The sequence below is a fragment of the Eptesicus fuscus genome, chromosome 3, assembly GCF_027574615.1.
Source record: "Eptesicus fuscus isolate TK198812 chromosome 3, DD_ASM_mEF_20220401, whole genome shotgun sequence".
In the NCBI taxonomy this organism is placed as follows: Eukaryota; Metazoa; Chordata; class Mammalia; order Chiroptera; family Vespertilionidae; genus Eptesicus; species Eptesicus fuscus.
Genome location: NC_072475.1, coordinates 74,046,238 through 74,334,595, shown reverse-complemented (window position 1 = coordinate 74,334,595; position 288,358 = coordinate 74,046,238). Strand labels below are relative to the sequence as shown.

The following is a 288,358-nucleotide window of genomic DNA, read 5'->3' as shown; positions in this document are numbered from 1 at the left end:
GACACCCCACAGAATACTGACAAAAAAGTTTCTCCTAACTAAAAATACTAATTGCCAGCTCCTCCAAATTTTATCTCTAAAATATGTTTATATTTAGTTATTTCAGTTCATCTTTCTCACAATTTTAACACTTTGATCGCCTCTTCTCTGAGACATTTAAACAGCCTCCACTGGTGTCATCAATTCCAGTCTCTTGTTTCTCCCTCTTATATACTGCTGCCATGATTAATCACTCTGAAACTTAGCCTTGATTATGTTAATTCTTTGTTCCAAAGTCACCATGACCTATGATATTAATTCTAAAATATAGCCTAATATCTAAAGTTCTCCATCATCGAAGTCCAGCAAACTTTGCCAACTTAAGTTCTTAAGATTGCCCTATAGCTTGTCTTGCTAACAAAGTACTTGCCTCTTCTTGAACATCTCTCATACATCCTGCCTTGCCCATTTTCACATGTACATTTTCTTCCCAGCTTTTCAAGTGCAGCTCAAATGCCACTAGCTCCACAAAACTTTTTTGCATCTCTCCAAAGATCTTTCCTTCCTCTGAGTCTATATAATAACTCCTTATGGGTATTATGGCTATAAATACTTTTCCTTTTATGAACTTTTAAAATGCATAAGTTTTGTAGCCACTCCTGAAAAAACAGGCTTCTTGTAAACAAAATCTGAGTCTGAGTTATTATGTGTACCTATTATACTAGCTAGCACAGGAACGCATAGGGTTAAAAGTAATTTTTTAAAAAATAACAATAAAATCATATATCAATTACCTATATTAATAAATGGAATAGCTCAGCTAGAAATTATTAAAACCTGGGTAATCCAAACTTTATTAATCATTGGACTCCAAATTACTCACTATCCACTTTTAATAAGATATGCATATTGGAAGCAAAAAAAAAAAAACACCTAGAAGGAAAGTTAAGGAGGCTAATTTATGAACTGATCTTTTGAATAAAAAAATAAAAAGTACTTCTGGTTGCACATAATAGACTCCTAGATGAAACAATCTTTTATTATTCACAGATCAATATATCTCTGGTTGTTAATACAAAATAAAATTGTAGTTAGTCATTGAAATTACCAAAGAAATGTGAAAACATCCAGCATAATTTCTAAAAAATACTGCTCAATAATTGCTGACCATCAATGGGAATTTTTGGGTAAGTGGCCTTTACTTTGAAAAAAAGCAACATATTATTATTGAACCAATTATAAAGATTAAAGTTATTAGATCCCACAAGCAATGAGCTCTTGTGGCTAGTAGTCTTGGTTCAAGATGGTGACATAGGAGCCTCCTGAGCTCACTTCTTTTCTTGGATACACTGAGTCTACAGTTAATTACACATGGAGCAATTAACTTTGAAAGAAATACAGAAACTAGATGAGTGACTCCTGCACATTGGGTAAATACCCACATCAACATGGCTAGGAAAGGCAAGCACACACTCTCACCGTAAATGCCATCCCTGGCACAGCACCATACAATCAGAAGGGAACTACCAACTCCCAGCTTCTCCCTATGAGCATAGAGTTTGGACCCTGCATCTATTGTAAGACTCCCACCTGAGGAACCAGCTCCCAAAACAACTAGCTCTAAAAACCAATGGTCTTGTACCCCTGGAATCCACGAGACCATATATATATATATATATATATATATATATATATATATATATATATCAAAGACACAGTTCTTAAGGGGCTCATGAATACTCGCAGTGGCTATCCCCCCTTCCCAGGACTCAGTGCAAAGGAAATAGACAGAAACAACCATTTTCCAGTCTTTCCCTAAAATACATTTATTTGCATACTTAAATAATTGCTGTCTGAACATCAGGATTCTAATTTAGCATGTATCTTGGGACAGAATGTGATCCAACCCTGAGTTCAGGGAAGCTTCTTGACACCTCCCCAGCCTGCTCCCTCTAGCCAACTCCAAGTCACCAATATCTCCCTGGAAGAAGCATATATATATATATATATATATATATATATATATATATATATCTGGCACCCTAGCTTTTGTGCTTTTGTGGTTGCTGCAAAGGACCAGCCCCAAGACCACAGGCCTCAGATTATCAAAGGGGCTTGCATTCACAAGCCCCACAGTACTGCAAGAGCACCCATCACCACCACCATGGCTATATGCTGGGTCCAACATAGACAATCAGGCAAAACAAACCCTCCTTTCTCAGTTTCTCCATTTATTTTAAATGTAAATAGAATAAAGTCTCTAATCTAAAGACATAAAGTACCTACATGGATAAGAAAATAAAACCCACCTATGTGTTGCCTATAAGATGCTCACTTCAGCTTTAAGTATACATACAGACTGAAAATGAAGAGATTAAAAAATGTATTCTATACAAATGGAAAACAAAAGAAAGCAATACTTAAATGAGGCAAATTAGACTTTAAGCCAAAGGATGTAATAACAGACAAAGAAGGATGTTATATAATTATAAAGTGATCAATTAAAAAATAGGATATAATTTGCTTCTCTTTGATGATTAGCGATGTTGAACATATTCCATATGACTCCTGGCCTTCTGTATGTCCTCTTTGCAGAAGTGTCTATTCAGGTCCTCTGCCCATTTTTATTGGATTTTTATCTTCATTTTTGAGTTGTATGAGTACTTTACATATTTTGGAAATTAATCCCTTGTCAGATGTATCATTGGCAAATATGTTCTCCCATACAGCAGGTTCGCATTTCATTTTGATGATGTTTTCTTTTGCTTGTGCAGAAGCTTTCTAGTTTGATAAAGTACCATTTGTTTATTTTTCCTTTGTTTCTCTTACCAAAGGTGTTATATCAGTGAAAATGCTGCTATGTAAGACTGGTCAGCCACTATGGAAAACAGTATGGAGTTTCCTCAAAAATTTTTAAATAGAACTGCCATATGACCTAGTGATCCCACTTCTAGGAATATATCCTAAGAAGCCTGAAATACCAATCAGAAAGAATATATGCACCCCTATGTTCATAGCAGCGCTATTTACAATAGCTTAGATCTGGAAACAGCCCAAGTGCCCATCAGTAGATGAGTGGATTAAAAAAAAAAAAAAAAAAGATGTTGTAAATTTATACAATGGAATACTATGCAGCAGTAAAAAAAGAAGGATCTCTTACCCTGTGAGGCAATATCAAAAGAAGGATCTCTTACCCTGTGAGGCAATATAGAGGGACCTGGAAAGTATTATGCTAAATGAAATAAGCCAGTCATAGAAAGACAAATGTCAAACTTCTCTCTGGAATCTAATGAACTGACAAACAAAATAGAGCCAGTGACGTGGAAGTATGCAATGGACTGAGGATTCTTAGAGGCAAGGGGGTAGAGCAGGAAGAGATTAACCAAATAACTAGTATGCATATATGCATAACCCATGGACACAGACAATAGTATGGTGAAGGCTTAGGGGGGCAAAAATATGGGAGAGGGGGCCAATGGGGGCAATAGGAGGGGCATCTGTAAAATAACAATAAAAGTTGTGTGTGTTTTTTTTAAAAAAAGAGGATATAACGTTAATAAACATTTATATACCTATATAGGAGCACATAAGTATATAAAAAAATATTAACAGGCCTGAAAGGAGAAATAGACAGAGATGCAATAATAGCAGAGGACTTCATACCCATTTTACATAGTTTATAGATCATCCAGACAGAAAGTAAATAAGGAAACATTGGATTTAAACTACAGATAAGACCAGATGGACTTAGATATTAATAGGTCATGCTATCCAAAAGAAGCAAAATACATATTCTTCTCCAGTGCACATAGAAAGTTATCCAGAATAGATCATAAGTTAGGCCATAAAACAAGTCTTAATAAATTTAAGAATATTGACATCATATCAAGCATCTTTTGATAGTGATACAAGACTAGAAATCAATTGTAAGAAGAAAATAAAAATTCACAAAAAGTAGAGAGTAAACAACATGCTACTGAACAACAAATTGGTAAAAAAAATAAAAATAAAAATTATCTTGCAACAAGTAAAAATTGAAATACAACACACCAGAAATTATGAGATGCAGCAAAAAAGCACTCATAGGAAAGTTTATAGCAATAAATGTCTACATTAAGAAAAATTTCAAATAAATAACCTAACTTTACACCTCAAGGAAACAGAAAAAAAAAAACTATTGAAGTACAAATTTAGTAGAAAATAGTAAATAACAAATAACAGATTAAAAATAAATTAAAAAGAGACTAAAAAGACAACAGTGAATATCAAAGAAACAAAGGACTGTTTTCTGAAAAGATAAACAAAATAGATAAGCTCTTGGTTGAGTCAACAAGAAAAAAAAAGAGGAGTAAAAAATAAAATCAGAAATGAAAGAAAAGATGTTACAACGGATATCAAATAAATACAAAGGACCATAAGAGACTACTATGAACAATTGTACACCAGCAAAAATTGGACAACCAAAGAAAGGGATACCTCACTAGATCAATTGGATCTTGCGTATACTGCTGACAGAGTGTAAAATGGTACAGTCATTTTGGAAGAGTTTAACAGTTTCTTATGAAACTATAACTACACATACACAGGACCCAGCAATCCCACTCCTAGATTTACCAAGAGAAATAAAAGCAAATGTCCACTAAGACCTGGTATGAGAAAGTTTGTAGCTCTATTTCTAAGAACCAAAAGAAGAAACAGCCCAAATTCTGAATGGATAAGCAACTTGTGGTGCATCTGAACAATGGAATACTACCCAACAACAAAAAATCGCAAACTACTGATACACACAGTAACAGGTGTGAATATACGGAGCTTTAATCTAAGTGAAATGAGCCAAATTCTGAGGGCTACCTACTGTGCGATTGCATTTACGTGGCATTCTGGTCTCGAGAGGCAAAGCTGTAAAGAGTTATCAGATCAGTGGTTATAGGGACTGAGAACGGAGTGAATGCAAAGGGGCAGAGAGACTGGTGAGGGAGTAAAGGAAATGACCTGTATCATGACTGTAGTTTGCTAGAGTTGCCTTAACAAAATATCATACATTGGGTGGCTTAAAGAGATCTGGAGGCTAAAATTCCAAATCGAGATGCTGGCAGAACTGCTGTCCTCTGAGGCCTCTCTTTAGCTTGCAGGTGACCACTTCTCCCCTGCTGCCTGGCCACATGCTCGTTTCTCTATGCAGAGACATCTTTTATGTCTTTTGTGTGCCCAAATTTTGTCTTCTCATAAAGACAGTAGTCACATTGAATTAGAGTCCACCCATATGAGCTCATTTAACCTTAATCATCTCTTCAAAGGCCTTTTCTTCACCTGTAGTCACATTATCAGGTACTGGGGCTTAGGGCTTTTACGTATGAATTGGGGGTGGGGAAGTACACATGATTCAGCCCATAATAAGTGTGGTGATAGTTAAACAATGATAAATATTTCACAGTTCATCAAATGTATATAGTCATATAGCTGCTATAACTGTATACTATAATTGTGTGAAACTATATGACAATATATATCCCAAGGTCAGCCCATTCACCCAGAATGAACTATTGTTAAACATGAAAATATGACAGGGAAGATTAACTGATACCATGCTATAATTCATCAAATGCTTACTGATTGCATCATTTTAGAAATTACTGTGTTGAAATATAAAAGTAACCTTCTACTAAAGTTTCTAGGAACAATCTAAAATGATTCTCTTTATTCTTCCATTTTTATTTGGGCAAGTTTTGGCAAATCTCTGCTGGGAACATCTGGTAGACACTCTTTGATACAGGTTTCCAAGAACAAGCTAGACCAGCTGGCTGGTGAAATGTCAGCCTATGGGGCGGGAGGACTGTTATTTTGATTTATAGAGGTCATGCTATATGAGATCAGCTGTGAATACCTCTATTACAATGTCTAAATCTAAATCCATCCACACAGTTGTACAAACAATTTTAAACTGCAAATAAATGATATAACTTCCCCATGTGGACCTTCCTGCTCAAACTAGTGCTGTCACTAAAATATTAAGCAACATATGGCAGGCCTAAATATCAGTTACATCATTTATGCCAGGACACATTGTTTTAAGATCTACAAATAAAATGATACTGCTGGCAACTTCTTCAGAACGGATGCTCAATCACAACACTTTAGGAAGATAAAAAAGAAAAACACTTTTTTTGTTGTTTCAATTTGACAGGTTGTTGTTGGTTTTAACATCAGACAGGAGCTTTCACTAAGTAAATACATGTCCAGATTGAACACTACTGCTAACAAGAGAGGTTTTCGGCAGACTCTCACAGTCCCACAGTGTACTTCTTAGGTAAACACATTCAATTCTGATCTACAAAAGGTATGGGAGAAGTCTCTACGATATCCAGCTGTTTACCACTTTGTAATAAACAGCTGGATTCCCACTTAGAATCAACAAATAATTTGTGAAGTAGTTCTGATAAGCATACAACTTAGCAATTATCTAACAGTAAATATGTACTCAGAACACTTTGTATATATAGTGGATTGGAGAATATTTCCCCTGAATACTTAAAACATTTTTTAAAAATTAACACATGAAAAACTTTTCATGTGTTGAAAATGCACACTAAGAGGGTTTCAATTTTGTTGGGCAACTGTGGTAATAACTATATTTTCCCCATGAAGTATTGACACCGAAAGAGAAATGTCATTGCTTTCTGCAGGATCACCTCATGTCCTGGATTTTCTTAGGAGAAAAGAAGTCACATGTCAAGCAAAATATGCTGTCACCCTGGTGACTGAAATACTGTAAAAATTATTTAAAAAAACAAGTGTAATGTATGAGGCCTACAAAACTACCACACATTGCACAATCTTTCAGGAAATTATAAGCCTTGCCTTCTATAGCATACTTGAGTCCAATAAAAGAAAATGATATATTTCTAGACAGATTCCTTTAGTGCATTGTCTCAAACCTCACTGTGCATAAAAGTCACAAGGGAATATTTATAATGTCGAAGCTAATTCAGTACTTTTAGGGTGGGGCCCAAGATTGCTAAAGAATTCTCAGATGATATTGATGCTGCTGGTCTACAAATGCTCTTTGAATAACGAAGTTTGAGAACATTTACTGGCAGCTGATCACTGTCAAATGTATACTCTTCTTGGTCAGTAACATTCTATTAGTCTTGGTGAGGTTTTGTTTTTTGAAAAATATATTGGACAATGCAGCCTACTCACTGGAAAAAATGTGGGCTTGAGAACTGAAAGTTGAAATAAGGAGCATGAAGACTAAGGTTGAATCTTAGAACGCTAGAAGGACCCACAGTGAAAGCTGTGGGTATGAATACTAAATAGCCACAGTTAGTACTCCATCCTTTAAAAAAAAAAAGATTGGATAAAACTCCTTCTATCCTTCTGTACTGATGCTTGATATTCTTTTAGTAACCCATGTGTTAGTGTTCTGGGGCTGCATTACTAAGAACAACAGACTGGGTGGCATAAACAAAAATGTGTTTTTCATAGTTTTGGAAGTCCAAAAGTATGATGTCAGCAAGGTTGGCTTCTTCTGAGGCCTTTCTCCTTGACACAGAGATGGCTGCCTTCTCTGTATACTGCACATGGTCTTCCCTCTTCTTATAAGGACTTGGATTAGGGCCTTATCTAATGACCTCACTTTAATGCAATTATCTCTCAAACACCCTATTTTCAAGTACCGTGACATTCTGGATACTGGGGGTTAAAATTTCAACATATACATTGTGAAGACACTCAGTTTATCCCAGAGCAGTGTGTATAATTATAGATAACTATAAAGATATATAATTGGTATATAAGTATACACACTCTTTTTTATATGGTTTCAGTGAGTTATGCTGACCAAAACTAATTAAACTAACACTACAATATGATTAAAAAGTGACATCAGCCGAAACCGGTTTGGCTCATTGGATAGAGCGTCTGTCTGCGGACTGAAAGGTCCCAGGTTTGATTCCGGTCAAGGGCATGTACATTGGTTGCGGGCACGTCCCCAGTGAGGGATGTGCAAGAGGCAGCTGGTTGATGTTTCTCTCTCATCAACGTTTCTAACTCTCTATCCCTCTCCTTTCCTCTCTGTAAAAAATCAATAAAATATATTAAAAAAAAAAAGTGACATCAGAGTCTTCATAGTTCTCCTGGTCTTGGTGCCTAAAATAAGGAACTAAAAGGGTTGCTTTATCTGATATACAAAAAGAAAAAAGAAAAGAAAGAAAGAAACAAAGAGAGAAAATTGGAGGCTTTAGGTAACATAGGCAATCTTCCACCCATGTTCTTATGCATCCCCATCCCAAACCTCTGAGTCCCAAATTCACATAATATTTTATCATCACACTTAGGTTTCCAGAAATAATATATAGCAGTTCATGATAATACAAAGATATTATTTGCCTATTTTGCTGTCTTAATATTTGCTCAGATGCTACAAAAGCAAGAGTGATGAAAATGCTGATGGTAAGCACAAAACAAAGCAGTAGCACCCAATAGAATTAGCAGTCATTAGTTACATTCTGTACTGCTACACACTTGCAGTAAAAACATCAGTTTCACTCAAGAATGTTCTTAATGAAGCAGTAAAGAGTATTAGTTTTATTTCATCCCAACACTTGACTGCATGACTTTTTAAATATAAATCACTTTTGTTGTACACTGCCACAAGCTGGATGTCTAAAAGAAAAATTGTGCAATTGTTGGAGTTGCAAGCTGAATTATCTGCTTTTTTCATGGAACCCTAGGTTTACCGGGTTATTCAGATTTGGGCATTTGGTGGGTAGTTTTTCAAAAATGAACACAGTGATCCAGACACTTCAAGGAAACAACTGACAGTATTTGTTGGCAAGGGTAAAATTTGAGCTTTTAAGCCAACACCAGAATTTTGAAAAATTTATATCTGTCTCTATGAGCTTAACAGTTTCTCAACACAGAAAGACCTATTTAGTGAGATTAACAAATGTTACTATTTAACAATGTATAATAAACTGTTATAACATTTGGAAATCTAAACAATTCAGTGGACCCAACATTTTCCAAATGATGAATGAATGATGCTACAAAATCAAACATGGTAGAATATGCAAAGATAGCCTAATAATTTTACTGTAAAGGAATTGAAAAGTTCATTGATAAGGTCTAGTTTCCATATTACAACTAACTATTAAGAAATGACCACATGTAGTGTGAGGTAGAGTAAAAAAAATATCTAAACTTTTCTAACTTTATATCTCTGTAACGCTAGATTTACTTTGTTTTACTGGAACCAAAACAACACATTATAACCAACTTAGTGCAGAAGTATATAAGTTAATTCAGCTGTCTTCTATTAAATGGAATATTAAATAATTTCAAAAAATATATAAATTAATGACACTCTACTCATTTGCTTTTGATTTGAAAAAATACAGTTATTTTTATAAGAATGGTTTTTATATTAATATGTAATACATTAATTATTGCTATTATTAAATGACAATAAATATTTCAATATTTCTATATTAATTTCTAATACAGTAAACATCAATGACTATAACCCACACAAACAAAACTCTTTGCTATCTTTTATAATTTTTAAGTATAAGGTTCCTAAGACCAAAAATTTTGAAAACCAGTTCTCTAGACATACACTTTTATCCTGGCTGGGGATTCTGCACAAATCCCTATGCAGTCATCCACCATCTTCTGCTGTGAGCTAGACTCAGCATGAACTTCAAAGAGTCCATTTTACCTTTTTCCCCCAAAACAAGATAGAGCTTGTTCTTTTCTTTCCCTGAGATTAATCCGAACACGCTTGTCTTTGCAGATCTGGCAGGAAGCTCAAAGTAAAAAAGCTCATTCAGTCGAAATCTTTCTCCAACAGAAGGAGGAAAAGATAGTTCAGAATCACTCCTGAGGAAACCATTCTTCCTCCCTGGGCCTACGCAGCCTCTGAGGCAGGTGTGTCCTCGGCAGAAAGCTCTCAGTGAAGCACCGTAGGAGTCCTCTGGTGAAGGGAGAGTTGTCCTCTCCTGGCTCTGCCTTCACTGCTGTCATCATCACCGTCATAACCACTGTCATCATCACCTTCTACCACATCCACTTGTGCAATACCCATAGCTGCCACTGTGTCTTATACCGTATGTGACAGGCACTGTGACTGTGCTAAATACTATAAGCATTACCTCATTTAATCACCAAAATCTCAGGAGCCACATAGTATATTATTTCCACTTTACAGATGGGAAGTTGAAGATGAGAGGTTAAGTAAATAACTCAAGGACTAAGATAATAAGTGGGGTGATTTAGAATTTCATTAAACCAGAGCAAACCATTCAACAGAAAAGCTCCTCTGCTTCCTATCCAGTTTATTTTTAGGGAGAATCGTGAATATCATTCTGAGGTGCCTCACTGCCATTTTGTTTTTGTCAAAGTCCCATTTTCCTGAGGGATGGAGTAGGAAAAAGGACTGCATTCAAAATCAATGTTTACAACTTTGAGAATTTATTCTGGGAGACTTCTTGTTAAAATAGAAGGTGCTTTATTTTAAATAATTTTATAAAGCTTTGTTTTGCTTGTTTACATACCATTTCTATAAATAAAACCCATTGTCTTATTTGCCTTTAACTTGCTAATCAAAAGCAGCAGAAAAATTTATCTGATAAGACATTTTTCCCCAACACAAAACTTAGGGAGGTCTTCATCATGTGGAGTCCTGTATGAGTGATTCTAGGTTACATAATGGAAAATGCCTTCAACTACCATTTCTCAAGCAGTAAAGAAATGTTACAAATGGCCATTTCTTATGTCAACCCTCTATAAAAGCTTAGAGCATAACATTAAATCATATATCCATGAAAGTATTTCTATAAGGTACCCAGCTATTATCGCTCAGGTATGGTATTTTGGCTGACCTAACTTGATAGATCAAGACTCAGTTTAGAAATCTTAGAGAAATAAATAGTTAATATGTTCTTAGACTCCATTATTCTAGCTCAACAGAGCTGATGGCAAGTATTGGCTCACCGTCAATTCTTCATTAGACTTCTTGACATTGCCTGCAGAAGTGATATTATGTTTTGTTTACTAAAAGAAATACTATGCTTTAGATTCTGAACATTCTGGCAGTCAGAAAATCTGTTTTAAAAATTTAGAAGCCTGGCATATTCTAAGCATGAGGAACATCCTAAACTATACCTAGGTAAGTCTCAGACATGCATTTGGGTTTAGTCTCCTTTATTTTTCCTCTCAGAGGGATAGACACCGAATCTATGTAAATCCCCCTTACAGACAAGCAAGAGCTCTGGACCCCGAGCCTGAGTGTGGGTGAGTCTGGCCTTGACACGGCAGGCTATGGAACTTAAGATGGCATGATAGTCAGTGGCCAGAGTAAAACAATCAAAGAGCCACTAGGTTTCCATCAGAGGGAACTCAGCAGAGAAGCAAAACCCTGTGAAAAGTCAGCAAAAGAGAAGGCAAAGTTACCAGCATTGAAAATGAACTTCTGAACTTTAGGTAGGAGATGCTGGGGTCAAGGTTCATTTCCTAGTGTCTCCAGGGCCCAGTGTAGCTGGAAAAAAAAACCCTGTAGTTATGACAAGATTGCTTAAACAAAATTTGATCAATATCTGGAAGAAGTGTTCAATTGAGACCATAACCGCCACCATAGCTATCAAGTTGTTGTTGTTGTTTCTAGGAAATATTGAGATGAAAGTCCATTCCTGAATAAAGTATTATTAGACAGGTCAAGTTAAAAATTATAAATTTCAGATATCTTTTATTTGAACTACTAATAGATTGGAACTGGTGGCTAAGGATTCCCATTGATTGAATTAAATTTTTAAAAGAATAATTTACTTACAAAAGGATTTTAACCTTGTGTATATACAAGGTATATGTGACTTCATTTTAATTCCATTTGAGATGTTGTTTAACTTTGCAATTATTTTCATTATATTTTATCTTTTTTCATTTTCCGGAAAGTCTGAATCAAGAAATGGGGTGGGGATGTGCAATTTAAGCACATAGCAGGCAAAATTAATTTAACAACAGTTATTTCTAAAGACCTACTGAGAGGATTTGTCATAATCCTTCAAACTGAGAATGTTATTTGCTAAACTAAAGTCACCATTTCTCTATCCTAACCTTCTTCGGTCCTTTGGTCAAACACAGTGACAACAATATGGAGAACAAGTTTAAGATTTGGAGATTGTGGTCATTTTCAACCTTGACTAAAATATCCATTTCTAGAAGTGAAGCCCCCCCCCAAAAAAAAAAAAAAAGATAATTACAGACTAAAGAATCTCAGAGGGGAGACAGGGGTGGGAGAAGTGGGAAGAGATTAACTGGGACCTTATATACATATATGGACACAGACAAGAGTGTGGTGAAGGCCTGGGACTGGTGGGTCTGGGGAGGAGGGGGTCAATGGGAAAAAAACTGGAGAGACACCTGTAATACTTTCAACAATAAAGATAAATTTTAAAAAAGAAAAATAAAGTAAACCTGTAAAAAAAAAAAAAGAAAAAGAATAAGGCATTAGGCTTTTAGTTGGATTGAATCTTTTAGATTTATCCCACAGACCATGTGTATTGGAGAGATACAATTTTCAGTACAAACTAGTAATTCATCATCTGACTCCCAACTATACTAGCCAATATCACCTTCCTCACTTCAGTGTTTCAATTTCACTGGGTTTCTGCCTTCTCTATGCAACCATGGGCTCAAGCAGGGTGACTTTACCCAGAACCGTAATCCCTGCTGGCAATTCCTCATGAGCAAGCCAAGAACTATATAACACAGTCTCCATTAAAAATCCTTCTGTAAAAAAATAAATAAATAAAAATTCCTTCTGTAGTTAACAAAACCCTCAAAATGAATATGAACTTTGGAAGATCTAGAAAAGAATGCACAAATCGAGTCAGTGTAATCAATAGTGTTCCTTTACTCCTTCACTGTCCCTAATCCTGTAAACTACCTTCCTCCTTTTAGATAGCTGTGTGTATCACTGAGTCATAAACTCTTTTATTAACCTTGTAGTAGGACTAGGGGAAAAAAAGAGGCTGAGCCACTATACATTATAGTCAATGTATTTATTGACTAATCCTTTTGTATTTCTCAAAAATATTTTTAAGTTGCTAAACTTTTAGCTCTCTCATTTCTAACCACTCCTTTTTCATAGAAACTACCCAAACACCTACTGAAGCCTTTTGGGAACTCTTATTCTTACCGGAGCAAGGCCCTGAAGTTGCTTCAGTTTGAAGAAAAGGAGAAGTGAGCGACTCAGTTGACATACCCCTCTCATAACATAGTAGACAGTTGGGAAGATCTTACTTAAGTGAAAACATGATGGTAGATGCTTTTGCTGAGGAATTCCTTGATGAGCCGTGGTGGGTCTTTCAAGATGAGAAACACGAGGGTGCCTAGGAAGCTAGCGCTGTAGTTCCCCTACATAATAAAATGAGAGGAACTATAAGATGAGGAGAGGAGAGAAAAAAAGACAAAGGGGAAAGGGAACCCAATCAGCAGTCTTCTTGCTACCTATCAAAACCTTTCAACACAGCCATGGCTCAGTCTAGAAGAAAACTTTCAGGGATATAGATTCTGAATTGCCGCTCTTTATTTGTCGTAATTTAAATAAAAACACAAGAAAGAGAGCAATAACAATAGCACTACAGTCTCTATTACCAAGACTAAAAGTCTGATGTTTTAGGGACTGAATTCTAAGTATTTTTAAGTAGAGAAAATAAGGTCATTACAGTGAACTTATCATCTTGGATCAAACTGAAATAGATAACATGGGATCCAGCAGGAAGAACATAGATTGAGAAAGTTAGGGGACTAAAAAATACAATAAGAGATAACAGAGCTGGACAGAAACACGACTAGATTCACTAAGTAATCAAGAAGTGATTTTGTTTAGAAAGGCAGTGCAACATAATAAACTGAACACAGTGTTTGTCTTAGACCAAAAACATGCCTGGGATCAAGATCTGACTGGAGCAAACCAGTGGTGTGAACTTTGGCAAAGTTCTTACACCCCTTGAGCTTCAGTTTATTGATAAAAAGTAATATTTAAAAAAGGCTTGGAGCATATCAGGAAATTATTTCACCATTAAATATTTGAACTAATAGCCGGACATCTCTAGATACACTTTATTTTGTACAAATCTGTATTTATAATCTGCTTCATATATGTCCATTTATATTAACACTCCAGTTTTATATAACTGATTACAATGTATTTATTGACTAATCCTTTTGTTGCCATTATATAATCCTGGAATAAAGAACAACTTCAGCACCTCCTAAGGAAAATTAGGAGTTAATTGTGCTGGACTCAACTAATATCTCTTTACCCTGATGTCCTAAGTGGGTAGATGTATCCCTTATTTTTATTTCACCATAGTGATTTGAACTTGTAGAAATGAAAATTGAAGCATTTTATATGTTCCTGACATATAGTAAGTCTTAATAAATTATATCATTTTTAATGCCTCATAAGACCCATGAACAATGTTTCTGTTGAAATTGAACATAACATTTACCAACATATTTCATACATTTACAAATCTGTCCTATAGATCTTTCATTGTATGCATCTTTAGTACAGGTTTTACTGGCATCAGTTATCTGATAACAAGTTCTGGCACACACACACTCTTTACAATGGAGTCTTGTGCAATAATAGAACATTAAATGCAGAGTTAGTGTTGAAATAAACCGATACTAAACCATTTCATTTCAAATAAAATTATTCCAGTTGCATGTATATTTCTCAATCTATCTTGCCCTCCAGTATCTGTCACAACTTCCCAACCCTGACTGCCAATATAGTTTATTATATTTGATTAAAATCCTTTATTTGCATTAAACAGTTTTTGTTTGTTTGTTTTTATTTTGTTTTGTTTTGTTGTTGTTGTTGTTGTTTTGGCTTGAGATTCTGTGATCATTGAAAAATGCTAATGTTATGTAGACCAGCCAAAACACTTTTGCTCATAAATATTGGATGTGCTAGTATTTTGCATGTTTTATACTTTTGAATTTTAACATCTAACTGAGCACAGTACTATTTACTCTTAGTACTCAATGAACTATAAATAGAAATGTAAATGTAATATAATGCTTATGATATATATTTTTTTTTTATGTTTTAGTTTATAGGGTGACATTGATTAACAAAACCACACAGGTTTCAAGTGTACAGCTCAACAAAACATCATCTACATACTTCATGGTGCACCCATAGCCCAAAGTAAAGTCTCTTTCTGTCCCCATTTAGCCCCCTGTGCCCACCCTCACCTCCCCCTCACCCTCTTTTCCCTCTGACTATCGCCATATGGCTGTCTATATATTTTATATATTTTTCAATTATTAAATTTCAGCAATTAAAAAAGTATATATACATCTCGTTCTTAAGATAAGGGAACATGTCTTGAAAATAAAACCTACTGACATTCAGTTTGCCAAAATTTTAGTAAATTATTTTGCAAAGGATAACATTATTTATCATCCACTCAGTCATTATTTTCTGAAGTGATTATTTTCATGTTGATAAAACTGCTATATTTGGTCTACAACTTGCTCTCATTCATTATCTACAATGTCCCTGGACCAGTAGTATGGTAGCAAGAGAAAAATCAGAGGCTTTGTGATATTCCTAAGTACTTGTATGAAGTTCTGTATATGCCAAGTGACTTATAATAATTTATATGTCGTCTAAACATCCTAATATAAAGCCCACATTTTCAAAGAAAAACTAATGGAAGACCATGTTCTTTTCAACAGAATAATACATGGTAATTACAACAAAGTAAATATTTCACAAATGCAGATTATGTTTTCAATTTAACTGTAACAAATATGATATAGATACATAAATACAAAGTAGATACTCATTGCATTCATTTATCCTATTTTACCAAGCTATTCTCAATCTCAATGCACATATATTTTCCTGTGATTTGCAACTCATCCTGGCCTCATAGCAGTACAGAACAGTAATGTCTCCAGATTCTTCCCATAAGAAAACCTCAGAAGGTCCAAATGGCTACTCAAATAAGACTTGGGGAATGAGACCTTGAGACCTTGGAGCACTACCTGGAGTCCACCAGCAGACGCAGAATGGCACTGTCATAGCTCTGGAGTCAGTAGCTTCAGTTTACATAGAAAGGGTTTTCTCAAGCTTGTTTTTATTCTCAGTTCTTTCCAACCCCCAGGAGAAATAAGGAGAGTATTCCATTACTGAGCATTGATTGGCAGGGTGCATAATGAAGTAGACAAGAATAAGAAGTGAATGTGGCTGCATATAGTTCTTCGTTCTGGCACTTACTATGTGCCTATTGACAGCTGATTTAACTTCTCTGAACCTCTGTTTCTTCCAGTGTGTAAGCTGGAAAAACTACCTAATTAGGTTTGTCTGATGAATAAATAAGAAAATATTACACAGTACAGCTGATACTAAAGTTTCAGTAAGTACTAGCAATTATAGTGTGTATAATTATAATGCTATTAGGGACATTCACATTAGTATAAATCATGAACCTGGGCTTTAAGCTGTGCTTCATCAATTTGGGAGCCTTAGACTTAAACCTTAAAACTTTCATCCACTTATTCATTGTATTCAGGTTTTTGGGTCACCCACCTGATTAAGAATTTTATTGAGTACTGGTGTGATGATAAGAGGCAAAATACTTCAGTATAGTGTAGTGGAAAAGCACACTCTAAAGTCAAAGATTATTGAAACTTAGATCTGTCTCTTACCATAGTTAAACAGCCTTAATTTTCCATTCTTTAGAATTGGAATAATAATAGGGATATTTTGAGGAATAAATGAGATAATATACTTATTTAGTGTACAGTAAACATAAAATGAATATTATGGAACAAATGGATATATGAAAATATGGACTCCTGGCTTGTGGGACTCACACGTTCTGTATTCCCCCACTTGGCCCACAGCCATGTGAACTCCACAGTACGAATTAAAGGTCTGTAGTGTGGTGCTACATCAGACCCAGCACTACCAAGGAATAGAAGCTCTGGACATTGGCCCTGTTTTAGCGCTACTGAACCTCCAGCTGCATATTTTTCAGGACTGACTTTGCAAACGGAGAAATGTAACTTCACAAAAATAAGAACCACTCATTCTCCCATGGGGGCCTCTGGAAATGCTTACTCTAGTGGAACCCCAAGAACCCTACTCCCACTAACAATGGAGGAATTCCACCCATCCAATCAATCCTCTGGCAACAATGCCAGGCTCCATTATCTATTGCTTCATTGAGCTGTATGAACTAGGTTTTCTCACTTCCAAGTCCTAACCAAGCAAATGCCGCGAGCTCCTATTTCATTCACTAGTTTTCCTATTATGCTTGATTTGTCCAGTTTTTGAGTTTAGAAATTACAGTAATATTCCAAGGGTCCAAGACAGTGTTTGTCACACTATTACTCCTGAATGACCACAAAGCTGCCTCTAAGATTACTTTTCTGAGATGACTATTAATTTACTTTTTTATAAATCACTTACTGGTTTACTGTTAATAGTTTTCAAAATTCATCTTTAAAAAAAAAAAATGGGGTCCTTTGAAGCCATGGTAAGATACCTGGGATATAAACGGAAATAATTATGTAATGTTTTCTCTCTCTAAAAGTTTTTTCAGACTCCTTAGCATTACTATACAGATGCTGAGAAGCGTGGATGGCATTTCATTTACAAGCTATCACTAATCCTGTAGGTGAGATGTACTATAGTGTGTTCACCAGAGAAGTAACTCATCAGCAGTATTATATGCTATTTTGAAGTGTTTTCCTGTAATGATGGTATGGGGAACTTTGAAATAAATCCAAAGAATTAAAGAAAAAAATGATCTACCTACATTTTTTAATAAAAGAGATTATAGAAATAATCATAATGTTACTTCCTAAACAATTTAAATGACTGAAATTATGACAACCATGAAATTTTCAGACACATTGATACATATGCTGAATACTTCCCTTAGAACTGTTTGCAATTAATACAAATACCCTCTAATTAGGTAATATATACTTCTATTCTTTGCTACTTACTACATTATGATTATCATATATGCCCTTTTTTATAATATCTAGACATAAATGTATTGAAACATGATAAATCCTCAAGAAATATGGAGATTTTACTAAATTGTACTGTCTTTAATAAATATCTAAAATAGTCTAGGAAAACTGGGTATATTTCTGTAGAAAAATTAACGAAGCTTAACCTATCCACTGATTTTACTAGAGTCCTGTTTTTAAAAGAGCAACTGACTGAATGGTTCTTTAAATGGTTCTTATTTTGTGCCCTGATTCCTGTGAATATGAATACAAGAACAGGGGTTCATATAAGTGAGCAGATATAACTTCACTAATTTATTCTGATTAATCAAGGTTGATTATCATCAATGTACAAAGAACCTTAATGAGAAAATATATGGGTAATCGTCATACATTGTCTTGTTTAGAATAAATAGTAGTTTATAACACAAAGTGACTCATCAAAAGAAAATTAGAAAGCAGGCAGCATACCCAGGAGATACAGGTTATTGACAACATCACTCCCACATTTTTATTCTAGATTTCCTAAGTCGTGGTGTCTCTAACACCAAATGCTATCCCTGCTACCTTTTTTTTTTTTTAACCATGGTCATAACCTATTTTCCAGTTTTGTCATGTTCTAGGGATTTATACACCATCTCTTATTTTTATGCCTTCATATATTTCTCCTCTATGAGACCAAGATGGTAGGCCAGTTTGAGATGGATTATTTCACTGCTTTTCCTTCTAATGCCTCAACTCTTACTTTCTTGCCTTGAAAATAAAACATGTAGAAGAAAGTTGCCTTTTGTGTCCTGTTACATCATCAACTACCACAATCTTGCAAGTTTATGTCCTGCTTTTGTAAAAACACATGAACGAGAGGCGTCAATTAGCACAAGGGGAGGCAGCTTGTTATTGCAGGTATCTCTATTCATCTCATCACAATACCCTCTTGATACCTTTTTAGTTATAAAAATTCAGGGATTTTTTTTTCAGGCTCTTTTTCCCAAAAAACTCATTTAAAATTTCCAATGATATCTAGCTTATCTTTCTTAGCTTCTTCTTACCACATGTACTTAGTCACTCATTCAAGTCTGCATGTGCTCATTATCCAGTCTAGCACGTCTTAGATATCAAATAAAAAATAATTGGAGTTTAGTTTTAAGTAATTATGTGTTGCAGTAATGAGTCAACTTCTGCTTCAAATTAATTTTTTCCTTAAAGAGGAATTATAGCAGTGTATTTAGTATACCAGTGAGTTATATTAATATATTAGTGCATACTTAGCATTTTTAAAATATATTTTATTGATTTTTTTACAGAGACGAAGGGAGAGGGATAGAAAGCCAGAAACATTGATGAGAGAGAAACACCGATCAGCTGCCTCCTGCACACTCCCTACTGGGCATGTGCCTGCAACCAAGGTACATGCCCCAGACTGTAATCAAACCTGGGACCCTTGAGTCCGCAGGCTGACGACGCTCTAGCCACTGAGCTAACCCGGTTAGGGCCATACTTAGTATTTTGATTCACTTTGACATGGTATTGCAACCTGAAAAGTTTAGTTACAGATAAATTCATTACCACTGCCTTTCTCTCAACTATTTTGTAGTATCTCTCCTTGAAATATAATAGAGAATATTTTCCTGTTCTTTATCATGTAACATGTTCAGTCTAAAAGTGAAGAATAAAACAATAGCAAACTAAAAGAAATATAAATTTCAATAGAAGTCATACATCAAGTATTTAAAAGAGCAGTACATAAGACCCTACAATAGTATATGTACTTGGATAGGAGGTTTCTGTCAACCAATATTTTAAAGTGGAAGATGTCTGAGTATGTACTTTAGAAGTAGGACATGCTTATAGACTTTGCTCTGAATATCCTACCTAATAAAAGAGTAATATGCAAATTAAGCCTAACCCCACTACACCCACCAGCCACGCCCACCAGCCAATCAGAGCAAGTATGCAAATAAACCCAGCCAAAATGGCTTCAGCCACAGAGAGCAGGAGGGAGGCTTGGGTTTCCCAGGCAAAGGAGGAAGCCAAGCTTTCCACCTGCCCTTGCTGGCCTAAGCCTCCACTCAAGGCTACAAAGTTTCAATTATAGAAGGTAAACAAATCCAAACAGAAATGGCGGCAGCCAAGGAGCTGGAAAGAGCAGGAGGCTAGGGTTGCCCCCGGCAATAGAAGAAGCAAAGCTTTCCGCACACCCTGGCTGGCCCAGGCCTCTGCTTAAGGCTACAAAGTTTCAATTATAGAAGATACACAAACCCCAACAGAAATGGTTGTGGCCACGGAGCAAGCAGGAGGCTTGGCTCCGCTCCAGGCTACAAAGTTTCAATTGTAGAAAGTAAATAAATTCCAGATACCAGGGCCTCTGCTTGGGTGGCCAGTGGGTATGGCTGGCCTGCAAACCACCACAGGCCCTTCACTCAGGCTGCCCCATGCCCCAAGGGAACCCCCACCCTGATCCAGGACACCCTTCAAGGCAAACCAGCTGGCCCCCACCCATGTACCAGGCCTCTAGCCTATCCAATAAAAGAGTAATATGCAGATTGACCATCATTCCAACACACAATATGGCTTCCCCCATGTGGTCAAAGATCCTGCCCCCATGTGGACACAAGATGGCCACCACAAGATGGCCAGCAGGGGAGGACAGTTGGGAGGCACCAGGCCTGCAAGGGAGGGCAGTTGAGAGGGACCAGGTCTGTAAGGGAGGGCAGTTGGAGGCAATCAACCCTGCAGGGGAGGGCAGTTAGGGGTGACCAGCCTGGCAGAGGAGGGAAGTTGGGGGCAAACAGGCTGACAGGGGAGCAGTTAGACATTAATCAGACTGGCATGGGAGTGGTTAAGGGGGTGATCAGGCTGGCAGGCAGAAGCAGTTAGGGGCAATCAGGAAGGCAGGCAGGCAAGCAGTTGGGAGCCAGCAGTCCTGGATTGTGAGAGGGATCCCAGATTGGAGAGGGTGCAGGCTGGGCTGAGGGACACTCCCCCGCCCCGTGCACGAATTTCGTGCACCGGGCCTCTAGTTTCTCTATAAAATGGTAATCTATCTATATGTATAAAAGCCTATGCGACTGTTATGACCGAACGACCAGAATAACTGGAACGACTGGTCGACCAGTCACTATGACATGCACTGACCACCAGGGGACAGATGCTCAATGCAGGAGCTGCCCCCTAGTGGTCAGTGCACTCCCACTGCCAACCTCCCCTGGCTTCTCCCCTCCACTGGCCAACCTCTCACCTCCCGCAGCCCCTCCTGCCACCCCCCAGTTAGCTGGCCCTCCTGATTGGCCCCGATGGGAGGGCAGCTGGCCAACCTCCTACAGCCCCTCCCTGCCCTGGCTGGCCAACCTCCTGCAGTCCCGCCCCCTGGTTGACTGGCCCGGCCAAGGGACTCCACATGTGCGTGAATTTGTGCACCGGGCCTCTAGTTTTGATATAAAAGCAAACACTTGAGCATAGGCATTGGTTTCCCTTTAAGGCATTTCATACATTTTAATTACATAAGGTAAAGAGACTAGTTATGTACCAATACAAATTTTAATAATAATAATTAATGGGTATCACAATAGAAATTAAATTTTTAGATATAATAGTTCAGTATGTCATTTTTACAGCTGCCTGCTAACACCTTTACTGACCCACAGAACATTAATACATATTTTTAATCCATTCATTAATTGATTAATTAATTAAAGTGCCTTAACATGATCCTGGCATTGATTGGAGCCTGATAATCTTTGAGGTCCTGCATCTGGCTATATGAAAATTGTCAATTTCAATCTAGTGCTATGTTGAGCAACTCAGATGTGTGGAAATATGGTCTTGTATGAAGGTTTGGAGCTAGAGCAAGGCAAGCAAGGATTGTACTTAGGGTACAAAATTTCAGTGGTTGTAATAAACTAAGTAATCAAGAAAAAGTACATTTTAATGCAATAATTAAAAACTCAAATTAATGAAAAAGATATATATAATGAACAAAAAAATCAAAATGTTAAATGATGACTGCTCTCACTATGTGGGTCAGATGAAATGCTGCCTTAGGGGGCCAGGGAACGATCAAGGAGTACAGAGAGGTAACAGCTAATGAGTCAAATTTTAACCAGGGAAAGACAAGAGACAGGAAGGAGGGTGCAGACAAACTGCCAATCCTTCCTTCCTCTGGACTGTTCCAAGGTGGAGTGTTTCCATAGGGCTGCTCTGGAAGACACCTCATGTTTCTGAGCAACCAGCCGCTTTGTCTTGTGCGGCTGTGACCAGCTCACAACAAGAGCCTTATGTTTTCTCTTTCTCCTTCCCTGTCCCACTTCCCTTTCACACACTCTTTCTGCCCTGAAATTTCATCTTTCTATAAAGTATAGCATATAAGAGATTCTGTTTCTTAGGGAACCCCAGCTAAAGCTAAAGGTGCAGATGCTCTCCCTGCCCTCAGCAGTTGGGGTAGCATTAAAGGCATGTTGTCCTCATGCTTTATTGCCTTGAAAATAAAACACGTAGATGAAAATAAAACACGTAGAAGAAAGTTGCCTCTGTGTCTTGTTATATCATCAGCTACAACAATGAAAGCATGGCAGATGAATTCAACAGAAAAAAATCAGTGTGGTGCAATAAGTGCTCTGTGCGCTCTTATGAAGAACTAAGCAGTAGGTGGGATCAGTGAGTTTTGAAGAATAAAAAAGAGTTTATAGACAAAGAACCATCATATATATATGTTGCTAGTAGTGAAGAGAGAGAGTAAACAAAAACATATAGAGGTGTTGGCAGGAAAAAGCATATAGAAGAGCTTATATCCTCACATACTACAAGGTGCTTGATTTAAATACCTTTCTAGAAACTTCATTCTCATTAGATTTGAAATGAGAATTAAAATACTGTCTACCCCATAGTATTATCTAGTGGATTAAATGAGGTATACATGAAAATGCACTGAGAAAAGTGTCTGGCAAAGAGCAAAACTGCCCTCCCCCCCGACTCCCTTGAGTGCTTTATACACTTTTAAAATTCTATTTTCAAAGAAATACACTGGAATTGCACCTTCATTGAATCTTTTCCATCTTTGGACAAATGGTATTGCATCTTAATAATTTGAACTATTTTAATATGCATTTCCATTTAAAACTGACTAGTAAACATCTGTTGAACTGCCTAGAAAATGGATTTTCAAAAATGAACTAGTGACTTAATTTAATAATGTGTGGAAAGTCATCTAGCTACCAAATCTCAAACTTGACATAAATAATTTTTTTTGACATTTGTGTTTTTCTACTTTTACTTTTTTATTAAAAAAATCCATATTTGTGCTTTATAGAACACTGAACAAAAATTACTAATGCTACAACTCTGTGCTGTCTTCTTTCAATAATCATTTTTCTAAAATTATTTTTACCACAGGCTTTTTCTGTTTGCTTTGTAAGAGGCAGAAGTGCCAAAGAAATGGGTATTCTTTTAACCTATAATTTTTCTGGTTAAAAATATCTTTAATAAGTTAATATATGTACCTATTCTTTTTTACTGCACTAAAGTGCATCACAACAACACAAGTTCTAAAGTGGCTTTATGTTGGCTGAATAACTTTTGTGTTTGTATTACTTTATTTAATGAATATTAATTGCTGGGCTCAAGGAGAGCTTTTATTTTTAAGTGTACATTCCTCTACATCAATTAACTTCTAATAATTTGAAATATGGAAACCTATTTAGGAAATTTAAATAAAAAGCAGTGTGTGACACAAATGTTATAAATAAGTTATGCTTCAAGGGTTTAGAGTAAGAAAGAACTATGGACTGAAGTGAAAGGAGGTGATACAGAAATATGAGTAGCATAACCACAGTTGAAAACACATTCTAGCTGCAAATTAAGAATCCACATAATGTCACCTGATTATTGTCTAAAGTGGGGAAAGGTCCTTGAATATTAATAATAGGTTGATACTATCCTATATAATAAAACTCTAATATGCAAATTGACCAAACTGCAGAAAGGAATGGTGGAACTACTGGTTGCTATGATGTGCACTGACCACCAGGGGGCAGATGCTCAATGCAGGAGCTGCCCCTCACCTGCATTGAGCATCTGCCTCCCTTACCCCAAGAGGGAGGTGACCGGTGCCAGCAAGCGGGCAGCACCAGGCCACCAGCAAAGGCGGGTGCCAGCGGGGGCCCCCTGACCGCCCCATCCACCTGTTGCCCCACTGATGGCTCTGATCACCATCCAGGCCTAGGGACCCTACCCTATATATTGGGAACAGTCTCTTAGATTTAAAAATTAAAACCTGGCAAGGCTACTCTAACACTGAGAAAACAGTGTGATGCAGCAATGACATGCATGGACTCTGGCTTGCACATTTTGTGGTCAGCCCTGATTCTGACACTTATACCTGGGTGACAAAGCCAATTACTTAACTTACAAAACTGCTTCAGTTTTTCCATCCATAAGATGGAGAAAATGCTACTACTACCTCAGAGGGATCATGTTATGTACTACTTTTTATAATCAGGGCAAAAAAATGTAGCTGCCCATACAACAGCAAGATGCCTTTCACCTGTATGAAAAGTATGGTCACTGGTGCATGCAGTGCCCTGGATTGTGAGAGGGATATCCAAATGCTGGTTTAGGCCCTACATCCCCCAAGGGGTCCTGGATTGTGAGAGGAAGGACACAGGCCAGGCAGAGAGACCTCCTCCCCCACCCCCGTAAGAATTTTGTGCACCAGGGCACTAGTTTTTATATATGCTTACAGTTTAATCTCAAATACACTGGAAATGTGTCAATGCATCAATAATGGTATTAAGTACATTCCTATAAAATAAATATTTGAGTAACCTATGGTCTGTATATATTATACCAGTAGGTATCTGAAATTATGAGAAACCATGTAGCAGGCACTTAAATAAGAGTGGAGTTAGTGGAAGATAAGTTAATTTTAAAATTATATAACTTGGGGTTTTAAGTATATCTTTATCCTTTTCTTTCACTACTCCCTTTGAATACTTTTTCATCACATTAATATAAGAAACACAAGAAAGTAAACAATCTACAATAACACTAATTCATAGATCTTTTGAGCAAACTCTTAGTAATCTGTGCTTCGTTTCTCCATGCTTGAAGAAACAGCAATAAATCTTGCAGATGCTTTTCTCTAATATCCCCCTCTCCATCAGTAATTACAAGCAACGTCTCAAAACCAGTTTCCATGTTTACTCTCATGTTATAATATCAAGCTTCTGTAATTATAGCTTAGTAAGTTAGAAAAGAATTCAAATAGGATTTTAATTCCAATGAAAATGAAGTTCTGAATATTCCATGGTTTGCTTGCAAATTGGCCCCTGAACACAGGGGCCAAGGAGAGACTGGAGAAAGAATCTGGCCACTCCAGACTGGTGGTGGCAGGGTTAATAAGCAAGGGAACTTGCCTACGGGATTGTCTTGAGTGGGTGGCAGAAACAAGAGTAGGTCTCAGTACCCACCTGCTAGACACTTAAAATTTTATAGAGAGGCCTTACCTGGGTTCAGTCACTTCACATATGGTCTCAACACCACATTGCTCTCTCTCTCCTGCCAGTGTCCTTGAAAATGGTTCAGTCTATGGGAACAGTAGGCAGAACATACATTTAAAGGACAGGGGTATGGGGTGATGAAGGACCTCTGATTGCACGGATGGAGCTCACGGGTGAACCAGGGGTCACTTCCCCTCAATAACCTCCTCCAACACTTCACACCTCATGACTGGCTCTCACCATCTCACACACCCTGTGCCACAATATGCTGAACCATCAGCAAGGGGTTCATTAGCACGGAGGAGGCTCATTTGGCAGCTCTCTGGCTGCACTGGAGGCAAATACCACAGCGATAATATAGGCAAATGCAAGAAAAAAAAACAAATCAAAATGATTACCAAAGTAAGTAATCCATCCCCCATCCTTCCCCCTCTCCCTCCCCTCAAAGCGCCTCATGATACAAACCACTCATTTATCAAGTCCCCTAGGCTAGAGGTAGGATCACTCAGGGCATTCACTTGTGTCCTCGTGTGATTTTATAAAGATGATACAATTGGCAGATTCGTTAGGTAGGAACACAAAACATTTGTTTGGATAATGGTGCAGTTGCCACCTTATGAGGCAATAATAATGTCCAGGGCCAGCCTAATTTGGAGGACAGCTTTCTCATTAGAGCTAGTTCAGTGTTCAGTAAAGACCGTCTTTGACGAGTATCATTTAAGGCTTCTTGGGTGAATATAATAAGAGCTTTTTATGTGCTACACTGTTCCCCAGGGCAGTGGAGGAAACAAAGATCTTACCAGTGAAAACAGAATGTGCCCATCTGGCCTTGAGGAGAGGGAGATGGGCATCTTTAGAAACTTGACTACTTGTGTATATCTTACATGTTGGCCTGGGCAGGCAACATGGTCAGGCATGAAGAGATGGATTGGGAGAGAATATGCCAGACCAGGATCCACCTCTTCTCCCCTCTTCAGTGGTGCCTGTTCCATCCTATATAATAAAGAGCTAATATGCAAATAGTCATCATGCTTCACACTGTAATGGTTCAGACACTCAACACTGGGGAAAGAGGAATGTGGGGACCAGCAAGGCACAAATGAGCTCTTGAGAGAGGAATAGGGACCAGCTAAGCTGTAGCCCAGTAGAGGGACAAGCTGCCTGTCCCAAGGTCCCAGGAACCAGCGCCTGTGGCCTGGCGAAGCAAGCCTGGGTCCTGAGTGCCTGTGGCTGGCCAGAGGGAGGGGAGCCCAAGTCCTGGGTACCTGCAACTGGCCAGAGGAGAGAATCCTGGGTTCCGGGTGTGGGGCAAGTCAGATGTGGTTAGGGGAGATCAGGCCAGCAGAGGAGCAGATAGGGGCAATCAGGCAGGCAGGCAGAGGGGTTAGGGGAAATCAGGCAGGAAGGCAGGCAAGCGGTTAGGAGCCAGCGGTCCCAGATTGTGAGAAGCAGTCAGATATCCCCTGAGTGGTCCTGGATTGGAAAGGGTGCAGGCTGGGCTGAGCACCCCCTGTGCATGATTTTTGTGCACCAGACCTCTAGTTCCAGTAGAATATCTTTCAAAAGTTCTGGCTTATAGCAGGTCAATAAGATCCCAGTGGAGATTGAGTAGTTACCTCTCACCTAAGGGTGTGAAGTAATTCTTCCATCCCAGTGAGATGTTCCAGTACACATTCCAGTAGATGAGGCCTTTCCTAGGCATAATGGAGCTTGATGTTCTCAGCAGTATAACACATTGATCCATGGTGACAGTCAGGGCAATGGCTGTCTCCCTTGACTTCCAAATCTGGAATATGGGGCAACAGGCCCTATTGGTTAATCAGTTTAAGGTGTTAAAACATGAGACAGTACTTTATCTTAGTCCACCCAGCTAAGGTAGACCAAGGTGGTGTTTCCTATTAGTAATTTAATCTGCTGCTTTAATATTCTATTCTTCCTTTCAGTTAACTCTGTTGCTTTGGGGTTATAGAGGAGATGGAACCTCCATTCAGTGTCACATTCTTTTGCCCAGTCTCACACATCACCTTTACAATGTGACCCCTGAACATTGTCTATCTGATGAGGGTATAGGTACATGGTACTCAGTTTTGCTAATCCCCTGACAGTGGCAGCTGGGTTAGGCCAGACAAACCAGAGCATATTTAGAACCCTCACTCAGGCAGAGGGGGCCAATGTGATCAATGTGCCAATCCCTCATTTGTTGGGAACTCCAGTGATGGCCCCAGACTTATTTGGGTCTTGTTTATAACACACAGTATGTGTTATTACGGCATTAACCAATTCACTGTATTTCAAGGGCAATCCGGCATCTTTGGCAATATGCCTCCCACCTTGGGTGCTACAGTGGCTGTTCTTTCCATGTACCAATCTGCTCTATCTACTAAAAGATCAGTAGTCAAGCTTGCGCATCACTTTCCTGATGGCCAGGGATTGTCAGCCCCTTAAGAAACAGGACATGAAAGACAGTGAGGTGCCGAGACCGGTTTGGCTCAGTGGATAGAGCATCAGTCTGCGGACTAAAAGGTCCCAGGTTCGATTCCGGTCAAGGGCATGTACAAGGGTTGCGGGCACATCCCCAGTAGGGGGTGTGCAGGAGGCAGCTGATCGACGTTTCTTTCTCATCGATGTTTCTAACTCTCTATCCCTCTCCCTTCCTCTCTGTAAAAAAATCAATAAAATATATTAAAAAAAAAAAAGAAAGACAGTGAGGGCTCCTTCAGACTCTTGTAAGAGAACCCAATTCCTTCCCACCTGTCCTGACCCCACAAGGGCTTATTCATGACTAGAGGCCCAGTGCATGGGAGTCATGCACTGGTAGGGGTGTGGCCTGTGGGGATCAGCCTGCTGTGGGAGCACTGCTCATCCTGGTCTGCCGAGAGGCTGTGGACCCGCCCTCTGAGCAGCTGCTCCCTGGTCCGGCATCTTCCATGGAGGTGGAGCACTTGCCTCTCCAGAGGACCCGGTTGGGGCCAGACCCAGGGACAACAGCACTGGGAGGCAGCAGAGTAGGCCTCAGTCCCCGGCAGCCACAAACCTGCCTCCCAGCCTCCTGGGTCAGCTCTGCATGGCCTGTGAGCATCCAAGAGGAGGCGGCAGGGAGGAGGAGGAGCCTGGGGCAAGGAGGCAACGATCGCAGCCCGGGTTCCTGCCCGCCGGCCTGGGGTTTGCAGTGTGAGCAGCCACTCATCCTGGTCATCGACGCCGCGCTCCCATTGTGGTAGCACACTGACCACCAGGAGGCAGCACCTGCATTGAGCATCTTCCCCCTGGTGGTCAGTGCGCATCATAGCGACTGGTCGACCAGTCGTTCTGGTCTTTCCACCATTTGGTCGCTGGGCTTTTATTATATAGGGTTATCCACCTCTTTGTGGATAATTGTTCAAGTCATAGGATTAACCCTTTTAGAGCAGCCCAACTGTCAGTGCAAAGAGTTAATGGCTAGGGCTCATGAGTCATCACCAGGCAAACCACTGCGTTTAGCCCACTAGCTGTTTTGATCTGTTCTTGCTTCCATCCAAATGGCGTCAGTGTTGGGCTGAATAGTTATTTCAGTCCAAGTGGGTGGGGTGCCCTTACTAGACCCAACTGTATAGCAGGTATTAGCAGGTCATTTCCCCTATTTCCACAGGGGCTGCCACAGGAATGAGGGCTGGGGCATTTGGAGGGTTTGGGTATATATCCCATAATTTTTATGGTGATGCCTGGGCCTTGAATTTTCTGTGGGTTTACCACCCCACCTCTCCCTCACAGATGTTCCAGCAAAGTCCGCAGAGTGTCCTGCAGCAGAGGCAAGTCTTCTCATGTTAACATTATTTCTTCAATGTAATAGGACCATTTTACAGATGTGGGAAAGGAAAACAGGGAGAGATCTTGGGCTACCATCCAATGACATATTATAGGGCTGTGTATGCAGCCTTTGGGAACCACTTGTATGGCCCATTGTTGTCCCTCCCATATAAAGGCAAACTGATTATTGTGACTCAGCAGTCAGGGCTTTACTAAACTAAAGCATCTGCTAAATCCAATACAGCATGGCTACCTAGGGCAATGGCCACGGTATCTAAAATGATGGTAATGCTTGGTACAGCCACATGGATGGGCACTCCCTTGTTCAATTCTCAGTAGTCCATGGTCATATGAAGCCTCCAGTAGCTCCCAATAGCCCCCACCTGGAGGCAAGCTTGGCCTGCATACTATATCTGGGATGTGGGAGGCATGCACCCCAGATAGGACTGTATCCCCAAAGACTGCTGAAGCAGGTGTGAGGGAGAAACAGGGATGATGGAAAACAGGTGTGGCAGGTATAACCAGTTGTTCAGATTTTAAGGCTTTCCACATGTCAATCAACATAGGGTTGGGTTGCCAGTCTATCTTTTCTGGTGGTATCCTGGCAGCAATGGGATCAAACCACATTTATTTCCGGGTTACTTCTATCGGACCCTTTATAGCCGATTGGGATAGGCTTTTGGCTTTTCAACTTCTCTCTCTGTCTCAGTCTTTCTCACAGCCTGTATGTGTTTCTGGAATTTGTCAGTTTCCCCCAAGTCAACAACGGAGTGCACAACATCATAAATATAGTTTCCCACAACTGAGCTCAGCATGGACATCAATGTCCCATATCAGGTGCACTATGTGCAGTTTCTCAAACTAATGGATTAACTCAGCCAGCATTTTTGAGATGTCTCTGTACACACAAACACCGAACATACTGGCCATCCCTCCCACACAGAGGTCAATGGCCAATCCTGTTTTTCCCCATAGATGATGCTTTCCCAAGAACCATTTCTTTGGTTCTCAGCCTGAGCTGTGTACACAGTGGTCAAAGAGAAACCAAAGACAAAGGCAGACCACTATAAATTGGTAGGTGGCAGTTTTAATAAGTTAGAGAAATTATGTGCAAGACTTCTGTTGGGCATTTACAAGACAAGTAGATATCCCCACCAGCCCGCTAGAATCTTAAAAGTTTATACAGAGGCCTTAACTGAATTCAGTAATGTACACCATCCAGATAGTCTCAATAACACAATGCTATGTCCTTGAAACAGCTCTGGTCATGGGAACAGTGGTTGGAACATACATTCCAAGGACAGGGGAGAAGGTGAGGAACTTCTAATTGCCTAAGTCCAGTTCTTGGGTCAACCAGTGGTTGTGTCCTCTCTATGAGGATCATTAATCCACCATGAACTCTATTTTATGGACCTTTATTTATATATGTAGTTGTTTATTCTCCTTCTCCTTTTTCTTTTTTTAAACATAAAATCAACTCCCATTTGTAGATTGTCTAGAGATGAACCATTTCCTCATTATACAAGGCTTTTAATTACCCCTTTCTTACTGACAACCCATTTATTGGGGATTTGAAGAGTTGAAAGGATAATATAATTGATGAAACCACATACTGCACTTCTGACTTAGGCCGGCCTACTATATCATTAATTAGCTGTGATCATGCATTTCTTAACCTCTCAGAGTCTCAGCTTCTTCAATAAAATGGGAAAAAATTATATGTACCTCACAGATTCACTAGAAGCAGGTGAAATGAGATTGTACATATAAGTAGCTCTGTGCCTAGCACAAAGCATACTCAATACTATTTAATCATTGCCATTATTTGTTTTCAAGTATTTTTTATTCCTAAGCTCCTTTTTATTGTAGTAGACATTTAAAGTTAAGTAGAACTCAACTCAAACAATAAGTTTTTCAAAAATGCTGTAAATTATCAGAGCTAAGTAGCATTAATTTAAATAATTATTTCTTAGTACATTAATAGGAACTCAATACATTTTAGAACTTCTGTTGTCATTGTTTTAAAAATGATCCAAGACACAGCCCCCTTTTTATTAAAATAGATGGTTGAGAGCTGAATACAAGAAATCACATTAGAGAAAACAAATGGTCTATTATAATTGCTTTGGTAGATGAACAAAACATATACTTAAACACAAATCTAATTTTTGGCATATTTACAGATTAACTGCAAATTAATGTGATTACTTGTCTTTAGAATAATGTATTGGGATTATCAATGTATAACTATAAAATATAGCCAATACATTCATTTTCAAAACAGTAATTGTGCATTTTATCTTTGTAGTCTAAAAAAAAAAGAAACCCTTTCAATGAACATCTTCCACTTTTTTGTTTGTTTGTTTTAAACCTGATTGTGATGATTATTTCAGATTCTCACAGCAGCAATGATTACTCAGAGCTATCATACTCCCTAATCTGGAACATGGGCAACATTCTAAAAAAAAAACCTAGAAGATATTTTAGGCATTACATTTCTAAGAACTTAAAAGAAAGGTATTTTTTTAACAAACTAGAAAATCAATACATAAGAACAGAGATTTTATGCAAAATCACCTGAAAGAAACCTAAATAACTTGTTAAAATATAGTATCATATCTATAAATTTATATTAATAGATATTTAGAGTATATACGTAGTACATGTCTATAAAATACAATATTTGTCTATAGTACCTATCTATATATCTATGGTACATACAAATATACTATAGAAAATAAATGTTATATACTATATATAGTACCTATACTATATACAGTATATATACACATACACATCTGTATATACTATACTTACAGATGCTCCTCGACTTATGATAGGGTTATGTCTGGATAAACCAATCATCAGTTGAAAATATCATAACTTGAACATGCATTTAATACACCTAACCTACTAACATCATAGGTTAGCTTAGCCTACCTTAAACATGCTCAGAACACTTATACTAGCCTGCAGTTGAACAACTATCATGTGTTTCATCTCAAGTGTAATTGCCTTCCTCTTCTCCTCGCCAGAAGCAGAAAATAAATATGTGTTTTCGTAGACACATTGGGATGCAAAAACACAATATCCAAAGAACACTTGCAATATAGTACACTGCAGGATATCGATTGTTTATTCTCAGGGCCATGTGGCTGATGGGAAGCTCTCTGCCACTGCCCAGCATCATGAGAGAGTATCATACTGCATATAACTAACTCAGGAAAAGATCAAAATTAAAAATTACAAGTACAGTTTCTACTGAATGAATACACTTTCACACTGCTATAAAGAAAAAAATCGTAAGTCGAACAATTATAAGTTAGGGACTATCAGTGTATCTATATATACTATATACATTATACTACATTTACATATATATTCTAGATATATAGTTTATTATAGATATATAACTATGTCTATGCATATAGGTCTATACATGTCTACACATAAATATGTATACCTATATACTTAATATACACGCATTTATACACATATATAGATCTATATTATACTATAGATACATAGTATGCCATGTATAATATTTTATCTATATAATATAGATATACAACTTGACAGAAGATAGTATCATATTTAAGAAAGAATGTATCACTCTAAAAAGGAGGTGATTGCTTTATTTTAAAAATGAAAAAGAAAGTAGAAATTTATGAAACACACCTTGCCTATACCTATCTTTGTGCTATTCTTGGGAGGAAGACCCAAGAAAGCTAACTTGTGATTCCAGTCTTAGAGGTAGGTACAGAAATTTTGCACAAATCGATGTAGCAAGTTTAAAAGGTGATAAGACTATGCATTCAAATCATGTACCTCTCCTGTCTCTGCTCCTTGATTACTGCAGTAATTATCACTGCTGTTTACCAAATGTCCCCTGCTCTTCTCCTTGGGGACACATGGTAGAATTATGCTTCCCAAATCACTTTGAACCTGGTCTGTGTCACTTCCAGATTCAGACTTAAATAGTCCATGGGTGATTCACCACATTCCTTTTCCCAGACCTAGAAATCATTGAAGTATGACTTGTTTATTGTGAAGCTAATAAAAAAATAATAATAAAATAAAATGGACAAAAAATCCTTGATTTTAGGGCCCCTCATTTACATAGGTCTATTTCAAGGCTCTCTATCTAGTTCACTACTTGTAATTTTGTATTATATTTCTTTAAAAAAAATTATATAAGGCTCAGACCCCACAAATCTTGGATCTGTCCTGGAAGTAGATGACTTGAGAGCCTGCTTCCCTGATGCACACAAGGAGATCACCCTGCTCACAAGGGTGGGAGAAGTATGAGCAAGAAATAAATCTTTGTTGCTTCAGGACAATGAAATCATGAGGTTGTTACAGCAGCATAACCTACATCATCACAACTGATACAATTAGTAAATAATTCCTACACAGGAAGAATGTGCTAGTGAGATAGAAGTAAACACCTAATTGCCCTGGCAATTAAATTTTATATTATAAATAAATTACTAGAATTTTTATTTATAAATTAATTGTTCCAAAACTTAAATAACTCAATGAGTACCTTGATAACAAGAGCCTATGAATCTGGCAAAATTGTGTTTTCAGCTTGCAAAGCTACTGCTTGCATCTTGGACACTGGTCTAGCTTAGTAATTTAAAGTTTATCTAGCTCTGATAAAAATTCAGGCATGATCTTTTCTGAGTAGTATCTCATACATGATCATAAACCCCTGACTCTACCTCATCTGCTATCTATATTTACTAGTTAAATGACAGCAATATCCCATCTATTTATTTTTAATTGCATTATATTAAATGGAACCAATGAGTGGCAGTGAATTGAAATCACTTACTAGTTGTGTAACCTTAATCACTCTAGGCCTGTTTTCTCACCTGAAAAATGAAACCAAAAATATATCTCACTTGCAGTTTTCTGGTGAGAATTAAATGAGGTAATCTTAGGAGATACAAATTTAATAAAAAGCTTTTAGAAAGATGGAGGACTAAAGACAGGATACGACCATTTTCCAGTTCTCTAGTACATAGTACTCACATTTAAGTATTTTTCACTGGTGGCATCCACCTGTTAGGGGAAGAAATAGAATATTTGGAACTATATATAATTATAAGATATATTAATCATGCTCTCTTAACCATGATTTTTCTGTTCTGAATAGAGAAAGTACATTCTAAACTGGCTGAGAGTTCTATGCCCCGGGACATGGGAGATTACATCTGAATGTAGTCCATCCTTCTTTCCCAAGAACTGCCTACCATTATGGAAAGATTTATAACCTCCTGGCTGAAAAAAATCTAGTCCTGAAGGTGCCCATCCTTTGCAACTCTCAGTCTCTATTGCCTGTAATCTGGTCCTGGAAGTGCCTGGAGACACCTGCCCTCTGAGACCCTCCCCAGCCTTCATTGCCTGTAACCATTATACCTTGCCTGCTTTCCCATGCCTGTAATTCTTACTTTCCCATGTAATCTTTGTCCTTCTACCCAAGATAAGCAGCTGGCTTATGGGGAGGGGCAGAGCAGATTTTTGTGGATGACCTGCTGCTCTCCCATACTGCCAGCATTTTTGGAATAAATGCTCATATATGACTAGTAGCCTGTTTGCACGAAGATTCGTGCAATAGACCTTCATTCACCTGGCTGCCTGCACCAGTTTTCTGCTGGCACCGGGGACCCAGGCCTTGGCTGTGGCCACCGCCTTCTGCCTTCTTTCAGGGTCGGGGCTTGGCCCCAGGCAGTGGCCTTGGGCTCGGCCGAACCCAGCGTCCCTGCTAAGGATCACAGGAGCCGACCCCCAGTGGTTTCCTGCGATCCGTGCAGGCTCCCAGCTGATGCCCAAGGCTGGGAAAGCCTCCGCCCGAGGCTTTCCTGGCCTTGGGCTCGGCGGCACCCAGCATCCCTGCTAAGTATCGCAGGAGCCGACCCCCTGGTCATTGCCTGCGATCCGTGCAGGCTCCCCGCTGGTGCCCAAGACCAGGAAAGCTTTCCCGGCCTTGGGCTCCGCCACACCCCAACGTCCCTGCAATGGTTTCCCGGTGGGCGTGGTTGGTGGGCATGGCTTGGGCGTGGCGAAGGTGCGGTCAATTTGCATATTTGTCTATTATAAGGTAAGATTATAAGGTAAGATTCAACCCTGCCCCTGCTTAATTGGCTCATTGCTTGTCCAGTTATACACCAAGGCAATCCCCAAATTATGATCTATTTTCTGTGTTCACACCCTTAAGTAGTTCCCTCCCACATGATTTAGGCTAATCTGTTTAGCAATAGTATATTGAAGGTGTAACAGTATGTACCTTCTAAGTTGTAAACACATTGCTGCTACCATCTTGTGGTGTGAGGAGGGCCAGCAGCCATGCTATGAGAACACTCAAGTAGCACTGAGAAGAGGCTAACAGGGAGAAAAGGAAGCCTCTAGCCAACAGCAAGTACCAACTTGCTAGCCATGTGAGTGAGGTGTATTGAAAGTGGATCCTCCAAACTCAGTCAAGCCTTCACCTGACTGTGTCCAGCCAACACTTTCACTTAGCCTCATGAGAGACCCTGAGCCAGATTTTCTGAGCTGAACCACTCACAAATTATTTTTTTAAAATAATGTTTATGCTTTCAGAGAGAAAGGAAGAAGGTGAGAGAGATAGAAACATCAAAGATGAGAGAGAATCGATGATCAGCTGCCTCCAGCACGCCCACCTACTGGGGATCAAGCCCATAACCCAGGCATGTGCCCTTGATAGAAATCAAACCTGGGTCCCTTCAGACTGCAGGTCGACATTCTATCCATTGATCCACACCAGCTAGGGCTCAAATTATGGACCTATGAAAACAGATAACAAACATTTACTTTTACTAAGTGTTATGGTAATTTAGTATGTAGCAATAGATAACTAATACATCATTCTAGTTTTCTATTTTCCAAGTAATGAAACCATACCCAACTATTAATATAAACACTACATTGTATCCTCCTAGAAGAGATTATAAAATTATATTTTACTTCATAGTACTTCAACATGATGCTGTATTGAGAACGGGTTACTGCCCAGGTTCTTTCACTTTGTAACAAAGAACCCAAGGTATTAGCTTTTTGGACAATAAACAGAAAGTCATCTGTCTGTTTCCATTTCCATCTCCTTGTTTCCTTAGCCTCCTCTAGCTATTTCAAACACAGTGTTGTAGGAAAATGTATTAGTCAGGACTCAGCATCTCGATCATACTGATTCACTCCATAGCTTGTAAAGTGACTCTCTCTCAAATAAGAAAGCATTGATAACAGAGTCCAGAAACCTCCTACATGTCATCTACCATACAGTTCTTTCAAGTTGAAAATTAAATGGGAAAGAAGCAGGGGGCCTGACAGCTGCAAACTCCACTCTTGGTACCACAGGGCCTGCAGTCAAGAGCTCCAACATTGTAACTGATGAAAGTATTTAAGGTACATGATTTCTAAGCCTAGATAGTTGTCCGTTCAGACCACTGATTGAATGTTTTATGTGCCAGGCACTGTGTTCAGTGCTGGAGACCCTGGCAATCTTAAGGTTCTTTGGTTCTATTTCCCTTTGCTTTTTTATTTATTCATTTCTTGCAAAATGCAAAGAACAGGAAAAGGAAAGCAAAGTTACTTTCAAATGTACATAAAGAAATGTATTTAAAAAGTCATAAAATTTTATAACGTTGTATTTATGTGTTTGTTTTTTTTTCATAATACAGCTTCTTTGGGATTAGTGTAGGTAAACCTTTGATACAGCCTGAATGTGTGACCACATGATATTAATAACTGGCAATCACAATTAATGTCAAATAAGATCCTAATAGAAAATTGCCAATAAGATGGAGTTATTTATGACAAAAATGGAACAATAACCACTTTGGGACCAATAAATATATCAACAAGATGCTTATAATCGGGACCAACTAAAAACTGTGAAAGTAAACAGATAATAAATACCTCACTGGATTTTCAAAGATATTTTTCCTACCAGGTGCTTCGATTAAGACTGATCTGTACTATTTGCTTTATAAGCACCTAGAAATTTATTCTGCTTATTTTTATCATGCCTAGGATTCACCTGGAGTTATCATTGTCAGAATTAATTATGCTTTAACATCTATAGGGGTGTTGGAATTAACTCTAGAAATACTTAGGATTTTTTCAAGTCTGTATTGCAAACATCAAGAAAACATTTATTTATTCATGGAATATATACACTGAGTGGCCAGATTATTATGATCTCTGAATGCATAATAATCTGGCTGTACATCTGAAGTCTTAATCAGATGCATGTACCTTATTAAGGAAATAATTTTGAGGGTGATCAGTTATTCCAAAAAAAACCCTACTAATTTTCTGTTCTAGTCATCTCAGAAATACATTGTTGATGTTATTCAACCTTTTCAAGCTTACCATCCAAACAAACATTGCCAGAACTTTGAAATTGCAGGTCAGATGGTATGACAGACAGTAGTGATATCCAAAATAATTATCAAACTGAATGGCACTGGCATCACCCAATCAGAATTGACATGGGCTGAAGTGCTAAAGCAGGGTTCCAGACCCCTGGCTGCAGCATGAGTTAATCTAGGGTATGGGCAGGCCAGCTGGGAAGCAGGGGAACTATATTTAGCAGAATTGAGGTCAGGGGCTATTTGAAATAGGTACAAAATTATTTTACTATTTTAAACACTGATATGACTTTATTGTGTATGGTTGGAGTCAACATGGCTAGACAAGATGAAAAAGAATATTTAAAATTATTCCAAACTAGAGGCCCATTGCATGAAGATTCATGCAAGAATAGGCCTTTCTTCCCCTGGCTTCGCTCCCTGTCACCCAGGAGCCTGCAAGTCATCGTTCCCGGTCACCCAGGAGCCTGCAAGTCATCGTTCCCGGTCACCCAGGAGCCTGCAAGTTCTTGCTCCCGGCCGGAGCACTGCTCCTGTAGCTCCCTCCACCCCTCATAGCAGGCGTCCTGCCCCGCCTGGCTGATCTGTGCCTGCATATGCAAATTTACCCGCCATCTTTGTTGGGTTAATTTGCATACCCACTCCTGATTGGCTGGTGGGCATCACAGAGGTACGGTCAATTTGCATGTTTCTCTTTTATTCGTGTAGATACTGTATATTGTCACTAGAGGCCCAGAGCACAAAATTCATGCAAGAGTAGGCCTTTCTGCCCTAACTGGTTTGGCTCAGTGGATAGAGCGTTGGCCTGCAGACTGAAGGGTCCCAGGTTCGATTCTTGTCAGGGGCATGTATCTTGGTTGCAGGTACATCCCCAATAGGGCGTGTGCAGGAGGCATCTGATCAATGATTCTCTCTCATTGATGTTTCTAACTCTCTATCGTTCTCCCTTCCTCTCTGTAAACATCAATAAAATAAATGAATAAATAAATAAAAGAATAGGCCTTCCTTCCCTCAGCTGCTGGCACTGGCTTCCCTCTGGCACCCGGGACCCAGGCTTACCTCACAGCCCTGGCTTCATCCGGAAGGTTGTACGGAAAGATGTCCGGTCTAATTAGCATATTATGCTTTTATTATTATAGATTACCTAAAAGTGTGTGGAACACTTTTGTGGAAGTGCCTTCAGAGTCAGTTTACAAGCCTATACCAGTATATGTCTCACTAATGTCATCACAACTTGTTTTTCACCAAAAATGGTATTGTACAACTTTTTCACTTTTATTATTCACCACACTTGGCTCTGAGTGACATTTTAGCTACTTCCAAAATTCAGACTTAAATTTCAAATCCATAGATATATTAAGGATTTATTTTAGTGTTTAATACAGCATCTAAAGCAACTCCAAGTGAGGAAAAGAAAATTCAAGTGCACTAAGTTCCTATTATGTACAATTACAGTACTATAAGCTTGCACATAGTTATCCCATTTAATTTTACATTATTTTATTTTATATCACTGACCCCTTGGGATTCTGACCACCAGCCATAAGCAAAAATTTCAGAACAAAACTTTACAACACTCTAGACAGTGTGATTTTCTTTTGTCTGATGTTTCACATACTAATTACAACTTATGCCTCTAATTAGTAGATTCATGGATAATAACATATTAAAAGAAACAGGACAAAGCTTCCAAATATCTTAAAATAAAAAGAAGCTAAGATTTATTGAGTGCCCATTGCAAGCCGGGGCTATCACATGTTAGAACTAGTTTGTGCACATATGTAGCAAATTTTAAAAGACTCTATATTTGGACAGGCAGAATGTTACATCTCTTGATGTTAACCAATTGCTAACTGAGGGGGAAAAAGTTTCTATCTTGGAATTTTTTTAACATAAAGTTTTTAAGCACCTACTTTGTAACAGGCATGTGTGAAATTATTACACATTATATTATTTAACCCCTACATAACCCTATAAAGAAGATGTTATTAAAATTCCAATTTAATAAATGAAGAAATGGACTCTTAATGATGTCAAGAAGATTGTCTATGGTTGCAGGGCAGAACCAGGATTTGAACACAGGCATCCTGATTCTAGAACTATGCCTTCCTTTGTGCTGCATTGGAGGAACTGGTGAGAACACTAACATAGACTTGCTACTTCATTAAAATCAGAATTGTGGTTACATGCTCAGTACAGAGTATATGCTCTGCTCTATAATTTGCATACAGGTGGGCACAGAATGCACTGACCCACCCAGAAGACCAAACTAGGAAAGATGGTGCCCACATTATGTGATAGAAGGAACACTCATCCCCATCCCCAAAGTACCCTCCATGAAGTGTGGTCCCAGAATGGCCAAAATTCCCCCCACAAGGCCAGCCTCTGGGGAGAAAAAACAAAGATTACGTTGTTTTAACATATATGTTGCAAACTACTTGTTGCGAACCCTATGTCACAAATAATTAGTTACTATATACTTAAAATACAGAATTTTTAAATTTGTTTTTTCAGGAAAGATTTTGCTGTTTAACATATACACACCAAAAAGAAACACATGTATTCAGCACCCAGTTAAGAAATAGAGCAATGCCAGTATGACTGAGTGCTTTCCCCAATCTCATTTACTTCCTTCTGCACAAAAGACAGCTACACATTATCCTACCTTTGAAATTCCATTCTTCTTTTTCTTCTGTTTACAGCCCATTAGGTATCCCAAAATATCACCTTTTCCTTTTTTTATAAACATTATGCAAATGAAATCATACTGTGTATATTCTGGGACTTGTTTATTTTGTAGCATGCTGTGACATTCATCTATATTGAGGTACTAGAGGCCCGGTGCACAAAATTTGTGCACTGGAGGGGGTGTCCCTCAGCCCAGCCTGAACCCTCTCCAATCTGGAACCCCTCAAGGGATGGCCTACTGCCGGTTTAACTGCCGGTTAAACTGGAAGTTGGACATCTCTCTCACAATCCAGGACTGCTGGCTCCTAACCACTCACCTGCATGCCTGCCTGATTGCCCTTAACCGCTTCTGCCTGCCAGCCTGATCACCCCCTAACTGCTCCCCTGCCAGCGTTATTGACACCTAACTGCCCTCCCCTGCCAGCCTGATCACCCCTAACTGCCCTCCCCTGCCACCCATCTTCTGACAACGTGGAGGTGGCCATCTTGTGGTGGCCATCTTGTGACAACATGGGGGCGGCCATCTTGTGATGACATGGGGTGGCCATCTTGTGGCAGCCATCTTGTGGCATGAGGGTTGAAGGTCAATTTGCATATTACCTCTTTATTATATAAGATAGTTTGAGTTTGTTTATTTTCATGGATACATAGTATCTTATATAATAAAAGCCTAATATGCTAAGGCCACTCAACTGCTCGCTATGATGTACACTGACCACCAGGGAGCAGACAGTCAACTGGTTGACCAGTCACTATGATGTGCACTGACCACCAGGGGGCAGACAGTCGACTGGTTGACCAGTCACTATGATGTGCACTGACCACCAGGAGGCAGATGCTCCAACCTGTAGGTTAGCTTGCTGCTGGGGTCTGGCCAATTGGGACTGAGCGAGATGGGCTAGACATGCCCTGGAGCCCTCCCACAGTCCCTCCCCAGTTGGCCAACCTCCCGCATTCCTCCTCAGCCCTCATTGTGCACCAGCGGGGTCCCTCAAGCCTGGCCTGCACCCTTTCACAATCTGGGTCCCCCTGGGGGATGTCAGAGAGCTGGTTTCAACCTGATCCTGCAGACCAGGCCGAGTGAACCCACTGGTGCACGGATTTGTGCACAGGGCCTCTAGTTCCATTTTAAAGCTCAATTCATTTATTATATCTATTGTTAATGTATAATTGAATTATTTCAAGGTTGTTGTTTTTTTGTTACTAAAACAATGCTGCTATAAATACTCTTGTACATTTCTCTTGGTGGATAGTTAGAAACAAGTTTCTAGGGTACAGCATTAGAATTGCTGTGCTATAGGATATGATAGAGGTGGCTCATTACTACCCATTCTCTTCTTACTTCATAATACATAGAGGACTAGATAAGACATTCCAAGCCTTCTTAGAGCCTTTTGTGGCCATGTGACTAAGTTCTTGCCAATGGAGTCAAAGTGAAAAGGAAGTAAGACACTTCCTGGTCTAGGCCTTAAAAAGTTTGCATTATACTCCTCTATGCTTTCATTTTTCTTCCCACACTTTGGGAAATTAATGTGCCTGCAATCCATCTTATAGATCCTGCAAACATAGCCACTGATATAAAAAAGAGCCAACTAATGATATAAAAGATTCCTCAAATGACTGAGGAAGAGGGCATCTCCCAAACTGGACCATTCACTTGAGTCAATTATATGAGAGGGATTTTATTTTACAGCATCTTGGCCTCTAATATAGAGCATATACACATGTTTAACTAGGTGGTGCCAAAATGTTTTCCAAATGAGATGTATTCAACTGACACTCCCACCAATAGAGTATGAGAGCTCCCATTACTATAACTCCTCCCTCATGTTTGGTATTGTCAGTCATTTTAACTTCCACAACTCTATTTGGATATCAAATGCTAGTTCATTGAATTTTAAGTTACATTTCCCTGATTGCTGTTGCTAATTTTTACATGATTTTTTCAATCAGGTTTCTCCTTCTATTAAATACATATTTAAGTCTTTTGCCAGTTTTTCTATTGATTGTCTTTTTGTTAATAATTTGTAAGAATTCTTTATAACTTGGGAACATACTAGTCCTTTGTCAAATGTATATGTTACAAATATCTTTTCTTTTTTTGTGTGGGGACTGGTGATGTGTTTCGTTTTAATGAAGTCAAATGTCTCAGCTTCTTCCTTTATTATTTATGCTCTCTTTCTTGCTTTTTGAATTTTGTAAGAAATTCCTTTCTCCCCTAATGTCATGAAGATATTAACCTGTATGATCCCCCAAAAGTTTTAGGCTATTGTTTTTCACATTTAGTTCTTTATTTTATTCACTCAAATTCTGATATGATTTTTTTTGTACAGGAGAATAAAGTGTAGAGTTAAAACTGGCAGATGGAAATTTCAGATATAATCACGGGTATGCTCATGGATATGTGTATTTCATTTGAATGCCATCATTAATGTGTATTGAGAAGGAAAAAAAAAAAGGTTGGGAACAATAGGTTGAAAACATTGTCACCAGAAGTTCCTTAAAGTGTGACATAATAAGAATAAATGTTAAATTCTGCTGTTAGACACACTCTTAGTTACTCATGCATGAAATAGACTGGACCTGGTTTATCAGTTTTCCATGTGAAAAAGACCTGGATTTTTTATTCTCTTTCTAACAAGCTAGATATGCCTCCAACTGTGTGACATGGCTGCCAAGAAATCTAATGAGATCTCAGCTTCCATTAAAAGTAGAATGCCCAGATCATAGGAAATAATATATCCACTGCAATTTAATCCAGTTAGACAATAGTTAGGCTATTGAATCTTTTTCTAGTGCAGCTCTTAAAGAGGCACATAGGTACACTAGGCATCATCATGAGGAGAGCAGTTGGTTGGTGATGGGGTAAGAAACCACTACAGATAAACAATAGTTGAAGAAATTGGAAAATCTTAACTTAAATGGGAAAGTATAGATAGGCTATAATAATCCTATATAATAAAAGGCTAATATGCAAATAGACCAAATGGCAGAACAACCAAACAACCTGTCGTTATGATGTGCGCTGACCACCAAGGGGCATGCGTGGAACATATGGGCATTGGCTATGGCAGGATGGTGGAGCAGGTGAGTGGGGGCGCCAGAACAAGGCGGGGTGCCAGTTGCTATCATTGGGGCAAGCCTCTGGTGATTACTGAAGATCCTTTGCTCCCACATGCCACGGTCCTGCCCAGTGCTTGCACCTACTGCTGGCACTGGCCCTGCTCACATCCGCTGCCAGCTTCGGAGCTGCCGCTTGCACCCACTGCCAGCGCCCAGTGCCGGCTCGGATTGCTCAGCGTCATCAGCAGGTGCAAGTGGTGGCTCCAGCCCCAATCACCCCTAAGGGCTTCTCCACCTCCCCCTGCTCCTGAGGGGAGATCAGGGCCGGCAGCTGCCGCTCACACCCACTGCCAGTGCCAGCCCTGCTTGCACCCACAGCTAGTGCTGGAGCCACCACTCGCACTCGTTGCCAGTGAGCGGCGCCGGTCCTGATCACTAGGCACCTTCACTGGGTGCGAGCAGTGGCTGCTGGCCCTCATCACCCCTGAGGGCTTCTCCACCTCCCCCTGCTCCTGAGGGGCGATTGTGGCAGCAGCTGCCACTTGCACCCGCTGATGGCACTGGCCCCACTCATGCCCACTGCTGGCGCCAGCCCCAATTACCCCTTGCTTTCAGTGGGTGCAAGCGGGGCTGACGCCGTCAGCACGTGGGAGCTGCAGCAGCAGGAGCAAGGCTGCCAGCAGACAGGGAACTTGGGGGCCATGGCAAGAGGGGCCAGATGGAGGTGCAGAGGATGGGCCGAGACCCACCCCTGTGCCAAACACTGCCTCACGGCCCACAGTTCCTTTCAAGGTGCACGAATTCGTGCACTGGGCCCCTAGTTGTGTTTAATAATTTTAAATGTTTCCTTCTAAAAGCTTGAGCTACTATAACAAATAACATAGACTGGGTGGCTTCAACAGACAGCACTCTTGTCCCTTGCTCCTCTTTTGGAGCCACTGATTCCATCCTGAGAGCACCACTCATAACCTCATCTAAGTTTAATTACCTTCCCAAAGTCCCATCTCATTGAAGGGTACAGCTTCAACATATAAATTTGAGGGGGACACAACTGCTCAGTTCATAAGAGCATATATGTAGTCTATGTTTCTTCAAAACCAATGGATGGAAGCGATAAGGAAGCAGGTTTAGGCTAATTCTTAAGGATCTCTACAGAGGGTGGACAATGTGTTTTCAGAAAGATCTTATTGACTCAAGAAAGTAATGATCTCCTTCCCCAACACTGATGGCATTGAAATGGAGTCTGGAAGACCATTTAGCAAGGATGTGACTAGTCATAGCACACATTTATAAGTAGTCACAACTGGCAAGGAATTATTCCATGTGCTCTCCCTGAAGATGACATATATTTTGACATCATTTTAAAATGAAGATCTTGAAGCTTAGAGAGGTTAAGCCATTTTTCCAAAGTGATATAATGGGTAAAAGGCAGAAGGCACGTCTGTCTCATGTCCGCAGACTGAGTTCTCAGCCATGCTGCCTCGCATTTGTCAATGCATTAGAAAGATTTGCTTCACTGGGAGAGAAGCTACACTACGTGGCCTTCCAATGCTGATATAACTTGACTCCAAAATAAAAATATACTATCTAGGAAGCATAAAAACACCATGGAAAGCAGAAACCAGTAGGAATGGAAAAAGTGATAGGTAAAATTTAATGAGGGAGGAAAAAGTCTGGAAAGATCCTAAGTAAAAGGCTCTGATCCAGGAAAAATACATTTCCTGGCTGGGTGTCTGCAAGGGGCATTTCCTAAGGGTTGTGTAGAGAGAAAGGTGAAGGGTGAGTGGGAGGCAACAAAGAGAAGACATACAAAAATGTTCCATGCCTTTAGCAGAGACATCATTTGCTGATCTAAAATGAAGATGACAATATCACATTTTGTTGCTAGCCAGAAAAAACTAAGATAGGAATTCCATCTCCACACCAAGTGTCCAGGGACTTACTGTGAGCTTATTTTCATTATTTTTCTTGTAAGTAATTTATTAGCATCTCTCCCTTACAAAAAGCAGGGGCAGATAGTTACTAATTAGATCCAAGAGGACAAATGGATTCATTTCAAGCATTCATTCATTCACATCCATTTAATAACTATTTATTGAGTGCCTGCGATTAACTATGTACATTTGTTGGCACTAGGGATGTACAGAAGAAACTGTACCCTTACCAACCCCTCCCCACCTCGCGCATGCCTGCACACACACACACACACACACACATTCCTTAAAAATAGTTCCCAGTCTTCACTGAGTGTATTCTCTGGAGCAGAAAAGTAAATGCAAAAAAAAAAAAAAAATCAAACAAACATAATAAATGATGAATATGTGTTAAGGAGAAAACAAAGCAAGGAAGAAGAATAGAAGAATAGACAGTGAACAAATATGGAAAATAGTTGAAAATTTTAGAGGATTTCAACTAAATATTCAAACTAAAAAGGAGGGAAAAGGTTAAAAAAAAAAAGAGGATGTGTTGAGGCCCCATGTGGGTTTAAAGTTCATGCTTATGAATCACAAATACTGTGAAAGGCTTTGTGGTAAAGGGAAAATGACAATGGGAAAATCACTTCCCTCATTTTATCCTCATTTCCTTATCTTTAAATGGAAATCCTAATATTAGCCCTCTAGGCAACACAAGTGTGTGTTTGTATCAAGTAAATGTGGCCTTCAAAAATGCACAACAAATATACATGTAACTTCACTTTACTACAAAAATGATTTATATTGAAATCCCTATGGAATACACACACGCACACATAGTAACCATTCCATCTCATATCTCCTATAATCCACCTAAGACAAATATTCTGACAAAGAATAAGCAAATCTTTGGTGGCATAAGGTCCTTGAGTTCCCAGGAACCTCTCAGCAGACGGAGAGTAACACATCCCTTGCCCATTCTGGTCTCCAACAATTTGTCATACTTGCTCACTGTCCATTCTTGGATTACTGAACACTTTGCAGAGCTTTCTTAATCACCTCCTGATATGCTGGCTTCCTTCCTCCATCAAAATACTCAACAAAACGGAACTTGTCAACTGTGCTTATGGTAATAAATCTCCTTTCCAGCATTTCTTCTGACATTCTAATGCCTTCCTGCACATAATAAAAAAGGTCATTTTCCACCTGAATTCATCTTCTCCAAGCTACCTTATATTTCTGCAAATCCAAGTTTCAACAAGTTTGATCTCATTTCTTCTACAGTATTTTATTTGCTTTAACCAAGCTAAAAATCCCAACTGAAACTCCACGCTCTCTAATTGCTTGAGTAGGAATTATATTTTATTGGCTGGCTGTACAATGGAGATACATTTTGAAAGCTAATCTGTTCCCTTTATGCTGGTCACAGAATTAAATGCTCCCTTTCAGATATTGCCCAAGGATCCCTTAAGATTTTTGTATCCCACATCAATTCAATAACTTTCTATGTATCAATTATGCCAAGATCAGCATTCTCACCTAAATATAAAACAATTCCCCAGAACCCCTAAGACATGCACAAGCCTTTCACTTTGTGACAACAATTCAGCTGTATTGTCACATATTTCTCAATCCTATTTCTGGTTTCCAGGCCAGCAATTTAAGTGGTATCCTTCCAGCAGTTACACATTCTTGCTTCCTGAGAAATTTTTTTCAAGTAATAATAGTTGTATTGATTCTTGGTAGGTTCAAGTGTTGATTTAGGTGCAGTCATCATTATCTAGACATTATATGGAATATAGTGCTTTTTTATAATGAAAAATTAATGGGGGAGCACACCCAGGCCAAAACAAAACAACAACAAAAACAGAAACAACAACAAAAAGAAAAACACAGAAAAAAATAAAGAAAAATGAAAAGGAAAAACCTTGGACTTCTTGCTAGTGACAGTGACAAGACATGGCACTTACTTGCTTATTTTGTTTAACATATTTGTGACATTTCTCTATATATGTCAGTCATTCCACTTTCCCAGAATGGTGAATCAATAACTTCTGACCAATGGAGCAGGCTACAGCCCTCACCTGGACAATTTTTAGGGACCTGCCTTGACTATGACCTTTCTGCTTGAGGCAGGAGCCAGACAATTTGATCCTAGTGGCAGGCGGTCCCCAACCCCACTGGGTGGCCAGGGAGCTTGGCTGCTGCTAGGCACCACCGGCCTTGCTCTCCCAGGTCCCAGCCCCAGCAGTCCTGCTCCAGCAGCCAAGGACCACCGTGATGTCTGTCCCTCCAGGTGTAGACAGAAAGGTCCTCGGCCAGGGAAACCTCTCTCCTCTCTTAAAGAGGAAGGTTGGGAGTGTCCTTTGGGACTCTACCAACTCTACAAGAGTATCAAAGGACTCTCCTTCCAGCCACCAGGTTGGAGAGACATGGGTAAGGAGCAAGTGACAGAGGAGGGAAGGGACCAGGAGAGGAGAGAAAACTAGAGGGAAGGAGATCTGGCTCAGCTTCCTGGCCTGTGCGGTCTCCAGACCAAACTCAACTGGAGTCTGGACAATGGATATGATGGCAAGCTGCTGAGGTCAAAGGAACAAGCACTGACAGCAAAGGAGAAAAAACAAACAAACAAAAAGCAACCCATCATGTTCAGGCTCTGTGGCTGAAGGACGCACTAGGTTGGACAAAGGAAGAGAGAAGATATAAGCACTTCTTTTTTTTTGTTTGTTTGTTTCATTCTGTTTTTATGGTGCGTTTGCTTGTTTTGTTTTGTTTTGTTTTGTTTGTTCTTCTTCTTCTTTACCAAGTGCAAAAGCAAATCAGCCTGGACTCTTTGTCTGGGGAGCACCCATTATTTAATGAAAACAGGAAAGCATTTTTTTTTTTTTTTCTTTTTTCTTTCTTTTTTTTTTTTTTTTGAAATAAATTCAGTAGCGCTGATTTTCTTTCCATCTCTTCGGTTTTCCTTTTCCAATTTATTTTCTCTTATGCCAGTCCCATCACACCCCTAGTCTAGTTCCAAGCTGATCTTTTGGACTAATTGAAAGAACTTGTCTCAGTTTTTATGTCTTGTGTGTCATGTTGGTATCTGCTCAAATGCCTTCAGAGTATATTATTCTGCTAAGTTGGTCTCCCACTCTCAATGTTCCAGTCCTTTCTAGTCCAGGGGTTCCATTATTAAGTGAGCCCTCCTTCTCCCCCCTCCACCAGCAGGAACTCACATTTTCATTTCAAGACCCTTGCATTCCAGCCCCTGGCTGGGTTGCTGTTTACCCTTAGGCTTTCAAAGCACATCAAAGAAGTTTGCTTTGACTGCCCTTAGACCAAAGTGATGCCCACTGGCAGGGGCTGTTCTCTAAATTGGGAATCTGCCCCTCTTCACTTCTTTTTTTCTTTTCTATTTTTAAAGACTGTTTCAGTTTCTGATAATCAAAACAACTGAGATGCTTAGACAGAATTGTGAAGTAATTTGACCTGTGCTCTTCATCCCCATTACAATAGTTCTCTTCTTGCTCCCCTCCCTCTTTTTCCTCCTTTCATCAGCACCTCAGTTTCTAGCATCCCGAAAGTTAATTCAAACTCATGGGTTCACATATGAGAAAAGAGCTGGTATCTGTTCTCTTGGCTGTGTTGTAAAGTAGTGCAACTATTCATTCAACAAACATGCATTGAGCACTTAATAGGTGCCAGAAGCTGGGAAGTGGCCCAGGGACTGAAAAGATAAATGAGTTTTCTTTTTCATTACTTTCTCTCCTCCTTCTGCTCTCTGACCTCATCTACATCATTTACTATAATATTCACTGAGCTTTATATATGTCTGGCATAGAGGTAAGAGCTTTAAATGCATTTTCTCTTTTAGTTGTTATAAGGACACTTATAATGGAGTATTCCATTTTATTTATAAGTGAGAAAACTGGGGATTAAAGAAGTTGAGTAGCTTCCTCAAGCGCATACATCTAGTATGTGTTGGTGGGCGGGGGCTTGTAAACCAGACAGTCTGACTCCAGACTTGTGGCACATCACTACTAAGGAGTCACTGTTTCAGTGAAGGAGCCAGACTTGTAAACAAATAAATGTAATTCAAAGAGGTAAGTGCTAGTGCTGTGGGAATACAGAGGCAGCATGACTACACTGCCTCAGGGATCAGGAAAGGCTTAAAAGGCAACTTTGACTGGTGAGGTGGATCTTGTAATATGAGTAGGAGTATCCCAGGAAAACAAAGGGATGGGGGTGGTAGGTGCATTTCAGGCTGAGGGAACCATATATGTAATGCCACACATTGAGAAAGGCTGCCTTGGTGTGTTTAGGAAACAGTGAGTTCAATCTGACTGAAGCATAGAGTTCACAAGAGAGTGTTGTGATATGAAACTAAGATGGGCACATATGAAACTAGGAGCAAGGATGTCAATGACTTTAGAGAGCTTGATAATAAGTTGAGCTTTCATCTTGTAGGTTAAATGATTCCAGCAGAGATTTCAAAGAAAGGGAGTGACATAATAAAATTGGTGTTTCTGTCTGCCTGTCTTAAGAACACAGGAGGAGTCTAAAGGATGGAGAGAAGAACCAGATAGTAGGAATACTGGTTGGAAACTTTTTGTACAGATTATGACATCCAGGAGTCATGGGACACCAAAAATATTGGCATTGAGTCTTCTGTCTGTTTCTACAATAAAGGGCTTAAGGCACAAAGAATTTCATTCAAGATAAAAGATATCCTAAGAGGGCACTAGTCAGTTCTCTAAATTTTACAGTTATAGTTTAAAGTCTATGAAGCTTAAGAATATTAAACCACACAATCAACTAGTGGAAGAATGATAATAAACAGCCTATTATTATTAGCATTTGTCAAAACATTTGACCCTCCTAACTTTTGAGTACAAAGCTACTTTTAAGTCCATTTAACAGATGAGGAAGCTGAGGTCAGTAACTTGGTGAAGGCTATACCGATAATTAGAGACAGAACTGGGACTCAACCTAGAGTTATCAGATCATGTCGTTCTTGCAGTTTTTATATACTATGTTCTGAGACTGAAACTTAGATATCCTTACCCCTAACTTAGTGCTCTCTCCCCTAGTTATTGCTACCTTTATTTTTTTTGTAAAGTTCATCTTAGGCTTCATTGGGCATACATTCCTGACTATCTCAATTGTCTATTCTACAAATACTTTCTAAAGTAGCACACATTGTGGATTCCCTGTATGTCAAATACACTAAGCAAGATACTATGATGATCCTTTTTAAGACTGGGGGTTTTATGGTAGAAGAAAGAGACATACAAATGACATCAATATACAGTCAGATCCATAGCTAATCAAAAAACTTGAATAGCTCTGGCTAGTTTGGCTCAGTGGATAGAGCATCTGCCTGCGGACTGAAGGGTCTTAGGTTCTATTCCAGTCAAGGGCATATGCCTGGGTTGTGGGCTCAATCCCCAGTAGGGAGCATGCAGGAGGCAGCCAGTCAATAATTCTCTCTTATTATTGATGTTTCTGTCTGTCTCTCCCTCTTCCTTCCTTTCTGAAATACACACACACACACACACACACACACACACACACACACACACACACATATATATATATATATATATATATATATATATATATACTGAGTAGCCAGATTATTATGCATTCAGAGATCATAATAATCTGGCCACTCAGTGTGTGTGTGTGTGTGTGTGTGTGTGTGTGTGTGTGTGTAGTATATAGACAGTATGACTAGTATAGACAGGAAGCATCAAAGGCTATTGGAGAAATAGCTAATGTTACTTAGTACTTTCATGTAGTGGGGATTTCACACGTGTTATATTACTTAATAAAACTGACTTACAGAGGTGAAATGACTTCTTCAGTGTCACATAAATACTAAAATTTTAAACAGATGAGTTAGAACTTGAGCTTCAGTTTATCTAACACCAAGCTTAGGCTATTAAGAACTATTTTAGTGGTTAGTGAAGACTGAAGTGTGTCCCATGGACAGGGTGTGCTACTACATGCCTAACTACCAGCTCTCAAAAACAAAAACAAAAAAAAAACCCTGATCTGTAGTGTTTGCCAATTTCCAATTCCCATTGGGTGTGAATAATTCCACAATAGTGGATTTCAGGCTGCCAGTGTGACATCCCTGAATGTGGCATCTGGAAGTGATGTAAACAAGCAGCTCTGGAGAGAGAGCCTCCAGCACACAACTGTACCGTGGAGGAAGAGACATTTGGGCAACGAGTTAGAGGAAAAATGGAAGAGATTGGGAATAATACTTGGAGAAAAAAAGAGGTAATGAATGAAGGCTGAAATGGGGATTAGGTTGGTTATATTCAAAGAAGTTAGATGAATTGACCTAATTGTGGTTACATCAAGTAGAAAACGTGACTTAGAATTAGTTGAGGGCAGCAACTTGCTGAAAATCACCATTCCTGAGGGATGACAATTTGCTTGAAAAAATAAGACCTAAACATTGACTTATTTTATCTGAAACTGTCAACTAGCACTTGTCTTAATGACTGCTAAAGCTAAAAACATACTTAATAGAAAAATCAGGGTTAGATGAATAAAAAAGATTGGCCAACATGAATTTCTGGCTATTTATCTACTTTTTCTTTATGGTGAGGACAACAGCAGACAGATGAAGGTTATAAATGGATGGAAAATGAGGCATAGCAAATATATAGACAATAACGTTGAAAAGAGTTACTTAGTGCTCACCTTCAAAAGAGACTACTTGTTCCCTCAGACTGTCTGAATGTACCTTTTATTGAATTTATATCCAAAGGAAATAAATACATTTGCAAATACTTCAACATACTTATTCTGCACTTTATTTCACATGTTTCTAAGAAAGAAAAAAAAAAAAACACAAACAAACCAATGCTTCCTTTATTCCCCACATAATCAGGCATAGGATAGTGAAGAGAAAGAAAAAAAAAAAATAGGATAGTGAGGAGAAAAAAAAAAGCATAAGCTAGTACCTGCAAATAATGCCCATTTTTCTTCTCTGCCAATTATCTAGACCTTTAAAAGAAGGAAGAGTGAAAATAAAATTATGTTTTCCGTGTTGCAGGATACTTCTATTTTTTCTTTTACACACTCAAAAGTTTCTGTATACAATCTGGATAGAAAGCATATTGGACCTTAGAACCAATAAAAAATAATATAAAGGAAATGAAGTGGATGTCTACTGCTTTTATCTGCTCATTGGGGAATGGCCCCAATCCCTGTGACTTTGAGGTCAAGCATGATGCCTACCTGCTCTCTGGCTGCATGGGTAGACGTGTGACTTAGGCCTGGTCAATCACCAGTCATGGTCCTAGATCTTCTTGTTCACAGTAAATTACTCTAGCATTGGGCAAAGCCAACCAAACCTTTTCCATAAGTGAGAGGGTATTTCTTACTTTAGGATTTTAATCTTTGTGGATATAGGCTCTGAAGGTAATTATCTTTTCAGTATGGATGAAGTTGAGCTGCTGCAGAGCAAACTGATAAAGCACTCAAAGAGAAGCAAAGGCATGTAAAGCCAAGATAGAGAAAGACAAAGAGCCTTGACAATTTTGCTGAAATGATTGTCTGGCTATGCCTAAGCATACACATACGATACATACTTTTGGGGTTCCCACTCATTTAAGCCAGTAAGATGCCCTGTGTTTTGTTTGATTTGGGGTTTTTTGATTGTTGTTTTGGGGGGATTATTTTTGGTTGGTTGATTGGTTGGTTAAGCTCCTTGGAATGGGTTTTTGTCACTTTCAGTTGGAAATATTTTGACCATTACAAAAACCTTAGTACAAATTTCCTGACCTAATGACAAACTTTAGCTAACTGAGATTTTGAAAATAATATCTTCTTAACTTAAAAAGAGGCAAAGGAAAGAGGATGGAGAAATACCAAGAACTAAATTTCTTTCTTGGCCTATATTCTAAGATATACTAATTTATTTTATTTTGTTTCTCTAGCCTATGATTCATCTCTATTTGGAAATGTCTTTCTTTCATTGTCATAGATCACAATACATTTATTCTTTCATTCATAAATTATCATAGCTTTATTATTTCACTCAAAATGCTGAGCCTTAACAGAGCAGGCAAAAGACAAGGGATTAGTTGGGAGGAAAGGAAGGGAGGAGATGCCGATCATTTTAGAACTGGAAGGGCAAATCAGCACTAAACAAATTATTTTTTTCTTAAATTTTATGGCTGGAATTTTAGCGGATGGTAATGAATCACCTCAAGATAGAGTAACTTGGGAGTTTTTCTTAGTCTTTTTTGGAAAATCTCAAAAGTTGAAGACTAAAGGAGGCGAAAGTGAGAATAGAAGATATGTTACTGGTATGGGGAAAAAACATGAATAACTATGGCCCATATACTCAGTCAGGCTAAATGAGTATGATTCCCCTTCAATCTGCCTTTGAAGTGTTTTGCATTTAAAGGTCAACTCAGTGTTCATTTAATCCTAAACTCAATATTTGTCTGGAAAAAAAAAAAAAGGAATAACCCTGGACCTGGCACTCTTTTGCAATGTTTTTAAGTCTAGGAAAAATAATTGAGAATTATGCTCTTTAGGGTTTCTCTTCTAATTTGATATGTTAACTACTCTTGGACAGAATACTTCACTCTATAACTTGGAAGTCATTCTCTATAAAAAGGCAACTCATTTTCCTTAAGATATATTTCAATTAACTCATTTTAACAGAATTTTAAAACTTAAAGCAATGACCAAAAATAATTTAATTTGCTGCCCTGCCAGCTAGAACACAAAATAGATTCTTTTTTAAAATATATATTTTATTGATTTTTTATAGAGAGGAGGGGAGAGGGACAGAGTTAGAAACACGGATGAGAGAGAAACATTGACCAGCTGCCTCCTGCACACCCACCACCGGGGATGTGCCTGCAACCAGGGTACATGCCCCTGACCAGAATCAAACCCGGGACCCTTCAGTCTGCAGGCTGACACTCTATCCACTGAGACAAACCAGTCAGGGCCATAATAGATTCTTATAATTTCAATGAAAGCATATACATGTTTATAAATATTTTGTGCATTAACTTATATAGTTGTTTTAATATGGTATACATATTATTTTTATACATATTAAAGCTTTTTACCTTCAGGTACAATTATTAAGTGAATTTCTTGCCCTTAGAAAGAAAAGTAAACACATTAAACACCTCCATGTAATGTTAAAATGCTTCATATTAAATTAAACAGTTGTCCTATAGCACAGTTAGCTGAATAGGTTATGAATCATCCATGTTTGTGGAATACATTGCTTTGAATTATAACTTTGCCAAGTCCACCCTATAAAGAATGAAGTATAAGGAACACTGAGGCTTAAAATCTTAAATACTGAACCACTTCTGTAGACTATGCAATATTGGTACTGCATCCATAATCATGCCTTAGTGAAGAACTTACAGAACATTACTCAAAAATGTTTGTTCTGAAAAGAATTTAGATAAATGCACTGTAGCTGAAATTGATTAATACTGTCTGATATGCATCCAAACTTTTTATTATGCTGAGAATCTGACTTAAAAGTTATAGGGCATCTTGTGTATTTACACTACCTGAAAGTGGTCCATTTGCATGCAAGCAAAGTGGTACTCACAGCTATGTGAATTTTGGTTCAGTCTCTGGCTCCTGGGACCTCTATTACCTCATCTTTCATATGATGTACTCAGACAGGCTCCATGGGTTTTCTATGTTGAAAAGCCTTAAGGTGTCTACAGGCTGCTTATCAAACTGCAGCCAAAGCAGCCCACCTGTATCAGTTTATTAGTTACCTTGCACAGTAATTTATTATTTATCCATATATTTATGAATGATGAAATCATAAATCAAATAGGATTGTGTATCCACTATGTGTCCATCTATTCTAGGCATATGGCTGAGAATAAAACAGCCACAAATTCCTGCCCTCATTGAGCTTTCATGCTAGTAAAGAGCAGCAGACAACATGTGAGACATATACTAGTAAGTTAAAAACATATCTATACTAATAATAGAGGAATATGCAAATTGTACAGGACTCCATCACAGTAATGACCAAACAGCAGGCTGCGTGGAGGGACCAGACCGGCGGTGGTGGTGGTGGGGGGGCAGTTGGGGCCGATCAAGCTGGCAGGCAGAGGTGGTTAGGAGTGATCAGGCTGGTGGGGGGGTGGGGGCAATTAGGGGCAATCAGGCAAGGCAGGCAGGTGAGCAGTTAGGAGCCAGTGGTTCCAGATTGTGAGAGGGATGTCCGACTGCCTAAATCGACAGTTAGACATCCCCTGAGGGGTCCCGGATTGGAGAAGGTGCAGGCTGGGCTGAGGGGAACTCCCCCTCCGTGCATAAAATTCATGCACTGGGCCTCTAGTTATGTTATATGGTGATAGAGTCATGAAGATAAATGAAGCAGGAAAAGGAGATAAGGCATGTTGGGGATAGAAATTGAAATTTTAAATAGTTTCTCATGGAAAGCTTCATTAAGAGGTAACATTGAGAAAATACCTGGAAGGATGTGATGGAGTAAATTATACTACTACTTAGGGAGAAAAAGTTCCAAATATTAGAAACAGTAAGTGCTAAGGCCCTGATGTGGCAATATGTAGGTGTATTTAGGAATAATGAGGAAATCACTATGCTCTGAATGGATAGAATAAAGAAGAAATAGAAAATTGGATTTCAGTGTAAGCCTTGTTAGAAGAAAAAGGTTTGTATTTAAATAAAGATAGAAAATTCTTCATCTAAATTACTTGTAAGGCCCTGAAAAGCATTAATATTCTAAGGTTCTATTTTATAACACATAATAAATTATCCTTCATTCAGTGGTATTAATCTTTTTTATTTGCTAATTAGTATCACTCATTAGAAATTATATTTATTCAAGAATTGATTCTTAATACTTAAACTCAATGATCTTACTTATTTTAAGAGGAAATAGTGTGGATAACCTAGGCCTAGTATTTAATTACTTTGAGTTTCCAGAAGCCCATTGAACCCATGCTGATCTGTTTGGTTTAGAAAAATCAAATACATATTGTTTTTATCTGTTGACAGTCATTGTATGTCCACTTCAACTTTCTGAATAAAATTTCATGGGTTATAATAGTACATGGTAAAGCAAGTAGAGATAACTCTGGAGACTTCCTTTAGCATTAATGAAGTTGCAATTTTTTAAAGTATCACACATTTTAGAAAGTATATCCTGAGACACTTTCTATTTACTCAAATTTGAAATAACTGTGTATTTCAGTTGAAAGTTGAAAACTATTCATGATGAAACCTCTGAAGAGAAACTCTCAAGTGGTAGGTTAAACCTAAACTGTTGTACACTCTTAGTCAATTTTATGCACTGACTGAAATCACTAATGAGTTTTGAGTGTTTAATACACTAAGAGTTTTTGACATCCATTTTATCGGTGTAGTGTAAGTTTTATAGTTATTTAGCTTAGCCCGAGTTTTTCTTCATTCCTCATATCTAAGATAAGAAGAAAATGACTAAAGGTACTTCAACTTGATCTGAAATAGTATGCATTTCTTTTTGTACCCAGACAGTGAGCAAGCTACAGTCTGAAGTAAGAACATAATGTTTACTATAGGCTTTGAAAGTTTTTATCCTCCTGAGCTCCAGTGATATATCTTTATTGCTTAGTATTACTGAGGATGTGAGTTACAAAATTTTATTAAAATAATGACTGATATTACTATTAAAATTAAACAATAAAATTGAAAGGAATATTTCTTAAGAGAACAGATACCCATATCCACAGTGATTTTAGAAATTATTGACTTAAAAAAAAATCCTTGGGGTCCAGAAATGAAATAGAGTTTTATTTTATACCTATGCAATCTCTGTGCCTCTTTAAAATATTCTACCTTCATAGACTTAAAATAAATCCTACTTAGCCCTCTATTTCAATCTTTGTCATCAGTGCATTAGCCTAGGCCCGTGGTCGGCAAACTGTGGCTCGTGAGCCACATGCTGCTCTTTGGCCCCTTGAGTGTGGCTCTTCCACAAAATATCACAGCCTGGGTGAGTCTATTTTGAAGAAGTGGCGTTAGAAGAAGTTTCAGTTTAAAAAATTTGGCTCTCAAAAGAAATTTCAATTGTTGTACTGTTGATATTTGGCTCTGTTGACTAATGAGTTTGCCAACCACTGGCCTAGGCTCATCTGCTTGGTCACTTAGAACATCTACCAAGTATTCTCAGCATGGCTCTTTTTGTTTTATTCTCATTGATGGCAAATAGTTTTTATCACTCTCTTCCTCCTATAGATTAAGTGTCCTTACTTTGTATTTAAAATTTTTCACTATGGTCACTAGGACTTGACTCATTCTCTTTGTGTTTTTTTAAACTTTAGTTTGACTAGTTGTGATATCTATATATATAAAAGCCTAAGCAACCGGCCAACCAGCTGACCAGCCGACCGGCCGGTAGCTATGACATGCAATGACCACCAGGGGGCAAATGCAGGAGCTGCCGAGCGACAGCAACTTCGCAGAGTGCCCTCTCGCACTCCAGGACCCCTCAGGGGATGTCAGACTGCAGGTTTTGGCCCGATCCCTGCAGGCCAGGCATAGGGACCCCACCTGCCAAAGGGACCCCGCTTACTCTTCATATGCCCTTTGAGCCCCAGCACCATCCCAGGTGCAGCTGGCCATGGAGGGACCACAGGAAGTTGGCTCCAGGGCATGTCTGGCCCATCTTGCCCAGTCCTGCCCCACCGGCCACCTTCTAATTAATTTCCTTTCAATGTGCATGAATCCATGCACTGGGGCACTAGTTGATTTATAATAAGAAATATATATTTTGTATTTGACCAATTCCCTGCACAGAGTTCCTAAAACCCTTGGAATTTCTTAAGCTATGAGAATGATAAAGGTGTCTTTTAATGGTAAGGTAACTTTTGGAAAGTTCCTATGTAACCTAGGATTGGGGGGCTGGTTGCCATGAGACCCAACCATGTGATTAGAAGGATGGAACTTTTAGTCCCACCCTTAACTTCCAATTAAGGGAGAAAGGCTGAAGATCAAATACAAGCACTAATGACCAATGACTTAATCAATCATTCCTACTTAGTGAAACCTCCACAACAAATCAAAGGACAGGGTGTGGAGCACTTCAGAGTTGGTGAACAAATGGAGATTGGCAGCTCAGAGGACATGGTAGCCTGGGACCCTTTCCACATACTTTACCCTACAGAGCTTTTTCATCTGGCTAACTGCTCTCTCTAGTTAGTATCAGAATTGAGTTGAATTGTAGGACACCCAGCTGGTGCCCAAGAATTGCTTGGTGGTGTGGGGGTAAAAACCCATGTTAGAATTAGTATTGGAATCATCCTTACTAGTCCCATCACTGAAGACCCTTTCATCTCCGTCTATCACCTTTCCTAATAAGTTTGTTTCAAAGTCTATGTCCTGTAAAGAGGAGCTCTTTCTCACCACTTAGCATTTATCTATACTAATAAAAGGGTAAGATGCTAATTAGACCTGAAAGATCGGACGTCTTTCAGACGTCCTTCCGGACATCCTTCTGGACAAAGCCATGGTGACAGGGCCGAGGCAGAGGTGGTTAGGGGCAATCAGGCAGGTAAGCAGAGCGGTTAGGGGCAATCAGGCCAGCAGGGGAGAGCAGTTAGGGGTGATCAGGCCAGCAGGGGAGAGTGGTTAGGGGCATTAGGCAGGTAGGAAGAGGCGGTTAGGGGAGATCAGGCAGGCAAGCAGAGGTGTTTAGGGGTAATCAGACAGGCAGGCAGGTGAGTGGTTAGGAGCCAGTGGTCCCGGATTGTGAGAGGGATGTCCAACTGCCTGTTTAGGCCCATTCCCACTGGGATCGGGCCTAAACTGGCAGTTAGACATCCCCCAAGGGGTCCTGGATTGGAGAGGGTGCAGGCCAGGCTGAGGGACCCCCTCCCACATGGACAAATTTTGTGCACCAGGCCTCTAGTATATAAATATTTAGAGAGTGTCCAATGTATTTGTAAAGTATTGGCTAGAGATGTGTAATTACTGATGGGGAAGTTGGGGAAAGAAAGTGGATTAGATTTGTTGCATGCTCTTGAATTGCACATAAGTTTTGTTCAAAAACTAGGAAGACACACGGAATAGTATAAGGTGGTAAGGAACAAATGTCACTAGTCTCCAAAACCATCTTTGGTGAAATTTTATCTCCACTAGAAAGTTGTTTAATTAGAAGGAAAATTAAAAAAAAAACATCTCAACTCTTCAAATGCTCATGTACCTTCCCTAGCTATGTTGTCAGATATTGGTGGCTTAATACTTTAGTGCAGGGCAAAGAGGCCTGGCCTGAGCCACTGGGGTCCTGAGTTCTGAGCTCCACAGATTATTAGCAGGAATGTTGCCTAATCTGCTGTAGCGTTGCTTTGTCACTGACTGATGATTATTAGACTAGAGGCCTGGTGCATGAAATTTGTGCACTGGGGGTGTGTGTCCCTCAGCCCAGCCTGCACCCTCTCCAATCCATGACTGCTGGCTCCCAATCGCTGGCCTGTCTGCCTGCCTGATTTCCCTGAATCACTTCTACCTGCCAGGCTGATCATCCCCTAACTACTCCCCTGCCAGCCTGATCAATGCCTAACTGCTCCCCTGCCAGCCTGATTGCCCTCAACTGCCCCACCTGCCAGCCTGGTCGCCCCCAACTGCCCTCCCCTGCCAGCCCAGTTGGCCCCAACTGCCCTCCCCTGCTGGCCTGGTTGCCCCTAACTGCTCCCCTGGCGGCCTTCTTCTGGTGGCCATCTTGTGACCACATGGAGGCGGCCATCTTGTGTGAGGGTGTGACAGTCAATTTGCATATTACCTCTTTATTATACAGGATACTGAAGATGCAAAAGTCTTCTCCTCTTCTAAGTTACAGGAGATATGTTTTCCTCTGGCGGAATGTTACCTCTTGGAGTAAGAAATACCTATTATAATGTTCTGAACCCTGACTGAATGGTATTGTATATGTCATTGGAACAATATCTATCATTAGTTGTAACAAAAGCAATTGTGATCCAGATGCAGCTGGAAAAGCTCTTTCTCTTAAGAACTAGGTAAGATGGATCCATTCCCTAGATTTTTTTAAGGACAAATAGTCTCTCCATTACAGTATTTTGAGGCGCTTAAGTTCTTAACTTTATTTCTGACTCCAAACTTTTGCTTATGCTAAATTATTTCAGTCTAAAAAGTGGTCTTGCCATTTTATATGCACTATACCTGGCTCATGCAGATCTGCCTTGTTAATTTTCTTAAGGAAAATGTGTTTGAGAGTAGGAGACTTTATTAAAATTTTGGGAAGATACAGGAATTTATGTTTAAATGCCCTCCCAACCAAAAATAAAGTCAAAAGTTTATTTTTAGACATTTCTGATAAGCAAAGGGGATAGGAACGAAACTCTAGCATTGAAGTGCCTGGGTAGAACTGTGGCTTTCCCATTACTGTGAATTACTGTATGACCTTGGGAAAGTTATTTCATGTCTCTGGGCTTTAGTTTCCACATGAGCAACATGAATGTGATAATCAGGCTCACTTCATAGGGTTTTTATGAGGGGAATTTTTCCACTACTTCATATAAATGGCTTAAAATAATTTAGCAGATAGAAAGTTTTCAATAACTATTACTAATTAATTAATTAAAGATATTTAAAGGCCTTTGACCATTTTCAAACTCATAATTACATGACTTGGTCTTTGTGCCTTCCACTCTTCTCAGCATCTCCCTCTTCACTCTTCTTCCAAGTTCCTATTTGTATTATTTTGTCATTCCTATTTTTATTATGTTGTTTAATACAGAGTAGTTTCACCATCACTTTTGTGGCTTTAGCTATATATGACTAATAGCCTTGGGAGTTACTGCTCCAAGTGGCTTATCAAGGCATTTTCCTATACTCGGACAGATTTCCTCTTTAAAAAGAATTATGAAAGCTACTGACTTTACATACAAACATGTTTGTTGCTTTCTAAAATCCAAACATACTGTGTGTATATGATGTCTTAATTTATGCAATGTATTTTGATCCAATTTAACTGTGCATCTTTAAAGATGGTACTCCAATGTGTCATCACACTTTGATTTTGAGAGACTGACTTTTGCTCAAGGTCACTTACTGAGTAAGTGCAGGCAGGATTTTAACTAGACTCTGACTATTCCCTAAATCTCAGGCTCCTTCTACTATACTTAGCCAGTTATTTGTGTGATCTCAATTATCACAGCAATCTCAAGAGACTGACACTATTGTTATCACTTTTTACATGTAAGGAAACTGAGGCCTAAAAAGGTTGAGTAAATTGCCCAAGATCATGTAAAGGTTAGAGCCCAAATCAGACAGTCTGCCTTTTGCAGATCTACTTTTTAACAATTATGCTATATTAACTCCCACCTACAAATAAAGGTGGTCAGATACACAAAATGGGGGGTCCAGATTAAATAGTTAGGATGATATGTTATAATGCAAGCTATATAGAGCCTCTGTTAAAAGAAAAAAAAAAAAAAACCCATAGCAATTTTACAGAATCCATCCAATGCTAGCAATGTAGTCAAACTTAGCTTATGAAATACTGAATGGAATACATATGAAGCATTTGCCTCAGAGCATTAGCCTTCCTGTTGGTTCATAAGATGCAAATGATTAACATTAAAAACCAAGCGGGAGAAACTACTTATTTACAGAGGAAAAATATAAGAGCTCTACTCTAGAATGTTGTTATTGTAATGCAAGGAGACCCCGAGGGACAAGATAGGTAAGCTTTTGACAAAAAGTGCAGCTGAAAATGGACCTCCACGAAAATATTTTTAAAAAGTTAAATATCACTGTTGTGTGTGCATGTGTGTGCTTGTTTTATTAAGCGTCTCCTGCAGCAAACTCCCCTCACCCGCATCTAGCTGGTGATTCCAAGCCTTTTGATGAAAGCACAGTATGTGACCATCACCAGTTGGCATTCTCTGGTGGAGAGGAGCCTCACACAGGGGTGACCCTGCGATGCACGAAAGGCTATTCAATGCCCCGGCAAAGTGGTTCAGGGACCAATATTTTATTAAGCTTCGGGGATGAAAGCTGTGATCCTGCATCCCTGATTTAGAGCCACTTAAGGGCTCCGACAGCTCCACCCTGGTGTTCTAGAGGGAAATATTCCTTCATGCTCTCTGCCTGATTGAAAGCGACGCAGCTTCCAATGTTCCGCCTGGGAGGTGGTTCAATCTTCAGAAATTGCCCAAGAAGCCTGTCCATCTGCTGGGGTGCCTGGCTTTCTGGAACCGACAAGGAGAAGCGTGGCTTTCCATCTGCATGACTTGAGGATTTTCTGTGTGTAACTTAAAATCGCCGCTTAATTCAAAATTAAAGAGGCACGCGCTGGCTTTGTAGACACTGGGAAGATCCTTGTGACGAAGCATGCTCCCTAGACGTTCCTGATTTACTCTCCCCCGGGAAAGAGTAAATATTTCTATTTGGTATTGGGCAGTCCACTCAAGCCTTTAAAAAAAAAAAAAAAAAAGGTGTGTGCGAAACGGGGTGCGTGTGGGAATGGGGGGGGGGGAGGAAGGAGTAGAAATCAGCTCAATAAGTGAATTGCCCCGGGCGGACCCCAGCCTTTGGTTAACTCCCTAGAGGTAAGTTTCCACCATGCCCCATGCCGTCACCTCCAGCCCCTTCCTTCCTCCTTCGCTCCCGCCCTCGGACCCAAAGCCGTAGAGTTTCCCACCCCCTCTGCCCGGCCCCACAGCTCTCCGCACGGGAGAAGCAGACTGCAACGCCACCGCCGAAAAGTCCCCGAGGAGTGAGTCAAGGCGATGCGAGTCCTGGGGAAAGAGAAGGGCAACGTGGTCTTCGGAACCGCGACCAGGCTGGGCGAGCGGCGAGCACCGAGAGGCTCTATCACGCGGGTAACGCTACCGGGAAGCGGCCGCGTCGGGGCCCACCCGGAGCGCGTCTGCGTCCGCTCCCGATTGGCCGGCGGGCACCGGGGGGCGGGTCCGGGGGGAACCCCGCCCACTCCCGGGCGCAGTTCCTGAGCCGGGCCGAGTCTTCGCCTCGGTCCTGCAGCGCCTCTAGGCTGCGGATCGGCGCTGCAACCACCTGCTCGGCGCAGCGTCCCGGCGAGGCGGGCGGGGAGGGCGGGGGGAGGAGAGGCGGAGGGAGGAGGAGACCGGCGGCTTACCCACGCCTTCCCGTCCTCCACTCAGAGCAGCCCCGAGTGCTGCCGCCGCCGCTGCTATCCCTGCTGCTGCTATTGCCGCCCCAACGGCTGCCACCTGAGGAGACCGCCCGGACCCGCTGCCCCCCTGTTGCCATCCCCGGCTGTTTTCTTCCTCGCACCGGCTTTTTGCGCACACTGCCACGATCCTCAGCATTATTATTCCAAGAAAAGGGAAATAACGGACCGGGCAAAAAAGAACCACGCACACCTTTCCGAATTGCTCAAGTGTCTCCCGAGAAGAGAGGGTCGCCGTCCCGGGAGAAGCAGCCCAGGGGGCCAAGGGCGAGTGTTGAAAGGAGGGAGGAGGAGGAGTTGGCCCACTGCGTGGCGGAAAGTTAACGTGCAGCGCAGACCCGAAGGTGCAGCGCCCACAGACCCGGGGGTCGGAGTGTCTGGGAGAAGCGGCGGCCCCCTGCGTCCCGACCCGCGAGTGCGCGGGCAGCGCGGGGTAGGGAACGACGCCCCCTCCTGCTCCTGCGGCGCGGACTCCGTCGGTGGCTCCCGAGGAGGAGGAGGAATATGGCATCGAAGGTGGCCCCCTCCTGCCCTCTGGTCTTCTGCCTCCTGATCTCCGCTGCTGTCCTCAGACCAGGTGAGCAGAGGCCTCGAGGAGCCCCCAGGCCGACGGGGGCCGGTGGTGGTGGTGGGGGGGGGCAGTTTCCTTAGGTCCCCCGCCCCGGCCTTGCCCCGCGGGGCAGGGCGCCCAGGTGCGTCCGGGAGGTAAAGGGACGGCGGGGCGGGCGCGGGACTGGCCCGGGGTCCGGTCACCTGTGCCGCGGTTTGGGCTCGGCCGGTTGGCTTAAGTTTGCGCAGCCCCTGGGGCACTGGGTCAATCTCCAGGAACTTTGGGTGCGGCCGGGGTCGGGGCTCCAGGGACCGGCGAGCTGCATGCATTCGCCTGGCTCGCCCCCCCCCCCCCCCACTTCCCCCAGTGGCTCCCGCCTAGGCGGCGAGCTCTTGCCCACTGACAGTCCGGCCCCTGGGTCTCAGAGTCCACGTCACTTCGCTCCAGGCAGTTTTCCTTTCGCTTAGCTCTCGGAGGCAATAACTGCCCCGACTTTTTTTTTTTTTTTTTTTTTTTCGTGATAAATCCCCTGGTAACTTCCCCGTGGTAGGAGTGGAAGAGGCGATGGGAGAGGTGGAAGAGGAGGAGGGCTTGAACGGCTCCCTTCAAGTCCCCCTAAAGCTCGCAGCGCCCTTCGGACGCCCCCTCCCGCGTTGTCTGGGTGGGCAGTGAGTTTAGGAATGACGGCAGGCGAAGAACCCAGCCGGGTCTGTGAGACCTTCCCGTGGGGTTTGCGAATTTTCCAGGACTTGTGATTCAACCTCAGGTCTCAGTTCTGTTCTGAGCCTCAGAAAAAAAAAAAGGCAAAACCCCCCAAAACTAAAATATCTCGACGGGAATCCCTTCTCTCGCTCTAGGGCTGTCCCCTGGCTCTGTCCTGCCCAGACCACTGGGCGGCTGCCAGGAGTTGGTCCCTCGCAGCGCACTTGACAGAGCAGCAGGTTTATTTCCTCGCTCGACTTCGGGATTTTTTTAAGAATTTTTTTTTTCCCCCCACCCATAGGAAGTTTAGGTCGCTAGCCCTTTCTAGACAGTTGCAAGCACAACTCTTACTTCCTGTTACTTCAGGTTCTGTTTCTTTCTTTCTTTAGTGTTTTTCAAATTAAAACTCACTGCCTTTTTTTGCATCTTTAATTTGTGCCCATCCCTTCAGTTGTTGGCAAGGTGGGGCCGAAGAGGAGGTTTGAAAGCCTCTGGGTCTCTCCCAGGAAAAGGGGGGGGGGGGCGGTGGAGAGGGTAGGGGGGCCAGACTCGGAGGATGCTAAGTGCTTGTGACCTGCAGCTGTGTGTGCTTGTGGTTGGCAGTGGTGCGGGGAATGGAGGGGGGCCCTCTCTTTCTCAAAGTTCCATTTCTGGGGGAGGTAATGAGCTCACCTGCTGTTCTGAGGTTGGAGAACGAGGCGTGTGTGAACAGTCTCCGGGTGTGGAGCGGGGACTGTGAAACGCGAGTTCAGTCGGTTTCAAAGCAGGTGGGGGGTGGGGTGGGCAGGAACCCCGGGGGAGCGGGAGGAGAGACCCCCCCCCCCCCCCCCCTGAGGTTTGGCACAGTGTGGATTTTTTTCTCTTTTTCCTGATCCCAGTGTTGCTGTGAGAAGGAAGGGTACTCAATCTGGAGCCAAGAGGAGAGAGACGGGAGGATGAGGGTGCTGCAGTTCGTAAAATGCAAAGAAAATCACGCCCACCGTTGGGTTTCAGGGTAACCCTTTCGCCCCTTTGAGAGTGTCCTCTCACCTACAGCCCCACCCCGGGGACACACCCACACGCCCCGTTCCCTTCCCCGGCAGTCGCACTGGTTGGTATTCATTTCCAGCGGGGTCAGCTCGTGGGACAGGTTTCTCCGCACATTTAACTGCTAAAAGGGGAGCGGTTCCTCTTTCAGACCCCCTTCGTGGCGATCCCTGCGGCGCGCCGGCTCGCGTCTCGTCTCCGCACCCATTTCTTCTCCTTTTCCGCGAGCGTCAGGCGGGGTTCCCCTACGGGGTCAGAGCCTCAGCCCCTCAAATCAGCAGTTTCCTTGAATTTAGGCGGCTGGCAGATGCGCGAAACTCTCGGTCGGTCAGTGTGTTTTCACAGAAAGGACTATGGCACTCAAAGCGCCAGGTCCGGGCTGGAGAGCAAGTCCTGGATTGCCGGTGCGCCTGCTTCCAGCCCTCCGCGGAGCCCAGCCCGGTGCGGGTGCCCGCTTAGTCCCCGGGGCCAAGTGACTTCCCCGCTGGCCGCCCTTCCTTTCCGGAGCAGTTCTAACAGGGTGGGTCCGGATCCAGAGGACACACATTCGAGTTCATGAACCTGCTCCTGCATACCAGTCATTGATATATTTTTAGGCATGGCATGTTACCAGTTTTGAAGGGAAGGGAAAGTATATATGAACCACGAAAACTGAAAAGCGGAATTATAAAGGCAATGAAGTATGTGCACATCATCTGAGGGAGCAAGGAATCTCATTATTCTTATCGAAAGAGCGTCAGCCTGTGGTGACATTTTGTATTGCTTTTAAAAAGGCTTTCCTTGATTATTTACAACAAGGAGGTGTGGGGCCCTGCAGTTAACTGTTTCTTCACTTGGTTCATCTCTGCGCCCTCCTCTTGGGGTTTTTTTCTTAACTGCTCACTGATATGAGGTTAATTCAAAGACATACATATCCTTAAAGTGTTACATATCCCCATACACACTTTTTTTTTGGTCTTAGCGGTATATTATGTTCAGAAAGTATCAGTTTATCTCAGGAAGGCCTAGGGAAAAGCATCAACTGAAATCAAATGTCCTTTCATAATGTGAGACTATTAAATTTATGAATTTTAAAACTGAAAACTGCTTAGTATCCAGTAAATGTTGTTTTTTCTTTGGTGATTTATTTAATCCCATAAAATTACAATTTAATAGGGTATTATTTTCAGTAACTGCTTTTCTAGGTTTGGCTCAGGACCTATCTTCAGGCACATTGAGAAGTCATTTCACCTTTTTGGGCTTCAGCTTTCTCATGTGTAAGTGGAAGGGTGAACTAAGGACCTACTCTCTCAGATACCGTCAGCTCAAAACTGTTTCTGATTACCTAAGGTAAAAGGCCTATCAGGACAAGGTGCATTTTCTTGTCCTTTTCTAATTCTTTCAGACAGGCTGGATGCACATAATTTATAGAAGTTTTATAAATTACGTACCTCAATTGCTAATTTTCCATCTATTTCCTATCTTTTAAAACTCATTTTACTATCTTGTGCTTACTCCTCCAGGCTAGAATAGGGCTATTAAAAAAAAAAAAAATGTCATGGAGAGGAATTAGTCTCCAACTCTCTTGGGTTAAGGGAACCAGGAGAATGTTTTTAGATCTTGAAAATACCTATAAGTGTAACCCATCCCTCCTGAAAGCCTGCCTCTATTTAAACTTCATATATAGCTCCGAGGACAAGATAAAAGTGATAGTTGATGCTATCTATATTCATGTAACAAAGCCTTACATGAACACCTGTCAAGTGCTCCTAAACAAAGAAGTTGATTTGCACCATGGTCAGGAGTGCAATAGAGAAGACACAGAAAATACTAATGCTTTCCTCATGTTTTCAATTTTATACAAATCCAAAAGATTTTATGACTAATGTAACAAAAGTTGTATTCCAAACATTTTTTGACTTTTTAGAAAATTCAAACTATCATAACTGCTTCTTAAAATAGAAATTTGGAAGAGATTGCTTGTCTACTGTTGACTTATTTAAAAAAAAAATCAACAATACTTTAACAATGCAAATGTTACCAGAAAATTCTATCTATACTAGTATGTGTTCAGTTTTTAGCTATTCCATATATGAATGATGTGACCTTGGGAAAGTTATTTTCCTGCTTCTTTTATATCCAATCTGTAAAATATTCTCCTTATGTAATGCATGGTTCTGATTAGTAATTCCCTTGTTCAGCATTTGAACTTTTCAAATAAAATGTGCTATATTAAGACTTTCATTATATTCTTACTAGAATGACACTTTTTATTTCACTTAATTATCACTTCACCATTTTATTAAAAGCAGGCAAAATATTTCTTTTCTTTTATTCCCCAAGTTTTCATGCCACTAAACATAGGCCTTTGTAAAACTGAGCACTACAGTATCAGCATTACTTGGTGTAAGATGGCAGCATTTTGTCATATAGTATTTTTAATGCTCTACAATCACCTTGGTCTTATATTCTCAAACACATACCTCTTATTGCTCTGGCCATTTATTTTGTGTAAAACATCATTAAAGATTTCTAGCTCTCCAAAGCCATTAACTCAAGTAGACATATGCAATATAGATCTCAAATATGTAATAGAGCAACATGGATGCAGCTATGATAAAAGAGTATCTCCGTGCCTCTGTGAATGCATGTAAACTTAAATTTAACTCTTCTCAAAGTGCTATTTATTCTTTATTGTTAGGTTTTCGCAAAGGACCATTTCATTCTTTAAAATTTTAAATTAAATTTGTTGGGGTGACATTGGTTAATAAAATTATATAGGTTTCAATGGTAAAATATGTACACATATAATACCTTAATAAAAAAATTGGAAAAAAAAATTATATAGGTTTCAGGTGTACAATTCTATAACATATTATCAGTACACTGCATTGTGTTTACCACCAAAGTCAAATATCCTTTTGTCACCTCATATATGACCCCTTCATTTCATTTTTTATACATTAATATATGTGACATATTAAGAAATGAGCTAACTCACTGGAATACTAAAGAAAGTTTTCTTTGAAGTAGTGGTTGATGAAGTAATATTTATTTGATTATTACTTTTGGATATCAGTTTTTCTTTTAATAAGAAATGAAAAAGACCAGAAAAATACCCATTTATATTTCTCATTATTTTTTATTTGGTCAGAATTGTTTCTTCCCTGTGGAGATCAAAGTCAAGACTGTAATAGGTTCTCCATATCTAAGAAGAGGATTATAGGCTATATGATAAGTTTAAATCATACAGTTATTATAAGTATTCCTATAGTGTACAAAGTATTATATTTGGAAATACTGATATTTTCATCCAGCTAATTTCTCCACTTAAATAACAAAATGTATATTCTCTCCCTTTCACCTTATTATTAAGTGGAATACCATACATATTTCAGCTTAGACTAGTTTCAAATGTGCTGTGATAGTTAGTAATTGTTTCATGGTAACCTATTATCATAAACCATCATTGCAGTGTAGGTTCCAAGAATGAAATTAGCTTTTAGTGCTTCTTCTCTTATTTATCAAGTCAGTTATCAATTATCCATTACATTTAAGAGGAACTCAATGTTGTGCATAATCCAAAACAATTTCTAATCAAAAGATTACTTAATTTGACTTTGAAGTTCAGGTACTTCAATGAACATGCCTATGTGTGATTTCTAAGAATTCATAGTATTACAGCATAATGCAACTAAACTGTGGGAGAATGGATTAGAAATTAGATAGCTGTCTAGTTTCTCTGGCTTGATTCCCCCTTTTTCCTTTTCCTACAGCTTTCTCTTTATCACTCAGTGAACCATACAGCCTGGTATATCTAATGCAGTCTTGGTTTATGCCTGATGTCCTGATTCAGTTATTAACTGTACCCTATTTTACTCTCAGAAGTGCAGTTTAGATGACATGATTATTAATGACTTTCCTGTTTATATGTCTGTCTTAGAGTACTTAACTATAAGATGTGCATTCTTCATCCTGACCATTGCATGTTTTTAACCTTTTTTTTTAAATTAAAATATCAGCTACAGTGAACTAATAATAGGATTATATGTCCCTTTAATATCAAGTATAAGAGAGAGACAAGGATATAGCTTGGAACTCCAGAATATTGAGATGGGTGTGGAACATTAAGGATCTCATGGTTTGGAATGGAAACCGAATTCACCTGCGGTGCCAAGAGAATAATGGTGATTGAAATTCACCGGGAAGCTATACTTAGTTATAGAGTATCTAGGAAGGGCTTTTGCAGTGAGATCCTGAAATCCTTTCTCAGCCAATTGCACAATTCCCGTTCTGTTCTTCTGTAAGGTTTCTCAGCAGCTTTTTATAAATTTGGATTAAAAGAACTACAGGGGTGTCTATAAAGTTAAAGGAAGTCCTACATCTGTCTGTCCATGTAAGCTACAATTGTATCAGTTAGAAATGATGCCCTGATTTGGGGGTTCTAAACAGTTGGTGCCAAGACTGACTCTTCCTAATTAGGCACCCATGTGTTATTTGGTTCAGTTATCTCTGAGTGTCTCAGTTACTCAGAAAACCCAAACAATGGGTGGAGATAAGGAATGGTGAGTGGGTGTTATCTAAGCACACAGCTAAAGAAAGGTGCCATAGTATTGTCCTAGTTAACAGGGAAGAAAAATGGAGAAGGTATTGTCCTTTGTGGCTAAAACTCATGTCAGTATATTCCCAAGGATTTTCCCTGATAGTTGGGAGGTTTCTGGGTTTGGAATTTACCTAGCTTCAAATCAAGCAAAAAACATAAAAAGAGGTCTCACTACTATTATTAAGTTCTTGAACCATAGTGTATCAGTTAAATATGTGACATAATAAAGCACTGTAAAACATAGTGGTTTAAATCAGCAAACATTCTATGTAGTACATTATTGTGAAGCTTGGCAATTTAGTCTGGGCAGTTGGTTGATTTTCTGATTTTAGCCTGATGTCTTCATTCTACTAGTCTGCTGTGGTTCAGCCTAGGAAGCTTTACTTCTGGGAGTTGGCTGGTTGTTGTTCAGGGAAAATTGATTCTTCTTCATGGTCTTTTATTTTCTAACTAGTGGCCCGGTACACGGATTCCTGCACACTGAAAGGAAATTAATTAGAGAAAGATTCATGTGGTAATTATGTTACTGCAAAAATTACATGTCAAAATAGTATATATAATATAGTATAACATTAAAATACAAAATATTTTAAATCGCTATTCGCTCTTTATTGTAGAAGTTTCAGAGATGAAAGAAAATTAGTAAAATTTATATGAAAATATATATAAGTATATATAAATATATAAAAATATATAAGTTGATTAATAAATAAACAATAACAACATGATATAAAAACAACAAAGACATGATATAAAAATAACAAAAACATGATATAAAACAACATTGATAAAAACAATGATAAATTGATTAATAAACAACAACAAAAAAGACATGATATAAAAACAACAAAAACATGGACGATGCTTTCTTTCAGCTTCAGAGGTACGTTGTGCCAATATTTGTCTTCAGATACATTCTGGAGTCATGTGCGTCTGGTGCCAGCGAGAACTTTATATGTATCGTGCATGCGTGAGTCAACATTTATTTTTAAATTGCCAGTGTGTGACATATCAGATGGTCTGTCACTTAGTCTTTTATATTTCTACTAGAGGCCCAGTGCACGAAATTTGTGCACGGGGGTCCCTCAGCCCAACCTGCACCCTCTACAATCCAGGAGCTCTCAGGGGATGTCCTACTGATGGCTTAGGCCCACTCCCTGTGGTTCTCTGCTCTCTGCGGGCCTGGAGGTTTCGCTGCAGCCATGGAGATGAAGCCCCCATGCCCTGCTGTGGCTCTCTGCCTGCCTCCGCCATGCGCCATGCAAAGGAAGCCCCAATGCCCTGCAGTGTGCTCTGTCTGCCAGGCCTGGCGGCTTTGCCAACACCCGGCACACTAAGGAAGCCCCCATGCCCTGTTGTCCAGGCTCTGTCTGCGGGGCCTGGGGGTGTTCCCGCCACCACCTTGCTAAGGAAGCCCCCAAGCCCTGCTGTCTGGGCTCTGTCTGCCATGTCTGGGGACTTCCCCACCACTGCAGCACTAAGGAAGCTCCCAAGCCCTGCTGTCTGGGCTCTGTCTGCTGGGCCTGGGGGTGCTCCCTTCACCGCAGCTCTAAGGAAGCTCCCAAACCCTGCTGTCTGGGCTCTGTTTGCCAGGCCTGGGGCTTCCCTGCTGCTACCGCACTAAGGAAGCCTCCAAGCCCTGCTGTCTGGGCTCTGCCTGCTGGGCCTGGGGGTGTTCCCGTCGCCGCAGCACTAAGGAAGCCTCCAAGCCCTGCTGTCTGGGCTCTGCCTGCTGGGCCTGGGGGTGTTCCCGTCGCCGCAGCACTAAGGAAGCTCCCAAAGCCTACTGTTTGGGCTCTGTCTGCCGGGCCTGGGGCTTCCCCAGCCATCACCCTGTGAATGAAGGGTGATGGCTGGGGCCCTGCTGTCGGGGCTCTGTCTGCAGTGTCTGGGGGCAGATCAAGCCTCGCTGCTTGGTCCCCCGCAACCCCAGCGGGGCTGACAGACCCAGACGCTGCAGCAGCGGTAGAGCCGGGAGGCGGATCCAGCCTCGCTGCTCCTGCGGACAGGCCAGACACTCCAGCAGCAGGGCTGAGGGGACTGGGCATCGCCATCTTGTGGCTATGGGGGCCGCCATTTTTGTCGTGGAGTGATGGTTAATTTGCATATTACTCTATTATTAGATAGGACTAGAGGCCCAGTGCATGAAATTTGTGCACTGGGGGTGGGGGGGTGTCTTTCAGCCTGGCTTGCACCCTCTCGCAATCCAGGAGTCTGGCGGGGGTGGGCCTAAGCCGGCAGTTGGACATCCATCTCGCAGTCCGGGACCCCTTGCTCCTTATCACCCGCCTGCTTGTTGCTCCTTACTGCTTGGCTCGCTGCTCCTTAGTGCTGCCATGAAGGTAGGAGGGGCTCCTGCCACCATCACTGTGCTTGCCAGCCATGAGCCCAGTGTCTATATATATATATATGTGTGTGTGGATATATATATATATATGTGTATATATGCATGTGTGTGTATATATATATCAGTGTGTATATATATATATCTGTGTGTATATATATATATATATATATATATATTTATTATTATATATATATATATATAGATATATAGAGAGAGAGAGATAGAGAGAGAGAGAGAGAGAGAGAGAGAGAGAGAGAGAGAGAGAGAGAGATGCTTCCCTAGGCTTATTTTTCTTGGAAACCACATTCTGTTGATGAAGACAAGTCCCAAACTCAACTCAAATTCAAGGGTGGGGAAATCATACCCACCTATTGGAAGGATCAAGGATGGGGAAATCATATCCACTTATTGAATGGGAGAAGCTAAAAATACTTTTCAAAAGGTGTGGATAAAGACTAAGAGAGAGAGAGAGAGTTAGGACCATTTTTGGAACCAATCTACCTCTCACAACAATAATGGGGGATGTGGCAGCAGCAAAGACCCTTACTGCTGATCCTTAGCCCCATATTCATCCTTGGGCAGGAAATAGGACAGATTATAGAGGCTAAAGCAATGTCCAATAAGAACACTGTTTCCTACCTCGCAAACTTTATCTTCCCCTGGAATCAGAATATGGAAACTTCAATGTGTGTGTGTATGTGTGTGTGTGTGTGTGTGTGTGTATGTGTGTGTGTGTGTGTGTGTGTGTGTGTGTGTGTGTGAGAGAGAAGAGAGAGAGAGAGAGAGAGAGAGAGAGAGAGAGGGAGAGAGAGAGGAAATTCTTAAGGGTTAAAGGAATATAATATTGCAATATGCAATTCATGGTCAGAAGCCAAAATGTGATATAAGAGGGGTTGTTGGAAAAATGAGAAGGTGCCTTACACATTCATCTTGTTCAGTTTCAGTCTAGCCCCCCTTCCAATCTCTTTTCTCCTTTGCCATCAAATTGATATGATATCATATGAGTAGAATCTTGTAACTAATATGCTTAAAGTACTTCAAAGAGTCCCTGCTAGAGTAAGGATAAAACGCAAACTTCCTATCATAGCATTTAAGGTCCTTCTTCTATTTTTTAACACAGTCTTTCTTGAAATTCCATGCTCCAGCCCTACTTCTAAGTGAACCATAGCCTTGTTGTTCCTGGGTTGTTATTCATGTCACTGACTTATTCTAGAACGCCCTCCTTCACACAATCCGCTATCACCCTTCCTTTATCTGAAAAAATAACTAGCATTCCCATCTTTCAGAACACAATTTTTATGCCACCTCCTCCAGAAACTCCCCTTAGCTCCCTAAACTGTCCATCCTCTGTAGTTCCAGAGCTAATTTCATTTATTGTCTATTACCTATTTATCTTGTCATTCTCTCTAAGAGGATTTTTGTGTTCCTGGAGGCAAGAGCTCTTTTCTTAATCTTTTTTTTCCTACTCATTGTCTATATAGTATGTTCCAAGTACATATATGATGATTAAATAAATGCATTAGTTAAAATTAGAAGTGTTGGTTATTAATGAAGCCTATTTAAAGCTGCAACATTTATTCACATGTGACTAAGAAATATGTAGATTGAGACAATCTCTCAATTTCTTTTAGAACTTTAATTAGAGGATGATTAACCTCTTGAATTATGGTTCTTAAAATAAACAAAAACAATAAAGTATTTGACATAGTCTGCTCAAGCTATGCAATGCAGTGGAAGAAGAAATGGAATAAAGTCAGTCTACTTTTCCTCCAGGTGCCAATCCTAGTTTATATAAAATAAAAACTTGAATAATTGTGTTCTCCAGAGCTTCCATAGACATTAAACATTAAGTGTAAGATATTCTAGAGACATATAAAATTTATTTAAATTAGTTTATTTTTAAAACTGTAAGTTTTGCCCTGATTGGTTTGGCTCAGTGGATAGAGCTTTGGCCTGCGGACTGAAGGGTCCCAGGTTCGATTCCGGTCAAGGGCATGTACCTTGGTTGTGGGCACATCCCCAGTGGGGGGTGTGCAGGAGGCAGCTGATCGATGTTTCTCTCTCATCGATGTTTCTAACTCTCTATTCCTCTCCCTTCCTCTCTGTAAAAAATCAATAAAAATATATTTTTAAAAAAACTGTATGTTTTTATAGGATAAAGGAACACATTGTAAATAGGCAGTAAATTGTTGGTAGTATTTTATTTATCCTGTTTTTAATTCTTAGATTAAACCTGTGGATAAGGGCTTTTTCTAAATATGGCAAAAAAAATAGTGTAGAAAATATTTCTTGAACAAGTTAATCAGTCATGCAGGCAATATTAATATATTTGTGACACAGAAAATACATTTGTATTGTAGGTCATGCCTTGAAAGCTGTTAACAATAAAATTTAGAGATAATATGGAGAAAATCTGGTGTGATGTTTGCAAATGTATTTTCTATCAGAGCATTTTAAAGTTTCAGGCACAAACCTGAGAAAAACTTATGAGAAAAATGAGATGATTTTATTTTTACTAAAAAGTAAACCTTAGCCCGGCTGACATGCTCAGTGGTTGAGCGTGGACCTATGAACCAGGAGGTCATGGTTTGATTCCAGGTCCAGCCACAGGCTGGGATTGCAGGCTCAATACCCAATGGGGGGCATGCAGGAGGCAGCCAACCAATGATTCTCTCTCATCATTGATGTTTGTATCTCTCCCTCCCTCCTCCCTTCTTCTCTGAAATCAATAAAAAATATATATATATATATGTAAACTTTATACTTTTAAAGGTAACATATCATTTTAAGAAACAGGCCTGTAGTGATAAACAAAAAACAGTACAGAAATGGATTTATCATAGCATCTTATTATTTGATGGTTTTTGATAGGTAAAACCTTCATGGTTTAAGTCTTTTGGCTGTCCTTTTTTGTTTGTTTGTTTTTTTAAGGTTCAGCAGTGTATTTTTTTAAAAAATTATTGGGGTGACATTGGTCAACAGGATCACATAGGGCTCTTCTCTGGGCAAAATAGTCTTAATTCTTAAAACTTTTTGTTTTAACTCTTGATTATATTTCTTTATTTTGGATCCTTCCAAGTTATTCTGAATTTTAACTTCTATATCATGGTTTTATTCTGTTATTTTCCATAGACTACCTTGTTAGTAAATTTTACTATGATCTGCGACTCAAGTTGTCTCCTGAATTCCTGCAGAGAAATTCTAATATTTTTCTAATATGTTATAAAAATACTTGTTCAGATGAACCAATATAAGTCTAACATGTTGTCACTGTTAGCTCCCACTTATTGAATACCTGCTGTGTTCCATGCACAGTAGCACTTCACAAAATAATGGCCAATATGCTTTTATAACCAATTTTAAGTTTAAAAATTGTACATTTTTATTTTTTGAATTATAAAATCTACTCTCACTTTTAGTCTTTTAAATATAGAACTTTGAATGCACTATAGCATATGGATCAAAAGTAATCAGGGCAAAGATATCAAATAAAGTCAAGTAAGTGGGACTTCCTCATTCTTTTAATTTTACTGTATAAAACTGGTTGGGCCCTATCAATGATCTGTCTACATCTGTTTGGAATCAAGTACACAATGATTCATGCATGAGACCTCTGAATAGAATTATTCAAGGCCAGCAGAAACTTCATATTCGTTCCTAGTTACAGGTTCCCTCTCTTGGTTTATTAACAAATAGAACCCAATTAATTCCCATTCTCATTGGCTAGCGGCATTGTTCCTTATGCTTATACTTTATGAGACTTTCCCCCACATCCTACCTTCCTGTCCCTTTTTCCCCAGGGCATCTGCCTCTAAACATTAGACCCCACTTACTAACAGCCTAGGTTTGGTTTGTCATTTTATTAAAATAAATATATGAATTTAGTTGTGTTCTTCATGATTTGTGGATTTTTTTTCTTAAAAAATAAAATTACATTGGAAATGTACGTTATACCTTTCCTATCAAGTTAAGCACATTTATGAGAAGCATGCCTGTTTGGACACAAAGCCCAAATTCAGCAACTGCCAAATAATGAGTATTATTATATTCATTTTTTGGGCACAGTCTCCAGTGTTTGGAATGCTGTCCTTCTGAACTTAATCCTTTAATGGGAAAACAAACATCAAAAGTAGTATGAGCAAATTACCCAATATACGTAACTTTTTTCAATAGTTTCAATCTCAGTCTGGTTAATAACAGATGAAGTATTGATATTTCAATTTGACAACTTTTAAATTTTGTCATCTATTTTTCCCCCAGGTCATTTTCTAAATATAAATTTAGAGATTTCTCCATAAGAGAAATAGTTAGGATAACTGTGGAATAATTAAATTTTCCACAGCAGTATGTAATAGTCAAAAGGCTGAAGTTCTAAATCAGTATTTATAGGAAGGGCAGGCGGAAATAAAAATTAAAAAAAAAAAAAGCAATTCTTCCTACCTACAAAAAAAAAACAACAACACAAGAAACCACCGAACAAAGCCCAGGAACACTTTAAACATAAGATCATATTTTACTTTACTCTTTTGTTGGTTATTTACTTTGCCTTCTGGGAGTATTACACAATCTATTAGCTTTTTCTCTTTAGATGTTTGCAGGATACGGAATGTACCACTAACTTTTTAAAAAATAACATTGATTCTCACAATAGAACCAGTGTGTACTTGTTAACCACATAATTGCATTGTTAAATATAGTTGCTTCACAAATTATAAAATAAAATGACAAAGCAGTTAAGAAAACAGGCTCCATGCAAACAGTCCATACACCCCACTAACTTTATTATTTAGTGATTAAACAGAAAGCATTTAATAGTGTGTGTTGGGTTATTGTTGAGTCAGTAACAGTAATCAGGATCATTGTGGAGTTAATAACAGTGACCAGGAACTTTCCTACTCAGTGAGGTATGACTGCCAGTGATCAATGTCAGAATGATATAGAAGACAAGAGAGGGAAGATACGCCCTGTTTTCCAGTTCCACCTTTGTCAGCAACTGAGGGATTTTGGTTAGTCACTTCATGTTTCTGTTCTGTTTTTTGCTTGTTCAATGATGATATTAGGCTCGTGAGCTTCCATGTGATTATGAGTATTGCGTGATTTTATTCCATTGCCAAATAAAAATGACCTTTACATTGTCTCTTTTTTGGATTATTTGTTCTTTTTTATTTTGTTGATTAATTCTCACCCAAAGATATTTTCCCACTGATTTTTAGAGAGAGTGGGAGGGGGAGAGAAAGAGAGAGAGAAACATCAATGTGTCAATTGGTTGCATTGAGGCTGGGGATCTTGACTGAGCTTGCAAGGAAGGTATGTGCCCTTGACCAGAATCGAATCTGGGACCCTTCAGTCCATAGGCTGAGGCTCTATGCACTGAGTCAAATGGGCTAGGGCTATTTGTTTTTCTTTTGTCCTCATCAGTATGCTAGATTTAGAGATAGCCATGTAACATTTTGCAGATTGAGATTCCCACTCACTGTAGACCATAAATGAAATAATTGAGCCATAGAAATAAAATAAAAAAAAAAAAAGGACTGGGAGAAACCAAGATGGCGGCATAGGTTAAACACCTAACCTGCAGCCGGGCACAACAATTTCAAAAATACAACTAGAGGTCAGAACGGACATCGTCCAGAACCACAGGAGAGCTGGCGGACTGAAATGCCCACAGCTGGAGGGAAGGAGAAGGCCACGGGGACAGTCGGGGAAGCCGTAAAAGCCTGAGGTATGGAGAAACGGGCGGAGACACGAGCACACGCGCCTTCGGGGAGGATGGAACCGGAGAGGAGGGGGCGGCTGATGACCTGGCCGGAGTTCACTGGCAGGAAGGAGATAAAGGCTCCGGAGTGCGCTGAGCACCGGCGCCGATTGCACTGAACCCCATTCCGGGCGAAACCCTGGGAAACTCACTCACTTTCGCAACTCTGCCGCCCCCGCAGGCCACCTGGCCCGGGACGCTGGGGACGCCGCCGCAGCGGCGGCGCCCGGAGCCCGGCGGCCTCCCAGCACCCGTCCCCGCCGCAAAGCCCCCGCGCGCCTGGTGCCGCGGGCCGCGCGCCCCGCACACCGGACGGAGGCCCGGGCGCCCTCTCCGTGCACCTCCCGGCGGCGCTAGACTTCAGTAGAGTTGACTGAATTCAAGGGATTAAGAAGTATGAATTGGGGGGACGCCGTGGCGGCGACGTCCGGAACACGGCGATGGCGGTGCCTGGAGCTCGGCGGCCGCCCAGCGCCCGTCCCAGCCGCGCGGCCCTCGCGCGCCTGGTTCCGCGGGACGCGCGCACCGCGCACCGGACGGAGGCCCGGGCGCCCTTTCCGTGCACCTCCCGGCGGCGCTAGACTTCAGTAAAGTTGTCTGAAATGAAGGGATTAAGAAGTGCAAATTGAGAGGTTTGAAAAAGATGGCGACGGAGGTTAAAGGCTGTTCTGTTGCCTCGCACCCAGCGAAGTCGGAGGGGATGAGGTGTGGAGGTGCGTGGGTCTGGCTGGTGGCGGGGGAAAGGGGCTTTTGTTCCAAACCTAAGGGAGATTGGCTCTCCATCACCCTGAAACCCATCTTCTGGCGAACTCCGGGAGACCCAGATGCCTGCGGGGAGAGGCGGGACTCATGCAGAGGTGCGCCCAGCAATCAGTGTTTGCTGCGCTGGAGTGCGGAACGAGGGGACTTAGATACATGGAAGGCAGAAGGACCAGACTCACAGCCATCGAGGCTCCCCGCACCATGGCCTGTTGGCGCCCTGAGACCCCGCCCCCCCCAGGGACCCGCCCCGCACGTCTTGAAGACCTGCCCCGCAGGTCTTGCAGGCACACCTGCGCCCCAAGCAACGGCTTATGCATGTGGGTGGACTGCCCTCTGGCAGCGGACCAGATGATCTGCTGTTCTAGTCGGACTGCTCCAGGGCCACTCAGACAGGAGGAAGAAACTACAGTTTTTGCTGTAATCCTTGCTGAGTGCCTAAGGCAGTAGCTGATCTACACCCCATTGGAGACCCAGAAACGAGGGCATCTAGTGGTCTGTGGGAGATGACACCAGATTTCAACCACGTGCATGAGGGACACATTCAACGGGAATATTCAGTGAGCGCCAAAGCTTTGCTGCACCAAGACCCGGCCCATAAACGTGTCTCCTGCACAGCAACTCTTCCTTTATAGACAAGGAGAGCCCCCCCAGTGACACCAACAACAATCAAGACTTAACTATACAAAGGAGGACCAAGATGGAGGCATAGGGCGGAAGCCTGATTGTTGCCTACCACAACAACTTTGAGACTACGACAAGAGAGCAGAGCAGACACCATCCAAGACCACCATAGGGCTGGCTGAGTAGATGCTCTACAACTAGAATAAAAGAGGGGGATGTGGGATGATGCTGTTGCCGGTGACCCAAAGACCACACTTTAAGAACTACAGCTCAGGCGACACAAAAGAACTATGGCTCAGGCGATACAACAGCGGCCTGGAACGTGCTCGGCGCAGTTCCCCCGGCGGTCTCCGGCTGAGGGGACGGCTCCACTGGCAGCCAAGCACGGACAGACGAGCCCCTATGAGACATGGGGTGGGAGACTCCGCGCTTGCTGACCTCTGAGTCCGTCAAGAATCTCAACGCCCCAGAAGCGGCAAGGTGCGCATGCTCAGCGACCGGCCACCGATGCAGACCCAAGGGCCGACACAGTGACGCCAGACTGGCCCACCGCCATGCACCGGGTGCACCGGAGCTTCGCCGAGCCGCCGCCCGACGAGTTCTGCAGCAGCCATACTGGAGCTCCGGAAGGATGGCCAGGGGAATTGCTGAGGGAGGATTGACCGGCAGGAATTGGGATCGGGAAGACGAGGCCCCGCTGAGACCCGGGTGCGGGCGGGGTTGCGCGCCTCTGGGCGCGGGTGTGGTCACACGCCTCTGGGTATAAGTGAGGCCTCACGTCCCTGGGTCTAGGTGAGGCCACATGCCCCTGGGTCCAGGTGAGGCCGGACTCTGGGTCCGGGTGAGGCCAAGTGCCCCTGGACCCGGATGACGCTGGATCCCGTGCCCAGGCGAGGCCAAGCGCCCCTGGGTCTGGGAGAGCCCACACACCCCTGGGTCCAGGCGAGACCATGTGTCCCTGGATCCGGGTGAGGCCGCGTGCACCTAGGCCCGGGTGAGCCCAAGTGGCCCTGGGTCTGGGAGAGGCCAAGCGTCCCTGGGTCCGGGTGAGACCGTGTGTCCCTGGATCCGGGTGAGGCCTCGGGCACCTAGGCCCGGGTGAGGCCACGTGCCCCTGGGTCTGGGAGAGGCCAAGCGTCCCTGGGTCCGGGCGAGACCATGCGTCCCTGGACTGGGTGAGGCCTCGTGCACCTAGGCCCGGGTGAGCCCAAGTGGCCCTGGGTCTGGGAGAGGCCAAGCGTCCCTGGGTCCGGGTGAGACCATGTGTCCCTGGATCCGGGTGAGGCCTCGTGCACCTAGGCCCGGGTGAGCCCAAGTGGCCCTGGGTCTGGGAGAGGCCAAGCGTCCCTGGGTCCGGGTGAGACCATGTGTCCCTGGATCCGGGTGAGGCCTCGTGCACCTAGGCCCGGGTGAGCCCAAGTGGCCCTGGGTCTGGGAGAGGCCAAGCGTCCCTGGGTCCGGGTGAGACCATGCGTCCCTGGATCCGGGTGAGGCCTCGTGCACCTAGGCCCGGGTGAGCCCAAGTGGCCCTGGGTCTGGGAGAGGCCAAGCGTCCCTGGGTCCGGGTGAGACCATGTGTCCCTGGATCCGGGTGAGGCCTCGTGCACCTAGGCCCGGGTGAGCCCAAGTGGCCCTGGGTCTGGGAGAGGCCAAGCGTCCCTGGGTCCGGGTGAGACCATGTGTCCCTGGATCCGGGTGAGGCCTCATGCACCTAGGCCCGGGTGAGCCCAAGTGGCCCTGGGTCTGGGAGAGGCCAAGCGTCCCTGGGTCCGGGTGAGACCATGCGTCCCTGGATCCGGGTGAGGCCTCGTGCACCTAGGCCCGGGTGAGCCCAAGTGGCCCTGGGTCTGGGAGAGGCCAAGCGTCCCTGGGTCCGGGTGAGACCATGCGTCCCTGGATCCGGATGAGGCCTCGTGCACCTAGGCCCGGGTGAGCCCAAGTGGCCCTGGGTCTGGGAGAGCCCAAGCGTCCCTGGGTCCGGGTGAGAACATGCGTCCCTGGATCCGGGTGAGGCCTCGTGCACCTAGGCCCGGGTGAGCCCAAGTGGCCCTGGGTCTGGGAGAGGCCAAGCGTCCCTGGGTCCGGGTGAGACCATGTGTCCCTGGATCCGGGTGAGGCCTCGTGCACCTAGGCCCGGGTGAGCCCAAGTGGCCCTGGGTCTGGGAGAGGCCAAGCGTCCCTGGGTCCGGGTGAGACCATGTGTCCCTGGATCCGGGTGAGGCCTCGTGCACCTAGGCCCGGGTGAGCCCAAGTGGCCCTGGGTCTGGGAGAGGCCAAGCGTCCCTGGGTCCGGGTGAGACCATGTGTCCCTGGATCCGGGTGAGGCCTCGTGCACCTAGGCCCGGGTGAGCCCAAGTGGCCCTGGGTCTGGGAGAGGCCAAGCGTCCCTGGGTCCGGGTGAGACCATGCGTCCCTGGATCCGGGTGAGGCCTCGTGCACCTAGGCCCGGGTGAGCCCAAGTGGCCCTGGGTCTGGGAGAGGCCAAGCGTCCCTGGGTCCGGGTGAGACCATGTGTCCCTGGATCCGGATGAGGCCTCGTGCACCTAGGCCCGGGTGAGCCCAAGTGGCCCTGGGTCTGGGAGAGGCCAAGCGTCCCTGGGTCCGGGTGAGACCATGTGTCCCAGGATCTGGGTGAAGCCTCGTGCACCTAGGCCCGGGTGAGCCCAAGTGGCCCTGGGTCGGGGAGAGGCCAAGCGTCCCTGGGTCCGGGTGAGACCATGTGTCCCTGGATCTGGGTGAGGCCTCGTGCACCTAGGCCCGGGTGAGCCCAAGTGGCCCTGGGTCTGGGAGAGGCCAAGCATCCCTGGGTCCGGGTGAGACCATGTGTCCCAGGATCCGGGTGAGGCCTCGTGCACCTAGGCCCGGGTGAGCCCAAGTGGCCCTGGGTCTGGGAGAGGCCAAGCATCCCTGGGTCCGGGTGAGACCATGTGTCCCTGGAACCGGGTGAGGCCTCATGCACCTAGGCCAGGGTGAGCCCAAGTGGCCCTGGGTCGGGGAGAGGCCAAGCGTCCCTGGGTCCGGGTGAGACCATGTGTCCCTGGATCCGGGTGAGGCCTCGTGCACCTAGGCCCGGGTGAGCCCAAATGGCCCTGGGTCTGGGAGAGGCCAAGCGTCCCTGGGTCAGGGTGAGACCATGTGTCCCTGGATCCAGGTGAGGCCTAGTGCACCTAGGCCCGGGTGAGCCCAAGTGGCCCTGGGTCTGGGAGAGGCCAAGCGTCCCTGGGTCCGGGTGAGACCATGCGTCCCTGGATCCGGATGAAGCCTAGTGCACCTAGGCCCGGGTGAGCCCAAGTGGCCCTGGGTCTGGGAGTGGCCAAACGTTCCTGGGTCTGGGTGAGACCATGTGTCCCTGGATCCAGGTGAGGCCTTGTGCAACTAAGCCCGGGTGAGGCCACGTGCCCCTGGGTCTGGGAGAGGCCAAGCGTCCCTGGGTACGGGTGAAGCCAGATCCTGGGTCCGGGTGAGGCCGTGCGCCCCTGGATCCATCCTGGTGAGGCTGTGTCCCAGGCCCGGGTGAGACCACGCGCCCCTTGGGTATGGGTGAGGCCACGTGCCCCTTAGTCCAGGTGACGCCGTGCCCCTGGGTTCGGCTGAGACCAAACCAGAGGGAGTCGGACCTCCATTACCACCATTTGTCCACCATCCAGAGCTGAGGGGTCAGTGCTGACATGTACACATAAGGAACTACTGGACATCGAAATTGGGTCTCAAAAGAACTGTTGGTCCAGGGGGAAGCTCGCTACAGATTGATTCATTTGCCTGTCAGCATAAATATTATTGCTCGTCTCACATTCAGTTCTTATTAGTATATATCTAGTGACATTTGATCTCATTCATCTAGAGGAAATGATGAACAACATAGACTGAGGAACAAGAACAGAACCAGAATCAAGGAGGCATCGATCGGACTATCGGGCCTCAGAGGGAGGATAGGGGAGGGTAGGGGGAGGGTGGGGGGAGGGGGAGAGTTCAACCAAAGGACCTGTATGCATGCATATAAGCCTGTCCAACGGTTAAGTTCAACAGGGGATTGGGGCATGCGTGGGGAGAGGGGTGGGATGGGAATGGGGGGATGAGGACAAATATGTGACACCTTAATCAATAAAGAAATAAAAAAAAAAAAAAAATACAAAAAAAAAAAAAAAAAAAGAAGAAAAAAAAAAAAAAAATAAAATAAAAAAAAAAACCACAGTTGAAGCAAGCATTAACACTTCTCCCCTATTCAACACAGAACAAACTTCATGAGAGTACAGAATTACATTTAATTTTAGTCTTCATATTCTAAATAAAGATGTAGAGAAATTTAATTTGGTTCAGAGATTAAACCTTATAGAATATAGCTCCTGTGAGGAGGGATTAAGGTCTACAGAAGGAAGGGGTAAAGGGTGAATTAATAGCTGTGATAAGAACACTCATCCAAGAGTTCCTGTCATCATAGAAAGTTAGCCCACAATGGTAATAACAAAAACAGGATTGAACTGCTGAAAGAAAAAGCTAGTTCCTTGATTTTGATTTGCTACTTTTGGGGAAGTCTCAGAGACCACTGTCACTGATAATACAATACATTATAGCCACTTGTCTGTCTAGGATGCTTTACATGTATTCCCTACTCCAGGCAGAGAAATTCTGATGTCGCTTTCACCTTGGAGATCAGTATGAAAGAATAATAAATTGATAATTTTCTTACCTATAAAGTGATAGGCTTCATTTTTTATCTGTCAATTTTCCCCAGTACCATTTAATGAATAGCTTATCTTTACCAGATTGTATGTTTTTGCCTCCTTTGTCAAATATCAATTGACCATAGAGGCATGGGTATATGGGCTCTCTATTCTGTTCCATTGATCTATATAGCTGCTGTTTTTGTTGTTTTTATGCTAGTACCATGCTGTTTTGATTACTATGGCCTTGTTGTATAGTTTAATATCAGGTAGTGTGATTCCTCCAACCTTGTTTTTTCCCCTCAAGATTACTGTGGTTATTCATGTCTTGTGGTTCCATACAAATTTTTGGAATATTTGTTGTAGTTCTGTAAAATATGCCATTGGTATCTGGAGAGGAATTACATTGAGTTTATAGATTGCTTTTGTAGTATGGACATTTAGTGATGCTAAATCTTCCTATCCGTGAACATGGTGTATGCTTTCTCTTATTTGTGTCTTCTTCAATTTTCTCTCTCTAATACCAATAAACATATCCTTGGATGAGGATTTAAAAACAATGGGCTAAGGACATAAATAGACACTTTTACAAAGAGGACAAACAAATGGCCAAAATATATTTGAAAATATTCTCAACACACTAATCATCAGAGAAATGCAAATTAAAACAACAATGAGATATCACCTCACACCTGTCAGAATGACTGACATCAATAAATCAACAAACAACAAGTATTGGTGAGAATGTGGAGAAAAGGGAACCCTCATGTACTGTTGGTAGGAATGCAGATTGGTGCAGCTGTTGTGGAAAGCAGTATGGAGTTACTTCAAAAAACTAAAATCGAAACTGCCTTTTGTCCCAGCAATTCTACTTCTGGGAATCCGAAGAAACCTGAAACAATAATTTGAAAGAATAGATGCACCCTTATGTTTATTGCAGCATTATTTACAATAGCCAAGATTTGGAAGCCAAGTGTCCATCAGTCAATGAGTGGATAAAACAGCTATGGTATATTTATACAATAGAATATTACTTGGCCATAAAAAGGAAGATAATTTTACCCTTTGCGACAACATGGATGGACCTGAAGAACATTATGCTAAGTTAAATAAGCCAGTCAGAGAAAGATAAGTACCATATGATTTCATTCATATGTGGAATCTCATGAACAAAATAAACTAACAAACAAAATAGAGACAGACTCATAGATAGAGGATAGGAAGACATCTCTAGTGGGAGTGTGTGTGTTAAGAGGATGGAGGGATTGAGAAAAACAGAGAGAAAGAACTCACGGACACAGACAACAGTGTGGTGATTGCGAGGGTGAGGGTGGTGCATGGATTTGGAAGAGGGTATATGGGGGATAAATGGTGATGAAAAAACAATAAAGTTAAATTAAAAAAGACTCAGACAGCAGGATGGTGGTTACAAGAGGAAAAGGGTAGTAAGGGAACATAGAAGAGGGTTTGGGGGGGGGAGGATAAATAGTGATGGAAGGAGACTTTACTTGGGGTGGTGAACACACAATACAATATACAGATGGTATATTATAGAATTGTACACCTGAAACCTATGTCATTTTATTAAACAATGTCATGCCAATAAATTCAATAAAAATGTAAAAAATATATATATAATTTATATTTCAAGTATGATTTAATACAGCCAACTCATAAAGAGAAATGTTTCCAGTATCAAAAGTCACTGATATACAGAAATAAATGAATGTATAAAAATAAAATAGTGATAAGAAGAAACTGTAATTAAAGATTCTTCCTGGTTCTAATTGTGTATGATTTTTGAGTGTTGGGATTGTTGGCTCTCAACCTTAGCTTAATATTTTATTACTAGAGGCCCAGTGCACAGATTCGTGCATCTGTGGGGTCCCTGGCCTGTGGGGATCGGGCTGAAACCAGCAGTCCGACATCCCCCAAGGGGTCCCGGAGTGCAAGAGGGCACTCTGCAAAGTTGCTGTCACTTGGCAGCTCCTGTGTTGAGCATCTACCCCTGGTGGTCATCGCACATCATAGCTACCAGTTGTTTGGCCAGTCGGCTGGTAGGCCGGTCAGGTCGCTTAGGCTTTTATCTATACGGTATAGATAGACATATCCTTCTAGACAAACATATTTTAGGTTATGAAAACAAACTTTTTTCCCCCTATAAATTTAAAACGAGTATCTTTTGAACTTAAAGAATTAGTTCTAAATGGTCCTAGCCACACCCTGTGGATCTTTAGCTCTTGAAGGCTTACCCTGAGATTTTACAGTGAAGAGTTAGAGACTATAAACTGAATGGTTGTATTGAGAATTTTGTGAAAGGAAAGGGGAAGAAGGAATCATTGAAACAAGTTAGTTAAGTGGGCAAGTTATGTCTTAAGTAATGTCTCTAAGTCAATTTCCTTATCTGTATTAGGAAAGGAATAATGCTACGAATTATATTGAGATTTGTTGAAAGAACTAAGTGAGATAATCGTAAATATGATTAGCAAAGCTAATATCAAGTAGTACAGGCTTCTGATTCTGAAATGTAGCTGTTAATTATTATTACTGCCCTTATTGTCAACATATTAAGCTGAATGTTTTAATATATTGTGCCTTCCAATAAAAAGTTCAAATACGACACATGAAATAGAAAGGAGGAAAAATTTTTCTATGTAAAGTGGAAAATTATCCCACTACATTTTTCTTTATTCTTGTACATTAAAAATATAAGGATAAATAGCAAGAAAAAGTGGTATGTTGATTTATATGAAAATGGAAGATGTGTTTAAACAGACATCATCATTCAACAGAATTGTGTATACATAAATATTTTTTCTTGAAAAAGATACAAAAACTTTTAATAATGGCTATTGCTAAAAGGGCAGACTGGGGATATGAGATAAAAGGGAAGCCTTTTTTCTTAATCCTCACCTGAGGACATTTTTCCATTGATTTTTAGAGAGAGTGGAAGAGAGAGGGAAAGACAGAGAGAAATATCAATGTGAGAGAAACACATCAATTGGTTGCCTTCAGCATGAGCCCTGACCAGGTTCCGGCCTGGGGAGGAGCCTGCAACCAAGGTATGTGCCCTTGACTAGAATCAAACCCAGAACCCTTCAGTTCGCAGGCCAATGCTCTATCTACTGAGCCAAACCAGCTACAGCAAGGAAAACCTTTTTTTAGCTACATACTCTTTTGTGCAATTTGAATATTTATAATATATGTATTATTTTAAAATAAACTACTAATGCAAAGATTATTGTCATAATGATGCTACTACCCAAACTGTAGAAGAAATACACCTCTCAAGTAGTTAATTTACTCATTTTGAATTGAGAAATTAGGACATTTAATTAAATGCAGTGTTAGCCATGATTATGAAATTTTAGAATACCAGTTATACTCATTTTTGAGTTTCATGTTTCTTTTCCCTTCCTTGTTTTCTAATATATTACAGTAAACCTAAAAACATACTGGAATTAAAATGATCCTTCATTTTTATTGGCATTTTTAATAATACTAGTCCACATTTAAGTTTAAATCACATTCAAAATGAGATTGCAGAGTTTGCTTATAGGTTGGTGTTCTGAAGTGATTTGCAATTGTAAAATTGTAATCCTATATGATGACTGATCAAAGCTCAAACATATAGTTAACAAATTCATGCCTGTGATGACAAGTGAGCATGAAAAAGAAAAACATACAATGAATGGAATTTTAATTTTGTGTCAGTAATAATTTTCTGATACCAAAGGTTGTTGAACCATGTTTAATGAAATGGTTTATTTTATAAGCTAGTGGCATTGTAGTCCTAGAGAAGTATTTCCCAAATTTTTGTTGTTGTTGTTTTGTTAATCCTTACCTGAGGAGGATATTTTTCCATTGACTTTTAGAAAGAGTGGAAGGGAGGAGGGAAGGAGAGAGAAATAGAAAGAGAGAGAAACATCAATGTGAGAGAGAGACACATGGATTGGTTGCCTCCCACACATCCCCCAACCAGGGATCAACCTGCAACCAGGTATGTGCCCTTGACTGGGAATGGAACCTGGACCCTCTGGTGCATGGGCCAACTCTCTAACCACCAAGCGACACCACCCAGGACGTCCCAAATTCTTGAGATCCCAATCATTTAGGCCATGATCAAATTCATTTGTGGAATGGTGTATGTTTATACTCATTCTTAAAATTCACAATACAAATAAACGTCACTAATTCCTAACGTCAAGAAATTTGTTAACCGTTTTTTAAGTTGGTGCCTGACTTGAGACACTTGGAGAACCAGTATTTCAGAAGCATTACTTGGTGGCTAACTCATGTGTGGAGCTTTCACATCGTTTTGCTGGTACAGCCCACCAAGAGGCCGGAAGGCAGAAGTTATGCCGATTAGAATCTGTGGAGGAATGCATGGAGAGGCATTTGTAGAATACATGAAGAACATCTGAAGAGAATGAATCCCAACAGCCCTCTATCATTTGTGATACCAGTCAGTCGTTTGATTTTATTGGTGATCTGGCCTACCTCAGCTGCCTCCTTAAAAAGCTGATACCCAGACATACTAGCCTTATAACAAAGACTGGGTTAAGGAGAACATCTACATGGTGGTCCATTGGCAGACAGAGAACCAGTTGTGTTGAAAGCAGTAGGGGGGTAGGAGGGGAATGTGGACAGGGTTGTGTAGGGGAAGTTTTGTACGATAGTAATCCTGATTCCATTTGGTACACTCTAGCCAGGATTGAGTGTATTAGATGAAATGAAATGTGAGGATCTTACTCAATCTGAAATCTCCATCAGCCCCTTTTACATTTTTTTTTTTTTTACTTAAACATTTTTTGTGATGACTTAGAGGAAGTTTTTCTTTGTCAGTTAATGCTGGTCTCCTTTAAAAACTCTTCATATCTGCTTTATAACATTCATTGTACTAATCCTCCTTAAAGTTGGGTGAGGTGGTGATGACCCAGTTTAGTTATATCCTAAGATAAAGTATTAGTGAAAAACAAATAAATGTTCTTTAGTTATTAAAAAAAACAAACACCTTACTCTAGTTTACTAATAAAATACATTACATAAATATATTTCACAAATGAAACATATTATTCAGATGTAGCATTTTTTTGTCTTCTGGTATAATCTAGAACTATATTTCTGCATTATAAATAAAAATATGGCAACAGAAGAACAAAAGAAACCTATTCATTTCTTATTAGCTGCATGTAAGATTTCTTCATTATTTGGAATTTATATCCAATTTTAAATTTTAAGCTTTCTTAAATATGGGTACTTTTAAATTTGTGGAAGTAGCCAATAATAATTGTATTATTGTTACCTTTTGCTTGATGTATTGAATACTTAGCACCTCATAAGTGTAACCTAGAGGCCTCAGAGATTTCAAGGATATAACCTTACTGCGCAGAATATAGACAAATTATATGCCAACCTATTTTTATAAGTCATAGAAAATTTGGAAGCATACATATTGATAAGTAAAACTTTTTTATTATTGTAATTTAAGGATTGCTTAGAGAAATGGGAAATATTAAATCATATGTCTTCATTGGAGGAATTTAGCAGGGCTAAATATTATGAGACAGAGTTAACCCTCCTAGAAATCTTTGCAACATCAAGGTTGATTCCTTGTGCATATAGATTTATTCAAAACTTATTTATAACTTGCCTGATTCAAAGAAATACCACTTGGCCTCATTCTCCTTATAGCTACTCTCTCTGGCATTTTCCTGAAAGATCACTCATAAAATGATTATTTTAAATACCAACAGTCCAGGTAATGGTGTCTTACTTTTAGATTGTATTCTGGCATTTAGAAATCTAAATTGTTCTAATCCCTCTTTTGTACCTGACATTTAGTTCACAGCTATTCAAGAGCTAATTCAAAAGAGATTAAACTTCAGAACATATGTATACATGATTTTATTTTTCAAAATATATTTTTATTTATTTCAGAGAGGAAGGGAGAGGGAGATAGAAATATCAATGATGAGAGAGAATCATCAATCAACTGCCCCTTGCATGCCCCACACTGGGGATCTAGCCCGAAACCCAAGCATGTGCTCTGACCAGGAATCAAACTGTGAACTCCGGATTCATAGGTTGACGCTCAACCACTGAGCCACACTGGCTGGGCTGTGTACATGGTTTTTTATTTTATTTTATTTTATTTTATTTTATTTTATTTTTTTTACCCCAAACCCAAACAACTGAAAGAAAACTATATTCAAAAATTAACACAGGGAGTAAACGATTGATTTTTTTTTTTTCAGTTAAAAATATAATGCCTTTAGGTAATGAACAATTCCAGAGTATTTTCACTGTCAATTATTAAAGCCAGGCTAATATAAGTAAAAGTGCTTTCAATTTATGAGCTGAGTTGAATAGTATATGGAAGGTATTGTGAATCTCTTTAAATTGCCATAGTAATCCAGGATCCACAGGAACAAACAAAAAGCTTAGTGCATTTTCACAATATAGTTCAAGTCCATTTCCTCAAGAGTGCCACACCAGTAGCCAGAATACCGTGGCATTTTCAATAAGTGTGGTAAGAGCATGTAAAATACCTAAAACTGAAAGAATTAAAAGTAATTCTTGGATAATTGAGTCTACAAAGGAAGTACAGAATACTTGGGGGCCGTCAGCTGATTGTGTAGTTTCCTTTTTACTTCTCCATGTGGGCTCACAACACATGACTCACTACCTGCGTATTTTGGACATCTGAGGGAGAGGCAAGCATGCACATTTGAGATGTTTTTGTTTCTTTTCTTTGGGGTGAGGGGCGTTAACCAGGACAAATTTATTTTATTTTTTATTGAATTTATTCGGGTGACATTGGTTGATAATATTATATAATAAAACTTAATGGAAAAACTTTAGATGCCTTACCTTTAAGATAGGGCAGAGGACAATTATTTCACTACTGATAATATTTAAAAGAATATTGAAGATCCTAGATAATACTAAAAGGACATTTTTTTTTTATTAAAGATATTAGTTTTGAAAGAGAAAAAGACTATAGACTTTGACTTTTTTTTTTTTTTACTACCTTTAAGTTTAGTATTTATTTTTCTTTTCAAGTTCTCTACTTTGTGGTGCAAATTGTCATTTTATACTTTTAAAAAAAAAGTATAAAACTATGCATTTCTCCTAGGTTTTAAGATTTATTAGTGTATACCTGATCCAAAAACTTTTATTATTAAAAATTTTATATCTGTAATTATTTCCCTTTTTTATTTTGTATTTTGTGTCAGATACCTTTTACTCTCACAGGTCATATCAGACATTTTGTATCTTAAAGTATTTTTCAAAAACTGTTTTCTCTGTTTTTGTTTGTTATGCTTTATCCTTTTTGTGTTGTATTCTTTTTATTTAAGTTACTTATCACTCCACTTTTAATTTCTTGTCCTGAATTTATTTTTAAACTGTATTTGTTTTGCATAGATAGTGGGGTTCTTTCGCATTGTAATAAAAGAACCTATGATATTGATATTGGTCCTTTGGAATTAATTGAGGCATTTTTTTAGCCTGGCACCTGCTCTGTTTTCATATAATAATGGGTATTTGAAAATAAAATGTTTTCTCTGTTAAAAATTATATAGATTCACGTGCACAGTTCTATAATACATCATCTGTGTATTGTATTGTGTTCACCACCCGAGTCAAGACTCCAGTTTCTTGTTGCAAACACATAGGCATGGACAGGAAGCCACCACCCTCACTCACAGATGCCTAGGCTTTTCCAACCCCTGCTCCATCTTTAAAATATGTACTACTATTTGTAATACCTTAAACATTAAAAATAATAATGCATTAATACATGTTTAATGAAGGGTTGAAGAAATTGGTAACTTTTGCTAAGGGCTTGAAGACTTATGATGGCCTAACCCTAAGATGCATTTAGTAAAGATAGCATTGATTGATAAAAAAAAAAAAAAAAAGACCCCTAGATATGTTTCTGCTTCTTAGCTGCCTTTTACACTAAGGCCTTGGGGATTTCCTTTGACTCCTTCAACCTCGGCTAACTTTGTAAAACAGACCTTTGTTCCAGATTATTTTTAGTAAGTTATCACTGTTTCTAAGAAAATGTGAGACATGAAACATGTTCCACAAAGTACTCCTGAAAATGATTTTCCATATTTCAGAGTTCTGTTGAGTACACTTAGAACTGCATAGTCTTATGGTCTTCTCCTGGAACTTAGGCATTTATTGTGATGAGCATTTATTTAGTCTAGGAAGTGATTTTTTTTTTCATTTTAAGATTAACTACAGCCATACAAACCAATAACTGTTTTGGAAAAATATTTAATAATTCAGTAGCTTACAGAGATTGCATTTGCTTTTTATGTCTCTATCGTAGTGGCCTCTATAAGGTTTTGCTCTATGTAGTTCTTTTCTTTAATGTGGAAAGTAAAATTCTTATATTTGGTGAAACAAATTCAGGGTTGATACTAGCAACCATGGTTCATATAGAGTTTTTCATAACATTATAATTAGAAGCATAGCATGTATCTCATGCCACAAGTATTATACTGAAAGCTTATCACAAGTTAACAATCAGCATGTATGATTTATATTATATCAGATGATCTTCCTACCAACTTATTGTCAAAGGATTTGTGCTATTAAATTTTTTTAATGGTTGCTTTGTATCCTTTCATATTTCTCCATTGAAAATGTATTTAGTGGCCACAGTGGAGTACACTTTTACATTTTAGCTTGAACAATGTTCAATGGAACATTTTCAGGATGATGTTTAATACATTGTTACCCTAATCCTATATAGTATAATAGATACATAGAACTTTTTGTCCTGAGAGAATATACAGAAATATAACAATCCAAAGCCACAATTAGCTCCCACTACATATTTTTTCTTACTAGATTGTTCTCTACGTATGCTGATGTGATATATTTGTTCTACCTGATTTCAAGTGATATTTCCATGTTACCTTTTTATATTAGATTTTTCCCTCTAAAAATATACTTTTCTCTTATTAAGTTAAAAGCAATTAACAATATATGGCCCATGATTCTGGCACCTGTGTTTTATAGAATATGTTATTGCAGTTACAGGAGTCTACAATATCTAGCTTAAGCAAAAAATAAATCTCTATAACCAAAGGGATAATACGGCTACTTAGGACTTGGGAAATAATTAGAAACAAGAGCATGAATACTATCAGTTCTTTTTGTCTCCATTTCTTTTTATATGCTTTCTTCTCTCTTTCTGCAGACTATCCTATTTTGATGCTAATGCCATATAGCAATCTATAGATCCTGGATTTGGTCTTTTTCCATTTAATAAACTACCCAGCATGGTTTCCCTTGCTTTGATTCCAAATATGCACAGAAAGTATTCTGATTGGCTTAGTTTAGGTCAGGTACTGACTTTAGATCAATCCACTATAAATGGAGGAGGGGAAGTTGGCATATTTCTGTGCAGTTTCACAAAACCTGGGCATGTGATAACAGCTAGGACTAAGCAGGCAAAATAATACTATAGCACTTTTTAAAATTTGACTTTAACCTATTATTTATTAGACATCCATTATAAATCAGCCATTGCATGTAGCTGTTGTGGTGGGTAAATATGAGTAAGATAGAGTATCTGCATTCAAATGTGTAAGAGGATACAGCACTGCACAAATCATTGGAGTACAGTGCAGAGAATGGAGTTTGGTCATGGTCAGAAGGAGAGAAATAGGAGGTTAAGAATGTAGGAGGGTTGATCCTCTTGAGAATTTTTGTGATACATGTGTGAGCCAACAGCAAAGAAAGAGTGCCAAAGGGGCAGAACCAAACTTGGAAGCAAATGGGAATTGACGGAGCAAAGCGTTAAAGTTGGAGGAAGAAGAAGAGCCAAGAAATGACAGAAGAGCACTTGTTGGGTTTCCTTCTCTAAGATGAAACCAAATGATGGGTAAAGGCATCCGTAACAGTTGAGTTTTCAAGTATAATTGTAGTGGACTTAAATCTAGTTTGGGGCGCTTTTTAGCAATATCTTCTATGTAGGAGTTCAAATGCAGTGGAACCATAGCTTCCCCACTGCCTGGTCCTGGATTTCTTTGTGATTTTACCCATGTTTTTGATGCTCATGGTGTGGGCATTATTGGCATGGTTAACCCCACAGATGGCTTTCAGGAAAAGAGATTGTTCCCTTAAACGTTTTCACTTTTTTTTTCCAAAGATGGCCTCTGGATTCATGTCTTAGCATTTTTATAGTTCTTTTGTTAATGTTAGCATGTGAAATAGTAACTTCTATATAAAGGATATGTATATCATTAGGCGGATTTAAAGTATTTAACTTTCTTTTTGTTGGTTTTCAGACAACTTTCAGCTCATGCTGACAGGTTACCTCTTGCAGATACATTGAATTAATTTTCAAAGTAACATTTTTTTGTGTGTGTGTGTGTGTGAGGCTATATTAAATGGTATTCTAGAGTTCAAATGTATTACTTTGTCCAATTTCCTATTTTTTTATGAAAGTTTATAATTCAAACCAAAGTGCAATTAAAGTGTGTCTCCTAAAATTGCACTTTGTGAAATGATGATGGTCATTAGTCTGCCCCTTGAGGTTTGTAAATTTTCTTCTTGGCATTTGTTCCCTTAGTTAACTGGCAATAAATGTCTAGAGTTTACCGATACAAATCCTATTATCTTCTCATATTTTAAGTGTTACTTTTTGTTTTGCTTTTTGCCTCTGTCTTTTACAGCATGTATTTTTTTTAAACTTTTTAAAATCTTTGCTATTGAAAGTATTACAGATGTCCCCCATTTTCCCCCATTGATCCCTTATAGCCTGCACATACACCCTGCCCAGGCTTTCACCATGCTATTGTCTGTGTCCATGGGTTATGTATATATGCATACAAGTTCTTTGGTTGATCTCTTCCCATTCATTCACAACCCCCCATACTCCCTCTGAGACTCCACAGACTGTTCCATGCTTCTGTCTCTGGATCTATTTTGTTCATCTGTTTATTTTGTTCATTAGATTCCATATATGAGTAAGATCGTGTGATACTTGTCAATTGGTGTTTCAGGTTTCTTAGGATATATTCCTAGAAGTGGGATCACTAGGTCGAATGGCAGTTCCATATTTAATTTTTTGAGGAAACTCCATACTGTTCTCCACAGTGGCTGCACCAGTGTGCATTCTCACCAGCAGTGTACTAGGGTTCCCTTTTCTTCACATTCTTGCCAGCACTTGTCATTTGTTGATTTGTTGATGGTAGCCATTCTGACAGGTGTGAGGTGATACCTCATTGTATTTTTAATTTGCATCTCTCTGATGATCAGTGACTTTGAGCATTTTTTTCATATGTCTCTTGGCCATCTTTATGTCCACTTTGGAGAAGTGTCTATTTACTAGTAGGTCTTTTGACCATTTTTTAATTGGATTGTTTATCTTACTTTTGTTAAGTTGTATGAGTAAGTTATATATTTTGGATATTAATGATTTATGCCATTTGTAGATAATGATAGGTAATAATCCTATTTTTAAGACCAATTTCTCCTGATATAATCCACCCCCTAGAGCAACAACAAAAAAACAAAAAATTAACTCCCCATCCACAAATTAACAACTAGTCATTTGAAGATTGCCATATTGTGTGTGTGTGTGTATGTGTGTGTACTTTTGAAATGGCCCAATTCATGTGTGTGTGTGTTTTTAATCTTATTTATCTTTATTGTGGAAATTATTACAGATATCCCCTTTCTTCCCTGTTGGCCCCCTCTCCCCTCCCCCCCCCCCCCCAGGCCTTCACCACACTATTGTCTGTGTCCATGGATTATGTATATATGCATGTAAATTCTTTGTTTAGTCTGACCCACCCACCCAACCACCCACCCCCACCTTCCCTCTGAAATTCATCAGTCTGTTCTATGCTTCTATGTTTCTGGATCTAAAATAGAGCCACATATTTTTTTTAAATGATATTTTGATTTTTAAATATAACTTACTCTAGATTTTAATAAGAATTCACCCATTTTAATGAAGCTTTTTTTTCACTTTAAAATTAATTTAATTTTTTCCCATCACCATTTATCTCCTCTATGACCTCTTCTACTTTTACCAACTCCTTTACCCCCCTGCAATCACAAGTTTAACTTCTGTTCTATAAATTAAATTAATTGAAAACACTAAAAATACCTAAAAATGTTGTTTGGGGATAATTTTTAAATCTACTTTTTTAAAGAAAAAGCTTTTTTTTTAAAAAAAAAAATCATTCATTCAACAAATATGGTCCCACAGAGCTTCATTTCAGTGGAGCAGTGGTTCTCAAACTTTGACCTGGAATCAGAATCACCTAGAGCGCCTGCTAAAACATAGGTTGTTGAGCCCACCCCCTAGTTTCCGATTGATTCAGCTTAGAATTTATATTTCTAACAAGCTCCCGTATGTTGCTGATGCTGCTGGTCCTGGGCCACACTTTGAGAACAGCTGTGACAGTGGAAGGCGATGCTGTCTATCCCCCAGATCTCCAATTAGCCTCCCCTCTGCTGACCCAAACCCACTGCCAAGACCCCCTTTGTGGTTATTTCCAGTAGTAAAAATGCTTTCTCTAAATGCACTCTGGTGTGCATAGTGCATAGTGCACAAATTGTATAGTTGCTTATCAAATTATCAAGGAATTTACGAGGTCAAATAATCATTTTCAAAGACAAAGCTGCCTTGTTGATCCCAGTAAAAATGTATCATCAGCATTATGGCTTGATTTTCAATTTAATCATCACTTTCTTTTAACATAAAGCTTTTTCTTCTGATCTTTTGGTAACCCTCCAGTTTTCCATAGTCTTTTAAAAGTGATGGCCAGTGGTCATTTATTGCAATAATTAAGATGGATAGCAGCATGCCAGCTGGAATGACTACACTTGTGTTTTCTGTATAAATTATTTCCCTAGCATGAAGGCCTCTTTTATGGCTTATGCTTTGGCCATATCCTTTGCATCTTAAACCATTAATGTTTAGGAGATATATTTATAAATAAGCTGGTAATATTTACCAATTTTTAATCACCATCAATTAATGTCTGCATTTTTTAGCACTGGAGTTTGCCTTTCACTTTGTTCCTGCTGCCAAGAGCAGTATAAAGGCCTTCTAGTCCTCATGAGCCTGCTCTCTCTCTCTCTCTCTCTCTCTCTCTCTCTCTCTCTCTCTCTCTCTCTTCACTACCTTTAAACTCCTTTATTTTGTTCTCATTCTAAACTCTTTTCCTTGTGAATCTTAAGTGGCTCTGGACAGTTCACCAAAGTACATAGAACCACAGCTTCAAATAAATTTCTTATAGGACATTTTTGAAATACCCTTAAAGCACAGCAATAGACTTTAACATCTTTTTAAAAATGCTACTTGAGTTTAATGGTCTTTTTATTTAAAAATAAATAGACCTCATATTAAACAGAAATTATTCAGATAAAGTTTGGACATTGGTCACCTTATTTTTGTATCCATCATATAATGCCCAATACAATTCAGTAAATATTTGCTGACCTATTTTTGTTTTATATATTTGGCTTTAAAGGAAATTGCATGTCATTGTTATATATTTACAATGCTTATCTTCCTTTTCAAACTTTGTAAATCTGAAAAGAAATATAAAAATGTAACCTGATGCCAGAATATTTTGTTATTATCTATATGCCAAATAAGCAGTTAAAAAAATTCAGAGTAACTAACAAGAAATAATCAATCATAATGAATATGTATTATTGCAAATATGTACATATATTAGAGCTAAGTAGATGTATTGTCTGCAATTCTTTAATTTTTCTTATCAGATTTCAATATAAATAAAAACAGTGAATTAAATAAGCAAAAGACTATACCCAGTTATTGTCATCATGTTAATTTCTCTATCTTGTAATGGTTTAATGTTATATCTTGATAGTTTTATGTTTTCGACCCAGTCTTGCAGGTTAGACTTTTCTTACCACCCATACTGTGACAATCTGCCCTCCTTGGAAAATCCAAAAGAGCTGGTTAGTGCACACAAAGACAACAAGGGTCACTCTGTTTGGAGAACTTTGGCTCTTTTCAGCAGAGTTGCCATGCCTGAGAATACAGAGTATTCGTATCCACTGGCTAAATTAACTTGTTTAGCAGACAACCTGCATCCCTTCATATATGAATTATTCTTAAAAGGTAGCAAACATTGTCCTACCTCCCCCTACCCTGTCCCTCTCTATCTCTACTAGCCTCTATTTTCTGTCACTGACTTATTAGGACTTTTATTCTTATATACAGATTTAATATGTTGTCATTATTCTTGTTTTCAAATAATTCAAGTTAAAAGCACAATAGCTGGAAGGAGTAACTACACTGTCCTTTGAATGCCAATGAAATTAATTTAGGAGACTTTAAAAATATGAATGAATAATGAAAAAAGTAAATATTTTTCTCTTGGGTCATCAATGAGATTATGTAATATTTTTTAATAGAAAGTTTGTAGATATTTAAAGCTTCTAATTTGCCATTAATGAAATATTTTCTTATTGGGTTTTGAAAACTATTTTCTGACATCTTCTCTAAATGTTAATTTATAAATAATAAACAGAAAAAAGCAATATAATTTTCACATGTATAAAATGTTTGAAAATAATTTTAAAATAAAAAATTCTCATGTTATTCACTAATAGTTTTAAAGGAGAACTTTTGAGTAACAGACTGTTCAAAGAAAATGTTTCCTCCTCCCACCTCCCAGGTTGATTGAGAGGTAATTGACACATAACATTGTGTAAGTTTAAGGTGTACAGTGGATTTATTTGATAAATTTATAAATTGCAAAAAAATTGCCACCAAAGTATTAGCTACTGCCTTCATACATTCATATAGTTACATTTCTTTTTTATGGGAGAACATGTACTCTGTTAGCAAAATTCAAGTATATTATATGGTATTATTAGCTATAATCAACATGATGTTCGTTAAATCCCCACACTTGTTACTCTACCTGGAAGTGAGCACCCGTTGAGTAACATCTCCCCATTTGCTCCACACCCCAACTCCTGGCAGTCAATCTACTTCCTGTTTCTCTGAGTTTATTTTTTTCTAGGTTCCACATGTAAGTGAGATCAAACCGTATTTGTCTTTCTCAGTCTGATTTATTTGATTTAGCATAATGCCCTTAAGGTCCATTCATGTTGTCAGAAGTGGCAGGATTTCCGTCTTTCTCATGGCTGAATTTACACACACACACGCACACCACATATTTTATCCATTCATCCATTGGTGGACATGTAGATTGTTTTCTTATCTTGCCCAACATGAATAATATTACAATAAGAATGAGAGTGCAGATATCTTTTTTTACATCCCATTTTCATTTTCATTGGATATATACCTAGAACTGAAGTGAGGTTGTTGGATCATATGATAGTTCTATTTTTAATTTTTGAGGAACTTCCATACTGGATTTCCATGGTGACTGCACCAAGTATAATGTATCCTTTGTATTTATATAATGATTTTATTAATGCCCTTCTGTAATTTTATAGATTCAGAAAAAAAATGCAATGGTAGTAAGAATGTTAACATTTTTAGGCCCACTTTCAGAGATGAGTCAAAACCCTCTGGAGTTCGATACACAGATAGAACTCTTTCTACACAGAATTGAAGAAATAGCCAAGTTAAAGATTTTCTGAAGATGGGATGGTGATAGTGGTAAAAGTGGTGGTAGGATTTGTTGGGTGAGGGAGGAGAAGAGAATAGAAACTAATCTATAATTCAGAAAAAAACAAAGGGAAACAGCAATGACTATATAATTTTTAGATAGTGAATAATGAGAAACGCTAAGCAAAAGAATGATAAAATTAATATTTCTTAAACTTTACCAAACCTCCTCCTTAGACCTTGAAAATATATGGCTAATACAAAAAGCACGTAAAACAACTTAGTCTTAGATAACATAGTGATTTCCTTTATACTCAACAGAAATTTCTGTCAAGAAATGTGCTAACTCTAGACACTCGGACATATTTTCAGGAATTTCCTGTAGTAACAGTAAATGGATTATTGTGCTATTCTTTGCCATTGGGATCTATGTTATTACAACGAATTTAGGCCAGATTGGTCTACATATTTAAAATAACAATACCTACATAAGCTTGAATTTGGCACTTGTAATTTTAAATGATGGTGTTATTTTATCCTCACAGTTATAACAGGGCCATCTGAACTGCACCATTGGCACTTTCAGTATCCAAGATCGCCAATCTGGGTCACTCAGAATTAGCAAATGGGAAAGGCAGGTTGGACAGGCAGCGTTAGAATTCACAAAGGCAAGTTGTCTTAAGTTGTAGGAAAGGAGGGAGTGTCTGCTGTGATGTCTACCATAGAACTCATCAGAGAATCAGAGTTGGTTAAAGCAAATCAGGGCAGAAGAGTTAATGCCCATTTTTTGCTACATATGTGTATGTGTATGTGTCTGTGTGTGTGGTTTGTATGTGTTTGTGTACCTTAATATTTTGATACCACCATGAAAACAGGCCTCACTAACTTGGTTTGTGATCCACTGTTGGTGTATCTATAAATCTAGATGTACACTCATTTATTCTATTTACCTTTCTGAGGCAGGCAGGCTTCAATTGACTTAACAGCATGCCTGCAACTCAGAGACTGTGAAATCTAATCATATTTAACCCATTTTTAAATTGCATGATATCTACCTTTTAGATTCTTTGACTGTGAGAAAATGTTTGATGGTGCCGTACTCCCTCACGGGGCTTGTTTGAGGAATACGCAGTAAAAGTGATGATGGGGTACTTTGAAAATATAAATTATTATGGAAAAGTTAATTGCTTTCAACATTTTCTTTGACATCAACTTACAGAGAAAAAGTGTAACATTTCCCATTTATAGACCTTTTTAAGAAATGTAATATTAGGTTTATCCTTGCAGTTTTCTACATTCTTGTGTACTTCTAACCCATTAATAGAGTTGGCAAACATCATATAATATTCAACGGTATTTCTATTAGATGAACTTTCAATTATTCATGTTAATGGAAGAACATTAATGCAGATCTTACGAAATGACAGTCTGTCAGGAAGATCGCAGGAAGGAGAAAGAGCCAGAAAACCTAGAGACCCTGACCTGTATAAATTTTCTGCAGTACCTTTGTCAACTTGGATAATAATTGCGTTAGAGGCCATGTGATCAGGCAGAATGCAGCTCAACTGTACAATTAAGCAGAGGTGGGTTTTGGGAAGAGGAGGTGATCCCCAAACCCCCAAAGCATTCCAATTCACTGGGTAGAAGAAAGTGCATCTGTCAGGGTATAATAGCAGTTGAAGTAGTAGCAGTAGAGATAACAGTAGTAGCATTAATAGTAGTAGTAGTAATAGTAGCAGTAGAAGTAGTAGTGGTAGCAATAACAGTAACAGGAGTAGTAGAAATAGTATCAGAGGCAGCAGGAGCAATGGCTAACGTTTAGTTGACTGTGTACTATGTTCTAGGCACTTTTCTAAGCTTTTTACATGTTTTAGCTCACTTAATTCCCGTAATAGCCTTTTTAACTTATTATTCCAATTTTACGTTATACTGTCTAAGAGAACATTATTCACCAAAATCAGCAAAGGGCTAAAAAGGCAAATTGGTATTGCAGTGCTCAAAGTTGATCAGGCAGAATGCAACTCAACTGTACAATTAAGCAGAGGAGGGAGCAGAGCTGAGCAGGGACATCTGAGCAATGTGGCCTTTAAGGAAATAGACATCCTCTGGGGACTCTCTGAGCTCCTGCAGGCTTGGCTTCTGAAGCTGAAGAGCAGAACATATGGAAAGCTCTACAGTACTCTGTGTTTGAGATCTCATAATCTAGGAGAGAAATGAAGGCATAGAGTATGTTTACTATATAGGTGAAAAAATATAAAAATAATAACATACACAATTTAGTAATGTAAATAGGAACAAAGAGGAAATCTTATAGTGCTGAGGGCATTGTATGAACAGAAATATGTTCTGAAAGAGGAAATGAGTATTTTCCCCTGGAGACATTTAGTGTCAGGACCAGTGTTTCATATCTTAAGATATATTCCTGGAAGTGGGATCACCGGATCAAATAGGAGTTCCATTTTTAATTTCTTTTGAGGAAACTCCATACTGTTTTCCACAGTGGCTGCACCAGTCTACATTCCCACCAGCAGTGCACGAGGGTTCCCTTTTCTCCACCAACTGGCCAGCACCTGTCGTTTGTTGATTTGTTGATGATAGCCATTCTGACAGGCATGACATGATATCTCATTGTATTTTTGATTTGCATCTCTCTGATGATCAGTGACTTTGAACATTTTTTCATACGTCTCTTGGCCTTCTGTATGTCCACTTTGGGGAAGTGTCTATTTAGGCCCTTTGCCCATTTCTTTATTGGATTGTTTATCTTCCTTTTGTTAAGTTGTATGAGTCTCCTATATATTTTGGAGATTAACCCTTTATCGGTTTTATCATTGGCAAATATGTTCTTTCATGTAGTGGGTTTTCTTATTATTTTGTTGATGAGGTTTCTTTTGCAGTGCAGAAGCTTTTTCCTTTAATGTAGTTCCCTATATTCATAGCAGCACAACTTACAATAGTTAATATTTGGAAACGCCTAAGTGCCCATCAGCAGGTGAGTGGATAAAAACACTGTGGTACATTTACACAATGGAATACTATGCAGCAATAGAAAAGAAAGAACTTTTACTATTGCAACAGAATGGATGGACCTGGAGAGTATTATGCTTAGCGAAATAAGCCAATAAGAGAAAGATAAGTATCACATGATAGCACTCATATGTGAAATCTAATGAACCAAATAAACTGATGTTCAAAAATAGACCCAGAGATGTAGAAGCATGAACAACTGTTGAGCCTCAGAGGGAAGGCAAGGAAGGGTAGGTGGGAAGAGATCAACCAATGAACTTGTATGCATATATACATAACCCGTTGACACAGACAATAATGGGGTTGTGAGGACCTGGGAGCGGGGGCATGGGCGTGGGTTATAAGAGATTAATGGGGGAAAAGGGAGGACCTATGTAATACTTTCAACAATAATGACTAAAAAAATAATAATTTCAGGACCAGTAACATCAGTATAGAATGATATGAGTAAAACTTGGAGAAAGAAGTGGTAAAACTCTAGAGTCCTTTTCAGACCTATGCTTTTATAAAGTAATGCTAAATGTTTTAATATCTCGGGACAGTCCTCATAAGGAGAGAAAGAGATCCTTGTATCCAAATAATTATGGCATCAGTTTCCTTCAGCATTCCACCTTAACAACCTTAAAGGCTGGTATAAAATAAATGAACAGAAAGTCAGAAAGCATTAGAAACAAATGTGCTTTATTCTCATTGTGAACTGATATGGTATATAATGTTCAAATTGTATAATTATAATTAATGTGGAACTCAAAATTTAAACTAATATATTCCTCTCACAATAACACTGCTAGAGTTAAAACAAAGTAGAGAGGTTTCATACTTAAAACTAGTAAAATTAGTAATCCATGTATTATTGTATTTATGCAAATTATTAATCTAACATTGTACTTTTGTGTTTGGAAAGTACTCTTATTTTAATTCAGAATTTTATTTTTGAATGCCATATTGTTTACTTTACACTTGATATGATTTACACTTTTCAGTTCTATGTTCTTCAGGAGAAAAATGACTTAGATATAGCACCAGAAGTCAACATGAGCAAAATAAAAGATTGTTTTATTTAGTTGAAGAAAAATTTCCTCAGCCCCATAATTTTGGAAAATATTAGGAGAAAATGTGAATAAAAGTATGGAATATATATTAATGTTCATCTAGTATGTTTAATATTTTATGTTAGATACTCAACAAGAATTGGTGGGTATGTTAATGGAGAAATTAACTAGAATTTTTCCAAGGAGACATTTTAAAGTAAATGATCATAAATCTCATATATATATATATACTCTTCATCATATGATAAGTAATAATGCCAGGTTTATCTAAATTTAACATTTTCACATGCTCAATTTGCCTGGATTATGTGAATTTGTGAATGCAGTTAGGGAATATATTGATCTTGCCAATCCAACAGGCCTGGTTCTAAATCAAAGTTTTAACACTTGTTAGCAATGTGTCCTTGGATAGGTTAATAACATGCCTACATTTCTATTTCTTCATCAGTAAAAAATGTATAATGATAGTATTTACCTCAGTGTTCTTGTGATGATGAAATTAATTAGTAAATTAAATGCTGGTTGCAGTGATTGATGTTAATATGTCAGTGAAAATTATATTTTATAATTATCATATAATTTTAAATATATCTGATAAGAACACCATATAGTCTAGATTAAGTATCACAGTTTGGACAGTTATAGAAAAGGTATATTTGTGTAGTAGTCCTTTATGGTGTTAAATTTCTGTATAAACTTGCTGTATAACTCAGGATACAAAATCGTTTCTTCATCTTCTCTATACATATTCACATATCATTTCAGTCTTACAGACCTGGAGGAATCGTGCTATAGTTTCAAACATGTTTAGATTCTATAGTGGAACATACTGACTTCTAGTTCCTGCTCTGACCCTTAGTAACTGGGCTCAGGATATGTCACCTGTCCCATCTCTGTCCTTCAGTTGTCATGTGAAAAAATGAGAGGATTGATATTTAATTAATAGGTTGTTTGGAATTATAGATATAACAATGTCAAGAATCTCTATGGTTGACATAGAGCAGGCTACTGAATAGGTAGTGTGTCCACAGATCCTTATTGCAACATGTATTTGATCATTGTAGGCCTCCTTTTCATTACAAGCTCTGTATATTGAAGAAACACAAAAGAAAATTAATTAGAAAATAGAATGCACGATATTTTGACTAAAATTTTGCAGTCACTGAATGTAGGAAAATGGTATAGAATATAATGATCTTTACTTAGGCCTAGAATGGCCATATGCTATGATGTTATTTATCAAACATTCAGTTCAATTTAGCAAATGTGATACCTACTATATGCAAAACATCATGCCTAATGCTGATGGGAATAAATGTAAATAAGCTTAGAGAGCATCTTCAGGGAACTGAAATGTAGGCCATGTGCGTGCGTATATGTGTGTATGTTTGTGTGTGTTTGTAATAAATGGGTTAAGAGTCAGAGTGTCGTGGGATATCAAGTTCAAGAATGTAAGTTGCAATTAAGTTGAAAAGATTTGAAATCTAGGTTAAGAGGTTTGGAGCTTTTTGTGGGAACACATCAAAAGATATTTTAACTAGGGGAATAAAAAGGCCCAATTTTTATTTGAAAAAGGTGAGTCTTATGCTAGTATTGAAGATACGTTTACAGATAGAGAGTTTGGAAGAAGGGGGAACCAGAGGCAAACTTGATCTGATCCATAGCAGTGAGAATAGAGCTGACTCAAGAGATAGAGAGAGAGCACCAACAAGATCTGTGCCAGCTTAGATAGTTCTGGCGACTCTGGAAAGTGCTTTTTTGAATGTGCTGTCAGGCTAGTAGCCTGGAAATGTTGCAAAGTCCCTTTGGAGAGCATGTTGGAATGGTTGATGAATGCCCATTTTTTCATGGTTATTTACTGAGATACTCTGGGCAAGGTGCCTAAATTTGCTTTCTCAGTAAACATGAATCACTTGTCTTTATCACTTTGGTCTCAGAGAGGTTTTAAGGATTAATTAAAGTTCTTCAGAAAGAAGAACTATGGAATCTACGGTTTTTCTGAAACAAATAAATCTTATAGGTGTCTAGGACTGTGCTTTGGAGATAAATTCTAAAATGGCAGAAATTGTGTAAAGTGAAAGAATAGCAGAGATCACCAAATAATAAACTTCCTAGGACCAACTTTTGCATGGGAAAGGAAAATTTCTGCCTACTGACAACAGTTTACAGATACACGTTTAAGAACACAACCCACTGATTAGCCTCACATCCACATTTTTGCCAGCCATGGAAACATTTATTGGTTCTTCTCTGGAAACCATGTGAATGACTATGTTGAATCAAAGTGATCATATGCAAATTAGTTTTATTTGTATGTATAATTTTTTAGTTATTATTGATAGACTTATATGTTGTATTTTTCTACCATAATTTTTGTCTTTGTGCCTCTTTCCTTTTAAATCTATCCTACAAATTTATGTAAATCAATATATTTTTATTATATTCTACCAATGGCTTTTCTTTGATCAACTATAAAGTAACGTCAATAGACTTTACTGAGAATGTTCACTCTGTAGGTTTAATTGTTATTCTGTAGGTTGCATAAAGTTTAGTGGGAATAACTCAGTTATTTTGGGGCCTGAAGTAAGTATATGTTTAATTTTATTTTTGGTATATTCTATTATTGATATTCTTCATTGCATGTCTGTAAGACAACCATGCATGCTCATATACTATCTTTGTGCCAACAGACAAGGCAGATGTGCTTGGTATTGCTCTTTGGGGATAGTCTTCTACCTCTCCTGCTTGTTTCTAGAGTTGGCCCATTCCATTAATTTTCACCTGACTCCTAATTCTTTACTTTGCTTGTTATTCCCAACTTGACCTTGCTCATTCTCTTTCCAGGATAGACTGTCTTTATCAATGGTTTCCATTGGAGAATAAATTCATCAGGATGTCCCCTTAGGACTAAAGGCCACTAAGTGGAGGCTTCATCAATGCTTTGAGCTATCTTTTCTCTAAATACTGCACTTAATCTCTCATTAAGTCTTCTTTTCTTACTGCCTAGTCAGTTGGCATTGACATATACCAGCTGTGAAAGTTACAAAATTTTTCAGTTCAGTTCTTAATTTTTCCACTTATATAATTGAGATAATAAGAATAATTACTTCAGAGGGGGGGTTGTAAAAAAATTAAAAATATTTATAAAGCACTAACCCCAGTTTTTGCAACACAATTAAGAGTTCAACAATTGGTTATCATCATTATTATTATTGACTAGAGGCCCAGTACACGAAATTCATGCAAGGAGTGGGGGAGTGTCCCTCAGCCCCGCCTGCACCCTCTCCAATCTGGGACCCCTCGAGGGATGTCCAACTGCCTGTTTAGGCCTGATCTCGGTAGGATTGGGCCTAAACGGGCAGTCAGACATCCCTCTCACAATCCAGGACTGCTGGCTCCCAACTGCTTGCCTGCCTGCCTTCCTGATTGCCCCTAACCGCTTCTGCCTGCCAGCCTGATCACCTCCTAACCACTCCCCCGCCAGCCTGATTGATGCCTAACTGCTCCCCTGCCAGCCTGTTTGCCCCTAACTGCCCTCCCCTGCAGGCCTGGTCCCCCCAAACTGCTCTCCCCTGCAGGCCTGGGTCCCTCCCAACTGCCCTTCCCTGCAGGCCTGGTCACCCCCAACTTCCCTCCTCTGTCAGCTTGGTCACTCCTAACTGCCCTCCCCTGCAGGCTTGATCACTTCCAACTGCCCTCCCTTGCAGGCCTGGTCCCTTCCAGCTGCCCTCCCCTGCTGGCCTGATTGCCCACAACTTCCCTCCTTTGCAGGCCTGGTCCCTCCCAACAGCCCTCCCCTGCTGGCCATCTTGTGGTGGCCATCTTGTGTCCACCTGGGGGGCAGGATCTTTGACCACATGGGGGCAGCCATCTTGTGTGTTGGAGTGATGGTCAATCTGCATATTACTCTTTTATTAGATAGGATAGAGGCCTGGTGCACTGGTGGGGGCTGGCTGGTTTGCCCTGAAGGATGTCCTGGATCAGGGTGAGGGTTCTCTTGGGGCATGGGGTGGCCTGGGTGAGGGGCCTGTGGTAGTTTGAAGGCTGGCCATGCCCCCCGGCGACCCAAGCGGAGGCCCTGGTATCTGGGGTTTATTTATCTTCTACAATTGAAACTTTGTAGTTTTAAGCAGATGCTTGGGCCGGCCAAGGTGTGCGGAAAGCTTGGCTTCCTTCATTGCTGGGGAAACCCAAGCCTCCCTCCTGCTCTCTGTGGCCGTAGCCATCTTGGTTGGGTTTATTTGCATATTTGCTCCTGATTGGCTGGTGGGCGTGGCTTGTGGGTGTCGTTTGTTGGTGTAGCGGAGTGATGGTTAATTTACATGTTACTCTTTTATTAGATAGGATAATTGTAACAATATTATTATGAAACTAGAGGCCCGGTACACAAAATTTGTGCATGGGGTAGGGGGGTCCTTTCAGCCCAGCCTGCACCCTCTTCAATCCAGGACATCCCTCTCACAATCCGGGACCGTTGGCTCCTAAGTGCTTACCCGCCTGCCTGCCTGATTGCTCCTAACTACCCCCCCCCCGCCATCCTGATCACCCCTAACCACCTCTGCCTGCTGGTATGATTGACCCTAACTGTCCCCCCTTCCAGCCTGGTTGCCCCCAACTGCCCCCCTGCCAGCCTGGTCACCCCTCAGTGCCCCCGCCCTGCTGGCCTGGTTGCCACCAACTGCCCCCCCCTGCCAGCCTGGTTGCCCCTCACTGACCCCTTCTGCCGGCCTGGTCTCCCCACACAGCCTGCTGTTCCATCATATGGTTGTCCCTCACTAACCTCCCTGCTGGCCTGGTCACCCCATGCAGCCTGCTGTTTGTCATTACTGTGAGGGGGTCCCAACCAATTTGCATATTACCCTTTTATTAGTATAGATTGCCCCATATTGCTTCTCCTTCTGTGTACCCAATCTTGATAAGTACCACCAAAATCCAACCAATTTTTAGACCACTATCCTTAATTATCCTTAGCACACCTCCATCTGTCATGTTTCTCAATCAATAAATTCTGTTGATTCTACTTCCTATATTTCTTTTGCATCTCAACACATTTTCTCCATTTCTATACATTTCCATACTCTTAGTTCAAGTCACCATCATTTCTTTCTTGAGCTACTACAATAGTTTCCTAACTCATTTTCCAAAATTTCTCTTATAGACTCTATAACTTATTTTCAGGTTATAACTAGAGAGATTTTTAGAAAATGAAAATCTGATCATGTTATCCCTTGCTAAAAACATTTCAGTAGCATCTCATAACCTTGATCTGAGCTAATAAGAATTGCTCAGCACCATGTATGTATATTTGCCTAATTTGTCTCCTCTGTACCAAAGCTTCAGCTTTATTGCCTGCCCTACTTCCTTCCAAAGCCTTTAGACACACCATTTTCTCTGCTTCTAAAGCTTCTGTTTCACCAGGATAAATCTTAGCCTTCTTCTAGTGACTTTCCCAGAAGCATTCCTGATTTCTTCTTCTATTCACACTCCACCCTCTTCTGACCCATTATTAAATCTTTCAGATTCCTTACACTACATTCACTGTTGTATTTACCTACTCCAGGTCTAATATTCTCCAACTCATTCTTAAGTTGCTTGAAGACAATGACAGTTTAATTTTCACTATTTTGGCCCAAATACATAACATAGAAGAGTAATAGATATTTAGTAAATAATTGTTGAATGAGATGAATGAACTGTGTAGTAAGAAGGAAATAGGCTTTTGTTAGCCATTCAGATTTAAGCACAAATCCTATCCTGTCTTGACCAGATGCTGACTCTGGTACCTTGAACAAATTGTTTAGTTTCAGGTTGTGTTTTGTTTTTAAATCAGGAAGTTGGGAGATAATTATACTTTCCGCCTTATGGTTATGAAAGTTAAATAAGGTAACATATGTAAAGCACCAAACAATGCATTTTCTATAAATGTTACTTCTTCTTTTCCCATTTAGAGGTGTTTTCTTTTTTGTTTGTTTTTTAGCAGTAGTTGTGATTTCTATTAGTGTGAGGTGTTCATGCCCCTTTCTTGTATATTCTCCTAGGATATATGGAACAAATATTTTTCCTTCTTTGTGTCAATATTCTTTGAATGATTCATGATAAGCTATTTTAGTGTCCCTTTTCTTTCCAGGAAGGAGTATTATATTCTTTGCTGCAACTTGAGGAAAAAGGGGTGATCTAATGGTTAAAAGCACCAGAAAAAAATTGCACTTTTGCTGATTAATTTGAGGGGTTTGATTATGTGGTCTATTGGTGCTAAATCACCCTGAGTGAAGAAATGTGTTTCATTCTCATTTCCTCCTTTGATATATGGCTATGCTCATTCTGTCTTATAGAGGTCTTTAAATTCATCAAGTATACGCTTAATGCAAATCTTGTGTGTTTTGAAAATATCTCTTACTCAACTTTTTAAAGGTAAAACAGAATACAGGGGTTGAAGGGGTAACATTTTTGGTTTTAAAATATTAAAATGCAATCTTCTCCAGCTGTCCATTTTAAAATTAGATTTCCGTTTCTCTCATGGAACACTGTGTGCATTGGACAGCTTTAGTGTAAGAATTTAAATGTTCCAAAAACTTTGAAGTTAATTCTCCATTAAGAAACAGCTGAGAGATTGAGTATGACACCATTTCTCCTTGAATCTGCAGTCAAGCAGATGTGCTTCTTTCAATCAGTCTGTACTACCATGAGATTAAAAAAAGTGAATGACAGTTCAGATTCACTCCATAGAACAAACTTTTCTAAAACCATGTATTGTGATGGTTGAGGAATTAGATTATTTTTCTTCTGATGTGTTTTTTTTGTTTGCTTGCTTGCTTTGCTTTTGCAGCCAAGTTAATTTGATGCATTAAGGCTCATCTGCCTCTGAATTTGAAGGTTTTAGCATTAGAAGCTATGAACAAAAAAGCAATGACAGGTGCAATATTGTAAAAAAATATATTTAGGACAAAATCTAGTGTTTGATATGTTAGGAATTAAATTGCATCTTTAGTTTCTTATCTTTCCTAACTAGTCACTGTAGAAAAAAAAATGCTACTTTTTCCTGAGTTATATGTTTTATACCAAACCCTAAAACATTCTTTAATTTCTTATTAATTATCATTCACTTACTCTTTTCTACCATTTTATTGCCTTCTTACCAACAACCCTTATCAATTTCCATGTCTGTGTTTTCTTGGAATTGGTACATTCTTGCTTTCTTTTGAGATTCTTCCTCTTTTTCCCCAATTCCAGTGTACATCTATAGGAATTTTCATTTTTATAATCACCTAAAAGATAAAGATATATCAGCTATAAGATAAAAAAATTATATTATACACACACACACTTATGTATTTATATGTCAGTGCACCCACGTTTTTCTCAAAATGTAAAAAGAAAGTGGTGTTATAATTTAAATGATCGTTTACTTCCTTAAAGGCTACAATGAGGCCATGGAAATTAAATTTATGCAAATGTTTAAGTTCAATAGATAATTTGACTTCTTAATCACATTCAGATTGGTGCCCTTTTCATTGCAGCATTTGAGAAAACAGTATCAAATAGTTAAATTTGGACTATATAATATATACTAATAAAAAAAAAAAAAAAAAAACAGGTCAGGAAAACGCTAATGGCTCTAAAGACCTAATGGGGAAATGAGGTAATAAGTCAAGAGAGAGCTATCTTACATTCACCTTGAGAACTGGCAAAAGAGGTGCCCCAATTATATCACAGAGAACTCAATAGCTCTGTGATGTTTCAGGGTCATTTTGACAGGGGGAGTCCAGAGATAAAGAAGGAAAACGAATATAAAGTGCTAAATTTTGTTAGGTCTCAAAGTGGATGGTAATAAAATTTCCTATAGGGGATTTTTTAAAAATGTAGCCTAATAGAAACTATAAGTGGTCCCAAAGGAGTCTTATTTTTCTAGTTGAAAAGCTGCTACTAATCTGAAGCTTAATAGTATGTTGTTAAAATAAACAGGTGATTATGAAAACTAAATTTCCCTGGAGAATGTGTAAATAATAACATGCAAGTAGATATAATATCACATAAGTTCACATTGCGAGGAAGGTCACATATTGAACATAGAATTCAATTTTATCCCTCCCAAATGAGCATGTGCTGTGAACCTACTTTGTGCCTGTCACAGCTATACATTCACAGTTGTAACCATCTGGACATGTATATAGAATGTGGATGCAGCAGAGAGAGATAAAGCCTTTTTATATGTATAAGCACAAGTACAAAAACTTTTCAAGAATTTTGAAGACTCACAAATATTACTTCATATTCTAAAGTCAGAAATAATAGTGAATATTATTCTTTTTTGTTTATTAATTCTTAATTATAGTTGACATTCAATACTATTTTATATTGGTTTCAGATGTACTGCATAGTGGTTAGACAATATACACTGAGTGGTCAGATTATTATGATCTCTGAATGCATAATAATCTGGCCACTCAGTGTGTGTGTGTGTGTGTGTGTGTGTGAGTGTGTGTGTGTGTGTGTGTGTGTGTGTGTGTGTATGTATGTATGTATTAGAGGCCCGGTGCATGAATTCGTGCATGGGTGGGGTCCGGCCAGCCTGGCCAGGGGGTGGGGAATGGGCGGTTGGCCGACCTGCCTGCTGGTCGAACTCCTGGTCAAGGGGACAACTTGCATATTAGCCTTTTATTATATAGGATATACACTGAGTGGCTAGATTATTATGCGTTCAGAGATCATAATAATCTGGCCACTCATTGTATAATTTAAAAATGATTCCCCTGGATAATTCTAGTACCTACCTGGCACCTGACATGGCAGGAGAGGGTGGGTGAGAAGAGATCAACCAATGAACTTATATGCATATATGCATAACCCAGGGACACAGATAATGGGGAGGTGAGGGCCTGGTGTGGTGGGTGGACAGGAACGAGCTAGAAAAGGTTAATGAGGGGACAAGGAGGGTCTATGTAATACTTTCAACAATCAAGATTAAAAGAGCCCTAGCTGGTTTGGCTCAGTGGATAGAGCATCAGCCTGTGGACTAAAGGGTCCTAGGTTTGATTTCAGTCAAGGGCACATGCTCAAGTTGCCAGCTTGTTCCCCAGTAAGGGGCGTGCAGGAGGCAGCCGATCAACGATTCTCTCTCATCATTGATGTTTCTATCTCTCCCTCTCCCTTCCTATCTGAAATCAATAAAAAAAAAGAAAAAAATAAAAAAATATTATTGACTATATTTCCTATGCTGTACTTTACATCCCTCTGACTGTTTTTGTAAATATCAATTTGTACTTCTTAATCCCTTCAGATATTTTACCAAGCCCCCAAGCCTCCTCCCATCTGGCACTCTCAGTTTATTCTCTGTATCTATGAGTCTGTTTTTGTTGAGTTTGTTCATTTATTTTGTTCTTTAGATTTCACATATAAGTGAAATCATATGATATTTGTCTTTTTCTGCCTGACTTATTTCACTTTAATAATACCATCTAGGTCCATCCATGTTATCACAAATGGTATGATTTCATTCTTTTTTGTGACCAAATAACATTCCTTTGTATATATATGTCACTTCTTTATCTAATAGTCAATAAATGGGCACTTGGGTTGCTGCCATATCTTGGCTATTTGAACAATGCTGCAATAAACATGGGAGTGTGAGTGTATATATCTTTTGAATTAGTGTTTTGAATTTCTTCAGTCATATACCCAGAAGTGTAATTGAATATTAGCAAATATTAAACACTTTTAAGAATACCCAAAGGTAAGTGTTCCAATCTGTACTAATAAAAGGGTAATATGCTAATTAGACCGGACATCTTCCGGATGTCCTTCCAGACATAGCCACGGTGGTGGGGACCGATGCAGAGGCATTTAGGGGTGATCAGACTGGCAGGGGAGGGCAGTTAGGGGCAATCAGGTCTCTGCAGTATTGGGCCTAAACCAGCAGTCTGACATCCCCCAAGGTGTCCCCGATTGGAGAGGGTGCAGGCCAGGCTGAGGGACCCCCCCACCCCCCCAATGCATGATTTTTGTGCACTGGGCCTCTAGTTTTACCATAAACAGTTTTACTTATCTCACATAGTGGATAGAGCCACTATTGGATGTTCTTCCTTTCTTCCTTTTTTCTCTTCCTTCTTACCTTTATTTCTTCCCTTTTTAAAAACTATTTTTCATCTCTTATAAAAATGAATTTCAGTTACTTACAAAATTAAAACATATATTGTTGACATTTTAGATTTAAGATAAAAGAGTGATTTAAAAGTATTTGAAAGGAAAGTAGATATTATTTCAGTTGTATTAGTCATCTCAATCAGCCATAATAAAATACCATAGACTTGTGGCATAAGTAACAGAATTTCTTTTCTCTGAGTTCTAGAGGCTGGAAAGTCTATGATCAAGGTGACATCCACTTTGGTTCCCAGTGAGAGCTCTCTTCTGGCTTGCAGTTGACTGTCTTCTCATTGTAACTTCACATTTTGGGGGCAGAGAGAGAGAGGTAAAGAGAGCGAACTCTGATTATGATGTCACTTATTATAAGGACACCGATCCTATCAGATCAGGGCCCCACCTTTTCAAATTCATTTAGCCATAATTACCTCCTTCTAAGCCCTATCTCCAAACACAGCGATATTGGGGGTTAGGGCTTCAATATATGAATTTAGGAGGTGGGGATAGAATCAGTCTGTAGCACCAGGATACACATGAGGTAATATTGTTTTTGTTTACTAAGTGTCTCATTGGGAACATGGTGTACTTGAAAGAGCCTTGATGTTGGTGTCCAATAGTGTTGAAATGCTCTGCCAAATGCCAAACAGCTAATTTTAGGCAAACTGCATAACCTCCCTGAATCTCAATTTTCTCATTGCTGAAGTAGGGTTGACAGAACCTACCTTTTTGAATAGTAGTAATCAAATAAAATAGGTATGTGTTGCATCTTATGCAGTGTCCTGCATACACATGGAGGGCATTCGTGAAATTCACACTAATTTCTAATTTCTTGAATCCAGTGAAAAGAAATAAATAAGATGATTTTATAGATTCCATTTTTTAAAATACAGTGCTTAACTACAGAGCTTCTTGATGTGGATTACATAGACAGGCTGTAATGTCTGTTAATTTGAAAAATTTTGTGGTACTTTATGTTCACTTGCATGTTTTGAGGAGAAGTTTTATTGCTTTTCTTGGTTTTTCAAAGATGCTTTACCTCTGAAAGAATGCAAGCCAGTATACTAGAGAGAAAGTGTTAACAAGCCAAGAGGAAGGGACAGTTCACACATCTCTGTGGCTATCTCTCTCAGATACCAGACATCTTAGTTGTATTTGGGAAGAACTGAATAGGAGTTGATTAAGGGTTATGTTTACTAAGAGTCCCTGAAGTTCCTTCATTCCACAGATAGCATTCAGCCTACAAAATAGATGCAAGGAGTGAAGATACTCAGAACCCAAATGTGGAAAATGAAGTATGTCTTTTGTTTTTGCTTCAGAAGTGGCAGCTTTCTCCTTCCCATTTTGACATGTATAGAACACTTGCAGCACCTGAGACAAAACTTACATTATTTTCTTTTTTTTAAAGTGCTCCAAAAGTGTTCAGTGCCTAGATAGGTAATGTCTTTTATTACATTCCCAGAGCACTTTATTGCAAAATATTGAGAAGACCATTTTAACTTAGAGAAATTGAAGGACAGGGTCTGTACACTGATATCCTAATATATAACAAGCCAGAGGCCTTCACGACCAAAACAACCAGATGGACAACCGAACAGCAGGCTGCATGGGGTGACCAGGCCGGCAGGGAGGTTAGTGAGGGACAACCAAATGACTGAACAGCAGGCTGCGTGGGGTGACCAGGACGGCAGAGAGGAGCAGTTAGGGATGACCAGGCCAGCAGAGGGGGGCAGTTGGGGGCAACTAGGCCAGCAGTGGGGCAGTAAGGGGCAACCAGGCTGGCGGGGGGCAGTTAGGGGTGACCAGGCTGGCAGTTGGGGCAGTTAGGCGATCAGGCTGGCAGGTGAGCAGTTAGGAGCCAGCGGTCCCGGATTGTGAGAGGGATGTCCGACCAGGAAATCAGGCCTAAACCGGCAGTCGGACATCCTCTGAGGGGTCCCAGATTGGAGAAGGTGCAGGCTGGGCTGAAGGGAACCCCCTCTACCACCATGCAAGAATTTCATGCACTGGGCCTCTAGTTCACTATAAAAGGACCCAAATTTGGCTCTAAGAGTATGTGCTTTGAAGAAATATTGCATCTAATATCAGCCAAAATGAACTAACTACAAAGTGAACTCTGGAAGCTGAGTGAATTATTTGCTAGATAAGAGTATTTGTAATTATACATTTGAATTTTGGAAATTATGTGTGCCATAAAATAATAATTTCTGTATAATACTATCTTTCTTAGCTTAAAGAGTACCTATTTCTTATCACTCCTGGGCCATTCAGTTCAGCAATCATTTAGAGAGAGCCTAGCATGTTCCAGCAGGTAACAGGTTCTTTCTCTGAATGCGCTAAAAACTCAGGCTAAATGACACACATATTCATCATGAACTGTAATTCACTTATAATGGGGGCTATAATGGAGATATTGCCATGGGAATATAGATGATGGAGCAATATATTTTGATGGAGATGTGGAAATACTATATGTCTGTGTTGAAGAGAGAAAGGTAAAAGGAGGGAGATTATCATTCCAGTAGAAGTATGGAGGAAAAGATTCAGGGTTTTTAGACACAACTTGTTTGTACTTTAAGCTAAGAAATTAATGATGCATTAGTAGTAACTTTAGCAAATATTTGCTCATATTCCTCAAACTCTATGTGCATATTTTTGGATAGTAGGTGTTCTACTTATCTCCTGCAATAGTAGTAATAACCCTTTGAGGTAAGAGTTGTTGGCTTTATTTTAGAAATAAATAAATAGCTTAAGAGAGAATGAGCATATGTTCTGGTTACAATTATTTATCACCACCAACATTCTAGCTGATTAAACTAAATGTCAGAGGGTAACCTGTAAAAATTAGCCAAATTTTGAAATTGATAATAAAAAAATAATAATAGCATCTGGGCTATTTATTTTGAGATCCAAAAAAAATTAATGTAACATGGAAAATATCAAATCTCAATGACCACATATTCTTAAAATGTACTTTTATCATAAGATGACAATAAAATTGGTAATTTGAAGAATTACTTCTCTCAGTATTTTTAAAATAGAAAAACAGACTGGCTGGTGTGGCTCCTTGGTTGAGTGCCGACCTATGAACCAGAAGGTAATGGTTCTATTCCCAGTCAGGGCACATGCTGAGGTTGTGGGCTCGATCCCCAGAGTAGGGTGTGCAGGAGCCAGTAGATCAATGATTCCTTCTCATCATTGATGTTTCTATCTCTCTCTCCCTCCCCCTTCCTCTCTGAAATCAATATATATATATACTGAGTGGCCAGATTTTTATGATTTCTGAACACATAATAATCTGGCCACTCAGTGTGTGTGTGTGTATGTGTGTGTGTGTGTGTGTGTGTGTGTGTGTGTATAAATAGAACTCTTCTAATATTAGCTATTCTTTTCTGTAACCTCCTCTACTTTAATGAAGGATCAAGAAGGAGATGGTTTCTGATACAAAGTTACCACCTTGAAAAGTTGGTTAAACTTGTCATCCAAAGAAATCTTAGGTTCTACATCCCTGCCCAATCCATGGCATTTAAAGTGGAACTCCAAGGAAGTGCTCTAGTTAAAACATTTTTTTCTAGGAGATTTTTGTTCATTCTTGAGTCAAAACCTTGATGAGGTTAAAAATTTTTAATTCCACTTCTAGGGCCTCATTTTGAACAATTTTGGCCTTTCCAGGATGACAATACTTCTAAACAACTGGTAACTCCAACATTATTTCCAGTGGTACTACCGGTAATACATTCAGGCAGAAAATTTGTTGACCTTCCTTTTTTTATTTGAACCAATGTACTTTATGGAGACTGATTAATGAATTGATGCTTTTGAATTTTTTCGTTGCCTCTGAGGTATTTTATAGCCTTTGGAAAAATATGTGCTTTGCCTGATCAAAAGTGATAAGTGGAGAAAAATAGAGCCTTTCTTTCTTTATGGGGACTATAGCAGTCATTTAATGTGTGCAACATGCTGTTTGTTATCATTATGGTATAGTATTGGATTTATTTGATGTATCATGGAGCAGAATATTGAACAATAATAAGATAAAACAGAAACAACTTTTCAAAAGCAGTGTTTTAGTCACTGAGAATTATAAAATTATGCCAGATGAACTTGTTTCCCCACTCCATCCCCCTCTGTCCACTTCCTAAACCGTCAGTGGCATACAGTGTTCAAGTGGGAAATCACTAATGGAGAGAAAGAGCAAGTGTAGTCATCACTCTAGGGAAGGACGTATTTAACAACAGAACATACTTTTCAGAAATTATTAGACTCATAAATAGCAGTTGTACTAGTTCTGTTTGAAAATATAGTAGCCATCCCATTTTACAACATAGTATATAGGTAAGTCATATAGTTTTTACTGTAAACTTCTAATGTAAGTTCCTACTGTTAGCAATGAAACTAACAACTGGCCACTAGAGCATTTTGGAAAAAGCTAAGTGAAATAGAAAATTTTTACAAGATCTTCATTCCTGTATTTTGAATGGTGAATTACTAAGTCTTTAGAGTAGCAACTTTATTATAATAGTTGATTAGAAACATTATAATATAATTACAATATCCTGAGTTCTTTACTATAATATCCTTGGTTCTTTGCTAACTGCTCCCCCAACACGTATACACTGTTGACTGAAGATATGCAATATACTTCTTCAGTGCCTATGAAAATAAATGTTGTGACAAGTCACAGTTAGCATTGTCTACGGAGTCTCATTTGTGTACAGATTGCTTCAGTGGAGGATGAACAGGGGCAATGATTTAATAAGGAAATTAGCTGAATCAGTTATCCTAGGATTTTAGTATGGAATAACTTTTTAAGCTGCATATAATATTTGATCACATTTTACTGGGCATATTTTGAACATCTGTTCATTCAGAAAAAAACACACAAGAACATATAATCATGTATTTTAAAATTCTATACAACGTGCTATTTAATTCTCACAGGACTATGTTTATATTAAAGGCCAAAGCAATCACCACTTTAATAAACTTGAGCCTGTAGTTGAGAGTTCGTGTACTTTTCTTAAAGGGAAAATAGAGCTTGTAACGGTCTAATTATATAGTCAGTAACTTTGATACATGGTGACTATTTTATCTTGAGTCAAATAAGCTACCTTTAATTTGAATAATTTTGGGGGAAATACTAGTACTTTTTAAAAACGAGATGCATTTTCATTAAAATGTTAAATTACTCATTCACTAATATGGCATATACCAGGTACACTATTCTAGATACATTTTATTTTAGTAGTTAAGAGTGCCAGCTCAGAAACCACATACTAGGAAGTTGCTTTAGCTTGCCATGCCATAATTTTCTCATGAGTGAGAAATTGTATTTTAGCTACTTCATGATTTATTGTCAGTATCAAATGCATAAATATAAGTAAAAGATATAGAATGAGGCCTGGTATAAAAAATATACAATTTGCTTTGCTATGTATGCTCTCAATAAATTATATATATTTGCTATTATCTCATTTGATTCTCACAAAAGTGTGTTGGGTAGTTATTCTCATTTTATAATGAGCCAAGCTATCCTAAATTATATATCTATTCAAGTATCAGAATTGAGATAAGCACTTAAAAATTTTTTAATCCAAAAATAATGTTCTTTTTACTGCACTGAAGCTGAGAGGGTATTTCAGAGCAAATGAACATTGGTAAAGGAATGAGAATTTGTATGGTATTCCACTGAAGAATCAACTTTGCGTGATTTTAGAGTTGTGGGTAAATATTGAATAGTTGTAAGGCCAGTTTAGAGAATATTTTAAAGTATAGGCATTATAATTAGGGATTTGTTAAGGTCTGTATTTGAAGGTATTGGTAAAATTTGAATGTCTAAAAGTGACAGAAGAAAAAGACAAATTTTATTTGGGAAAGGACAAGATTAGGGAGATAAGTGCTGATGTTACAGAAATCTTGATGCAAATCGTAGCCAGACTAACATGGCATCCATCAGACTATGAAAACATGTTCAGAACACCGTTGAGATTTCAAATAAACAAATGCTCTGTTGATGGACTGATTATGATAGAGGAATAAGAGGAAAGAATAACTTACTTTCTAACCTGGAAGACTGGCTTCAGTCAGTTATGATAAACCAAAACTGAGCACCTCCTGTGTGCCTGCCATGGTGTTAAGTAAGTACAATGGAGTAAGTGGTAGTACAAGAACTTGAAGTTGGGTCTTTCACATGGTCTTCACTCTTACTTTCACTGTACTGCCTGCCCCTTCTGGGTGGCAGCATGTTCAGCTATTTTGAGTCACTCTAGAGATAAATGGGCTGAAAAATGCCTCAAGGTATTTTACTAATCAATAGAGGCATCAGTGTTAAAATTCAGAATCTTTACAGACTTGTTCTATGCTTCATCACTAATAAATACTTAGTCAATTTTTGTAGTTTAAGTGCTCATCTCTCTGAAAAAAATTACTTTCTTATTTGAGTTCAGGCTGTGCTGTATGTTTAGTGACATACTGGTTCTATTTGTTTTGCTATTAGTGTGCCTTGGTATGTCTCTCTCTCTCTCTCTCTCTCTCTCTCTCTCTCTCTCTCTCTCTCTCTCTCTCTCTGTGTCTGTGTGTGTGTGTGTGTGTGTGTGTGTGTGTGTGTGTGTGTAATATCTAGCTAGACTTGAACAGGAGAGGGAAGCCAGAATTCCCTCCTCTTCCAGAGTAACCTTCTCAATCTCAAATCTGTCAGAGGGGATGCCTCCATTAGAAGACAGTTGGACCTTTAGTGCCTCTGCTGAATACTTTTGGCTTTAGAGAGATGATTTTTGTTCTCCAGTAATGATTTAAAGAAAAATTTATAAAAATTAAATAGATCACACTATTAAAAATCATATAATTACTCCCGTAAAACTACAGATGAAAGCAAGCACAGAAAATTATAGTGTCAAGTTTTTAATTAGCTTCTGATTAGCTGTAGCCTTATGTTTTAAATGTACCATGCAGTACCTTATAATATGTAGGCATAAATTAAATAGCCAGTAATATGTATGTGGTAAAAAGATAAATCCTACAGCTACTAGGCATTTTTTGATGACAAAGTTTTAGTATTTTTTTTTACTATAAAGTGGGTGTAGTCTGTAGAGTGGAAATATCCATCACATGATTATTAGAGTGGGAAAATATTTTTTTAGAATTTGAGCAGTAGTCTTTGCTGGGTTGCTATGTAGTTTGTGATTTGTTCATCTCTTAGGAATTGAGAAGTCTTTCTATCCAAAATGAGATTTCTTTTATGTTCTTTCTTTTTATAAGAGACCTATTCCTTTAGTTGGAGGTTATGCTAGCTTTCAGATCATAGCAAAACTAAGCTCTATTTTTGTAGGCACTTTCTTGTCTATGTTCCTCATTTTAGGGTTATAAACTGGAAATAATTTAAGTGAGAATTGGAGTATTTTTGAATGTACTATATTTATTGATTTTAACTTTCTAAGTGACCTTTTTTTGGAGGGGAGGAAGTCATTTAAACTCTCTTGGTCTTACTTTTCTAATTAGTAAATTAGAAGTTTAAAATAAATAATCTTTATAGGTCGTGTCAAATCAAACAAACCCTATTTCTATATCCATTCTATTTTTGAAGGTTCTTGGCACCAAAGTTCTTTCTATATTATCTTAGAAATCTAAAATACTTAGAAGTGTTATTACAAAAGAAATGCCTCAATAGTCTGAGATGAAGAAACATATTCAATTGTAGATTAAATTATTAACTACATAAGCAACTTGTATTCTTCTGAATTAGACTTTGGACGTCATTGGGCAAAATACTATTCCTAAACCTGGCCAGAATTCAATAAGGTTTAAACCCAATCCCTAGACATCTCTACTGGGACAATGATATTTATTTATATGTTTTTGGTTACTTTTGAGGACTAACAGACAATGAAGGAAAGAATATAATAACTGGCAAACAAAGTTTAAGAGTGCATGTCATTGTATGTTTTCAAAAAGGGCTTTCCTCAGGTACATAACTTATCTTGGATATGTTAAAGGACATCTGGCCACTTTAGAATTTCTACTCACTTCAAATGCATATTGCAAATTAACCCATAAATGTATATTTTCCTGGAAATTATAAATATGGCTGGGCTTAACATCAACAAATAATCATTAGAAAAACTTTCCAAACTTATTTTTTAAATGTTTCTATTATGAATTAAATAAAAGCACAATTTAACAAAATATAGGCAGTCTTGTACTTTACAATGACTGGGATATTTCCAACACATTTGACCAGTCATTCTTCCCAGAAAGACATGGAGATTGAGCTACCCTCCTCACTGCCAGGACGGACTGCCCTGTCCTAGAAGGGATCCTTAAGAAGCGAAGAAGGAAGGGGCGGGGAGAAAGTCACTTTCTTACTGCAGCCACAGCCCATACTTTTCAAAAGAACCTTATTCAATTCTTAGTAATTCCTTGCCCAATGGGGAAATGGAGGAAATATAAACATAGGAGGGATAGACTATAAGGAGAGAGGGAAGCCAGGGTAACGAGGAGAGCAGAGTGGCCAGCAAAGGTCATCTTTACCACTCTGTTATCAAAGGACGCCCATTGGCTATGCTCCTCCTTCCCTGGAAGATGTCAGCTGCCCTGGCAGCTATTGTGTCTTTCTTTCTTCTGTACTACAGCGGAAAAGGAGAAGGGAAGAGGAGCAGATGGAAGGCAGAGAAAACAGGGAGTGAAGGGAGAAAGGCAAACTCTGGTTTAGATTTCCTTAAAACTTTCATTGCTGCCACTTCTTGTCCTCTGTCCTCACTGCTTCTTCACCGTAGGCTGAAGATTGCCTGTAAGTGTGAAGTAAAGAAAGGGAAACCTAGAGACAAGAAAGTTCTGCTTTCCCTCTGCCTCCACCTGTCTTCCTCTCCAGGCACACCTCATTGTAGCCTGCTCTGCTTTACTGCACTCCACAAGGGTTGTATTTTTTACAAAATGAAGGCAAAACTTTCCACCAGTAAAAAGATTAAACTTTCTTTATCCCGATACTCGCTTTATTACGGTGCTCTAGAATTGAGCCCCCATTCTCTCTAAGGTATGTGTGTACTAGCTTTATTGTGGTGGTCTGGAACCCAACCTGTAATATCTCTGAGCTATGTCTGTATTACCCCTGCCTTGTCTGACTCCATATCAGGAGCAAGGTCGCCTCAGCCCCAAGCTCCCAGGATCCTTAAATGTGCTCCACAATGTTCCATGACAATGTAGGCAGAGTTTGAGATAAATTGTTCATCTTAAAGTCTTTGCAGGTTTGATGGGGAAGAGGCCATGGAGTTTATCAGATTATTATATACTAGAGGCTTGGTGCACAAAATTTGTGCACTGGGGAGGGGGTGTCCCTCAGTCTGGCCTGCACCCTCTCACAGTCCGAGACCCCTTGCTCCTTACCACCTGCCTGCTTGCTGCTCCTTACTGCTAAGATCGCTGTTCCTTAAAACTGCTGTGGAGGCAGGAGAGGCTCCCGCCACCACCACTGCACTCGCCAGCCATGAGCCCAGCTTCTGGCTGAGCGGTGCTCCCCCTATGGGAGTGCACTGACCACCAGGGGACAGTTCCTGCATTGAGCGTCTGCCCCCTGGTGGTCAGTGACCAGTCATTCTGGAGGTTCCACCATAATGGTCGCTTAGGCTTTTATTATATAGACTAGAGGCCTGGTGCACAAAATTCGTGCATGGAGGGGGGGTTCCCTCAACTCAGCCTGCACCCTCTCTAATTGGGGACCCCTTGCAGGATGTCCGACTGCCATTTTAGGCCTGATCCCAGGGATCTGGCCTAAACCGGCAGTCAGACATCCCTCTCACAATCTGGGATCACTGGCTCCTAACTGCTCACCTGCCTGCCTGCCTGATTGCCCCTAACTGCCTCTGCCTGCCAGCCTGATCACCCCTAACTGCCCTCTCCTACAGGCCTGATGTCGCCCCCAACTGCCCTCCTCTGCTGGCCAATTTGGTTCTGATTGGTCAGTTCCTATGCCAGCATCAAAAGCTTCACCTCCTAGGCAGCCATTGGCTCCCCACAGCACCCAAATTTGGTTCTCATTGGTCAGTTCTTATGCCAGTCAGCATCAGAAGCTCTGCCTCCTAGGCAGCCATTGGTTCCCCACAGCACCCACCTTTGGTTCTGATTGGTCAGTTCCTATGCCAGTCAGCATCTCCAGGCTTGATCAAAGAGGTGGGGCTTAACAGCAGCCCCCGTGGAGGCCGGGAGAGATGCTGGCTGAAAGAAAAGCCTGGCTGCTGGTGAAGATCAGAAAGAAAGAGGGAGAGAAAGAGAGAGGTAAGTACACTGATCAACAGCTTCCACTGAGGCTGCAGATCAGACCCTGACTCACTTTCTGGGTCTCAGCCACCTGAGCAGTCAGTGCTGGGTCACCAGGCTGCAGCTGGGAAACCCAGCGCTGACTTCCGGATGGTCTGCATTTGGTCACAGGCTCGGCCCCTTCCCAAGCCTAAAGCCTGGGCAGAGGCTTTAGGCTTGGAAGGGCCCCCCCTACCCTCCGATGGCCAGCTGGGAATGACCTGGGTGCTGAGGGGGTTCCTGGGACCCAGGTATGTATGCAAATTAACTTCCATCTTTGTTGGGTTAATTTGCATACTCACTCTGATTGGCTGTGGGCATAGCAGAGGTACGGTTAATTTACATGTTTCTCTATTATTAGGTAAGATACCCTGGACTTAATTTTGGCTCAACATAACCTAACCTGCCTGTGCTTTTTAACTCTCTTTTTTGGCTTCTTTCCTACTGTTTATCAGCCCTTACCTTGCTTCTGTGGCCTCTCCTGAAACCTTCACCATCATGTGCACCAAGTTGTTTCCATTGGGAAATGCCTACAAATGATTATAAAAAGGAAGTTTCCAGACAAAGCATTTCAAGGTCAGAGACAATGTGTAATAGTAGGGAAATCAAATGCTGGGTTGAGATAATATCTGTCCCCTTCCCTGCCCACACACAAGAATTTTGGAAAAGGAAAACAAAATATTTTTAAATCCTTCATTTATAATTCTGAATCATCTGAACTAAATATTTGAATGCCTAGAAATGCCTGCAGTTGCTGTGTGCTCTTGGGATCACACTGCTCATATCCTTTATAAACTCTCCATGACTGAGTAAATATTATCAGACAACCTTAGAATTAGAAGCTTAGGTTCTTTAACCAAAAGATTTTCCAGGGTTAAAAGACCCCTTTGATAGAATGATTCTCTTAAGGTTTAATAAACATGGAAACAATAAAGTCTAAAATAAAAACCATGAACATAAAGAGGGTGTTTTTTTTTTATCTCTTAAATTTTTGTCCCTAAATCTTTAAACCACTTTCTTTTCTTGAGAAGAAAAGATTGAGAGTTTTTCTTTCAAAATATTGTGATACTCATATTTTCTGACAATAGAAGGGATTAATTGAGTACTCTATATACATACTATAAAATGCTACATATAATGCATGTATTATAGATAAATTCTAGGAATGTATATACAAATACCATTATTTAATTTTCTGCTAATCTCATTAATAAGGGAATAATGTATTGAACAAATGCAAGGAGTATATTACAGTTCTGAATTCTAGTAAGTATTTCAGAATTGCTGCTTTTAAATTAATGTATCTCTTTATAATTTGACTATTTGTCTCTTCTGTGGACACATGGGAGTTGGTGTGTGGACCATATGCAAAGAAAAAGTAGATTAATACTACTAATTTCTGAAATAGTTAACCAAAAAAAAATAAAATAAAATTAGAAAGTGTGATTGTGAGGGCATGCAAGAAAGCATGTTAGGGCTACGATGTGGAGTTGGTTTCCAGACTAGTACTGGCATAAACAGGCCCTTAAGGAAGCTAGAAATTAATCTTTAATCTTCATGATTTAGTGACTTACATTTGTCTATCTATCCTCAATATCACCATCACACAGATACAAACAGTCTGAATGAATACATGTTTATATTCTTATTTACAGAAAAAAAAAAATCAAATGTACCATGATTCCTTATAACCTATGGTTGAAATCTGTAATCTGCTTTCAAATCATGTCTAACTTCAAATAATAAACATTAAACCAACATTTTAAATTACTCAACGCTATAATTCAATCTGAAAAAAGTCTATTTTGCTTTTTAAAACGTAATATTAAGTTTTAACCATACTTTCTGCCCTTCTTCTTTGGGCTGCCACATCAGTAGACAAAGAGAATGAAAGCATCTGCCTGAAGCAAATACACTGCAGTCCCTGTTAAACAGATTCCTGAGAAACCAAACAGAAAAGGAATAAAAATGAGAGGCATGTTTAATAAATGTCTTCTATATATGCTTCCTTTATCTTTGAGACCTATTTATTTACCAAAGCCCATTGGATATCCTTAATTTTTTTTAAAGCTGCAAAGCATCTGAACAAGTGGTTATTTTTGTCATTTCACTGACAAAATTTTATTATTTGTCTCATAATATTAAATTATTACAGATAATGGCCTAGTATTAAACATATGATAATTTTCCATATGTAGGGGATCTCCACAAAAGCTTTTCAGCTGCAAAAAGATTATAGTTGCTAAGCAGATTGGTTATTTATTAAGCTAGCATGGTAAATAAAAAGAATATTTAAACAGCTGGTATCTCTGTGATTCTACCATTAATCTTCTCCAGAGTGTGACAAGAAGTGATATTTGACAATTTTAGAGAATGGTAGTGAAAAGTGATAATGCAATTTGCATTTTATTTTCAAAATTATATTAAAATAGTGTGCAATTTACTCATTTTAATCCATTTTAGAATTAAAAATAATTATCCTAACCTACATAAGTTATTTTATCTTCCAGAGTGACACACTATTTGTTTGTTAATGTCCATATTAAATTAGCAGTCTGTTAAAATTCATTTCTTTATAATAGTATTTGGGAAATTACAAATTTTCACATTTAAAAAACTATGCCTGATAATTATAATAACCTTATTAACAACCAATATAACTACATAATTATGTGCTAAAGTTCATACTTTATTCATAATCTCTTAGTTTTTACCTAATGTTACTTTTCTGGAATGTTAGGATGACCTTCAGTCATCATGTCTCCTTAAGCTCTTGCTGGCTGTGACAGTTGCTCAGAGTTTCTCTCCAACTCTTTTATCTTTATAATAATCTTGACAGTTTAGGTGACAACTAGTTATGAATTTAATTGCACGGTTACTTGGGGTTTGTCTGATTTTTTATGACAATATGTGGATTGAAGTTATAGGTTTTGGAAAGGAAAACTACAAAGGGAAAATGCTAGTTTTATCACATCATACCAAAGGTACATATTATCAACATGGCCAGTTACTGTTGACATTAACCCTGATCACCTGGCTGATGTTTATCAGGTTACTCCACTGTAAAGTTCATCTTTGTGCTTCTTTCTAAAACGCATTCTTTGGAAGGAAGTCACTATACATAGCCCACACTTAGGAGTATTTATGCTCATGTCTCCTTGAAGCTGGAGTAGCTTCCTAAATTATTGTGGAATTATTCTGCTAGGGATATTTATCTATTCTTATTTATTTATTTATTTATTTATTTATTTATTTATTATTTATTATTTATTGTATCAGTATAGACTTATTTATATTTAATTTATGCTTTAGATTATAGTCCATTAGTACTTTATTTTATTGCTCAAATCATTCCAGGCATGATCTTTTGTACTACTGATTTATATTTGGAAGTTCCCAGCACAGTGTCAGAAACATAGTGGATACTCAATGAATGAAAATTTACTGTGAAACTTAATATAGAAATATTCTCATGGGCTACCTTATTAAAAATAGAAAATGTATCCTATATCATGAAACCCTAATATGCAAATCGACTGAACAGCCGAATGACCAGTTGCTATTATGTGTACTGACCACCAGGGGGCAGACACTCAATGCAGGAGCTGCCCCTTGGTGGTCAGTGCACTCCCACAGGGGTAGCGCAGCTCAGCCAGAAGCAGGGCTCACGGCTCGCGAGCGCAGAGGTGGTGGCGGGAGCCTCTTGCACCTCCACTGCAGGGGGCCTGTAAGGAGCAAGAGGTCCTGGACTGTGAGAGGGTGCAGGCTGGGCTGAGGGTCCCCCCTGCTCCCCGCCCCAGTGCACGAATGTCATGCACCGGGCCTCTAGTTTTACTATAATGAATGTAATTTTTAATTGCAGATCCCCACTTATACCCTTAGAAAGAAAAAAATAGTAAGAGGAGACAGTATATAATTTAGATATTGCCACAGTAATGTGGCAGTATAAAAAACCATCAAAAGTTAGCAGCAAACAACAGTAAACATTTACTTAGCTCATGAGTCTTTGGGGGTCCAGCTGATCTCGGCTGAGTTTGGCTGGATGGCTGAGTTTACACCTTGGTGTCTGTGGCAGGGATGGGAGGGGTAGAAGCGTGGTTAGGGGGAATCCAGGCACTGGCTATGCCTCAGGTGGTCCACGAATGCCTCTTATCATGAAGGGTGACAGCTTGGCAAGTTCTCATGGTCATAGCCAAGGACAAGAGTGTGCAGAAATTAAGTGTTTTTCTCAAGCCTCTGCTTGCATCATATTTGCTATCATTTCAGTGGCCAAAGCATAAGGTGAGCCCAAATGTAAGAAGTGGGGGGAGTGATTGTGCTGCCTCTGTGAGAGGAACTACAAAGTCACATGGCAAATGTAGTTTATACAGAAAGGAGTAAAGAATAGGGCCATTAAAGGGATCAATCTACCATGCCTAACTGTGCAAGGAAAAGTGTCTAAGCTTTCCTGGGTTTGTGTTTATTATTTTTAAAATAAATTTCCACCCTATTTTTGTTATGAGTTATGACAGCAAGTGGAGCCAAAGCATTATCATTAACTGTCATATTTCAAAAACTGTTCTTTCCAAACTGATGACTGAATCGCTTAAAAGTATAAGATAGTAATTTACTTTTCAGTTCTATACACATCTCGGATTATAATGAAATCGTATTGAACAATGCTTTTTATTAGGGGTGTATTTCCAATATGAATGAGAATTTCATGTAGCAAAACTTGAAGTGTAATAATGAACTGGTCTGTAAAATGAAAGAATCAGCTAAGCCTGTAAGCTCCTCCATATACATTTATGCCAGAATTACATATATGAGTAACCTATTCTCAGTTAATATTCAGGAAAGGATAAATCCCTGCTTATAAAGAGATATCCATGGAAATGCTCTTAAAAACTGAGTTATTGACAATTGTGAATATACAACATGCAAATTTATTGTTTTAGAGTGTATTTAAACAAAAATTTAAACCTTTAAGAATTCATACATATCAAATCCTATTTTTTTTCTGAAGGAAAATTAAAATCAAACAAAATGAAATAAATCTCTTTTTTTCCTCAAACATTTGAAAATAATTTATGAGATGTAATTAAACATAAACTTTTATGTTTACATTTCATGTGCTAGATACAATCCTGGAAGAAGCAGTTTCCATTGCACTTCCCTTAGAAAGTGGCTTAGGTTTGAGACAGCACTTTGTGGTGAAAGAATAAGAGCTTCAGATCCAGGGAGATCTGGGTTGAAATCCCGATTCTCTCTTTTGTCAAGTTGGTTTAGCAGGGAGCTTTAACTTCTGTGAGCCTCAGTTTCCTTTAATGTAAAAAAGTACAGTGTCTATCTCATATGGTTTTTTAATGCAAACTTACCAATATATAGAATGTGAAACTTAGCACAATGCTTCACACGAAACAAGCTCCTTACTAATATTTGATATCACTAAGTTCCACAAAAACTTTTATAGTTGCTTAATACCTTACTTCCCAATATCTATTTTTTAAAAGTATTCCTGTCACACTTTGGGGTACATGTGTCTACTATCCTGACTTTTAAATAATCTGCCATATACCAACCCTTTGACACATCTAGGCATGGAAAAATGCATAGCAGAAAGTAAGTTATCCTGCAGAGTCTAAGCAGAGCAATGACTGGCACAAACCAGCATGTTATCACAAGGAATTACATATATTCTTGTGCTAACCATATTCTCTGAAACTTGACAGGAGCATACATTCACCATTTTGACAATCAATGTGCCAATGTGACACTAATATTAGCATTACATTTTTTCACTTGTGTGTGTGTGTGTCTGTGTGCATATTTACAAATTAAGCTGGATAACTCTGTTCAGAACACTATGAGCTTTGAGAAATGACAACATAGGAAAGGAAAACAGAAATGCCAACATTCAATTTCAGTTTAAATGCCACTTTTTTCTCCTTCCGGAGCTATGAAAGCTCTTGCTTATAGTTGTAATATTCAGGCTTCAATGTGAGATACATTCCTGAGAACTTAGGTTAATTCTTCTGCTGTTGCCATGTCGCAGGATATCCTAGATGATGCCAGGCCCTTGATGCCAAAGTCTATAAAGGACAAACAAAATCAATAAATAGATGTTCAATGTGCAGTTTTCTAAGCAGAGCTTTCCCTGGTTCAATAAAACACTCTGGTATTCCAGCCAAGGAGATATTCACTACAAGATCCTGAATATCACATTGCATAGAATCCATGAATAAGAGTTGTGGCTAAACAACCAAATTCCTCCTTCACTTCCTTCGGATAATACAAAAAGGAGAAGACTTGGGTTGCTGAACAGAGCTTGACATTACTTCCACCACAATAGGAAATGTACATTATATGTATGCACATTCTCAGACAAGCTGATACACTTAAAACTGAAATTAGATTTTAATTTAAGATTGCTTGTCCATATTTCAAAAATGTAATATGCAGAATATTTTGTTTCAGATTTTGAGTCTCCACTAAAAATTTCATATATTGATACTAGAGGCGGATGTGTGTCCTTCAGCCCAGCCTGCACCCTCTCCAATCTGGGACCCCTCTCACAATCCAGGACTGCTGGCTCCCAACTGCTCGCCTGCCTGCCTTCCTGATTGGCCCTAACTGCTTCTGCCTTCCAGCCTGATCACCCCCTAACCACTCCCCTGCTAGCCTGATTGATGCCTAACTGCTCCCCTGCCAGCCTGTTTGCCCCTAACTGTCCTCCCCTGCAGGCCTGGTCATCCCTAACTGTCCTCCCCTGCAGGCCTGGTCCCTCCCAACCGCCCTCCCCTGCTGGCCTGAATTCCCACAACTGCCCTCCCTGGGAAGCCTGATCCCTCCCAACTTTCCTCCCCTGCTGGCCAGCTTGTGGCGGCCATCTTGTGTCCACATGGGGGCAGCCATCTTTGACCACATGGGAGCAGCCATCATGTGTGTTGGAGTGATGGTCAATTTGAATATTAATCTTTTATTAGATAGGATAGAGGCCTGCTGCAGGGGTGGGGGCCAGCTGGTTTTCCCTGAAGGTTGTCCTGGATCAGGGTGGGTGTTTCCTTGGGGCAAGGGGCGGCCTGGGCGAGGGGCCTGTGGTGGTTTTCAGGCTGGCCACACCCCCCAGCAACCCAAGTGGAGGCCCTGGTATCTGGGATTTATTTATCTTCTATAATTGAAACTGTGTAGCCTTGAACGGAGGCCAGGGCTGGCCAGGAAGTTTGGCTTCCTCCATCGCCAGGGAAACCCAAGCCTCCTGCTTGCTCTGTGGCCACAGCCATTTTTGCTGGGATTTATTTATCTTCTATAATTGAAACGTTGTAGCCTTGAGCAGAGGCCTGGGCCGACCAGGGTGTGCAGCTTGGCTTCCTCCATTGCTGGGGAAACCCAAGCTTCCTGATCGCTCTGTGGCCTCAGCCATCTTGGTTGGGTTAATTTGCATACTTGCTCCTGATTGGCTGGTGGGCGTGGCTTGTGGGTGTAGCGAAGGTACAGTCAATTTCCATATTACTCTTTTATTAGATAGGATATGTCAATGTATTCTACATTGGCCATTTTATACTCTTGAGCAATTACTAAAGTAATTCATAGACCTGTTTTTAGAAGTAAGTAGGGATACATTAAATTTTCCAGGACACTAAAGTAGCATTAGATGAGTTATGTTTCATTGACCTAAAAGAGGTAATTCTCTAGAAATGAAGCAATTTACTTTTTAACTCTTGTATAAGTTTATATTGGATTTTTGAGGGTGTGAATGAAATCGTTGTTTAATGAGCTCTTATTGAGTGCAGAGCACACTATGAAATTCCCTATCATTCTTCCCAATGACAATACATGTATGCAGCAACTGTGGACCAGTTCTCTGTATGTGAATAGAATTCTAAGTGTAAATAAATATTTTAAGTTCTTATGTATGGAATTTCACAGCAAATCTTTGGAAAGAAATTATAATATAAAATAAGTGAAATCATAGTATGGTTTGCTATATTGTAGCCATTGCCTCTGCTACTAGTGGGTGATATGACAGTGGCAAGTCCCTTAATTTTCTTCAACTATAAAATGAGGGTATAGATGTTGCTGATATTTTAAGCCATTTTAGGCCTTGTTATGATTTAATACATTGTAACTATTTCCAAAATTTGCATTATTCTTTCTTTGTATCTAAACTATTCCTATAGCTGTTTATTATTATCAAAAAGTTATGATTAATAACTTACTTCAGTTCTATAGTCAGCAGTGCTGAAACAAGTGGCAAGTCACACAAGGAAAGCTGTACCATCTAGAGTTGTTAACAAACACTACTGTCTCTTCCTGAAATCTAGTCTGAGGAAATAAACAGGAGAACCAAACACTGCTGGATATTTCTGAGCATACCCTATACCTATCACTATTTTCCTCCAATGGTTATTATATGACTCAACATCAGCATGATGCTATTTATTTCTTCTATATATAGGGCTGTAGGTAATTAACACAATGCTATTAGAGGGTCTGTTTATTATTACTCTTTCAGAAGCAAGCAAGTTTATAATTACTCTTTCAGGAATCTATCGCAAATTAGATTTATAAAAATTAAATTTATTGGGTCACATAACTTCAAAGGAATGGGATAAAAATGGCTTTAGGCCTAGAATCCAGAGCTCAGATGCCAAAATACACAATGTACTATCGCTTAGCTTTGTTTTCTTTTGTTTTTATTTTATTTGGATAACTTTTTGCCGTGTTGTGTTAATATAGCCAGGAATGCAGTCCATCCATTCAGCAACTTCAGTGTAAAAGCTTCTCTTTCTTTATAATTCCAGTAAAAGTTCTTCAGTGGAATCTTCTTGGCCTGGTATTGGTCACATGCTCATCTGAACCAATCATATGGCTCAGTTGAAAGGACCCTTCCTACTGGACAAATTAAGTGTGTGTTCCTCTCTGGAGCCTGTCAGGTTGGAGGGTGGGAACAATCTCAACCTGCCAGAATTGCACATGTTGAGGATAGAAGAGTGATGATGCAGTGAAAATTAGGGTGCTGTTCCCAGAAAAGGGAATGACTGTGGGGGTGGCCCAAGCAATAAGTACACACTCCAATAAATAATCAAAGAGAAAGGAAAGGATAAGTGAGAAAGGAAAGTACTCACCATTGTGTGTGTGTCTGTGTGTGTTTGTGTGTGTCTATGTGTTTGTGTGTGTTATGATGTTTTCTATATCCCGAGGACACAGAAGTGAATAAAACAGACAAAAATCTTTATCCTTGTGTTGTTTATTCCGGTGGGAGAGAGAGAATTATGTGTTGACTTCAGGCAAAATATTCATGTCTTGGTTTGTTCATGCTTCTATAACAGAATATCATAGTCTGGAGGCTTATAAACTACAGAAATTATAGTTCTGGAGGCTGGGAAGTCCAAGATCAAGGTGCCAACAGATTTAATTTCTGATAAGAGCCCACTTCCTGGTTAAAAGACATCTTTTCATTGGGTCCTCACATGGTGGGAGGGACAAGATAATATCCTGGAATCTCTTTTATAAGGACACTAATTCCATTCATGAGTGCTTCACCCTCCTGGCCTAATCACCTCCAATACCCCCACCTCCTAATACCATCACATTGGGGTTTAGGATTTCAATGTATGCATTTTAGGAAGACATAGACATTGAGTCTATAATAATTAGTATAATATATTTCATGATATGGGAACTATTTGCATTGAAGTTTGGTTCAAAATCTGCTTGATTAATTCATTTCTCACTTCCACCCTCTATAATTTGAGAACAAACTATTTTGTTTTATTTTCCTTACAATTGATTGTTGCCTGTAAACAAAGTTACAAACCTCTGAAAACTTATTAATAGAATTTTTAAATCTATAGTATGCCACACATTATAGAATGTTTATATTTTATTAGTAAAAATATTAATTATTTTGATAGTACTTGGGGAGCTCATTAACTGTTTTTCAGAAAGCTTTCCCCCATTTCTGGACTACTATTTCCATGATAATTAATATGACTTCATGGCAAAGGTAAAATCAGTTTTATCTTTCTATCATTTCTACCTCTTAACCGCCTCAGAGTACATCTTGAGACAAGGAAATTTCAAAACTATTATTCCTTGTATTGATATTTCCTGGAAGCATTCTTTAATGTGGTATATCTACACAATGGAATGCTACGCTGCTGTAAAAAGGAAGAAACTCCTATCATTTGCAACAGCATGGATGGAACTGGAGGGCATTATGCTAAGTGAAATAAGCCAGTCAAATAAAGATAACTATCACATGCTCTAACTCATTTGTGGAATATAATGAACAACATAAACTGATGCACAAAAATAGATCCAGAATCAGAGAAGCATCGATCAGACTGTCGAACCTCAGAGGGAAGACAGGGGAGCATGGGGGAGGGGGAGAAATCAACCAAAGGACCAAAGGACTTGTATGCATGCATATAAGTATAACCAATGGACACATACACTAGGGGGTGAGGGCATAAGTGGGGGTTGGTGGGATAGAGTGGGAGTGGCAATGGGGGGATAAGGACACATATGTAATACCTTAATAAAGAAAAATATATTAAAAATAAAAATCTTAGGTGCTTTGTGAAACAAGTGCTGGCTGATTATTACATGGTAAGTCATTAGAACACTTAATTCTTAACAGTTAATAGGGAAAACAGTTTAATGCATAAGGACACTCTGATTAATTTAACTATATTCCATGAACCTTTGGTATTGAGCTGGTAAAAAACTCTAGTTAGCGATAATATTGAAGAGACTACTGTCCGAATAGTATACCATCTTCCTGAAATAATAGGTTCTTTTTTAATCTGTTTTTTTCCCTTCAAAAGAGGAAAAAGGATGTAAGTTAACATGAAAACTTTTTCTTTTAAAATCTACTCTCAAACTCATCACACTAGTATGTACTCCTTTTCAAATTACAAATGAGTACAAACTATCATACTTAGACCATTGTATACAATTTAGGAACAATGTATTTTTACAGCTGTAAATATGAGGAAATTCCTAAACTCTCACATTATACAGCAAGAAAATATATCTTTTTATCAATGTTAAATTTACGCTACATTTAAACTTTAAAAGAAAAGATTTAGCTGATATTTAATTTTATTGATATTTAAGATTTATTGATATTTACAATTTGTAAGTAAATAAATCTGCAACATAACTCCTTAAATAATGTAAAATCACTTTTATGGCATGAATTTGGCATCTGCTGCCTATTCCTACCATTTGTTTTCTAAATATTTATTCATATCTGTCATATTCTTTATGATGTGAAGCATGATATTTCAGTTAAAGATCTTTCTGCTGTTGGACCTAATGGAGAATCTTTAATTTGTCATCGACTATGTACTAGTTTAAGATTAATTTAATATGCTTGATTTTCACATAATGTAATATGTCCCATATTGTTGACATAATCTGTTTACTCATATTTATGACTCCTTTACATCTTATTTATCTTTACACTTGATGGACACAAATAATTTTTTATTTTATTTTATTTTTTAATAATTTTTATTTTTATTTTTTATTATGGTATCACATAATTGTCCTCATCCCTCATTCCCACCCCAAACCCCTCCCCATGTATGCCCCCACCCTCCTGTTGTCCGTGACCCCTGGTTAGGCTTATATGTATGCATACAAGTCCTTTGGTTGATCTCTCCCCCTCCCTCCCCTACCTTCCCTCTGAGGTTTAAGAGTCTGATCGATGTTTCCCTGTCTCTGGGTCTGTTTTTGTTCCTGCAGCTGAGAAATCAGCTGATAGTCTTATGGGAGTTCCCTTGTAGGTAACTAACTGCTTTTCTCTTGCTGCTTTTAAGATTCTCTTTTTGGTGTTTTAATTACTAGGTGTACTGGTTAATAATGGCAGATTTTGTAATCAAAGAAAACATGATAGTTTAAGAGAATCATCAAAAGTGCTTTATTCAAAGCTAGCTACACATTTTCCCCATCTTTCAGGTAATTTGTGGATACTGTTCCAATAGAACTTTCAGAGACCAAAATTTCCACTTCTTCGTTTGTTTTGAAGTGCTGCTCAGAAAGTTTGAGTGCCAACAATCAGAACAAGTGATAGTCTGAAGGAGCAAGGTCTGGTGAATACTTCCCAGGCAAGATCTTTTAACGTGCCTTTAACTGGTTTTGAAGTGTGTGATGGTGTGTCATCATGAAGCAAAATTACTTTGCTGTGTTTTCTGGCACATTCTGGTTGTTTCACGATCAAAGCGTGGTTCAGATTGGTTATTTGTTTTCAGTAGCGATAAGTATTAATGGTTTCACCTGGTTTTAGAAGCTCACACCTTCCTGATCCCACCAAACACAGAGCATTGTTTTCTTTCCGAAGTGATTTGGCCTTGCAGTCGATGTTAATGGTTGACCTGGATCAACCCATGATTTTGTACATTTGGGATTCTCAAAATAAATCCACTTTTCATTGTCAGTCAGAATTGGATGCAAAAAAAGACTTTCTTTTGTGCCATTGAAGCAACATTTTACTGATGACTTTTCAGTGTTCCATTTGTCTTTCATTCAGTTGATGTGGCACCCATTTTCCTTCCTTTAAAATATTTCCCATTGCTTATAAATGATCGGAAATTGTTTGCTGAGCAACATTTAATCTTTCTGCAAGTTGTTTCTGAGTTTAACATGCATCTTCATCCAATAATGCTTGTAATTGTTGGTCTTCAAACTTTTTCGGTTGACCTGGATGTTCTTTGTCTTTCACATTGAAATAATCACTTTTAAAGCATTTAAACCAGCGTTCACAAGTATTTTTAGATGGAGCATGTTCACCATAAGTTTCCCAAAGTATACGATAACTTTTTCTTCAAAATAAAGTAATGAATTAAAACTTCCCACAAATACTCTTTTTTGGCACGAAATTCAACATTTTTAAGCATAAAAATATCTATGATGTTTACACCTTCAGCAAATTTGACTTATGAAGTTTTGAAGCTTGCTGTCAATACAACATAATAGCATATATATCAAATTGCATATATATCAACTTATGTTTAACTCCATCTATTGAAAAAAATCCGCATTATTAACTGGTACACATAGTATGATGTGTTTTTGTGTGTGCCTCTTTGGGTATATCTTGTTTGGGTTATCTGTGGTTTTCTGGACTTGTATGTCTATTTATTTCACCAGGTTAGGGAAGTTTTCTGTTATTACTTTTTCAAATAGGTTTTCAATTTCTTGTTCTCTCTCTTCTCCTTCTACACCTCCATGATGCAAATGTTGGTATGCCTGAACTTGTCCTAGAGGCTCTTTATCTATCTTTATTTTTTGGATTTTTTTTTTCTTTTTGGTGTTTGTTTGTTTGTTTGCTTCCTTATATTCCAAATTGCTGATTTGGTTCTCTGTTTCATCTATTCTACTATTGATTCCATGTAAATTATTCTTCCTTTCAGTTACTGTATCCTTAATTTCTGACTGGTTCTTTTTATTGTTTCCATATCTATTTTTATGATGTTGAGTGGGGTGGGTCTCAGGGAATCACCAGGGCATGGAGAACAATGTTAGCCATGTTGATAGACACTCAAATCTAGTCCCCACCTTTACACTCTATATTAGGTGGGCTCAGAAAAGGAACAGTGGCTTCTGCCAGCTTTGTCTGGGAGAAAGCTGTCCTTCCAGTTCTTGTCCTGATGCCAGACAATTCAGTTCTGCCTTGTATGTCCCTGGTGCCTTTCAAGCTGCTGCCCTATCACTAGAGCTCAGAGGGAGTGAGTCCAGGTAAGTTTGTGTGTAGCCCTTTAAGAGGAACTGCCTGGGACTCCAGCAGCCCTTCATCTCACTCAGTCTCAATACCTGATGGTTTTTACAGCCAGAAGTTATGGGGACTTTTCTTCCTGGCACTTGAACCCTTTTCTGAGCACTCCTAATATAGAGCATAAAGGTGGGCACTAGATTTGAGTGTCTATCAATTTGGCTAACATTGTTCTCCATGCCCTGGTGATTCCCTGAGACCCACCCCACTCAACATCATAAAAATGGATGTGGAAACAATAAAAAAGACCCAGCCAGAAATGAAGGATACAGTAACTGAAAGGAAGAATAATTTACAGGGAATCAATAGTAGAGTAGATGGGGGCCTGGTGTGGGGGTTGGAACCCACCCTTAGGGGGAACCTCTGCAGCTGAGGTATCCCTTCCAATTTTTACCCACCAGATGTGGTTGTGTGATCAACCCATTCTGAGTCTTCCCCATTCCTATCAGTCTCTATACCAGACTTCCTCTTTATATCCTTGGTTGTAGGGATTCCATTTGTTAGAATTCAGGTGGTTCTGAATGATGGTATTCTGTAATTTAGTTGTAATTTTTATGTGTCTTGGGAAGATGTGAGTACCATATTTACTTATTCCACCATCTTAACAGGAAGCTCCTGTTCAATTATTATATATAAATTTCAGTAAATATAATAGGCTTTGTTATTTTCTTGAAGCCTCAGTACTTGGATGTTACATCAATCCTTAATTATATGGCAAGTGTAGATTAATTTAAAAAGTATCAGACTGTTAACCCTATGATGGGCCATTCATAATGCTAAAGTTACTGAAAATAACACATACATAGAAATAATGTTATACTACTGACCAAGGATATGGATTTTGGAAGTTATATTACAGTAGCAAATTAGGTGAAGCATTTGTTCTTCATGCCAGGGTGAGATGAAGAAAGACTTTGGAAAGTCTTAGTGAGGAACCAAAGGTTGAGAGCAGAGATATGGCTCTGTGATTGTTAACATCTAGAGTAACAACTGAGGGAATTAGAAAAAATGGCAGAGGATTTGTACTTCTCAGTAGTCTGGAGCCAAAGAATTTTAGAGTCATTAACTCAAAGTGATAGGTCTCAAAGGTTTTATTTAATTATTTAGGCTATAAACAAATATTGAGTTCAAAGTTCTATAATGGTAATTCTGGAGTCTGGAATGGAATCTCAGATGATCATTTAGATAATTTCAGCGCCAGTGCCATTGGTATATGCCTCAATTTCATTATCAATGAAATGGAGGAGGTGGGGAAGGCAAAGCAAAACAAAAATACCTGATATGTTTTGAATTTTTTTTTTTACATATATAGGAAACCATATAGAATTCACATTCCTCATGTAACCACTCAAGAAATTATACTTACTATGATTTGGATAAGAAATATATTCTTTCTAAAATAAGCTTATTATTCTGTTGGGAAGAAAGTCATAGTATCAGTCATATAAATTATTTGGAATTGGGGATGTGAAGAATTTGGGCTAAATGTGGAATCTTGAGTTTCTTGTATTCTGAAATGGAAAGTTGGAGCAAGTGTTGATCTAAAATCTAAAAGGTCAAGTGCACTAAGATCAGAATACAAGTATTCAGAGCATACAATGAATCTGATCCCAAGGCAGAGTGAGTAACTTCTGTGGCCTATTTTGTATTTCCTGAATGAGTCTTCTAGCCTGAAGGTCAAGGCAATAAGTACAGTTGCTTTAGAGACAGCAGAATTCCTGTGGCTGTAGAACTTGATATTTTTGTTGTTATTGTTATTGCTGATATTTGTCTATAACATAGAAGGAAAAGTGTGGTTGTAAGAATGTTTTTAAAGTTCATTTCTAGTCCACGAATATAAAAAAATAAAGTTAATAAATGTTAATAAATTATTATTCTAACATTACAACTTATTTTATCACTTTTTCTTCGGGACAGTACTTCTCTTTCTTGATTTTGAGTTTGTCTTTAAGTATAACAAAGTATGTGAAAGTTCCTAGCAGAATCTGTAGAACATAGTCCACTCTCTTTTTGTTAGTTTTCTTCTTTACTTCCCTTACTTTGCTACACCATTGTAAGAAAAAAGCACATAAGTAAATTTTGTTTAAAAAGTAAAATAAGAAATCTAAGTTAAGTGTTCCATGATTAGATAATGATAGAAGTACTATAAATAAATGGAAAACTAGATTAATTTACATGGGTAATATCAGTTCTAATTTAAAAAATGGAAAGTAATAAATCAAAATAATTTACATTGTACATTTTCATATTAAAAATTTTAACATACATTCAAGTATTTTCTTTAAAATTTCTAAAAATAGGTTTTTAATAGGAGACAATTCTGTATTTCAAAAAAATAAAAAATAAAATTCTCTTGTTTCATCATCCCTGCAGTTTTGTTTTCAGATCCTTATATTCAATGATTTCTGAATGTGCATGCTATTTCTCTTCTCCACTTCATTACTTATTTAGTCAGGGAATTAATCAATATTTTGAGTAAGACCTCTCAACCTACAGCAATGAAAATCATAAAGTTGTTGGTTACTTTCTCTGTTTATTTTTAAAAGTACAAAATATCAAGTGAGACAAACTATTGTGCTTTTTTCCCTTATGATTTATGATTATAAAACAAAGTAAAATAGAAATAATTTCTAAATAACTGGTCACTGGCATTGTAGACATTTAAAAAATTATTCTAGCAACATTTAGTCTTAATGGAAGAATTTATTTTTAGTGAATTCTGTCAGAAAACACTATTGATTAAAGACCTTTCCTTTAACCTCATTTAAATCTTTTAAAAGTAATAAAAATTACAAAATTTAGATGTACTTTTCCATTAGTACCTTTGTAAAGATAAACATTACCAAATATTAATGCCTCAGAGCCCATTTTCATCAATTTCCTCAATCAAAGGTTCAGTAAAACTTGAATTTTATTTCGCTATGTTTTTAAAGTCTTTTCTTCTTGTTTCCATCTTCATACAAATTAAGGCACACGTTTTTGTTAGATTGCATAATTTGACTTATTGTCTTGCATTCAAAGGAATATGAAGTTACACGTATTGGTTAAACTTTTTTCTGTCTAAAGATTATTTAGATACATAGTATTATTTCTTTCCTATGGAGAAAATACCACTTATACATTCATTCAACAATATATAAAGGCCACTTACTATTTGCAAGGAACTCTACTTATGAATGAAGATTAAAGTGATAAGGATAAAGCTCTTGAGAGGATAAGGAGAAAATAAACTCAGAATTGGAGAAAACACTTCAGAATCCTTTAGCTATACATGCACAAGGAATAGCACCTAAGTCAACTCCTAAGTCAAGTTCAGGGCAGGATACTCAAGAGAACATCAAACAGGAGAGAGAAGCTTCTAGGAGGTAGCACTTGCGATAGGAAAAGTGAATTAATCACTTGTTGAACAATTCTAAAGCTAAAAAGCAAAATATTTATTGATTACAGCTCATTCTATAGTACCACAGGGCCTTTGCAGAACTGTTGAATTTTGTTTGTTTGGCTTAATTATTTGTGTTTGTTGTGTTTGGTGTGAGAAAAGGGAGGACAGGTTGGGAAAAAACATCCTCCAGTTATAACTTCTCAAGTTCGGGGACTGGAAAGTGTCTCCTTTATGTCCCTGCCTTTAGTACTAAGCAAAGGGACTAGCAAATCAGAAGTTTTCAAGAAAAAAGAAAAGAAAAGAAAAAAAAAAAGGTGGTGCAGTCTTTAAAGGGTGGCCAAGTTGCTGACCTCTTATCTCCATCATGCCCTAGGGAAGAAGTTAGCAAAGAGCACTAGTCCTACCACCTCCTGTCACTTATAAAGAATCATTTATGTTAATAATGTCTTCTTTAAAAGCAAGTTAGGCAGGAAATTTAAGTGGATTCACACTTCTCCATAAATTACCTCCATCAGATAACCAAACAAATTGCTTTTCTTTTTATGCTATCTCAGATCTTCTGCCCCAGGGTATTATTTTCAAGCAGTGGAGGAGATGTGTGAGTCTCTTTGGGAGTCCTGGCCATTTGGATCTTGCAGAATCTGCTTGGGGAAACAGAATGAGGATATGGAAACCCGAGAGAAAGGTGAAGTTAAAACAGAGAGAAAACACTGAAGAGAAAGTTTCTCTAGTCTTTATTTTTACCTAAGGCCTTCCTATGAATTAGAAAATCCTTTCAAGAACATTTGCAGTAAGTTGCTGGTGCCTGAGCTAATGTAAAATAATAAGACCTGGATCCGACTTGATTCTCTACATCACCCACAAGCACTGGGTTATGAACAGAAGCCCAGATATCATTTGAACATTTGCCAAAGTCCATGATACTTTGTTACCAAACCAGACTAAAAGGAAATACATAAATTCTGAATATCTAATTTTTCTTGTGGGCTTACAGTTTTTAGCCTAGAACCAGATCATTGCCTCTGTTTCTCATGTTTGCATGTATTTAACTAAGGTAACTAAGTGGTTTCAACTGTGTAGTTGCTATAGTGGCAGAAGTTCATGGATCAGTGTCTATGGCAATGCATTGAATCAGGTTGCTGCTCCCCTTTTTATAAAAGGGAAGATTGACTAGAAGAGAACATTGCCACCTCATTTATTATGTATAGCTCATTAGTTCCCTTGTCAACTTTCTTTGCTTTTAATCAATTGAAAGAAAAAGGCTTCACAGATTTTTAGTAGGAAACATATGGAGCTGTAGCTCATCAGTAATGGGTGAACTTATGTTTAAAGGTGCAGCTGACCTTGACCATGCATCCTTCCCAAGTTGCTGCTTGTAAATCCTATGATCAATAAATGAAATAGTATTCTAGCCCCTTCACACTCACTTTCAAATGTCTGTTTTTCTCACACATCATCTAAGCTTCTGTAAAACTTCTTTTTTTTTTTCTCTCTGTAACAGGCTCCAATCAATCCTCTTTATATTGTAAGTTTCATAAAAGAAGGCCTTAGCATTTATCTTCAATATTAAGATATTACTATAAAAGTGAGTTTACAAGATTGATATTTTAAGAAATACAACTCTACTTAAATGTCTAAATGGAGGCTGCATCCCTCTAAGGAGTCACCCTGAATGGCGATATATTTATCCCAAGGGTGTTGCCATTCCATGTAGGTTATTGCTGTTGTTCCTTTGGAATAGCATTTAGAACCTATTTTCAAGCTTCAATACTTTCTTGTTAAGCCTCAATTTTTATTTTTTATTATAGGTGAAGCTTTTTCATTATCAGCTTTAAAAAATAACCAAGGGTATTTAACATACACCAATATATTTTCTTTTTCTTTGTATATAATGTATTTATGAATGTATTGAGAAAAGTAAGACTGGAGGTGGGCCAATGCTGGAATACAACCAGAACCAATCTACCTTGGACTTTTATCCACTTCTTTGTCTCTTGGATTTGTTCAAGCCATCCTAACTCAGAGGCTCAAATGGACTTAAGTAAAATTTAGAACTTTATTATTTTCCAAGTATATTAAAGCATTGCAGGAAATTGGTTAAATAACTTATAAACCACTTTTCCACTGTAAGGAAATAATGAAAATGTATTTTTACTTTGTTCCTTAGGATAAGTGAGAAAAATACCAAATATCTGAGGAGAAAAAATAATAGTTTTTAAAAAATAGTTACTTGTGAAAATGAGTAAATTCCAAGTTCTCAGGTTGAAAGAGGCATTTAATAGGTCAAAACTTATTTAAAAAGAGGCAGAAATTACACTTAATAAAAATAGTTCTTTCAAGTTGAAGGTATTTTTTTCTTATTCCTATTTTGAGTGCACCCTTTCTGAGATATGAAGTGCACTATTAAAACGTTATATTGGAAAACAAAATTGAAACATTATCCATTTAATCACTGATTTTCACATGAGGATAGGTGTAAATTCCTAGGGTTTAAGTCATGATCCTTAGTGGTAATTTTTTTCAAACTGCACGCCTACCTCCCAGTTTCCTCCAAATCTAATATTCCTCCTCCTGGTTCCCTCCACTTCTACTGTGTTGAAAATTATACTGTTCATGTGCAGTGTTTCTGAGTGGAATATGTTGTGCAAGTGAGCTTTCTAAAGATGAAGAAATATTGAGAATCAATGAATTAAACCATGGCTATCTAAAAACATTGAATTATAGCAAGAGATGTACAGTAGAATTTAATAATTCATCAATTAAAACCATAGCTGGGATTTTTCTAAGATAGCATACTTTAAAACCAGGAAATGCATATAAAATATCTGTAGTTTAAAATGGTTTCTCTTGAAATTATAATGAAACATATACAGGTAGGCTTGGATCTTAAGTACTGAATAAAAGTAGAATGAAATTGTCTTTGCTGTTTAAAATAGATGTAGATGAGTTTCCAATGGCTCTGCATATAAATTTGGTGCATGCTTTCATTCTTTGAAATAAATTCAAAACTCTCTTTCTTTCACAGTATTAGGAAGATAAATCAAATGTTTATTTAATGCCTACTTTTATTCATCCACAGCCAATTTTGCAGGATTGCTGTCATAATGCCAGAAACATAGACCAAAAGTTTAATAATGTTGCTGATATGATAAAGAGAATCCGGGGCAATTGTATAGCAGTATAAGTGCTGAACTCATTTTATCCTTTCAAATAAAACTTAACCGCCACTAGTTTATTAAAGGACCTTTAAAAAATTCACCATAAGAGCAACATGATTTGTCTATCATAGAGCAAGATATGCTTGCTGCTTTTTATAATGCATTCAAAATAGAGGTGGCTATGTTTACTTTTATAATGGTATTGCAATGTTTTAAAGGTTTTTTTTAAAAAATATGTTTTTATTGATTTCAAAGGGAGGAAGGAAGGGGGAGAGAGAGATAGAAACATTAGTGAGAGAGAATCATCAATTGGCTGCCTCCTGTATACCCTCTACTGGGGACTAAGCCCATAACCCAGGCATGTGCCCTCACCTGGAATCGAACTGTGACTTCCTGGTTCATGGGTCTGCGCTCAGCCACTGAGTCACACTGGCTGGGCATGTTATTGCAATTTATTTTCTACTGGAGTCCCAGTGCATGAATCTGTGCACGGGTGAGGTCCCGAGGGAGTTGGTGGGGAGGGCAGGATGCGATTGGCCCTCTGGGCTGGTGGTGGGATGCCCTTGCCCGCCCTGGATCCGGAATCCGGATCCCTCTGCTGAAGATTGCGCTGTTTGTCAGGAGCCACCTGGCAGCCACTTTTATATCCTTTCTTCCTTGCGGAGCATCTAGGGAGGGGAAGTGGCCACGGTGCTTGAGGCCAACTTCCAGGAGGCCTGCAGTGCTGTCAGGATTGTGCCGGTGGCGCTGGTCCATCAGTGCCTGGCCCGTTCTCCAGAGACTGGACCTGCAGGCCTACTGAGGGAGGGAGTGGCTGCCGCTGGGCTGGGGGGCCACTGGGACAGGTCAGTCAGCTGAGCGGTGCTCCAGCTGTGGGAGCTCACTGACCACCAGGGGGCAGCTCCTGTGTTGAGCATCTTCCCCCTGGTGGTCAGTGCGTGTCATAGTGACCAGTTGTTCTGGTGGTTCGGTCATAATGGTTGCTTAGGCTTTTATATAGATAAGGAAACAAAAAATTTTGACGAAACATAATGTAAAATTAATTTTAAAAAGCCTAAAAGTACATCTTAAAATTTGTACTGAACATAAAAAAAATTATTTAAAATGCCAGAACTACCTAAATCAGGACCCTCCAGGATACAAGGTGTTTAGCTTCTCAATTAAAACCAAAATGTTTAGTAGTAGTATTTCAGTTTGTATATATATCTTTAAAAATATTTATGCTCTTTATCTTCCTGCTCTTTTATCTATCTTTTTTTTTTTTAAGATAAGCAGTGAGCTAAGGAACACGGGTGCAGTTTTATATCATAATAAATCATAGTACCAATCTGTTTTGTCTTACTAAATATGAACAATGACCTATTCCCTGAAATTATTCCAGGCATACCTAGAGAGATATTATATATGTATATTTTATTTTTTTAAATGGCTCATATATTGCAAGTACATCCAGGAGACACCAACGGTTTATTTGATGTATGATATATGAAGCAAATTATTTATGTGACTTTCATTTATCTTAGTCTATGAGACAATGAGCTCAAAGTGCAACAACAACAAAAGTAATTGGAGAAATTAACATTGAAAACATAAAATAAATCAAGTCACTCTATCACACAATTTCTACATAGTCATATACAGTAAACATTGGTTAACTCATACATGAACACGTAGTTTTAATTTTTGGAATGAAAGCTAAGAGGGAAACAAATAAAAGCGCTACAATTTCACTACAGGCCTGAGTCTCAGAATTTTACAAATTCACTTTGTTTTTCACTTATTTTAAGATAACAAATTTGTGTTGTTTATATTTTATTGATGTTCAATATTATTTTATTTTAGTTTCATGAATAGAGCATAGTGGCTAGATAGTCATATACTTTACAAAGTGATCCCCCAGATATTTCAAGTTCCCACCTGGCATTATACATAGTTATTAAAATATTATTGACTATATCCTCTGTACTGTACTTTACTTCCCTTTACTACTTTGTAACTATCAATTTGTTCTTTTTAATCCCTTCACCATTTTTGCCCAGCTCCCTTGACTCCCTCCCCTCTGGCAACCAACAGTTTGTTCTCTGTATCTATGAAAGACTAAGTATATTTTTAAAAGTACATGCCCCGCCTCCCACTATAAGGGAAGTGCATTTGTGTTTGTAATTTTAAAATTTGATTCTGAAAACTCAAATAGCACTAGTGTTTGGCCATGGAATCTTTTATAACATTGTTACCAATAAACACATGAATAGAATGAAAGGATCTATTTATTTTTCTCTTTATAATAGTCTAAGGAGTAGATAAAAATATAAGGTGGAAATATTTGATAATTCTGATTGTATTTTTTCATATAGACCTCTAGATTTCTGCAATTGGATGTATCTAACATAAATCCTTGATATATAGACACCACCACCAACAAAAAAAGCTGTTGGGATTTTGAAGTTCTTATGGGGAATACTTGTTTTTATCCAGAAGTGTGGTTAGTTATTTAAATGTCATCTGAAGCTGAACTATCAGTGCTTCAGTAAAGTAATAAAAGCATTTCAGTTCCAATTTGGGGACCTGCTTTTCTGATCAATTTTAATCTATTTTCAGATATATACTAGTATATTTACCATATAATACTCAGTTTACATATATGCACATATACTTACCATATTTTACCTTTTATACAATCCTGAAGTTGAAGGTTTTATAAACAGGAAGAATATGTAAAATATCATATAGCATAAAGTATTATTGTTCAGTTAGTGACCGATCCAATGAAATTCCTTTAAGCTAAAAGAAAAATGTCACTTGCATTCTTTAGTCTCCATTTAAGAAAAAAACAATTCCAGTAATCTTCTGAATCCCTTTTCAGCCAACAGCTCTGTAACATTTTGCTTCTACACACGATACTGCCCTTTCAGCCAATTTCAATTTAGAGAGATGAGTAACATGGCTCCATCCAATTTTCCACATGACATCTGTGCAGTGGAGGTGTTTGCAAGACCTTGCTCCCGGAGAGCTCTCCCTTAGGTGGAGCTTGGATTTCTGTAAGAAAGCCATTGACACAGGAATCAGTCAGGACTTGAATTAGGACTAAAGCTTCCTGGGCTCAGTTGCTGACAAGGCCATGTTTCTTATCTTTGTGATTTCTTGCCCTTCCCCCATGCAGCTCTGTTCCTTCAGGCTGGCAGGGAACTCGCCTCTGGACTAGAGGGTGACAGACCCCCTTTGATGGTGAGCATCCGAAGGCACAGGACGCTGGCTCTTTCTATTCATCCAGCTGCACAGCTGTGGCAACTGGATCCTACCCTGGTGTCAAAAATGGGGCCAGGGCTTCAGTTTCAGCCAAAGGGAAAAGTGTCCTAAATACAAGAGAACTGCTTTAGGACCTCTGAATTTATATTTTCCCAGTTGCCGTGGTTTAAGATCTACCCTTTAATTTGCTAAAGCTTTATCATTGTAAAGTGCCTATCTTCTTTTATAGGCTCATATGAAAAAATTAAGAATAACCAGGTTTTCACATCTATAAAGATATATTTTCATATATGAATAGCATGGTGGATCTTTGGCATTTTCACAGCAATATGTTCTCTAAACCCTGGGTTCAATGTAAAACAGATACTTGTTGCATCTTCAACACTATTGCATGCTTTGCCTCACTGCAGGTTGTGTGGAATAATAATAATGATTCTGTTTACTATTTTTACCTTTTTCTTTGTGTGTGTGTGTGAACAGGAAATTTGCATATTTCATAATTAAACTGCTCAAATCTTAAAGGAATACTAGCATGCTCACCAGGCATTTTTATAATAACACGAAAAAAATCTGTAGCAGGTGGCTATTTCTGGCTAAGCAAAGCTTAAAAAGCACTTAAAGAGTTAATGCAACTATATAAATGAATATGCTAATAAGGGTATGATTTATCTTTGAAGAAACATATTTATTGTGTCTGCTACTTGATTAGATGGCCTCAATGTTCAATTAATCAGTTACCTTTCAATATCATTCCTGAGAACTGCTTAATTAATCTGTTGCACTGCAACCCCATTCCTTCTCCTAGCAATCCATAGCCTCATTTCAAATGCCAGAACCCAGGAACTGTGCCACGTAAAGACTTTATGCCAATGTTAGGTTAACGTTGGTAAGTGGCTGACTTTTTTTTCTTTATTAGATTAATCAAACCAATCAGCCTTATAGAATCTACATTTGTCAAAAAATTTTAACGGGTTAAAAATAATGAGTAATAGAGGAGGAAAGTTACCCAGAGATTGGTGGCATTGTTTGTGTACTTTAACTGCAGTATACTATTTTCATCAAGATTGTTTTTATCATCTCTTTCCTAATTATAAAATTTATAAAATACCGCTAATTAAAGATAGTCTGGTATATGATGCTACATTGCCACATCTCTCATTAACAAATAAGGCATGAACAGTTCCCGGTGTGTTTTGGAGGAAAAAGTGTTCTCCATGTTTACTGTCTTCTGGGCACTACTTATTATTTCCCAAACGGTACTAATAACCGTTCCAGTAATAGTTGCATCAATATTCACAACAGATTTACCACTTTGAAGGTGTCCCATCTGTAACATAGAGTAGCCACTCCAAGTAATGGTTGAGATACTCCACCAATTAAAACGCATGGTTGTGACACTCTACCATGGTTTTGCTCACTTTATCTCTTTCCCACAATTGGAACCTCTTCTTTCCTTCCTTTTCTCTTAATAGTGACTGAAATGCCACATTTTCTCTCAATGGCACTCCCCTTTGCTCTGCAGAAGCAGAGGCGTTTTGGTAGAAGTTCTCCCAGAATTGGTATGCACTTATACCATCTTCATCTTCCCAATGTCTTAGGCCAACTTTCATCTTCCACTGCCACCTCACTTGGACCCTCTTAGCATCCCAAGAAGAATTTAAAATACTTTGAATCAATCATTGTTATTATTCCTCATGAAAGCATAAGGTAGTGGTTTTTTAATTGTGTGAGTGTCATAAGCCCCTTTGAGAAAGCTTAATTGTATGAGTGTCATAAGCCCCATGAAAGCATAATTGTGTGAATGTCATAAGCCCCTTTGAGAAAACCAATAGTAAATTTGTGTTATATTTGAGTACTGTTAATTTGCTTGGTACAAGTTGACTTTTTATACAAAAATATGTATTACTATTTCATTTCATCTTATCTTCAAATCATCCCTATGTTGTACTTTTATACCCATTATACACATGAGAAAACTGAGACACTGGGTGGTGAAATGACTTGCTCAGGAGCCATACTGACCCTATTTAAAAGGGAGATAACATTATATTTATAATTTTAAAATGTAAATCTGAAAATTTTAGCAAGTTTATGACACATGCTTTGCTTTTGTAAACTAACACTATAGTAAAATAATACATCCCATAACTTATTCCTACTCATAGAAACAAATTGCACACACAAAAAATTATCTAACAGATTATCTATTAGCCATGTCTCATTTAGTGGCAACTAACAGTAAACAAACCACAGGTAAGTGAGGACTTTCTTGAGACTGCTGCCCATTTCTGGGCAGAGGTAGAAATTTTCTCTTTGATGCCCATATAGCCATGGCTTTCTGTAGTTAAAGAACCATTTTAATCAGGATGCTTGTAACTGTTTTCTTCCCTAATAGACTGTGGAGACTGGTATTAACTTGTACATCTTGATAGTCCCCAAGACTTTACACAGCATCTGACACATTGTGAATGTTTAGTTAGTGTCTTCTGAAGAAATTACTGAATGGCCACCTGTCTACTTTAGCGGGCAGTGAATTGTTGGTGCTACCATAATCCAAGCATGTATGTCATGGTTATTTGTAAAAGTGTCTTCTACTTTCCCTTCCAATTAGATTGTAAGCCCCTATAGGGCAGGGAGTTCTCTCTCCTGTGCTACCCAGCAAAAGGCTTTGCACATAGTAAGTACTCAATCCATAATTATTGAATTGAATTTTAAAATCACTCCAACAAATTTCCCTGTAGTCTGTTTGAACTTCCAACATGATGATATCCTTGTTGTAGGCTCATTAAAGAGGTGTGGAGAAGGAATCAGAAAACTTACTAGGGAAACCATTTTTTCTATTTTTTAAAAATATGTTTTTATTGATTTTAAAGAGAAAGGAAGGGAGAGGGATAGAGAGAAACATTGATGAGAGATAAACCTCAATAGGCTGCCTATAACACACCCCCTACTGGGAATCGAGCCTGAAACCCGGGCATGTGCCCTGACTGGGAACCAAACCAGCGACCTATTGGTTCATGGGTCTGTGCTCAACCACTGAGCAACACTAGCTGGGCTCTTTCTCTGATTAAGCATTAGGCAGGGGCAGAGAAGGAGTAAGAAATTATGTGAGGAAAGGCAGTCCCATGCAATGGAGACCCCATGGAAATTTTAAAAAGTCAACAGGATATTTTTGACAGCAGAAAGAGAATAAAGAAAATAGTTGGGCATATTAATTCAAGGAACATCTTGGGTGAGATGAGGCAAAACCAGAGAAGAGAGTAGGGGGGAGGAAGCAAAGTGAGGCCATTTTGACAGTGTGTGGTAGAGACTCTCTGATCTGACTAATTGAGAATCGATTGCGCACGCAGAAAGGTTATGTTTTATTAAGGGAAACCTTTTTCCCTTTTGTCTTTATGAAATCCGCTCTTCTGCAGATGTTATTCCCTTCCCATACAAAACCCTCATTAATTTATAATTCACCACACTGCTTTAACAGCACAGATTTCCTGTTTCTCTCACGCGCAGTGCTTCTAATAAAGTCAGGTAGGATGTAGGTTGAAATGCTGCTTGTCTCAAGGGCTGCATGCCAGACTTGCTGGTGCCAAAACATTTCACCATTCGTCTCTTAGATCATTGTGAATGTTTTGAAGTGTCATTTTGCAAGCTCCATGAAAGTGAATTTGGACTCTAAAACAACTTTTTACTATTGGCTATAAATTGACTCTGGTTTCTGGAATCTGAAGTCAAAACTAACTGGAGTCTCTTCGTGGGGCTCTGTTAATTTTTAGGGCAGGTACTTTCCCATAGAGAAGGGCATCATTTCACCAAATGCAGACTCAGAGGGCAGAAGCGATAGGAATGGAGAGAAGAAAATAAACTGTTCTCCACCATCCTAAATGTCCTCTCTGCCAGGAAATTTTACAGAACTTGGGAAGTCCTTGGTACAGAGATATAGAAGAAGTCAAAATGGCTTTCCAATTTCTAATTGCACCAAGTGCCATTAATGAAGCTAGAAATTAAAGGAGTAATTTTAGCCCTGGCCTGTGGGCTCAGCAGTGAGAGCATCAGCCTGTGCACAGAAGGGTCTCAGGTTTGATTCTGTGGGTTTAATTCCTGGTCAAGGGCATGCACCTGGGTTGCCAGTTTGCTCCCTGTGGTGGGAGGCAACCAATCCACTTTGGATCTCTCTCTCTCTCTCTCTCTCTCTTCTCTCTCTCTCTCTCTCTCTCTCTCTCTCTTCCTCTGTAGCTCCCTCTGTCCCCCTCCTTCCCTCCCAATCTCCCTAATAAATCAATGGGGGAAAATATCCTTGGGTGAGAATTAACAAAATAGATAAAGTAGTTTTAACGCCAATTTTCATTGAAACCCACTTTACAGATATGTAGAAAACAGGAAGATAACTTAACAATTGAAAGAATTTTTTAAAAATTTTAGTATCTCGAATATCACATGCCTAAAAGATGTATAGATGGAGACTTCCGGGCTTTTTAGAGACTTCAAGTACGTTTGGAGTGTGTGTGTGTGTGTGTGTGTGTGTGTGTGTGTGTGTGTGTGTGTGTTGGCATGGGTATATTAGCATGGAGTATCATCATTCATGGGCTAAAATCTCACACATCCCATAGGTTCTAGACAGAGAACATAAATAAAGCAGTCTAGGTGGGATTGACAGAAATATGTGTGTGGACTAAAGAAGCAGGAGCTTTTCGGCTCTCATTGATTATTGCCAAACAAGAATGCAGACCCTGTAAATTTGTTTTTTGTTATGCATTCTCATGTGAATATCTGCAGCTAGCTAAACACTGAAATTTTGTGATGGTCAAATAAAACACATATACGAGAAAAATTCAGTTATAAGTTCCAGACCTTCGAATTAGAATCTAATTTGGGAAGACAGACTTAAAACGAGTTAAGTGATTCAAAAGTAGTATAAGCCATTATATAATTAGATGTTAAATTAAATAAAATGAGGTATCAATTGACAAACTTGTAAGTGTAGCAGGGGAGAGATCGGTGTTGGCTGAGGTTAAACCAGAATTATGTGAAGAATTGGGAGTTATCTGAAACCTGAAGAATGGGTGGCTATCAGTGGTGGAAAGCAAGGGAGAAAATATTCCAAGTGAGAAAAGTAGTATGGAGCCCAGAGATGATAATTTGGGAAAATAGTGAATAGTTTATACTATGTGGGAATTAGAACCATTTCTTCTAACTACTAGTTCATTGTTTTCTCTTTCATGCACTACCATCACATAATTTGACCTAGGATATTTATTTAATACCAACTATGTGCCAAGCCCTACTCAGGACTCTGGAAGACAATGTCTATTAATGCTCTATACACGCTTTCCTGTGCATATGCACAGGGGTCAAACCCAACTTTATTACATACGCATTGATTACATGAACAGCCACACTAGATATATTTTGATTATTCCAGAAGGAAGTGGATTTACTCAAGAATTTCCATAAACCTGAGAAATTATAATCAAAATTTAATTTTGAATATGACATTCTCTACCAAGTGTTGAATACTTAAGTCACGTATTTCTAGAAGCAAATGAGTATAAAACAATCTCATGTTCATCAAAAGTTTATAAAAAATTAAAAGTGGGTGGCTAAACTAAAATAACAGTTTGGTCAGTAATGAATACCTTCCATTCAATAGCCATTGAATGAATACTTATCATCAGGGCAAATATTAAAATCATTATTAGTAATATTTTTATACCTTGCTTTCTTGCCTCTCATGGCTTTTGAGAACATAGGGCATAGATTTTGCAGAGAGACAGGTAGAGAGAATTCAAGAGAGAAATAATTATTTTGGGGAGGGCAATACTGGTATGTCCTTCAAAAGATTTTTGGTTATGTATATTTTATTTTATGATAAAATAATGTACATGTATAAATATAAAATTATTTGGTATTTTATCTTCAGCAAATGCCTTTTGCTAAAATATGCCCATCTGTTTTTACAGATCATATATAAAGTACATACCAAAGGCCCATATTTAACAGTGCAAAGTGTAATGTGTTTTAAAAAGTGCAAAATGTAATGTGTAACTTTTAAAAACATAATTATACTGTGAATCAGTGCATATGAGTAAGTTCTAGAGGATAAAAACCATCTTCAATCAGGTGTTCATGGCCCAGAGCAAAAATGTTGCAGAACACAAAGCTAACAAAAATCTATGTTGATGTTTGAAATTAAAAACAAAAACAAAAACAACAGAAAAACATAATCAAATAGTTGAAAGCCATTACAAAAGCATTAATTAAAGTCTAAGTAGTTTAATATTAAATATGTCCTTACAAATCTTGTATTGCATAATAACATACAGTTTAAAATGCTATATTGTTGGTCTAACCTTTCCAGCCGTTTCTCACAGTCTTATCCTGGCACTTTTCCAAGACACACAGGGTATTAGCTGTGCACTCTCTAAATTTAACTTGAAAATTGAGTGAGATCAGATCCATATGTACAAGGAAAATAAAGTGGCAGCATGACCATCTTAAACCTACGTCTTGCATATTATTTTAAAAAGTTATTCCTTCATAGCTGACATACTACATAATAAATATAATGCAATTTAACCTTATTTTGTTGTATATGTGTCACAAAATTATATTTCAATCATGAAAAGGGTTATAGATCAACATCACTTTTTAATTTTGATTTGAAAATATATGCCCAAAAGGAACATCCCAGTATTTGAATTTCAGTAATATTTCACCTCCCTCAGTGCTCTTTCTACTGTGTCAGCACAACATTATCTTGGGCAGCAGACACTGGGTAGTTGTCTCTCTAATGCTGGCTCTCCTGTGTACATATTACTGCCTATTCTGATAGAATTTTTATCTTCACAAATATGTTTTCTCATTTGTCTATTTCTGTGTCCAGTAAATCTATATGTTAAGAAGGTGAAGGTGCAGCAATCTTTTAAGTTACATAACTTTATAACAGAATTTTCCAACAGTGAACAACTAAGCACACTTTCTTAAGGCATTTTGATAGAAACTAAAATATTCTTAAGGTTTTTTTTTAAATTTTCAATTTACAATAATTGTGCGTTTGGGAGGTTTTGAGAAAAAGAAGATTACTCAATGGTTAACACCTGCAACCCAAGGCTAGACTAATTCTCTTGAAAAGTTTAAAATTTGCAATTACTCTTTTAAAATCCCTTGTTGACTTTTAGAGACAACACAGATATTTACTATGTTTTCATGGTAAATGTGTTAAAATATGTAACTGTGGAATATTGAGACTGTGGATTCAGATATACAATAAAGCCATTTAGAAATTTGGGAGATTTTGTTTTGTTACTGAAGTATTTTCCCTGAAGTCACTTAGTCAATAGAAAGAAAAACAATTTCCCAGAAACTGCAAAGTACTTATCTGGATGATTGACAATTCATAAAATTTGCATCCTTCATAAGGAAGGGTTATTTTTTTAAATAATGCGCAGGTATTTTGTTCACTACAAGCAAGATTAAAATAAGCTAACAAAATGTGCAGCTTGTTTTGTCACATTTAGTGCCTGTGAAATATCTGCACTCTCAAAGAGCCAATCAGTCAACCTCTATGTCAGTACAAGGTAGTGCATGAACAGGGACAATTATGTCGTAGGTAGATACACTTTTTTGTCCAAGTATGTTATTATGAAGTATTTATAAATTCATATTTTTTCCCACCAAAATCTTCATAGGAAGCTTCTGAGAGGAATATTTGACTCTAAGAAATACAATATAATGGAACAATAATTGAAAGCATTTAATAAGTTTCCATTGTTTATATTGTGCATAATCCTGGTTTCCAAATATAAAATTTCTGTATACAGAGTTTTTAGATAGTAAAACAAATAGTGATCATTTTAGAAAGGAAACGTTTTCTATTTAGCAAAATGTATAGATGTGTTTTGGTTACTTGAGACAGACAAATAGCTACCTACAAGGGATTACAGAATAAGGGGCCTAGTTAGGCTTTTTTTGTTTGATTGTTTGTTTGTTATTGTGTGTGTGTGTGTGTGTGTGTGTGTGTGTGTGTGTGTGTGTGTGTGTGTGTTTAATGTATTTTTATTGATTTCAGAGAGGAAAAGAGAGGGAGAGAGATAGAAACATCAATGATGAGAGAAAATAATTGACCAGCTGCCTCCTGCATGCCCCCTACTGGGGATTGATTCCACAACCCTGGCATGTGCCCTGATTGGGAATCAAACCATGACCTTCTCTGGTTCATAGGTCAATGCTCAACCACTGAGCCACCCCAACTTATACTAGTTTTTTCCTTGTAACTATAAGCACACTAGGCTAAATAATAAATTTTATTGCATTGGCTGTCCTTGGAATACTAAATTTTATACTTTATGGGAAATTGTATTTTATCATCAAAAGAAAGGGAAAAGATCTTATCAAGGAGTAATTTTTTATCCAAAAGAAGTGACTAAATTTGCTGATTAATCAAGTGTTAAGCCCTGGCCAGGTGGCTCAGTGATCTGAGGGTCTTCCCATATACCAAAAGGTTGCAGGTTCAATCCCTGGTCAAGGCATGTATAGGAGGCTACTGATCAATATTTCACTCTCACATCAATGTTCTCTCTCTCTCCCTCTCTTTTTCTCTCTATTCCTCTTCCTCTGTCTCTAAAATCAATAAACATATCCTTGAGTGAGGATTTTTAAAAAAAGGTTTTAGTATGAAGACTTGTTTTTGGGAAAGTGGTTACCTAATAATATTGTGATGGAAATAGTTCACAGAAGATGAAAGTATTGGCACAGGAACAACCATATAGACCAGTGGAACAGAACAGAGAACCCAGAAATCGACACAAGTCATTATGCGCAATTAATATTTGACAAAGGAGGCAAGACCATACAATGGAGTTAAGACAGTCTCTTCAATAAATGGTATTGGGAAAACTGGACAGATACTTGCAAAAAAAAATGAAACTAGACTACCAACTTACACCATACACAAAAATAAACTCAAAATAGATAAAGGACTTAAACATAAGATGGGAAACCATAAAAATCTTAGAAGAAGCCATAGGCAGAAAAATATCAGACATTAGTCATAGCAATATATTTAACGATACAGCTCCTAGGACAATGGAAACTAAGGAGAAAATAAACAAATGGGATTATATCAAAATAAAAAGCTTCTGCACAGCAAAAGAAACCATCAACAAAACAACATGAATGCCCACTGCATGGGAGAACATATTTGCCAGTGGTATCTCCAATAAGGGTTTAATCTCCAACATTTACAGGGAACTCATACAACTTAACAAAAGGAAGATAAAAAAAAACAATAAAAAAATGGGCAAATGACCCAAATAGACACTTTTGGAAAGAGGACATTCAGAAAGTCAAGAGACACATGAAAACATGCTCAAAGTCACTAATCATCCGAGAGATGCAAATCAAAACAATGAGGTACCACCTCAAACCTGTCAGAATGGCTATCATCAACAAATCAACAAACGACAAGTGCTGGAGAGGATGTAGAGAAAAAGGAACCCTTGTGCACTGCTGGTGGGAATGCAGACTGGTGCAGCCACTGTGGAGAACAGTATGGCGTTTCCTCACAAAATTAAAAATGGAACTGCCATTTGACCCAGTAATACCACTTCTAGGAATATATCCCAAGAAAACAGAAACACCAATCAGAAAGGATACATGCACCCCTATGTTAATAGCAGCACAATTTACAATAGCTAAGATTTGGAAACAGCCTAAATGCCCATCAGCAGATGAGTGGATTAGAAAACTGTGGTATACGCAATGGAATACTACGCTGTTAGAAAAAAGAAGTAATTCTTACTATTTGCAGCAGCATGGATGGACCTGGAGAGCATTATGTTAGTGAAATAAGCCAGTCAGTGAAAGGAAAATACCACATGATCTCACTCATCTATGGATAGTAAAGAACATTATAAACTGATGAACAAAAATAGATACAGAGGCAGAGAAACATCAAACAGACTGTCAATGACAATGGGAAGGCTGGGGAGGGTTTGGGGGGAAGGAGGTAAGAGATCAACAGAAGGACTTGTATGCATTCATATAAGCACAACCAATGGACACAAGACACTGGGAGGAGGGTGAGGGCATGTGCCGGGGGGTAGGGGAGGCTGGGGGAAGGTCAATTGGGAAAAAAAAAGGAGACATATGTACTACTATTTGTAATACTTTAAACAATAAAAAAAGAATGTAGTTTGGTGGCAGAAATGTCAGAATACATGATACACTTTCTGAATATTTTAGATATAATTTGCATTTAGTTCTAAATTGTAGAGTTTGATAAGTTTTGACAGATACATTCAGCATGTGTCACCAACCTAATCAATATATATATCTCCATTGCCCTAGCCACCTTCCTCCCTCATGTCCCTTTCCAGTTGTTCTCTATCCCCTGAAAAGGGACATGAGGGATAAATTTCTATCACCACAGAATAATTTTGTCTGTTCTTACATTTCCTAGAAATGCAATAATATGGTAAAAACTTTGAAATTTTGTAGAAAAAAATAGTAACTCTTAGTAGTCACAAGGGGCAAGCAAGATTTGATAGGATAGAAGAGTCTTATTTATTTTGTTCATGAGCTAAGGAAAAAAGAACCTGTGTAGAGAAAGAGCTAGAAGATTCAATAGAGAGGGCATACGCAATAATGTGATTTTCAAAGAGTAGAAACATATCTTTTCTGAACTGGAGATAACAAAAAGATGTGTAAAAATACATTCATAGTGGTGTTAGTCAACACTGTTACATGATTCCCCACCCTCCCACCCCCCAGAAAATTCTGAACTACTAAAGAATAGGTTCAGGAGAATCAGAGACATGATTTATCAAGATTGCTAATGGACAAAATGGGTTTAGCAGGTGATAAAAAAATGTAATGGTAACTGGAGCATGGTAAAAAATATAGAGAAAAAGAGTTGGTAAGGGTCATGGGAATGGCCATTACTATGAGTCAGATATTTACACCCACTCTTTGGTTGTATGTGGTTTGAATAGTTTGTCACCCCTTTTAACACGATGTCTGATGGTAGCTATCTCCAGTTTATACTATCTCATTCAAGCTTTTTTAAAAAAGCAACATGTTTATCTCAACACAACATGGTTGATAATCAAGTATAAGAAATTTTTCATTTTGTTTTCTACTCCTACTGTTATTGTAGATAAGCATTAAAATGCATTTGTTAATAAAATACCTCAAAATTGTGGAAACTTTGCAGCTTTAATCTTTCAGGAACACATCTGTATCTCAGATTAAGCCTGATCAGGGATCTAGACCACTGCATGTTACCACAGAGACAAACAGATTCTGACTTTAAACACCAGGAAAAATACAACAAGAAGGCAGTGCTTATCCTTCAAAACCCAGCTGTTGGTTTCACTAACAAAGTGATGCAACTTTTTGGTGTATGGGTTGATACTCCAACCAACTGAGCCACTCAACCAGGATTCTAATATCTAATTTTTTTTAAAAAAATGACTCCACAATTTATTTATTGGTGCTTGATTGCTTTTTTTTTTTTTTCAAATGACTCCACAATTTATTTATTGGTGCTTGATTGCTAACTCAAAGAATGTGACAATGACTGTCTTTTTATTCCTACTTTATGATGATAGTTTCTTAACTCTTCAACATTTGGGGGGAGTTCTTGTCCTTGAAGGTCTAGATTTCCTTAATTTCCAGTACTTCTATACCTTTTAAGTACCTTTCTGGTTATCTTGAAAGTTCTCCAAGAAAGCATAGATGACCAGGCCAGGGTGACGATGCTCCTAAGTGCAAATCACCAATCAGGGGCCAGAGATCAGGCAAAAGCTTTCTTTAACATTGTGCCATCTTCACATTTTTATTTAATGGTTATTCACTTATTAAGGGTACATGTGTTCTCGAGATTCCGCTCCTTGAATAAAAAGCATTTAAGTGCTTTTCTGATATCCATTTGTTCTTTTTATATTAAAAATGTAATCTTCCCAGCTCATTAGGTTATCAAAGCCATTCCTTTTCATGTGCCAGGATGCAACTCAAAGCTTAAATTGTCCATCCAGTTTAATCAAGAGGTGACTGTATTCTGGTATCCCTGAGACATGCAGAATGAAAAGGTTATGGACCCTGAATGTTTAGGACATTGTTTCAGCACATATTAATTAGTGACAAATGACCTGAATTGATTTTATCTAGATCCAGGTCAAATGAGCAATCAGATATTTGACTTCTAGCCTCAGATGCTAGGGACCTGGCTGTTGGATTTTTCCACTAGGAAATCCAGGGTCTAATCTCAATAGCTTGGCGTTAGACTTTGGATTTTATCAGTTCCAAGTAGAGTGAGTAGGTCCTGAAGGAGCACTTACATACACTAAGCAAGCTCATCAGAAACTGATGCACAGAGCAAAATGGCATTTTGTCAATCTGCATTAGAATGGAAAGAACATGGACTTTGGACATATGTAGAATGAGGTTTAATTCCTATCCTCACCATTTAACAGCTGTGTTACTTTGGAAATATAATTTAGTCCCTCAGAGTTTAATTTTCCTATTTGTTAAATGAGTATAACACTTATTCAAAACTCCACTGAGAATTAAAGAGACTGTATATAAAAAATACATAGGAACCCCTCTGGCAATGAATTACATGCAAAATTAATATTGCTTTCTTTGTCTTCATTTCTATTGAGAACAGTAATATTTATCTAATAAAAGTTTGGTATATTGCTGGGTAGATTCCTTTAGAATGTCATTCTACAGATTAAATAGTTATTTCATGAACTTAGAAGTAAACAAAGGGCGATATTTTCATCCTGTACTAGTGTAATTGATCTACAACCTAGAAATATTTGGGTTGATAACTAATAAGTCTCTTCCATGAAGATTGTGAGACAGGAAAATTTTTACTACGTGTTTTTTCTCAATATTTCTTATTACTTGCATACTTTCATTTTACACTTTCTATCTTAGAAGATGACATTCTTAGCTAATTTGACTCCTAATCTTTTTTGACATATTTTTTTAATAAGGAAAATATTTTTAGTGAGGTTTGCAGATGCCTTAAATATGTCAAGAGAGATTAGGGTGTGGTTTCTAATTATGTTGGTTCAAATGATTTCTAAACCCTGACTCGAAAGTAGTATCATAGAGTGAACTCTTATTTTTAATGGTCAGACTATATCTACTTGACCAACATCTATCACTTAGATTAATTTTTATAAAAGAATAGAAAACATGAATTATTTTTGTCTCCTGTCAGCAATGCAGAAAATTAACAGGCATTGTCTACTGGAAGAAGGCTGGGATTTCATGCCTCTGATGAGCAGTATGTGAGAACAGTTGCCAATATGATTTACTTTAGCATCTCTAGTCATTTCTGAACAAAGAATTCCTTACTAACAAAGCTGAATGAAGCCATAGACAAAGACCAAAAGCATATGAAATTAATTTCAGTTCAGATTTGTAGTGTTTTTGTACTTAAAATGTGAAGGTGGCATGTCTGAAAATACTGATGCTTACCTAAACAAATGCTATGTGCCAAACTCCAACCTTTTATTTAAAATATTATATTTTTAAGATTACAATTTTCAGTTATTTTTATTTCTTTATGTCATTTCCTTTTTTATTTTTAATGTAAATGTTTATGTCTTTGCACATGGTAATAATAGCTGCTATAAATTCTTGCCTGCTAATTTAAGCATCTGGTCTTACAAGGGCCAATTTCGCTGGACTGTTCTTTTGTTATACGAGTCACATTATCCTGTATCTTCATATGTGTGGGAATTCTGGATTGTATATAGGACATGTGAATAATACATTGTAGAGCCTCTGGATTCTTTATATTCTCCCAAAGAGTGATTTTTGTTTTGCTCTATTTTATGAAGTATTTCATTCCAAACTTCATCTCTGCTTCTGTGGGCAGCAGCTGAAATTTCTATTCCAATCTTTTTGCCTTAATTAGGTTTCTTAGAGTCTCCACTGCTCATGTGTAGTTTGGAGCTCTGCTAAATAGTAGGCAGTTAATACACAGCATTTGTCCCCCACTCCCATCCAACTCTTTCCATGGTTTTCCCCTTCACGCTCAGGATGCTGTTTTAGCTCCAAACTCTGGTTCGTTAAGGCAGTAAGACTGTGGGTTTTATTTGTGTAACTTGAAATTACTGGAGTGAGATCAGCAAGCAGAAGACAGGAGTTGACATGTAAACTTAGAAAAAGAGAATGGCACTGGGTGAATTCCACTAAGTTTCCTGGTTTTAAAGGATTTTGCCTGAGGGCCAAATAAATAAAGTGTGTAAGCAAAATATTTGCTACATATAGTTCATTTTCCGATTTTTAGACTATAGTTTTTACATGTAGGAAAATTGCTCTTTCTGACTCCAGAAGCAGAATTCTACTCTAAGCTTTTTTTTTTTTAATTTCTTTATTGGTTAAGGTGTTACATATGTGTCCTTATTCCCCCATTTCTCTAAGCTTTTAACTGCAACTATATCGTTCTATATGCCTACTTGCAATACCCCTCAATTTTATTTCATATTCTCCCAATTCAGCAACCATTTAGAACCAAATTTTATTCCTGAAGGAATTTTTTTCTTACTCTTCTAGCTGACAGTATGATTTTCATCTCATATTGGAGCATAAACTCTCCAGTTTAACCTCACCAAGACTCTGTTTTCATATCTATAAATATAGAAATAATAATTTTTATCTCTTAGAACACTATGAATTTTAATAAAACCATATATATGTATGTATTTGCATGTATGTTTATGTGTATTTGTGTGTCCACTTGGTAAGTACTCAGAAAAATATAGGTTTAATTTCTGCCTACAATTTTTACCTAAATGGAAGGTGATGCATTTTCTTTATATATATATATATATATATATTTTATTGATTTTTTTACAGAGAGGAAGGGAGAGGGATAGAGAGTTAGAAACATCGATGAGAGAGACACATCGATCAGCTGCCTCCTGCACACCCCCTACTGAGGATGTGCCCGAAAGCAAGGTACATGCCCTTGACCGGAATCAAACCCGGGACCCTTCAGTCTGCAGGCCGACACTCTATCCACTGAGCAACACCGGTCAGGGCAGGTGATGCATTTTCAATTGCTCTTTGAAGTCTTAGAAGGCTGGAACCAGGTACCAAGATTCAAGGGTGCTTTTTACATAGTAGGTTCATAATATTGTTTAATAAATAGATAAACTAAAAGTCATTCTAAGAATATCCTGGATTACTATGCAGCTTTTCTATCTTCTCCTTTGGATAAACTTTCCATCTTCTTGAACTCCAGATTAAGGAAGTATGTAACTTCTCTCATCTTAAAAGTTCTTCATATCTTTGCCAGGATGAGAAGGAACTTACACAATTCATCAAACAACTCTTTTTCAGGTTCTTCTGGGCCACAGTAAGCAATGAATGTATTTGTATAAATAAATGAGTCAGTAATATAAGCAACCAGGTTGATGGAAGTTAGGCAGCAAGTACTTAAAGGTTAAATGTGATTAAAGTAGTTTCTATTTTTACAATCAGAAATTGTGCAAATAAAGTTAGTTTAAAGTTATAAAGAGGACTAACCATAGTTCTCAGTTTATCAGAATTTTATAACACTGAGATTTGAAAGAAAGAGAAAAGTGAGGAAAAGAGGAAGTGATAAACAGGATTTATTCTGAAGAAAAGCTTCTGTGGCATTGCTTGAAGATTATATATAATCAGTTCAAACTCCTACACTATCCCAGAAATGTACAATGAGAATTGTTATTCATGGTGATGATTCTGAGTCACACGATCTAACTCACCAAATATGTTCATTCTCCTCCACAGATTATACTTAATAAGCCAAGAAGGGGATTAAGCCATTTTCAAAAGGTTTTTAAAAGGATTGAAATTCTAAAAAAGGTTTTTCTCCTGAGTTTACTTGAAGTTCATGAGAAGATTTAATTAGTCAGAACATCCCATTTTCTGAGCACTGTACTATTAGTATGTAAAGAGCTTTTTAAATCTCCAAGCTGCTCTGTGAAATGTTACATTTACTTTTATAATTTCCTGCCCTTCCTCTCAACTTTAGTCCTCCCAAACAAAGGAGACTGGGGAAAGGAGAAGGAAGAAAATTAAGAGATGTTTATTCTAATGCATGTAGATAAATTTATTTATTTATTTATTTATTTATTTATTATTTTAATTTTAATATTGCTTGGAAAATTGTTTCAGTGTGGAACTGAGCAAATTTGATACTGTGGGGAATAAGTTTCTTATTGTGCTATAATTAAATTATTCTCTTTGGAAAGCCAGAATTTAAATCTTATAAGTCCAAACTATTGAGAAAAGAGAAAAAGGAAGGAACAATGTCATTTCCTAAGAATATCTTGGCTGTAAAAAGCCTGATTATTATACTATAAAAAGGTCAGCAAATGAAAAATGTTCTAAATAAAAGGAGTCAACATTAGCAAGACAAACTTGGCTGTGTGGAGAATTTCTATATAAATGTTACTTAATTTTATACGAGTTAACTTATGAGGAGAAGGTATTATGGTAAGATAACATAAAATTGGCACTGGATTTTGTCAGCTGAAACATAAAGCAACATGCTTCTATAATAATAAAAAAAAATGAACAATTTATTTGAAGACAAATGATTTTTATCTTTGGTTCTATGTATGTTTGGTGTTTTTCCCTCTGGCCCCTTTCAATATTTTAAAAATTAATTTCCTGAAGTTTGAATATGTTATACCTAGGGACTTCTGAGGCATTTATTCAGCATGGTGTTCTCTGAGTTTCCTGGGCTTGTGGTCTGTCTCTTCAAAGTCAGTTTTGCTGACGATGTCTCTACAATCTAAACCAACAAAAACATTCATAACAAAATTGTTGTTATAATAGTTTTGATCAATATTTAGGAATATTGGTCCTCAAAAAAAAACACACACAACTAAAAATGGACTTGCCTTATGACCCAGTGATTCCACTTCTAGATGTATATCTGAAGAAACCCAAAACACTAATTCAAAAATATATATGCAACCCTGTACTCATTGCAGCATTATTTACAATAGTAAAGCTATGGAATCAACCCAAGTGCTCATTATTGACAAATAGATAAAGATTCAGTACATACATAAAATGGAATATTGCTCAGCCATATAAAGAATAAAATCTTATCCTTTGCGACAGCATGGATGGACCTGGAGAACATTATACTAAGTGAGATAAGTCAGTCAGAGAAAGACAAATACCATATGATTTCACTTACATGTGGAATCTAAAGAATAATATAAATGAACAAACAAAACAGAAACAGACTCAAAGAAACAGAGAATAAACTGATGGTTGCCAGAGTATAAGGAGCTAGGGGACTGGCTGAAAAGGTGAAGGGATTGAGAAGTACAGATTGGTAGTTACAAAATAGTCTTGAGGATATAGAATATAGATGGGAAATACAGTCAATAATATTATAATAAATATGTATTGTCCCAGGTGGGTACTGAAAATATCAAGGGGAGTACTTTGTAAGTATATGATTGTCTAACCACTATGCTGTACAACTGAAACTAATACAATATTGAATGTAAACTGTAATTGAAGATAATTTAAAAAAAAAGAATGTTAGGAAAGTACAAAATGTTATTATATTGATAGATCCCAAGTCTATTTTCTTCTCTAAGCAATGAAGCAAAAGTGGCACATACCCATATTTGGAGAATTTTATCTTGGCACCTTCATGGGCTTTCTGGTAATCTAAATATTAATATCAATCAACAGTTTAAAAATAAACAATTTATTGTTATATTGTGACATGCATTTGTTTGAATGTCTGAAACGGAGGTCCAAGAGGACTCAGCAAAGAACGTAAAATCCATGTGGTCAGGTCCATTTGTCTTACTTATCCTTGTCTCTTCAGCAGTTAGCATAGACCATGGTAGGCCCTTGTACTGTGTCATTATGATTAATTGCTACACATTCAAAATCTTGGGTTCAAACATTCCAGTTTCTGGCCACAATGACATATCCTTCTGGCTTACTTTCTCTACCGTAATCAAAAAATGTCTTGATATAACAAGACAATACTTTCTTTTCAAGATTCATCAGCCTTCCCCATCTTGTGCTTACTTCCATCTTTCCCAACCTAAATCCTCTGATCGTTCATTGTGGTTATATCCTTACCAACTATAACTCTCTTGTCCTTTGAATCATCTATTTTTCTTACTCAACAAACCCCAATCTAATATAAATTCAGCTGTCTTCCTACTGTAGGGTTACATACAAACTGATGAGCATGGCTAGAGAAAAATTGTATAACTATCATCACTAATCTCATATATAATGTGCATGATCACAAATCTCATATGAACACTCTTCAATTCTCAGGAATCCTATAATATGGTTATAGTAAGTTCCTTTCTCATATGCTTATGTTTTCTCATTAAAGCACATTATGACTAAGGAAATTGTGCATGACTCCCATCCACCAAGTTTCATGGCACATCCCTTCTCCTACTTCATCCTCCCCCACTGAAGTCTTGGACAGGTATTTGGTCACTTCAGCCACTTGGTGATGTGGGTAATGAAACAGTTTTTCTTCAAAAAGTTAAGCTTACTATCTTCAAGTATTTGTCAAAAGGTTATGTACAAGGTTAAAACAATGCTTTTATGGGTCAGTTGCTGAGGATATGTACTTGTGGTTCTATTTTGTAGCATTTGGTTTCACTGACAGTAATTGGGAAATGATTCTTTGAGGCTTTAGCAATTACTCAAAACAAATGCTGTTTTCCTAACAACATCAAATAGATTATGTAAACTTTATTATAAGAATTTTGATACTGTTCTGTTACTTGATCTCCCATAATTTTGAATTAAAGATGTACTTAGACAATTAATAGAATTGTTGTTACCCATTCTGAATGTCAACTCCTCTCTGCAGTGTTCATGTAGCAGCTTCACGACTTTTATGTATGTAATCCAACTTGTTCCCTACTGTAATTGTTAGATCAGATTGAGGTATCATATGGAAAATTTTCTGAGCATGTATTTTCTCTTGTGAGAGGATGTTCAGTCTATCAAACTATCCCTAGAACAGGAGATTAATACCTAAGAGCAACCATATGTAACTTCATTCATAATTGGTCTTTTTCACTTGGTAGCTCTGCTTTCAAAGAAAAATGAAAATATTCAGACATAAGACTTCCCTTATTTAAAAAACGGAAGGATCTTTTTTTGTTCATCAGTTTATGTTGTTCATTATAAAAAAAGAGATCCATAGACAGAGAAGCATTGATTAGACTGTCAAACCTCGGAGGGAAGGCAGGGGAGGGTTTGGGGGAAAAGGGGGAAGATCAACCAAAGGACTAGTATGCATGCATATAAGTGTAACCAATGGACACAGACACTAGGGGGGGTGAGGGCACGAGCAGGGGGGGTGGCGATGGGGGATAAGAACACATATGTAATACCTTAATAAAGAAAAAATCAATAAAAACATTTAAAAAAGGAAGGAATAAAACTTAATTATTATTTTACATTCAAAAGTTAGTCACTTTCTCTTGGGATTAAGTGATGTCTATATGATACATTGACAGTAGACATACTATAATTTTTAATTATAATATTTCTATGGTCATTATAATCTATTTATAAGAATTATTTTTTTTAACTTAAAAAGTTAAGCGACTATCTTCAGGTATTTGTCAAAAGGTTATGTACAAGGTTAAAACAATGCTTTTATGGGTCAGTTACTAAGGATATGTACTTATGATTCTATTTTGTAGCATTTGGTTTCCCAGTTCTTTTTATTTTTGCCATATATAAAATGCTCCAGCCAGTCATTCATTCGACTGGCCAGTTGAACATCATCCTCATAGCAGCTCAATTAGAAAAATGATATCTGATTATTTAACAATGGATGTACTATGGCTGATGGCTCATCTAATCACAAGTTAGAACAGCTCTGCCATGTTCTTGCAGTTATAGCCAGAGCTACCTACCTAGCTCCTTCAGTGGCTAAAATCCTGCCAAGTCACTTTCTGATCTATTTTATCCTTGAGGGTGCTTGCTTACATTGTCAGTATGTGAAGGGAGTTTGTTTTGAAACCTGGATTTTGAATTTAAGCCATCAAACAAAGTCTATTAATGCAGAAGTTTAGTTTGTAGTTTCCTCAATGAATACATTTTAAAATGGCACAAATAACACTATGTAATATCCTTCGTGTGAGGTTGGCTTATGTGCTAGCAAAATGTAAAATAAGATTTAAAAAAACCATTCTGGTTGCTCTAAGGAGAAATCACTCAGTTAAAGCTACAGAAATAAAACACTAAATTGCAATGTTTTCTGTTCGTCTGGTTCAGTTGTGCACTTGCTTGGAAGTAACTTGCCGGTTAAGTTAGCATTTCCCTTTAAGATGGTATTTGCTGAGTAGATAAAACACATCTATAACTTTTCATTAACCGAAGCATCAGTTTTAAATACAGAAAACTTAACCTCACACAAACACAAAATTTGGCAGTAAAGTTTTCCAGCCTCGAATATAACTATCTTATAAATTTCATGCTCAGCAAAATATCAGATTATTTGAATAGGTCTAAGAGAAAGCCTCTTCTAAAATATTGCCTCTGATTATTGGACTAACTCTTAAAATGTAAATAATTCATCTCAGTCATAACTTCCCCCAGTTCTTCAGGAACTTTACCCTCTCTTGTGTCTATAATCTCTCCCTCTGAACTGGATCCTTGCCATCATCACCATGCTCAGCATTCTCCCACCTTAATAAGTGTTTTTCCTTACCCAGCTTTCCTTCGCTCTTCTATATGCAATTTTCTCCTTCCTCCTCTTTTATTGACAAACTTCTTGTAAGTAGCTATCTACAATCGCTATTTCCATTTCCTCATTTTCTACCCGTCATTTCTTCTCAATGTCTATTTTCCTTCAAGCTTTAGCCCTCCACACAAAAATAATAATAATTCCTCCTAAGATCAACAGTGCCCTGTATTACTAATGCAATGGGACTTTTGAGTCTTTATTGTACATGATTTCTCTGGCCTAATTGTATTACAAGCTATGGGTGATTCCTTCTTCTAGACACCATTTTCTTGCCACCCCCACACTGCACAACACTCATTCCTGTCCTACCCTGGCTTCCCTTTGCTGGCTCACTCTCATCTACCTAACCTGCAGATGTCGGAGTTCATGAGCTTTGTGTTTCTATACCAGTTCTCTTTTTTCTCTAAATGTTCTCCTTCATAACCATGGCTCCCATTGTTGTCTGTGTGCTAATGATCCTCAAATTGAAATGAAAACCCTTCTATGATGCCCACTTCTGCATTGAGTTGTATACCTAAATTCTTCCTCTGAATGTCTTTACAATACCTCCACTAAAATTTCATACATGTCCCAAGAAGTACTCTATAGTTCTTCCACAGAGATCTACCTTTTCCATGTTTCCCATCTCAGCAAGTACAAGTAGCATCAGCATCATTTAGTTGCTTAAGCTAAAAACCTGGAAACCATTACTTAGTCTTTTCTTTCACTCTCAAAATCAGAATATCTACTATTCCTTTAAATTTTTAATTCCCTGTCTAAAATGCTTCAAATGGCTATCCGTTTGCATCTAGGAAAAAAGCATGCTTTACTTGTCTTCCAAACTCAGGTAATCCTAACTACCTTACCTGGAGAACATACTTCCTTTCTTTCTGTGTTCCATTGACAGGCTTCTTCTTAGTTCCTTCAAACCCATTTTCTCCTCCCTGATTCACAACCTCATTTATTCTTCCCTCTATCCAAAACTCTTTCCATTGATTAGTTAACTCTGACTCATTCTTCAAAGCTCTGTTTCATTTACTGTCACTTGAGGATGTCTACCACATGCTTTGATAATATAATTTACTTCGTTTTTATAGCACTGTTATAATTAAATAGTTATCTATTTTTGTATTCTAATTTACTTTCTTACTTCTCCACTGGAATATAAACTATATTAGAGCAAAGAATATGATTATACCCCTAACTCTTGGCATAATGCCTCACAGTATTTCTCAAATTAATAAATACATAATTAGTGAAACTTTCTTCTCTAATTAGATTTTAAAAGATAAATGTTTCAAAAATGAAAACAACACAAAGTTAATGTTTGATTATATAAGTCTAATAAAAATAAATGTTGCTATTTTAACTATTAACATTTTCTTAAAGCTTTCTGCCATTCACACTTAAAGAACTGAATTAAAACTCTTGTTCATCAGGTTGGAAATTGTTTAGTTACTGTATTTTAAATTGTGAAATTCCTTTTAATCATACAATATATTATACATATTAAACAGAGTTTTCTTTTCAAGCTTGACTGAATATTAACAAATAGATGTAAAAATAGGAACAGTCAGTGAAAAATACTGACTACCAAAGACTGTAAAATTAAACTGTTTTGGGAAATGTGGCAAAGATAGATACTGAATATCATAATTATATTTTGCATTTGTATCCTTTTCTTTTAGGATCTCAAAACAAAACATGTAAATTCTGAAATATCACTAACTAGCCCATTGACCATATATATTTAAATATTTTATTACTTAGAAGTAAGACCACAGCCTTTTGCTTATCTCTGAGCTCTTTCTCTTCTTAAGTTCTATAACAGTTGAGTATACTAGAAAATGCATCATATATATTGTTTGGGAAGTTTATTTTATTCATAAATATATTTCATAAGTAACTAAAGCTTAGCACTTAAGTCACAAATACTTTTTCTAGGCATCTTGTTATTGATTCTAATTTAATTCCATAGTGGTTAGAGGATACATTTTTTATGATTTTAATTATTTTACATTTGAGAGTTGTTTTATGGCCCAACATATATCTATCTTGGCATATTGACTACTTGAAAAAAATTGTGTATTTTGCAGTTGCTGGATATAGAGGTATATAAATATCAATTAGGTCAAGATTTGACAGTGTTGTTAAGATTATCTATACCTTTACAGTTTTTTTGTGTCTAGTTGTTCTATCAATTTCTGAGATGTTTAAAATATCCAACTATGACTATGACAACATTTATTTTTTTTCTTTAATTCTATGCATTTTTTTCATCATGTACTTTGGAGCTCTATTACTATGTTCATATATATTTGTGATTGTTACATCTTCTTAACTTATTATTTTATCATTATGAAATGCCTTACCTGATATAAAATAGTCACTGCAGATTTCTTATGCTTACTCTTATCACAGTGAATCTTTTTTTACATACATCTTTTTTTGCAACTACCTGTGTATTTGCATTTGGATTAAATAGCCATTCCTTATGAACTTAGATGGTGTGTATTAGTCCCTCCAATTCCAATCACACCAGCAAAGCTTTCAACAAGATTGTGTACTATGAGGATTTCACTCAGTTGTGGCTACTTCAACCTTAGACCAAATACACTGAAACAGGCCAGCTTTTATTCATAACATCTCTACATTCCTTACTACAATCCTAATAATATGAATTTACACATTAAGGCAAAATCTGTTAGCAAATAATGATATGGAAAAATCACAGTGAAAGGAAGAAAAATTTAAAAGTTTACTCATTAATTGGCCTCAAATTTTTGGTCTAGTCAGGGTTTTTTAAAGTCCTTGTTGCATGTGTGTGTGTGTGTGTGTGTGTGTGTGTGTGTGTGTGTGCGCGCGCTTGAGAAGGGAGCAAAATTCTGAGCCACTTATTTAAAATAAAACCATAGAGTTCAGATCCAAATCCCCCAAACATGATTTCAGCATGGCAGTCATCAGGGATTGTTGAAGGGGCATGCTAGGCTAACGTGCAGCAAGAAAAAGGTCTTGTCAGGGTGAGAACTTTTCTCCATCTAGAATAAACTTGACTTTATATCTTTTTAAACTTCTGTGTGTGGTTACCTTGAACCTCTTGTGTTTATAAAATAAAATTTCACATAAAATTTATTTTTTGGAAACAATTTATTCATGTTGGAAAGTGCTTACTGGAGATACAAGCACTGTCATTTGTTCCCCTGATCTTACACAGTAAGTCAACAGAATTGCTTGTCTGGGGATTCTTTCCTTTGTTTCCAGTCTGGTGGAAAGAAGGCACCAGAGAGTGAAATCTTGTTGTCTGATGGATGAGATTTCGTTCAGGGTGTGACAGTGCATAACTCTTCTCATTGCCCTATCTGTTGACCCCCAGAGAGGCTAGGAGTAGCACAGCCTTGGGACATAAAAAGTTTTTAATTTTTTTTTCTAACACTGTTTACAAAAACAGGAATCAGCAGCAGCTATAATAGTGGACAGTGGAATGTATTTTTTAGCCAGAAAGCTAAGAGAAAATTGGTGAGCTCAGGATGCTTAATAGGGCTAATAAAGCAAATGCCACCAGATTGGTACTTATATCAGATGTATAAAAATATTTTATTTTTCCAAATAAACAATTAACTCATAGCTATAGTTCATATTTACTTTTTAATATTGCTCACTGATTGCATGGGGGACCAGGATGACTAGGTGTATAACTTAATGCTATTCATATTTCCATACTGGAAGCAACTGGAATTTCATTTTCCACTGATTGAAGTGAAAAGCCTTTACCTTTTTTTCTGAAGAATGGAAAAATCATAGCATAGGTTATAGGTCAATGTTTAAAAATGTAGTGTTAGTCCTTAAAAAGATTTAAAAATAAGTGAAATGAGAATGAAAGGTAGTGTGCAATTCTGAGTTAGTAGGTTTTTATTATTTATTTCAAGAAGAGTAAGTCTATAAGTAGTCCAGACTAAATACAGATTTTAAATGGTACCTTTTCATTTATTTAATTTCCCCACATATTTCTTGAAGTGAATTGTGGCATAGAATGGCACAAATATAGGGATGAGAGGTTTTCTTGATGGAAAAAATTAAAGCCATATTTTCTCTTTTTCAGTTGTTTAGGTATTTCTAAGTCTGTTCTTTATAAAATGATAAAGGTGTTATTTCAGCTTTTGACCAATGTTTAACTTCAAAATTATAATTAAGTTTGTTGACTTCTTCACTATTTACTGCATCATATCTGACAATTAGAGAATAAGCAACACTATTATTTTATAGGCTTCATAATTAGTCCTGAAAAGAAAGTTTAATGGAACACATATTTTTAAAAAAAGAGTCAAGAAATATGACTTGAGTCTTGATCATTTCCTGCTAATATGAATTTATATTTTCAAGGAAGAAAGTTTCTAAATTCTCAATAATTTTTAAAGAGAATGTATTATGAAAAGTTGAATCATTCTTATTATTACTATAATTATTAGTGCATAATTAGTCCATTTCAGAACAAATAAACCTAGTAAAAACCACCAGAAAAGACTGTTCATACTGAGTGTCACCACATAGCTGAGACCAGCCCAGAATTGGAGCATGCCCTACAAGAAGGCTGTGACTGCATATGATCCTATAGATTTATAAGTATGTTTGTACAGCCTACACTTTTTATTAAAACATAAGATTCATTTGGATTCATATAAAAGTTCATAGAACAATGTAATCAGCTAGTTAATTGAAGCTTCACGTTTTATTATCTGTGGCTAAAATTTGGGGATAAGTCCGTCTCTGTAAGCCGTTAATTTTGCAAGACAGAGATCATAGGTTCTTTAGGAAAAATTGTACCCAAGAGCATCTAAGCAGTTATAGCCACCTGGAAAATAGAAAAGTCAAACAGGTCTTTATGGAACCTGCTTAATTCCCCTTTGTCCTCATCTAATTTTCCCCTGCTACTCAATCTAAAGATATTAGTAGAAAACTAAGTAGATTATAAATGAGTAAATAAATTTCTTCATTACCTAGGTTTTCATTCTTCAGAAAGACTTCCTTGAGTCCCAGCTCCGGTAAAGTACCTCTCATATATGATCTCTCTTGCAACATAACATGCATCATGTCAATATTCCTTTATTTGTCTCTCTCCATTTGTTAGAATGCTCCAAGGCTAGAAACTGACTTGGTCATCTTTCACTTGCTCACTCTTGTTCATTCATCAGTAAATATTTATGGAGCTCCTCCTATGTGGTAGATTGGGGGAAAAGAGGAGGGGACAGATAACAGATATCAATATAATATGATGGGAGGATTTTGTGATTCTTTAGTTGTGGGGAATTGAGGGTGGAAGAGAAATCTAGAGTGACGTCCAAGTGCCCAATTTGGTTGCCGGTATAGATCATTGAATTAGTAGCCAAATAGAAAATAAAGAGGGGAAGAAGCTTATGGATGATAGGATGAGGAGAACAGGAAACTAATTAGTTCAGGTTGGGCTTTACTGAGCTTAAGATGTCTGTGAAACATTCAAGTGACGAGGATCTGTGAGTAATTGCAAATGTGGGTCTGAACCACTGGAGCATGGTCAGGCTGAATATACAGAGAGGTTCCCACAGCTGGATGCAGTTGCTATAACCTGGACATCCAGACAGACTAGAAAAGGGAAGGGGCACTCAGAGAAGAGAGAAGAGTAGTGGGAGAGCAAGATACCATGAAGGTAAAATAAGAAATGTGTATTATATAACATATGTGGTCACAAGTTACAGTGGAGTCAAAGGAGGTGAAATGAACCACATGCAATAATTAACATTTTTAAAATTGTATTTATAGTTTGCTCTATTCTGAATGTGAGAGCTTCACCTGTCTGGGGTTTTATAAAACCCAATTAGTTTACAAAATACTTTGTAATAAGCTATGTATAATTAAATAAGTTTCAATGTCTCCTTACCTTTTATGTTTCTCAAATTAGAGATTCAGTGAAATGATTCTTTTAGCTCTAATATTTTACATACAGTATTGGAAATAAGGCAGGAAACTTTCTTGGTCAGAAGCAATTTTCTGGAAAATAAAAGTGGACAAATATGGACATCTTATGTCAAGTTCATATTATACATCATAAAATCAACCATGTAAGAAAATTGTACAAATAGTAATGTAAGAGAGCAACTATTCCCAGTTTTTGTTCTGTTGGATGAATTGCTTTTATTATATGTCAACTGAACCAAATAAAAAATATGTATAATCAGGATACTGTTGATGTTTTCCTTCACAAGCTTTATCCAAATGACATATGATTGCCACACCAGGATTCAAGGAGAAGTTATTAAATCTGAATGTCTGAATGATTCCTGATGAACAAAGGTCAATGAATCACATTATTATTACTGGGGGATATTGATAATACCCCATAGAGAGAAAAAATTCTATTTGTTAAGTTATATATAGTTAACTGAAAAATATTTACCAAAACTTAAGCTTTCTTAACCAAAATCAGTGTGGATGAGTTTCAGGGTGCTATCAGTATTATGGAAGCTGAAAGATACTAGTACCTGGTAATATCTGGGTCAAGACAACAAGAGAGAAGGGAGAATAGAAATCATTAACATCCAAGGCATTTATAAATGACTAGAGGCCCGGTGCACGAAATTCGTGCACGGAGGGGGGTTGTCCCTCAGCCCAGCCTGTACCCTCTCCAATCTGGGACCCCTCAAGGGATGTCCGACTGCCCGTTTAGGCCCGATCCCAGGGATCGGGCCTAAACGGGCAGTTGGACATCCCTCTCACAATCCAGGACTGCTGGCTCCCAACTGCTTGCCTGCCTGCCTTCCTGATTGCCCCTAACCGCTTCTGCCTGCCTCTCACAATCCAGGACTGCTGGCTCCCAACTGCTTGCCTGCCTGCTTTCCTGATTGCCCCTAACCGGCTTCTGCCTGCCAGCCTGATCACCCCCTAACCACTCTGCTGCCAGCCTGTTTGCCCCCAACTTCCCTCCTCTGCTGGCCTGGTCACCCCTAACTGCCCTCTCCTGCAGGGTTGATCACCTCCAATTGCCCTCCCTTGCAGGCCTGGTCCCTCTCAACTGCCCTCCCTTGCAGACAGGGTGCCTCCCAACTGCCCTCTCCTGCTGGCCATCTTGTGGTGGCCATCCTGTGTCCACATGGGGGCAGGATCTTTGACCACATGAGGGCAGCTATATTGTGTGTTGCAGTGATGATCAATCTGCATAGTACTCTTTTATTAGATAGGATAGAGGCCTGGTACAGGGGTGGGGGTCAGCTGGTTTGCCCTGAAGGGTGTCCCTGATCAGGGTGGGGTACCCTTGGGGCATGGGGCAGCCTGAGCGAGAGGCCTGTGGTGGTTTGCAGGCCGACCATGCCCCCTGGCAACGCAAGTGGAGGCCCTGGTATCTGGAATTTATTTACCTTCTGCAATTGAAACTTTGTAGCCTGGAGTGGAGCCAAGCCTGGGGCTCCCTCTGAGGCCCGAAGCCATTTGTGTTGGGGTTATAATTGAAACTTTGTTGCCTTAAGCTGGTGGGCCTGGCCAGGGTGTGTGGAAAGCTTTGCTTCCCCTGTTGCTGGCGGCAACCCTGGCCTGCTCTCTCAAGCTCCATTCTGCTGCCATTTGTTTGAATTTGTTTACCTTCTATAATTGAAACTTTGTAGCTTGAGTGGAGGCTTAGGCCTGCAATGGCTGGCAGAAAGCTTGGCTTCCTCTGTTACCTAGGAAACCTTGCTCTCTGTGGCTGTAGCCATCTTGGTTTGGGTTAATTTGCATACTCGCTCTGATTGGATGGTGGGCGTGGCTTGTGGGTGTGTCAGAGGTATGGTCAATTTGCATATTTATCTATTATTAGATAGGATAATAATTATCCCCAGAGACTCATATGAATATGCTTTCAACGGAAACATGGAATAAATAGCTGTCATGGATATATGCTACCAAATGAAAGCTCTGCTCAGCTAGAGAAACAACTGGGACACTGGTGAACTGGTGCATGCTCACACCTTAGGAAAGCAAATACTTTTCACTAAGCCCATAATAAGACTTATCATCAGGAATGATTTATTTGGAAAATAGTAGAAATCTCTAAATATTCTCAGTATTTACCAAATGTCCTATAAACATTGGCTCAAAATTAAAATATAATAACCTTTTGTAGTCATTGACCAATTTTTAACTATCAGACCTTGAGTTATGAAAATAAACTCTGCTTTACAGATGGAGATAGAAATAAATGTAAATATATTGGGAAAAACAAATTTTCATGTCTAATGCGGTGTGAAAAGAAGCCTGTGGATGGTGCATCCGAATTGCTGGCATGAGCCCTGTTCACACACAGACTGCTCCTGGTCAGAAAATGCCCTTGTGTTTTGCCTTGAGTACTCCATTGATATATATTTGAAAGAAATCATTCGATTACAATCCTGAAAGAAATCCTAAGAGATAATCTAGTTTATTTCAGTGGTGTAAGACAGTACTACATTGAGAGGGGGGTGTGGTTGGGGGAGAAAGAGAGAAGAATGAAAAGAGAGAAGGAGGGGGAAGACCATTGCATATAATTAAAAAATACAGAAGTAATTTACCTTCTTCTATGATCCTTAGAAGGCAGAAGCCACATGAAATCAATATGATTTAACCCAGAAACTTGGATTTAAGCATTAGGTCTATAAGCAGATTTATAGATAAAAGAATTATGTCAAATATCCACTGTTCATTCGTTCATTCATTCATTCAATAAATATGTAGTACAAGCTAATCATTTGGGTTACTGGATGAAATTATATATCTATCAACCTTAATTTTAGGTTAAACAATATGAAATTTCTAATATTTTATTTTTATCTCAAAAAATGAAATATTGAAACTAGTATTTATCACTGAGTATTCAAATGATAAATGTTAATTAATAGCTTATAAATATAAGATTAGCAGAAATTATATCAATTTACCAAAAAGGATAATTATTTTTAATGTATTTTTTATTGATTTCAGAGAAGAAGGGAGAGGGAGATGGAGATAGAAACATTAATGATGAGAGAGAATCATTAATTGGCTGCTTCCTACATGCCCCCTACTAGGGATTGAGCCCACAACATGGCCATGTGTCCACCCTGACCAGGAAATTGAAATGTGACCTCTTGATTTGTCAACACTACACCAGCTCCACCAAAAAGGATAATTCTTAAAAATCTGAGTAAAGTAAGGACTTGCTCCTTTTTATGGGTTATCAGCTACCAAAATAACAATAACATCAGATTTCTTGCTAGAAAGTTATTGCTTACAAACCTTTTTGTATCAACAGTTGTTTGGATACCTTTTAATTAAAGCATTAATGAGTTAATCTATTTGTAACAACTTTGAACCTTCTAAATTTAATGTTTTTAGATGAAAGCCTTGATCTTCCCATGCGTCATAAAACAGCATCCTGTCATTACAGTGATGGTCCTACTGGGAGAGACACGAGCCCAATTTATTGAATAAAGATTTTAATGTTATGATAGATACTTCTAAATCTCACCATGATTTAAAAAAATGCTTTTGTGCATAGTGGATACCTACTATATTCAGCTATTTCAGATGTTGTGGCACTTAGTGAATTTTCACATAAATTGATATCCTCTGAATAAGCTATTATATCAGTTTATAAAGCCTTATGTATTTGCTACCTTCCAAATGAGTATTCAACAAACATCAATTGTGTTTTATAGTATACTTAACTGTAATTTAGTAATTCTTCTTTAAGGGAAAGGGGAGTAGAAGAGCTCAAATTGCATGACAAAGTCCATATTAGAGGAAATTAGCATTTGCTTTTAATAAGGGGAGAATGTGTTCTATGTAATTCTGAATTCTCATCTTATGCATTTTAGTGAGCAAGCATCTGTTATAATTGCACTGGTTGTTTACTATGTAATTTACCACAGAACAGGATGCATATACATACAGTTAAATTAATTCACCAGATATGCGGCATTTAGGAAGGTCAGCTGTTGACAGTTAACCAATCCAAAGGCATTCCTAAAAATATGGTTGGAAAACTTGCTTGAGGAAATAGCTTCCATTTGTCTTTCAACATTAATTTTTAAATTGGTTAGCATGAGGTCTAACTTTAAAATGGATGAATTATATTTTGACAATAAACACTTGCACTAAAAATTAGGTTATTTTTAACAGTGAATTATTCTTGTACTATCTCTCTGAGCAGAGTACAAGACATATTTATTTATTTAGTTGCTGTGCTAGGCTGAGATTCAAAAGAGGTTACTAGTGAAGGAAGAGGATTTTTGCCTAGTTTTGCAAGAGTTTTATCTATAACACCTGTAAAAAGGAAAGCTTTCATTTGGGGAAACCAGCTGAGATTCAAATGTCATAAATTTTAGAGGTGGAATAACTATTTAAAAAATAAATCTAGCCATACAAAGTTGTCTAGGTCCCTTTGACAGTTGCAATAAGAAGGCTTTCTCTTATTCTGCTCTTCCAGAGTGTCCATATCTCAGATCCTCATATAGTGCTATGCCCAAGAGGGATTCCAGGTAAATTAACACTTTTTATTGCTAATTAGACTTTAAATTTAAATCCCTAGGCTCCTGCCTAGTTGGGCTGAACTTTCATCTAATGCAATGTAGGTCTCACAGAAGACCTAAACTAAAATCTAATTTGTGGGGTCAACTCCTGTTCCATTTTTCCTGGTTGATGCCATGGGCTTGTGAGAAGGAAATGAAGTGTTTCTGCCCATAGCCCCCTATTACTATACAGGAAGATTAAGAGAAAAGCAATGCAGAGAAGACAAGCAATCCAAGAGCTATAACATACCATGAAAGGGAAACTGGAAACAGAAGAGTTCCTCACTTTTTCTTTCACCAGAAATCATAATCTCCTGCAGCATGCCTTTGCTATGACTAACATTAGTGCTTATTCTTATGAGTTAATTAAGTGCAGGATTAAAAAAGGGAGGTAGAGTTGAGATTTATTTTTTTTTCCTAACCGAGAAATGAGACTCAAGACTTACAAGGTAAATAACAAGACCAGTCCAGGAGATTTATCGATGTAATAGGGAAAGATAAAATGGCTAGTTTAAGAGGTCACAGACTGAGCCAGTAAAATTCAAGGACCTTGCTCAGGGTGCCACCACCTGAATGTAAAGGTCAATCCAGGCAAAAAATGGAAACCAGGAGAACAACACTGGAAAATGAATAAAGCTTTAATTTAGACACAGGCCCAATAGCAAAAATGGAACAAACTATTTGTGAGGCATAAATAAATGGGAGTCCAACTACAAATATTGATAAAGATATGCAGAGAGGAATCTAAGGGATAATAAGCCCGTTAAACAGCTTTGACACTGGCATGTGGAAAAAGAGTGCATGAATTTCAACAAAAAAAAGTTAAAAAAATAACTGGATACCTATAAGTGAATGTGAGAACCTGTCAGTAAGACAACGTAAAGCATGTTAACACTTGATTAATGTGGTAAACCAAGTCAACTCTCTGGACTTTAGTTTTCTCTTGTGAAAAATGAGGGGATTAGATTGAACCTGATGATTTATAATGTTCTTTAAGGATTTAAAAACCTATGATTTATGGCTCTAAATTGAGTTGAATAATGTATCTATTTATCTGCAACAAATTTATTTAAACTAAAAGGTGTTGTTTTTTTTTTTATTATTGATTAAGGTATTACATACTGGTATGTATGTGTCCTTATCCCCCCTGCTAATGCCCTCACCCCCCTGTTGTCTGTGTCTATTGGTTAGGCTTATATGCATGCATACAAGTCCTTTGGTTGATCTCTCCCCCATTACCCCCACCCTCCCCTACCTTCCCTCTGAGGTTTGATGGTCTGACCGATGCTTCTCTGTCTCTGGTCTGTTTTTGTTCATCAGTTTATGTTCATTATATTCCACAAATGAGTGAGATCATGTGATATTTATCTTTCTCTAACTGACTTATTTCTAAGGCATTTTTTCCACAAGAATAACAAAAATTTTGCTAAAGTTATGTCATATAATGAAAATAACCCAAGATGGTAGTCTGAAGAGTGTTAAATGGAAAGATTGAGATAAAAAAAAAAAAAGAAAATCCTGATTTCTCAGATGGTAGTAATGAAAGTCCATCATGAGGTCGTTTTATTGGAGAGTTATGTGCTAAATCAGTGCATCTCAAATGTATGTGCATAAATACCATGTAGGCCAGGGGAAAGTCAGTGGGGAGGGGAAAGGAGACATATGTACTACTATTTGTAATACCATAAACAATTAAATTTAAAAAAAGATACCATGTAGGGATATTGTCAAAGTTCTGAATCAGTAGGGGTGGGGGTGGTGCTGAAGTTTTTATTTCTAACAAGCTCCCTTGAGATAGCAATAAATACCCCTTTTTTCATATCCAGGTACATATTATATTCTGATGGTTTAAAGTGGGAAAAAAAAGCAAATCCATGTATTCCATATTTGTTCATAAGTCAGATTTTGGCAGTTTTCACAATGCCATTCATCCAGAACTAGTTCTATATCTATCCTGTAGCAAAGATGAGGAAATGCTGCCAGGATTTAGGTAATGGAGAAAAAAAGAGTACACTGATTTAGTTTCTTATGTGAAAAATTTAGACTGCTGAATTTTAAATCTCAGTTGTCTGACTTAGTTTATTTTAGTGGAAGACAGTTTAGAAGTAGCAAGGAAAGCAAGGGAAAAATCATTAAACCAGACAAACTAAAGAAATGGTGGTCGACAGTGATGAAGGAGGTTGAAGAATCAGAGTTTAGAAAAACACAGCAATCCGGAAGGCATATAATGGATGGTCCAACACACTCAGACAACGTGGTACTTCCTAGGGGATTCATTCTCTTGAATACAGGACAATAGTTTTGACCCTCATATCATCAATCATAGGATAGATTATGCCCAACTTATTACCCAGTTTGATGGATAAATCAGTGGAGTGTTCAATGCAGTTTAGAAAAATTGCCATTCAAAATGTCAAACATGTTTTGTTAATATGGTGTAATTTTATAATTAAATGGGTATGTTTTAAGCATATTGAGGATTTTCTCTTCTAGAACATGTTATTCCCAAGGAGAATACATAAAAGAAGTGTCAGCGTCAATATACACATTAATGCTGCCTTTAGGCATAATTCATTCTATTTTATTGGACTGAAAATAAACTACATTCTCTGAAGACTGTGTTGGCATAGAGAAAAGACTTACTACTGTTAAAAAATGTATCTGGATACTTTTTCCCATACATCACTTGAACTCATTCCGCCAGGTCACCATTTAATGATTTTCACCTGTGTAATTTTTCACATTCCAGTCATTGTGCCAATAACACTCTAGAGTGGAATTAGTATGGCTGCTATCAGTCTCTACACTCAGATATGATTCCAAGTTACATTTTAAGATATTGTGTTTCCCTAGCAAGTAACTAAGGAGTTTGGAAAAGTAAGGCTCAAAAATATATTTTTCCTTGGGCTGCAAGTGGCCTCTTTCCTAAAATTTTTCTTTATTGAGTTTCTAGGTTGCAAGTGCCTTCAATATTTAGGCATTGTAGTCAAGTTTTTATTATCTCACATTTTCTAAATACTAAATATTTGAGCCTCTTTTGTCCCTACCCTTTCACAAACATTCAGTGATGCCTTAAACTAGAAGAATGATGTCAAGTGACCATGTGGGATAAAATTATTTTAACACTTTATGAAAGAATTCAGTAAATAAATATATCCGTTCAGGTTTACTTTGTGATACTGAATCCTCTTAGCCTGTAGTACCTTTGAAAAAGGAGTAAAAGTATTGTTCTTTCTGAAGTACATACTTGTGTCCTGTGATTCTTTATTTCCTGTGTTTTTTTTTTAATTTAAAATCTCCTCTCTCTCTCTCTCTCTCTCTCTCTCTCTCTCTCTCTCTCTCTCTCCCTTGTTTGGGAGAATGGTTAAGATGAAAGGAGGATATAGATTAGGATTTGGATTGTGGTTTCTAAATGTTCACTTCATGTAAAATTGAAAATATGCTTCTATTGGATTTTTTTCTTCATCATTTATTGAACTGGACTCGATAAATCTTGAATGTTCTTGATACTAACCTTTTTGAATACCCATTATCTTTGACTCTTCATGGACTCCCATAAGTGAAAAATGAATTTTCATTATCTGTACTTTTTACTCAATATTAACCTATAATTTGAATACAAATGATTCTTCCAAAGGAGAACCAATTTTAAATAGAATAATACATACTTTGAGTATCATGTACACTTGTGTTTATACTCAGAACACTTGTATATCAAGGGATATAAAACTTCCATGAGAAGGTATATTTAATATAGCTAGAACATCATGGAAAAATACACTTGTCATTCATTAGTTACATGTAAACCAGAAATTCTATCATCTATGCTATTTCAAATAGCTAAATTCATCGCTAAATTGGCTTTTGGTCAGATAATCCCAGTTATTCTACAAATGAGGTAACCTCTTTTCATGAGGTCCTAAAGAAAAAAAAAGCAGAAGTTACAAAAAGGAGTAATAATTAGGAATGACTGAGGGGCGATCAGGCAGGCAGGCAGGTGAGCGGTTAGGAGTCAGTGTCCCGGATTGGAGAGGATGCAGGCCGGGTTGAGGCCCCTCCACCTCCGCCTTGCACGAATTTCATGCACCGGGCCTCTAGTGATGATAATAATGAAGTAATAACATCTATGGGGTACATGATGTACCAGACTGTGGTAAGTAGAATGACATGCTGCCCACAACCCCCTCCCCTGGATGTCCCCATTCTATTCCCCAGAACCCAGGAATATGGCACTTTACATGGTAGGGACTTTGTAGATGTGATTAGGTTAAGAACCCTGAGATGGGAAGAACATCCTAGATTATCAAAGTAAGCCCAACCTAATTGCAGGAGTCCTTCAAAGCTTTCCTGTAGATACGAAATAGAAAGAGGAGGTTGAGAAGGAAGAAAAGCATTCTCCAGTCATTCTAATTGATAAGGAACTTTCTTCAAGTTCTCTTTGTCTTTGTCTTTGAATCTGCATATATCAGAATTGGTCACCCTGCAATTTACAATAACATGGAAAGTATCATCAGGTATCGAGGTATTTTTTGGGGGGACAAATTGACTTTCTGAATGTATTGTTCTCTAGTTAGCCACCTCTATTTTTGTGAAAACACCAAAGGTTGTTAAATAAAATTCCTTTAAAGGATGAATGTGCTTGGATGCTCTCCTGATGTCTACATTCCTCATTACACGATGAACACCTATCACAGCTTTGCAGTCGCATTTGGAGTTTCGGATATTTTGCCTTGCTGTCACCATAAATGCATTCATACTTGGCAGACTATGTCTCAGTTTTCCATTGGGGAGATATGGTCACTTGTATGTTTCCAAACAGATTTCCTTGGCTCTTACTGTTTGAGAGGGAGATGGAAATATTCTTTGGGAAGCACCTGCCATGTGCCAGAGTGACTGATGTCCTACATTCATTACCTACTTCACGCTGAAAGATAAGTACCATGAGCCCCCTTGTGCAGTTTGTGAAGTAGAGAGGCATAGAGGTTAAGAAATGTATCGAAGATTATACTGCGAGGGAGTCATGGTGCGGGGGTTCAAACCAGAACTTTAGAATACCAAACCTCTGGGGGTTTTCCTTCAGGCAGTAATTTTCTGCCTCACTCTTCTGTACTTTCTGCTCAATTAAATACGAAACTTCAGCATAAGTGAGAAGTTTTCTAAAAATTAATGTGTGAAGACTTTGTTACAAAATGTAGGGTTTAGGTCTCAATACTAAATAGAGAAGAATCACAGTGCAATTTGTCTTAAGTTTGATAACCTTGTTACCAGTCTGTCATGTTTGTCCGCCTGTAGTCGTGTGTGTTATAATTATCTATTTATTAGTATAGTATATGTTTATCTTTCTTGCTGTCATCTGCTCAGTGTGGCATAACATATTAGCTTTGCTCCATTGGTGAAGAAATTTTGTGCTTGGAGCTCTACTCTCTGCTTGGAGGCTGCTGACATAGAAGGAATCTAATAAAGCTCTCCAACTTAAAAACTTTCAGAGGTACAGAACAGCCCAGTAGTGAAACAAAAGTTCAGATAGAAACCTTTTAGCTTAACAATTAAAGTAGCACTTTGCTAAATTTCTATTGTATTATTCTTATATATGAGAAAACAATATGGGTTATAGTATAACTAGAAGCCCGGTGCACGAAATTCATGCACGGCGGGGGGTTGTCCCTCAGCCCAGCCTGTACCCTCTCCAATCTGGGACTCCTGGAGGGATGTCCGACTGCCCGTTTAGGCCCGATCCTGATGGGATCGGACCTAAATGGGCAGTCGGACATCCCTCTCACAATCCAGGACTGCTGGCTCCCAACTGCTTGCTTGCCTGCCTTCCTGATTGCCCCTAACCGCTTCTGCCTGCCAGCCTGATGACCCCCTAACCACTCTGCTGCCAGCCTAGTTGATGCTTAACTGCTCCCCTGCCAGCCTGTTTTCCCCCAACTTCCCTCCTCTGCCAGCCTGGTCACCCCTAACTGCCCTCTCCTGCAGGGTTGATCACCTCCAACTGCCCTCCCTTGCAGGCCTGGTCCCTCCCAACTGCCCTCCCTTGCAGGCCTGGTCCCTCACAACTGCCCTCCCTTGCAGGCCGGGTGCCTCCCAACTGCCCTCTCCTGCTGGCCATCTTGTGGTGGCCTTGTGTCCACATGGGGGCAGGATCTTTGAGCACATGGGGGCAGCTATATTGTGTGTTGCAGTGATGATCAATCTGTATATTACTCTTTTATTAGATAGGATAGAGGCCTGGTACAGGGATGGGGGACAGCTGGTTTGCCCTGAAGGGTGTCCCGGATCAGGGTGGGGGTTCCCTTGGGGTGTGGGGCAGCCTGAGCGAGGGGCCTGTTGTGGTTTGCAGGCCGGCCACGCCCCCTGGCAACCCAAGCGGAGGCCCTGGTATCTGGAATTTATTTTCCTTCTACAACTGAAACTTTGTAGCCTGGGGCGGCAGCCATTTCTGGGGAGGCAGCCATTTCTGTGGCAGTTAATTCACCTTCTACAATTGAAACTTTGTAGCCTTAAGCGGGTGAGCCTGGCCAGGGTGTGCAGAAAGCTTTGCTTCCCCTGTTGCTGCAGGCAACCCTGGCCTGCTCTCTCAAGCTCCATTCTGCCGCCATTTGTTTGAATTTATTTACCTTCTATAATTGAAACTTTGTAGCTTGAGTGGAGGCTTAGGCCTGCAATGGCTATGGAAAGCTTGGCTTGCTCTGTTACCTGGGAAACCTTGCTCTCTGTGGCTGTAGCCATCTTGGATTGGGGTTAATTTGCATACTCGCCCTGATTGGCTGGTGGGCATGGTTTGGCTGGTGGGCATGGCTTATGTAGCGGAGTGATGGTTAATTTGCATATTACCATTTTATTAGAGAGGATGTCTTTAATATTTTTCCTTCTAGATTGAGTTCCATCATAGGCTGCTCTAATGAAGTAAAAAAAAAAAGTTTCTACAGTATGTTATATAAATATTGATGTTTTGCAGAATTCTCTGAATAGTAGTAATCTATGGTCAAAAGCTATATATGTTGGGCAATAGAAAGGATACAGCTTATCTCACCTTTTTTTAGGCAAATGAATGGCAATAAGTTAAATAGTATAATGTCACAAAATTACCTCTGAGTTCATGAAAGTTGTTAAAATGTACGACCTGAATGTAAATGATGTTTAAATCACTATAAAACTCCAAACAAAGTAGAATTTTCAAAACCACTTAGAGTAGAGATCTTATATCTTTAATATCTAAGAGCTATAAAATAATTAAAAATGTGCACATATCTCATACCCTCTAAGAGTAAATAACTTTAGGTAAGAGGAGACTAAAATTGATAAGTCAATTACCAGTTAAGACCAAAAAAAATCAGATTGGAATGTTATTTACAGCTAAAAATTAAAGAAGAAATTTTGTTGGTTTTCTTCATGGTAAAATATTGTCAGTTTAGTAAATGGGCCTAGTGATAAGGTATATTTTGTTTATTCTTTTCCAAATTCCCAGAAATCTCACCTAACTATAACATGGTTTAATTTCTAACCATATATAGAAAAAATTATTTCATTCTATTTTGCTAGATAGAAAAAAAATGTATTGTCTTAAAAATATGTTCTATAAATCAATTCATGTCCTTCTACATACCAATTAATTTTTGCTCATTAATTAAAATACTGGGGGTGACTGTTAAATCTTAGAGGGAAGGTGGGGGAGGGGGAGGGGGGAAGAGATCAACCAAAGAACTTGTATGCAAATAGGCATAACCTATGGACACAGACAATAGGAGGGTGAAGGTCTGCAGTGGTGGGTGGAAGTGGGCTAGATGGAGTCAATAGGGAAAAAATGGGGGACATATGTAATACTTTCAACAATAAAGATTTTTAAAAATCTGCTGGGGGTAAAGAAGTGGCTGTGTGATGTAATTGGCCTATCAAGTTTAAATGCAAATAATTAAGGAAGATAAACATTAGCAGGATGGCAAGCAGAACCACATTTCCTCATGATCCTCTGGGGAAAGACCAGGTGCTTTCTAGAGAGAACAGCTTACCCAAAATGACCTGAGTTCAGATATAGCCACCCCTCTCTTCTGCATTCTTCACTACTCTACTTTCATTTAATTCTAGCAATCCCAAGGGAGAACTACTGTTTTAAATTGAATTTTGTTAATTGCTATGCTGATGAATACTGGTCCTAAAATTAATTAAAAAATTAATATTATATCTGCTACCATTTCTTATTTCAAATTACTTTACAGAACAACCACTTTGTTTTCAGAGCCTATTTGTAGGATGTCAGTGAGCTATGCATTGGCTTCTTTCACAGAGTTTATTCAGGATCCTCATTATACCTTTTGTTTAGGACTTCATATCAGTGACAATCTCCTAATTTATTTCTTTGATGTTATACTTGATTTATCAGCCCAGTTTCCACATTAATTGAAAGTGGAATTTCTTCCCTAGAATTCTAAGCCCATTGACAAATATGTGAATCATTATGATTATGTCATAAGAACAACAAATCTGCAATTATTCAAGCCAGTTTCTTCTAATCAAGGGGAAATGTTTACTTCATTTTGTTGTTGTTGTTAAGTATAAACATGATGCAAAGTTGTTACTAATAAGGAACTAACAATCTGACTTTTCTAAAGTGAGATTTATGGACTACTTTTATTTCATTATGTAAGTTGTTTTTTTTTTTTTTTAATGAGATATTCTAACCTCAAGGGTTCTTGCTCCATTTTCCTTCTATTCCAGAGTGGTTATTTGACCAGCAAGAGCATAAACTAAAAATGGTAATAAGCAACCAATTTACCCTACTTTCAACACCTACAAAGTATTAAATATCAAGTTACACCTATTACTCATTTGAACGACAAAACGTTTGGTGTTGTGTTTAGTTGACAGTGAAATATTTAGGGGGAATAGCAATAAGTTTCCAGCCACACCATCACTTACCAGTAACCAAATTAAGGCACTCTTAACCTGCTTGTCAGAAAGCTGCAATTGAAATAACAAACTATTCTAGTTTATATTAGGATGGGAGGAAACTCTTGACACATAAAAATTGCCATACTTCCTTAATATTAATATACAAAGAATGACTAATTTTCTCCTAATTCTGCTTCCTTTCTTCCATTCCCCTCACTTCCTCTCTTCTTTCCTCCCTTCTTCACTCCAAAATCAATCTCTTTTTTTTTACAGAAAGAATGATATTTTTTTTCATTTACAGTTTGTAGTCAATATTATTTTGTATTAGTTTCAGGTGTATAGCACAGTGATTAGACAATAATATACTCTACAAAGTGATTTCCCTGATAGCATCTTTTTTGAAGTGTTTCATCTCTAACTTTAAAAGCTCCAGAGAAAGTACTGATAGAGTATTTACACTTTATCAGTGGAAAGGCAGTGGTTCTATTATATGCTTCATTGCATGTCATGGTACCTACACTTGAAAATGCATTATCTTCTACGTATCAGTTATGGCAAACTCTCCAAAATTCAATACTTAAAAAATACCAAGATGCTGTGACCTGAATGGCTGGGTTTAGGATCTGAAGGAGGGGCTGCCACACAAATGAAAACACTAGACAAGCCCTAACTGGTTTGGCTCAGTGGATAGAGCGTCGGCCTGCAGACTGAAGGGTCCCAGGTTCGATTCTGGTCAAGGGCATGTACCTTGGTTGTGGGCACATCCCCAGTAGGGGGTGTGCAGGAGGCAGCTGATTGATGTTTCTCTCTCATCGATGTTTCTAACTCTCTATCCCTCTCCCTTCCTCTCTGTAAAAAAGTCAATAAAATATATATTAAAAAAAAAAAGAAAACACCAGACAAGAAATATGAATTATTAAGGGGTGGGGGACCAGGTGGTGTCTCTCTCGTGAAGAGCACACTGACTTCTGACCTGTCTGCTTTTTATTTACTTGAATACACATTTTCCCTTTAGCAATGCATATAGGCATATCAAAGGTAAAGTTTGGTAAACAGTAAAAGGATTATCAGGTTAGGGAATTGCCTGGAGCCACCACTATCTCAATAGATGAGGTGCTTAGTGTCAGCCCTGCTAACGCCCAAGGTCCATTGGCCTTCTGCATTCCTTGGTGCACTCTCATGATAGTATCGGCAGTAGGTGGCTTCCCGCACCAAGATGATTTAGAACAAATACATGGTGTGGTGTTAATAAAAATAACCGGATCGAGAATCAGAAGGGTCATTTTGTTCAGTCAGTTCTGCCTTTAATACAAAAAATTATCTGGTCCTCAGCCTGCCTAGTTATATGGTGGGAATCCTGCAGAAAATAATCTCCATGGTCACTTCACATTCTAATATATAATGTCTATAAACCACTAGGCATTTCCTTATAAAAGTGCAGTGGCAGAAATAGTTCATAAAGCCAGAGGCTTCTTACCTGCCAACCTCAACCATTCAGGACCCAGCCCAGAACCCACGGGAAATACAAAGGTTCTGAGCAGCCAAAATAAATGCTGATGTCCATGAACTAAACCTTATTCTGAAGGCAACTCCTTGGGGCCCTCACTCCGAGACTATTCACTCTCTAAATAGAATCTCTTTTTAAGTTTGATTATCTTGTTTTCAAAGGCCTGGCACTTTGGTGGCAAATTGGAAAGGGACTGCAAGGCAGTCACAGCGTGGAGCAGTGCATGGGAAAGTGCTCCGTAGGCTCTGAAGTGCTGTGCAAGGTGAGCTGTTAGCAGGAGTGACAGGAAGAGTGAGAAAAAAGATCAATCACCTCAAACAAAACAGCAATTTCAAAAATCCTGTTGGGGTGGGGCTGTTTAGTATCCTGGCAAACGGGTTTAATCATTTTAGTAGTTCCCCAGATCCTCACTGAATTATAGCATAATATGCTTATGGAAATAACTGAGTTATCACAGAAAAGTTTATTTATAGCCTGAATAACACTGGCTTTAAAAGGTGGTATACTTGGTGACGTACTTGGAATGTGCATGTTCAAACACTACAAAATGTTAGCTATTGTCATATTTGAAGTCAGGAGAGTATGCAACATGGTACAAATGTTTTCCTTGTAAAATAATTAAAAATCTACAAAACATAGGGGTTACATTTGAATTACCTAGAAAATTATAGCTGAATAATCTTAAATATATAAATTATTACTCTAATTTTGAAATGCAGTTAATTTTTATTATCCGTAATGAAAACAATTAAGATAAAATAACATTAATTAACTTTGTTCCATATTTAAACAAAATGATTTTTTCTTGGTTCAGAATTTTTGCAGCATTGTTTCTAAACTCATGAGCTTATTATCATAGTACTATCGGAGGGATATAGAACAGGGTACATGCCAACACTCAAAACATAGTACAGGCTGAGGAACTATTATGAAAAGTTTCAACAATTATTAAATGATAGTGGTACCCAATCTAGAGGAAACCAAGTTATATCTAAAAATATTAATCACTTGATATAGAGTTAAAACCCCAACCGAAGTGTGTTCATTGTCAAGTTACTAAAATATTCATGGGAACCTCCAACAGTAAATTAAGTTCTGAAATGAGAAATATGACATTCTCTTTTTGTAAGCTTTTTCCAGTCCAGACACAAATGTAATATGGTTTCAAATCCCAGCCAAGTATTAACTATATGCTTTTCTCATATTGGGGAATGTGAATCCTAGACTATTTAAGCCTTGTTTTATATCATATGATCCATGAATAAACTGAGGCCCAGGAAGGCAGGATTACAATGAGTAGAGGTAAAGATGAGACAAAAACTCAGGTCTCTAGACTCCTATGCCAGTGTTCTTTCAACTACAAGTTATAGAACTGATATTTTATCAAAATATCATCTGCTGCATAACATCAATGACAGACTTTTAAAAAATATATATTTTTGTTGATTTCAGAGAGGAAGACAAAGGGAGAGAGAGATAGAAACATCAATGATGGGAGAGAATCATTGATCAGCTGCTTCCTGGACACCCCACACTGGGGATCGAGCCCACAACCCAGGCATGTGCCCTGATGGGGAATTGAGCCGAGACCTCCTAGTTCATAGGTTAATGCTCAACCACTGAGCCACACTGGGTGGGCAATGGTGGAGTTTTTAATAAAGATCTGGGGGACATGACAGTCCTTGATCCTGGGGGTTTGAGGCCATACTTTTGGAAATCATTTCCCAGAGTCAGGGCATTTAAGGAAACCACACAGAAGCAACTGAATAGTGAATAGGAGCAAGGCCATCAGCCAGGCAGGTGCATGTTAGTGGGATCGGTGGAGCACAGATAGCTCAATTACTCCTTTGTACAGCAGGGAAAGAAATACACACACACCACCACCACCACCCACCACCACCACCACCACCACCACCACCAGAGGTTGCTAACTCCCGGCTACAAGCAACATTCGAAAGAGATATTTGAAAGATATAAGTAATATTTCCCACTCCCTCCCTGTATAGGAGAGGCATAGTGCATCAAATGAAGCTGAAATGCACTAGTAACTGAAGTTGGCAGCACTAGGGCTGGCAAATCTCTTGGGAATTGGAATGTTTAAACAATAATAGCACCATGGCTTTGTACTTTACATCAGATCTTTGCATGAAGTCCTTAGTCCACTCATCGGTGTTTGCAGAACACTTCGGGAGTCCCAAAAGAATTCAGGAACTGCTCTAAAGAAGAAAAATTACTAGTGACAGAAGAGCACAATTTTATGTCTTTTTCTTTCACATTTTGTGTTTGAGTTTTCTTTATCAAAATTCTAATTGGTAAGTATAAAGCCATAAAAAAGGCAATATTTTTTATGGCTATTAAGTTCTAGCTTTGGGCTTTTCTCTTTCTGTAGTGCATAGGTTTTATCAAAAAGGTCTTGCATGTGTTAAAGTCAAAATGCACATTACATTAACAATCGGAGTTTAGAAATCCAGGCACCTAACGCCAACAGAGTTAATATTTGCTTTGGACTGTTCTGCTTATTTAGTCTCAAGCTTCCCCAAAGAGCTAACACAAAACGGCAGCTTTCTTATTTGCCTAGCGAGCGTGTGATTTCACACACAGTGTATGATGTGCTTCTGCAGAGACTGAGTATTAGCTGTTCTGCATGTGGGCAGTGTACCTAGCTGTGTTGGGAAATGTGAACTTTGTAGTTGCACCATAGAGCAAACTTACTGAAGCTCATGTCAGTTACACTTTGGGAATGTCTCCTCTTCATCATGCTTCCTCTTCTTCATTCCCGTTCCTATTTCACTATGATTGCGTGACCTTCTAAACAGTTTAACTTCCTAACAGGTCTACCTCCCCCTAGTTCCTTCTCCAGCTGGTTATCCTCCAGGCTACAGCCGAAATCTGACCACTTCGCTGCCATCCTTTTATTGCCTCCTCACTCCTTATGGGATAAGGTCCAAATTCTTTCAGCTATTATTTAAGGGCTTTCAAAGTATCACCCGCAAAGTTCCTTTCCCTGCTGTATTTCCTCCGCTGCCTCTCACATGCCCTCAGTGTCAAGCCACACTGGCTGAGCATGATCATGCCTTTTGTTCCTAGCCTTTCTTCTGCAAGGGGTTTCTTGCATTTTCCTTTTCACTTGAATAAGTTCTCATCTGTGAAGATTACTATGAATATCCTTTTTAGGTAAAGTCTTCTCCAATCTATTTATCAATCTTTCCTTGCTCCTACAACATTGGGCATATACTGTATTCCATTTAATTAAAGCCAGGGAGACGTAATAGCTAATTCATTTTGAACTTTATTGAGACATTTTATAAATTCTTAATGTTAAAAACTGTATATGTTTTTTAAATTATTTATACTTAATGCATTTAAGGTATACAATGTGATGTTTTGATATATGTATACATTGTGAAATGATTACCACATTCAAGTTAATTTACATATCACATATTTACCCTTTGTGTGTGTGGGGGGGGGGAATAAGAACCTTGAGATCTACTCTCTTGGCAAATTTTAAGTATATATAGATTAGTATTAATTATAGTCACCACACTATGTATTAGGTCTTCAGAACTTATTCGTCCTATAAGTTAAAGTTGATACCCTTTGACCAATTTCTCACCATTTCCCCCCTACATCCCCAAATCCATCCTACTCTCTGCTTCTATAAGTTTTTTTATTGTTTTTTTTCTTTTTAGATTCAACATATAAGTGAGATTTGTATTTGTAAGTAAGTAGTTGTCTTTCTGTGTAAAACTTATTTCATTTAGCATAATGTCTAGGTTCATCCATACTGTCATAAATAGAGGATTTTCTTCTTCTTTTTTAAAGGGTGAATATCATTCATATGTGTGTATGTGTATCATTTTCTTTATCCATTCATCCATTGACAGACAGTTAGGTTGTTTGCATATCTTGGCTATTGTGAATAATGCTGCAATTACCATGAGAATGTAAACATCCCTTTGATAAAGTGCTTTATTTCCTTGTGATATATACCTAAAAGTGATAGAAGTACGATTACTGAATCATATGGTTCTATTTTTTATTTTTTGAGAATCTCTGTACTGTTTTTATTTTCTTTTTTAATTTTATTTTTAATTGATTTTTAGAGAGAGAGGGAGAGGGAAAGAGAAACATTGATGTGAGAGTGAAACATTGATTGGTCTCCTCCTACACACACTGGGATCGAGCCCACAACCCAGGCATGTGCTCCAAAAGGTTATCGACCCTGCAACTTTTTGGTGCACAATGACACCCAACCAAGTGGGCCATATCAGCCAAGATCCTCTGTACTGGGTTTTTTTGTTTGTGTTTGTTTTTGTGGTATTTTTTATGGCAGTACCCACAAACAGTGCACAAGGTTTCCCTTGTCTCTACATCTTTGCCAATACTTGTCTTTGGGATTTTTGGTAATAGTCATTCTCACAGGTGTATGGTGATACCTCATTGTAGTTTTGATTTTTTTTTAAATGTGTTTTTATTGATTTTAGAGAGAGAAGAGAGATGGAGAGAGAGGAAGAGGAACAGCAATGTAAGAGAGAAACATTGATTGGTGGCCTCCCATAAACTCCCCCATCTGGGACGGAACCTGCAACCTAGGCATGTGCCCTGACCAAAAATCGAACTCGTGATCCTTTGGTGCACTGGGTGATGCTCAACCAACTGAGCCACACCAGCCAGGCTGTGGTTTTGATTTGCATTTCCCTGATGATTAGTGATGTTGAGCATCTTCCATAATAGCTAATATTTACTGAGCACTTCGTCCATGAAAAGCACTCTTAAGCAACTTACATATATTTATTTATTTAATAGTCACCTTAGTCCTGTGGGCTTCATATTGTTACTGTCTTCCATTTAATAGTTGGGGAACGTGGGCACCTTTCAGTTAAGTAACTCTCACCTACCTTATTAGTAGCAGGGCTCGAGTCCTACTCATGCAGTCTGAGTCCAGAGACTATGCTTTCACTGCTGTGCCGTGTTGCTAGTTGTGTTTCATTTGCGTCTTGTAGAGTTTAATCTCAAATAGAGAATGTCTTTATATTTGTATGCCCAGCAGAAACATAGTATCTGACATATTGTAACCAATCAATAGCTGTTTGTCCAATGTCTTTGAATTAATATGAAATAGAATCCTTGGATTAAGGGAATATTGATTTTCAAAAGTTTATAGAAAATATTCATAGGAAAAATTAGGAAATGTTTAGCACAGGTCAATAACAAAAAATCTATGATATGAAGATGCACCATGTGGCTCTTGATGTTTAACATATATCTTTTATTTTTAGTATTTTTTAAATTTTTTCTCCTTTTTATTGAATTTATTTGGGTGATACTAGTTATCAAAATTATACAGGTTTCAGATGCACAATTCTATAACACTTCATCTGTACACAGTATTGTATGTTCACTACCCCAAGTCAAGTCTCCTTCTATTACCATTTATCCCCCCTATCTCCTCCTCCATCTCTCTTGACCCCCTCCTCCTAGCACTCACATATATATTTTACAGTTTCTCAATTACATCAACAATACTGGATAAATGTGTAAACCCATATTTATATGTAGTCTATTTTCCAGGCACATGCAATTTTTCTTTTTCAATAGATTTCACTGGATTTCCATATACATAATCATAAATTGTCTTATAACTACAAAGTTTTGAGAATGAATACCACACTTCCATAATGACATATTTCTCAATCCCATGTGTATCAGTTGTTTTCATTGTCCATGTGTTTACTTTGGGTGACTGTTAGATAAGGTGTTATATTGGAAATTTCCTATGTAGAATAGCTTCCAGATTTTAAAATTAAATGTAAGAATCAATGGATTTCTGAGTAACAAACTCTAAAGTCATACTAATCATCTAGAAGGTATTTAATATATACTTATTGATTGAATATGTGCCAGTAATCATATTTGTATGTTAAAGCTGCCTGCAATTCAAAAAAGATAAAGAAAGTATTTTCAAGTTGATTCCAGAGATGTTCTTTGTCATCTGAATAATATACTCAGAGAGGTAGAATTATGGTTGAAAAGCATTCACTTATTCCATATTTTTGTAGGACTCTTAAGAGGGAGCTAGTTTGAAAATTACCATTCGCTTTTCAGACAGTGACAGTCTAAACATTTCAGTCTTTTCCATTTGGTTTGTTTGGTTATTAATTCATTTCTTCCTGGGAGGACGGTAGCTTTTGGAGTTCTTTCCGTTATACAACTTTAATGAGATTCCTAAATGAAAGCCATGACACATCTGAACCCTTGCTGAAACTCTTAGAGCTCATCTCTATAACCTGGAACTCTTTAATGGCTATGAACGGTGAACTTTTTTTAACCTTAATGACACATTTGTCTTTAAAATATGTTAAAAATAGCAGAGCCAAAGAAGTAATATTATAACATTCAGTTTAGGGGAATTTTTAGTGTCATTATCTCCTTGAGCAGCAACCATGAACAAATTATCAAAGACACTATCTCTTTTAAATGGAAAGATGAACCAAATGTATTAACTCCTCAATGGGATTGGGGAAAAGTGGGGAACATGGTCCTAAAACAGAAATTACTGGGCTTCACCTCAGCCCCCAGGACACTCTGTTCAGCAGAGGTCTTGGTGTGTCAGCACCTCCCGAGGTCCACCTGGGGACACAGCTGCCTAGGCTGAGATCACCTGTGCTGGTGGATGCAAAACTTTGCCCTGGATTATTTATGTCCTTCTCTGCACCGTAATCAAGGAATATAGATGACATTATCTAAATATAGAACATGTTCCATAGACTGGAGAAACTTATGGCATCATTTTTTTAATTCATAGAGTATTTTATGTGTTTTAGGTTTATGGGAAAATTGAAAGGAGAGTTCCCATTAACTCCTTCAGCAGTGCCCTCTCCCAGTTTCCTTTTATTAACATCTTGTTTTAGTATGGTCCCATTGTTAGAATTGTTGAGTCACTATTGATACATTATCATTATTATTATTATTATTATTATTATTAACAATAGTCTATACTGTATATTAGGTTTCCCTCTTTGTATTTCCCTCAGTTTATGGGTTTGGACAGGTGTATAATGACTTGTATCCACCACTGTAGTGTCAGAATAATTTCACTGCTCTAAAAATTTTCTGTATTTCATGTATTCTTTCCTCCACACACACCCCCACTCTGCTTGAACCCCTGGCAACCACTGATCTTTTCCCTGTCTCCATAGTTTTGCCTTTTCTATAATGGCATATAGTTGGAACAATATAGTGTCTACCCTTTTCAGATTGGCTTCTTTCACTTAGCAATGTGCATGTAAGGTTCCTTTGTGTCTTTCCATGACTTGATATCTCATTTCCTTTTAGTATTGAATAATATTCCACTGCAAGGCTGTACCACAGTTGGTTTATCTATTCTCCTACTGAAGGACATCTTGGTTGCTTCCAAAATTTGGCAATTATGAATAAAACTGTTATAACATTCATGTGCAGGTTTTTGTGTGAGCTTAAATTTTCATCTCACTTAAAAGTTGTAATTGTGGAAAGTATTTTTGATGGAAAGGAAAGACGTGGATTTTAAAATTAGACATACTGGATTTGAATCCCGACATTTTCTTTCAATAAAAAGTTCTTGGCAGTCTATATCTCTACTCCATTAGGTGTAAAGGGCTGCTCTCTCTGTTGAGTGCCTTGTCTACATTAAAGAGTTTTATTATACCTGTGGCCCCTTATCTGAAAGATGCCTACCTTCTCAGTTTTTTTTATACTTTTCTATGTTCTTTTGAAAATTAGATGAGCTATCATGGAAAGGAGTCAGTATGCCTGGGAATAAATGCTCAATTACTACATAGCAGCCCATTGAGAGATAGGTGATCAAATATATTAGTTTATTTTTTGGTAGTCTCCCCAATCTACAGGGTATTTTTTTAAAAAACATCTATGTCTAAATGTGGAAAGCATTATAACACTTTTCAAGCAATATTCCTAAATTGGCCATCATATAAAATGAAATATGAACATGTAATCACTCTCTCTGTATCTATAATAGTGATGAGAATTGGACTTAGTTAAGAATTTATTTTGAGCCCTTGCTCTACCACATATTGGCTTAGTGATGTTGGAATCCTCTCTTAGCTTTTCAGGGTGAACAGTGTCTTATCAGTAAAATGAAGTATCATAATATTTGTTCACCATACTAGTTTATATACTCAAAATACAGGGCTTTGTGATGTTCAAATACAAAAACATATATATAAATGTTGTGAACTATAAAGTACCATAAGAAGTCCATTATTATTACTATCATTGCTCTACTATATCACTTGTTTATAATTTAGCTAATTCTTTACTAAATCAAAGTGTAATGTGTGTTTTTTTATGTTCATATTGAAATCCTAGTATACTAATGTCAGAGGAGGGTTAATATAGTTATGTTCTGCCTAATTTCCTCCATGTGTTAGTCAGGAACCTCTGAGAACAGTTGCCAAGTGCATTAAACATGCAAGGACTGTATTAGAGGAAACACTGATGTTATAAAAAAAAAAAATGAGGAGGGAGCTGGTGAGCTGAGGGAATTGCAATATACAGTAAACCTGACCCTGAAGAAAAGGAGGTTCAGTAGACATGTCCTAAATTGCCATGCAGTCTAAGGAATGTTTGCCATAAAGTTGGGGAGCCCTTGGCTATAGTCAGACCTCAGAGAAGTCCCTTGTCTCAGCACCTTTCATGCCTTCATATCGCTGCTACACTCAGTCAGGAGCTGGGAACAGCTATTAGAAAGTATGGCCTTAACACAAACTTGGTGATGGCTAGTAGAGTGTCCCATTTGGGCTCCTTGGAAAGTTACATTCCCTGCAGTTGGGGGCTATGAGGTACATTTCATGTCCATCAAACCTCACAAACAATTTTTTTCTTTGAATAGTAAAGAGGAAGCATTGATGTAGTGGTGCTTATATGAGGCTGTGACGATGGAAAGCAGGAGCAGTGAGATATCACATAAGCTTTTGCAAGCTTGGAAAACCAGCTACAGGTACCTTTCTCAGGAGAGGTGTTCCCGTGTAAAGTTTAATAGCACTTCACATGCTTGGGTTCCTGTGTGATCACAGTCTATAGAAGACCCATTTTCTTGTAAGAACTTCTTTGCTTTATCTAGTTTTTTCCCCTACCTGTCCATGATAGCTAGTTTTCCAAAATTTCTTCTGTGATGCATTAAACAGTTTTCTAAATTAAAGCATAAATATGGCACATTTTATTTATTCTTTTTAAATTAATTTTTATTGTTGACAGTATTACAGATGCCCCCATTTCCCCCTTCCCTCCCTCCACCCCCCTGCTCCCCCATCCCCCTCTACCTGGCCCCTGCTCCACTCCAGGCCTTCCTTGCACTATTATTGTCTTTGTCATTGGGCTATGCATATACAGTAGGTCCTCAGGTTACCTCGGAGATCCGTTCCTACTGCGCGACTTAATGGGATTTTCACCGTAAGTTGGAACTCACCTACAGAAGCAACTACATCACTCACATGGAGCACATACATAGCAGTAGTGAAGTGAAATAGTAAAAAAAAAATTTTTTTTAAAGAAATTTAACAATTCCTGACATTTACTTGTGGTAAATAAATAATAAAAAACATAAAGCACATATATACATACATCGAATGACGGAACTTTTTTTTTAATTTATAAATACTGTAAATGGGAGAGGGTGACATAACCACAGAAAGACATACGTCGAGTCTGATGTAACCCGAGAACTGCCTGTATGCACATATTTCTTTGGTTAAGCTACAAGTGGCCACTAGTACTATGAAATGGAGATTTCAGAGTTAAAGTCTTTGGGAGTAAGGGACAGTTTCAAAGCCGGAGACAACTTCAGGTCCAGATTTCACATGCTCTTTAAAACATTCCTCCACTCTAACACCCTGAGAAATGATAAAACTAGCTTTCAATACAGCTTTCTATATTTCTCCTCACTACTCATTGCCATCCTAAATTATCCTGTTCTCTTTCCCACTTTTCCTCCCACTCTTCAATTAAGAATAATAACTGTCAGGGAAAATGGAATATATAAAAAGTTACTGTTAATATTAATAGATGACACCATTGTCTCTCCAAGTTCATGCATTCCATAGTTACTTCATTGGGCTGTCATTATGGACAAGCTACAATGGGTATTGTTTTCCAAGCTTACTTGGTCTTTGAGGTGACAAAAGATCTCTAAAGTCTGGAAGATGATTTCCATTTCATAGAACAGATTATGCTGATTTCCTGGGTGTATATAACTACTTGTATTATTTTAAAATTGTATCTTCCCTGTGGTTTTAATCTCTTTCAAAAATATTATCTGGGAAAAATGTTTCTATTTCTCCTTTTTCCTCAAAACTAGAAAACTAGATTTTATAGTAAGCTGAGTTTAGTTCTTAAAGGGAAAATGAAATGGACAGCCATCATTTTCTTCCTATGACCTTAAATTATATTACAATGCCTCTGGGGAGTTGTCAATTAAAAGCATGGAATTTACACAAATCTCAGTCTCGGATACCAGCCAGCAATCTGTGCTGAATATGTGGGAAAACCTATTAAATAGATGTTTAACCTTTATTACTTACCATGTTTGATTGAAATATATATCCTCAGGAGACATAGGCAATGCTAATTGGGATTCATGTGACAAAAGGAGCAAAAACCTATTTTAACCTATGTAAACATTTTCTGGTACCTAGTTAAATAATTAATATGGGATATTCCAGAAGTGATCCTACTGGAAAAAGACCATTAAACCAATCCAGAAGCAGAAGTTTACTACTCTGCTCATTCAATAGTCTTAACAATTAATTTCCTATCACTGGTAATTCATTACCTCAATGATAAATTAAAATTATCTAATGCTGTTGAATATTACTTTAAATGGTAAAGTAATACAATTAGCACAGGTTGTTATTAAGTGAAGCTTTCTGTGAAAATAATGATGATCTTACTAGCTAAAAGTCTTTGTGATACATCTTTCCTAAGACATTTTGAGAAGTAGTAAAGCTATTAGAAATTTGTTGTTTGGGGATTTGAGAGTGTTATCAAGGACAGCTTTGATTTTCTCAAATCAAGAGGTCTTTTAGTTGTCATGGCATTAAATTACTTGCAGAAAACAAATTTACTAATGTCATAATAACTATGAACTCTTTCTGAAGGCAGACTCTAGTCTCAATTCCAAGTTTCCATTACTTCAGATGATACAATTAAGGTTTTTCATGAAGTGTCATGCCTGCTTTCCTGTTGATAGTGTTTTCAAGAATACAGTACAGTTATTGTTCTTGCTATAAATAACTGAACTGTATTCACAATATCAATATGATTTATGTCAAAATGCACAGGAAAATGTAAGTTTCACATTCAAATACAACTGATATTCTTAAGTAGTTAAGCCTGGACTTTCAAGCTCAAAAAATATGCAGAGCAATGGAGCATAAATGTATTCGTCTTTCCTTTGCATTATTTTAACCCAAGGAGTGTTCAAATATTGGTTTCTTCTACCTACCTCTTTTGATAAGCTAGTTCGCAGTTGAAGTCCTCAGATCTGAATATAGTTAATACAAGAACTAATGCAGGAAGGAGAGCAGAAGGAAAATATTTAAAATATATATGTCTAGAATTTAAACTCTATGTGAGCATTATATTGACTAATTGTCTGAGTGCAGAACAATTATATGATTCTCCTTATATGAGCATTTTAAAAACACAGTATTAATTCCTAGATAATTAGGAGAAGTGTGATAATAGACAATAGTCAATTTTATGAACTTCAACTATCATAAATTATTAATTACATAAATGTTTTTCATTTATAATAAGCAAACTATATAGTATAAAGGAAAATACTAGTATGCTTAAACAATCTCCTGTTTAGTCTTCTTCACTGTGAAAATCTACTTTAAAATAAAATATAAAATATTGTCCTTTCCATATACAAACACACAGTATTAAGTGTTTCTAAGGGTTTGTACTTAAGTTGGTCCCTGCACAGAGACCAGTGTTTGGCATGTTGGCATAGACCCCATAGCCTCGTCACTGAGGAATGATGACATGGTAAACAGAGTTCAGCTGTGGGACAAGTGTGTGGGAATCCCAGTCTCATCACTAGAACAAAGAATGTGCGGAGAGTTGCCAAAGAAACCTTCAAGTCTGGTGCTTTCAGTGATGTTCCCAAAAGGCTGGATCTGTGCACTGTTTTGCATGTTTGTTATATATTATTAAAAAGTTTTTTTAAAGACAAAAGTAGATTTTTTAAAACAATTTTAAGATACTGATTTCTAATCACCATAGCACTTCTCACCATCAACTTGTTGGATTCCCTAGAATTTTAAAAAAGTAGCACACATGGCTTTCTGGAATGCTAAATGCAGAGAAAAGAATACGAGCTCTAGAATATGTTCTTGAGAATTACTTTCAATATAGTGCAGTGGGCTTTATTTTACCCTTTATTATTGAGTTCCTGCAAATGGTGCTGCAAAAATTTTTAAAATGAGTAAAATGTAGGCTTTTCCTTCGAATAACTTACAGTATAGTAGAAGAATTATACTGATAAATTCCCCATTTTGGAAGGAAAATTAAACTATAAAATTATAATATATATATATATAATTTAAACTCCATGCAAGCAGGTTTATCCGGTTTTATTTATTTATTTATTTATTTATTTATTTATTCCTGCTGAATTCTCCAACCTGGACCTGGAACAGTGATTGGCACAGAGTAGGCACTTAGTATTCAATGAATAAATGAAAATGAATGAATGATAAAAAATTATGAACAGAATATATAGAGAAAAGAAACAATATATTTGGCTTTCAGCTCTTTTCAGTGGGTTAATGTATAACATAGTGTGGATTACACTTTATCTTATCATTGCTATATTAATGAACATTAGGTTACTCCAGTTTTTTAGTATTCAAAATAACGCTGTGTTATATTTGTATACAATTGTGAATTTGTGCAAAAACTTTTGTAGGATGGATTCCCAGTGGTAGAATGACTGAATCAAAGGTGTTAGCCTTTTAAATTGGGTGTATACCATCAAATTGTGCTTCCATACTTTCTATTCAACCTTAAATATTATATTTTTTATTCAGTGTTCTCTTTGACAATTTGATGGAAGCTTTGAATTCTCTTTATATAAAAACAAATGTTTTTATACCACCGTTTGGGGGCTTTTTAAATTACTTTAGAGGAATTATGGATGCTCTGGAGTTCATTTATGGACCCAAAGTTAAGGAATTCTAACAAGCACAGTAGAATCTGTACATTTGCTGATTTAAAATGTATGTGGCATCTCTCAAAAAATAAAAATAAGCATGTATGACTTAAATCAACTCTGTTGCTTTTAAATAATTTCTAAATAGAATTTTTGCTTTTAACTTAAAGAAGCCCCAAAAAGGAATTCAAATGCTAGTGTTGAAAGTAAAGAGAAATTAAAAAGATCTAATAGTTTATTGCATTTTATTAGGGAAGTTTTATGTGCATTTATGAATTTGGGAAAATTGCCAGTCTTAGGACACATTCCTTATGAAGGCCAAAGATTTACTATGTAGAAATTACTGTAATAAAAAATGGAGTTTGCCTTCAAAGAGGAGACCAAATGTCACTTAGTGCCTCTACGTGATCCCTGCTATGACATTTCTGGTAACATAATTCACCTTTCCATCTATAGAAACTAGTGAAATTTATTCCAAGAAGCCTTTACCAGTATCATCAAGCTCGTTGTTGGGATTCTTTTCTCTGCATTCACACAGCACTTAGTTGACCTCTTAAGCAGATCATACGAATCCCATCCTGTTCCTGAGGAATAGGCCTCAGTATTCGTTTTATGTGTTTTCCCACAAAGAATACTGAGCAATTGCCTGTAGCTGGTGCTCTACAAACAGATGATGCATGAAGATACAAATACATGACTTTTGAGATGGGCCTTAAGGATACACAGAAATTCAGCCAGAGCCTAAGGAACAATGATAAAATAAAGGAGAGATGGGGCAAAGCCTAAAGTAATTGGGAAGAATTATGACTTATCCAGCCTCATAGATCATTCCATGCTTATAGCATACTGAGCTATGGGGAAATGGTAAATTAAGAAGATAATTTTCAACACAGTGGTGCAAATACCGATACTCTTAAAATTTGTATTGTTTTTATAAATCACCTTTGTAAGACATAATATGAATTCTTATATTGACCTATAATAATTTTAAATAATTGAATATTTTGAGCATTATAATATACCGAATTTGGAAGGGAGTGAAGAGCACATATCTTAAAATAAATTTCTGCATACCAGCAGTATTTTATAATTTAATAAGTTGGTCCTCTTTCCTCTAAATGTTATTCCACAATGTCCTCACCATTGTATCTAATGATACATTGTAATGAATATATATATTACTGATTTTCTTATTTGTAGGGATTATACAGTCATACCTACTTTATGATATATGACCCTTTGAAAGGCAATGCAGAAAGTAAATGTTAAGCAAACGTATCCCTGCTCAGATTCAGCAAAGACACAACTTGGCCCCCAACTATTTAAGTTTGCTGAAAGGAAGAGAGGAGAAACACCCTCTTATCTATTTCTCAAAAATAACATTAAGTTTCATCAGCTCTCTTCTCCCATCTGCCATCCTTTCCAAATTACTTGGGAATTGCAGGCCCTTGTAACACACACACACACACACACACACACACACACACACACACGCACATACACACATGCGCGCGTGCGCACACACAGACACACACACAGTCTTACTTGTTTTATATTACATGACCTTGACAAATACCTTAAACTCTTGTTTAATGCAATAAAGTATGGGAAGAAATGTGAAATAACTTTGTGTCATTGAATCATAAAATCACAGGTTTGGGAGATACTTTAAAGCTATCTACTTCACTATTAAAAGAATTATGATATATTATCATATTAAATAAAATGTCATATGTATAGTTTAGAAAGTACATATAGCATGTATAATTTGTGTTTGATTGTGGCACACGAGTTAGATTTGTTAGAATGTTTCTTGACATTTCTGTAAAGAGATTGCATCTCAAATTCCTAGAGTCATGAATCAATGCCCTTGTATAGTTTAATATAAGATTTTTTGTGAGGAAAAAAGTTTGAATGTGATAATAGCAAGGTGTTTTATGCACCTTTTCTAGATCCATCCCTTCATTCATATTCAGTCCTACTGAGTGTTATTTAGTTCTACACGAAGATTCTATTTTGTAACAAAGTTCCCTTTATTGGAAACCACATTTTATTGAATGAAGGAGGCCAATTGTTGAAAATCTAAACTAGTGGTTCTCAACTAGACTGGAGTTTGGGGGTGGGCATTTTCCTCCCACGGGACATTTGTCATGTCTGCAGATTTTCTTTTCATAACTGGAGGGGGTACTTTTGGCATCTAATGGGCACAGGTAGGGATGCTGCTACCATACACAGGACAGTCCCCCACAGGACAGATTTACCAGTATTCAACCCAAATGTCAGTGGTGATGAAGTTGAGAAACACTGCTGTAAACGGATTTAACAAAATATTTACATGTTTTAGTTAGAGATGTACATATCTTAATTTATTAATAGAGCATATTGGGACACTAGCATGTTTACCTGTCAAATTCATCAAATAAGTGTGAAAGTAACTTCTAAAAATAACTTTATTTCTACCTACTTCTCCCCAACAATTCATTTGCACAAATAAATTTGCCTAACATTTCTGTATAACTGAGAGTTATTTCTTATAAACTCTGAGTCAATTATATTTTATGATCACTTGCTTGAGATTCTATATGTCAGAATTATTTAGTCAGGAGATTTTTTTTTATGCTGTGGTTTTCCCATGTATTTTCACTGAATTCTCCTATGTAGCCTTTCTAGTTTTATTGTTCTCTATCTTAACTATTATTCATAAAAATTTAAATAATTATGCATGTATTTTCAAATATAATATGATTTTATAATTTATTTTATGTCAGGACATTTTTATAGAAACATTAGTATTAATAATTTATAACAATACCTTAATTTATAGAACACATCAAATATAGTTATTTTCTAGCCCATTTTAAAGCCTCTTATATCATATGCATGTACATGTAAATATAACATGTACCACATAGAAGTGCACATGATTGTACACACACAGACATTTCTTCTATATTTTACACTTAACCTCTTTGAAGAAGGACATCATAGGCATTCTATATTTGCAATAATGTCCAATAATCTCTAGGCTACAAAACCATGAATAATTTATCCAACTTATATTATAGGGAGAAAATTGTAGGGAAATTCTAAGGTAAATTTAATTCAGGCTTGGCAATTAAAAACTAAAATCTCTTCTATGAAAAGTATAAACAGAATCATTTGTGTTGACAAGTACTTTGAGTCTCACTGGCACTTCATCTTCAGGACAGACATCTTTAGAAATCAGGATGCCAGTCACACCAAACCACAGTGGTCTTTGTAGCCACTTCATCCCTAGGGAGTTGAAGAGATTAGCTTTCTCCCAGGTTTAAGCATTTACTCTTTCTCTCAGGTGAACCCGGAAGTCATTATACTCTTACCAGAAGAGGAAGGTTGATGATTATAACAAACTTGAAAATTATTTTTAAAATCATCATAATTGTGGACCCTAATTCCACCCAATTGATTATCATTCATTCTGCCCTAAATTTGTAGACCCGTGCTTCTGTCTGTAACTGTTGGTCTTTTACCTATTGGCCTCATTCTTGTCACATGTCATATTTTCCTTATGTTTTTTATGTTCTAAAGAGTCCTGCCCTGGCTAATTTTGGAAGTCAAGTTGTCATTAAAAGACCCAATGCATGAATTTTTAAATAATTTAAATGATCTCTGCTTTATATCATCTTTAAATTATTGTGGTCATCACAAGTAACAAAATGACATTTCATAGTATCATTTGCAAATCACAGAGCACAAATAATCCTTAATTTCTCTTGAAAGGAAAGGGGGGGGGTGTTTTCTGTAGTTTCATCCATGAACTCTTACAAAAATGTTGTATTGTTTCTCTTCAAAAAAGAAAGTGCCATGCAAAAACAAATCCCTGTTTTATATGAATAAAAATTTATGACACCCTTGAGAATATATGGCAGGAATAAGAATTCTCAAAATCCCTGTGTTGGCAACTCCTTCCTGATTTTCGAAAGTTAATTTGATAACCAAAAAGGAAAGGACTCCACAATGTTCCAATGAGAAATCACCTTATTAGAAGCCCTTTTTATCCCAGGAACTGCTCATAGGGATGCAGAGACTAAACATGTATGGTCCTTTCCCTGTTGTAACTGCACTTTTATCACTAATACACTATGGACTTGAAATCTGTAGAGCTTTACCATTTTTAATAAAATCTGATGTGTGTGTATATATATAGCACATTAAAGTTCTCTAGGGAAGAGAAAAGAAAAATGGTCTGTATGAAAGAACGAAGCATTACATTTTTGGAAAAGGAATTTTCTTACTTCTCTTTTCTTACTGTATACCTGGCAAAGGATTCCCCTTGTTGGTACCTAAGCTCTGTAAGTTGTTTTCACTTCTTGACTAACCAGGGGAGCATCGTCGGTTGTCAAAAGATGTGCTTTTATAATGATGAGATAATTAGAGGTGGATGTCCTGCCATAAACGAAGGTATAGATCCAGATAATTTTAGAGTTATTGCATATTCAAACATCTTGCTTATACTGATGAATAAAACAAAACATTAAATCACAAAATGGTTTCCTTGGGTTGGCATACCTGCCCCCTGGTTAGTGCATTAACAGATGTTAAAATGCACTATTAAAATTCCATATTTAGAAGCCAAAGAATTGTAGAAAATTTTATTCTGTATTGTGAAATAAAGCAGTTTCTTAACTCCAATTAGTTTGCATGTCTGCAACCATATATCTCAATCCTCACAATTCTTATTTTTATTTTAATAAGGCTGAAGAGATCATCTCTTAATTTACAGGCTTATACTTTTCAATGGATTGAATTTAAAAACAGAGTTACAACATGGGAAAGACTAAGCAATTTAAAAAAATATTGAGGTAATTTTTATATTATAGCATTGAAGATACAGTAAACAATTTTAGTAAACATCTTATCTCCAATAGCAAGTGAAAACCACATTCTCATGGGATATATGTGTTCTTTATTTCAACAATGTTAAAAATGCTGGGAAATAGTTGTTATGTGACATAAATACATAAAATTTGTGTTCTTTTTAATGTTTTTGTTCACCGGAGCAAAATTGCTTTAAAGGGAAATAGCTTCCTTAACTGACAGAATTTTTAAATAGGGATTTTACTACTGTTTTTTATTTTTACAAAGGTTAATTATTTTTATCCCAATATGAAATTTTGTGTGTGTTGTGATTCATGGGTAATGGTGAAATATGCTATTCACCCTTCCCTGTTTCTTCAGAAAGTCATAAGATGGTCTTATTTATGTGTTGCAAATTGCCTTAGCTTTGCACTTTAGCACCACCTGGTGGACAAAATATTTTTTCTCTACCGTTAAATTTAGCCCCTTCACTCTATATCCAATTATGACATATCTTAATTATAAAAATATTTAATCTTAAAGATTATGGTAAACAATATCAGGTAAAAAAAAGCTGAGGTTTTTCCTAAGTACTATTGACAAGTTAAATATCTGAGTTTTTCTAAAACTACATGAATACATATGGATTTGAATAGTCTGTTACATATATAAAAATTGCGGAGTGATTTTTTTTAACAATGTAATATTTTTATCATTTACATCTTTTTTATATAGAATTAAATAAGTGTAAGAATTTTTCAGTGCCTTAGTTGCAAATTATGGTTTAAGTTAGATTGTTTGCATTTTGAAAATACTTTATGAAGAATTTTTATACAACAAATTCTCATTGTGATAATTATGTACAATTAAAATTCAAACTACTGTTTTAATGATTACTACTACAATATAAGCCATTTTCATGCTTATTTTCCCACTTATAATTAAAATGTATTGCAGCCCTATATGTATTAGTTCTTAGTTTTTAATACTTTAAAATTTTTTTCCAGAAGATAAATACGATGATATTGTCAAGTAAAAAACAATTATATTTTAAGTTAGTTTTAATAATTTAATACATGTTCATATTTGTCTATATGAAATATAGTGAATGTTTTTCCCATGAAATACAGAGAGCCTGGCCGTTTGTGGCTCAGTCGTTGAGTGTCTACCTATGAACCAGATAGTCACAATTAGATTCCTCTTTAGGGCACATGCCCTGGTTGTGGGCTCAAGTGGCCCTATGGGGACTGTGCAGGAAGCAGCCAATCAATGATTCTCTCATCATTGATGTTTTTCTTTCTTTCTCTCTCTCTCTCTCTCTCTCTCTCTCTCTCTCTCTCTCTCTCTCTCTCTTCTCTCTCTCTCTCTCTCCATCTCCCCCTTCCTCTCTGAAATCAATTAAAATATATTTTTAAAAATACAGATTTCACTGTGTTCATTGGGAATACACTCTTATGTATGCCCTGATAGAATTGGAGGAGGGAGGCTGTAAATTTGAATTGTGTGACAGTCAAGGCTTAGTAGCTAAATAAGATCTGATGATATTTAGATAGTATGAGTATATATGTTCTAGCTTCACACTTTTAGTATGTCATTTAAGATAAAATGATAATAACCTTCGTTAAGATATGAAGTTATTTACAGCAGTCTCCCCTGCCCCCGTAATCCAAGGCTTCACTTCTTATGTTTCAGTTACCAAAGACAGCCAAGGTCAGAAAATATTAAAGGGAAAATTCCAGAAATAAACAATTGATAAGTTTAAATGAGCACCATTCTGAGTAGTTTGATGAAATCTATGGCATCATGCCCTGTTCTATTTTATTGTTAACTAGGGGCCCAGTGCACAAATTTGTGCACCTTGAAAGAAACTGTAGGCCATGAGGCTGCAGTGGGCCCAGGGGTGGGTTCAGCCCATACTCCATGCCCCTGCCTGGCCCCTCCCACTAGGGTGCCCTGTCCCATGTCTGCTGGCAGCCCCGCTCCTGCCACAATCGCTCCCACATGCTGATGGCACCGGCCCCACTTCCACTTGCTGATGGCGCAGAGCGAATGGGGCTGGTGCTGTCAGTGGGTGCCAGCAGCAGCTGCTGCCCCATTGCCCCTCAGGAGCAGGGGGAGGTGGAGAAGCCCTCAGGGGCAGTTGGAGCCAGCAACTGCCGCTCACACCCATTGATGGTGCCGAGCTATCGGGGCTGGCACTGGGTGCCTTCAGCGGGTGCAAGCGGGGCCAGCACTGGCAGCAGGTGTGAGTGTCTGGTGGGACCGCAGTGCGCAGGAGCAAAGAATTTTCAATAACCACCAGAGGCTCACCCCAATGACAGCAACCAGTGCCCCGCCTTGGTCTGGCACCCCCACTCACCTGCTCCACCATCCTGCCGCAGCCAATGCCCACCATGTTCTGCGTGCACCCCCTGGTGATCAGCACACGTCATAGCAACCGGTTGTTCTGTTGTTCAATTGTTCAATTGTCCTACCATTTGGTCTATTTGCATATTAGGGTTTTATATATATAGATTATTGCTGTTAACCTCTTATTGTGCCTAATTTAGAAATTAAACTTTATTATATGTATGTACAGGGTGGGGCAAAAATAGGTTTATAGTTATTTGTATGGAACAATATACAATAATTAATAAATAATGATACAAGAATGAACTCTGTGTTTTGCATACACACAACTGTAAACCTACTTTTGCCCCATGCTCTATATGTAGGGAAAATACATAGTCTATTTAGGGCTTGATACTATCTGTGGTTTCAGGCATCTATTGAGGGTCTTGGAATGTATTCCCTGTAGATAAGGGGAACTACTGTACTTCGTTACTTCAAGAAAATACTTAAAATCTTCTCTGTCTTTTCCCTTTTTTCCTAAGGCCTTGGATTGTATACTGTAAGTTCAACATATGGAGATACCATTATCATGCCTTGCCGACTCGATGTACCTCAGAATCTCATGTTTGGCAAATGGAAATATGTAAGTGGGACCTCCCTTGGATTTGGTTAATTTGGCCTCTAGTTTTTGAAATAAAATTCCATCTGTGAGTAAGTGTGAATTTCAAATGAACATATTGGAAATATTCAGCTGCAGTACAAATGTAAGAAGGTAGAATTCATGTGTTGAATATATGAAAAGAATTAATTCCTAAGTTTTACATAGCAAATGCTATTTTAAAATAAAGCCAATAAACACCTAATTCTTAGGTCATATTAATCTGAAAAACCCAACCTTAAGTGTTAGAGGCAGAAGAAAAGGCAGAGTTCCAGAGAAAAGCAGGTGATGCACAGGACAGAGCCTCGTGGAAGACAGCAGCCACACGCTCATGTTCTGCTTAGTGTGCCTATTGCCGTAGCCAGCACAACCAAATATTCATTGAAAATTAATCATCAATACGAAAAGCTCATTTCTGGTGATTTAGTCTCAGAACTGTGTTAATATGGTAGGTCCCTTCTACATTTAACATTGTTGACTTTATCCATTTTTTGCAGACAGCAAATTCAAATTTTCTCAAGTATCAAGGTACAGATGAATCTGGAAATGGAGGTGGATGTGGAGTAGTTAGGTAACATTGGCTGACAAAATGTCTCAACTTAGTTACCAAAACCAACAAAAGGTGTTCTATGAGACATGATTTTCCAATGTTGGATCACATGAGACCCATGGTAGCTTATAAGCTTAAAATAGACATGTTTCCTTGAACATAATGGCAAATGTGCCCCAGCTTCTTGATACATTAAAATATATTTGAATAGGAAAATGATTTGATAGTCAGAGAATTTTTGAAGTTCATTTATTACAACACTTTTCAGAACCTTTCATATATTAGGTTGCATTATGAATTGTCTTAGTTTGATTGATTTCTTAGGTTTATTTAACCATACAACTTCCCCCCCACACACACACCTCCCAGATATCTGTAAAAATAAACATTCTACAGAGCACACTTTAGGAAATGTGGTCAATGTGCTTAAGGCTGCACCCAAAGGGTGGTATGGCACACTCTTTTAAAATATGGGTTCTGAAGTCAGACCAGCATGTTCTATCACACACTCACTGTGGGATTCTGAGCAGTGAATTCATCCCCATTTTCTCATTGATAAAATGAGTTGATAAGAATAATCTTCCCTGTAGTATTGAGGGTTACATGAAGTAACTCATATCAGAGTGCTTGGCACATGGATAGTTGCATGAAAAGTATAAGCTGTTATGACTGTGGGGCTGCGAAGTCCAAAGCACACTGTATGTGAGGGGCATGTGAAAGGAGAGCAAGGCCGTGCGGCGACAGCACTTCACTGTGCTCACCCGCCTCTGGTACCCAGCGCACGTTAAACTATTTCTGACTTCCTATCAAAGCGGACATATGAAGTTAAGGCCTATGAGGACAAAGTCTATTTGCACCCCTAAAATTCCTACGGTCTGAAGACTACGACCTGTTGAGTCAAATTTACTGCCAAAATTAGTAGAACACAGATGGTGCACGCTTCTGTGATCACAGACTTTTCTGAGGATAACCCAGGGAATAATTTTCACCTAAGCTGCACTGGCACTGTGGTGGTGGAAACAAACAATAATGGCAATTTTCAAATGGTTAATTTAGTAAAAAGCTCCAGCAATAAACTGATGAGATGCATCTGATGTACCATGTGCTCTGAAAACTGTTGATTTGCAGGCATAATATACAAGCTCTAATTTAATGTAGCCTGAAAGACAAATGGCAGGTTTGGAAATAATGAAAGGGAGCAAACATTGAAGAAGGATGGATCATCTCTTCCCCTATTGTGTGGTCATCTCCCAGTGAATGGAGATCCTAACACCCAGTGCTCCCCTTTGCACCCCACTCCCACAACCTCTTCGCCTGTATCTGTCTCAGTGCCTGGTATGGAGACAGCATCTAATGGCTGTAGAGAGTGGTGCTAGGTAGTCATAATGGAGCCAGATTGCTGCACTGTAATCTTGCTTTGCTGAGATACACTAGCTGGGCCTTTGGAGAAGTTACATAACCAACCTCTGTCTCCATTGTCTAGCCTGGCACTAATATAACTCTCAAGGTTGTTATGAGTATTACATTAATGAATACATAGAAAGCTCAAAGAAAGCACCTGGTATATAGTTAAGTACTCAAAAATTAACTATTATTTCTTACATACGTGAATGAATACACAAATTTGAGGATATGCAACCAACTAAAACTTGAGAACTCCAAGATTAGATTAGTAATTACATTAGTGTGGGCCCTTGTTACAAAATACCAGAGACATGGCCTTAAACAACAGATATATCCCACAGCTCTGGAGGCTGAGAAGCCCAAGATCAAGGTGCTGGCTGGCACATTTGACTCTTGGTGGGGGTCCTCCTGATTTGTAGACAGCTGACAGTTTGCTATGTGCTCATATAACCTCTCCTCTTGTGCTCTCATGGAGAGACAGACACCACCCATGTCTCTTACCTTCTTATAAAGGCACTAATCCCAAATGAGTGCACCATTGCCAGAACCTCATCTAAACCTATTTACCTCTCAAGGGTTCCACCTCCCAATACTAACACATGGGGCCTAGGACTATGACATGGATTAGATGAGGACATAAACATTGCACCCAGAACAGTAATAAATACTAATAATTTTTAAAATATAACACTTTGAAATTCGCCATGCACTTTAAAATGTTTTGTCATTTTTATTTTCTCAAGGGTCTTGATGTAGGTAGAAGAGAGATTCCCCCTATTTTTTTTATTAAATTCCTTAGTAAGTAAGAGAATTCTTATGGGAGCAGACGAAGAAATGAATTGCATGTCTTAGTGCTTTTGGCATAGATGTGTATGCCCAGATTATATTTTACTTTGATAAAAAGCTTTTATATGAAAGCCCTTTGAGCTAAGTTTTATGCCTCAGGTAGCAAAACTATGGATTTTAGTGATTAATCTGATTCTATTGCTAAATGGACATCATTGTTTCACAAGGGCAAATACTGTTCCTCCATGAAGAGTCATTAAACTATGCTATGTGTAAAGGTCAGCTGTGTCAGTCTTGGCTGAAAATGAAAGGAATGGGCATTTAAAGTACCGTATGTGCATTAAAGTAATGAATATGCAAAAGAATTCCCCATGACTGCTAAAGGCGTGCTTGCAGCTCAGGTGTGTGCTTGCTGTGATGATGAGCTGAATATCATTGTGTACATTTGTATATTTGTTTACATCTATTTTTTTTCCTTTATATGAAACACAAGGCCAGCTCTTGTTAGTTTTAAAACAGTCACTAATTCTGCCCTTCAGATGCAGGGAAAGCTCAGATTCCTGGAGCTTTGCCCTTCCCTCTTCAGATATTTAAGCTGGTACCTATAAAATAACTTTCAGCTTCTCGTACAAAGATTAATTTTCTGTACTCAAAGATTTATGTGAGGCTTGTATCCATAATAATTCTTTTTGGACACAACTGTAAATATCAGTGGAAGAATATGGCCAAAGAAATTTTGTTGTTCTGGATATGATCCTGAAACATCTGCATGAGCTTGTATTTAAAATGTATTGTTATTTTAACTTTTAGGAGAAGCCCGATGGGTCCCCAGTATTTATTGCCTTCAGGTCCTCTACAAAAAAAAGTGTGCAGTATGACGATGTGCCAGAATACAAAGACAGATTGAGCCTCTCCGAAAACTACACTCTGTCCATCAGTAATGCGAGGATCAGCGATGAAAAGAGATTTGTGTGCATGCTAGTGACTGAGGACAACGTGTTTGAGGCTCCTACAATAGTCAAGGTGTTCAGTAAGTAGTCGGCAGTATAAGTGCTAAGTGGGATTGATGGCTGGTACTAGAAAATGTTCCTGAGAAAGAAGAGAACTCTGTAAGTGTCTCCACAAGCAGGGATCTATGTAAGAGGATTTCTAGCGATCTTCATTCCCCTGCATTCTGTCAGTGAGGAAAACAAAACAAAACAAAACAAAAATTCAAAAGGAATTTTTAAAGTGAGGGACTAAAAGAATATTCTCTGTCGTTTTGTTGGCAAAAATTTCCTGTGATGTGAAGTACTACTATGTGAGAATTGGCACATGATCTTTATTTAATATTCACTGACACGTACAAATAAATATTCTGTGATATTACATATTTATACAACACATACACAAATCATGCATGTCATGCATACATATATATGTTTTAGGCAGAATTTTGACGTATAAAAACAATAAAATATAGGCAAAATCCAAACTATCTTACGATTGACATCTAAGCTTTATATGTGTGTGTGTATGTATAACCCCCCACCACCACCACACACACACACATCCTAACCTTTAATGCTTGCTGATTTATTTCTTCCAAGTGTTCAGTAGGTGTATAAAATTGCCCTAAAATAACAAAGTTTACCATATCCTGAATGTGTATGTAGAAAACAAGAAGGGGAAACGTAGAGTAGGGTTAAAAGAAGAGTGTGGAAGAAACTTGGAGTAACTACCCTAGTCATTATGGCAAGGCTCCCCTGCCCCAACAGTTAACGTGACTTGGCAAATAGCTATGCAAATGAGTGACCTGAGAAGTTCTAATTAAATTATTTTATCTTTTAATATTCGAATAGAATGTCCCGCCTCATAATATTTTAGAAAATACAGGGAGAAAATCATCTCCAAAGCTTCAGAATGCCAGTCTTTTTAATTAGGGAAGAAGGTCTCACGTTTCAGTTGTTTTCCCTCTGCTTCCTGATGACTTGGCAGCACCTAGAAATAATTAAAATAAACAGGGAAGGAAGAAACCCGGAGGGCCTTGGTATTGCCTCAATAAGCATGGATTTTTCCTGTTTCTCTTGTAATAGCCTATGCAACTAAGGAGGACTGTCCCTTAAGTATTTATATGGACTTCAAAGCTCCTGTGGACTCCATGACATGAATTCAAAGAGTGCTTTGTTCTCCAGAAGAAACTTGTAAAAGCATATTACAGGTTTCAGTTGATTACCTTTTAGCTTAGAAGGCACTTGCCAGAAACCATCCACTCTTCTCGATTATTTTAGGAATCAAACCAACTGTCAAGTGTTTGTCAGTCATGCCGCCTTCTGTTAAACACCCCAGATAATCTACAACCTGTATTTGGCAATGGCCCATGTATGTTTTCTTTCTTTCTTTTATTTCCTTTTGATGCCATTAGGAAGATGGATGGGACACTGCTAGGGACACTCTCTAAAGAGAACATTTTTTTAATGAGGTCACGATGCATAAATGTAAGCACATTCAAGAATGTACCCCAGCAGGTACAGAGATTAAGTCGCAGCACGCCCAAGTTTGTGTCTTTGATTTGTCATTGTCGGGTTTCTTTTTTACTGGGTTAAAATTACCTAATCTCAAGATAGCATACAAGAAAGTCCAGGTTGTTACATTTGTGACAATTTTCAGACTATACCCTTTAAAAAAAAAAAAAATGCCCTACAGCAATCTGAAAAAAAAATTCAGTTGGTCTAATTGGATAAAATTTGCAAACCATTTTGGAATACGGAGGATTTCTGATTGTGAAAACAAACTCACACCCGAATACCCTCAGCACCCCTACCCCCCTCTCTTTTGAATGTTTTGGAAAACAAAGTGATTCTCAGAAACAGAATTTGCATTCCAGGCCCTGAGCCAGGGAGCATTTAAATAGACAAGTTACAAGCTCTTGAAAATGGAGTTTTATACTAGAAACCATGGGACACTGCAAGGCTTATCAAATGAACAGCACAGCTCATGATAAAGAAAATGTGTACAAGAGCATATAGGGGCTTCGCTTCATTTTTTAAAAGAATGAATTCACTTAGGGTCACTTTTCATAAAGCAAACAGCAGCTGTGGCAGGGAGGCTTTCATGCTATGCATGTATATATTGCAGTCACTTAAGAGTTACTAGGCTCATCAATCAGTCCTCTGTTTCCTTCTGTCAAATCACCTAGCAACATGCACTGTGTACCACAGAATGGAGAGTGGTTAACGTGAGCTAATCCCAGATCAGCTTGCTGCAGAGTATCATCTCGTGGGCAAAGTCAAATTGCATTTATTCAAACTAGGAGCCATGACTGATGACTTGTTACCTTCGATGTAGGGTTGTTTGTTTAGTTTTCACCTATACCTCAAATGCAAGAAATCATTTCAATAAAGCAGCCCAGAACACAATAAATCGTGTGCTTTGTCACCACTAATACAGCTTTTTAATTTTTGGCAGTTGCGTGGCATTGGAATCAAACTGTTTTTACATTTAATGTCCATCCAAAGTCAATACCATTGAAAAGGAAGAATAGACCTTTAAAAGTTCTCAAAGATTCACTCCAGTCATTTTGCAAAGGTCTTAGAGGTCAAATGAGTACCCAGATTGCCAAATGGCTGCTGTCAGTGGTGTCATGGAAAAATCACGGAACTGGTCCTCAGGAGACTGAGCTTTGTTAGATGTGCTGTTGCCTGGCAGGAGTGGCTCAGTATGAACCAGGAGGTCATGGTTGGATTCCCAGTCAGGGCACATGCCTGGAATGCAGGCTTGACCCCCAATGGGTAGCATGCAGGAGACAGCCAACCAGTGATTCTCTTTCATCATTGATGTTTCTATCTCTCTCTCCCTCTCCTTCTTCTCTGAAATTATATATATATATATATATATATATATTTTTTTTTTTTTAAACAATATGCTGCTAATTTCTACCCTTGGGCAAGTCACTTCATAGTATGCTGAGGCTAAGAATCCCTCTTCATCACTAAAATAAATTCTTTGGATTAGAGGCCAGTTTTCCCATTGTGTTCCTAGGATCATCTTGACAATTCTAGAGACTTGAGAAGGTGAGGAGCTACTTCTGTTAGATTAGCTAGAATACTCAATATGTCAAAGTTTTCTCATGATAATTTGTTCAGAGGGGAAATGAGGGGAAGCAGAAGAGCTTCTCCTCTAAGAAATCATTTGAAACCACCAATCCAGGCTAATCTGTCCAGCCTCTTATACTCTGGTGTCTGTAGTGTTAAAGAAATACTTCTTCCCAGGACATAGAGTCTGGTGTGCACCTGGACCCGCTCTTCTCTCTGTTTGACAGTTACCAGTTAGAACTTGCTTTGGATATTGTTCTATCAGAGTTGAGCATGCTTCCTCCTGCCTCCCTGGGAAAGTTAGTCAACCTGCAAATAATTTTTCTAATGAAGGAAGCAGAAAGTGACCTATTTAACAAATGAGACCTAAATTGTATATTTTATTCTAATTCTTTAAATATAAAAAAAATTACCTTTCCCATCTCATGAGGAAAATGAACTCAATCCATGCTTACAGTGGTTTACCTAAGGTACATCAGGATTTGTGAGGGGTGATTGCTAGCAAAGTACTGAGAGAAGAACGCTGAGCCAATGTCACAATTCACCTGCCTCTCCTTGCTCTACTGCCACATCAAATTGAGCTCTCCTGTTGTCTGGTTTTATAATAACACTCTACCTTGTGGATGCTATAGAGCAGTTTTGCATTCATCACTCCATCCTCACTTGGCTATAAGACACTTGACAAAATTATTTTAATAATGCAAATAAATTTGGGGCATGAATTTTTCTTTCAGTTCTATACTTTTTCTTTCAGCTCAGTTCTAAGAATCCTTGAATCATATTAAGACATAATTCATGAAAAGTTTTTTTAAACACTTTGGAATCAATATGCAATTTTGTTAAAATAGTACATGTGTCCTCTTTTATGGTCTTCCAACTAATACTCATTGATTGTTGCAAGCTAATATAAGAGAAAATTACATACAGAATATATAGTTAATATAGAGGGTTTGAAACAAAAGCTTAAAGAGAAAATAACTCAAATAAATGCAATAGGTATTACTATTACTCCCACAATACCAATGTGACTCCCTCTTCCAAACAGAAAGATGAATCACAGTGTAAAGAGGACTAAAGTTTAAGCATTCTTTCATCAAGATTCTTTGGGTTTGCTAGTTTCATTTTATTGAATTAAGAATAAATTTTTGAAGACATTAATGGAAGTTGGTCCTTTACACATAGCCAAGTATTCATGATCTTATGTGAATTGATAAAACATCACAGGATTCACCAGGCAAAGGAGAGGAATATATTTCACATAAGAGGAAGCATGTTCTCAACTATCTAGGTATGTGATTTTGGTGAACTAGAAAGTAGTGAGACTTAGGCAAACTGATTACCTACATTTTGTATTAAGAGCCTCAATTTTTTCAGAGGATCTTTCAAATCTCCATGTATTCTAGGCATAGATATTACTGAAAAACAAACAAAAGACACATTTTTTCTTGTTAATTTTGACTTGATTGACCACATAAATAAATTTAGTATCTTATTTCCCTTCAGCTCTCAGAGAGTTTTTACTAAATTACTGATTTTAGTTCCCAAAGGATTTTTGTTTACCTATTTAATCCCCAAGAATTTCCATTATGTTTGAATATTTTGGTTGCAGACCTCTTTAAAATGTATTATATTTGCATTAAAACATCAGTTCTCAACAGATTTAATGATTAGCAATAACTCAGAGTTGTAATTATGAACACAATGACATTACATTAAACATAGTGATCACATCAAGGCTTAATGATATATGGAAGGCTTCCCAGAAGTTGCTGTTTATATTGATTTTTTATCAGATTTTAATAAGTTTCTTGGTCATTTTTTTTGTTGGTTTTTTGTTTGTTCATCTTCACCAGAGCTTATTGGGAGTGGGGGAGAGAGAGAGAGAGAGATATGGGTGTGAGAGAGACACATCAATTGGTTGCCTCCTGCATTTGTCCCAACCAAGGCCTGGGACCAAATAAACTTGAAATCCATATACATGCCCTTGACCAGGAATCAAACCTGCGACCCTTCAGTGAGAAAGGCTGATGCTTTAATGGCTGAGCAACACGGGCCAGGGCTGATCACATCTATACTAATAAAAGAGAAACATGCAAATTGACTGTACCTCTGCTATACCCACCACCCACGCCCATCAGCCAATCAGGAGCGAATATGCAAATTAACCCAACAAAGATGGCAGCAGCCATGGAGCTGGAGTGAGCAGGAGGCTTGGGTTGCCCCTGGCAATGGAGGAAGCCAAGCTTCCCACCCGCCCTGGCCTCCCACCCGCCCTGGCCAACCCTGGCCTCCACTCAAGACTACAAAGTTTCAATTATAGAAGATAAATAAATCCCAGATACCTGCTTCCAGCTGGCCCTGGCCTCTGCTCAAGGAGTCACTGAAAAAAAAAAAAAGAAAAGAAAAGAAGGAGGGGCTGGGAGCCTGGATCACCGGGGTGCATGGCCAGCCTGAAAACAGCCCTCAGCTCCTCACCCAGGCTGGCCACACTCCCATGGGGTGAGGGTCCCTGCTGGGGGGCTTGGCCAGCCTGCAAACGGCCATCAACCGCTCCCCCAGACTGGCCAGGCACTCCAATGGGGACCCCCACCCTGAAGGGGGTGTGGCCAGTTTGAAAACAGCCCTCAACCCCTTACCCAGGCTGGCCACACCCCCATGGGGTGAGGGTCCCCACTGGGGGGCTTGACCAGCCTAAAAATGGCCTTCAGCCCCTTACCCAGGCTGCCCCATGCCCCAAGGGAACCCCCATCCTGATCCAGGGCAAACCAGCTGGCCCCTACCCATGCACCAGGCCTCTATCTATACTAATAAAAGGGTAATATGCTAATTAGACTGGGAGACCTTCCAGATGTTCTGGAAAAAGCCATGGTGGTGGGGCCGAGGTAGAGGTGGTTAGTGGCCAAGAGGGGAGGGAAGTTGTGGGTGATCAGGCCAGGATGGGTTGGCAGTTGTGAGTGATCAGGCTGGTGGGGGGTGGGGCCATTGGGGGTAAGCAGACCAGCAGGGGGGCCAGTTGGGGGCGAGCAGGACGTCAGTGGGGGTCAGTTGGAGGTGATCAGGATAGTGGGGGGGCAATTTGGAGTGAGCAGGCCAGCAGGGGGGGCAGTTGGGGGTGAGCAGGCCAGTGGGGAGGGAAGTTAGGGGGGAGCAGGCCAGCAGGGGGGGCAGTTGGGGGTGATCAGGCTGGCGGGGGGGGCATTTGGGGGTGAGCAGGCTGGCAGGCAGAGTGGTTAGGGGCAATCAGGCAGGCAAGCAGGCAGGTGAGCGATTAGGAGCCAGCAGTCCCAGATTGCGAGAGGGATGTCCGACTGCCGGTTGAGGCCTGATCCCTGTAAACCGGCAGTAGGACATCCTTTGAGGGGTCCCAGATTGGAGAGGGTGCAGGCCGGGCTGAGGGACACCTACCCCACCCCCCCCCCGTGCATGAATTTCATACACCAGGCCACTAGTTTTTAATAATCAGGGAGTCAAGTGTCACTTTCTGTTTGTATTAATGTAGTTGCCTCTGTCATATCTTTCTATTCTTCTATGTTTCTTTTTTATATTTTTATATCTTTTTAATGTTTTGTTTCTTATATATGTATTTAAAAAATAGATAATCACTTGTGAAAATTGTATTATATTTCTAGAGTTAATAGTAAATAGGCCCTCCTATAATTAAAGTACATGAGTTCCATACATAAGCAGATTTATTATTATTCTAATTTATAATATAAAACATATTTGCAAAGGGGAAATTAACTCTCGATATTAACCTGAAGAAGTTTACATTTTTTGCTTATAGTCTTGGTGATATTCACTTTGCTGGCCCAAAGACTTTTTTGTTTTCATCTTTGTCTCCTGGAATGGTCAGGGAGGTAGCATGTCTGATAACTGAATTCCAGATTGAGTAATAATTATAAAAAGCCAGTTTAGTTTGGTATTGGAGATAATGAACAATAAGACTATAAAAGAAAAACTAGCTGGTTGTTTTTATGTGTCTGTTTATATGAGAATAGAATAATTTTGCTCCTTGCAACTCACAAAAAGCCAATGCCAATGAGGCAATCTCCATTTCCTGTAGGCTAATTGTCAGAGCTAATTAAAAATTCCATCAATGTTAGAAAACTAGTGGCAAAGAATAAAATAAGCTAAAATACTACCTTGTTGCTGAACGTTTTAACCAATTCTTTTTGATGCCTATATTAGAATTTGTGCTCACAGAATTTCCTGTATTTAAAATGCTTCTGTTCATTATCTCAGTTTAAAGATTTGAAAAATGTCACCACATTTATAGTTTTGTAATGTGACTTCTTTGATAAAGTTTGAGAAATACTGGAAAGTTGGGCCTCTGTGACCCTTAATTATTTCTCATTATTTTAGAGCAATGATTCTGAAACTTTATTGTGCCCTCAAATTCCCTATGGAATTTGTTTAAAATGTAAATATACGGGATCCTCCCCCCCACCCTCCACCCCCGAGACTCTGATTCTATTGGCCTGGTAGAACTCAGAAATCTGCATTGTAAACAAGTACCCCTGTGATTCTGATTCACGTGTATTCAGATCTTCACCTAAGGAGTTGGAAGCTATTGATAAGTGGACATGGTAACCAACTCCATATTTATTCTTTATAACGTGTCCAAAAAACATTATTGATATTTTATTCAAAGGAGTTACAAACATTTTAAATAATATTTAACATAATAAAGCAAATATTTAAAGGGGGTGGACTAACTTGATTTCATATTTACATATTATATAGGAAATGTATATTTTGTTGTTTGATGTTTCTAGTTTGAGTAAATGAATTATTTTTATAAGCCAAAACACATCTTTATCTGCTTCCACGTGTACTTAAAACCTTTCTCTACTTAACTTTAGAGCAACCATCTAAACCTGAAATTGTTAGCAAAGCACCATTTCTTGAAACAGAGCAGCTAAAAAAGGTAAGAATTTGTTTTTGATTAGTTGCTTTACTTAGCCTAGTATTAAATGCCTTCTCTGGGCCTCAGATGCCAGGACAAATAAGTTAGTAATTGTGTAGCTGACAGGGTGACAGGTGCCAGTCAGAAAGTGTGCAGAAGGTAGAGTGGGGACATAGCGGAAGGCGATGCCATTTCTAAAGGAGAAGAGGGAAACGAGAGGAGAAAGAGGCATGTCTTTCTTGTTTGAATGAACTGAACCTTTAATGGAGTCATGAAAGATGCGTAGATTTTCCCCAGGCCAGCAATTTGAAGTAATATGATGTGAAAGAGAATGACATTTTTTGGAAAACATAGTTATTTGCATGTTGAACCTTTGCGTGCTAAGACAGTAGGTGAGAGAGTGAAGTAAGAGGTAAATCTGGAGAGGTAAGAAGAGGCTGGTTTATGATAGGCCTTATATGTTACATAGGGAATTTGGACTTTATTCTATAGACAAATTAAACTACTGAAAAGTTGAAGTAAAGGTCAGATTTGAAATATCACATTAGCAGAAGTGTGAGGGAGGCTATAATGGAAGAGGGACATATCCGGAGTTCCATATTTGGGCACATCAATTGCCTAATAATCCCATTTCAGTAGCTAATTTTACTTTATGGGAGAATAAAAACAAGTCTGGAATTCTTTTAATCATATTAACTTTTTCTGCATAATATTATTTTATAAACACTAAATGTTAAAGTTAAAACACATTTGAAGAAAAGCGGTGGGTATTATAGATCTCGGTGGGTGTATGTACTGTAGAATGGAGCGTATATAGTATGAAGCCGAAGAAGTAACCACACTGTAACACTGTTAGTGATTTCTGCATATGCAGATCTATGAACCATGGCAATAGCCAGTGTTAATGTAATTATGTTATTTAGTTCATGTTAAAAATGAATAATGCACAAAATAAAATTGGTAATGTTTTTACATGAATGTGGGTTTTATTAATAGTTGCAGCATCTGTGGCATAATTTAAAATGGGCAAGACCATAATTGTTTTTATATAAGAGAGCATTCATATAAAATGAATGTCAGTGCTTGGAAAATGAGTGGGTCAGGAAAACTTTGGGATAACTCTAAAATTCCCTGACCATTCTGAGCTTCCAAACTGACAACCACTGATGAAACCAAAGTAGTAACATTTCCTCTTTTATTTTGCAGTTGGGTGACTGCATTTCACAAGACAGTTACCCAGACGGCAACATCACGTGGTACAGGAGTGGAAGAGTGCTGCAACCCCTTGAAGGAGGTGGGTACTAAGTGGGCAACAGTTCAGATGACCTGCTTTCACTTCTCTCATCTGGGGAAGCCTTGAACTGTCCCGCACCTGAATGCGTTGCCCTCTTTTGATCTGTGACTATGTGCTTTGTTACTTTAAGTACCCATTAACTCACTAAGTGGTTTTTTAAACACCATTTTAGCCCTTGTGCAGAAGAATCTAGAGCAGAGAAAACTATTCTGTGTGTGCCATGTTTTAGAAGTTAATTAGAGTGAGTGGAAATCAGATTCTGGGATTCTATTTCTGTCTTTGTCTCTGGTCTATGGTGTTAAAAAGACATCCTACCTCACTACATGTCACTTTCCCCTCCTGTTGAATACATTGAGAAGGACAAAACCACTTCTTAAAGGTGTTTGTGGCATTTAATTAAGAATTGTAATTTTTTAAATGAAAGATCCTGTCATTAGTGTTCTGTATTTTCTTCAGTGGTGGACATAGTTATTAAAAAAGAAATGGACCCAGTAACTCAACTCTATACCATGACTTCATCCCTGGAATACAAGACAACCAAGGCTGACATACAAATGCCATTCACCTGCTCTGTGACATATTATGGACCATCAGGCCAGAAAACAGTTTATTCGGAACAAGCAGTCTTTGATATCTACTGTAAGTAACTCAACATATCATTACGCAATTTTAATTCATTAGGAAAAAAAAATCAAATGCTTATCAGCCTTTTAAGTCCCTAACGATTTTGGGATTCTACTTTCATCCCCACACCCCTACTCCATAGCATGCTAATAATCTCTTCCTCATTGAAAGACCTATAGAATAAAGGCTTACGTGTCTCGTGATATCTTTCACTCCCTAATTTGTTATTTTTTAGCATTTTTTTCTGTATTCTGCTAGATTCTAAAGTTCCTTAAATACAAGATCTCTAACTTAGTATTTTCCCTCTTATGGTTCTGAGCCCTGGCACACAGCCCTGAACTTTCTAGGAGTTCAAAATGCCCTCTGATGGTTTCCTGAATGAATGACAGATGAATAGAGACTTATGGCTGATTGATCTTCTAGATAAGGGCTTTCCATTTCAATTAAGAGATTTATTTTATTAATGAAATCGATTTCTTAAGTTAAATAAGATGTTGTCGTCCAAGATGTTTTGGTTAAAACTTTATTTCACAGATTTGAAACCTAGAATAGTAGACTACAAAGGAAACTTCTTAATGATCTGGTCTAACGCAATTATTTTACTTAGCAGTAAAGTGAAGCCCTGAAACTTGTCCTAAATTAGAGGCTGGGTTAGAATCCTTTTCTCTATCTAATGCTGTGCTGTTTCCTGTAAGACAGATGTCAAGATAATCTAATAATGAAGAGCAAACGTGCTGGTGATCCTGTCCCGGCACTGTTATTACTGTGTGTTTCTAGAAGAGTAGCTTAAATACTCTAGGGTTCACTCCTCTTATCTCAAAATGGGAAAAAATATAATACTTAATTTAATAGTGTCATTATGGAGATTAAGTGAAATCACAAATCTAAAATAGCATACTGTATGGCACATTAAATGCTCATTATTAAGTACTATTGTCATTATTACAAAATTATCATTGTTACTACATAAAGATACATATATAGTTATATCTTTTTAGGAAAAAGCAAGAAAAAAGTTTATTTTTAAATGCATCAAAAATTCTTGTAATGCTACCATGTGTTGAAGAATAACCTAACACTTCTACATCTGTTCTGGAAAAAGGACATAAAGTCCACCTGAGCCTCAGAGTTTTTACCCACCTACATTTCTATTTTTGTTCCATAAAGTGTGGAACCTTATTAAGAACAAAACTAAAATACCACTTGTCCTACCTAATAAAACAGTAATATGCAAATTGACCGCACCTTCGCTACACCCATAAGCCACGCCCACCAGCCACGCCCACCAGCCAATCAGGAGCAAATATACACATTAAACCAGCAAAGATGGCGGGGGAAAGGGCAGCACCCATGCCAGTGAGATCCAAGCCATGATGGTGGACTGGGGCAGGTGGTTAGCGCCAGCAGGCGGTTAGCGCCGGCAGCCGGCTGACCAGGTTCGCCATCACCGATCATGGACCAGGGCAGTTGGCATGGGTTAGTGCCCGCAGCCGCCTGACCAGGTCCCGGATAAGGGCTTCCAGTCAGCCGCGGCCAGTGGCAGCTGACTTGAAGCCCCTATCAGGGATCATGGACCAGGGCAGGCAGCGTGGGTTAACGCCCGCAGCCGGCTGCCCAGGTCCGCCATCACCGATCTCGGACCAGGGCAGACGGTGTGGGTTAAGGCCTGCAGCCGCCTGCCCAGGTCCATGATCAGGGATCACGGACCAGGGAAGGCGGCGTGGGTTAGTGCCCGTAGCTGCCTGCCCAGGTCCGCCATCACCGATCTCGGACCAGGGCAGGCAGTGTGGGTTAACGCCCGCAGCCGGCTGCCCAGGTCCACGATCACAGATCACGGACCAGGGATGCTGCCTGCCCAGGTCCATAACCGATCACGGACCAGGGCAGGTGGCGTGGGTTAGCGCCCGCAGCTGGCTGCCCAGGTCCGTGATCACCGATCTCAGAGCTGGGCAGGCGGTGTGGGTTAAGGCCTGCAGCCGCCTGCCCAGGTCCACGGTCAGGGATCACGGACCAGGGAAGGCGGCGTGGGTTAGCGCCCGTAGCTGCCTGCCCAGGTCCGCCATCACCGATCTCGGACGAGGGCAGGCAGCGTGGGTTAGCGCCCACAGCCGCCTGACCAGGTCCCAGATAAGGGCTTCGAGTCAGCCATCGCCAGTGGCAGCTGACTCAAAGCCCCTATCAGGGATCATGGACCAGGGCAGGCAGCGTGGTTTAAAGCCCACAACCGGCTGCCCAGGTCCGTGATCACCGATCTCAGAGCAGGGCAGGCGGCGTGGGTTAGCGCCGGCAGCCACCTGACCAGGTCTGGGATAAGGGCTTCGAGTCAGCTCCCGCCAGCAGCAGCTGACTCAAAGCCCCTATCAGGGATCATGGACCAGGGCAGGCAGCGTGGGTTAATGCCTGCTGCCCAGGTCCACGATCACGGATCACGGATCATGGACCATGGCAGGCGGCATGGGTTAGCACCCGCAGCCGCCTGCCCAGGTCCCCGATCACGGATCCAGGTGGCGTGGGTTAGCACCCACAGCCGCCTGACCAAGTCCCCGATAGGGACTTGGAGTCTAGCATAACGAAAAGAATAGTCAGCAAAAGCAGGAGACAAGGTTTCATAAGTTCTCCCCCAGGTCACCACTGTTCTCTTATACATTTTAATTATCCCAGACTTTGCATGATGGGATTTGATTTGAATTATGCCTGATAGAGATTACATGGCATGAATTGTAGGCTCATTCTTTCTTTTTGTGGTTGCCTGACTGAGAAAGGCCTTGGAATGAGAGAAGGCACTTTTATTTTCCTTTTTCATTCTTTAGAGGCTGAGGAATTACAGTTATATGAAGAACTTAGTGAGAGAATGAAAGTCTCATGCTGTATTTTTCTGTAAGTTTTATCATGTGGACTATCAAAAACTTGGTGGGATCCTTTTCAAGAGGTGTTACAAAAATTATGTTGGAATTAACATTCAAGAGTAAAAGGAGAGAAGTGAGTGGTGGGTAAAGGAAAGAACTTTGACCTAGAAACCAAATAGAAGCCACATAAACCTTCAGATTCTTACTCATTTTGCTTTGGAGGTATTAAAGGATAATTTTTTAAAAAGTTAAAATCATGACTTATAATCTGTATAGATAAAAGGCTAAGTGACAGACATTTGTCCATCCGTCCGACCAACCGGTACATATGACGCACTGGAAATATAAAAATAAACTTTGACTTGCACAAGTTCCATACATATAAAGCTCTCGCTGGCACTAATTTGAATGTTGCATTTGGTGGGAAAGTTCTTTTCAGAGGGGATTTTTGTGTTGCTATGCTATACAATTGGCCATAGTACAAATAAGTTTTAAAGTACTGTAGTGTTTGGGGATGTTTCAGACAGTTGTCTCTTAAAACAAATATGAGATCAGAGGATTCTGCTTATAGTGAATGGTTAGTAAAACTTGGAGATGGCAAACTTGATAGCAGTTATCATTTAGGAATGGATATTATTGAAATTCCCCATGAAATGATTTTTAATGGATCTATTATTAAAGCCACCTTTGGAAATAGTATATCTATAGATAATATTAAAAATATATCTAAACATGCAATTCTTTGTTCAAAAAATGAGCACATTCAAAAATTAAATGAAGAAATTTTGGATATACTTGATGGAGATTTTCACGCCTATTTGAGTGATGATTCCATTGACTCAACAGATAATGCTGAAAAGGAAAATTTTCCCATCAAATTTCTTAATAGTATTACTCCTTCTGGAATGCCGTGTCATAAATTAAAATTGAAAGTGGGTGCAATCATCATGCTATTGAGAATTCTTAATAGTAAATGGGGTCTTTGTAATGGTACCAGATTTATTATCAAAAGATTGCAACCTAACATTATCAAAGCTGAAATATTAACAGGATCTGCAGAGGGAGAGATTGTTCTGATTCCAAGAATTGATTTGTCCCCATCTGACACTGGCCACCCATTTAAATTAATTCGAAGATATTTTCCTGTTATGCCAGCATTTGTGATGACTATTAATAAATCACAAGGACAAACTCTAGACAGAGTAGGAATATTCCTACCTGAACCCATTTTTGGACATGGTCAGTTATATGTTGCTTTCTCTCTCTTTTTTTAAAAGTATTTAAAAAAATATTTTATTGATTTTTTTTTTTACAGAGAAGAAGGGAGAGGGATAGATAGTTAGGAACATCGATGAGAGAGAAATATCGATCAGCTGCCTCCTGCACACCTCCTACTGGGGATGTGCCCGCAACCAAGGTACATGCCCTTGACCGGAATCGAATCTGGAATCTTTCAGTCCACAGGGCGACGCTCTATCCACTGAGCCAAACCAGTTACGGCTGTTGCTTTCTCTTGAGTTCAAAGAGCATGTTACGTTAAAGTTAAAGTTGTAAATACTTTATCTCAAAGGAAATTAGTCAAGCACTCTGAAAGTGTTTTTACTATTAATGTGGTATACAGGGAGATATTATAATAAGTTTAATCACTTTATCAATCATTATTTGCATCAATGTTGTTTTTATATTATGAGTTTGTTATTGTTATATCATTTTGTTATTGTTTACTTATTAATAAATTTATGTATTATTTTCATATACATTGTACTCATTTCCTTTTATCTCTCACACTTTTATTATAGAGAAAGGGCAAATAGCAATATTAAAATATTTCATCTAATTAATTCCCTTTCAATGTGCACGAATTTCGTGCACCGGGCTACTAGTCCTAATAATAAAGAGTCATTTTTGCCTTTGCACATTTCAGCTTGACTCAGAAGCAATGATTGAGAGGATTTCATCATGTACAGCTTATCTTAATACAAACTATTATTTCTGTCTGTTCAAATATCCAATTGGAAATAAACTATCTTGGTATAAGTGCAAGAATAAAAGAGAGGAAAGAACATCAAGATGAGTAATAAAGAATGGGAAATTGGCTTAAGAAAGAACAGAAGTGTACATGCATGTCAGGTATGGGGAGTTTGGTAGGCAGAGAGGTTCTTAATCTTATTGAAGGAAATTATTTTACTGTGACTGGCTGTGTTGGGTGCATTCGGCATGGCTTTTGAGAAGGCACGATGTATGCCATTCTGGGCTTCATGGTGAAGACGCAAACATGTTTGTGATGTAGTCCTGATATTTCAGGAATTTGCTATTCCTCTAGGGAAATTGTCAGTGCCAGATTGCAAGTGGTTCAAGTGCCACAGGGACTTGGTGAACAGTCCTGAGAGCTCAGGTGCTCAAGAACAGTGACCATCCAACTTGAATGGGCATCAACATCACCTAGAAAACTTGTCAGAACACAGATTGCTGGACCCTGCTCTAGTTTCTCATCACTGGTGCTGGGAGGAGTCCAGCACTGTGCATTTATAACAAATGCCCTGGTGATGCTAATGCTGCTGATCAAAGACCACACTTTGAGAAACCCTGCTCCAGGATGACGTCAGAGAAGAGAAGGGGGCAGCTGAATCTAAAGGACACAAAGTACACTCAAGAAAAAGAAATTTGATAAATTCATCTTGAAAAAGTTGTCCTAGTCCATTCCTTCCTTCTCTTATTCAGTCAGTTAAGAATCCTTATAGAATCTAGTTCCTTAATCTTTGTGTTTACCTGATGTCTGCCTTCTTGCACTGCTCAAGATTATGCCACCATTCTTCATCATCTGTATTTTGGTGACACTTTTCTAAATAGTATTTCTCTTATTTATTCACTCCAAACTGCCCTCCAAGCTGCTGTCAAAAATCCATATATATAAAAGCCCAGCAACCAGAACAGTGGAATGACCAGAACGACTGGTGGCTATGACGCATACTGCAGCAGCCAACCAGCCTGATCTGGGTGCCAATCACCATCTCCTCCTCCCCTCCCCCCCCCCCCCGCAGCTGGCCTGGCCCCCAATTGGCCCCCAACACTCCAATTGGGGGTGGCCAACCACCTGCACCCCCCACCCTGCTGGCCCAGCCCGATGGGCCCCCATTGGGGCAGGCCGGCCAGACCCCACCTGTGCACGAATCTGTGCACCTAGCCTCTAGTATCTTTCTAAAACACAAAGGTGACCATGTCACTGCTGCAATTAAAATTCTTCAATGGCACCTTAGATCTCTGAGACTGATCTTCACACTCCTGAGCAATTTTAATATGCCTTAAGTCTCCTATGAACATGGTCTTGCTCTATGTCTCAACCTTCATTACTTCACTGTACCTACCACAGTTTGTTCTGTTTTCCAGATTCTTCCTGTAAAATACCACTTACATGCCTAGCCATATTCTGTTACCCCCTCACCATTGTTATCTATCAAACACCTAGTTAGTCTCAAAACCCAGATCCAGAGTCAATTTCTACTAGAAGCTTCCCAGTCTCATGCATCTATAAGCTACCAGTGGTCATTTTGCTTACATCTATGCAGTTTTTACATTGTAGTCTTAAGTATGGTGTGATCGTAATTTGAAAGTTCATTGAAGGTGGGGACTATGCTGCTTTCACATTTATAACTCTAGTACTTAGTAGCACAAAATAATTATTAGCTAACAAATTAATAAATGACTGGACAGAGGATAAATGAAGAGATGGGAGAAAGAAAATTTGAGTAGTCTCTTTTGCTTATAATGTATGGGTATGTATAGAGTAGTGAGATGAAAAATAGATACCAGGTTAGGAACTATTTATTTCATTCATACATATTGGGAATGCATGAAGGTTTTGAATATCCTTGTAATAGTCAAAGCACAGCTTAAAAATTGATTTAGAGGAAATACACAGGAATGGGCAAAACTGGGTGTATAGTTGTTCATATGAAAAATACAATCTATATATATAAAAGCCTAAGCAACCATTATGACCAGTTGACTGAATGACCGGTTGACCGGTCACTATGGTATACACTGACCATCAGGGGGCAGATACTCCATGCAGGAGCTGCCCCGTGGTGGTCAGTGTGATCCCACAGCCAACCTCCCATGGCCTCTACCCCCAGACTGGGCAAGATCGCCTCTACCCCCAATGGCCCTGATCGCCGGCCAGGCCGAGGGACCCCACCCATGCATGAATTCCTGCATCAGGCCTCTAGCAATTAAATAGTAATACAAGAATAAACTCTGTTTGGTGCACTCAAAATTGTAAACCTACTCTTACCTATCCCTGTATATGAAGGAGTAGAAAAGAGAAAGGTTCAAGGTGAGGGACTGAATGAAGTTTGATGGCAGTGTTTCCTCTGTAGGTTCATTAGAGCCTGGACTAGGGAAGTGTTATTAGGAATAGGAGAGAAGCACACGCCAAATATATTAAGTATTAATCATTAAGACTTGGTGATTGAGTGGATAAGAGAAGACAAAGGAGAAAGCCAGAGTAACTGGCAGAATGACAGAGTAAAATTCAAAATCAGGGCAAAGGGAGTGCAAGAGATCATTAGTTTTGCTTGAAGCATGTTAGTGGATATCAAGAAAGTTACTGTGAAAAGTAAAATGTTACATTAACCTTCTGAACTCAGTCGTTCAGCCCCCTAATACAGAGCAGAACCTATTGAAAAGGGGACACAGAGAAGGGGAATTTTGAAATGGAGCAAGGAGTCAGATAGATTGTGTCAGCCTTGATTGGGGATGTGCCACAGTGGTAAGCAATGGGCCAAAGCTAGTCAGAGAAGGGACACCTAAAAGAGTGAGGAAGGCCTAGGAATGGAAGGTCAGTATGGGAACAAAATCAAACTTAATTTACTTTCCACTTTACCAGTAACTGCTGGTCAGGATTCTACCTCAGACAATTTGAGAAAAATAAATAAGAAGTATATTAAACCAATCATTGTTCAGCCTCAGAACATTCTGAGCAAATACTCAGCGATGCCCAAGCATGAAGAAATGGCAAAGAAGCAATTTAAAACAATCCTCCTAAGTTTTTCCTGTACTTTAATCTTACAAATATAAATAAGGGACTGCAAGAGATAGAAGAAAGCACCCAAATCTACCACTTACTTGTTTTAGCTAATAACAAAATAAGTCTTCATAGGTCATTTTTAGTGCTACCAGTTTGGAAATATAGATGCATACCTCAATGGTATTAAGCCTGTGGAAAGGTTCTGTAAAATAAACGTTTGCATTAAATGGTTTTGAAATTCATTGTTTATTGTATTATCAAGCTATATAACAGGTAGCTAAGTTAGAGAGTAGGTGATTTATAACTACCAGCACCACCTCCTTTTATTTTATACTAGAGGCCCAGTGCACGAATTTGTGCATGGGTGGGGTCCCTTGGTCTGGCCGGCGATCGGGGCTGATCAGGGCCAAGGGAGGTTGGTCAGTGCGGGGAGGGGCCACAGGAGGTTGGCCAGCAGCTTCAACCGGGGTCATCCAGGCCAGCCAACTGCGGAGGAGGGACCACGGGAGGTTGGCTGACCTGGGGAGGTTGGCTGTGGGAGCATACTGACCACCAGGGGGGCATCTCCTGCATTGAGTGTTTGCCTCCTGGTGGTCAGTGCATGTCATAGCAATTGGTCGACCGGTCGTTTGGTCCTTTGGTCGTTCAGTTGCTTAGTCTTTTATATAGAGAGATTTGCTAGATATGGCCCACTGGCTTCAGGTTTTAATTTCTTTAGCATTCTACTGTTGAGCAGTAGCCTCATTAAAGAATACCCTTTGGCCCTATTTTCTTCATAAAATTGATCAAAAGGGAATGAAAGTTGCATCTAGGCTCCACTGAACAGAACAGAATTACAATATACTTATGATCTTGCATCACCCTCAGTTCATGGAATTCATCTTTTTGAAAGCAGATCTACTCTCCTGCATCCCCAAAATATTGCTGGCATTATTTAGCTCATGTGTCTTTTTATTTAATATAAGGTATTATTATGTAATGTGAGTGCAGGGGTGCCTAATAGCTTTAGCTACTTTGCTAGCTGATCCAGTCTTTCCAAACTGTTAAGATTCATATAATATAGTTAAATGTCCCTATAATGAAATCATATAGTGCAATTGTTCCTACTGGTCTGGTACCCATAAAATAATTATGTTCATTCCTACCTCAGTTGAAGAAATTTTGCTAAGAATAAATTGATTTTTTTTATAACAAGGTTTCTTTGCAGTTTGTTCTAACCAAGATTAGTGCTTGGTGTAGCAAGTAGCTATTAACTCCAATCCTTCTATAAAAAGGTACATTTAAGAAATTACCATTACTGGCTTCTTGAGAAAATTGTGTATAATTTAGTGATTTACATTGTATGTACAGAGTAATTTGGTACTTGACAAAAATGGTTAACTCGTATCTGTGACTCCTGCAGATCCTACAGAGCAAGTGACAATCCAAGTGCTGCCACCAAGAAGTGCCATCAAAGAAGGGGACAACATTACTCTGAAATGCCTAGGCAATGGCAACCCTCCTCCTGAGGAGTTTTTCTTTTACTTACCAGTAAGTGCTTAAGGATTATTACTTGAGCTAGAACTCTATCATTTGTCCTGTTGTTTGGCAGCTGGCTGACATTAAGGATTGAATGTACATGAGCAGCTTAAGTGAGAAAGGCTGTTTTTCTTGGGGACAAGGGATACCATTTTTCAGCATCTTCCAATGATCTTGCCCTTTTTTCAATGTCAAGAGATTTTGAGGATAAATGCCGATCATAGAAAACCATAATTATAAAACCTCAACATTCATTATCCAAGTAAACTATAAGAATATGCTCTTTAGATGCAGGTAACTGTGAAATGAAGAGTGATGGCAGCAAATGCTCTGATACAGACTTTAAATCTACCCATAGCACCTTCCTGAACACACCCATGGACCTCTGAAGTAGGAACAGTCCTGTTGCAGATTATATTGAGCTTGTCAGACTAAAGCTGGGGCTATATCTTGCCATTGTAGATGGTCTCGAAGCACCAGTTCCTTGACTTTTATCAGTATCATAGATGAAAGAAATGATATGTATAGAGGATCATTTGGACAATTCTTCTAGGATGAGTTCTAGATGTCATAGTGATATGGAACCATACGAGAAGACAGCTCATGCGAGGACAACTGTTTGCTCCCCCACAGCTCCCCCTGAGTTTTTCTTTGACATAACCTTCCATTGAGAGAAGCCTTGTACAACTATGTATGCGTTTACTGCAGGGGTATGTTTACAAATGCCATCTGCTGCATTACTCAGTAGTGCTTAAGACTGTCATCTTAATACCAAGCAACATTACTTAGAAGACTAGTATAAGTAATTTCTTTTAGACTTCAATGTTGACACACAACTTTGTTTCTTCTAATAAATTGACATACTGTTTTTGTCTCATGTGCAAATGATGTTTTGAAACTAGTTATGTTTCCTTGGCTATCGAGAATCACAGAGCCAAATGTTGTCTTAGTTTTAGCAATAATATCTGATACTTATCTTTTTTTAATATATATTGCCAGTTCATCTATATTTTTATATTTTAGTTTGTTATTTTTTTCCTTTTATTTATTTTTCTCCTCTTTTACTTTCTCTTTCCTTCCTTGCCTCCTACTTTCTTTTCTTAATTTCTTCCTTCCTTATTTCCTACCATTCTTTTCCTCTTTTTTTTTTTAATTTGGATAAATGGCATATTTTATTTTAAGTTGCCTTGAATCTTTCTGTCAGATTAGGCAAGGTATAAATATAAAAACAAAATATTGGAAATTAAAAAAATAAAATGTAATCCATGCTATCAATAAAATAGATGGCACCAATACAATGTAAATTATCTCCTCAATATCAATTATTTTTCCAGGAATTAGATAATACTAACTACTCTTATTTGTCCAATCAAAGAACTATATAACCTTTTTTTTCTTATTTGAGAAAATGTCATTTTCATCAAGAAATATGACTGTTCTTATTGTAGCTACCAAGTGCAATAACCTGACATTTTGCCTCTATCAAAAGGGACAGCCCGAAGGAATAAGAAGCTCAAATACTTACACACTGACAGATGTGAGGCGCAATGCAACAGGAGACTACAGATGCTCCCTGACAGACAAAAAGAGCATGATTGCATCAACATCTATCACCGTGCACTGTAAGTCACCTTATTCTTCATATAGTGTGGTTTCTTGTGACTTACTGAAGGGCATAGAAACAAGCTCCACCACGCTCCAGACTTGCACTGCAATATTGAAATCTTGCATGGATCTAATAGCTGCAACTTCTGACAGTGGTAAACCTCCATCTGTTTTATAAATGCCTTCAGTTTGAGGTATCAACAAAACGCATACATGGATATTAAAGAAATAATCATTTTATCTTTTAAATAAAATATTAGATATTCTTGAAATTTGCAAGGTTTGCACTTGGCACATAAAAGTATAGATTAAGTATCACTTTGAGAATAGCATAAATAATATTAATACCCAATCCCAAGCAACACAAAGTTAATGTTAAAAAAAAAAAGTTAATGTAGACTCAACCTTTGGAAGAGAAGGTAGAGACTCCTAAAAGCCATTTATTGGCTTCTTTAGAGAAAGATGGAACTTTTTAGAACTAGAGCCTCTTCAGAATCACTCTGAAGTACCTTTTTTTGTTAACTTTTCACCCACTTTTGATCTCCAGGTACTTCAAACGTTATATTTACTCCAGTGTGATAGCAAAAGGTACCCACAGAAAACAGACACTTTACTTGTGTTCGTTATATTGTAACTCCTGGAAGTCTATATTACAGATGTACTTGATGCAGCATGGAAATTGGGAATGAATTTGAACTGTTCTCTGGTGACACTAGACTTCATAGAGTGTGTTGGGGAAATGTCAGTCTTGCTTGGAAGTACAGACCAAACATCCTAATATGTATTTTGCACCCAACAGCACCATCATATAAATAGGTTTCCTCTAGACATGATCCACTGCCATCCCATTAGAAATTGTTCTGAGGAAATGATTCTAAATCTTTCACTTGATCCATAATGCTTGGGAAACATGTAGGACAGAAGCTAAAACTTTGAGGGAGGTACTTTAGGGAACAGAGTAACCAGATGGTTACTCTGGAGTGTGTGATGTTGGAAGGGCATCCTGGGAGGCCTGTAAAAATGGTGCACTGTTATGAAATATTCACAGCCAGTCCATGTCTCTGTTTTTTGCTTCATATTCATGTTGCACAGATCTGAGTATGTCTGCCACCAGGGACTGTTTAGACAAAAAGCAGTGACCTCTCAGGATAGCAACAGCGCTACTTTTCTCTGAGTCATGGCTTTTATCCAGCCTGTTCTATATGAAAAAAAGTGAATTAAGAGACTATAACCAACATATAGAATTGCCTATGGAAAACTATCTGATTAACTGGGTCAATGACCAATAAGCCAGTGCTAAGAGGTGGTACGTTTATGTTGAAGAGATGTTAGCTACTTAGCTACTCAGGACCCTAAAACGAGAGGGCTCTTATTTGTATCACTTGTAGATCAATCAGGGAAAAATAGATAAATGATAAAGCAAAAACACTTAGATACATCCACATAGTACCTCCAGGATACTGGGATAAGAAAAAAAAATGTAAACAAAGCATATAATAGTTTAATTGGAGTTCAGTGCATTTTACTGGATTTAAATGATTTTTATTTTTGACAGACAGACTGTTAACATTAGATTTTAAGTCCTAGATAACTCCTTAAAAGCTGAAAAAAAGTATTGCAAGCAAATCAAGATTTTACTCCAAGTTCCATGAAATGAAAACATAAAACCCTATTTTTTCCCATTTATCTTGATTGCTTGTTTGTTTTCCAAAAACAAGATTTGTTTTCTTTTCATTGGGGGCTGAAGGGAGTGTGTGTGGCTGGAGGATCTCCGGCCCATACTTGCACATGTTTGCAAAACAGACCTCTCAGCAGGGCTTCCGCCCACAGACCCATAGTTGTTGATGAAATGTCTACTAGTCTTCTGCCAATTCCTGCTCACGTAGATTCTTCAGCAGAACTTCCAAAGCCCGCCATCATTCTTTAAAGTCTTTTATCACTGGCAAGTTAACTATCTAGGAAGGGAAACTTCTAACTCACCCTAAATAGAATTTTCATTTAAATATAATTAATCAAAAAACTCTACTTTTCTATGTGAACATGCATATTTTAATATTAACGAGAAACTGAGAAAGCATACTTCATTTATTCAACAAATAGTTTTGAGAGCCTGCCATGTGGCAGACACTATGGAAACACAGTGACAACTCAAATTGTTGTCCCTACCCTCATGGTGCTTATAGCCTAGCAGGAGAAGCAAGAATTTAAAAATGATGTTCAAACAACCAATGAATCACAGTGATAACATGTAAAACCAAGGAGAAGCACAGGGTGTGATAGAAAATTCCCACTGATAGAGAGTAAAGTTACAACTCTGAGATTAGCAAGCACAGTCCTTTACATCCTAGCCTCAATTAATTTATCTTCCATATGTTATAACCATTCATACCAGATTACTCGCCATTGTGAAATCTTTCTTTGACTGTTTATGTGGCAGAAGTTTTTTCTATATCTCCACTTATCAAAGTCCTTTTCAACTACTGGGGCCACAAACATACTGCCCTCTATACAAAACTTTTATTACTGCTTTGAAATCCAGTTTGGCTCTTGTCTCTATACTCTCATCTTTGCTTATAACTGTTTGTAGCCCTTCCTTTATTTTTTTCAATAAATATTTATTGAGCCCCTAATTTCTAGCATGTTTGCCACCAGGTGCTGATTTCATGCTGCTGTGCATTATAGTTGCATAGTTGAGTACAATTACCTCTGCCTCAAAAATTGTGCATTGCAAGTTCAAGTGATTCCTCTATCTCCAATCAGTGCTTGGAACATAGTAGCTGTACAATAAATGTTTCCCATATGGAACTGGATATTCCTCATACAGATTATACTATGACAGTAAAACTTTTATAGAAATTACTTCTCTAAAAGATTATACTTCCTTAGATATGTATATACTCTATTTTTAAAAGATGATATCTGCTCACAGTATACCTTACAATAGATCTGATTTAAAATGTCAACTGCATGAAAAATTGAATTCTTTAAAAAAAATACTTACCTACCATAGTCAATTCTCTCTGAAGAAACTATGTCGACTTCCTCATGACTTTTTAATTTATCATCTGCTGGGTACATATACTTGATTTTCCCATGTTATGCTTTACCTATTGTTTTTATAATAGTTACCTAGTCATCATCATTCTTTATGTTCTTCCAGAAGTGATTTAAGAATATTTTTTTCTTAAAGTGATAGACCCCTGGGGAATACATATGTGCAGTGAAAACATCAATCATGTTAACTGCAAATAAATGCATAATCAATTAGATGGACCATTCACTAACCTGGTCTCAAAGCTCACTTGAAAAACGACTGATTATGTTACAGTTCAGTTATTTCAGGCACACAAATCAGTTCTGAATTTTCAAGTGCAGTTAGAGGGATTTTTCTCATTTCTTCTCCAAACTATTTTGATTATCTTTCTTCCTGGAGTTTGAATTTTAAGCAGATTTTCTGCTTCACAGATTTGGATTTGTCCTTAAATCCAAGTGGGGAAGTGACCAAGCAGATTGGGGATGCCCTGCCTGTATCATGCACAATATCTGCTAGTCGGAATGCAACTGTGGTATGGATGAAAGTAAGTAATATTCCTTGGTAATATTCTGCTGTTTGAATTGATTCTTCCTCAGGCTTCTTTTGCATTTTATGTGATATCCAATATGTATATTCATGGGTAATGTGTTTATGTACTCACACTCATACTCTATATATAATAATAAAAAATCATGTCACAATACAATTTTAGAGCTACTAAACAATAGTGCAACATTTATAATTGATGCTGTGAAACTTAGTTTGGGGATATTAATTTAATAATGTGTATATACTAAGTAATTATACACATACTAGAGTCCCAGTGCACGAAATTTGTGCATGGGGGAGGGGAGTGTCCCTCAGCCTAGCCTGCACCCTCTCCAATCTGGGACCCCTTGAGGGATGTCCAACTGCCCTCTCACAATCCAGGACTGTTGGCTCCCAACCACTCGCCTGCATGCCTGCCTGCCTGCCTGCCTGCCTGCCTGATTGCCCCTAACCGCTTCTGCCTGCCAGTCTGGTCACCCCCTAACCACTCCTCTGCCAGCCTGATCGCCCCTAACTGCTCTCCCATGCAGGCCTGTCCCCCCCATCTGCCCTCACCTGTTGGCCTGGTCACCCCCAACTGCTCTCCCCTGTAGGCCTGGTCCCTCCCAACTGCCCTCACCTGCAGGCCTGGTTCCACCCAACTGCCCTCCCCTGTTGACCCAGTCACCCCTAACTGCCCTCCCTTGCAGGCCTGGTCACCCTCAACTGCCCTCCCTTGCAGGCCTGGTCCCTCCCAACTGCCCTCCCCTGCCGGCCATCTTGTGTCCACATGGGGGGGCCATCTTGTGTGTTGGAGTGACCATCTTGTGTGTTGGAGTGACGGTCAATTTGCATATTACCTCTTTAATAGATAAGATATACATGCTCAGAGGTACACATATATACATCTATATTCTTTAGGGCTGAACGATTTATGATGTGTTGTAACCCACATTATTCTCAGATGACAGTTACAACAACCCTGTGAAATATGCAGGACATTTATTATTTCCTCACATTAATCATGAAGAGGTTGAGATGAGGGAAATCACAAAGCACATAAGTGACAGAGTGGAGACTTGAGCTCTGGCCTTACTGAGAGTAAAGACTGCTGAAACTAATCTTAAGTGTCTGAATGTGTGTTCTACTGAACTAGTTGCTCTTTGGAGGTACATATCTCTTTTCATCTTTAACCCTTTGCACTCACTTGCTTTTTTCTCAATTCCTTTATTCTACTCAGGATTTAATTTTTTAAATACCCCAGATTTTACAAAGCGTGGCAGTAGAATAAAAAACTGGAGTTTCTTTTCATACAAACTTATTTATTTAATGTAAGAAAAGCCCAAGTAAAGGAGGAGGGATGGAGGGAGGGAAGTGATGGGCTACCGATGCTAACCATGTCGAGTCACACTCGACATCCGAGTGCAAAAGGTTAAGCCATAGTAGAACACCTGGAACATGCTAGGATCTCAGTCAGTACTTCTTGAGTGATATTTTCTTATAATTGTCTGAAATGTAGGGCATTTACTGGACCCAATTATTGTTATATTTTTAGAGTACGAAAGTAGGATTGGTAATTTGTTATTTGAGACAGAGTTCCCCTGAAAGTCAATAGTTGTAACTGGGATCCTTCCACCCAAATCCTTGGCTACTAAATCTAAACACTTAGTACATTAATCCCCAGGACATGGCATATAACAGGAGCATTTTACCAGTAATGTGTTGACAAAATGTATACATACCATTTGAAGTAGGGGTTAGCAAATATTATCTTTATAAACAATTGTGGATAAATTTATTCCTAGAGCTTCTTCTTGATGAAAATATAAATGATTTTGTATTGCTTTTTGATCTCTTTTAATGCCAGATTCTCTTATTTGTTCTCTGACTCTTACTAGTACTTTCTTATTGCACTTTGTTTTAACCACCTTATCACAACTTTCTGTTCACTCAGATATTAAAGTGTTACTCAAGAGACTGCATATTTAACATAATATATTTATAATAATTAATAATCAAAGGGCTAGACAAGTTCTAGGCAACTAGACTACTCAGTGGCATTATGAACATTCATAGTGTGTTTTACTACAGGACTAAAGACTCTAGTTTACTTGACTAAACCAGTTTCTATATCAACTGCAGTCACTGTTGTTAATTGAATACCTAATATCAGTGATCAGTATTGTCTGGCCATTGGTTGATTGATGGGAGAGGAAAAAATTCATAGTGGACAAAGATAACATAATCTTAGGATTCAGTTTAGTTGTCTGCTTCTGAACATTTCAATTTCTGATAAAATAGCATCATTTTCTATATATCAAGTGATTTTTTAAATTAAATATTATATTTCCTTTGTTCATTGAAATTAGGATAGTAAGTTGTTATTAAGGGTTTCTTTAAAAAGCATGTTGTCACCCTAACCAGTTTGGCTCAGTGGATAGAGAATCAGCCCGTGGACTGAAGGGTCCCAAGTTTGATTCCAGTCAAGGGCACATACCTTGGTTGCAGGCTCCATCCCCAGCCCTGGTCAGGGCATGTACTGGAAGCAACCAACTGATGTGTTTCTATCTCTGTCTCTCTGCCTCCCTTCCACTCTCTCTAAAAATCAATGGAAAAAATACCATTGGGTGAGGATTAAGCAATAAATAAATAAATAAATAAGGCATGTTGTCATAATTACCATGGCTCTGTAATGGATCCCCTGTTGATAACTGTATCCTTTCACACATCTATACCCATCATTGATTACGTAGCACAAGTCTTCAATGTCTATCATTCCTAGTTATACATTTTCTACAAGAAGTAATTACTATGAATCAATAACTTTTCTTAGTGTAAACACATTGTATTGTTTTTATAAAAAGGCCTCATAACAGTTCAAGAAGGCTATTATCCTCTCTTACAAATAATGAAACTGAGTCTCAGAAGTTTAAGAACTGCTCCAAATTACAAGTTCAATACACAGAAGAGTCTGAAATAATGTTCAATTCTAGCAGTACAAAAGAAAAGGGAAACCTACTTTTGAAGTCACCCGAAGTTAAGAAAAAGAAGCTTGAGTTTTCATTAGACCCAGAAGAATCATTTTAGGCCTAATTATTTATCTAGTAAACACATTGAAAGTTATTATTGTGCCCTGTGCAGTAATTAACTTTTTATTTAATCAGGATAACACCAGGCTTAAATCTAGCCCATCATTTTCTAGTCTCCAATATCAGGATGCGGGAAACTATGTCTGTGAAACTGCTCTGCAGGAGGTGGAAGGACTAAAGAAAAGAGAGTCATTGACTCTCATTGTAGAAGGTAATAAAATACTTGAACACTCCTTCAATTTTTTTCTTTGAGAATTTGCTCTCTGGTTAATTTTATGACCTTTGTTCAACATCTTATTTTAATTTTAATAATATTTCAGGAAAACCTCAAATCAGAATGACAAAAATCATTGATCCCAGAGGCCTGTCTAAAACAGTCATCTGCCATGTGGAAGGGTTTCCGAAGCCTGCCATACAGTGGACAATTACTGGTAGCGGAAGTGTCATAAACCAAGCAAGTATTCGTCTTCTTGTTACATGCTGCACTTGGTCCAATATGGGGATTTATCTGGACTTAAACTGTGGGTGAAGCTGCTTACCAAGGTGAAATTTTCAGAATGTCCTCAGAGGAAGCTTTTGCTAAATTCTTAATTTTCCCAAAGGCAGAACATGGCTCAAAGAGCGATTTTAGATACCAGGGCCATGGAGAATGAAAGAATCATGGTGTTGTGGTCAGTATCTGTTTTTAAAAGAACTTAAATTGGATGTTGTTCCATGGTAATTAACTCCTGAAACTTAGTGATTAAAACATTAAGGTATGTACTTTTCTGCATGATAAACTTACACGTCCGAGTATAAGTGGCCTCCATTATTTTGCTTACTTACGCACATTAAGGGATATTTCCTCTTAAAACTGGGCCCTGACGTATGGTAGAGAACACATTCAAGTGTTCGCTGACATCTGTCTGGTTTGTGTGTGCCAGGGCCAGGGCCAGAGTAAGGCTGGGTATCTACATAGTATCTAGGATGTGTCCTTCTGGAGCCAAAGGAAACATAAACCAAAACTTAATATTTGTACCTTTGCCAGGACATTTTAGTCATAGTAAAGGGCTAAGAAGTTATGAACAGTAATTTTCTTTTTACTTTGATACAATTTTTAAAAAATTAAAAAGATGAAAATCTGATCTGTCACTAGTAGTTCAGAGCTAGAATCTCATTAAATTGCCAGTCTGCTGGGGTTACGGAGATACTTCTTAATTCCATTTTCTCTATGACAGTCTTCAGGTCCCTCTTCTCAGTGGAGCCACTTAAAGACTCTTCAGCAACACCCAGAGGTGCCATTTGATTCTCTGAATCTTCTGTGCTGCCTTCTTCCCAGCTTTGGGCCCAGTTGCAATGTGAAAAGGCATACATAAAGCAGAGTTGCAATTGGGTTTTAAGTTTAAATTTCTACTCTCTCTGTCCAGGGATGTTGGGCTGCTGGTCCAGATTATGTAATGTGGTTTTGTAGAGCAAGGTGAATTTTGGCTCTTTTACCTATGGTTGATGCGTATATATTGGCATAACTCCAAATACGGAAGGTCCCCAAAGCAAAAGACTACTGATCTGGTTAGGTGGGATGGGGACACACAGAAAGCATGCACGAGCAAGACAAAGAGGCTCTGGCAGGAAATGCAGGTGTCCTGACCCAGGTGAAGATGTGAACCACCTATACAATGTACAAGTTAAATTTTAGCATCAAAAATTACTGTTTATTTATTTTTTTATTTTCCCCCTTCTCTTGTTCAATGAAAGCCAAAAAGAACCTATAGGTATTGGTAATGTAAGTATAAAAAATAGAAAAATAAGCACACAATAAATATTTGATGAATGAAAGATGCAAAGGTTTAAAAGAAATAAGTAAATATATTTTGTAGAGATAAAAATAACAAGAAGAAAGACTCAGTGAGAAAGTCACATGAAAAATGCTGGTGGGAAGTGGTACAATAGCAGGTGAACTTACTATGAGGATAAAAATAATAATGCCATTCTTCATTGTCAAGGAGAAGAATTGATTCTGGCCCACTAGGTGATATGTTATTTTTCTTGTTCTAGGTTTGTGCTGATACACATAATCTTTTATTTGTTCCCTCCAAAAACACATGGTGAATCTATTATTTTACAACTCCTGAAAACCCTGCCCCACTCTGCCCCAGGAACTAGAAAAAAATCCCTAAGCATGAAACTAGCTCTTGTTCTCCAGGTCCTTACATTGCAACTGAAGGGAAACTAAGTAGGGACCAATGTGTCTAAATAAGGGGATTGAGGAAAGAGCACCAGTACATATTAGCTTTTGTTGTGTTAGACTTAGGAGTCTAGTCCTAGGGAAGAGATTAAAGTGAATTGTCTCATTTTGGGAGGAATTAAATACAGTGATTGTCCTCATCAACACTTCACAACAACAGAATGAATTTATCAAAGAACTCATCCTCTGTGTTTAGCTCAGGACAATTGAGAAAAAAAAAGAGTTAGATTTCCCATGAGTAAAAGCCTATATAAATATGTACTTAGATATAATGGTCATCCCATGTACCAAGAGGTCACTGATTGGATTTCCAGTCAGGGCACATGCCCAGTTGCTGGCTCAATCCCCAGTAGGGGGTGTGTAGGAGGCAGCCAATTGTTTCTCTCTCATCAATGTTTCTATATCTTTCCCTTTCCCTTTCTTTCTCTGAAATCAATAAAAACATATTTTTTAAACAAATTAAACTGAATTCATTAGTTTATTAGGGGAAAATTGATGATTAATATTTTGAAATAAGCACTCTCATGCCAATATATTAACTAATCTGAGTATCTTTTGAAAAAGATGAGTTTAGTGAATTTAATTATTAGAATTTATAATACAAGCATAAACAGGAATCCACTTGTGAATTTACTATTCTTTTCCCATCTCTGCTGTAGATGTAAACCTGAAGCGGTCTATGTCTATGACCTTACATATACCCTTGAACACCCGATAGCATTATAGAGCACCACACCTATCCTATTTCACTCACCATTACTCTTTCCCATGTTGTTCACCTAGTTCCATTTCTAAATCTGTATTTCTTTGTTCTTTTCCAGACAGAGGAATCTCCTTATATCAATGGCAAGTATTATAGTAAAATTATCATTTCCCCTGAAGAGAATGTTACATTAACTTGCACAGCAGAAAACCAGCTGGAGAGAACAGTAAACTCCTTGAATGTCTCTGCTAGTGAGTATTTCATTTCTGACATTAAAAAAGTAAGAAAATTTGAAGTTATTCTTCATTAGTTTAAAATCTTCAATTCCATCTTCCTATCCTGCATTATGGTAAGTTTTATTTATTTTTCATTTGGTATCATCATCATAGGTTTTTTTTTTTTATTTGTGGTATCCATTCTTGTATAATTCTTGTCTTGACAGCTAAATCATTTCATGTCTTATGGGTCAAAGGCCTTAACTTATATGGGAATATTTCCCAAGAGTATGAGATGATATGAACCGAGTTGCTATTATTTAATCTATATTTTGTGTTCAGAGTACAGATAATTCAAATATTTTCTTAAAACACTTGTGTAACAGTTTCAATTTTGATAAAATTTTAATTATCTTTAATCTGTTATTTTGCATTCTATTTGTGGTATTTATCCTACCATTATTTTGTACAGGAATGTCACATGCTTAAAGTCACTTAGCAAATTGGTAGTCAAACTGGTGTCAGAATTAATGAAATCTAGTTTTAAAAATTGATGCTTTTGAATACAATATTTGAATCATAGCTAAAAATCATGAGATTATCTCAGAAAAAGTGAAAAAAATCTGTCAATAATGAAATCAGGGTAATACATACACACCAAAAGCAGCTTCTGAAAATATTTGTCCTTTATTTGAAACTAGAGGCCCCTTGCATGAAAATTCATGCACTGGAGCGGGGAGGTTCCCTCAGCCCAGCCTGCCCCCGGGAGCCCTCAGGGGTGGGAGGCGACCCAGCAATCAGGGGAAGGCAACGCCCCATCACACCTCTGCTGCTGCCACTGCCAACAGCACAAGCCTCAGCTGGCCCTGGTTACCTGAGCCTCGGAAGTCCCTGGGCAGCAGGGCAGTTGCCATCCAAGGCTTGCCTGCGCCTCGGGCCGGTCCTGGTTGGCTGGGGGGCTGAGGGGACTAGGAGCTGCCATCTTGTGGCTGTGGGCACCGCCATCTTTGAGGGTGGGGCAGTCAATTGGCATCTTCCCTCCTTATTGGCTGTGGGCGCCACCATCTTTTCGACAGTGTGAGGGTCAATTAGCATATTCCCTCTTTATTGGATATGATTATCCATCATCCTCAGTTCTGTCATTGTTCCTGTTACTATGACAACCTGAAATCAGGAGAGGCTTAGAATGAGGTTCAGCTCTGAAGAGGAGGCTCACTGATCTTCCAAACTCTTATTCTTCAGTCAGTTGGAATCTGTATGTGACATTAGCAGGATAGGAATACACTGGCCAGGAATTAGCTGGAGCCAGGGGAAAATAATTGTCTAAAGATAATAGTTTTTAACAGATTATGACTGGAATATAAAAGCCTGCTGAACTGACAAGAAAAGAACCAAACAAATTTAACTCGAAAATAAGAGCATTGACTTCTCAGAATTTAATTCAGCAAGTATTGATTTGTCCTACCTAGAAAGAGAACTTATCCTTTCTCCCTGAACACAAGTCTCTCTTTTCATTTTAACCCATTGAAGAGTGGTCTTCTAGACTTTGCAGTGGCTTAATCAACATTTAATACAGTCATTTTTCAATTCAGTGAGCACCTCCTGAGATCCCCATTTTTGTGAGGAAGGATTGGGGAATCTGCAGTTTAACAAAGATCACTGGAAGTCCTGGTTCAGGCCCATGCCTAGAAGAATATTTCAGTAATTTGACTTTAGCTTGTAATCCACTGCAGCAGTGATTCTTAAAATGAGCCAGAAGCCTGGCACCATCAGAGTTATTTGAAGGCTTTTACAAACATCACACATGGTGCCTCTTAACCTCCAAGACATCCCTAGTTTTAACCTCCAGCCCCACCACTTTAAGGAGGTCTCTAGTGGTGAGTCCCTAACACTGACGAGGAAAATTAATTCTCTATTGAGGCAGGAAAAATTGAGAAAATTTGAGAAACACTGCATTGTAGATTTCATATGTGGCAACTTGTTTCTCAAAAAAAAAAAAAAAAAGTCCCATTAAAAGGTGGTAGCTTGTGGGGAAATTTCTATGTATTTTAGATTCATACTATAGTTTGCCTGTTGTGAAATTTTTATGGTAAATTAATCCTTTTGCAATTTTAACTACTCTCCTCCCTTAAAAGAAGATTAATTTTCTTGTAGGAAAGTTCCCGCTCTATTAAATGTAAAAAAATTGTCTACCCTTAGCTCTAGAATAGATATTTTATCTTTAAGTATTATTATATCATACTATAATAGTAAAAGTGACTTTCATTTATCAACAAATTTTGTTTTTAATTTCATATTAACATTTTTCATTTCAGTAAGTATTCCAGAACACGATGAGGCAGATAAGATAAGTGGTAGGTACTATGCTGCCGACTCTTCTTCCCTGACTATCAGCTCAAGATTTATGAAGTGTCAATGTTTAAGTAATTTTCTTAGCCTCCACAATTTTGACTTGAATTAAAAATGAAACAAGATAGTAAGAATGCTAAAATTGTATCCTTTCAATTCACAAGTTTGCATGTAACTAATAGTAGTGAGCCACAATCATTTTTAATAAGAAATAATAACCAGATTGATTTCTTTCCAAAAATCCTTGCATTGTCTATAATCGCATGGGCCTTTCTTCTTTATTGTAGATGAAAACAGAGAAAAGGTGAATGATCAGGCAAAGCTCATTGTGGGCATCGTCGTTGGTCTCCTCCTTGCTGCCCTCGTTGCTGGAGTTGTCTACTGGCTGTACATGAAGAAATCAAAGTAAGTTGTGTGGGAAAGCTCTTCCTTGTTCATTGACATCCACTGGGAGGAAATGCAGTGTGTTAATTATGCTCCCTCCAGCTGTAATTTCTATGATAGGAAAGACATTTCATCCACTTCAGGCTGATCCTGTTTGCTTTCAGCTCATCGTGATGACATTACCAACATAGGGGACACGGCTCGGGGCATGATTTCACATGTGTCTCATTACTTTTGTCAGTCAGTAGTCTGAATTCAGCTATTTAATTTTTTCAATGCCTAGGTGGATTTTTAAGAACCATATATTGCCTAAAAGTCAACCATCGAAACCATTTTATGGAGGTTGATAGAGATTACTTAAAAGTGACTAGCACTTTCTGCACATATGGCCAGGTGTCTTTGCAGGGACAGGTCTAGCCATCAGCGAAACTGCCAGTGAGCTAGAATTGTCTGTTGTCATTATTCCTCTATTCTATTTAGGTCACTTTGCTCCACAGAATGATGTCATTCAGAGAAAAATTATTCGGTATTTCATCTTGAATTTAAAAAAAAAAAATGATTAGACAAAGTACCAAGACTGCTTTAAAATGATTTAGATGGCGTTTAGGTTTAATATTATTAGAATCATAAAATAATACTGATAGTATCAACCTTATAAATCATCTAACAGTGGTTTGTAATGAAAATACAATGAACTAATGAGGATTCATAACATTCACACATGCCTGGTACTTACTCCTCATCACCCCACCCCGACCCTATATTGAGATGCACTTGGGCAGAGATGGGTTTTAGCATTTGCATTTTTTAAAAGTTTTATTGGTGATTCTGTGATATACTGCTCATTTAAAACATGGCCTTTTAATCTTCTTATCTTATAAATGAAGACATTGACTTTTGCAAGGGGATTTGTATAGCTTGTGGCAAATTTGGACTTAATTTTATATTTTCTTGTTGTCTGATATAACCACTTTTAACAGCTCAGGTAAATTAACCTAAAAGAAAATCAAACAAAAAAGCACACTCAGGGTTCATGATCTTACCCTATGGAGATATTAATAATTTCAGTGGAGAACTATTCAAATGGAGCTCAAAGAGAGGCACTAGCTCAGAAATTTTAACGTCACATAATATGAGCATTTATTGAGCTCTGTTTTGTTCTCATAACCCATCTTTGAAGTAGATACTATTATTATCCATACTAGGGGCTCAGTACATGAATTCATGCACCTTGAAAGGAACTGTGGGCCATGAGGCTGCAGTGGGCACAGGGGTGGATCTCGGCCCATCCTCTGCACCCATGTCTGGCCCATCCTGCTGCTGTCCCCAGTCCCCTGTCTGCCAGCAGTCCCGGTACCGCCACCGCTCCTATGCACTGACAGTGCCAGCCCCGCTGATGGTGCAGAGCTACTGGGGCCTGATGGCGCTGAGCGATTGGGGCTGGCGCCAGCAGCAGGTGCGAGCAGGGCCAGTGCCGTCAGTGGGTGTGAGTGGTGGCTGCTGCCCCAATCACCCCTCAGGAGCAGGGGGAGGTAGAGAAACCCCGATCGGGGCCGGCGCCAGGCGGCGGCAGCGGGTGCGAGTGGCGGCTCTGGCATCGGCAGTGGTTGTGAGCAGAGCCGAAGCCGGCAGCAGGTGTGAGAGCCAGGAGGGACCACGGCATGGGAGCAAAGAATTTTCAGTGACCACCAGAGGCTTGCCCCGATAACAGTGAACGGCGCCCGCCTTGGTCTGGTGCCCCCCCCCTCACCTGCTCCACCATCCCACCATGGCCGATGCCCACCAGGTTCCGTGCTCTGCTGCCTGCTGCCGATGCTCACCATGTTCTGCGCACACCCCCTGGTGGTCAGCACACGTCATAGTGACCAGTTGTTTAGTTGTTCCGTCATTCGGTCTATTTGCATATTAGGGTTTTATATATATAGGTTTTACATTAAAAAAAACAAAAAACTAAGGCAGGGAATGGTTAAATGACTTGAACAGTTGGTAAGAGACAGAATCGTGTTTAAGGCAGTGATGTTTTAGAATCATTGTGTTTAATCACCAGCTCTTATTTGGTCATGTAAGGCAGAACCATTTTCTTATTGTTGAGGTTGATGTATATGTGCACATTCACATTTGGGTACAGTCACTTCTGATCTTGGGACTTCACTCCTCAATCTTGGTCAGTCTCCACCATCACATGGTAACAAGTGTTCTTTTTCTCAATGCACATTTTGCCTACAACTACTTCATGTGGGTTTGTGTTTATGGTTTCTGTAGAAAATTTAGAAGTTTCCCTGCCTGTCCCATGAAAGTGAAAGGAAATGCAAAGAGTTTCCCAGATGGAATATCTATCTAATAGAAATTCGCTATCTATTTGTATGTTTCCTTATGATCAAAATCTATAACAGACAATAAGGAATGCATAAATCTAACAGTTTGGGCTCTAGGGTTTTTCTATTTTATTTTCTTAGGATTTCTGACATACTCCAAAGTAATTTCATTTCCTAAAAGAATGAAAATAAAATTTCCCTATATTCAGAACTTGAGCTGAAAAAATGAGCAGTAGTCCTCTACATTATGATCAAATGACTGTTAAATTCTTGAACTATCCCCAACATCCTTAATCACCCTATTCTAATTCCCAGTATTTCATCAGATACCATTTGTCTATGAATAGAAGAAATTTATGTGGGCAGTTAGGTTGTTACTTCATTGGTTATTACCATATGGTAACCTAAAATTAATATCATGGATATATAAATGCTGGACACTTCCCTTTGTAATGTCAATATGTTAATGGCTAAGCCTTCCTGAATTTCCTTTACGGTATCTTATTAAAGCATTATCCTAATCCCAAAACCAGATAAAGACAATACAAAGAAAGAGAATTACAGGCCAATATCACTGATGAACATAGATGTTAAAATCCTCAACAAAATTCTAGCAAATCAGATCCAGCATTGCATTAGAAAGATCATACACCATGATCAAGTGGGATTTATTCTGAGGATGCAAGGCTGGCACAATATCCACAAGTTAATAAACATTATACATCACATAAACAAATTGAGATACAAAAATCACATAATCAATAAAAAGTATCCTGGAAACAAATGACAATGAAAACACAACAATCCAAAATCTAAGGGACACAGGGAAAGCAGTCCTGAGATGGAAGTTCATAGCTCTACAGGCATACTTCAAAAAAAAAAAAGAAAGAAAAAAGAAAAAATGGTAGTAAATTATCTAACCCAACAACTTAAAGAATTAGAAAGAGAGCAATAAGAAAAGCCCAGAATAAGCAGAAGGAAGTAAATAATAAAGATCAGGGTGAAAACAAATGACATAGAGACAAAAAAAAAAAAAAAAAAAAAAAAGACCAATAAAACCAAGAGCTGGTTCTTTGAAAGGATAAACAAGATTGATGAACTTCTAGCCAGGCTCACCAAGAAACAAAGAGAGAGGACCCAATTAAACAAAATCAGAAATGAAAGAGGTGAAGTAACAACAGACCCCACAGACACACAAAAGATTATAAAAAAATACTATGAACAAATCTACTCCAACAAACTGGACAACCTAGAAGAAATGGACATATTCCTATAAAAATACAAGCTTCCAAACTCAATCAGGAAGAAGAAAAAAACCTAAATAGGCCAATAACTACTGATGAAATTAAAACAGTAATCAAAAAACTTCCAGGAAACAAAAGCCCTGGACCTGATGGCTTCACAGGGGAGTTTTGCCAAACATTCAAAGAAGAACTAAAACCTGTCCTTCTCAGATTATTCCAAAAAATTCAAGAGGAAGGAACAATTCCAAGCTCTTTCTATGAAGCCAGAATTACCCTAATCCCAAAACCAGATATTGACATTACAAAGAAAGAGAATTATAGGCCAACTAGAGGCCTGGTGCACAACATTCATGCACTGGGGGGGGGGGGGAGAAGGTCCCTCACCCTGTCCTGCACCCTTTTGCAGTACGTGAGCCTTTGGGGGACGTCTGACCTAGTCCCGCTCCCCGTGGATAGGCTCACGCCAGCGCCACTGTGCTCGCCAGTCGTCAGCCGCCTTCTGGCTGAGTGGCTCTCCCCCTGTGGGAGCACACTGACCACCAGGGGGAAGCTCCTGCATTGAACATCTGCCCCCTGGTGGTCAGTGCACATCATAGCTACTGGTTGTTTGCCGTTCTGTCAATTTGCATATTACCCTTTTATTATATAGGACTGGTAGCCCTGCACATGATTAAATCGTGCGGGTTCCCTAGGCCTAACTGCAATCAGGGCCATGTCCGCTGCCCAGCATCACTCCTCCACCTCAGTGGTCTCTGCCCCGTGAACCTCCACACTAACAGCCCCCACCCTGTGAGGCTCCTTGGCCTCTGCTGCCCACACCCCACGACGCTCTTCTGCCTCAGCAGCCCCGCAAAGCTTCAGGCTCACAGCTCCCGCCCCACCTCCAACACCCCACAATGCTCCATGCTAACAGCCCCTGCCCCGCGAAGCTCCACGCTCACCGCCCCCACCCCGCGACATTCCTCCGCCTCAGCAGCCCCTCGAAGCTCCACGCTAACAGCCCCAACCCCACTACTCCACCTTGCCTCCACCACCCCACGATGCTCCACACTCACCAACCCTGCCCCGCGACATTCCTCTGCCTCAGCCACCCCGGGATGCTCCACGCTAACAGCCCCACCCCGCCACACCGTGAGAGCCAGACTGGTCCTTTGTTCATTTGGGCCCACAGCTCCCTCCTCCCAGCTGCCGCCATGGGTGGCTAGGGGCCTACAGCTCCAGCTCCCTCAGCTCCCTAGCCTGGCATCTGGTCAAGCTTGGGGTCATTACTGGTTGTTACGGACCCAGGGTTTTTATATATTAGAATAGGATATTCATGATGAACATAGATGCTAAAATTCTCAACAAAATTCTAGCAAATTGGATCCAGCATTACATTAGAAAGATCATACACCATGACCAAGTGGGATTTATTCCAGAGATGCAAGGCTGGTAGAATATCTGCAAATAAATAAATGTGATACATCACATAAACAAATTAAGAGACAAAAATCACATGATCATATCAATTGATGCAGAAAAGGCATTTGAAAAAATCCAACAACCTTTCCTGATAAAAACCCTCAGCAAAGTGGGAGTAGAGGGATCATACCTCAACATAATAAAAGCCTTATATGACAAACCTACAGCCAGCATCATATTCAATGGGCAAAAACTAAAACAATTTCCCTAAGAACAGGAACAAGACAGGGATGCCCATTCTCACCACTCCTGTTCAACATAGTACTGGAACTGCTAGCCATAGCCATCAGACAAGAAGAAGAAATAAAAGGTAACCAAATTGGAAAAGAAGAAGTAAAACTGTCATTATTTGCAGATGACATGATACTGTACATAGAAAACCCCAAAGACTCCATCAAAAAATTACTAGACCTAATAAATGAATTCGACAATGTAGCCGGATACAAAATTAACACCCAGAAATCTATGGCTTTTTTATACACCAACTAGAAGCCCAGTGCACAAAATTCGTGCATGGGGGGGGTTGTCCCTCAACCTGGCCTGCACCCTCTCCAATCTGGGACCCCTCAGGGGATATCTGACCCCTGCAGGATCAGGCCTAAACCGGCAGTCGGACATCCCTCTCACAATCCAGGACCGCTGGCTCCTAACTGCTCACCTGCCTGCCTGCCTGATTGCCCCTAACCACTTCTGCCTGCCAGCCTGATAGCCCCCTAACCACTCCCCTGCCAGCCTGATCACCCACAACTGCCCTCCCCTGCTGGCCTGATCTCCCACAACTGCCCTCCCCTGCAACGACCCGCCTCTTCCACCAGGACCTGCCTCCTCCACACAAGGCGGCAGAGATGCCAGGACCAGCCTCCTCTGCACTGCGTAGAGCCACAGAAACACCAGGCCTCACTGTGCAGAATGGCCGCTGGGCCCCACCCCCACTGTGCATGCGGCCATCTTGTGATGACATCGCAGGAGGGTGTTGCAAAACGGTGTGACACCACCTAAGCTTTTATTATATAGAATAATGAACTCACAGAAAGCAAAACTAAAACAACAATCCCATTTACCATTTCACCAAAAATATTAAGATACCTAACAATAGACTTAACTGAGGAGGTAAAAAGCCTATACTCAGAAAACTACAGGACATTGAAAAAAAAGAGATAGAGGAAGACATAAACAGATGGAAGAACATATCGTGTTCATGGATTGGTAGAATCAACATCATTAAAATGTCCATACTACCCAAAGCAACCTATAGATTCAATGCAATCCCCATTAAAATTCCAAGGGCATATTTCAAAGACCTAGAACAAACTCTTCAAAATTTCATATGGAATTTTAAAAAAGACCAGAGTACCCACAGTAGTCTTGAGAAAGAAGAACAAAGTTGGAGGGATCACAATACCAGATATCAAGCTAAATTACAAAGCCACTGTTCTCAAAACTGCCTGGTATTGGCACAAGAACAGACATATAGACAAATGGAACAGAAAAGAGAACCCAGAAATCGACCCAAGCCATTATGCTCAGTTAATATTTGACAAAGGAGGCATGAACATACAATTGAGTCAAGACAGTCTCTTCAATAAATGGTGTTGGGAAAATTGGACAGGTACATGCAAAAAAATGAAACTAGAGCACCAACTTACACCATACACAAAAATAAACTCAAAATGGATAAAGGACTTAAACATAAGACGGGAAACCATAAAGTCTTAGAAGAATCCAGAGGCAGCAAGACATCAGACATATATCATAGCAATATCTTTAATGATACAGTTCCTAGGACAATGGAAACTAAGGAGAAAATAAACAAATGGGACTACATCAAAATAAAAAGCTTCTGTACAGCAAAAGAAACCATCAACAAAACAACAAGAATGCCCACTGCATGGGAGAACATATTTGCCAATGTTATCTCCGATAAGAGTTTAATCTCCAAAATTTATAGGGAATGCATACAACTTAACAAAAGGAAGATAAAACAATCCAATCAAAAAATTAGCAAAGGGCCTAAATAGACACTTTTAGAAAGAGGACATACAGAAGGCCAAGAGATATATGAAAACATGCTCAAAATCTGAGAAATGTAAATCAAAAAGGCAATGTGATACCATCTCACACCTGTCAGAATGGCTATCATCAACAAACAACAAGTGCTGGCGAGGATGTGGAGAAAAAGGAACCCGCTTGCACTGCTGGTGGGAATGCAGACTGGTGCAGCCACTGTGGAGAACAGTATGAGTTTCCTCAAAAAATTAAAAATGGATTTCCCATTTGATTAAATAATCCCACTTCTAAGAATATATCCCAAGAAATCAGAAACACCAATCAGAAAGGATATATGAACCCCTATGTTCATAGCAGCACAATTCACCATAGCTAAAATTTGGAAACAGCCTAAATGCCCATCAGCAGATGAGTGGATTAAACACCGGTGGTGCATCTGCACAGTGGAATACTACGATGCTCTAAAAAAGAAGGAGTTCTATCGCTTCTCGGCCTTTTGGCTAAGATCAAGTGTAGTATCTGTTCTTATCAGTTTAAAAAAGAAGGAGTTCTTACCATTTGCAACAGCATGGATGGAACTGGAGAGCATTATGCTAAGTGAAATAAGCCAGTCAGAGAAAGATAAATATCACATGATCTCACTCCTTTGTGGAATATAATGAACAACATAAACTGATGATCAAAAATAGATCCAGAGACAGTCCAACCTCAGAGGGAAGGCGGGGAGACGGAGCAGGGGTGGGTAAGAGATCAACTAAAGGTCTTGTATGCATGCATATGAGCATAATCAAAGGACACAGACACTAGAGGGGGTGAGGGCATGTGCTGAGGAATGGGAGTGGCCAAAAGAGAGGTCAATGAGGGAAAAAGGAGACATATGTAATCCTTTAAACAATAAAGAATTTAAATTAAAAAAATAAACTATCTTATTAAATAAAGTACAATTTCTACCATCAGACTTGAACATTCATTCAAATACCTGTTACTTAATTGAAAAGTGTTCCAACTTTTCAAGAGTTAATATTATTGGTAATAAATTTCATTTATCATCCCAAGAACCAAAGTGTTTTCCTTATGAATTTGTGGCACTCTTCAGGTTTGCTAGGTGCTTTGCTTTCCTGATTATTCTTAGCATGTTGTTCCCTGCTGGTGCCCTCTAAGATAAGTCAGCATTTTGGCAATATGAATTATTGTTAATCCCCTTGTCTAGTGTTCATATTTATAATGAAAGCCTTCAAGTTCAGAATTGCTAAGTCTATTTTTGGCTTTATTATGTTCTCTTTCTTCCTCCTCTTCTAGATCATTTCTTAAACTTTACAAATTATTGTAAGGGTTTCATTTTTACCTATAGCTAATTCATCACCATTTTATATACATGTGATAAATTTTTAATAAAGATATGATCCAGACTTTCCTTCAGTTACCTAAAAAAATATAGCCTTGTGTTTACCATCCTACAAAATAATATCATCAATAAACTTAGAGTCACTTATTGTTGCAAATGGCTTTGAGCAACAATTAAATTGTGAGTCAAATATTTTATTTAAAAGCCTCAATGATACAGGTAACGCAGTGGTGAAATTCGAGAAACATTTAGGGAAGTTTTTGTATTGGCAATTTAAAAACTCATTTGAGAGAGATAAGAAAGACAAATCTTTTATACCCAAGTAGAATTTAAGAGTATATTTGTTAACATACCTAGTGGCTACCCAGCTAACATGCACTCCCCATTCCATTATTATGAGCTATATATTTTTATATCCATTTTTAATATGGAGACCTGCAGCAAGAAGTGCTTAGCATGGTGCTTAGCATTTTGAAATGATATACTCATAGCAGAGTAAGAACTCATGATTCCTCTGTTATTTTATTCATATAACTTCTCACTAGAAGTTTTTTTTTTTAACTTGGAGATTTTTTTTTTTAGTAATGAGAATGGATATTTCCCTTATGTGTAGGGTTTTAACTAACAGTTCCAGGCAAAAGGCATTATTTGACTAAGCCCACTCCATGTCTAGTTGTTTAACAGGTTGGAGAACATAGAAGATCTAGAGATAATTTAATAGTTTTAAATAATTTACTCCTTTTCTCTTCATCCTGTTCTCCATACATTGTTTTTAGCTCTGCAGGAATTTAATGTGACTATTTGAGTTCCAAATCCTCTCCTACATGGTTTATAGTACAAGAACTAATGAAAAATTAAAAGAGCTGAAGATAAAGGGGGAAAGGCAGCATGATGTAGCCCCAAACTTGTTCAGAGGTTTATTAAAACCATAACTTTCAGGTTTATTGCATTTAAGAGACCCCTGACCACCATACTTCTTATCACTAAGCTGGGAGTAAGCATTTACCAGACATTTGTAATCTCAAAATACACATTGTCTGAGTATTAGAAACTTACCGAGAGATTTATCTTTTGCAACTCTGTAACTCGTGACTATTTTCATGAAAATTAGTGAGTAATGTATAGGCCAACTGGAAATCTGAAAATTACAAATATGTTCTGTTAGTTCTGCCTTTATATAATGCTATACTATTCCACTACTGTGTTAGGAAAAGAAAAAGACAGTTCTAATTTGGTGAAGGACTAAAGAGGACTTGCCTATAACACTGAAATGTTAAGAAGCACTGTTATATTAAGCCTTTCTAAAACGCTTCTCATTAGTATTTCTTGATGTATGGAATTAGGATCTCACAGGAGAGTTTATTTTAACTGAATGCTGTTTCCAATCCAATCAATACTCACTCTGATGCGGGAATATTGACTCCCTACTGAATAAATCGAAAAGACAGTGCTGGGGGACCATTCATAACACATTTTAAATCTTTCCTCATTTATCACTAACTAAGCACCTACTACTCTTTTTTTCTTGTTTCTTGTTTTTGTTCTTTTACTTAAATCCTCAACAATTTAATGAGGGGAATACAACTAATCCTATTTCATAGCATCGAAGGCTCAGTGAGATTAACCTGACCAAGCGTATTCCATATCTCACATATTATCAAAAATATTTTGGTGCCTCACCAGGACTTCTTTGGAATTAAAATTGCATACCTGACTTTGATGTCCTGCTGGCATTTAATATAGTGTTCGGGTTGGAGGGTGAGTTCTGAAGCTCAGGGCTGACGTGGTCTCTTCCCCTGTATAGGAAGAGGGGCTAATCCAAGTTTGGCCTTCTTTCTCCTTTCCTATCCATGGTCTGGCAGGAGCCAGAAGGAAGAAAGGAACTTCCTCATTCTTCTATCGAACCACAAATAATAGGGCAAACTAGAGGGAAAATAAGATCACATGAAAGTACCAGAGTCCCCATCTAGTCAGTCACAAGGTGGGCAGAACCAACCGTGGCTGGCCCCTCCCCTATTACATGTGACCTGAAATATTTCCAGATGAAAAGGCTTGTATCAAAATAAAATGTTTTCATGTTTTTAAATTTCTTTGATCTGTCTATATATATGCATTTTGTTTTTTATTTCAAATGTTTGTTTTAATTATCTCTTCAAAGGTAAAGGGAAGTCCTGTTCCCTGAGCACCTGCCCATGGGCCAGGCTATGTGCCGACCCAAAAGTAGCCACCTTAGGAATGCACTTCAAGCCATGATGCAGAATGCATGCAGGTGGCGTCCTGTTTCTATGCATATTCAGTATGGTTATGTTTATGTTGGCCTCCTCATCTTTTACATGGGTGGTCCCCATATTTACAAGGTGAAAAGGCCATTTTCTATTTCTTCCTGAGGACAAAAGGATTCCCTATTTAAATGGAGAGTTTCTTTGGAGACTCTTGGAAATTCTAAGGACATAAACTTGAAAGTTACAATAAGACCAACTATTCATTCTTCATTTCCTTCTTTAAACCCAGAAATTGCTGACAGAAATTGTCCTCCTGAGATGCAGGGATTAGAGCCCTCCTCTCCTTTAACTAATTAATCTTGGGCCAAGAGGAAATTCATTCTGCTGACAGCTGTGACCAGGGAAGAGAGAAAAGAACTGTTCTCTTGGATGGGATTCTAATTACTTGTACAGATGTCAATAGCCAGCTTGCTGGAAGTGGCAATTCTACAGGGCCAGGGTCCCAAGTCTTAAATACCTGCAGTCCCTTTGCCCTTCTGCGGTGGATCCCAGGAATACTATAAGTTAAAAATCACAGAAAATGCTTCTCAAACTAGAAAGTATTAATGACTTCTCATGCTGCCTCTGAGTTTTCAAATTCGTTGTACATATGCCTACATTTGGAAAACCTAAAATCTTATGAGCTCTTTCATGTATGAATTATTTTAAATGGGATTTTTTTTTGTTTGCAGGTATATAATTCTATTATAATAGTTCATGTATCTTTTCAAATGATAGCCCATCGCAAGATTGTGATGTATTAGCTATATCCACCACTCCCATGCTCTTCACTTTTGCTGCTTCCTCCATCCCCCACTAAATAATGTTTTAATTGGACTGTAATTGACATATAACACTGAGTAAGTTTAAGGTGTACAAAATGTATCGATTTGTTACATTTATATATTGAAATATGATTACCACTGTAGCATTAGCTAACACCTCCATCAGGTCAAATAATTGTCATTTCATATTGTGGTAAGAATACTTAATATCTAGTCTCTTAGCAACATTGGAGCAAATTTAGGAGATGCCACCAGATTAGTCCATTACCTTCTTTGAAGGAGATCTGGAAACAACGTTGGGGAAAATCTCTCAAAAAAGCTAACTCATCTTCTAAAAAGTTATTTTACAGTAACTTGAACACTTAATCAGTACTTCAGTTATGGAAATAACACAGGTGAAGTGTCCAGACCAGGTTTAACTCCCTTCTGCTACTTCATAGCTAATGGCCTTAGGAATAGCTTCATGACTCACCTTCATCTTGGTGAGGCCCTGTCACCTGCTGGGGTCTCCCTTATATGTCACATTATCCTCACAATAGCCCTGTGCGTAGATCCTGTTGTTTACCCCTTTATAGATGAGCAAGCATGCTTTAGAGGAGGGACTTGTCCAAGGACTTTCAGCTCAGACTTGACCCATGAGGATGAGAACCCAGGCCCAGTGGCCTCTTCTCTCTGCCTCATGGATTAGACTAGAGGGTCACCTCTAGGGCTATTCCTAATGCTAATTTATTGGGATTCTATGATTTAAAATTTCTCCCATATTAAGTTACAAAGAGTCAACTGGTGAAGAAAGTTTAAGACAAATAACCATATAATTAGTGTTTTTTTTTACCCAAACACTCATTCTTTATAAATGCCTAACCTTGTCCCTCAAATCAATTGACTGAAAATATTTTGCTAAAGGGAATGATTTAAATAATTTTTTGTTCTCTTCCAGTCATAGATGGATTTTTAACCTCTGTAATTCTTTCAAAACTCTGAATTTTACAAAAGGATACATCCATGAAATTATATTGATTTTTGCCACAGCAATCTCAAAGCCAAGCCAAAAGTAATCCGAACAATTTTTAAGGGTTTTTCTCTGCTAGGGAGAATGGATTCTCAGTAACAAAAATAAAGAAATTTATAATAAGATGCATATAAATAGTATATACATATACTCAGTGAATACCTATTCCCTTACCAGCAGCATTATTTTCATTTCTACTTAGTACATTTCACAGTGGTTAACACTTAGCATATTTGTAACTTGGTACATGGATAGTAGAGCCAGACTGTTGGAGTTTGAATCCTGCCTTTGCTACTTACAAGCTATGTGACCACAAGCAAGTTTATTAGTCTCGATGTAAAATAGAGATTTCCTAAGGCTATAATAATTTAAAATCTCTGCAGCACTTAGAACGGTGCCTGGCACATTGCCAGACTGTCAGTTTAGCAGTTACTGTTTTTGGAGAATGAGATTAAGAAAAGAAGGGAGAGTTTTGCTTTTCATTTTTTTTTGCTTTGTTTTATAAACTTTAAAATAAAAAAAATATTATTAGTTTGATGTTAACCAACTCATATTCTACAAATATGTTTCACGTTGCTCTGACCCATTTTGTAATTTCGAATTGTGAGCAGTGATAGTTTTCGCAGCACAGATATACTGAAAGATATGTGATTTGCCCTGAATACCACAGCTTCCCTAGAAAGAATTCTCCTCACTCCCATTTTTTGGATATCTCCTTCTTCTATTTGGTACAGCTTAATGAAATCACAGAAACTACTCTCCATCCCTAGAGGAATAAATCCACCTAGAAAGTACACAAAATGGGAATGGATTACATCGTTGCCTGGTTCTTTCAATCTCTGGCCAAAAGGATCATGCTTTAGTTGTTTTCACAGCAGGGTGGGGCAAAAGTAGGTTTACAATTGTGAGTGCACGAAACGTTTTATTCTTTTATTATTATTTATTAGTTACTAGAGGCCCGGTGCACAAAATTCGTGCATGGGGGGGAGGGGTGTCCCTCAGTCCAGCCTGCACCCTCTCCAATCTGGGACCACTCGAAGGATGTCCGACTGCCTGTTTAGGCCTGATCCTACCGGGAAGTCAGACATCCCTCTCACAATCCAGGACTGCTGGCTCCCAACTGCTCGCCTGCCTGCCTTCCTGATTGCCCCTATCCACTCCCCTGCCAGCCTGGTCACCCCTAACTGCCTAACTGCTCCCCTTCCAGCCTGATTGTCCCTAACTGCCCTCCCCTTCAGGCCTGGTCCCCCGCAACTGCCCTCCTCTTCAGGCCTGGTCCCCCCCAAACTGCTCTCCCCTCAAGCCTGGTCCCCCCAAACTGCCCTCCCCTGCTGGCCATCTTGTGGTGGCCATCTTGTGTCCACTTGGGGCTGGCCATCTTTGACCACATGGGGGCAGCCATCTTGTGTGTTGGAGTGATGGTCAATTTGCATATTACCTCTTTATTATATAGGATTGTATTATTTTTCATAAGAACAACTGTAACCCTACTTTTGCCTCACCCTGTATGTTTTTATTGTATGAAGGTAACATTTGCTTACATGAAATGTACAATTACATCTTAGTGGATAAATGTATATACCTTTGTAACCATTACTTCAAATCATGATATAGAGCATTCCATCACCCCAGCTAGTTCTCTTGAACTCCCTTCCTGTCTGACCCCACCAGCCCTGTTCTCAAAGGCAGACTCTGTGTGACTGTTAGCACCAAGATTTGACTAATCTTAAACCTCATATAAATGGAATTATACATTATGTACTTCTTTGTGTCTGACTTCCTTCATTTAACATAATGTTGCTGAGATAAATGTATTAATAATTTTATTTTAATTTCTGAGTCATTTTCCATTGTTAAGATATATCACATCATTTTAACCTGTTCTCTTGTTTATGGATATTTGCATAGTTTCTATTCAGGGTATTATTAAAAATATGGCTAAAATCAACATTCTCAAACAAATGTTTTGGTGGGCATATACATGTTTTTATTCTCTTGGGTAAATATCTAGAAATGGAATTTCTAGGTCATAGGGTAGATATTTGTTCATGAGAAATTGCCAGACAACTTTCCAAAGTATTTGTCCTTTCTGAGATTCCCACCAGCAGTATATGAGAGTTTCAGTTCTTCCACATCCTCACTTGAATTTGGGGTTGTCACTCTGTTTAATTTCTCTCATTGTAGTCGGTGTGGCATGATATCTAATTTGGGTTTTAACTCACATTTCGTTGAGACCTAAGGCTTTTAAAGTCTATGTGCTTATTGGTCATCTTCTTTTGTGCAGCGAATATTTAAATCATTTGCCAGTGACTTTATTGGAATTTGTCCTTTTATGATTGATTTATAAGAATTATTTGCTTATTCCATAAAAGTCTTTTGTCATAATTAGATTTTGAATAGTTTGTCCTAGTTTGCAGTTGGATTTTTCCTTTTATTAATGCTGTTTTTGTTGAACAGAAGTTTTTCATTTTGATGAAAAAACTTCTCATTTTTTTTGTATAATGTTTAGTGCTTTCTGTGCCCACTCTACAAAATGTTTGCTTTTCCCAAAGTAATAAATATATTTTTTCTATGTCTTTTTTGAGAAATTTTATAGTTTTAATTTTTACATTTAAGGATATGATACATATAAGATTTTGTGTATGCTACAAGGTAAACGTGGTGTATTTCTTTGCTTATTGCTTTAGTTACATATATTTAGCCAGTCATTCCCGCACCACTTGCTATAAAGACTTTCTTTTGGCCTTGGCGCATTTGTCATAATAATGATAATCATGTGAGTCCTTCAACTTTGATTTTCTGTTCATGTTAACAATCTTATTTCTGTACACTTCCATATAATATTTAGCAGCTTGTTAATTTCTACCAAAAAAATTATAAAACTTTAGGGATTGTGGCTGCTTTGGATTTATAGATATATTTGGATAGATTTTATATCTTAAAAAATATTTAGTTTCCAGCCTGGCTGGTGTGGCTCAGTGGTTGAGCATTGACCCATGATCTGTGCACAAGTCCTGGTTGCAGGCTCTATCCCCAGTAGGGGGCTCGCAAGTGGCAGCCAATCAGTACTTCTCTCTATTATCATTGCTGTTTCTATCCCTCTTTCCCTTTCCCTTCCTCTCTCTGAAATCAATAAAAACATATTTTAAAAAAATATTTAGTTTTCTGCCCTGGCCAGTGTGGCTCAGTTGATAGAGTGTCATCCCATGCACCAACAGGTTGCCACTTCGATTCTCAGTTGGGGTGCATGCAGGAAGCAGGTGATCAATGTTTCTCTCTGATGTTTCTCTCTCTCTCTCCCTCTCCTTCTCTCTCTCTAAAAAAATCAATAAAATATATTTTTAAAATATATATTTAGTTTCCCAATCCATGAATATCATATATTTCTCCATTTACTTTAGTTTTTTCCATTTTTTCTTAGCAATATTTCATAAATTTTAATGCAGATATTGGACATCTTATAAAATTCATTCATGGTTTTATGTATTTTGCAGATGTTATAAATTCAAGTATTTTATAATTTTTATTTTCCACTTTATAGTAATATATGGAATTATGATTAATACGTGTTTTAAATTTACCTTTATTGTTGAAAACAGATATCTCCCTTTTTCCCCCCATTCACCCCCTCCACCCCACTTGTGCCTTCCCCCATAATTAGTATCTTCCTAAATTCGTTGGTTAGTTCTATTAGTTGTTTTGTGGATTTCTTAAGATTTCTATCAAAACAATCATCTGCCAATAGAGGTAATTTTACTTTTTCTCTTTTATTCTATATGTCATTTCTTTTTCTTGCACTCATAGAGAGCTCTAATACAATGTTGAATAGAATGTTGACAGCAGACATCTTTATTTTTTTAATATATTTTTATTGATTTAAGAGAGAAAGGGAGAGGGAGAGATAGAAACATCAATAATGAGAGAGAATCATTGATCGGCTGCCTCTTGCATGCCCCCTACTGGGGATGGAGCCTGAAACCTGGGCATAGGTCGATGCCCTATTCGCTGAGCTAAACCAACAAGGGTGACAGCAGACATCTTTACATGTTCCCGGTCTTACAGAAGGAATTATTCAGTATTTCCCACTATGGATGATGTTGGCTGTATGTTTTTCATATGTGCCTACCCAGAGTTAGCCAAACTGTAAGGTTGAGGACACAGTTCTCCAAACTGCCAAGTCTGTTCAATATGTCTAACCCCAACTGCAAGGATTTAGGGTACAAACAGGAAGTTAGAGGGAAGAATCCATTTAAGATTGCCCTCATTTCTGACATCAACTCAAGTTTGATGGTTTGCTCAAAACCTTCCTCAGGTCTGGTAATTTTCTAGAAATACAGAACTCACCGAAACCTATTATACTCACAGGTTTATTATAATTAAAGGGTACACTAAAATTGACCAAGGGAAGAAAAGTATAGGGTAGAGTCTGGGAAGGTTCCACATGTATGTATCCTTTGTCCTCAGAGATTGTTACTTTACCTGTATAGACATGTGCCAAAAGTATGGAGTTTGCCAGTCTGAGAAGCTTCCCAAGCTTTAGGGTCCAGAGTTTGAATTGGGGCTTTATTATGTAGGCTTGATTGATTAATTGTCCACGTGGATGAACTCAGACTCCAGCCTTTCACTTTCCCAGAGTCAGGCTGATATCTCATGGCCAAAGCCACCCAAATGCATATAGTTGTTCTCTCAGCTGGGGCCACCCTACACCCTAAGACTAGTAAGTGTCGATGGCCCTTACCTGGGGCATTTCCTCAGCATAAACTATCAGGTGTGAACTAAGAGGCTCACCATGAATAAGGTGACTCCTATCACTCAGAAAATTCTAACTATTTAGAGGTTATCTCCCAGGAACTAAGGACAAAGGCCAGACCTCTTTTTGAGCAAGGCCAAATTCTTTACTACACAATGTCCTGTAACAGGTTACAGAAATTTCCAATATCCCTATTCCTAGATTGCTAAGAGTTTTTATCATAAATCACTGTTGAATTTTCTCAAATGCCCTTCCTGCATTACATTACATTTATATCTATGTTATTTCTACAAATAATCATTTATTCTCATTTTTTATTCTTAAAAAAATGGTAAATTGCATTGATTGACTATTGAATGCTAAGCCAGTGTTGCATTCTTATAATAAATCCAAGTCTTTATGATGTGTCATAATTTTTATATATCAATGGATACATTTTGCCAACATTTTAATAAGGATTTTTTCTATCTGCATTCATGAGGAATATTGGTCTGTAATTTTCTTTTCTTGTAATATCTCTGTCAAGTTTTGTTGCTAGGATAAGGTGAGCTTCATCAAATGGCTTGGAAAGAGTCCCATCCTCCTCTTTACTGAAAAAGTTTGTTACTTTCTTAAAAGTTTCATATAATTTAATGGTGAGACCACATGGGCCTGGAGCTTTCTTTATGAGAACTTGTTTAAAAAAAATAAATTACTCTAGCCAGTGTAGCTCAGTGGATAGAGCATCAGCTCCTGCACTGAAGGGATGCGGTCCAGGTCAAGGGCATATACCTGGATTGCAGGTTCCATCCCTGGCCCCAGAGCTCATGAGGGAGACAACCAATCAATGTTTTTTTCTCTCTCTCTCTCTCTGTTCTCTCTCTCTCTCTCTCTCTCCCTTCCACTCTTCCACTCTCTCTAAAAATAAGCAATGGCAAAAATAAATATTCTCAGCTGAGGATTAACATATATATTAATAGAAATGAAGCTGCTTCTTCTTGAATAAATTTTGGTTTTTCAAGGAAAATGTTTTCTTCATTTAAGTTGTTGATATTTTTGCAAACAGAAAAGTTATACATAGGATTCCCTTATCCTTTTTTTGCCCGTGGTTGTGTAGTGATAACACTATTTTTCTAATATTGTTATTTTGCACTTTGTCCTTTTATGTTGCTCAGTCTTTTTAAGGGAGTTATCAATTTTCTTAATATTTTAAAAACTCTTGGCATTGTTTTTATTTCTATTGCTTCCTTCCCATTTTAATTACTTTTGCTCTTATATTATTGTTTTCTTTCTTCAAGTTATTTTAGAGTTTAACTTGCTCTTCTTTCTCTGATTTCATAAAGTAAAAATTTTAGATCACGGATGTTAGCCTTTCTTCTTTTATAACACAAGCATTTAAACTATTAATTTAATCTCAGCACTCTGTTAACAACATTCCACAAATTTCAGTATGTTGTATTTACATATTTATTCAGTTCAAAATATTTTTAAATTCCTTTTGTGGTTTCTTATCTGGAGTCATGTAACCAGAACTGTATTAAATTCTAAACATTTCTCATTTAGTTCTGTTTTGTTAATACAACCTGCTCTGCATGCTTATACTCTTTTAAAATTCATTGAGATTTATTCCTGGGTTTTTTTTGGGGGGATTGGGGGTTGGTGTGCAGGCATGCAATATTTCCTGGCAGATGCTATGTTGGCCCTTGAAAAAGTAATTTGATTATTGGTGGTTTAGTGTTCTATAACTGTATATTAGGTTAAATAAGATAATAATTTGTTTAAATATTATCATTATAATTTTTTTTCAATTATATAAAATTACTTTACATATAATGTAAGGATATACTAGTAAGCATACATTTCCAGTACCAGAGCTACCCAATACTAGCTACTTTATTAAGATCATGCATAGTGAATTTTGATTCATTAATCCTATCAGCTACTGAGAAACGGTCATTAAAGTCTCTAAATGAGATTGTGTACTTGTCTATGTTTCCCTCAAGTACTGTCAGTATTTGCTTTATTCTTTCATTAGGTACACACACTTACAGTTGTTATGACTTTTTTAGGTGTTAAACCTGCTATAATTGTGAAATGTCTCTCATTATCGCTGCAATATTGCTTGTGTTGAATTTTACATTGCCTGGTATTAAGATAGCCACACGGCAGCCATAAGCTTACTGTTACATGTTTATCTTTTTCTACCCTTTTATTTTCAACTAGGGGCCCAGTGCACAAATTCATGCACCTTGAAAGGAACTGTGGGCTGCGAGGCTGCAGTGGGCACAGGGGCAGGCCTCAGCCCATCCTCTGTGCTCCTGCCCGGCAGCCCCATTCCTGCCGCCACTGCTCCCATGCTCTCCAGCAGCGGGTGCGAGCGGGGCCGGCACTGCCAGTGGGTGTGAGTGGTGGCTGCTGCCCCAATCGCCCCTCAGGAGCAGGGGGAGGTGGAGAAGCCCTGAGGGACAATCGGGGCAGCAGCCACCACTCGCACCCGCTGACAGCACCAAGCGATTGGGGATGGCTCCAGATGGTGGCAGTGGTTGCGAGCGGCGGCTCCAATACTGGCAGTGGGTGTGAGCAGGGCCAGCACCAGCAGCAGGTGCAAGCGCCTGGTGGACCACAGTGTGTGGGAGCAAAGAATTTTCAGTAACCACCAGAGGCTTGCCCTGATGATAGTGACCGGCTCCCTGCCTTGGTCTGGCTCTCCCACTCACCTACTCCGCCATCCTGCCACAGCTGATGCCCACCATGTTCTACGCTCTGCTGCCTGCTGCTGACGCCCACCATGTTACACACATGCTCCCTGGTGGTCAGCGTACGTCATAGCAACCAGTTATTCGGTTGTTCTGCTCTTCGGTCTATTTGCATATTAGGGTTTTATATATATAGAGATATTATTTATCTCTTTATGTATATTTAAATTGCATCTTGTATACAGTAAGGCTGATCAAACCATGACTCCAGGCTGCAGCCACATTTTGTAAATAAGGTTTTATGGGAGCACAGCCATTGTTGGTTGTTTCATACTACACTGCCGGAGTTGAAGAGTTGGACCAAAAACTATGCAAGCCTAAAATATTTGCTATCTGGACCTTTCAGAAAAATAATTTAACCCCTGCTCTCAAGCATTTTCTTGTCTTACATAGTATAGTATGACAATCTCTAACTTTTAATTGGATATTTTAGCCAAGTTACATTTGACTTAACTATTGATATAATTAAGACCACTATCTCCCTATTTGTTTTCTTAATTGTCCTCTTTTCCTGCTTTCCGGTACTCAAATAAGTTTTAGTATTGCATTTTAATTGCTCTACTGGTCTCTTAACCCTACCTCTTTGTATTCTTTTATTGTGGTTGTTCTTGAGATTATAATAACAACTCTTAGCTTATAACACTCTATTAGAATAATCAAGGTACATATGTATGCATATGATTTTGTGCAGTTTTATCTGAAAAGATTGTAGTAAGACATCACTCAAGTTCTGTCATTCTATGTAGTATTCTCTATATTTTACTTGTCTGTAAGACAGCGGCTGGGTATGTAGAACTTTATGTTGGTGAACACTAATATAAGGAACAGTAGAAGGAAATAGATATGAATATAAACAACCAATTACATATTTTGTGTGTTACATGTATTATATACTATATTCTTACAATAAAGTCAGCTAGAGAAAAGAAAATTTTATTAAGAATATCATGGTGAAGAAAAAACACATATACAGTGAGGTCAGTTAGTTCAGTTCATCAAAAGAAATAACTTCTGGCTGCCTACCATATTCAGTCAGTGTATTATATGTTATGGGTAAATAGAAGTAAAACATGGTCCTTACTTTCAAGAAGCTATACTCAAGTCAAGAAGAAGAGTGTGCCCATATTTTGAAGTGTCATGAGATAGATGGCTGGAGATATGGATAGAAACTCTCCAAAGAGATGGAGCTCTATATTTAAGGGCTAGAGAAAGTGGGACTTGCCAGAATCTTAATCAGAAGCCTTGGAGGGTCATGCCTTAGGGCAGTGGTTGGCAAACTCATTAGTCAACAGAGCCAAATATCAACAGTACAACGATTGAAATTTCTTTTGAGAGCCAAATTTTTTAAACTTAAACTTCTTCTAATGCCACTTCTTCAGAATAGACTCGCCCAGGCCGTGGTATTTTGTGGAAGAGCCACACTCAAGGGGCCAAAGAGCCACATGTGGCTCGAGAGCTGCAGTTTGCCAACCACTGCCTTAGGGAAAAGGGCAAACCAGAGGAACACTGGGTCTTACTAAAACTCCAGCTGAACCTCAGCCTAACTTAAGCCCTGATTGAATTGGAGTCATCAGCCCCTCATCCTGCCTACTTAACAAAGGAAAGGGGGACCTTATCTCAGGGGAAGGAACATTGTTTGCAGTCTCTACAGTTCATTTATACATGGTTTCATACAAAATACTCTAGATATGCAAAGAGTCAAGAATATACAATCAGAAATCAAGAGAAAAGATAGACAAGCAGATTCATGCATGATTTTGGTACTATAGTTAACAGACAAGGATATTAAAATAACTAAATCATATCTTGAAAGTGGAAGAAAATACGGTTATTGTAGATTAATGGAATAGAGAATTCAAATGTATTTTAAAATCAAATTGACACTTTAGACCTGAAAATATATATTGAAAAATAAGTCTTGGGTGTATGAATTTAAAAACAGATTGGCTACAGCAGAACACAAGAGAAGTAAGCTAGAATACAGATCAATGGAAATCACCCAGATTGAAGCACAGAAAGGAAAAAGAATAGATAAGACACATAAGAAAATAAGAGATGTGGGACAACACCAAAGATCTAATTTAAGTATAAGTAAAATCCCAAAAAGAACAAAAAGCAAGAATGCCCACCACTAGTAAAATATATAAATAAATTATGATTTACTTAACCAGTGACAAACTATACAGCCATGAGAATCAAAACCTACACTACATCCAACATTATATATGAATGTCACAAACGTGGATTGTGTTTAAATAAAAGGCAGCGAAAAGTGAATACATGAGGTATGATTCCATTTATATTCACATTACAAGAACAGCTAAAGCTATTCTGTGAGAACTCAGGACTGTGGTAACTTTGGGGAGGCAATAGTGAGTGGAAGGAGCATCATGTACTTCAGGGTCTGCAACTGTTCTATTTCTTGAGCTGGGTACATGTTGCATGCATACATGCCGTTTTTGAAATTTTATTGAATTTTACTTTTATTATTGGTACATTATTTTATATGTATATAACTCTTCAACAAAACAAATCTTAAAGGATTTGTAGATTTATAGAAAGTCTAGGACTTAAAATAGGTTTTAGAGAGCTTCCTAAATCACCACCCCTCATACTGTTGAGGTTACTAAGATTTTATTAGTCATTAGTTAAGTAATTTGTTAGCAAAAGAGAACAGACCTCAAATCACCTATAATATATACTATATAGTATATTATATAATGTAGATGGTATATATACACACACATTATTATATACACACTAGAGGCCCGTGCATGAATTTCAGGGCGGGGGGGGGGGGGTGTCTCTCAGCTCAGCCTGCACCCTATCTAATCTGGGACCCCTTGAGGGATGTCCGACCTCCCGTTTAGGCCCAATCACACCATCCACCCAACTGTCCTCCCGAACCACTCGCCTGCCTCTGCCTGATTGCCCCTAAACACTTCTGCCTGCCAGCCTGATCATACCCTAACCAGTTCCCTGCCAGCCTGATCAACGCCTAACTGCTCCCCAGCTGGCCTGATTGCCCCTAACTGCCCTCCCCTACAGTCCTGGTCACCCCTAACTGCCCTCCCCTGCAGTCCTGGTCACCCCTAACTGCCCTCCCCTGCTGGCCTGGTCACAGCCAACTGCCCTCCCTTGCAGGCCTGGGCCCCCCACAACTGCCCTAACCTGCAGGCCTGGGCCCCCCACAACTGCCCTCCTCTGCAGGCCTTGTCCCCCCAACTGCTCTATCCTGCAGGCCTGTCCCCCCGAACTGCCCTCCCCTGCAGGCCTGGTCCTCTCAACTGCACTCCCCTGCAGGCCTAGTCCTCTCAACTGCACTCCCCTGGAGGCCTGGTCTCCCCCAACTGCCCTCCTCTGCTGGCCTTGTCACCCCTAACTGCCTCCCTGCTAGCCTGATCGCCCAAAACTGCCCTCCCCTGAGGCCTGGACACCCCTAAGTGCCCTCTACTGTAGGCCTGGTCCCCCCACAACTGCCCTCCTCTGCAGGCCTGGCCCCCCCAACTGCTCTCTCCTGCAGGCCTGCCCCCCCCCAACTGCCTTCCCTTGCAGTCCTGGTCTCCCCCAACTGCCCTCCTCTGCTGGCCCAGTCACCCCTAACGGCCCTCCCTGCTGGCCTGATCGCCCACCACTGCCCGCCCCTGCAGGCCTGCCCCCCCAACTATCCTCCCCTACAGGCCTGGTCTCCCCCAACTGCCCCCCACTGCAGGCCTGGTCCCCCCCCAACTGCCCTCCCCTACAGGCCTGGTCCCCCCAACTGCTCTCTCCTGCCGGCCTGGTCTCCCCCAACTGCCTTCCTCTGCTAGCCTGGTCACCCCTAACTGCCCACAACTTCCCTCCCCTGCAGACCATCTTGTGGTGGCCATCTGTGTCCACATGGGGGCAGCCATCTTTGACCACATGGAGCAGCCATCTTGTGTCTTGGGGTGATGCTCAATTTGCATATTACTCTTTTATTAGATAGGATTATTCTTTTATTTGCCTGGAAAATATATTTGATAAAGAAGTCGTTCAGTATGATGGACCATTTTAGTACAAAATAGAAGATATTTATGTGATATATAACTCAAGATATAGACTAAAACTTACAACATGGTCTCATTTACATTTTTAAATACCTTTCTTGTAAAATGCTATCACATATAGGACTTAATCATGTTGACAGAGTTTAAGATTGCTCTCCTGCCTTTATGCATAGATTTAGAAGGATGTAATTTAAGCTAAACTAATGATTTTTAAATTACAAATTAAATTTATACTAAATATAATGAATGTTCTGGTTTGAATGAGCTGTATGTCTTTATCTCACTTGGACCAATGTCATACACCATTATAACACTTTTTCTGGTAAAATTGTGATTCTTAGCCAATGACATCAGAAATTTTATTTAAAGAATAGAAATACTTAGAGGGAAATAGGAGTTTTCTACCCCAGCTTCTATAACCAAGAGAAATTATTATATAATTTCTTAAAAGTAGAAGAATTACTAGGAATTATATGGCAAAAATAATTTGAAGTTCCATATCACTGTGGTTTCCTTGATGTGCTTACAACAGGGAGTGAGGGAGTTAGGGAAAGAAAAAAGGGAGGGAGGGAAGGAAGGAAACAGGAAAGAAGGAAATGATACACTCTTAGATACAGTGATGACTTCTCCTGACTGGTCACAAAACCAAAGAATTTGGCCGTGGGTTTAAGAAAACCTGGTTTCAGCGCTTAAAGGATGGGACCTAGTCAATCATATGTAACCATGGCAACCACTAGGGCAGTGGTTCTCAAACTTTAGCTTGCAGCAGAACCACTAGGTCTTGCTTATCATAGATTGTATGCCCCATCTGCATTTTCTGTTTCCATAATCCTGTTGCTGATCTGGGACCACTATTTGAGAACCACCACAGTAGAGCTGCTTTAGCTTCCGCTGCTGCCAATCTTCTGTCGTAAATCTCAGTCTCTTTCTAATCTTGCATTTGATTTATCCAGTAAAACAAAATCCATAAACAAAGCTACAGGGGATTGGCTCAACCTGGAGGGATAAAAGGGGATGCTAAAAAGGGAAAGACCCTAATGAAACTCCCTCAGAAAACTTTTGCCAGAAACCATTTGCACAGAATGAAAATTTTGACTAAAAAGTGATAATAATTACTTTCCAGAAAGTGGAGAGAAAACCCAGCCAAAACCATGATGCAACTATGTATGTGTAGTCTGTGTTCAAAATAATAGATTTATGTTTCTCTTAGCATATATTTAATGCAACCCAACTGTCAAAGTCATTTCATTGAAATGGGTCCTGTTACCAATCAAGGCTCACAGATGTGGAATTGTTCTTTCTAGTGGTTTGCCTATATTAGAGGTAAAACATGTGCTTCTCAGAGATACATTAATGTGAACCCTAAATTTAAAAAAGGAAAATGTGTGTGTCAATGTAATAATGTTTAATTAATTCCTTTACAGGACCGCATCAAAACATGTAAACAAGGACCTTGGTAATCTAGAGGAAAATAAAAAGTTAGAAGAAAACAATCACAAAACAGAAGCCTAAGAGAGAAACTGTTCTTGTTGTTGTCCAGGTAAGTAAGCTGTGTGAGGATTATAGAAATAATTCCCAGTAAAGAATGAAATACCCTATGAGATGACAGGGAAAGCCTTGACAGTAAGATGCTTCATAATTGAGGCTTTTAAAATAGGAAGAGAGCTTTTCAAAAGCAAGCTTTGGTAACTGAGGTGTCTTCAAAAGAATGGAGTCTCAACCATTTCCATATCCTCCAAACAAACAATCATTATCCTCTGAATAATTAAAATCAATTTTGAAATTTTAACATTTATTAGCATTTTGTATTCTAATGTCAAAAATTTTGTTGAGTGCAAAGAAGCTTAATTTTATAAACTGTGTTTTGGTTGGATGAGTGCTGATTCTAATAATTTAAATTTATTTTTAAAAACAATTATGAGAATAATTTTTAAATATAAAAATTTGAATCCAAGGATTTAAGATACTAAAAGTATCAGAGTGTTTATACAGCCATCTTTCAAATCATTTTAATGAAAAGACTAACAAGTTTGTGTATACAAACACACACACACACATACACACACACACAAACACACACATACACACACACACACACACACACATACACACACACACACACACACACACACACACACACACGTTTGCGGTCCCTTGGCCCAGCCTGCGCCCTTTCACAGTCTGGGAGCCCTTGGGGGATGTCTGACTGATGGCTTAGGCCTGCTCCCCATGGGCCTTTTATTACCCTTTTATTACCCACGGGGAGTGGGACTAAGCCATCAGTTGGACATCCCCTGAGGTGGGAGAGGCTCCCACCACCGTCACTGAGCTCACCAGCCGTCAGCCTGGCTTCTGGCTGAGCAGTGTTCCCCCTGTGAGAGTGCACTGACCACCAGGGGGCAGCTCCTGCATTAGCGTCTGCCCCCTGGTGGTCAGTGCATGTCATAGCGACTGGTCTTTCCACCGTTTGGTCAATTTGCATATTACCCTTTTATTATATAGGAGGTGTATGTATATATGTGTCTATATATGCACCTATACATATATGTGTGTATAATATATATACACTTGTTATGTGTATTGCATATATTTTATGTAATTTATATGAGTGTGATTCTTTTAAGGTAAGTCATTTGGGCACATTATTTTGTGTGTCCTTGAGTGAGAATAACTTACTGCAGCTGACTCACTGAAGTTAAAATCCCCAACAACCACAGTAAAACTTTGCTTCATTATACATAAGCCATAGTCACAATTTGAGTATGTCACCCAAATTAATCCCATAGAGAAGATATGGGGCATGGGAAAGAATTGTAATTGGGAGGATGCATACAGGAAAGAAAAATAGAATAATTTAGGTAAGACACTTAAAATCTGAAAACCAGGACCTCAGACTGATTGGGAGAAAGAACTGGATTCTTTCCCCTTGTTGTTTGCCTTTCGTTGGAAGCAAGGCAGGCAGCATTTCCACCTGTGGTGTGTGGGTTTTTTTTCTGCTTCTCTAGGGTTCATTCCTCCATCTTCCATAAACATAGATTTTTACCTACTGTTATCTTCAAAATTGGATAGAGTAAATCCTCAAAGGAAAATTGAGCTTGAAGACAAAGCCCACAAAAGAGTGTGATTTGAAGGGATAAGTGAATTTTTTAAACAGAATGAAATGTTTTCCTGAAAGCCTTTATGCTCTTCACATGAATTAAGCAATTTTCATAAAAATAAAGACACTCACCTATTCCAAAAAAAATATTTGCAGAAGGGGCATAGCAATGCCTGGCATTACAGATGGGCTCAGGAACAATGGAGTTTTATGAAAGTCTCCTATAAAGTAATTCCTGTCACTTTTAGTACAAAGCATCTGTTGATGGTGAAAAATGATTGCTACGGTAACTTACTAAATTATGTTCTTTTTTTCATTATTTCAGAGAAAAAAAACTATATAGGCCAATTGAAGCATGAACGTGGATTGTATTTAAGACATATACAAAGACATTGACAGCAATTCATGGTTCAAATATTAAGCAGTTCATTTTACCAAGCTGTCACAGGATCTTAGAGAATTATCTCAAGTCAAACAATGAAATGAAATTGCAAACAATAACAACAAGTTTTGGTAGCCATGATGATAGGTCATATGTTGTGTTTGGTTTGATTTTTTTTTTTTTCTGTAAATGTCTGCACTGAGGATTTCCTTTTGGTTTGCCTTTTATGTAAATTTTTTACGTAGCTATTTTTATACACTGTAAGCTTTGTTCTGGGAGTTGCTGTTAATCTGATGTATAATGTAATGTTTTTATTTCAATTGTTTATATGGATAATCTGAGCAGGTACATTTCTGATTCTGATTGCTATCAGTAATACCCCTAAACTTTTTCACAAGCCCCTAACTCCCAAAGGTGGCAGCTTGTGAGGACTGGAAACACGCACATTGCCCAATTCCAAAACTGTGGTTTTATCCTGGGGCGGGGGGGCGCAGAGTCAGATTGATAAACCCTGGATGAGCTGATTCTGCGTATGCACCACCAGCTGGCTCTCAGAAGGAAATCTCACATGCATATGGACGCACATACATAATAACGGTACTCCCAAACTGACAATTTTGCCTATACTGAAAAAAAAAATTACAGAATTTGGGTAGCACTTTAGAGACATCTGCTAGTAAATTATTTTCTGTCAGAAGAAAGGAAAAAAAAAAACACAATGTGTGAGAGACGGTTTGGAAAAATCATGGATAACATTTCCATTTTCATAGATCAGAATGTAAATCACTGTACTTAAAAATTGGTGTTAAATCCTTTGGGTTATCCACTGCCTTAAAATTATGCCCATTTCCTTTTTAAAAAGATAACAGTCAGAATTGGAGATTTTTAACAGTGGTCATTATCAAAGCTGTGTTATTTTCCACAGAATATAGAATATATATTTTTTTCGTGTGTGTTTTTGTTAACTATGCTACGGATATTGAATGCACCTTGAGATAATTTAGTGTTTTTAACTGGTACATAATTTATCAAGCAGTACATAAAAGTGTAATAATAAAATGTCTATGTATCTTTAGTTACATTCAAATTTGTAACTTTATAAGCGTGTTTTATGCTTGAGGAACTTTATAGGGTGGTAGTATAAATGGAAACTTTTTGAAGTAGACTGGATATGGGCCAGTAGCTACTTGTGACTAGACTTTTAAACTTTGCTCCTTCAAGCAGAAGCCTGGATTCTGGGAGAACACTGCACAGCCATTTTTGTCCCAGGATTTACATAACTTTATAGAAAAAGAAAATGAACATCAGATTCCCAGGTATAGAACTGTGTTCTTGGGAGAGAGGAAAACTGGTGTTTGTTTTTTAGATTGATGGAATAAAAATTATGAAGGCAATGAAAAATAAATTGAAGATGGATATTAGGAATAACATTTTGCCACTTCTGCATTATTTAGAAACACATGCTGTTGTACATTTGTAAACCATTTACTATCTGGGCAATAGTATCTAAGTTTAATAAAAGCTTCCTGTAGTGCATTGGTATGAATTAAATACATAAAATATCTTATTAGAATCAAAGCTGTGTAAAATATTATGGGAGGGGGGAGAAAACATGTTATTTTGCCTCTAAACTTTCATTTATTGAAGTTTTATTTGGCAGGAAAAAATTGAATCTTGGTCAATATTTAAACCAAAGTGAAAGGGGAAAAACCAAAGTTATTTGTTCTGCATGGCAAAGCCATTCTGTTATCTCTCTGTAAATACTGTGATTTCTCTGTTTTCTCTTTTCTTTAGAATTTTGTTAAAGAAATTCTAAAATTTTTAAACACCTGCTTTCCACAATAAACCATGAACACTAAAATGAAATCCCTTTCATATAAATGCTTTTTCTTTTGGTGTGGGAGATCAAAGGTTCAAAGTCTAACTCCTAGGGTATATCTGCAGAAAGAAGCAATGCTACGATAGAAAGAGAGGGTTATGCTACAGTTATTTCTTGGCTTTCATTTGCTGTCCGAAATGAAAACAGGTGTTGGAACCTAGAGAGCAGAACATTCACAGCACAGAGCTCTGGACGGAAAGCAGAAAGTTTGCCGGGAAACGGGAGGCAACATTAGAACTATTGAATCCATGCCCGGATGAAAAGGAAAGATTATTTGTGTAACGGCAGAGATGTGCACAGTGAGGCTGGGAAGGAAGATCGTGCACAATCCTCAACTTCCGAGGTTGCGTCTCTTCAGTTTACTACTAACTCTTCGGCAACAGGAGACAGGTTTCGCCAGTTCAAGTTTCACTTCCAATCTTTGATTATAGGAAATGTATGTGGAAATGGATTAACACACCCGTCTATGCCTAAAAGATAATAAAACTGAAATATGTCTTCACACATCTCTCACAGCTGTCTGCCTCTTGTCTAAACTAGGATGTTTATGTATAGAAAATAGTTGTCTTTATTAAACAGTAGAAAACTCATTGTGACTCTTCATCTCTCTGGAGAGGGAATTCAGCAAGATGAAATTGTCTACACCTTCCTATTCTGCCACCTTAACCAGTCCTAGATTTTACCTAAAATTGGTTCTATAACGTATGTGTCTCTATCTTCAGTGATAGGATCATACTTATTGTGGGTGTCCCACGTGACTGTCCTAGGAATATAATTAAGAGGAATTGTCCTATTTCTTTATGTCTACTATTAACACACCATTCAGTTTACCATTGGAAATTACTGAGGCATGAACTTTCATAGCAATTCTTTACCTTTAAAATAAGGTAAAGTCAGCTGTGAACATCAGAGAAAAAAAAATAGTTATTGAGCCCATACTTTGTGCTAGGGCCAACCATACATTATCTTATTTAACCCTTACTAGTTGCAAATAGTATTAAATATCCTCCCATTTAATAGCTGAAATCTAAGGTTTAGAGAGGTTCCATAAGTCCCAAGTGCATTTAGCTTCTAAGTAGGTAAGTTGATATAAAAACCAGATCTGATTCTAAAGGCCATGCTTGCCCCAATCTACTATAGTTTCCAAACTTCTTTAATCAAGAAATCCTTTTTTATAATATGTAAAATTGGAAAATATTAATTGACACATGAACTGGTTATACCATCTATAAAGAATAGAATAGGCCAATATTATATAACTAGAGGCCCGATGCACGAAATTCGTGCAAGAGTAGGCCTTCCTTTCCCCGGCTGCCAGCACCGGCTTCCCTCCAGCACCAGGACCTGGGCTTCCCTCCAGCCACCAGCTTCATCCGGAAGGTTGTCCGGAAGGACATCCAGTCTAATTAGCATATTATGCTTTTATTATTATAGATTTTCCAGCTGAGTTTGAATGATCAGATATTTTATTAGACATTATATGTATAATTACATGTGTTTATTTAAAACACATGTTTAAAAATGTGATGTGCATATATATGTGAGACATTTTAAACATGCATGTTGCTGTCATACATCAAGTACCTCTAATGAGACCAGCACTGTATTAATGTGTTATTTACACTTTCACTTGAATGTATTCAACATCCTGTCACAGGAAGCGCTATCTCCATGTCACAGATCAAGACAATGTAAATAACTTTATCTACAATCAGAGACATGAGAGGTGGGTAAGCATAGACCTATGATCAAAATGCCAAAGTCCAGGTTCTATTCACTACATTGCTTGCCTTCCCTGTTATAAGAACATACATCTGTCTATGCTTGGGAAGATGACCAAGAGGAAAGATTTGCATTGAATAACTTATCTGATCCCCTTAGCAACATGTCATTCATATTTAAAGAAAGACATGACAACCACTTTGAAAACAAATTATTATATAAGTATTAGTGTTTTGCCCCATTTTCCTTATTTAGAAAGGAATTCCTTGAATACATACAAAATATTTGTCAAATAGGAATCAGCTGTAGGGTGAACATATTCATGGCACTTTGATGTGAGGCATTCATGGGTGTTACAGTTACAATAGCACATACTAGACCCAACAGTTGCAGTGAAATTTGTATGAATAAACCTAATTGCATAAACTCTATAATATCAGGAAATAAATGAGGGCGTCAACATAATTGATGCTCAAAATAAATTATTAGATTTTTGAGAAAACTTGTATATTCAGAGAACAGAGATTGTGGTCTCCAAAAGGTACAGCACTTGACAATCTGTGCCTTTGGAAATTGACAGCAACTCGGTATAGACTATGTGTAAGGGAATCAAAATTAAATACCAACTTCCCATAAATATTTTCTTTCTGATCATATCTTCCCAGGTGGGCCAGGATAAATGGAGCTTCAATTAACAATTTAAATTGATGGTTGACTCACATATGATCTGAGATGTTCACTTCCACAGAAATAACAATTAAAATTTGGGCAACCCTATATTATTCTTTGAATTCTCATCAGTAAGAAATAATATGTAGTGAAATATTAGTGAAATAAGATGAAGTTATTGCTTGAAAGTAAATTCACAACCCTCTCCCTGGATGGCCTATTAAGGAAATAGAATACTAGTATTTCTGTTCAGAAAATGTTTATGTCTAAGTATTAGAGTCATCCCTTGGAAACTAAATTGTTATTAAAACCCAATTTATCCAGAAATTCTTGGCTTCTACATTGTTGACAATAACAATTAAGTTCCTTTTTCTTAGCTTGATTAGAATTGTCCACCAAAAGCTTTAAAATAGACTTTGTATTGAGAGACAAAGATATATCACCTATTGTTGAATCTGATTCCAAGAGGAAAGTTTATTGTTTTAAACGTTTGCAGGTTCATGTACAGGAGTCATATTCTGTGAGTTTTCTTAATTTGGAGAGCTTGTTTTTCATATATAACAGTTGCACACAAGCTGTTTAAAAGATAATGAATTTTTGGTCATATTGGCAAAACCACAAAAACAACCCATAGACCTTCCCCCACATTCCTAACTGATAATCTATTAAGATTCCTATAGTGACTTTGTTACTCTCACATTCTTTTGAGTTATTTTTCTTAAATGTAATAAAATATTTAATAATTATTAAAATAAAAATTTGTACTTCATAGTTATCATGACAGGATTCGGATTTTCTGTTGTCATGATGATAACGGCAATGTATGGAATCAGTGTTCAGTTCAAAGGTTGTGCAGATTGATAAATATTAATGCTGTTGTTTTTGTGGTATTTCTGCAACAAAAATGGAGTTGAATTGACATTAATACCATCAACATCAGTACCCAGTGACTCTCGGCATTGTACTGAAGTGGAACTGGCGCTGAGGCAGATTTTGTTGGTCCATCTTCATCATTCCCCCTCTTTTAAAATTATTTTTCTAAGCATTTGATCCAATGAGAAAATCATATGGTTGGGAGCAAAGTCAAATGGACTTTACCAAAATAGGGTTGTTTTTTTGTTTTTTGTTTTTTTTTTTATCTTTATTGTAGAGAGTATTACAGATGTACCAGAGTGGAGCAGGAGAGGGTTAGAAAGTTGGATAAGCACAGGAAGCTGTTCAGTTACGATTTGGTTCTGCATGTCAGCTCGAGTTTCCAGATATAAAGCACATATATTTGCAATTGCAGTTAACTGAGCTTCTGCTAAAAGATGACTTTAAGGGAGGAAGCATGTCAGCAACAGTTCACACAGTTTTTGATTTTGTCTTTGGCTCATCTTTTCTTCCTAGACAAGACTACTACCACAATACCTCAGCACAGGCCTTTTCTTCATATCCCCCTGTGTGTTTCAGAAGATGCTTCCTAAAGCCAAGTGCTTTTGCAAAAAGAATCCTATTCCTGTTTTACTCATGGGCCATTTTTTGCATTAAATGCCCTAATTCTTTTTGTTTTGTTTTTTTAATATATTTTATTGATTTCAGAGAGGAAGGGAGAGGGAGAGAGAAAGAAACATCAATGATGAGAGAGAATCATTGATTGGCTGCCTCCCGCACACCCCACACTAGGGATCAAGCCTACAACCCGGGCATGTGCCCTGACCAAGAATTGAACCATGACCTCTTGGTTCATAGTGACACTCAACCACTGAGCCACACCAGCCAGGCATTAAATTCCCTAATTCTTTACCTTTACCTGTCTCCATACCCTTTGTATGTGACTTTGCAATTCTTCCCACAAAAGGACCAGAGAATGTTTTTCCACTCTTTGACACTAGATTCATCCATATGATTCACTTTATCCAATAAAATCATGTGGAAGTGATAGTTTTTCAGTTCTGAGTCTAGGCCTCAAGCAGCATACCATATTTCTTCTTGACTTCTTGTACTTCTCTGATCACCATGGGAAGGACAAGCTGAGACCAGCCTGTTCATGCCAAGATGGAGTTAAAGACACGGAGCAGATTCGCACCAGGTAAGGTGCCTCAGACAAACCCAGAGTATGGCAGGGCAAGCTCAGCCAAGATCACTGGAGCCCAATCTGCATCAGCTGTCAGTCAGATCCACCTGGGCTACAATAATAAAGGAGTGTTTTAAACCACTAAGTTTTGAGATTGTTGTTATGCAACAATAGCTAGCTGGCACACTTCTTCAAGGGTAACAACTTCCTGATTGGCTAATTAGGTCAGGATAATACAAAAAATAGTAGAATCCCAGTGCACAGAATTTGTGTACTGGTAGGGCCCCTAGCAGTTGCTGGATGCCGGCCAGGTAACTCCCTCCCTTCCCCTGGCCACCTGCCCCCCGCCACTGCCGCTGGTTGCCTCTGTGGGGCCTGATCACCCCACCGATTGCCCTGCTGCCGCCCAGCTCCCAGGTGCTGAGGGAGCCAGGTGGCAGGCCCTGCTCCCCCAGCACCTGGGAGCCCAGCAGTGGCAGGACGATCAGATCAGCAAGGCAATCAGCCCCTGCCCAGCGACCAGTGGCTCGCACCCACCTTGGCCTGGCGCCCCCCACTCACCTGCTCCACCATCCCACCCCAATCCCTCTTTTATCAGGGCCCACCGGAGCCTGCAGCGCCTCCACTGCTGCCCACTGCCAGTGCTGCTACACCAACACCAGCCATGTTCTGCTCCACCCCCTGGTGGTCAGTGCACGTCATAGCAAGAGGTCGAACACCTGGCAGAACTCCTGGTAGAGGGGACAATTTGTATATTAGGCTTTTATTATATAGGATTTCTTTCACACAAAAATAATTGGGCATACTTTATTAAAGCTGTAATGACTAAACTTTTGTGCCTTTGAAATATTCCCCTCTTCCCTGACTTTCTGGGAAAGTCACTGCCCAGGAGCCCCTACCCCTCTATATGTATTAAATATACTTTGGCATCAACACATAGGGATTGTTTGTAGTGATGCCAGGTAGCTGTTTAGAGATGTTTCTTGAGCATATAGATCACATACACATCTCCTGGCAGTCTGGGCACATTATGAGTTCTGTCTGGCACTGGTCCCTATTTGTCCTTTCTCATTGTTCTGAAAGTTCAGCATTTATGACAGGTTTATATAATTGCTCTCTCTGTATGTCCACATAATTACATGCCAATACCTTTCCTCAAATTAGAAATTACATTCAGGCTAGATATTCTGCTGACACCACATTCCTCACCAAATGTCAGAGTCCCTTAAAAATATTCTCAGCTCAAAAGGCCTAATTAGATTTTCAGCTATTCATGTCATCGGTCATTGGGACGATCACGCAAATCAACAAGCTCTCAGGTATCCAGGTACTAACCAAATGGGAACATCCTAAAAGAAATAAAAATTGTTCTAACTGCATTTATTAACCTTTTCCTTGTGTTTTCACATTTCAGGCTTATAAAACTCAGCAGGAAGTTTCAGTGTAAAAATAGGGAAATATGGACAGGGCTATTTAAATACGAAACAATTAGAAAGGAGTTATTAAACAAACCTGCACATACATACACCCTCAGCAAATTTTCCTGCAAGCTCTGCAGATTCTCACTGTCCACGACATCTTGGACGAAGAGATGGTGACAATGGTGTGAGGGTAGACGTGGGCACTTCATTTCTGTGTCCACCAAATGGCACTAGGCCTTCTTGAGGGACAGATGTGCTTATTGGTTTAATGGAAAAAAAAATGACAGTCTTTAGAAATAGATTTTGAATGGACTTCTAAAAGGATGGGGATCTGCAATTCATTAGTAGTGAGGCTTTGAGCATAACTCCTGAGCCTCAGTTACCTCATCTGTAAAATGGCCGCAGAACTAATTACATAAGATCTTCTCCTGAACAGAATAAAATGCACAAGTTAAAGAGAAAATTACTCTGGCTCCCACTGTTTAGTAAATTGCAGATTACTAAATTGCAGGGCGGGGGTAATCCAATTCATCAGAGTATAGTTTACAAACATGGAGGCAGTGAGCAAAGAAACAGGTATGTGTGTTTTTTTTAATATGAAAACTATAAGCAGTATATTTTCCCACAATGGGAAAGTGAAGTCTTTGAGAACTGCTGACTCGATGGTGGTATTTGGCCTAATAGATTAGTCCTGGGGCAAATGCTGGCCTAGCTGTTGGTGGTTATTCCTGAAAGCAGTCTTATCCACAAATGTGAAATGATTCTTCTTTTTGGCCTATGTCAGCTCTGTGCTGCTCTCAGCAGGCCACTGGCAATATCCAGGTTTGAAACGTCAAAGAGATCACAGTGCCTGCTCTATAGTGAGTAGGTGCTCGATGTAGGTGTGTCTATCTTACATTGTCCTTGTCTACTACCCTTAGCAGCAATGTGGATGTAGGTGACCCCGTACAGCTAAAACGGATTGAGTAATCTTCGTGGTGACATCACCTCTTCCAATTCAATCAGGTTAATTACTTGCTTCCTTTGTATATTAGTCTATTTCAACTGGTTTGCTATGTTTGAGAAAAATAATAATAACAAGATAATTAAAGGAGACAACTTTGAATATCCGGAAGCTGAAGGGGAGAAAGGAAACAGTCACACCTCATTTCTGTGCCCACATCTTAGAACAAACTGGAAAAAGGAAAGCCTCCCTCGGAATTAACATTGAATTCTTGATTAATATCTTGGATGGACACTCTTACTGAATTGAGACTAAGTTTGGTGATTTCAAGTAACAAGGGAATTGTCCACTTTCTCCCAGGAACCAAAAGTTCCCGAGTCCTTCCCAAGTTCCTATCCAAGGAGAAGGCACTTAAGATTCTCTTCATTGGGGTATCTGATTCTTTAGACGGAAATCACTGAATAAACAATGCAGCAATCAACACCAGGGCTAACTTCGCCTCATTATTGCGTGTATACCTAGACTAAACAAAGGAAAAATGATTGTCTGCACTATGGAGTACCAGTCAGTTAGGCTGCTGAAAGTAACTAGGAGATTGTAGATAAGAAGTATATTATTGGTAATTTCTTTCTTACCATTCCTTCCACTTTTCTCCTCTTACGAATCTCTTACACACTCATCAAATACAGGATGAGTCAAATTATCTCATCACCATTACAACTAATGAGATGAGCTTTCTATTGTTCACAATTACAAATTCAATTTTGTTAACAAATCCATCTTCCGTTGTGCCCTGGCAGAAAACTTTGTAGACAGTCTTATAGAATTCTCGCAATTACTGCCAGTGATAGTGGATTTAAAGGATTTGAGGTCATCGATCTAAATTAATGTCTGGTCTGATTAGAAAGCAAATCGCAATGCAATTCATTCTTTAAAGGCTCTTCTCCAGAATTAAACTAACACGTGGTTAGAGTATCTTTTTCCTGAATTTCCTCTGTATCTCAGGCAGCTGATAATTAGCATGCAAGGACAATCATTTTGAATTCAAAATTTAATACTTTTGACAGGCTCCTCCCTTGCCAGCTAGCAATTTTAATCCCTTTATTATTAACTTAATTAAGGCAAACTACTATATGTGACTGTGAAGGAACAGAGGCCAATCCAAGTTAGCATGCTGATTTATTTAACTTTAAATTGCTAAAAACGATATGCTCTTTAGCCTGTGATAGCAAGCAAAGGAAAAATATTTCCTGTACAAAATAATAGATTTGTTCCTATATGAAGAATCCAGAGAAATATTCATATTCAAATTTAAAATGGCTGTTTGTGTTGGGGGAGGATGTGTGCTTTTGTGGATTTAAAGGAAAAACAAAATCCGTAACACATATAAATGACATCACAGCACCTCCAAAGACAACTTAGTTAACCAAGAAGTCTGTGCTAAATGAGGGGGTTACCTGGGCTGCACACAATACCTTAGAGAAATATAACCAAGATAATTTCACAAACCTCATTTATGTTTCATTTTCATGCTGTTGCTCTTTTTGCATTTCACTGATCATATTAGGCAGAAGTTTTTCTTCTTCACCTTGAAAAGAATGCATGATATTTTATAGAAGAGAGCTCCATCTGTATTTTTATTTTAAAGTGTAATAGACACAAACAAAGCCATTTGTACACACAATTTATTCATGTAACATGGAAATAAAGAATTTGAAGGTTAGAAAAGTAATTTCTGAAGAGCCTAAATTAATAGTAGGAAAAATACATTTTTATTTCAACTTTGTCTGAAATACTTTCCTCCTTTCCCTGAGATATTCCACTTATTTAAACTGTCTTTCTTTTTCTCTGCCGTCATCAAATGCTCCTCTTTCTTTAAGACTAGAATCAAGTTGCATAAAATTGTGATCCTTATTTTATTTTCTAATGAATTCCCAGCACCTATGCTAGTGTGTACTTCAGAAAAGACACACCAAATATGTGTAGGAAAGAAGGCCAGGAGGATGGCAGTGATTTGGGGTTTTTTGGTGAGCAGGGTACAAGAGTGATTTCTTTCCTGGGTTCTTGTCTAGATGGATTTGAAGAATGAAGCCACGGACAAAGGATGGTGGATGAGAAGTACAGAAACTTTATTGCAAGCAGATTCTATCTCTATCTCTAAACCAGATTCTAATTCTAATACTCTGTCTCTTCTGCTAAGGAGAGAAAGAGGGGCCCCCTAAAGAGGGTGGCCACTGCTCTCTTTATCTTGAGGTATTATATACCCTGGAGACCCTTTCTCTTAATCATTGGCCACTCTGCTACATAGTACCAGTTTCAAAGGCCAAAGCCCAGGAGGTGCCCCCCTCTTTCCCCTTATTTTACAACATTCCTATATCCTCTGTGAAAATGTTTCCTCCCGCCACCCCATATCCTGTGACTTTTTTTTAAATCTCCCGTGAATGTATGTCTTTCTCCCCCCTTATCCTGTGACATTTCTCTGTCCTTCATATATCCATCTTATCTGTTCAGGTTGGAGTTGCTTTTGATCTACCTTATGGCTTTCTCCCAGTTGTCCTGGCCAGAGATGTTTTATTACCCCTCATGGGTCTCCAAGTGGCTCAGGTCAGGGCTGCTTTTGATCTAACTTATGGCTGCTTTAATTGTTCAGGCCAAGATGCCTCTATCCTCTCTAGACCCCCTTCCTTCCTGTCTGCCTGATTAAGGTAGCTAGCTAACCCTTATCAGTAGGGAAAGAGGGGAAAAGATGGCCACTGGACACACAGTAAATAATTGAAGAGGATTTAAACCCAGGCAGTCTACCAGCAAGCTATTAGAATTAGATTCTATTTCCACAAGGTCATGATGCTTAAGTGAATCTTATTTTTAACTACCATATTTAACAACCCTAAAGCCTGCATTTTTCTTTCTCACATTTTAACATCTCATAATTAAGATAGAAGTTATGGTCAATGACACCTTACTTTACCTGACAGCAATCATGATAGTTGTCATTTTATAGGAAAACTAGAGGCCTGGTGCATGAAATTTGTGCACAGGGTGGGGGTAGGGGGTCCCTCAGCCCTGCCTGCACCCTCTTGCAATCCAGAAACCCTCAAGGAATGTCTGATTGACAGTTTAGGCCCAATCTCTGTTGGACATCCCTCTCGCAATGAGGGACCACTGGCTCCTAACTGCTTGCCTGCCTGCCTGCCTGTCTGATCACCCCTAATCCCTTTGACAGCCTGCCTTATCTCCCCTAACCACTGGCCTGCCTGCCTGATCACCCCTAACTGCCTCTACCTGTCTGCCTGATCACCCCTAACTGCCTCTACCTGTCTGCCTGATCTCTCCTAACTGCTCACCTGCCTGCCTGATCACCCCTAACTGCCTCTGCCTTGGCCCCTGCACCTGAAACCCAGGCTTCCCTCCCTCTGGCCGGCCCCAGGCACCCAGGACCCGGCCAGCTTCCCCTGGGCTGGCCGCAGGCAACTGGGACTATGGGTGGCTTCCCCTGGGCCAGGTCCCCGCTTTGTAAAAAATGATGTCCTGAATGACGTCCGGAAGACATCCAGTCTATTCAGTCTAATTAGCATATTAACCTTTTATTAGTATAGATATGAAAAGCTCCAGCATTGAAAGTTGCAAAATTAAATTTTGGTACATTGGAGAAAAATCAGAAGTACTCCTTTAACTTTCATTATAATAAACAATTTCAGGGAGAGGTGGGAAGGGCTTGGATTTAATGGGCTGAGTAAGTTCCAAATGGTATTCACAGGTAAACTACCTCTATATATTTTCAAAACTGACTTAGGAGCCCAGCACCAATGGACTTTAATTATATTCTGGCTCTCAGGGGCACAAAGAAAAAGGTATGAATAAACATAAACCTTGAATTGAAAAGCAATGTAGAACAAGTCACACTCCGAATGCTAAGAAATTTTAGGAATTCTTAGCCAATTTCATTTGATAATTGTTGATTTTCTGTATGATAATGGTGATACATATTCTAAAATGAATGTCTTAGTAATACTATTGAAATTTATTTATTAGGCAGCAAATAAAAATTCTAAATGATAAAACATTATGCCATAAGTCAGTTGACAGCATTTTTTTCTTAATACATAAAATAATTGAGTCTTGCAATTGTTGGCACTTTGGATCAATAAAATGTAGTATATGATAAATAAAA

General features: G+C 38.4%; 1 protein-coding gene, 1 long non-coding RNA gene and 1 pseudogene across 2 annotated transcripts; 2 read left to right on the top strand and 1 right to left on the bottom strand.

The window, feature by feature from the left end:
• Positions 1-63,539: 63,539 nt before the first annotated feature.
• Positions 63,540-277,966, top strand: ALCAM (activated leukocyte cell adhesion molecule). The gene is made up of 16 exons (XM_008158564.3): positions 63,540-64,124; positions 210,805-210,905; positions 214,471-214,690; positions 222,596-222,660; positions 223,846-223,933; positions 224,390-224,572; positions 233,832-233,959; positions 235,437-235,569; positions 239,018-239,130; positions 242,279-242,414; positions 242,524-242,657; positions 245,249-245,381; positions 247,661-247,699; positions 247,982-248,099; positions 273,443-273,558; positions 275,441-277,966. The coding sequence occupies exons 1-15, from the start codon at positions 64,052-64,054 to the stop codon at positions 273,528-273,530; spliced, it is 1,752 nt and encodes a 583-aa protein (XP_008156786.2). The 5' UTR covers positions 63,540-64,051; the 3' UTR covers positions 273,531-273,558; positions 275,441-277,966.
• Positions 114,613-126,592, bottom strand: LOC129148603 (uncharacterized). The gene is made up of 3 exons (XR_008555596.1): positions 126,497-126,592; positions 125,117-125,184; positions 114,613-114,669 (listed from the first exon to the last, which is right to left on the bottom strand). It is a non-coding gene; the product is annotated as an uncharacterized LOC129148603 (long non-coding RNA).
• Positions 255,586-255,752, top strand: LOC129148640 (U2 spliceosomal RNA; annotated as a pseudogene).
• Positions 277,967-288,358: the final 10,392 nt, after the last annotated feature.

What these genes read in the sequence shown, in the direction of transcription:
- ALCAM (XM_008158564.3), top strand. Translation starts at nt 64,052, where the DNA reads ATGGCATCGAAGGTGGCCCCCTCCTGCCCTCTGGTCTTCTGCCTCCTG. An exon ending in CGCTGCTGTCCTCAGACCAG is followed by an intron (nt 64,125 to 210,804) that starts GTGAGCAGAGGC and finishes TTTTTTCCTAAG; the next exon opens with GCCTTGGATTGTATACTGTA. An exon ending in CTGTACATGAAGAAATCAAA is followed by an intron (nt 248,100 to 273,442) that starts GTAAGTTGTGTG and finishes ATTCCTTTACAG; the next exon opens with GACCGCATCAAAACATGTAA.